The sequence below is a fragment of the Gobius niger genome, assembly GCF_951799975.1.
Source record: "Gobius niger genome assembly, chromosome: 22".
NCBI classification, from domain to species: Eukaryota; Metazoa; Chordata; class Actinopteri; order Gobiiformes; family Gobiidae; genus Gobius; species Gobius niger.
Window position 1 is genome coordinate 17,447,628 of NC_136873.1, and position 223,655 is coordinate 17,671,282.

At 41.8% G+C, this 223,655-nt stretch overlaps 2 protein-coding genes across 3 annotated transcripts; both read right to left on the reverse strand.

Annotated features, from left to right (window-relative positions):
* Positions 1–2,911: 2,911 nt before the first annotated feature.
* Positions 2,912–217,013, reverse strand: rabgap1l (RAB GTPase activating protein 1-like). 2 transcript variants are annotated; one of them, XM_079580926.1, is made up of 25 exons: positions 216,900–217,013; positions 205,914–206,127; positions 204,476–204,635; positions 203,137–203,332; positions 200,167–200,341; positions 198,365–198,522; positions 198,178–198,288; positions 191,649–191,715; positions 189,987–190,089; positions 183,939–184,105; positions 172,350–172,470; positions 163,007–163,100; positions 161,847–161,997; positions 82,129–82,242; positions 70,671–70,745; positions 59,621–59,746; positions 55,996–56,139; positions 43,299–43,340; positions 33,751–33,879; positions 13,424–13,516; positions 9,180–9,395; positions 9,020–9,103; positions 6,018–6,089; positions 5,717–5,932; positions 2,912–3,251 (listed from the first exon to the last, which is right to left on the reverse strand). In XM_079580926.1, exons 2-25 carry the CDS (start codon positions 206,046–206,048, stop codon positions 3,099–3,101), a joined length of 3,102 nt encoding a protein of 1,033 aa, XP_079437052.1. In that variant the 5' UTR covers positions 206,049–206,127; positions 216,900–217,013; the 3' UTR covers positions 2,912–3,098. The 2 variants fall into 2 exon arrangements, with proteins under 2 accessions (XP_079437052.1, XP_079437051.1); XM_079580925.1 differs by having other exon boundaries at positions 172,350–172,473.
* Positions 129,154–131,551, reverse strand: gpr52 (G protein-coupled receptor 52). Its single transcript, XM_079581316.1, has one exon. The coding sequence runs from the start codon at positions 130,423–130,425 to the stop codon at positions 129,208–129,210; it is 1,218 nt and encodes a 405-aa protein (XP_079437442.1). The 5' UTR covers positions 130,426–131,551; the 3' UTR covers positions 129,154–129,207.
* Positions 217,014–223,655: the final 6,642 nt, after the last annotated feature.

Here is a 223,655-nt window from a genome sequence, read left to right on the forward strand (position 1 = left end):
CTTTGGGTTCCAACGTATGGCCACGCAGTTCACAACACAGTTTAGATTCTCTCAAAAATGTCCCCAAAAACACGTCGAATGAAGCTCGGCCTTCGAGTTGGATTCACGCTGTAGGAATTCAAACGGAGAGCAAGCGCCCATGACTCCGTTTTTGAGAGATTTCTCCAAACGATCAGGTTTTATTTCCCTTCGAGAGACACAAACATCCAAACGATCAGCTAAGAATAAACAAATAATGTTTAGGTTTAGCCTTTAGGGATTTTCCAAGTTATTTTTATCTTTCAAAATCCTGCGCCTGTTCCGTAGAGCGATGATAAAAGCTAGTTCTCTCGACCTGAAATGACGACATCCGCTCCCAGTACGTGGATCCAACCGAAATCGAAACCATAAAAAAAAAAACACTGAAGCACTTTGAGTTTGGCGGCGTCACCCTTGACATCACGTGACCGGAGCAGAGGGTCAGCTATGGCACTGTGCAGGCTCCTCAAAACGTCCAGTAAAACAAAGGCGGCGGCAATTTGGATCTCAAAACGCAAAGATATGATTATTCAGAGTCCACGAGCTGCGCTTGGACGGCGGCTGACAGTCCAATTTCACACTGGAGTGGCTTTTGTTTTGAAAGTTTCATGCTAAGCTAACACTTCCAAGCCAAATTTCCACATGATTTGCTCCCAACTTCTCTTGTGAAGTGTTTTAAACGATTTAAAAGCAACAAATCAGTGTCTCCAGTTGATCTGCAGTACTAGCTATGACCAGCAGGGTGTGTGTTTTGACCAGTTAGAGACACAAGTGGACAAGACTAGGGCTGGGCACTGTTAAACGATTACAATAAACAAATTAAAGCATCAAAATCTTATATCTATAGATCCAAGTTTTTACGCTGTTCGTCCAGGGACTCAGATACATTTGATGTATATTTTCCTTTTTATAAGTTTTATTTTTAAATACTAATATTTTCCCTATTTCCCTCCATTTTCCCACAAACGATTCCCCATTTTTCACACATTACCTGTCATTGGAGATGAACCCTGCAGATCTCCCACACATTATTGCTCTGTTTTCTGGTTCTAGACGACAAATATTTTAGTATCTGAAAAAGTATCGTAAACCAAGCGTCGTTAAAGTACTGGCATCCCTAAAAAAACGTAACAGAACCCAGCCCTAGACAAGATGTGCTTTTCTTCGCCGACGGGACGGGCAGCTCCCGTGAAAAGGCGTGAGGAGCTTGGTGGAGAACCGCTGCTTCTCCTTGGGAAAGTGTTCCGGGCTCCCCCCAGGGACAACACTTTGGACCGGTAGTATTTGTGTCGAGAACTTCTCACTTTTACATTTCTTTGACGGCTCCAAAGAAAACAGAACTCAGCTGTGTTTCGCCGTGCTTAAACCCTCATGACGGACACTCCAGAGCAGCAGGTGGCGCCGTTTAGACGTGTTTGTGTTGCCGTATCAGCGGCGAATAGAGCTCAACAGTCCCGACTCTGGACGTAAAACACCCCAGTCATTTTTAGCATCATTTTTTACTCTCTTCATTCAAATATTAAAAGATTAAAAGCACGACGCCAACTACCCAGCTATGTGCTAACTCTTGGACTTAAAACACACAACGTTAAATTGAAGATTTGTCTAAAACTGAAAAGCATTGACTTTTTCTTTCTTGTAAAATGTCCACCCTATAGTTTGTAGAAATCTATGCTGAAAATGACAGGATTTTTTTTATGTCCAGACTCAGGCACGAGTGTTTTTGAAGCTGCAAAGTCCTCCCTCACAGCGCTTACACAGCGATTCACACTTTTGACTTTGAATACTTACAGGATGCAGATTTCCGCACGGCCTCTTTATTGTTTGGAAAGAGTAGAAACAACAAAAAAGAGGAAGTAAAGGACGCTGGAACCTCATTTCAAATCTGGCTTCCCCAAAATGAAATCTAAAAACGGAAAAAACATTCGGGAAAACATGCAAACTCGGATGCAAAGTAGACGGAAACAAACATATCTTAAAAGGTCCTGTATTATGCTTCATTCAGAATGTAGAATAAATAGATGAACGCGTGTGTCGTGGCCGATGCACACCAGCAGGGGGCGCATCATCTGACCAGCACCTTAAAGAGCGGGTATTTGGTAATAATCTCCAACAAGTCTTTAGCGCCATCTTACACGGCGAAAATCTAAAACAGCTGAGACGAAGCAGCCACCGGGGAAGATTCAGAGACCGCTCCAAGATGCGCCAGTGTTTTCGACGATAGAGAAGAACATTGTAACATGGTAAAAAAAGCTTTAAAGTGCGTTCAAAGATACTCGTTTTGACACTAGTGAAGTGGGAATGTTCAAGCTAAACGCCAGCCCGGAGGGAGGGGGAGGGGTTTGTGACCAGGATGTAACGTTCCCGCATGAAAAAAGGTCAATGCTGCATAATAGAGGACCCCGAACACGAACGATCGCAACGGCATAAATTAGCGGAACGCTGAAAATAAAAAAAAATCTTCTCGAATGTACGATTACGTATTTACACTTGGCGGGTTTCGGCGTCGGGACGCTGCTCGCGGACTGTGCTTGCGGCGGCGAGGAGGTGAAGGCATTCGAAAAAAGTCCCTGTCAGTATAAAAAAAGTCACCTGTTTACGCTCTGTTCTGTACAAAAAAAACGTTTTTTTCCCCCCACATTTGACAACATAAGAATGAAACGGAGAGCGTGGGTTTTGCCGGCGTTTCTATGAACGAACCGATGGGATGTATCTGTGAGTAGTCTGAACTCGATTTATTTAGTTGGCCATTGGTTTTTGTTTTTTGCAGTATTTTTGACTTGATTATTGTTATTTTTTCGTTATTATTTCAGTCAAATAATGAATACGTTTTACTTCATTTATAAAGTAAACACTAAATAATCTGTCACTTTTGGTCAACTGACTTAAAACATCAAGTCCAGACTACTCAGACTCAGAGTGATATCTTAAATGTACGTCCATGTCCTTTTTTGCGGTTTGCGCCAGGTAAACATAAGCCAGGGGCCGGTGCTTGGTGCCCGTGTGGCCCCCGCTTCAGGCTGTCCTGTTGGCCTTACAGAGGGACAGGGGGTAAGAGTCTGTGGAGGAGAGGCGGGCGTCTACGCCGACCCGTCCTTCGGAGAGGGCGGCGCCGGGGTCGTGGCGGAGGAGGAGGAGGAGGAGCTCTTCAGGGAACCCAGGGTCTTACTGAACCAGGAGTTTTTGGCGGCTTGGACCTCGTTCATGAGGACCCCTCTCTGGTGCTCCAGCTCCTGGACACAGGCGGAGCAGAGGTCAGCGAGGGTTAGATGTTAGACAGTGGTGGAAAGACACGTGATGGAGGAAAAAGTACACACTGTGAGAAACTGTAAGCATTATCGAGGGACACTAATAAAAACATATCTTTTATGCTTTAGATTTTTTATGTGGAGCATTCGCACGGGACCAAAGCCGAGATTTTTGTTGAAATTTACAGAACTCTCCTGGATATGATGTCAGGACGTTGCTTTCTGAGTTAAAAATGAGTTTACCCCTCGTTGGTTGGAAATGTGTAAGTTGTAGTGACATTAACTCTAGGTTAGGTTAATTTATTTGTACCCATGGGTAAATTCGTCTTGCAATTCTGAGAACTAGTTGACACATTAAAACACATTATACAAAGATAAAACATCACACATATTAAAATCTAAAGCTTGTATGTCTCCAGATACTAACAGGATGTGCCTTTGGTGCAGAAACAACTGAAGTTTAAGCCACTTGACAGTAACAATGTTCATAAAGGAAAGGGCAGCGGGAACAAATCTTTTCTTAAAACGGTTTGTGTGGCTCATTGGCATCAAAAACCGACGCCCAGACGGAAGCATCGAAACTCTGAATGCAAAGGATGCTCAGTGTCTTTTACGATGCTTCGTGCCGTCCTCTCTAACTGTCTGTCCTGCAGAAAGTCCAAACTGGTCTGAGGCCGAGGACTTTACTGGACCACTTGACCAGCTGATTCAGGGCGTTTTTGTTTCTAACAGAAGAGCTCCCGTACCAGGCGACCAGGCAAAGCTCGGGTGGCTTCGATGAACGCCCGATAGAAAAAAGTCATCACAGTTTGATCTACATGAAAGAAGGACAGTTTCCCAAGACAATACAGTCGGAAACTGAGCGCAACCTTTAGGCTCTCTCTAAAGCAGTCACGTGTGGGACGCCACGTGGTCAACATGGTGCACACTGACGTGGTCAACATGGTGCACACTGACGTGGTCAACATGGTGCACGCTGACGTGGCAGCAGAGAGCGTGGACTTGGATAAAATACACAAAACACAGAGCGAGCGGTGCACAAAGGTAAGCCACGGAGCGGGACTCCGGAGCACTAAAAACTCACCATTGAACTGCCGAATACTGCCCTGTCCACCCTCAATGTTTCTTAAACATTAAGTTAAAATTGGTGGCACAGTGGCACAGTGGTTAGTGCTTGTGGTTCACGGCTAGAAGGTCCGGGTTCGATTCCCACCAAAGCACGGGGCCTTTCTGTGTGGAGTTTGTATGTTCTCCCCATGTCTGCGTAGGTTTCCTCTGGGTACTCCGGTTTCCCCTACCACTAAAAACATGCACAATAGGCCAGGATGTATGAGAGTGTGTTTGAGAGTGTGCTTGGGGGACGACGGATGAAAATTAGCCTAAGGCTACAATCCGGTGTGGCTTGTTCATTAACTTGCACTGTCCCTACCAAATAAACCATAACTAAAATTAAGGAAATGCAAATAATAAGCTCTATTATTTCTAATATGTAAATCTGAGCTTTAATATTGATGAGCGATGATGCTCTGAAGAAGTCCTCCTCCTTTGAGACTTTTACGCACGAGTTTTAACTGTGTTCAGTGTGATTCTGTTCAGTAATAGTGTTTAGCTTAGCTCCATTTATCGTGAAATCTGAGTATTCCTAACTTACTTAATAGGTATACAGTGGGGAAAAAAAGTATTTGGTCAGTTTCACATAGACATTCTATTGGATTTTGGCCAAATACTTTTTTTCCCCACTGTATGTGCATGTTTCTAAAAAAAATATATATATATATATATAAAACGAGAGATTAATTAATGAAGACTCAGGACGGATTTTTTACGACGCTGTTCATCAAAATGACGGGAAAAAATGATTTATTTATTTGATTTTAAATCTTATGAAAGTGTTTTTAATAATAATGTTTACAGTGTCATTTCCTGCTGATGTTCAGTCTTTCTGTGTGGAGTTTGCATGTTCTCCCCGTGTCTGCGTAGGTTTCCTCCGGGTGCTCCCTACCACTAAAAACATGTACAATAGGTGAATCCTCCAGCCAGGTGTTTCTGAACACCAGTCTGGCTGCACATCATGAGTCCCCAAGCGCCGGCCCACGCTGGCAGCTCACTGCTCCTACAGGTCGCCCCAGCGGCACTGAGGATGGGTCAAATGCAGAGAGTGAACTTCCCTACAGGGATTAAAGTATACCAGACCTTCTCGTGATTATTGCTAATTGTATGTGGTCTCTAGGTTAAACTAATCCCGTCAGAATGGGGTTCATGAGTACTTTTATGTAATTCGAGTACATTTTAGAGCCTGTATCTGCAAGTTCCACCCCAACACGTTTTTGAACTGGAAGTCTTGTGGTTAAACGAGTGTCTTTGTACATGGAGCAGGTGAATGTTTGTTCTGTGTAAATGTAACTCCTCTGCCTTTGCTGCACGTCTCCCCTGTGTCTGAGCCTCCTGACCTGGATGCGGCACTTGGCCTCCACCAGCTGCAGTTTGGTCTGGGCCAGCTCCAGCTCCAGGTGGCGGAGCTGCTCCTCCAGGCCGTCCTGCTCCTGGTCCGAGGCCTCGGAGGACAGGGCCCGGTCCCGCACCGACCCGCCGCCGGGGGAGGACGACTGCAGGGGGTCCAGGGCGGAGAGGAGGCCCTTACAGCGCTCACAGCCCAGCACCTTACTCTGCGTGAGGGGACGCAGACGGAGCAGAGGAGGGTTAAAGCTCCGGTCATCTCCTGTTATGGCTTCCAACAATGTGGACACTCACCCTGACCATGTCCAGCTCCTCTTTGGTGGCCGCCTGCTGCTTCTCCAGCCTGGTGCTCAGCTGGGAGCAGATCTGAAACACAAGCCACAGTTACAAATGTCACAAACGGGGAAGAAACACAGGTATAAACTGCAGCACAAGGATCTGATTAGAGAGTTAAACACTGAAATATTTATCACAGAGAGATAAACAGTGCACTTTAAACAGTAGTGTTAGGAGAGCTTCGGAATGGCTCTAGTGTTCATAAAGTGAAATATCTTGGACTCTGGCTCGATCCTGAACTCACCTTTAAACCACATATAGATTATATTATAAAGCGAACGTACGCCACTTTAAATCCTATTTTTCGTTCAGCAAATTGCTTTACGCAGGAAGTTAGAAAAAGAGTGATCGCTCAGTTAGTTCTGCCCATCATTGATTATGCCGACACCATTTATCAAAACACATCTGATCTGTACCTTAAGCCACTTAATATTCTCTTCAACACCCTGTGCAGATTTATTTTGAAATGTCCATACAGAACCCATCATTGCATTTTGTTTGAAAAACTCGACTGGCTGCAGCCAAACAAAAGACGCCATTATCACTGGATTATATTTATTTTTAAATGTATTTACTTTAGCTGTCCGCAGTATCTGGAGCATTTTCTTATTCCATTTACATCCACATATTCACTTAGAAGTACTCACTCTCTTACTTTTACTGTCCCACGTGTTAATAAAGAAATAGGACGCAGAGCTTTTCAGTTCAAAGCCCTGTCTGATTGGAACAGTTTACCTTTATCCATTCGTTCTTTAACATTGTTTGATTTGTTTAGAGCCTCCTTATTCTCTCACCTAAAAACACTTTGTTTATGTCTTTAAGTGTATTTGTAATTTTGTACTTTTACCTCATCTCTTGGAATCGTTTCCTTTTGACTATTTTTGTTTTATTTTGTAAATGTTGTCTAAGTATCTTGGAGGGGTTTGGGAGGGCTTATGGAGCAAGTTTGTTTTGTCTGTGCGACTGTCCTAATGTGTGTTTTGTCCCGTCTGTATCTTGTCTTTTACTGTGTTTTGTTAACCGTAACTAGTGTTTTGTGTGTAGTTGGGCGTTTGACCTAGATTATTTCACTTGTTCTGAGAGGTTTCTGACTCGTTTCAATTCATTTCGCCGTTATTTCAAGTAAGTTTCTTTGCCAATGGGGTAAGAAAAATGGTGTTGTCCCTGGCAGTTTTACTTTCTTATTTCAAGCGAGATTTACCATAGAACCAGTCTGAAATGTCCTCAAACTAGTATAATAATCTTGGTCAGATCAGGAAAAAGGGTCTAAATGAGTGAAAACACCTCAATTCAAGTCTTTTAAGCTAATGCTTGATGTTTACTTTTTTGTAGTGCAGGATATTAAACTGTGCTGTTTGTCCCACCACTTATTACAAAAAAAACATCAAACAGACTCTTTGACACATGTCGCGGAAAATACACGCTAAAACTTGCACTGGCACTTTCTCTAGGGCTGTTTTACTCAATGTCAGACTGACTCACATTTTGCTTCTGAAACTCAATTCAGGCTTTTATTTTTCATTTGTCCGGCTTAAACGGGGCGGATCTAGAAAAGAAATCACGGGGTGGCAAGCAGGGTCAGGGAGAATGTCTGGGGTGGCAACACATTTTACAGCGTTGAATGTTTATAGCCTGGGTACGCAGGGTTTGCTTGATCACAAGGCAGTTTTTCCGTTAAAATAGTAGCATTGTCCATAAAATAAGTAGGGGGTTGCTTACAAAAAAATATATAATAAAAAATCATCATCTTGGGAGCCACAGGAGTTGGCATTTGGCTCCTCATATAGTTCTAAAGGTGTTACATATCTTTGTCCTAGCTGAGAGTGAGCCTCTGTAAGCACACCTTCTAGAGCAGATGTGAGACAGACCAAAAAAACTATCCAATTAATCAGGTTTTGAAGCTCTGGATTGCTATAGTTCTTGAAACAATGGATTTATAAAGTGTCAGGTTGATGACTTCATTAGAATTTAAACAGTTCCAGACAAGGACAAAACCTGGCTGAGATCAATGGTGGCAAGACCTTTACTAGGGGTGGCAGCTGACAACCCGTGCCACACTGCAAAAAGTGGATTCTAAGCAAGTAAAAAATGTCTTACTTTAAGAAATAAGTTCTTATTTTGTCCCTAAAAAGTAATAATGTTTTGCCGAGCAAAGTTTTTTGAGAAAAAAAATCTTGTTTTAGGAAATAAAATCTAGCCATTTCTTGTTCAGATATATTTGCTAAAAACATGATTATTTTTCTTGTAACAAGAAAGAAAAACTTTTTGAATCTTCAGTTTTAGACAAAGAATATTTTTTCTTATTTTAAGAAAAACTAAGATCAACAACTCTTAATGTAAGAACTGATTCTCACAGAAAGATAATACATTCCATTCTTTAAAGTGGGCGGCTCGGTGGCACAGCGGTTAGAGCCTCAGCTTCACAGCTCAGAGGTCCTGGGTTCGATTCCCAAAGGGGCCTTTCTGTGTGGAGCATGTTCTCCCCGTGTCTACCACTAAAAACATGTACAATAGGTGAATCCTCCAGCAGGTGATTCTGGCCATCAGCCTGGCTCCACATCATGGAGACGGGTCCCCGGGCGTGGGGAATATTTTCCTTAAATATTTTGCTCAAAAATGTGAGTAATTTAGAACATTTGACTTAAATCAAGCAACATTTAAGTAAAATATCCCACAATTTTTCACTAAATAAGAATGTTTTCCTTAAATTATTCCATTTTCTGAGAACATTTTGCTTAATTCTAGCTATTTATTTGCTTAAATTTAGTGTTTCTTTCTTGTTTTATGATAAGAAAAATATTCTAGAAATAAGAATTCTTAGCAAGAAAAAAATGCTGACCCCATTGGCAGAATTTTTTTCCTTGTTTTTAGTAGGGTACTTTTTGCAGTGCACCCCTCTAGATCCGCCCCTGGGCTTAAAGTACATCTTTGCTGAATCCTAATACATTACAGAGAGTTACCTGCTTGTATTCGGCGATGATGGCCGTGGTTTTCTTGATCTCGGACTCGGCTTTCTCCAGCTCTCGCCTGAACACCTCCTTGATCTGAAATCCACAAGTGTGAGCTCTCAAACCAGCCAGCACTTCAGGACAGAGCGAGACTGAGAGGAACGGCCCTCACCTGCGCCGTCTCCTCCTCGTGCCGCCGCTTCTCGTCCTCCGTCTCCACCAGCCTCTGCTTGGTGCTCAGCAGCTCTTTGTTCAGCACGTCGGCCTTGTCCTCCGCCTGGTCCAGGTCGCTGCGCAGGGCGATCTTACTGGTGACCAGCTCGTGGGCCAGGTCGTCGTTCTCCTGCTCCAGCCTCATGCTGGCCTCGTGCAGACGCCGGTTCTCCCTCTGGAACACACAAGGATCCACGTGGATGTGTGTTCATTAGCACAAGATCGACCAACCAGAGTCTAACACCGAACAATACTTTACTACTACTGCATTTGTTTTTGTGCTGGTACAATAACTCTTATTATTATCATGTTCCATTGTTTATACCAGGGAGTCATCTGTATTGTATTGTATTCACATATATACTTTGCTTCTCAATTCAATCTTTCAAAGGAATAGGCCACCGTTTTTACATATTGAGATATGTTCTTACCTTAGCTTTGACGAGTTCTTTAGGACCTGTCTGATCTTCCCCCGTGCCTTCAGTCACGTAAACACAGCGCAGACGGCGTTAGCATTTAGCCTCTCCCTCTCTCCTCTATAGCTCCAAAACAGGTCAAGATAGAAGCTACCAAGCTCTTCCACGTTTTCCCTATTTAAATATGGTTACGTGAAGTGTTCCACTACAAAGTATAATTACACAAAATTAAACAATGTGGATTTTCTAAGCGGATAAAAGGGGGAACTATATTGTAAGGCGTAATAATAGCAGGAGTAGTTTGAAATCCACGCAGTAATCTTCACTTTACTGTGCGGATGCCAAACTACTCCTGGTATTATTACGCCTTACAATATAGTTCCCCCTTTTATCCGCTTAGAAAATCCACATTGTTTAATTTTGTGTAATTATACTTTGTAGTGTAACACTTCACGTAACCATATTTAAATAGGGAAAACGTGGAAGAGCTTGGTAGCTTCTATCTTGACCTGTTTTGGAGCTATAGAGGAGAGAGGGAGAGGCTAAATGCTAACGCCGTCTGCGCTGTGTTTACGTGACTGAAGGCACGGGGGAAGATCAGACAGGTCCTAAAGAACTCGTCAAAGCTAAGGTAAGAACATATCTCAGTATGTAAAAACGGTGGCGTATTCCTTTAAAGACGTGGATTGAGCGGCGAGTGACGAGGTTAGATTCAAGATTGAAGATTTTTTTATTTGTCAAAGGAAGTGAATAGTTTGAAATGATGTTTCTCTCATCCTTGAGACGGTAGTTGTTCTGCTCTTGTGGAAGAAAGACTCACTCAGCTGTGAGAGCGTTCATTCTGCTCACGCATGTCATACATTTATTGAGTCTCAATATGTTATTGTTCTTCATTTTACTTAGGGAGTGATCATTTATACTTATAGTATACAGTAATTATCACAACACAATGTCAGCATTGTGACAAAGAACCACCAATATCTTTGGTACAGATGCTTTGAATACCACTTGGAACGAGGTAAAAAGCCAAACCATCCTACTGCGTGTCATCCTATGTTTCTATATTGAGCAGTGTGATTTAGGGCTGAAACGACTAATCAATTAATCGACGACTAATCGATTATTGAAATAGTCGACAACTATGGAGCAACTATGGAGCAAAAATGACATAAAAATGTTGTATTTTTGCCGAAATCCTACTTAGTTAGCGTCTGTGTACATTTTGTTCATTGTAAATTTCATGAATAGAGCCTCCAAAAATCATTTCCCTTTAGTTTACTCCATCAGCACATCTTCAAGCAGCGCCACTTAAGCTATATGTGATTAAAAAAATAGAAAAAATACAATTTTCCTACACCATTCACAGCCAAGCGATTACTCGATTAATCGTAAAAATAATCAATAGATTAATCGATTACAAAACAATCGTTAGTTGCAGCACTAGTGTGATTTGTTATGTAAAGACCTGGATATTCTTCTTCTGTTGTACCATGTCTGACAGCACATGTGTCCGAGTGAACTGCATCATAAACATGGTCAAAATGTCAAGATAAAGGATCACACATCCCCCATTGTGCTGTCTCTAATGTGGGACCAGTGGTGCGTCCCATGACCGCTGTCCCAGAGCACAGCCACTGAGAGTTTGACTTAATAATGTGGAGTGATAAATGTAGCAGGACAGTATCATCTTTGTAGAATTTCGGATTATAGAATGACCAGATGACTTTTTACCAAATGCATCCACTTCATTCACACGGTTGTAAAATCCAGTGTGATCTTAAGAGACATCAGCAGTACTCAGTAACACACAGTAAAGTAAACACACACATCTACATGAGCTCACAAAACTCACACATGACTTATTGTGTCTGAATAAAGAAAATCAAAACCTACTTCTACAGTATCAGATGCAGTAAAACACAGAGAAAATGAAGTGAAGGCAGTTGCTGTTTGCTTACCTCTGCCGCGTGGAGCCACACAGTGTGCTCATACAGAGAGTCCAGCTCTTAACATTCTCCTAACAGACTTCCTCCGTCTGTTCTGCACTTCCTGACCTGCAGCAGCGGCTCGTGCACGCTTCAAACTACACAAACTGGTCCTGACACTACTGTGAACAAATACTGCACTGTCGCAGTGTGACCGGTGGAGTCTTCAAAGTTTGTGAATAGCTGATTTATCTAGCGAGTTACTGTTTTCACGAAAATAGTTTGTTTTTATGAACCAAAATAAAATCAAATAAAGGTTGTTTCTGTTTTAACAACTACAGTAAAATAAATCCTGCTTTTCAGACTAAAATAAATCCTGTTTTGACGAGTAAAGTTTCTGTTCTTCATGACCCAGATGACTGAGCCCGGGAGGTGACGTCATGAGGAAAAATGAAAAGCGTCATTATGTCGGGTGTTAAACGGATATTCAGATATTCACCTGACTGAACCCGAGACAGAACTACTACTCACAGCTTTAGTCGAAACCCTTTGAACCAATATCACCCCCGGGTAATGCTCTAGTGAGGTGGGGAGAGAGCTGGGCACTTTCCGCTCTGGTTAGGGACCGTCAACAAATGACTATACTAAACAATTTGTGTTGATCCAGTGACCTCAAATCGCTTTACAATATTAGTACTAGCTTTTTGCCAAGTGGCCCATGAGGATGTATAAATATATCAATATTTATCAGTGGTTTGGGGTCACTGGGTCAAATGAGAATATAAAATTGCTTATGAAACACTGGTGTTTCGTTCTGTCATTTGTTGACGGTCCCTAACCAGAGCTGAAAGGCAAGCACGTTGTCGTAGATTTGGTGGTTATGTATTTGTAATTTTGGAAACTACATGAGAAAACACGGCTTGATATATTTCACAAGCTCCATGTACTCTGCAAATACACACCTTTGCAGCGTGACCACGTGCCCTGCTGCCATTTAGACCTTTGTCCCCCTTCTCACCTATTTAGATAATGTCCCACTTTGTCATTAAAGGTATAGATTCAGAACGACAGGTTATCCTACAGTGTTTGTGCCAAAATGAAAGACTGAAAAGCATTACTGTTGTTTCAAATAAGTAAGTAAGTAAATCTATACATTTCTTAATCTTTTATGCCATAAATTCATAAAACAAACAGCATGGTCCAAAGCACATATCCTAATTTGACTCCATTCCTCTGCCTGATAATAGATTTGTTGCATTTAAAGCAATAAAAAATGTCAATCTGTGTGTGATTTTGGGCTAAAGTAGCAAAGTAAATGTTTCAATGCTGATCTTCATGTAATTGTAGTAATTTGAATTCCTCATGTCTGCTCCTCCATGTCCCTCATTACTTTCACTATTTTTTTCAGTATATATTCATGATATCAATAAACGTAGAGTTGTTTTTCCTTTGCCTGTACTGACCTCTAGTGGCTACCTCTGAGAAGAGCACAGAGAAGAACAGAGTAACATCAAATCAAACAGCCTCACGTTCAAAATGAAATCAAAGGACACCGACAAAGAGGCTCTTTGACAGAAGACCTGCTCAAAATAACTCCCAACACAAAAATAGTCCTGTTAAATGGGACACGGTAAAAATAACTCAAAGCGCCTGGACTCTACCGCACGCAGAGCTAGTAGTAGAAGGAATATTTATCCACAAATACTGAACGGGCACTTGAATTTGATCGATAAGAAGTAGTGCACCATGTGTTAGGGGCTAAGGTGGACTTTATATTAAACTGTCACATGTTTTTGGTCGGTCTTCATCACAGAAACCCATCGTTACCAGAGTTGAGCAGACTCATAGCAGACGTAGTTTACCTGGTATCGGTCGATGGGGTCCTCCTGCTGCAGCTGGCTCTCCCTCAGCGTCTGGTACTCCTTCTCAAACTTCTTCAGCTTCTTCGTGGGCACCTGCACACAGCGAGGAACCGGAGGATTAAAGCTTTGTTTAAACTTCAGCAATGATCACCAGCCAGATACAGTAAACAGGTGTTTCCAGCTTCTCCTTTGAATGGAAGTGTTTTATTTTTATTTGTTCGAACATTGAATTAAACACCTGACTAGGGCTGCAAGTGGGACATTTTCCATGGGAATTTATGGGAAGTAACAGGAATTAAACAAGGAATTAAAAAGTCTGAAAGACAAATACAAACCGAAGCATAAACATTTGATTTGATAGTCATGCAGTGAAACATCCATCACAGCAGAGATGAAAAAGTCTTGAAGAAATCATCTTTGCCATGTCTGACTCTGGGTTTAAAAGTGTTTCAGGCAGTGGCCGATACAAAGACGAGCTTTAGGAAACTGAACAGACTCACTCCATGTTTGTGTCCGTCTTACATAGTCATCAATGTGCAGAATTACAATATTATATTGTTTTTAAAGTCCCCGCCCACTCCTCCTACTGGTCACAGTCTGTCATTATCTGAGTTAGTGACAGGTGAAATCAACCACATATCACATTATGATCAAACAAAATGATAAAAAAAACGTTGCTGTTGGTCCCAGCGCTCACTACAAAGAGCACGAAGCAGAATGTAGGTTTAGGAAAGTACTTCTGTTCTCACTCTTCTTGTACGGGTCTGGGGTGTGACATCATGTTTTATGGGGCAAAAACATCATGAGTGGGTCTCTAATACCGTAAATGCTCTAATATAGGCCGGGGCCTTTATTTACTCAAGGGCATCTAGGACCAGGCCTTTATTGGAACCAGGCCACAATTAGAGACAGGCCTTTATTTCTATTTGAGCAAAACGGACGACCAGGAAAACGAAGAAAAACGACATTTGTGTCCATTTGCACCTAAAATATTAGGTTCATTTATTAATTAACATTTCAAACCCTCTCCCAGCGGCTGGAACATTGACGCCTTTTATTTTGTCGGGACAACAGGAAGTGTTTCGTTGCTGTTAGCGGAGCTTTGACATCAATGTCACTGCAGGTTTCTGTTTCATTTTTACCGTGGACCGGATTATTTGTTGTTATCTTGTGTAAAAGTTGAGTTTAGACGGAGCGTTTGTGTTTGTGATCGATCATGAGACTGACCCGAGAGAAGACGAGACGCTCGCGCTGATGGGAGGAGTTATTTTGAGGCGTGGGACTGACCTGCACACGGAGCAGCTGGACGTGCTTTGAGGACGCGATGGTGACTTTATTAAAACCCTGGAGGGTCACACAACATTTGTTTGCCCTGTTTCCACAAATAGTCACAGGAGGTTTGAAAAGTGGCTAAATCTGTGTCAAAGTTACGCTCGGATCAGCTCCTCCGCAGCGTCCCCATCAGCCCCGGGTTCCCGATTGTTTACTTCCTGCACGTAAGTTTTCATTTACACGAGTATGAGACAAATTCCTAACATGGGGAATATTTCTACCACTATAGTGTCTAATAAAAGCCCCGGCCTGTTTTAGAGACCGGCTTTAATTTGCCTCCGCCAGCCGCGAACCCGGCCTCTGTTAGAGACCCGGCCGCTAATGGAATACAGGCCAGTATTAGAGCATTTACGGTAGTTCATCACTTGTCTATTCAACAAAAACAAAAAAAAGCTAAAATATGTTTTAAAAGCATTTTGACAGTTATTGTTTTAAATTCCCAAAATTTCTGAGCCGAAGTTCCCATGAAAGTTCCGCCCCTTTGTAGCCATACATCTGACTGAGCATCTACAGTTTCAGGTGTTTTTGTTCAAATTTAGTCCCGTGTCAAATTCAGTCGGGTCAGAAAGTTCTAAAAAGGAGTCCATGTAGAAAAGAGGATGACAACAGTTCATTTGTTCATCGTTCTTTTTCCTTGGCGGGTCAAAACGTAGACATAGAAATGCCAACAGCTCAAACACTGAAACAGACACGTTTGGGTGATGTATTGTTCTGGAAGGTTAATGAATGCAAAGGGACGACTTCTGAGTCTGTGGGGAGATTAGGAACTGTCCCGTCCCTGTGTGGAGACAGTGTTACCATAGCGACCTGCTGCAGCTGGGTCACATGACTCTCCCAGGGAACAGCCAGGCGTCACCGTTTAAAGCTGTAATCACCGTCTATTCTGTATCTACTGTGAAATGTTTATTCAAAGCCATACTACATTTAAATAATAAAGAATGAAATCTTTCTGTTTTTATTGATGATAAATTCAAAGTATTTCAGATTGTTGTACAGTCATGTCACCAAATGGCTTTTCCTTAAACACTTCACTGTGTCCCTCAAATATGAATACAGAAGTGTCTGACTTGAGCTGATAAGAACAATCTCAGCACGTCGTGTCCTGAACAAGAGCAGCGGGCGCTTTGTAACGAAACAACGCTCAGGGCGGACCTAAGCAACATGGAAACGGCAATTTAACCTTCAAAGTATTGTAATAATGATAAAGTAGGCTAAACCTTAAACAATGAACACACAGAATATTCAGATGTCTGCTACTCCTCCATTCTCACTTTTATTGTCGCCGTGACATTAGTCCAGTGCTCAGGTCTCTGCAATGGCTTCCTTTTAGAAAACAAGCTTCTTAAAGGAGCTTTACCTGATTTTACCTCTAGAAATGGAATGAAAAGAATTGTATCCTCCTTTAGTATATATGCTTGTAGTGACAAGAGCCTGCATCAAATTATAAAACATTTGTATCAATTTTGTGAACTTTCAGGCTATTTTTGCAGCATTTTTGTGAAAGTCACCCTGAAAAGTGACCCTGCAAGTTGGGAAATGTGCCTATAAACTTGTTCCTGTAAAGAATTTGGATGCTACAAAAACATTAGGAAAGCTACGAATGAGTTTGGACCACAACTAACATTTTAATTCAGTGGCTTCCCCTTTCATTGTTTGCAATAAAAAAATCAGGTATTGGGCCTTTAATGGTTGAGTACCAAAATACATGTAACCATGTTACGCTCTACCAACTGAGCCACCGTCATTAGAGCCATTCTCCTCGAATAAAACAATAAACTAAACTGAGAACCTCAGAGAGAGGTCTCCTGTTGGTCCCAGAGTCAGGACTAAACACAGTGAGAACTTCAGGGTCAGGCAAGATTTGAGAGAAAATGGAGATTTTTCATTACCAACAGCTCAATCCACTCGTAAAAAGTGTGTGTGTTTGTATGTGTAGCACAACTTTGGATGCTTCTCAAGCAAGGCCTCACTATCCACAGGTTTAAACTGGTATGGTATGGTATGGTATGGTATGGTATGGTATGCTATGCTATGCTATGCTATGCTATGCTATATAGAGAGAGTGGGTCTGAAATTTGACATTTATATTTACTAGTGTTGATGTGCTTGTTTCCTTACCATTGTTGGAATATAATGTTACAAAGTAATAATCCATTACATGGTAACGTCACTGTGATTCATCACTCTAGTTTCTACTGATTTATTAATGCTGTTGCAAATATGATTGCTAAACATTAAACACACTAAACACTGTAGTTTTCTGGGGAAAATGGAGGCTGTAACAGTGAAGGTGACTGTAACATTGATGAGAAATGGGGGTGGGATTAAATAGGTTTTCTTCTTCCACTTCTTTTTCTTCTCACTCCCTTTTAGGCTAAATTGGAGCTTGCTTTTTTGTATTGAATGTGTGTTTGATTATTATTTAGATAATTATTATTAGCTTGAAATGCATATATGAAATGGAAATGTTTATCTGTGACTGTAGCGCTGACAGTACTTTAAGTAATTCAATGATCATATTGATGGTTTATGGACTGATTTTGATTTGATCGGCCTTCTTTTAATGGATGTAACTGTGAAGCACTTTGAATGTGCCTTGTGCACACATTGAGCTCTTCAAATAAACTTTCCTTGTCCATCAATAACACTCTGCTGTGCTTGTATTGATTCACACATGAGTTAATACAGTTAGGCCGTCTCCAGCTGACGTGTGCAGAGCTGGTTACTCATTGTGCCAGAGCCGCCTCTAAAGCACACACAGACTGAAGGAGTGATAAACTTACACAGAGAGGGAGGAGAGAGGGAGGGGGGCACTTAGAAAGATTCTCTCTAAATCTAATCCAATTCACTTCAACATCACATGATATGTGCCGGCCCCGGGAAGCAAGAGTCCAACGCCTGCAGAACTGTGAGAGGTGCAGATAAAGCAGTGTCGAGCTGTCTGATCCTCAAGGTGACTGAGACGCCTCATAAACCACACACACACACACGCGCACATGCACACACACACACACACACACACACACACACCGTCACAGTCTGATACAAGGACAAAAACGCTTGTTACAAGGAAGAAGAACTTTATTGTACAACGAAATTGCCGTGATCCGATGTTGGGCTAGTCCTGAGCTGCTGCGGCCATTGTGGGTCAACTGGATAAGCATGTCATTAGTGGTAAGGGAAACAGTAGGATGAAACCTACACAGACACGGGAAGGACGGGAATGCAAACTCTGCACATCAGTGTTCATTTCGTCGACTAAAATAATTAGTTTTAATTTAAGTCAAAGTGATATTTTTGACGACTAAAATTGGACTAAAACTAAATTAAAAGTTTTTCATGAGACTAAAACTATGACTAAAATGTCCAGATATTTTAGTCGACTAAAATAAGACTAAATAAAAATGAAAGGGAGAGACTAAAATCATCCAAACTTCTATTGAGCGTCTGAAAGAGCCTCAGATCATGTAAATTCTCTGCCAAAGGATCAGCTCTGAGCTTTGTTCATGTGGAGCAGCTCCATGAAGCAGAGGAACAAGATTAAACATGATTATAATGAATATTATCAATGCAAAGTCGACTAAATTCTAAATTCTTACTTGCAATTTTAGTCGACTAAAACTAGACTAAAATTGAAGATATTTCTTTGACTAAAACTAGACTAAAATCGAATTACATTTTCGTCAAAAGACTAAGACTAAAACTAAATTAAAATGTGTTGTCAAAATTAACACTGCTGCAGAGAAACTAGGGAGATGTTGAAATAAAGAAACATCTTTTGGTTATAAAATGAATCATATTCATGTTGTAAAAATAAAGAAATAATAATGAAATCGAGGAACTTAAAATCGAATCGGGGCTTTAGTGCATCTTTACATCCCTTGAGGTTCCTACTGAAATATCTAACATTTACATATGATTCAGGCTTTCAGTTCATGTAGAGAAAACAAAACTGCAATAATAACAGCCTTAATCTCACAAAGACCCTGACTTCTCCTCTACAGGCACACACGAGGGTAAAGCCGTTTAAATAAGGCTAAATACAGCTTTCTAAAAAGACAAAACAAACGATTAGAAGGATTACAAGCAAAATAAGTTGAATAGCTACATTCATGAAATACCAACAGCAGATGGAGAGGTGAGAGAATAGAGCTCCTGAGCAGGATCAGATGGGGTTTGCAGGATCAATAAAGGCGTGATTAAAACAAAACACAACTCCAGGTCGGGCTGGGCAAGGCTGAATGGAATTGTGACCTGCCCATTTGGACAATCTCCCAATTTGGAGAAATCATCACATCGTGTTTCATTGCTTTTCTATTCCAGAACCATCACGCTGAACAAGGTGGTCCCCAAAGGTTGTGTGCTCAACCCCCTGCTGTTCAGGACACAACTGTCTGTGTGCCACAACACATGAAAAGCAGCAACAACTACTTTATATTTTGAGTGCAGAAAGCTTTCATTTGTGTTGTTAGCTCTGCTGTTGTAAAATTAAATCAAATCTTCTACTGATCTAGAGCGGCTCAGTTCTCCTTAGACCTGATTGTGACTTTACTGAGAGCGGGACGTCTCCAGCCCGTCTCCATGGAGATGTGGAGTAAAAGGCAGCCAAATAGAAGCTTTAAATAGGTCAGGTCCCTCTGCAAAAAATGAACTTTTCCGCGTCTGTGTCTTCCGAAGCATTCTGGGGGAAAAAAGTGACTTGGTTGTTTCATCACAAAGTATCGTTATCAGAAACAAAGTATCGTTAAAGTACTGGTTAAAAGAGAGGTGGAAGTAGCAGTATACGGTCCCTTTAACATCCTGCCCTGAATTAGAGTCCCTGTGCACAGCCAGAGCCAGTCCCAGAGCTCGGCTGGAGGCGGGACGGCCACTTGGGCTCCTTCTAAAAAGGAACGAAAGTGAAATGCCTGCAATGATAGAGGCTTCATAGACTGGGCTGATCACCACTGAGGAGTAAAAGTACATTTGATAAAGCCTTTTCCGGCTACTTTTCATAGCCATATTTCCTAACTCTCTAACAGGAGTATCTAGACCAGGGGTCCTCAGACTTTTTTCTCTGGGGGCCACATTATTGTTCTTGACTGTGATGGGGGGCCGGGCCGGGTTGGCTATAACATAGAATTGTATGACCCAAACCAAAATGCCTCATAGTGAAGTAGAGATGACTCGCCTGGCACAGTCGTCCCCACGACTATATCCACAAGATCAACACTTGATTCAGGCTCATATTTGTTTCACTGTAGTGGTTTGCAAAAATAGTAATCAAGTCTTCACACTTTCTTTTAATTTCCATTTATTTTCAAATAAAACATCATTATGTAATGTGACCAAAGTAATAACTTCTTACACTTGTATTGTGCTTTACAAGCCTGTGTCACAAGTTTCTCAAAGTACTGTAGTCATTATTCATTCTCTCCACACTCTGTGGTGGTAAGCTTCATTTACCACGTGGCTATAATGTGTTTATATTCTGATCTCTTATGTAAGTGCCCTCTGCTGGACACCTGTGGAATCATTTTTTATTTATTCAAATTACCCCCTAGTGGCTGGAATGAGTAAACTGGTTATTTAGTTAAAATATCCTAACTCCGCACAGGAATGGGCTAGAGACTTACTTTTTTTTACATACTCAGGGATTTGTGCTCTGCAAGTGGGGGGCCGGATTAAATCATCTCAGGCCGTAGTTTGAGGACCCCTGATCTAGACAAACTGCCTCTCAAACACCTGCGCAAACACCTACTGTTGGATGTTGCGGGACACAGTCACTGACCCAGTCTTTGAAGAAGTTACATATGTTAACTTTCACACTCGTGCCAAATATAAAACTGAATGGGCATTTTTAATTGACAATGCTATTCATAGAGAACCACAAAATCACATCGAGCTACAATTTTCTATACAGAGGAAAGAATATTCTGTGAAATAGGTCTAATAGTGACTTAACTGAAACAAAAGTGGCATGGTCTGACCTCCTGTGTGGTTAATACAGTGTAAGAATATGATAAAAGAGGTCTTCTGCAATTTCAAACAAGAATCATGCCTCTAGTGATCTGAACGACTTCAAACAGTCACCACCATATTTCCATGTAGGTCATCAAAACTTTTCCATGGTGCATTCAAATTCTCCCCCGCCCCAAATCACCACAATCATCGTTTTCCATGAACTACATGTCCCAGAGCAAGTACAGTATGAGAAACTGGGCAGTGATGTTTTCCTTCAATCAATAGGGTGAAAAAATAAGGCGCTTAATTTGTCAAAATGGGCCAAAATCTGAATATTGGAAAGAGCCTTGAACAAAGAAAAACATATATATATTTACAATGGAACAAATTGCTGAAAATTGTGGAGTGATCAAATCAGAGGGAGGACTTTAAGGTTGATAGAGACTGTGTTGCAAGTCCCAAGAATAACATTTGGTGAAAGGTAAAACAAGCAGCTTGAAGTCCTTTGAATATTTAAATACGGTCAAAGGTCGTCTCGGGAAAACCAGGTCACTCTCAATTCAATTACTCACAAGAAGAAAAATGCAGACACGGACTCCATTCAAGGCAACTTATTACTGTAATTGAAACAAAGTGACTTCAACCCACGCGCTATTTTTAGAGGAAAAAGATCATCACAACTTAGCCACAACCTCCACAGCCAGAGATCTCTGAGCTGCAAATACTTTCTTACGGTAGTTCAAAGATCAGCTGCATATCGAAACCACCAGCTCAATAGTTAATATTATGTGCTCTGAACTAAATGTACAGGATTATAGCATTAGTTCCGCTGTTTTTATATAATGTTTTATGTCTTTGAGTTCATCCCATGAAAAATGGGAGCAGTGTAGTGTCTATGTTGAGTCAGCTCCAGTTTGGGTCAAGGATTGTCCAGTGTCTGGACGGACAGCCAATCAGATCCTCCAGCTCAGTTTGTTTTTTTGGATTATCCACTTGACTTTTGAGAAATTCCAAATGACCGTCTGACTGTGACCCCCCTCAGCAGCAATGGTGAGCAGCGAGAGGTGAAAACCTGACACTGGGTCAGGAACATTTCACTGAGGTCCAATGTGAGAGAGAAATCATACAAAGGTCCGAAACAAAACTATTTACACTTAATGACAGGAAAATGTTTTATCTAATGAATAAATATGAATTAATATAACTTATACTAACCCTAATCCTAACCTTAAGGACAGTGGAGTTTACTAAATGCGTGTCATTGAGATTCATTTAAATAAATGTCCAGGAAAAGAGTGGAGGTGACGTCATGACCTGTGGAGGGGTGGAGCTCCACTGACTCTCCATCAGCTGCATTCAGACCATAGATGTAAGATTCAGCCTCATTCCTAGTAATGATCCCGAGTGGTCTGTGAAATAAACATGGCTGCCCAATCTCCTCCTACGAAGCCTGTTCCTTAAAAGGGCAAAAAGGCGTTAGTGGAGCCTCCACACAGCTCCACCTGTCAACCATAGATGTTTACCCAAAACAGTTTGGTTAGAGCTATGATGCCTACCCCAGCGTTGTCACATGGGTCATAGCCATTTTTAGAAAAAAAAAAAACTCTTTGGAGCCAGGCTTTTAAGCTGTTTAAATGAGGCCCGAAGCTACATAGAAATACTGTTAACAAAGTGCCTTTTGGAGTAGCCCCGGCCACCAGGGGGTGGTATTACAGCAATGTCAGCTCTCCACCATGAGGACCAAAGGGAAGCGCTTTCCTCGCCCATTGGTTCATACCCTGGTGACATCTCCAGGAGATGAGCTGGTGATGTCCTGCTCCCAGCAGGAGTTTGGTCTGAGGACTTACAGTAAAGACACATGTTTTAGAGGGATTTCAAACAACAGAAACAAGGGGTACCAAGAGTGCTTCCCCAACCGGCCCTGGCAGCGTTTTATTATGCAGATCTTATCACCGATTGGTAAAACGAGCATCTTCACCAAATCCATTCTGCTCATCCATTACAAAACAAATATATTCAAAGCAGGTCCGTGTTTTACAACATACGACTCCTGCTCATCCAGTCCGACTCCGTGTTATTCATGGTCCAGTCTGTGCTTTGCGCTCAGTGACCGTGTGGCAGGCCTAGACCATGCAGAACTACACCCGATAACTTTGGAGAAACAGAGGCAGAGAAAGGAGCAACAGTGCCAGGAAGTTTAACTAGAGCCATTAGATGACGGCAAAATGTACATTTCATCACTTTGTAAATACGGAAATCCAGCCCAAGCTAATGTAACAGTTGTGTTTTTAGACAAAGCTGTTAGTATTATCAGTGTCAGTCACTGACGTGAGCCCTGCTAGTATTTTGTAGAAAGTTCTGTGAACTCAGGTGTGTGCTCTGCATAAAACAAGAGGATGTGTTGCATTACATCATAAACTGTGGAACTCCTGACAAATGTTCAAATCCAAACACTCATGGGAAAATGTACTTATTAATTAATGGTAGCCTCCATAAATCTATGTAATAGTATATTACATACTCAAATTACTACATCCAATGTTTCACAGTTACTTCAATTGAATTCAATGTATTGTACCGAAATTCAAACAGTAAACCTGGGGGAAACACTGACTAATGTTCATTACCATATTCAACAACAAATCAGTTCAAAAGAATGTACAGGACACACCTCTGCTCTATCAAAGCAAAAGTATTAAGGTCAAACTATTATTATTTCTCTACTGGGTCAAAAGTCAACACTGTGGCAGCGCCTTTTTGATAAATTAATGACTTAACTAGCCATCCTCAGAGTAACTTCTTGACTTTAACCTTCCATGAGATAAAACAAACCAAATCAAGGTAAGAATAAACGGATGAGAAGGATCCTGCCTTAGTCCGAAGAACACACTCACCAAAGTGCAAAACCAGAGGCACGAGAGACTCGCAAAAAATGGGAAATGAGAAAGTCAGCACGCACACACCTACCACAGGTCTGCGCGCGCCCACGGGTCTGGAGCTCGCCACTATGCGGGCCAGCGTGTCCTCCTCGCCCCCCGGCCGCTCCACCACATGCGCGTCATAGGCCACCATGATGGAAACTTCCTGCATCATCTTCACACGAGGAAGCAAAGGTACAGCTACCCTTCTGCTGCTGCTGCTGCTGACAGCTCCCTCTCCTCTGTGAGAGTGAAGGGCGGGCGAGGCTTTAAGAGTCCTTCACAAGCCCCGCCCCCTTCACTCACCCCCCACAGAAAGGAGAGAGAGAGGGAGGGAGGGAGCACAACGCACCTGTTTGTTCCAGCGTAAGGTTAGAAGGATAAGGATGAGATGGCACTTTCTCAACACAGAGCCACAGGCAAATATGAACAAATATTATAAAGAATGGACAAATCTTATATTCAGCAGCAACTTAGTTTGTAACCACCTCTGTGTGCAAGCCTTCATTTTTAGCTGATGGCATGCCAACTAATCAATTATAAAGAGAGAGACGCCCTCAGGCTCTATAGAAGACACAACAAACTCCAGGAAACACAGACCAAGGCTCTTCAGCAGAAGGAAAGAGGAACGAGCACATCCAAAAGGATCACTAACTACCTGTTAGAACATTATTAACTACTCTGTATTTGACATCACTCTTTATTTTACTCTGGTCTTGCACCAAGAGTTTCTCTTCTCCGTTTGTTCTGCTTTCACAATAAAGAAAACTGAACAGAAAAGTGGATTTTGAAAGTCCCCTCTCAGTGTACGTTTACACACAGACCAAACATGTGATCATGTGATTTCTGGAGGTTTCAGATTATTGTAGTGTCTGTAAACACCACAATCTGAAATGTATTATTGTGCATGTGCTAACCAGGGGCATAAAGAAAGGTCATGAAACAAAGACAATGGTTCAAAGATGTTATAAAAAGAATGAAAGTGAAGTTATCCATGTAAATCCTAGTAAGTAAATCCTAAATGTGTTGAAAGAGAAAACACAGAGCACTGCACAGCCGATAGTCCAGTGGTTAAAGCTGACATTGTTCTCAGTGTTACAGCTCTGATTATTTGCTGAAAGTCTTCACCCTGACATCCTTAACCTCTTAACCTCTCTCTTCATATCAGCTTGACCCAAATCTAAAAGGTACAGAAAGCTAAGACCAACAAAACTGATCTAAATTGATTTTTTTCCTTGTTGTCACTTTTTTTTGTGCTATTTTTCTGTTGCTTTCATCACTTTTCTGTGACTCTTCTGATGCGTTTTTGTGTCACAGGAGAAGAATGTGCTCTGTTCAGGTGGGGGTTAAGAGGTTAGTTTGTGCTATTTGGGTTTTATTTTGCTGAGATCACAAAGAAAACAAGGAGAACTGGGCCTGAACTCTGGAGCTTTGAGTTTCTAAACCTGTGCTTTATCGACTGGACTACCCGTGTGCAATCAGCTCCACCAGCTTCCGCAGCTGGGCCTGATGGGAGGGAGGGGAGAGAGTTCAGTCTTGGATCATCAGATCAGATTGCTGGGTAATCTGATTACTCCAGTTATCTGATTTCTCTGACCATGTACACATAACCAGTGTCCAGTGCAAAGCCAAATCTGAGACACAAATGATCAAACCCTGTAGTTGAACACATCTCCAGTCACTCACATGGGCTTCTTTGCTTCCTTGTATAATCCAATACTTGTTTGAAAAGGAGAGTTCTCCAGCCTCACTGTTGGTCGTGAGTGTTTTTTTTTCTTTCCTCCGCCCTCCTCCTCTCGTATCTCTCCATCTGAGGGCTGCTGTCTACTTCCTGTTCTCGAGCGCAGATAAAAGTGCACGTTTGAAGAGACACATGGGAAGGAAGCCGTGACCGCAGTGATGTCAACATAGTAACTGCTAAACACCGAGGAGCGCACGAAATGTACCAAGCATGTATCAGTCTACTAAAGAGCTGTAAACACCTGCCCCACCTGCTGATGTCACGAGGTAGGGCTGTGCAATTAATCGAAATTCGATTACGATTTCGATTACAACAGTAAACAATTACAAAAATAGCATAATCGCAAAAAAACGATTATAATTTTTTTTTTCAATTTTTTTTTTTTTATTTTTTCTTCAAAAGTTCTTTTTTTTTCAAATTTTTTTTCACATTTTTTTTTCTAATTTTTAATTTTGGGATTTTTGTCACTTTTTTGATGGATTTTTGTCTTTTTCTGCTGGATTTTTGTCTTTTTTTATGGATTTTTGTCACTTTTTTGCTGGATTTTTGTCTTTTTTCTGATGGATTTTTGTAATTTTTTTGATGGATTTTTGTCTTTTTTCTGCTGGATTTTTGTAATTTTTTTGATCGATTTTTGTCTTTTTTCTGCTGGATTTTTGTAATTTTTTTTGATGGATTTTTGTCACTTTTTTGCTGGATTTTTGTCTTTTTTCTGCTGGATTTTTGTCTTTTTTTATGGATTTTTGTCACTTTTTTGATGGATTTTTGTCTTTTTTCTGCTGGATTTTTGTCACTTTTTTGATGGATTTTTTTAAAGGCAACAAATAATCGTTTGAATAATCGTGATTTCAATTATGACAAAAATAATCGTGATTATTATTTTTTCAATAATCGAGCAGCCCTATCACGAGGTGGTGCACACGAGCAAACTTTCCATCCGGCTAAAACACACTCAGAGCGACAGGATGGATTAGAGGCTCGTGCTTGGGCTGTTCCTGGACTGAGGCGGATTGTGACCGGGATCGTAACTCATTTTCCTCTGACATTGGATCTACCATTTACTGCAGTGTGATCATCAGCAGCAGAACAAACCACATGGAGGAGGATGTAACGCTGCAGTTTAGTGGTTAGTGATGATGACATAGCCACACTTATGACACGTGCCGTGGAGTTTATACACTAAAAAATAATGACCAAAACTTTAGTAACTTTAGCACCGTGTGTATTGGATTGACTGTCTGAAAGCTTAGCATGGTGGCTTTAGTCCGGACACCAAAGCCTTTTCATCCTCTCAATACACTTCATTTCTACGGCTAAATTAAAAAGGATCCGAATAATTTGAATAACATGGCAATTATTGATTCACTGATCAGCTCTGCTACAGATATACAAATACACAGGTGTCATATATCATGAAAAATGCATTTATTTCTGTTATTCAACTTAAAGGAATAGGCCACCGTTTTTACATACTTATGTTCTTACCTTAGCTTTGACGAGTTCTATAGGACCTGTCCAGTCACGTAAACACAGCGCAGACGGCGTTAGCATTTAGCCTCTCCCTCTCTCCTCTATAGCTCCAAAACAGGTCAAGATAGAAGCTACCAAGCTCTTCCACGTTTTCCCTATTTAAATATGGTTACGTGAAGTGTTCCACTACAAAGTATAATTACATCCGCACAGTAAAGTGAAGATTACTGCGCGGATTTCGAACTACTATTATTAGTATTATTACGCCTTACAATATAGTTCCCCCTTTTATCCGCTTAGAAAATCCACATTGTTTAATTTTGTGTAATTATACTTTGTAGTGGAACACTTCACGTAACCATATTTAAATAGGGAAAACGTGGAAGAGCTTGGTAGCTTCTATCTTGACCTGTTTTGGAGCTATAGAGGAGAGAGGGAGAGGCTAAATGCTAACGCCGTCTGCGCTGTGTTTACGTGACTGAAGGCACGGGGGAAGATCAGACAGGTCCTAAAGAACTCGTCAAAGCTAAGGTAAGAACATATCTCAGTGTGTGGCCTATTCCTCTAAAATGTGAAACTAATATATGATAGACTCATTACATGTAAAGTGACATATGTAGCCTTTATTTGTTATAACTTGTTGTTGTTTGTAAAATACCCAAATAAAAATGTCAGAAAAGTAGAACATTATAAAAAAGGACTGTAAGCCATGATCATCAGAATGATAACAAACAAAGGCCTGACATATGATACTTTGCATGTAATGAGTCGATATCATATGTTAGTTTCACAGTTTAAGTAAAAGTAAAAAGGGGAGTGGGAGGGGCTTATCTTAGCTTGCTCGGAGGATCAGGAAGTGAATCAATGATGCTTTTTCAAACAAAGTAAAAGAACTTTATGAAGAATATAAACAGCTCTCAGAACATGCCGTCCTCCTTCATAGAGGGCTGTAATGGTAAGTCTGAATGTCACGTAATATCTACCATAGAAAACTAAGAACAGGGAGAAAATGCAAACTCCGAAAGACCACACCCGGGCCAGCTCTGACCGAGAATGCCCTGTCCTCTAATGCTCTTATTTGTGAAATAATAGAAACTTCTCCACATCTGAGGAGACATTATAAGGAAAGTAGATGAGAAGGGAACACTTCTCATGATCTCTGAATGTTCTTTCTGGGCGCAGTATAACACTGACGATCAGCCGTCTTTGTAAAACTAGCCCCTGGACAGACCCAATTACCTCTCACGAGAGCCTCCAGCTTTTAACCACCTGACACCAGTGGAGTCGCCATGACAACAAGCCCCTCCCGCTGACTCCAAACCAATAACAACCTGTAGTTACTCCAGTTTAGGACCAGATGATGCCGTTTTACGGTTTGAGAGCCCAGACCTGTAGGCTTTATGGAACAAGACTGCACAGGGCGAAAGGAGGCGAAGAGCAGGGAGAGACATTCAGCAAAGCCTGGGATTGAACCAACAAATCTTTTTTTTTTTTTAATGACCCAATTACTGATGCAATGGAATGAGTAAATACAATAGGGCTGGGTACCATCCATTCATCCATCCATTTTCTTCCGCTTTATCCGGGGCCGGGTCGCGGGGGCAGCAGTCTCAGCAGAGATGCCCAGACTTCCCGATCCACACACACCTCCTCCAGCTGTTCTGGGGGGACCCCGAGGCGACACCAGGCCAGCTCGGAGACATAGTCCCACCACCGTGTCCTGGGCCTTCCACGAGGCCTTGTCCCACTAGGACATGCCTGGAACACCTCCCGCGGGAGGCGACCAGGAGGCATCCGTAACTGATGCCCGAGCCATCTCAGCTGGCTCCTTTCGACGTGAAGGAGCAGCGACTCTACTCCGAGCTCCTCCCGGGTAACTGAGCTCCTCACCCGATCTCGAAGGGTGCGCCCAGCCACCCTGCGAAGGAAACTCATTTCGGCCGCTTGTTTTCGCGATCTTGTCCTTTCGGTCATGACCCAAATCTCATGACCATAGGTGAGGGCGGGAACGTAGATCGACCGGTAAATCGAGAGCTTTGCCCCGACTCAGCTCCCTCTTCACCACGACAGACCGATACAGCGACCGCATCACCGATCCGTCTGTCGATCTCACGCTCCATCCGTCCCTGGGGGCTGGGTACCGATACATTTTTTTCCTGACCAATACTTTTTCTGATACCTACCTAAAATATGTGTCGCGTAGAACCAGAAAACAGAACAGTAATGTGTGGACGATCTGCAAATTCAGTATAATCGGGTTCATCTCTAATGTCAAAAAATGAGGGGAACCAAGCTCGTCTACATTTTCACCAATTTAAACACTTATAGTTACATGATCCAAGTATAGTCACACAAAACTAAACATGACGGTTTCCTAAGCGGATAAAAAAGGAAACTATATTGTAAGGCATAACAACACCTTAGGAGCACTTCGACGTCTGCGCAGTAATAGATACAGACGGCATCTCGTCATAGAAGGGGGCGTGGCCTCGCCAAGGGGGAAAATAGAATCTTTTGGGAAAAACAGATTTTCACTCTTTATAGCCATTTTCTGGTGAAATATAAACTTATTTACCACATACAAATAAAGTCAAGCCAAAATCAGGTCCATGTGGATGTTTATTCACAGCAGATTGTTCAGTAGAAGAGAAAAAATGATTTGTAATGATTTGAAAACTAGATTTGTGACAAATAGTCGAGAGAAATGGGTCTACTGTGTTTATAGAATAAGAAAAATGAGAGCAAAAACAAAAGTGTTGTGTTTAAATTTTTGTAGAGTAACATAATAAATTGCTGATTTTCTCATTTTCTTCAATCCCTCTCCGTCTTTCCATTTACAGTCACCGAAGGAAAAGGGGATTAGTCCGTTCTGGAGAATGGCAGTTGTAATAAGCTCACAGCTATTTCCATAAAGTCCGGGAGAAGTCATCACAGCGGCCGCTACGGTCCGGTGCAGGTTTAAGGAGCCTGGGAAATTCCAATTCTTCTCCTAATCCCACAGCGCTAAGCCACACTCCCGTCCTGCGTGTTCATCAGAATGAGGTGCCGCGCGCATTCTTTCACAGTTGTAAGCCTCTTATGCAGCTCACCTGATCCCGTTTGGAGTTGATCGGACCAATGTGAAAGGGCGGGGGGCACGGAGCAATCAGGATCGAAATGCCGTCTCCAACAGCGGGTTCTTCTGCGAGCACGTGAAGGATCTAACTGATTGATTGCTTTTTTTCAACAGTCACTGTGTTTCCATCAAAGGTTGAAATAAAAAAACAACAACATATGAATAGGCGTTTTTATGAGCTAAAAACCCTCATGGATAGTATTGTGTCTCAGGGCTCTTTGAATCACACTTATTAATCTCAGACGCCTGTGATGAGTAGTTTTCATGTAAACCCAATTAAGGGAAAAAACGACTAAAAAAGGACGTTCCACATTATTAAGCAGACCAACATTATCAAGCAATATGGAAAAGAAAAACAATCTCTCTACTGATGAAAAGCGTGAAATAGTTGAATGCCTTGGTCTAGGTATGAAAACCTTCAATATTTTACAAAAGATCAAGCGTTATCATCGTACTGATAAGAGATTTGTGGCTGATTCAGAGCACACACGGGTTTGTGCAGATAAAGGCACAATAAGGACGGTTTCAGCCAGACAAACACATCAGATTAATAGAACAGATGCTACAAAGCAGCAGACAGGTATTTGAAGCTGCTGGTGCCTCTGGAGTCTCCCGAACATCAAGGTGTAGGACCCTCCAGAGGCTGCAGTTGTGCATAAACCTTCTATCCAGCCTCCCCTAAACTGTTCATTGAAGCTGAAGCAGAAACGGCTGCAGAGGCTCAGAAATACATGAGACTCATTTTCAAACAGTCTTGTTCACTGATGAGGCCGTGTAACCCTGGATGGTCAGATGGATGGAGTAGTGGATGGTTGGTGAATGGCCACAATGTCCCAACAAGGCTGTGACGTCAGTAAGGAGGGGGCGGAGTCATGTTTTGGACCAAGATCATAAGGGAGAGAGCTGGTCGTCCCCTTTAGGCTCTGAAAAATATGTGTTTCTGACTGACAACTGTCTTCTATTCTAAAAAATGAAGAGCCGTGCTTTCCATAACAAAATCCTCTTCATGCATGACAACACACCGTGTCCTGCTGTAAAGAAAACCTCTGCATCACTGGCTGCTATGGGCATAAAAGGAGAGAAACTCATGATGTGGACCCCCTCCTCCCCTGACATCAACCCTATTGAAAACCTTTGGAGCCTCAACAAAAAAAACTTCTATGAGGGTGGGAGGCAGTTTTCATCCAAACAGCAGCTCTGGGAGGCTATTCTAACATCCTGCAAAGAAATCCAAGCAGAAACTGTCCAAAAACTCACAATTTTAATGGATTTAAGATTTTTTTTAAGCCGCACTATCACACAAGGGCTCCTTTGGTAAAATATAACTTGACCTGTTCATATTTTTTTTGATTGAAATAGCTTTTGATTTCAGTAAATATGACCTCCTAATGCTACAAATTCAACAAATGACCATTTTCATTTAATAACAAGCTTTAAAATGTATTGAAACGATGAGTTGCATAATAATTTGGAACAGTAGATTGAGGTTTTTACTATACATATTTTTGAAAAGAAATACTGTTATCACTGGGAGATTTTTTTAAACCAAATTTAGTTGATCCTCTACCAGTTAAAGACTTGAAAATTATGCTGACTCTGTGTATATTCATCAAGGTCCAAACTTCAGACACTGAGCTGCTACTGCCACAAGAGGTGCTAGATTTGTTCATTAAAAAGTGGTCTAATGAAGGAAACTTCAATTCAAACGTCTTATTAAATGTGTGTTTGCCTGATGATGCCTTAAACACATTACTTTTTAATCCATTTAAAACATATAACAGAGAAAACAGAGTGCACGTGCCATTGCTTGAGGCAATGTGGAAGCTCTTTTACGTCTTTCGGGCCGAGAATCCCCAGAGTCCCCAGTGTGCAGAGAAACAAACCTGGGCGGGCGCGACTAAATAGACAGTGTTTATCAGCTCCATCTTTGTCCGACCACTTCCCCACATGCCCTGCTCCTGCGCTGGATATCACAGGCCTCCGGAGGGCTTAGGTTTCTCAGCACATTCTCTGGATGCCAGCCTCTCTTTAAGGTCAACACAGCAATGATAAGATGGGAATTTAGCGATTAAAAAACAAATGTAATAAGGACACAAGGCTCCCGACTGCTACCAAACAGAAGAAGAAAAAAGCTAAATTAAACAGGATTAACTTAAGGATTACTCCAAACAGCACAAATGAAGTGAAATTACTGCTCCTGGTCTGTGTTTGATGAGGAAACTACGCTTGGTTTGAAGCTCAATAAAGATTTTGCAGGATATGTCTCCTTTAAACCGGGTGGATCAAAACAATGACACACATGCACGTCGGGAAACATCTGATCCACACACAGCCCATTATCCGGCTACATACAACAAAGGTTTAGGTTCACACTAAATGTTTATGTGCACATTCACTTTCATTGTCCTACCCTCATTACAAAGAAATACTTCAGGTCTAAACTTCTTCAGGTCCTGAACTTCCTGGTCCATATATCTGGGCGAAGAAACCTCAGTGAGGAAGCACCACTTAAGCCCATCCCATCTAGGACTTATATTTTTAACCAGTACTTTGATAATACTTGGTTTTCGACACCGATCCCTGAACAATGCTCTTTCTGATACCTATACTAAAATATTTGTCATATTGAACCAAAAAAATAATGTGTGGACGACCTGGGTTCATCTCCAATCTCAAGAAATGTTTGAAAAATGGGGAATAATCTGGGGGGGAAATGAGAGGAAATTGTGTCAAGAAAAAAAAAAAAACAGGGAAAAGTGGGGGAAAATAGAGAAAATATTACAAATAAAAAGTGAGGGGGAAAATTGGGAAAACGAGAGTAAATTGGCAAAAATAAGAAACAAAAATATGTAAAAAATAAATAAATAAATATTTGAGCTGAAACAACCAAGTCACTTCCTTAAACGCTCTCTGGAATCACATCATTATCCCTTTTAATCAACATTCACCCAATGAATTTAACAATAATCTGAATAATCTGTTACAATTTTAACATTCATTCTGTCACTGTAGGCCAAGTGAAATGTGGCTTCAACTCAGAAAGGGCCATTGTTAGTGTTAGGCCAAATCATTGTGTGTGGCTGTGCAGGGAATAACTAGCTCAAATACTACAAATAAACAAAGTAGCCTTGACCAATGATAGGGGTGTAAACTGTCAATACATAGAATTGTGCTCCAACTTAAATCCACCCAGTAATCTTCACGTTGCCGCGCAGTAATCTTCACTTTATGTGCGGATGCCAAACTACTCCTGGTATTATTACGCCTTACAATATAGTCCCCCCTTTTATCCGCTTAGAAAATCCACATTGTTTAATTTTGTGTAATTATACTTTGTAGTGGAACACTTCACGTAACCATATTTAAATAGGGAAAACGTGGAAGAGCTTGGTAGCTTCTATCTTGACCTGTTATGGAGCTATAGAGGAGAGAGGGAGAGGCTAAATGCTAACGCCGTCTGCGCTGTGTTTACGTGACTGAAGGCACGGGTGAAGATCAGACAGGTCCTAAAGAACTCGTCAAAGCTCAGGTAAGAACATATCTCAGTGCGTAAAAACAGTGGCCTATTCCTTTAAAAAATCATACCTTGCTGCGACACCTGCAGTTGCGCTCTCTAGGGGCAAGAGTTACTTAGTACTGCTTTAAGCTGCTCTGGGTGTTGGCTGCAGCAGTAGCCCACAGGGTAAACAGTGGTGGTATCAGACTGGGTGAATTGGTTTTAGGCACTGGCCAATCCCAGCACCAGAACATCCCTGTTTTCTGAATAGAGCAGCGATCCATTGGTGCCACATTTCTGGCTGGTTCTCACCTTGATGTTGCAGGCCTGCTCCATCAGCCTCCGTGCGTTCTCCGCCGCCCTGTAGCGCTTGGGCAGCTGCACTCGGAAGAACTTCAAAGCGCCCTCGAAGTCCGCTTGCAGGAGGTCTTCTTTGGACGTCTGCGAAACACACAGACGACTCGTTCAACAAAAGACAAAGACATCGCATCAGGCAGAGAAACACATCCTCAGACATGTCAAGTGGAAAGAGAACAGACAAGTGCAAGCTCTCAGTCGTGCAGGAGGTGAAGATTCTTGAGCCATCGTCTGTGCTCTGTAGTTAAAGTGTAGGACGTTTCGCCTCTCATCCATAAGGCTTCGTCAGCAACACTCAGGCTTTGAGCTCACAGGCTAAGATGAAAGTCATTCGTAAACCTTTTAATTAACAATGTTTGTAAAGTGTGTTTTTCAAGATTATGTAATATTTGAAGTGATAATCTATAATATAGCAAAGTAGGGAAAGACTGATAGTGAAATTACAACCCGGTTGGCCGGTTCACAGGAAAGCTCGTCTCATTGGTCAAAGTGAGGGACAAAATAGAGCCAAAATAGTATTACACAACAGTGTTAATTTTGACAACATATTTTAATTTAGTTTTAGTCTTAGTCTTTTGACTAAAATGTAATGTCATTTTAGTCGAGATTTAGTCCAAAAAATCTTTTCAATTTTAGTCTAGTTTTAGTCGACTAAAATTGCATGTCAATTTAGTCGACTAAATTTAAGATTAATTTAGTCGACTTTGCATTGATAATATTCATTATAATCATATTTAATCTTGTTTCTCTGCTTCATGGAGCTGCTCCACATGAACAAAGCTCAGAGCTGATCATTTGGCAGAGAATTTAAAAGATCTGAGGCTCTTTCAGACGGTCAATAGAAGTTTGGATGATTTTAGTCTCTCCCTTTCATTTCTATTTAGTCTTATTTTAGTCGACTAAAATATCTGGACATTTTAGTCATAGTTTTAGTCTCATGAGAAACTTTAAATTTAGTTTTAGTCCAATTTTAGTCGTCAAAAATATTACTTGAATTAAGACTAAATATTTTAGTCGACGAAATTAACACTGTTACAATCTTCAATATTATAATTATACACAATCTATTAAAATGATAAAACATTGAAACTTACAGACTTTCACTGTCAGTATCCACAAGGCACAGCTAGCTTCAGATATGAACCATAACCCTAATTAAGACTATTCATCAACTAACAAAAACATAATAATGAATAAAACAAAAATCAAATGCAAAGAGTTATTGATGCACACTTCAAAAAGTAAAGCATAGACCATTATGTCCAAGATTTGGGAATATTTCAGAGAGCATCTCTGAACCCTCCTGCCAGACTTTACCAGACTTAACCAGACTTAACCAGACTTTCTATTGTGCTCATTTTGATATAGACATATAAACAAGGCAACAGCGCCCTCCTGTGGCATCACTTCAAACAGCACACCACGCATTTATTTGGCTCTTTTGGTAGTTTGGTCAATTTTAGGAATTCTTTAGACTAGATCAACGTTTTAAACATCCAAACAACTAAGAAACACTAGTCCCAATGAAAGTATTTATCTTGAAAAGCTGTTTCTATTTCTGGATTTCTGGATATACTGCATGTCTTTATTCTTTCTTTTCGGTGCATTGTTGTTTTACTAATCTGTTTTTCCTTCTTTGTACTTATACTTGCATTAACACCCCATGAAGCCAAACCAGGGACCGGGGGCGGCAAATGAGTCTGTGTCCAGAAGCCCTGAACATGACATCTGTTACCTCTTTGGTGCCATGTGTTATTGAACTGTCCCCGCCAAACAAACTCATGAAAGACAGAAAGAGTCTTGGATATTTTGGAATATCATACCATTATTGGAGGCCCTCGGGCACATATCACCAGAGCTGGTGCTTTTTACAGCAAGTATAATAATTACACATGATTAAAACTTCAACAAGTTACTTTTTATGTTGAAACAAAGCTGGCATTGAGATTCCAAGCCTAAGCTGTGGGGAACGGTAAAAAACACTCCCAGGTGAAGGTTGGAGAGCAGATAGAGCACAGATCTGTGACCCTCCATGCACTTCAACACACGATCCTCCAGAGCCGTGGGAAGATGTTTTAGTTAGGGGGCGCTGAGGGGCAAAATTTACCCCCAAAATACTTTTTCTGTGCATAAATACTATTTATTAACCTCTTAACTCCCGCCTGAACCGAGAGCATTTTCTCCAGTTCAGCTTTACCCAAATCCTGTAGGTCAGTGTAACGCCTCATTTGAAAGACCTACAAAGCTAAATGGATCTTTTTCCTCATATCAGATTTTTTTTCAACACTTTTTTTGTTGGGCAGTCGTCTAATTTTTGTCAAATTTTCGTGACTTTTTTGTCACTTTTTCGTCAAATAATTCGTATTTTTTTTGTCAAATTCTGATCACTTTTTCGTCCAATTTTTCTCACTTTTTTGTCCAATTTTTCTCACTTTTTTGTCAATTTTTTCTCACTTTTTCGTCAAATTATTCACATTTTTTTTGTCAAATTCTTATCACTTTTTCGTCCTTTTCCCCCCCAATTTTTCGTCCAATTTTTGTCACTTTTTCGTCAATTTTTTGTCATTTTTTGTAAATTTTTTGTCACTTTTTCATCAATGTTTTCTCCCTTTTTTCACATTTTCATCATTGTTTTCGCCTCAGTTTTGCTGCTATTTTCACAACTTTTTTCCAGAAGCTTTTGGACTGGGGTAAAGCTGGAGAAAATGTGCTCGGTTCAGGTGGGAGTTAAGGGGTGAACATTGCCTGCAGTTCACAAACTATCCACCAGGGGGTGCTGCAGCGCCCTCAGCACGGCCTTGCGATCCTCCATGAAAGTCTGAAGTATAACCATCGCTTGTAAAACTATTTGAGGGGGTCTTTTCACGGCTGCTGCAAGTCATTTCAGTGCCCTTAACAGAAATGTTCATCGTTTTCATTGCACACAGGCCGTTTTGACGTCAGCAGCGTTAACAGTTATCTTATTGTTTCAGCGATCGACACAGGAATATTTATCCACCTTATTCCTGAGGCCGCGGATGTGGAAACGATTCTGGTACAACTTCCTGTGAGACACTGGGAGAAACACTGAGCCATTGATTTTAAGCGGTTTCCAGGGTGAGTTTTCGTTTCACATAACGGTTTATTTCAACATTTCTAGATGATTTTCTAATCAATCAGCCCCCGGAGAATCTAAAAAGACGTCCTTCCGGAGCTCAGGACATGTGGCACTGTTTGCGGTTGTACTAAAAACAAGAGGAAGTTTGTGACGCATTTGTGACGCATGCGGTGTTTGGAACATGCTCATGGGCTTACACTGGGACCCTTTTGGGGCAATTTTGAACATGCCAAATCTCATACAAGGAGAGGCCGAGTCCACCAAGGAGGTGCTCACACTGTGAAGAGCAATGACACACATGAGTGACCTGCTCACGCTGTACGAGTCATGACCAGAGCAGCATACACAGCAAAAAGTAATTAACTAGTATAAACATCTCAATTTGAGCACAATAATCCAATTTTTTGTTGTTTTGACTGGTTAAGAAGTTGTTGGGCGTTTGTCCTAGATTATTTCACTTGTTCTGAGATGTTTCTGACTCGTTTCGATACATTTCGTCCTTATTTCAGGTCATTTTCTTTGCCAATGGGGAAAGAAAATTGTTCTTATCTCATTGGCGATATTACTTTCTTATTTCAAGCGAGATTTACCCTAGAACTGGTCTGAAATGTCCTCAAACAAGCAAAGTAAACTTGGTCCGATCAGGAAAAGTGTCTAAATGAGTGAAAACCGCTCAAAACAAGATACATTTCCTCAATTCAAGTCATTTAAGCCAATGCTTGATATTTCCTTTTTGCAGTGTAAGGCTTTACTATGGGCACAAGCTACACTACAAAAAGTAAATATCAAGCATTGGCTTAAATGACTTGAATTGAGGAAATGTATCTTGTTTTGATTGGTTTTCACTCACTTTGCTTGTTTGAGGACATTTCAGACCAGTTCTAGGGTAAATCTCGCTTGAAATAAGAAAGTAAAATTGCCAAGGAGATAAGACCAATTTTCTTGCCCCATTGGCAAAGAAAATGACCTGAAATAAGGACGAAATGTATCGAAGCGAGTCAGAAACATCTCAGAACAAGTGAAATAATCTCCGACAAATGCCCAAGAACTTCTTAACAAGTCAAAACAACAAAAATTTGGATTATTATGCTCAAATTGAGACGTTTATATGGATCTAGTTAAATACTTTTTGCGGTGTATGGGTCTTTTCACTCTGCTTCAGGACTCCACGACTCAAGACAAATATCAAACAGGTCAGAAAACCCTGTGATTGCATGTAAAATATAGCGGAAACCCTACCGATAAATCACACAGTCCCTACACTACTGCAGCCCTCGTGACTTCCCTAACTCCATTCTTTTCTTATTTCAAATGAATCTCGCCCCCCGCTCCCTCTCCCCTCTCACCGCCAGCAGCTTGGGCACGAACAGCCGGTGTCCCATCCCGAGCAGGTCCATGACGCGGCAGAAGGAGTCCGCCGACGCCTGCCCGCCCTGGGACGCATTCTCCTCCTCCGGGTTCCCCTCGCCGTCCGCCGCTGCCGCCCTGCTGATGCTGAGGGTCGGTACCGGGGGAGGCGAGGGCGGGGGCGGGGGCGAGGGGGGCGGGGTGGGGCAGGAGGACGGGGGCAGGGGAGAGGGCGCGTCCCGATCAGGGCCCAGGTCGGCGGCCGGGCGGTCCAGCGTTGCCGAGGGGAGGTCCGCGAGGTGGGAACTTCAGACCGACGGACCGTTCGAGAAGTCGGGCGTCTTTCGCATAACGTCCGGCTGACAACGGTTTTCGGAAAGTATCCCGGGACGCTTGACAATTCCGAAGTCCGACTTGTAAAGAAGTTGGACAAATAGGTGAGAAACTACAAATCTTCCGATGGTTTGAAGTTGAACGTCTCACATCGCACCCACGTATCGAAGGCTTTCACAAACTCTTCGTCTTGGTAGGATTACTGTCGATCCCGGAGGTTTGTCGATCTAGGGAAGCTCGATAAACAAAAAAGAAACTAGCTCTCATTTAACTAGCCTAGCGCTTAGAAATGAGGCTTTGATTTTGAACGTCCGTTGACAGAGTCTGTCTCAGAACAGTTCAACACAGCATCTTTGTTCACTTAGTTACCGTTCGGACTGTTCGAGAAGTTGGGCGTCTTTCGCATAACGTCCGGCTGACAACGGTTTTTCGGAAAGTATCCTGGGACGCTTGACGATTCCGAAGTCCGACTTGTAAAGAAGGTGGACAAATAGGTAAGAAACTACAAAACCTCCGATGGTTTGAAGTTGAACGTCTCACATCGCACCCACGTATCGAAGGCTTTCACAAACTCTTCGTCTTGGTAGGATTACTGTCGATCCCGGAGGTTTGTCGATCTAGGGAAGCTCGATAAACAGAAAAGAAACTAGCTCTCATTGAACTAGCCTAGCGCTTAGAAATGAGGCTTTGATTTTGATAACGTCCGTTGACAGAGTCTGTCTCAGAACAGTTCAACATAGCATCTTTGTTCACTTGGTTACCGTTCGGATCAAAGGAAGGTTGAATCTTAAGGCTCCCATTTCTTCACTTGACTAAAATCCCGAGGAGACATTTAAGAAAGGGGTGCACTGACGAATTTCTGCGACTTTTTCAGCCCAAAAGAAGAACGTCTCCCTCCTTTTGCTCAAACCAGTTGTCTTGGAACGTCTACTGATTCCGACTTTGGATGACAAACCGATCTTTTAAGAAGACGTCTCTCTCTTTTCCAGTTTCGGAGTCATCCGTTTATCGATTCGGATTAGGGTTTCCCCAAAAAAAACCTGAAGAAATGTCAAACCAGATGACAACGCTGACGACTAGCCGCGCTAACGCAGAAAGAATCATCCGCTTGCTGTAAAACTGACGGGTCGAACGTTCAACAAAGCAACAGGTACGTGTTGCTTGTTCCGTCCTACTGTCAGAGGCCCAAAAACGGCCGACGGCTCTCCGTGCTCGCAGCCAACGGGGTCAAACTCCACCCCGCCTTCGCCATGATGCTAAAGGAACGGATTAGCAAACAGAGAAGGGAAGTTTGCGGGCGGGAGACCCTCAGCTCGGTCGGTCTCGGCGGTCGCCTAGCAACACAGCCTCGCTCACACGTGCTCGGAGACGAAGAAGAGTCAGCGTTTACGTTCCACGCAGAATGGAGAGATTCAAAACGCCCCGAATGTTGTTGCTGTCTGCGGTTGTCGCCACAAGGGGGAGGGGGGGGGTTCCCTTTTCCGGATTACTTGTGGAAATGGGTGAAATGAGCCTCCGAGTTGTAGTGGAAGAAAATAAGTCCGGAGCAGCCGTCGCTTGAAAACAATGGGTGGGATGTGGTGCTAGCTAGAAGAGTCTGCGCTCCGTGCTAGCAGACGATCCGGAGATTCCTGTGGGCATCCTCTGTTTGTGATGCTAAGCGCTAACAGCGGCTAGCAGCAGGAGTGGCTCCGACGCAGGGGTCTTCCATGGGTGGGTGCGTTTGTTGGACCAGACCAGCTGATCGCACGGAAAAGGAAAAGGGAGAGAGAGAAGAAGAAGAAGGAGGAGGATGGAGCGATCTCAAAGTCCACGAGAGGAGAGGAGGATTGCAGAGGAAGAGAGAGAAAAAGCGTTTGAGAATGCGGAAAAAAAAGGCAGAGGGGCATCCTTGACGTCCATGGCGCTAACGCTGTAGGGCTAAAGGCTGGTGTTTTGAAGAGTGATGTGGAGAGGAGGAGGAGGAGGAAGAGGAGGAGGAGAGGGCGAGGGAGGGGAGCGCGATGGAGCGGGCTGCCTCCGGGGAGCATGCCGTCATACCCAGCCAATAGGAAAAGAGCGCGAGGCTGGCCAATAGGGAAACAGGAGCAGGCTCGGAGTGGGGGCTTCGGTGAGAGATGGAGCAGTGATGGATTGTAGGGGCGTCACACAGAAACAGTCGGATTGGATTAAATGCCACAAAATATGTTTCATTTCTTAACCTCTTAACCCCCACCTGAACTGAGCACATTTTCTCCAGCTTGGCTTTACCTTAGCTTTAGCTTCTTGAAAAAAAGTGTCAAAATAGCGACAAAAATGAGATAAAAACGACGCTGACGTAGCAACAAAGGAGCAACAAAAACATGCCGAAAGTGCAATAAACAACAATGTGTGACGTAAACACAACAAAAAAGCCAAAAAAGCACAGAAAAGTGACGAAAAGGTGATGAAAATGTGGCAAAAATGTGACCTACAAATCTGATCGCTGCTTTTTTGTTGTGTTGTTGTGCCGTGTTCATAAGCACAGTTTGTGCTTATGAACTTTGTTTCTTTCGTTGTGTTCTTTTTGTCGTGTTTTGTTGTGTTTTTCATCAGATATGAAAAACACAACAATAGATATGTTTTTGTCGCTCGTTTATTGTATTGTTGTTGCTTTTCCGGCACGTTTTTGTTGCGCTTTCATCCTCGTTTTCCTCAATATTTTGATGTTTTATTCAAAAAGCTTTTAGATTTGGGTAAAGCCAAACTGGAGAAAATGTGCTCGGTTCAGGAGGGGGTTAAGATTTAGTGGCTGAAAATATAGGCAATTTTATGTATAAAATATATAATTATTATATAAAAACATAAAACTAGCAGCATCTGCTCCCCTCATATTAGTCTTTATTCCCTTATCACCTGCAGGTGGAAAAGACAAACACGAGGGGAAAAAGTGCAGTTAGTTTTATGTTTAATATAATATATACTGTAAATGCTCTAATATAGGCCGGGGCATTTATTTACTCAAGGGCATCTAGGACCAGGCCTTTATTGGAACCAGGCCACAATTAGAGACAGGCCTTTATTTCTATTTGAGCAAAACGGACGACCAGGAAAATGAAGAAAAACGAGATTTGTGTCCATTTGCACCTAAAATATTAGGTTCATTTATTAATTAACAGTGTTTCGTTGCTGTTAGCGGAGCTTTGACATCAATGTCACTGCAGGTTTCTGTTTCTGTTTTTACCGCGGACCGGATTATTTGTTGTTATCTTGTGTAAAAGGCGAGTTTAGACGGAGCGTTTGTGTTTGTGATCGATCATGAGACTGACCCGAGAGAAGACGAGACGCTCGCGCTGATCGGAGGAGTTATTTTGAGGCGTGGGACTGACCTGCACACGGAGCAGCTGGACGTGCTTTGAAGACGCAATGGAGGCTTTATTAAAACCCTGGAGGGTTGCTTTCCCTGTTTCTACAAATAGTCACAGGAGGTTTGAAAAGTGGCTAAATCTGTGTCAAAGTTACGCTCGGATCAGCTCCTCCGCAGCGTCCCCCTTGACCCGGGTTCCGTTTGTTTACTTCCTGCACGTGAGTTTTCATTTACACGAGTATGAGACAAATTCCTAACATGAGGAATATTTCTACCGCTATAGTTTCTAATAAAAGCCCCGGCCTGTTTTAGAGACCGGCATGGAATACAGGCTAGTATTAGAGAATTTACGGTAATAATAATAATGATAATAAGATATTTTATATATAAAATTGGCCAAAATTGTCTATATTTTCAGCAACTAAATCTAGTTAATGTATAGAGCCAGGAAAAAAAAAAAAAAATCTGCAAAAGTTAAAATTTCGCTTAGTTTTTTGGATTCAATCCTCAGCAAATGAGGCCGGAATTAGTTTATGAAATATCCTTTTGAAAAAACTTTCCAAATGTGGTTGAGTCCGAGCCTGTAAAGTGTGGAGTCTGTGGGAGCTACTACAAACGAAAACCTCATTTGGAGAGAAAGTTTCCCACAAAGGAAATGGCCATATTTGGATTACAGGAAAAAAGGATCAATATAAGTTTAAAATTCAAATTCAAATCGATTAATCAGACTCAGCCCTACTCCCTGGAAATCTCCAGCTTAAAATGTCATAAAATAAGTATCTTGAATAAGTATCGTAAGATGTTATGGGAGAAAACTGGCTACAAATCGAAGTATCCATATGTGTTAAAGGCTGACACGGAAACTGGGATTTCAACTTGTAAAAGAGTTTTAAAAAACCTTCTGAACTCATTAAATGAAGTCAAAGTTGCAGGTGCTGAGTGTTTCCACTAGAGGGCAGTCAATTCCAACTAGTTACTCAAATCCATCATTACAGAGACACATTACCTTACAGGGCAGAATGTGTCGAAAGTAAACCAGCTGCTCTTTACTGGCTCATTTACAATTCAACCTTATATGTACAAATAGTGGAACAGATCTTGTAAAAAACAGTAAAATAATGAGAGCAAAAACATATGTCTAATAATAATGCAATAATTCAAAATGTAAAAAGCCAATAATGATGTTAACGCTTTGCCCATAATGTGATAAGTTCTTAGTTAAAACAGACTAAAGTGAATGTATTGTGAGGAGGTTTGATGACAGTTGGCCTCGTTTAGCCTCCAGGCCCAAAAAGCTCTGATTGGACACGCTTCATTCAAAGGACAGCGCTGAGGTCATGCACACAGACCGTGCTCGAGTGCTGCTATAACGTACTTCAGTGTACTTAAAGCTGTACTAACCTTGAGCAGAGCCAGAGCCACGTTGAAGATAATGTTCAGTCCCTGCAGGAGAGGAGAGAAAGATCATCAGCAATCACTAACATCAAACCACATCAGTAATCACGGCTCTGCAATCAGGAAAAAGGAAACCACATTATTGAGGCAAGGCGAGGCAGGCAAGGCAAGTTCAAACTAAAAAAACAGAATAAAATGACATTAAAGCCACACCGCGTAGGATTTTGCCCAATAAATCAAATTGAAATACAAACATTTATTTGATGACAGATGTCATTGACAAATACTTCATGAATGTAAAAAAAACATGTGCTTTTGCTGAGCGGCCTAAGACATGACTGTGACATCTCCAGCTCGTTTCCATGGAGATGAGTAGATAGATACAGACGGCATCTCTGGACTCGCCCATATATATACATGTTTGAAAACAGTCAAGGGGGAAAACAATTTGGAAAAAATCTAAACTTTCTCTAATTATTCAATAACTACTGTAACAAATGCTGAATTACGAATATAGTTTTCTACTAAATAAAGATACAAAGACATGGGGAGGAGCAAAGTGGTTCAACAGCCCATAAATACATAAAAAATGCAATACATGTTAGCATTGGGCCAATGCTAACGGTTAGCTAGCGCTAGCTACAACTGCCGTTTTTTCACTTCTACTGAACAATCTGCTGTGAGAAAATATCCATATGGGCCCGATTTACACTGGACTTTATTTGTGTGTGATAAATAAGTTGATATTCCACCAGAAAATGGCTAAAAAGAGAGAAAAATTGTGTTTCTCTAAAGATTCTATTTTCCCCCTCGGCAAGGCCACGCCCCCTTCTATGACGAGATGCCGTCTGTATCTATAGAGTTTGAGACTTAAACAGGCTAGGTCCTCATCCAAATCCATTCTTTGATACCCACTGCAGTTATAGCATTGTATGTGCTGAGCTGGACATTAGGAGCATGTCTTGTACTGAGGTCAACAGTACAGTCCAGAATGTTACGCAGTGTACCTTTAAAAAATTACATTAAAAAAAATCTATGTATATTGTATATTTCAAAATGTGTTAAAATACAATCAATTGCCATGTGCAGCAGTGAAGAGGTGTCTTTTCAGCCTGGACTTAAACACAGTCAGAGTTGAGGCCTGTCTCACGTCCTCACCAGGGCTGTTCCAACCACCAGGAGACCCCTCCCTCAGGGCCCGGGATGGTTCATACCAGTGTTAATTTCGTCGACTAAAATATTTAGTCTTAACTTAAAGTGATATATTTGACGACTAAAACTAAATTAAAAGTTTTTCATGAGACTAAAACTATGACTAAAATGTCCAGATATTTTAGTCGACTAAAATAAGACTAAATAAAAATGAAAAGGAGAGACTAAAATCATCCAAACTTTTATTGAGCGTCTGAAAGAGCCTCAGATCATTTAAATTCTCTGCCAAAGGATCAGCTCTGAGCTTTGTTCATGTGGAGCAGCTCCATGAAGCAGAGGAACAAGATTAAATATGATTATTATGAATATTATCAATGCAAAGTCGACTAAATTTGTCTTAAATTTAGTCGACTAAATTTACTTGCAATTTTAGTCGACGAAAACTAGACTAAAATCGAATTACATTTTCGTCAAAAGACTAAAACTAAATTAAAATATGTTGTCAAAATTAACACTGGTTCACACGGCTCTAACATGTCCGAGATGTACTTTGATGCCCGACCATGAAGACACTTATACACAAGCAGAGCTGTTTTAAATTCTATTCTCTGAGTGCCAGTGCAGAGACCAGAGCACTGGACTAATATGGTTGTATTTCCTGGTTCTGGTCAGGACTCGAACCGCAGCATTTGGGATGTACTGCAGCTCTAACAACTCGTTTAGAGAGGCCAGTGAACAGGCTGTTACAATAGTCTAATCGACTGGAGACAAACGCATGAATTAGTCTCTCCAAATCTGGTTTGGACACTATGTTTTTTAACTCGGCAATGTTTTTGAGATGGTAATTGGCCGCTGATGTAACGGACTTAATATTACGGTTCAAATTCAGGTCCGAGTCAATGATTATCCCTAAATATCTAACAAATTTTTCGGTTCTAGTGAAAGAGCTTCAAGACGACCTCTGTGTTTTATCTGTATTTAACTTCCTCCAGTTAAAATACAACATAACCACTTCAAGTTAGAATAGAATAAGATACTATTGATGCTACAGTGGACACATTGATTGAGACTGGATGATTTCATTGTCCACAATAACCCTGGGATGACGAGCTGTGTTTAAATAGAATTTATACAAAGATCAGCTAGTCCAGTGTTGTGTAATGCCATTTTTTTTTCCATTCCCAAATACTCCATTTTAATGCCACAAATGCAAAGAAAATCTGAGCATATTAAATTTAAGATTTGCCTATTTCTGCATTCAAAAGCATATCGGATACAGCAAGAAACTTTGGAGTATTTTCCACAAACGTCAGCAGTGAAAATAGTCGAACAATGTCATTATATCATAAGAAATGTAGATTTAGTGGCCATTTTGATGCTTTTTAATGACATTTAAGGCCATATTTTTTTGGGAAAAATCATAGAAAGTCCCGCAGTAGCCCCATTATAAACCTATGAAGCTGGAATTATAATCAAAATAACTTTCTATGCTCTATGTTCCCTGAAAACGCTTGTGACGCAGAGAAAAAAATGACTCCTATATCCTCATAATTCCACTTCGGCTCAGTGTTCTGTAGATTTTTTTTTCCATTTTGCGACTTCGACAGAAAGTCTGGGAACACCCATCTCCCCGGTCTCCGTGACAACCGGCACACATGGCAACACCAGCTAAAAATATCTCAACCCACACTAAAAATAACTCACACAGGAGAAGACAGGGGAGGCGCTCTTTGATCTCACGGCCACTAGATGGGGCTACAGCGCTGGGGCCTGCACTGAAGAGCATGAGGCTCTCGTTTTAGTTCAGCAGTTCATATTTCACTATGAGTTTAAGCACCCCAGGTCAACGTTCCTATATGTTATGAATAAAGAAGCAGGTTACAACTACAAATGAGTCATTCCCACAGCATTTCCAAAAAGAATAACATTAATGTAAAAAAAAAAAGAAAAAGCCATAACAAAAGTTTGGGCCCTGTGGAGTTAATGCCTTAATGCCCACAAACATGGCACCGATCACAGCTTTAAAGGTTTTCCAAGAAGCCAAGAGTCTTTCAATTTTGCCCATTCTTCCTTACAAAAGTATTCCGGTGCTGAGAAATGTCTGGGGAGGTACTGCTCTTTAGAGGTTTATCCACAGATCTTCAATGATGAAGCTCTTTTTCGCAAATGGTGTTGTGTTTTCCTCCAGAATTTGTTGGAAATTAATGTAATACATTTTCCCACTGGCTTTCACGGTTGGACAGATTTTGCTCATTCAAAAAATCCCCCCAACTCGACTTGGAAGACCCCAGAAAAAAGCGAGGACTAGTCCCAAAAAGGACGGAAATATGAATCAAAGTTGTCTCTAGATTGAACAGACCAGAGGAGCCCGATTACCGCTGGACTGTGTTTCCCCGTGAACGCAGGTTTGGCTTTTTTTCTTCTGCGCTCACCCCTCAAAGCAAGGCTGAGAGTGAATGTCCACGCTCTAAACCCCTTGTTCTCTCTCTAGTACACTCTGTAGTGCTCTCAGTCGGTCAGTCGTTCAGACATGGAGCTAAGTTTCCCCTGGCCTCAGGACACCAGCACCACAGTCACATGAAAGAAGTGAGCTGCAGCTACATCTGCTAGAGACCTCGCTAAACTTTCCATCAGGTGCATTCAAAGGGGTTTAACACCTATTTTACTCATTTAACAAGCTCTTTGTGTACTTCTACCTTTCTATACAAATGGGTATAGTCTGTACAATGTGTTAATACACAATTTCAAGTCTTCTGTTAAGAGTTTTGCATATTACAAGTACTGCCTGAGACCATAAAGGACGCAGTGAACTCTACATGGCCTCTTTTTTGTTCTGTCGAGCCCTGGAATTGACACCACGGTGAGGACAGAATAGTGCGCCACAATTCAAATGGTCACTTACTATAAATGCGTGACTTTTACGTCGTCACGGATGTTGGAGTTTCCAAACTTTGCTATATGGAGTCACAAGGGATGTTTCCAAGTTGCATTTCATTCAAACATGTTAATATGTGGCCATTGTCGGTCTGCGATCTTGGCCCGTCTGTTGAGGGGCTCCCATCCGCCCTGGGTCTATAGCCTGTCCGTCCATGGGAGTGGATCTCTCCTTCTGTGCTTCTCCCCGAGGTTTCTCCGTTTTGAGGACGGGGGACACCTGCGCCGCTACCTGCTGCTGACGCTTATTGGACATTACGTTTGCCTGGAAACTTCATTCACCTGAACTTTATATTGTCATATTTATTGCTCTGTTTTGTTGCCTTAATCTTTGTAGAAGGTTCATACTGTCTTCTTAGGTTAAGAATATTACAGGTTTGTTTCTATAGTAGGACAGAAGGTTTAGTTTACCTGCTTGACTAGTTTGGATCACTTCCTGTGATCTTCCTCAGAAGCGACACCTGGTGGTGGAGGTGCCGTGTCGTAGGCAGCTTACATGGATTTTTCAGTCAGTAGGGAGGGCTTACGCCCCCTACTGACTGGCGCCTTCCCCAGGACGCCCCACCAGGTGTCGCTTCTGAGGAAGATCACAGGAAGTGATCAAAACTAGTCAAGCAGGTAAACTAAACCTTCTGTCCTACTATAAGAAACAAACCTGTAATATTGTTGCCTTAATGTTCGGTGCAGCTGTGAGGCGACTCCTGTTGTGATATCGGGCTATACAAAACTATTGGTTGATGGATGGATCGATTGTCGTGACTCACGAGGTTCGATGCCTTGATGAAAATACAGTATGTAAGATCGTTTAGTCCAAGTCGTGAAGGTCCAAGTCCCAAGCAAGTCCAAGCCAATAATTGACTTCAACTTGACTTTACTTGACAAGGCTAATTACCATATGTAAACGTAGATGCGCCGCTTTTACGCAATGAATCCTGATCATTCAACAGTTTCACTCAAATAAATAATAACTATAAAGTCATGACAGCGAGTCATTGAGAGTCATTGTCCTCAAGTCCAAGTTAAGTCTCAAGGCACAAAATAGTGACTCGAGTCCCACCTCTGGCTACAGTTACTGATGAACTGTTGAGTAGAGACACTCTATAGAGACAGGTATGTTGTTTTAATGTGGTCTAATTGACCCAAATCACAAAAACGAGCTCATCTCCTCCATACCTTTGCTGTATTCAGCTGAGGGACAGGGCTATGGCTGAGGAGAAGGGGTAGGAGGAAAAAAAGCACAATTGGGAATTGGCCAAAGTCATTATTTTAGCAAAGGTTTTTTCTTTTTTTCCAATACAATACAATAATGTGATGCAAATGACGATTGAGCGCAGAAGAGGCGCCGTAATGGGATTTGCATTTCAATATGAACATAGCATGAATTCTTGCATTTTCCGCACATTTCCCTCCTGCCAGAGCGGATTAGCAATATAAATGCACGACTTCCCATTTCCTGCAAAGTGACCGCGAACGAGGGGGGTGTAAACTAGACAAATCAGTGCGAGGGTTATTAATGACATACACCGATGTGATTCATTTAAACATTTGAAAGGAAAGTGCTCGCAGCATTTTTCAAGCTAGGAACAAAAGGTAGTTACAAAGCCCGGATTTGACTCAATGTCAAACTTCTGTTGTCTACTCTGAATATGTTCATTTTGAAGAGTGGTTTGAACAAAATCTTGGATATCTGTTCAAGTAACCACCACCTCCCCTCTCAACCCCGCAGCCACGTTTGAAGATAGGGCTGCTCGATTATTGAAAAAATAATAATCACGATTATTTTTGTCATAATTGATAATCACGATTATTCAAATGATTATTTGTTGCCTTTAAAAAAATCCATCAAAAAAGTGACAAAAATGCATCAAAAAAAAGACAAAAATCCATCAAAAAAATGACAAAAATCCATTAAAAAAATGACAAAAATCCAGCTAAAAAAGACAAAAATCCAACAAAAATAGTGACAAAAATCCATTAAAAAAAGACAAAAATCCAGCAGATAAAAGACAAAAATCCATCAAAAAAATGACAAAAATCCATTAAAAAAAAGACGAAAATCCAGCTAAAAAAGACAAAAATCCAGCAAAAATAGTGACAAAAATCCATTAAAAAAAGACAAAAATCCAGCAAAAATAGTGACAAAAATCCATTAAAAAAAAGACAAAAATCCATTAAAAAAAGACAAAAATCCATTTAAAAAAAAGTGACAAAAATCCAGCAAAAAATGACAAAAATCCATTAAAAAAAGACAAAAATCCATTAAAAAAAGACAAAAATCCAGCAAAAATAGTGACAAAAATCCATTAAAAAAAAGACAAAAATCCATTAAAAAAAGACAAAAAATCCATTTTAAAAAAGTGACAAAAATCCAGCAAAAAAATGACAAAAGTCCATTAAAAAAATGACAAAAAATCCAGCTAAAAAAGACAAAAATCCAGCAAAAATAGTGACAAAAATCCATTAAAAAAAGACAAAAATCCAGCAGAAAAAAGACAAAAATCCATTTAAAAAAAGTGACAAAAATCCAGCAAAAAAAAGACAAAAATCCATTTAAAAAAAGTGACAAAAATCCAGCAAAAAAAAGACAAAAATCCATTTAAAAAAGTGACAAAAATCCAGCTAAAAAATGACAAAAATCCATTTAAAAAAAAGACAAAAATCCAGCAAAAAAGTGACAAAAATCCCCAAATTAAAAATGTGGAAAAAAAAAGTGAAAAAAAAAATTTAAGAAAAAAAAAAAAATTATAATCAATTTTTTGCGATTATGCTAATTTTGTAATCGTTTACTGTTGTAATCGAAATCGTAATCGAATTTCGATTAATTGCACAGCCCTATTTGAAGATCTAAGTGGGGGGGGGGGAAAGTGCAGAGATAGGCAGGCAAAAGTACGGCGTGCGAGAATAGCCCGCCGCGGCGTGGAGATGGTCTGGGAGCGCGAGTAAACAAAGACGCACAACGGGGTCGAGGCGGCGCTGCTGATTGAGGAGCGGAGATGAGGACTAACAAGAGAAATCTCATCACGCGCTTCACTGACGGGGAAAGACGGGACAGGTCTGAACCCTGCTGCGTACAGCGGAGGTGCACGAGCGAGGAGGAGAGTCAGGGTAACGCTAAACTATACATTATTCCATAAAGATTGACCTCTCAGAGTCCACAGATCTAACCGTGTCCAAATAAGAACGGCTCTTTCAGCAGGCCCGGGAGAACGTCGTCTCGAAATGCCAGTTGGAGCGGGGTCTGATAAAACAACGGGAGAGACACTTTACAGGTTTGTCAAGAAATGTCCAAACAGAAAATGTCTGAGTGTCGTGATACGTATCGGATTGGCCCCGCCGTATCGTGATACATCATCTATAAAATCAGCTGTTAGGGCGGCTGGGGGCAGGTTTGTTGATGGGGGGCTACTGCCCTCTTCAACTGGCCCGCTCTACGCCCGGCTTTTTAACGCACCACTCGATGTAGGGTTTACATCATACGCTGTACATAATAAAATATATCTAAATAATAATAATACAATAAAAATGCACATAGATTAACATTGTGTTGAGCCTGGTAATGACAACTGGAGCAACAAGAACACGGACTACAATACGGGTATTAATGTGCCCTTATGTCATGAAAACAAGTGAGTGTGGCTGATATTTGGCATTGGAAACTGAAAGAAATATATGAACGGTCGCTTTGTTACTTGCTTTGTAGGAAACAAGACCGTTCTTGTAATAGTGTTTGGTTTTGTTAATATGTGAATAGTTCAAACAGTGGTTGTGAGTTTGGTTTGCGTCAAAAAGCTGTTCTGAAAGGAAACGAGTTCTTCATTTTTTTTGCTATTGTTCCTTGCTGTTGTTTTGTTTACATTGATTGTACAATGAGAAATGAAAAGTTTTATCATTTTGAGTTGGGGGCAAGCGCTCATAAGCTTTTGCTTCAGCCTACTCCTTTAGAGCAAAATGTATGCTCAAATAAATAAATAAAAGATATGTATCGGCCCCCGAGTATCGTGATGTGTATTGGATTGTCACAAAAGTGCATCGTCCCAGTCCTAGTAGTTACCACAGTGGGATTCTTAGCTGCTGTTTACACTGTTGTGATGTCATGTGAACACAAAAGGTTTTGCACCCTCCGTCTTAGAGGCATCACAGTGTACATGAATATTTACAGCTTTAGAAAGTGACACTGGAGCCGGTGCTGTTTCTCTGTGCTTCTCACACTTTTCATACTAACGTTTAATGCTTACGTCATGAAGCACTGAACCTTCCAAGTTATAACACCATCTAAAATAGACAAGAGGATGGGAATCTCCGGGTACCTCATGATCCGATACGATGCGCGATGCATGGCTCACGATAACACTAACCTCATGATATGCTGAACATGCATGACACTGTAGGAAACCATTTTTAAGATATACTGTACATGCAGGTTTTTTAACATTTATAAATAACTACATGCTACATATTTTTGATGATTTACTTTGTTTTTCAATCATGCATTTTCTTAAAGCTGCCCTCAGCATTTTGCCGGACCAGAATTGCTAGATGCGCCACCTTCGAAGCAGCGAGCTAACTTTGTCCTGTAGCATTAGTGGAAAACATGGTCAAATACTCTCATCTCTGCCTCATCTATAAAATAATACATGGTTTGTCATCACCTCCACTCAGACAGTTCATTCACACCGGATCAACAGAACTCAGGAGAACCAGAGCAGCAGCGAGGGGCGACTGCCTCATCCCTCTGAGGAAAAGCCTCTTTGGTCAAACTACCTTTTCTGTCCAAGCTGCCCATGAATGGAACCTCACCCCAACAACAATTAGAAACATTAGTACATATAACTCATTTAAAACACAGTTAAAAAAATAGCTCATTGAGAATCAGCGCTGTCAGCACTGACAGAATCATCTCTCACTGCCCCCTGCTGCCCTCTTGTCCTCGTCTGTTGTCTGTAATTGTTGAGTTTGTAGTAGTCTTGTTGTAATGTGTATCATGATTGGTTTGCAATATTGAGAGTGCTGTTTTCTGTTTTATTTTTAATTAAATATTTTATTGTATTGCATTTTAATGTGTATAATTGTACTTTTACTCCCTTCAGGAGGACACACAACAACTGTCCTGGGACTACAGATGAAAAATAGCCCTTAGGCTAATTCTGGCATATTTACATGTATAATGTATATTAATATGCACTGTCCCTATAATAAATAAATAAATAAGTGGCTAACACAGTCAGAGTTTAGCATTATTATTAGCATTATTTACAAAAGGTCGTGTTAAACATCTGAACAACCTGCTCTGATGCAGCTGAAGTTCTCATGGACTGGCGTTTGTTTAATAATCCTTTATCTACAGGAGCTGTCAGGTCTCTATTTATAAAGGACGCACAGGGAAGTGCATGAGGCGTGTGAGGGTTACGGGAATCGTAAGCTCTGCTAAGTAAATTCAGCTCTAAATGTAGTTCTAAATGTAAATATATTTATATATTACGTATCAAAATGGTTGCTACAGATCTTGTTCCTTTTGCAGATAAATAAGTGTTGCTGATAAATAAGTGTTGCATGCAAGAGTATAGATACTTCCCTTCTGGGGAGAAAGCCAGGTGAGGGGGGGGAGGCAGAGCAGGGTTCAACACTGACACCTACTGACAAAAATAAACTCCAGAAGAATATCTGAGGGCGGCTTTAAATAAGTAAATGATCCCTGACTCACTCCGTGAAAATGGGCCGATTGTGGCATCACTTCATTTACATTTAAATAAACAAGAGACTTCATATTTATACATGTTTTAAAACTATCATTAAAAGTATTGTGTTGGGTCCTAGTGCTGCCCCCTACTGTCCTGACTGTGTTACTGACCATTTATTAGCCTCCACTCATAAACATGTGAGATGTTGTCAAAAGTATCGATATCTGCATAGAAGGCATCAAATCCTGCCGCAATATATCACAAAATCGATATATTGTAACCTTAAACCTTTCCTGCAGCACCAATGAAGTGATCTCACAGTTTGAGAGACGACATGACAGCACGTGTGTGTTTGAGTCTGGCCTCTCACACTAATGCGCAGATGTCTATCAGCTCCAGTGTTTGGAAGCACATTACGGAGGCGAGTGTCAGACCTGAGGGCCTGATAAGCTCCGATCGATCACTTTGAGGAGATAGGACTAAGAGCAGACAGATCTATAGTGGCTGAGGAGTCTGTTTTGAGGTTCAGGTGCTTTTGTGCACCGGGCCACACTGACACCACAAAACTGATCCTTGTTACTGCCCAAGTGTTCAAACTATGGATACAGGTCTTCCTTTCTGACTTTTGGATTGGAAGACACAAAGAAGCACTCTCTATCACATTAGGGGATCAAAAAAAGTTTAAGTTCTTCTGGTATTGAAAACATAAAAGTACCAAAAGCAGGTAACCACAGACAACGACAGTTTAGATTCTGTTGCTCTGGGGACAGGAAGTGACTTGAAATTATTTTATTTCCCTATTTTTCTGTAATTTTTAGCCTGAGCGTACGCCCCATTTTTCATAATTTTATTTACACATTTTTCCTTATTTTTGTCCCAACTTTCCCTCATTTTGCCATTTTTTTTGTGTGACTTTTCTGCCCATCCCCCTCCCCATTTATTGTTGCCTGAATCCCCCCCCCCCCATTTTTCTTATTTTTTGCCAACATTTTTCCCAATTTACTCTCATTTCCCCCCAAAATTATTCCCCATTTTTCACACATTTATTGACATTGGAGATGAACCCGATGATCTGCAGATCTCCATCTTGTGCTGCTCAGGCTGATCTGTTTGAATCGGAATCACTATTGGGTCTAACCCAGGGGTGCCAAAAAGTGCGGCCCGGGGGCCAAATGCGGCCCTGAGACCAATCTTTGGTGGCCCTCAGACTACTTGCTGAATTTCTCCAGAGATGGTACTTTTTACTCCACTCTTTATTCCACACAATTAAAACCTCAGAAACTATAATATTTTATTGTGAGACAAAGCTGGCATCATGGTTCCAAGCCTAAATAAAGGTGGGGGGCACGATTTAAACCTCTCTTAAATGCACCCGAGTGAATTTTTCACTGACCACTGATCTTTGGCCCTCCACGCCGTACACACTTCAATATGCGGCCCTTGATGATAAAAGTTTGGACACCCCTAGTGTAACCAATCACGTGTCAGTATTGCCACGAGTGGGCGGGGGTAACATTTTCTGACAAAACGAGCCGTTATATCCTTGCTAATTAACAACGCGGCGACAACAGAGAAACACTAGATATGCCGTTACATTCTTACAAACACAACATTCTTCACGACCCAATATTTGATGGATTTGCATTTTGTAGCTTTAAACAGGGCAGCTCCATGTTGTTGTCACTTTTTTTTTTTTTACTTTGCTTTATTGTTTATCGTTTTTTCACTCTTGTTGCACTTTCATCCTTGTTTTCGTCACATTTTTGTTGCTATTTCGACACTTTTATTCAAGAAACGTTTAGATTCGGGGAAAGTCAAACTGGAGAAAATGTGCTAGTGTGACAAAGTGGGTTTGTCCCATTGTGTGTGTTTGTTATTTTGCTTCGTTTGTTTCGTTTGCAATATCCACCAGCCAGCAATAACCCTCAGATTCATGTTTAAGTTCATAATTATCCATGTACAACTTTGTTTATTTATTTACTCAGACTTTACCTGTACCACCTGGTGAGAAGGGAAGGGGCGTGGTCTTTGTCGGCCATTTTAAAATCTTAGGCTGGACCATGTGGCGGGGGGGAAACCGGTTTAACTTTGCTTTGCTTCCTTTTGTGTATGATTTTTGATTTGTATTTTGTCTTTGTTTTGATTTGAACACTTATCATTATGTAAAATGTTAATAACTTGCCTGCTGAACATTCATGTAGAACTTGCCCATTGAGCTAATGGTACTTTCTGGTGGGAGGTCCTTTCCCATTAGGAGGAGGTATAAAACCTGACTGCTTCTAGTCATGGGGGCCATTTTGTATCTGTGAGTCAGAAGTTCTGTTTGCGTGAGCAATAAATGTCTGGTGAGAACTGTAACTGTGTTAAGTCTGCCTGCCCATTTCAACCCCTCGTGGCCAGCTTCAGGTTAAGAGGTTAAAAAAAACCTCTTAACCTTTCATTCCTACTTTTAACACGAGGAATGAAAGAAAATGTGAGACCCACGCACTGAAAAATGAATGCTCTTCTGTTTAATTTAAGGCATGATCAAATTTAATAATGTTTCAATGATTTAAGACCCTGTTTAAAACTTGGCTGTTTTTGGCAATAACGAGGTAACCTTGATCCAAAGCTCATCCTCTCCTGAACAATTCCAATTAGATATTTGCCTGGCCTGCCAGACACTCCTCCTTTCTGTTCAAAAGAAGAACCGTCTGGACAGAGGCGGGACTTCACTCCCCCAAGAGGCGGAAGCCGTCACCAAATTCTACCAAAACAATAGAGATGGCGTGCGTGGCGAGTCAATAATTCTTTGAAAAAACTATGAAAAGGCAAATGAGATATCAGTGTAGTGTAAGATCAGTCTGATTCCTCGCCAAGATGGAGCTGTCCCACTGAGGCTATATTACAGGCCGCACGCTGAAATGATGCCCTACAGGAGTGTTGTGGGGGGCGGGTACCTCGCAGAGCAGCAGGTCGGTGATGTGGAAGACCATGCACAGGGGGAACTTGGCGGTGAAGAGCGTGAGGAACCACTGGGAGGCGTACATGTGAGCCTCCAGACTCAGCTGCTGGAAGTGCCCCCACAGGTCAGGCAGCTGCTCCTACAGGGACACAGAACACAATCTTATTTAAAAAAAGTTATTTTTAAAAGTAACGCTTGTAGGATTTCTCTATAGTTGTGAACCTCTTAACCCCCGCCTCGATCAAGCACATTTTCTCCAGCTCGACTTTAAAGCAGTACTAAGTAACGTGTTTACCTTAACAAACCCTTCCCGTAGTCCCTGTGGGGGTAATACAAGTGTTTATGGGATGATTGGAGGGTCTTTCATCTCCCCCTGGTGTCTCTGGTCAGAAAACCATGTTTGCAACTTGACTGCCACCGGTGCGGAGCAAGCAATACACACTAATGAAATCACGAAGAAGAAGCTAACAGGCTAACGGGCAAAGCTAACTGCGGGCTAACGTCACTTTAAACAGTATTTACAGCCAGGTTTGAGTGAAAAAAAATATTTCCGTTGTATAATTGGATGCACAGTAACCCTCTCTCCCTTCGCCTTTCCTGTCAGCGTAGTATTTACTCTCCAAGACAATTAATAAGTTAAAAAATCGTAACTTGCTACTACACCTGCAGTTGCGCTTATGGCCTCTAGGGGGAAGAGTTACTTAGTACTGCTTTAACCCCCGCCTCAATCGAGCACATTTTCTCCAGTTCGACTTTAACCAAAGCTTTGTGAAAAAATTGTCAAAATAGTGACAAAAACGAGACGAGAATGAGGACACAGGCACAAAAAAGCCACGAAAAAGTGATGAAACGGTGATGAAAAAGTGACAAAAATGTGACAAAAAGCATTGAAACAAAATGGCAACAGTGCAAGGAAAAAGATCCTTCAAGCTGAGGATTTGGGTAAAGCTGGACTGGAGAAAATGCACTTGGTTGAGAACCCTCAGAGTCCAGAGCCTGAGCTTTAACTAGAGGAGGCAGCACTAGCACATAAGGCCTTGATGTGGGACAGACGCTGAGACTGTGGAGGCAGGAGAGGTCCTTTAGGTTCAGTTCCAAACTGGTTTTATTCACCGGCAACTTTAAGTGTGGAACTCATTTTCTTTCCATCTACAGCGGCCGAACAAAACAATTAAACATTTCTGTTAAAGCGCACACACACATTGTATTATTTATTCTACACATTTTTTCTACACTTTATTCTATTCACATTTTCTCCAGTTCGGCTTTACCCAAATCTAAAAGCTTCTCGATTGGAGCTCACAGGCCTGGGTAGCGCCTCATTTGAAAGCTAAGACCCACAAAACCCATCTAAACTGATCTTTTCCCTTGCATTGTTGCTACGTTGTCATCAGTTTTCCGTCACGCTTCCGTCACACATTTTCGTCACTTTTTCATCTATTTTCTTTCTCACATTTTCGTCTCATTTTTGTTGACACTCTTTTCATGAACCTTTAGATTTGGGTAAAGCCGAACTGGAGAAAGTGTGCTTGGTTAAAGGAATAGGCCACCGTTTTTACATACTGAGATATGTTCTTACCGTTACCTTAGCTTCTATTGACGGAAGTGAGCGGGGGAAGTCTTTAGGAGTTACTGCGCGGACGTTTTACTCCTGTATCATTACGCCTCACAATATAGTCCCCCTTTTTATCTGCTTATAAAATCGACATGCTACATTTCTGTGTAAATATACTTCGCATGAAAACACTTCACGTAACTTTATTTAAATAGGGAACACGTGGAAGAGCTTGGTAGCTTCTATCGTGAGCTTTTTTGGAGCTATGTGACATGTGGGAGAGGCTGCGTATGTGTGAGCGCACGGACAAAGACCAGACGGGGATATATTAACACGGCTAAGGTTAGGTAAGAACATATCTCAGTATGTAAAAACGGTGGCCTATTCCTTTAAAGCGGGGGTTAAGAGGTTAATGACAACGGACTGGCCTGTTCATTTCCATCTGTCGTCCCAAACTCACACCCTCAAACATTCTCCCGTTCATCCTGGCCTATTGTACATGTTTTTAGTGGCAGCTCACTCAGCGCTTCTTCTTGTATTGAAGCAACGTAGGCCATACATTTATCCAGTCTAAAAATGTCATCCTTCATTGTACTTTTCGCCTGATAAGTCCGTATAGTAATGATCCAACGGAACCGGAAATCACTGTGCGGGTGGCGGTGCTATCGCTTGATTCTAACGTTACTGAGATGTTAATGGGAATTGTGTTCATGTGCCGTGTCTAGCTCAGGATTCTGGATTGCGGACACAACATCCCTCAGTGTTCTCTTTTAACAAGGCCGTGGGAATCCAGGGTGCTGAGGGCACTGCAGAACCCCCTGGTGGATAGTTTGTGAAGTGCAGGCAGTATTAACCCCTTAACTCCCGCCTGAACCGAGCATATTTTCTCCAGCTTTACCCCCAGTCCAAAAGCTTCTGGAAAAAAGGTGTGAAAATAGCAACAAAACTGAGACGAAAACAATGATGGAAATGTGAGAAAAGTGAGAAAACATTGACGAAAAAGTGACAAAAAATTTACAAAAAATGACAAAAATGGACAAAAATTTGACAAAAAAGTGATAAAAATTTGATGAAAAATTGCGGGGGAAAAAGGACGAGAAAGTGACAAAAATTTGACAAAAAAGTGAGAGAAATTTGATGAAAAATTGAGAAAAAATTGACGAAAAAGTAACAAAAAATTGACAAAAAATGACAAAAATGGACGAAAATTTGACAAAAAAGTGAGAAAAATTGGCCGAAAAAATTGCGGGAAAAAAAGGACGAAAAAGTGATATGAATTTGACAAAAAATGCAAATAATTTGACGAAAAAATTACAAAAAAATTACAAAAAAATTACAAAAAAATTACAAAAATGGACAAAAAATTTACAAAAATGGACAAAAATTTTACAAAAAAAGTGAGAAAAATTTGATGAAAAATTGCGGGGAAAAAAGGACGAAAAAGTGATAAGAATATGACAAAAAATGCAAATAATTTGACGAAAAAGTGACAAAAAAGTGAGAGAAATTTGACGAAAATGAGACGACTGCCCAACAAAAAAAGTGATGAAAAAAAATCTGACGTGAGGAAAAAGATCCATTTAGTTTTGTAGGTCTTTCAAATGAGGCGTTACACTGGCCTACAGGATTTGGGTAAAGCTGAACTGGAGAAAATGCTCTCGGTTCAGGCCGGAGTTAAGAGGTTAATAAACAGGATTTATGCACAGAAAAAGTATTTCGGGGTTAAATTTTGTCCCTCAGCGCCCCCTAACTAAAACATCTTCCCACGGCTCTGTCTTTTTACATCCGCTCCTCAGTCTGTCCGAACCACGGTGAAAGCCACAACAAGTGCAGGCACAAATGACGCAAGTGACAGCAACACATTGCTTACACATCTCGAAACCATCTGCAATGCTACGTGTTTCATGTCCCCCTCGAAAACCTGAACAGAAACGTAGAATAGGAAGTTGTCTTGTATGGAGTGTGGAGGGTTGGCATCTGTGTTTGACCTATTCTTTAATTAACCAACCTGCCTAATCGAAGTTATTCATTAAAACCAGTGGATCTGTAGGAGACTGTGACTGACCTGCATGAGCCTCTCCAGCTGGTAGAACTTGCAGTGCAGATCTTCAAAGTTGTTCTTGTAGAGCGCTCGGAGGCCATACTCGTACATGATCTTCACCAGCACACAGAACGCCTGCTCCTCCGGCATCTGCACAGACACAGACCACACGGGGTCAAATCCAAGTCTTTAAAGCAGGGGACTGATCAGTTCAAACACATCTGGACTCCAAAATGACGTTTCGTTGGTTAGAAAATGCAACATTTACACACACACTCCACAGTGCTTAGTGTGCTACACAGCTGGATCACAGCTGGAGTCTTTGTTAGAACCGCCCATCACGGCTCCAGTGCACAGTAAAGGTAGATATGCAAATTTACAATATCGCGTTTATCTCCAAGAAATCTGGGGAAAAAAGATGGGGGACCTGTTCGAGATCATACAGTGCCCTCTTCCCTTGGACTCAGCGCTGTAAATTGTCCCACGTAAAGCGCTTTGTGACCATGTCTGTAAAAGTCCTTCCTTCCTGTTCGATTCACTACAAAAAGTAAATATCAAGCATTGGCTTAAATGACTTGAATTGAGGAAATGTATCTTGTTTTGAGCGGTTTTCACTCATTTAGACACTTTTCCTGATCGGAACAAGTTTACTTTGCTTGTTTGAGGACATTTCAGACCAGTTCTAGGGTAAATCTCGCTTGAAATAAGAAAGTAAAATTGCCAATGAGATAAGAACAATTTTCTTACCCCATTGGCAAAGAAAATGACCTGAAATAAGGACGAAATGTATTGAAACAAGTGAAATAATCTAGGACAAATGCCCAGGAACTTCTTAACTAGTCAAAACAACTCAAATTTGGATTATTATGCTCAAATTCAGATGTTTATACTGATCTAGTTCAGTGTTCTTGTTGCTTGCCCCCTCTGACCCTGTGAGCTGGAAGTGCTCGGGTCAAATATTCCACCACATACTGTCCTTTAGTTAATCAGCAGACCGCTGCTTTAGTGGCACAGCCGGATGTGTTATTTGGGTGAATGTGGGGTCAAGTCAAACTTGATGTGCTTCATGGAGATAAGTAGATTGTAAGGTAGCATTTGTTTGTATACTTTATTGTCCCCGTAGGGAAATGTGTCCTCTGCATTTAACCCATCCTTCGATGCCGCTGGGGCAGCCCGCCAGGGGACCCATCTCCAGGATGTGGAGCCAGGCTGATGGTCAGAATCACCTGGCTGGAGGATTCACCTATTGCACATGTTTTTAGTAGTAAGGGAAACCGGAGTACCCGGAGGAAACCTACGCAAACTCCACACAGAAAGGTGGGAATTGAACCCGGGACCTTCTAGCTGTGAAGCGGAGGCGCTAACCACTGCGCTACCGTGCTACCCGTCAGCGGTCTGTGTCAGCGGTCTGTAGATGAACATCTCCCATGAATTCACTTGTTTACAGTGTATTAATGTGCGTTTTCTAATGTTTGAGTTTTCCATGACCATACAATCCCTTACTTTACTTACTTTATGTGTTTATTTGAAGAGGACGGTGCATATTAATGAACCCTCAGTACAGATTTAGCCACTTGAGCACAATGCTTGTAACCTCCAAGGTCATCTTTCCTTTAGCACATGAAGGCAGCATTACCTCAGGCTTGTAATAATGGGAGAAAAGCTGAAATACGCTCTTAGAATGAACCTCATAGAAAAAGAAAAACTGTGATGATTAATGATCTTTATTGGCTGCACAATGTTCTTAATGTCCAAGTTTACTTCCATTGATTCTACTTTGATTGACAAGGTGCATGATGGGATGCCAGAGTCAGACTCTTTGTAATTGGTTCGCGTTCTCAAAGTGATACAATCGCCTCAAGAACCAAAACATTATAATTGTGCATAAATCTTCCAAAGTTTGGGGTGACCCAGGCCACTTCAGTAGCTTCTCTAATCAGCACAACAGTTTTCAGTTTTAATTGCACGAGGGTTTTCAATGACCCTCTAACACGATTAGCTAACACAATGTACCATTAGAACCTCTGCAGGCCTATGGAGGTAATCTATCAAGTATCACCCATTTCCAGATTAAAGATTAGATTAAACAACGGAAAGAATTCGAGCAGAGGGCACTGACATAATAAGAGATCAGGATATAAACAGCATATTATAGCCACGTGGTAAATGGTCAGTCTGCCCCAGGGCGACTGTGGCTACAATAATAACTGACAGCCATTGACTGTGAAGTGAATGAATAATGACTTCATGTAGCACTTTGAGAAACATGTGACCCAGGCTGATGAAGCACAATAAGTGTAAGATGTTGTTATTTATGAGGCCACAGTCCTTTCCAGTATATTCAGCCCGTGACCCGCTGTGGGGGCTGAATTTCGGCCCTCGACCCAAACAACTTCAACAACAACCTTCAACCTTGGCCCGCCGAAACAGTTTTGTTGGCCCGCCAGAGAGTGTGGTAAATAAACGCTCTTCCATTCATTCTCAATGGTAAATATGGATGCAGTACACTTTTTGACCTCCAGCGTCAAATTGGGGGCGCTGTTTCACTCCTTTCACAAAGTTAAGGAAACACTGTTGTGCTGTCTTGGTATTTTATCAATCACAGAGCGTTGTAGCATCAACTTTCACAGTTTTCCAACTTTTATTGCAAAGGTTGTTGACGTCAACAACAGTATATGTTAAAACTGACTTATAAAAGGATTGATGCTGAACTGACAAAATAATCTAATGTGGCATTTTCTTTGAGTGAACAAATGAGGTAAAGTTCGTGTAGGTGCTGTAGATACAGGTGTTTTCTTTCTTTTTTTGCACTAAATTGCTACAATGGTTGATTTTGTTCTACTAAAACAAGGCTTTTGCCATAGTTACCATTTGTTTTAATATAGCATGTTATTTGCATAGATAAAAACAATTGCAAATGTGGGCTATCGAAAACATTAAAAGTAAATAAAATAAAGTAGCTTTATAATTTGCAGTTATATGTGTTTTTTTTGCTTGACATCGCCGTGTTTGGCCCGCGACCCACAGGCACTTTATCATTTTGGCACTCGGAGACAAAAAGTTTGGACTGTATTTCTGATTAACTTATTGCTACCCTCATTGAAAAAAGCAGTGCTCAAAAATGAGGACATTTTAAGTGACACGTTACAATTGATAATTGATAATTGATAAGATTTGAGCTTCAGGTTTGGGAACACAGAAAGGTCATGATTATTGTGACTTAATAAAACCGGATCCTCCTTCTCCTACTTTCAGCATATGCACAGTATCAATCCTTTGTAGCAGACTGGCAAAGTGGCCTCCGAAAGCTATGATCACAAAAAACACATACCGTAAATGCTCTAATATAGACCGGGGCCTTTATTTACTCAAGGGCATCTAGGACCAGGCCTTTATTGGAACCAGGCCACAATTAGACAGGCCTTTATTTCTATTTGAGCAAAACTGACGACCAGGAAAATGAAGAAAAACGACATTTGTGTCCATTTGCACCTAAAATATTAGGTTCATTTATTAATTAACATTTCAAACCTTCTCCCAGCGGCTGGAACATTGACGCCTTTTATTTTGTCGGGACAACAGGAAGTGTTTCGTTGCTGTTAGCGGAGCTTTGACATCAATGTCACTGCAGGTTTCGGTTTCTTTTTTACTGCGGACCGGATTATTTGTTGTTATCTTGTGTAAAAGGCGAGCTTAGACGGAGCGTTTGTGTTTGTGATCGATCATGAGACTGACCCGAGAGAAGACGAGACGCTCGCGCTGATCAAGGAGTTATTTTGAGGCGTGGGACTGACCTGCACACGGAGCAGCTGGACGTGCTTTGAAGACGCGATGGTGACTTTATTAAAACCCTGGAGGGTCACACAACATTTGTTGCCCTGTTTCCAATTATAGTCACAGGAGGTTTGAAAAGTGGCTAAATCTGTGTCAAAATTACGCTCGGATCAGCTCCTCCAGCGTCCCCCTCGGCCCGGGTTCCCGTTTGTTTACTTCTTGCACGTGAGTTTTCATTTACACCAGTATGAGACAAATTCCTAACATGGGGAATATTTCTACCGCTATAGCTTCTAATATTACTGTCAAATTAGGCAGTCTATTCTACATGTAATTAGTAAATGACGTAGCTGCTAAAACAATTTGCCTTTAAATATCTGTCTGTTGAAAAAATAGGCTTTAAATACAAAAAAAGTACAAGTTTTAACAATAATCAGAAAGCATGACCGTTTAAATGTAATAAAAGTCGCTGAGGAAAGAGTCGTCTGCTCTTTAGTTACGTAATATTATGCAAGACAAAGTTTACCAGCTGTTCATAACTTGTTTTTAATGAGAGACAAAGACATGTGCACATGCGCGTTGATACTGTCAGTGCAGCTTGACAAAGAAGTGCATCTCGACGTTACACCGGCTTTAATTTGCCTCCGCCAGCCGCAAACCCGGCCACTGTTAGAGACCCGGCCGCTAATGGAATACAGGCCAGTATTAGAGAATTTACGGTATTTATTGTTGCACTTTTCTGCGATGTATTTAATCATAGCCACTTTACACAATGCAGCATCAGGACATACACTTGTGCTAATGAGTACTCTCCTGTTGGATCAAAGCCAGAGCTGGTGCGCCATGAAAGACTGTAAAGCTCTGTTCCTCCGATCCAAGGTCATCTCAAACGCTTCCCTTCGTAAAAGAGAGTGATGGCAAGTGTTTCCATCACAGCAGCGAGGTGTTTTAGTGATTTCACCTACACTGCAGGTAAACAGCACTTCATCGGTCTGCAGACACCGGAGAGTTAGACTCCATTTATCACACACCTTAAAGACGGGCGGGAGTTCAAAACGGGCTGCACGATTTGAAGGAAAACAAAAATCCATACGCATATTCAATGTGAGGTTAAAGGAGACATTTCATTGAAAAGTTTAAAGTAAAAAGGTGCTTTCAGATTCCCAGGCCCAGCACGAGCGCGTCTGCATTGATCCTTCTTTACCAGAGGCGTCACTCAAGCCTTCAGCATCCACCCAGCAGAGGAGAGGGGTGTGGGCTACTCGGGATCACGCTGGTGTGAAACGGATGGAAAGAAAAACCCAAACCTCCATGGCTCTGTGATTAGTTGTGACCACATTTTTTGGAAAAGCTGAGTTCAGTTTCTTTGGCTCCATCCAGGCCTGGTTACCTCCAAGTTTGTTGAAGTAAGAAAATATCACATTTAGACCGGTCAGACAAATAAAGTAGGCTAGAAAATCTCATAAGAAAACCTATAATGCCACGAAATGAGGCCAAGAGTAAAACGACGACTCATCCAGGAGGTCTCCAAAGAACTCAGAAGGACATCTGAAGATCTGCAGCTTCACTGGGCTCAGTCAAAGTCTGGAACTATAAGATGCACACTGAGCAAAAATGTCCTCCACGGAGAGTTCTGAGGCGGAAACCACTGCTGACAAATAAGAATGTTGTGTTCTTATTTGTCTCTCATTTGCCAAAAAACATCTGGATGATTCTCAAGACTTTTAGATAAAGGATCTGTGGGCTGACAAGATCAAAGTTGAACTTTTTTGAAAAACAACGCAGAATTTGATAAAAGAACGGCATGCCACAAGTCAAACATGGAGGTGGCAGCGTGACGGTCTGGGGCTTCGCTGCTTCAGGACCTGGACAACCTGCTGTCATTGATGGAATAATGAATTCTACCAGGAACTCCTGGAGGAGAACGTCCTTGCCATCAGATCAAGCCCCCAAGCTTAAGCGCTCTTTGGCCAAGCAGCAGGACAAAGATCCCAAACATACCAACAAATCCGCTTCTGAACGGCTCAAAAAGAAATTAAAGTTTTGCAGTGGCCAGGTCAAAGTCCAGACTTCAATCCATTTGAGACGCCATGTTGTGACCTCAAAAGGGCAGTTCATGCAAAAACTCTCCAATATGGCGGAGTTCAACTACCGTAAATGCTCTAATATAGGCCGGGGCCTTTATTTACTCAAGGGCATCTAGGACCAGGCCTTTATTGGAACCAGGCCACAATTAGAGACAGGCCTTTATTTCTATTTGAGCAAAGCGGACGACCAGGAAAACGAAGAAAAACGAGATTTGTGTCCATTTGCACCTAAAACATTAGGTTAATTTATTAAGATTTCAAACCCTCTCCCAGCGGCTGGAACATTGAAGCCTTTTATTTTGTCGGGACAACAGGAAGTGTTTCGTTGCTGTTAGCGGAGCTTTGACATCAATGTCACTGCAGGTTTCTGTTTCGTTTTTACCGTGGACCGGATTATTTGTTGTTATCTTGTGTAAAAGGCTAGTTTAGACGGAGCGTTTGTGTTTGTGATCGATCATGAGACTGACCTGAGAGAAGACGAGACGCTCGCGCTGATGGGAGGAGTTATTTTGAGGCGTGGGACTGACCTACACACGGAGCAGCTGGACGTGCTTTGAAGACGCGATGGTGACTTTATTAAAACCCTGGAGGGTCACACAACATTTGTTGCTTGCCCTGTTTCCACAAAGAGTCACTGGAGGTTTGAAAAGTGGCTAAATCTGTGTCAAAGTTACGCTCGGATCAGCTCCTCCGCAGCGTCCCCATCGGCCTGGGTTCCCGTTTGTTTACTTCCTGCACATGAGTTTTCATTTACACGAGTATGAGACAAATTCCTAACATGGGGAATATTTCTACTACTATAGTTTCTAATAAAAGCCCCGGCCTGTTTTAGAGACTGGCTTTAATTTGCCTCCGCCAGCCACGAACCCGGCCACTGTTAGAGACCCGGCCGCTAATGGAATACAGGCCAGTATTAGAGAATTTACGGTAATTCTGCAAAGAACAGTGAATCCACCCTCAGTGATGTGACAAACTCACCAGTTATCACAAACACGGGCTAAATAAAGGGCTTAACATCCAAAGCAAACTGATGAATGTAAACAAATGGAAGAGAATAAGAATGAACGGACTGCTAAGCTAACGTTGGCCACACTGGCAAATTCTACAGTTTCTATCAAAACCCTGCTCCTTTCAACCTGGTCCAGCACCAATAATCATGTCCTACATTTAGACAATGAGTGCATTTAGTTTTACAACTTTATTCAGGGTTTTAGTCAAATTGGAGAGGTATTTGGCTTGAGTTTTTTTTTTTCTCTCCACAACCTTTGTATTGTATATTCCAAACATGCAGTGGCTTTGGCTCTTTCGCCCTGATTTGACCAGAGTTTATCCCTCACTTGCACCTTTACCTACACCTTTTCTGAGCCATTATACTGATACCGATACTGGGAGCTTGAGTATCTGCGATATCTGATATTAAATACCAAGACACTTTTTAAAAGTGCCTGCTGTGAGTGAAATAAGTGAATGTTCCTCTTGTCTCCAGTGTGAGATCAATAGTCTTATCCTTTCTCACAAACTACATATAGGAAATTATATCTATGAATAAACTAATGGGGGATCACTGGACTTTTCTACACTAAGTATCCTTGGGTACAAGACAACTCACAATGATCTGATCACTATAACTTGTGCATTACAAATGTGTTGGATCAATTATTCTTAACAGCATTTCATAAACTACAATATTTTTGCGCAGCCATTAAACTGACTCTTGGTTCTAGGCTTCAAAATGACATGCAGCATGTCCATGTCCACTCAGGTTTAGTTGGTGAAAGTTGTGTTTTTAAGACGGTGAGAGCCAAAACAGATATCAGTTGAGTATATATTTGTAGCCGGCACCCAATATCATACTTTTTTCCAGTATCGGCTAAAATATTCAATACCGGCATTGGATTGGTGCATCCTTACTGCGTTCTCACATTTCTTAAGTCCAGCCAGTGTTATCTAGATCAGCTGGGACTGTGTCAGAAACTTGACTAAACCAGGAGAAGAAAGCCAAAAGAACAGAGCTCTGTATGATATGACAATTACTGAAAAGACATAAAAGACATAAAATATCAGTGCCGGGGGTAAAAGAATGTTTTGAAGCCTCAGTTGTGTAGGACATGTCCACTTGAATGTATACACTGGCTCTTTAAACAAACACACTGATGCCATCTTGAGTAGGTTTGGACAATCTTGAAACAAGGTTGTCAATGGAACAAGCATTCTTCAGCTTGGAGTGAGCTGTGAAGTCACGGCGGACAGGGACATTAGATCAGAGAAGAGTGTCTGTCTAGAAGGAGGCAGAGCTGTTTGGAGGACACTGAGGGAGCCACTGTCAGGAATATTAATAGGACTTTGGGTTTACCTACAAGAGCCCGTGGAGCTCCACACCTACCGTCAGCCCGATTACAAACGTCCTCCCGAGAGGAGCGAGTGTGCCTCAGAGGACAAACGCAGCCATAGAACTGCAGTAACGGCCTTCTTATCGCCATTCATCCACACGCGGCAGCCCCAGCACATTTACTCTACATTATTACAGCATCCACTGTCAGACATGCAATCTGCCCACAAGACAGACACCGCTCCTGCTTTCATTTTCATCTCCATCTGAAATGCTCCAACCAATGAACTCCACGGCCCCAGAAGCAGACTCCTGAGGAGGCACCAAAGAAAATGTACTTATAGATATGTATTCTGCTCTCAGATGTACCGTGCAGATCAGAGCGCTTCAGCAGTGCAATAAGACACAGAATTACAGAGTGTGGTTAAAAATCAGATGTGTAAAAATCCTCTAAAAGTGAGACAGAAATAAAACAATAGTGGGGAACATTAATATGCCCAAAGACCTTATAGTGGAGCAGATTAATTATTATTATTTATTTTTTTATATAACTCACTTGTTTAATTAAATAAATAATTAATTAAAGTGTCATCTGTAGACTGGCAAGAAACATGCAAAACAATTAAAAACAAAAATTAAATAGGAGATATTTGCTTCTGCAAATGAACTCATATTATTATTATGCCTCTTTTATGCCATGCCTTTCACAACAAAGGCTCATGCTTTAATTTTGTAAGGCCAAGAGGAAGTGGTCTGTTCTTATTATGCTATTTGAAAAACAGGGAAACTTCAGAAACCGCTACTGTTTTGATCTAGGATTTAACAATTCCAAGACATGGATAAACAGGATATTTGTGAAGAAATTCAGCTCATTCACAGCTCAACAAAGTGCACGCCGGGACAGTGTCCCGTGAAGGACAATCAGAAAAGCAGTGCAGAGCCTCATTGTAATGTGACAGTGTAGACTGAGGAGCGGGAGCCACTTAAAGACATTACACCCCAGTCACGCTGATAAGCCGCTCCAGCTTTGTCCCACTTTGTGAAAGCACAAGTTGATATATTATGTTTTCTTGAATGTTAATGAGGATACAATGTTATGCAGAGGTGTACTTAAAACTATTTATGGACAAATTATACATTACTGTTGTACAACAGTGAAACTCCTGGCAGGGAAAGAGTTAACATTCAAAATTAAAGACATCCACTTCTCTCTGTAAAGCTCTCAGCTCCTGAAGTGTTCTTTAGTGTGCTCTGGCACATTCATTAGGATGCTGCCTTGAGTCATTTGAAAAACATATCTCACTTTCTCACAATAAAGCTCTCCTTTAGCTGCTGTTGACAAACTTAAACTGTGCAGGATTCAGAACTTCTGTTGTTAACAAATCTGTTCTCCACTTCAGTGTCATTTGTTTCCCTTCCTTCTAATGGTGGGTCACTTCAAAATAACCTTCCTATAAAAGCTCACGCTTTCCACCACACAGCAGTTTGAATTACTCAGTGCAACTGTCTTGCCTTTGTCAGTGCTATTTATTCATTTATTTTTCATATTTCTTTGCCATTGACAACTATTCCATGCACTTTGACCTGGAGTCTCTCTTTGTCCTGTACTTGAATTACCTTGAAAACATCAAACATTCTCAACACTTAGTATTACAAACATAAAGCAGTGACATTGACTGCACCCACGTCCACACTGGCTTTCAGAACTTCAGCATTCTCAAGTTTGAAAATGTGTCACAAAACAAATCTTTTTATGAGAAAGTAAGTTAGTAAAAACATGAAAACGTTACACACTTTTACCTTTTTAACCATGGCGAAATGTCCATGATAAAACCGGTATATTTTTGAAAACGATATCATTTCGTTTGCACCTTTTCTTGATGATGTAACGATGATGAGCTAAAGAGAGTTCTTTGGTGACTAAAACATGTCGAGATGTTCGTTGAAAGTGGGAGAAAGTTGGTCAGACTGTTTGCCGAGCGGTGGCATCAGGTCACATGACCTCAGCAGGCACCGCCCCTCTCTCCCTCTCACCCCTACGCTCCAGTCTGCGTCGATAGCTCTATGGTCTCAAACTCAGACTGTATCTTTTCTCAGGACAGTTTTTCTCCCCAATTCAAAACCGCAGTGCAGTGGTTCTCAACTGGTGGGTCGCGGAACCGTGATCTAGATTTGATCCATTATCCATGAATAGATCTTCAATATAAGTATAAAAACAAGGACCACTATAAGGTTGATTTCATCATGATTTCAGTTTAAAGGAGGCTTAAAGGAGCATTATGCAACTTTTTATGTGGGAAATAAAGTTGATATTTGTGTGGGTCACTACAAGGTCAAACACGCACAAATATCAACTGTCTTTTCCACATAAAAAGTTGCATAATGCACCTTTAGTTGAAATGCGCATTTGGGTCGTGGCATGTCGTCCTGGGGTGACGGTGGGTCTTGGCCCCACTCCCACTGATCCATGGTATGAACCAAAACCCACAGATTGCCGGGTCCCTTTCAGCCCTATTCACAGTAATGATCCTGAGTGGTCTGTGAAATCAACATGGCTGCTCAATCTCCTCCGACGAAGCCTGTTCCTTCAAAGGGAAAAAGGGCGGGATGGGCGGAGCCTCTGCAGAGCTCCAAAGCCTGTCAATCACAGGCGCAAGCTTCCACTTTTCATCTCTAATATACAAAAACCAGTGTGGTTAAAAACATGATGCCTACTCCAGCGCTATCACAGAGGTCACAGTCATTTTTAGGAAAAGAAAAACATCGGGAATGGGACTTCAGACTAAATAAAGATGCTACAGGAGAAATGAAGCCAAAAACCTAAACCACTGCATACACACAAACATGCCCTGTATGTAAGTGATTAAAGCAGGGGCTCACTTACATGCAGCAGGAGAACAGCGGCCAGAAAGGACTGTCCTTGGCAGTACCCGATTTCCTCATCATACACGGAGTAGGCCTGTTCAAGACACAAACAGAGAGGGTTACACGTTTTCACAAAAATGTAATACTTGTATTCAAATGTTTCAACTTTAAAACTTATTTGTCTAATATTATAAGAACAAAAATAAACATAAAATGTATAGAAGACAAAATAACACTATCTACCATTTATCAATTTCTCTATTGGGAAAAGGGATGTCACGATTTCACAATTTCGAGCCACGATTATTGTTCGAGAAATTATTGCGATTTTACCATTATTAACGATTATCCACCTCATGAGGGGAAACAGTTATTTTTTGTTTGTAAAATGCTTCTTAGTCCCTGACCTTATACACATTCACTTTTGCAAAGTAATACATGTCAACTTTACTACTTATTAATTAATTTCCTTTGTGTTCATTACACTGAAGCAGAGGAGCATTATCAATCAATCAATCAATCAAAGTTTATTTGTATAGCACCTTACAACAACACAAGGAAGACCAAAGTGCTTCACAGAAAGATAAAACAATATTAAAAAATCAATCAATCAAATGAGTGCGATCTAAGTCTTAAAAGCTAGTTTGAAAAGATGTGTCTTCAATCTAGACTTAAAGAGGGACAGCTCTGTGATAACAAGCAGACTGAGGGGCAGCTGTTCCACAGTTTTGGCGCTACAACCCTGAAAGAACAATCGCCCCACATAGCCCTTTTCCACCAAGCTGGTGCTGGTGCTGGTGCTGGGCCAGTTCCAGTTTCAGAACCGGTTCTTTCGTTTTCCACTGAAAAAACGCTGGGTCTTGGTTCCAAAATCTGGTGCCGGTTGGGAACCAATTAAAAGCTGGACCAAGAAACGAGCACCAGTGATGTCAGCGGCTGGGGGCGTGGCCCTCTCCTCCAACAAACAATCAATATTAGTTAGTTTGTGCTTAGAACTTCCTGGAGAAGCCAAAACAGTCTGTGGAGGAAACTGTTGTTTTGCTTTATGCTCTTTAGCTAAAACAAGAGTTAAAAAGAAGAAATCAAAATGTTAACGGCTGCTGTGACTGAAACAAACTTATTTTTCTGTATTTTATAACCAGAAGTTTCTATCCATTTTTGATGTTGACTTCCCAAAGCGTTGCTATGACAATAGGCACAGCTCTCATTTTGGTGGAAAACCAAGTCAGTATGGAACCAACCCGGCACCAGAACCAGCTCTGAACCAGCCCAGAACCAGCACCTTGGTGGAAAAGCCCTATGTTTGTACCGGGACCTGGACACGTCCAGAATCATTTGATCGGCAGACCGGAGAGCTCTGCTGGGGCGATATACGGTCACCAACTCGGTTAGATATAACGGAGCGAGACCATGGAGGGCTTTAAAAACAAACATTAAAATTTTGAAATCAATCCGAAAACGGACCGGGAGCCAGTGCAGGGAGGAGAGGACGGGAGTGATGTGGCTGTGTCTGGATGAACCGGTGAGAAGACGGGCTGCTGCTTTCTGCACTAACTGTAACCGGTGGAGTGACGAGTGTGGGAGGCCAGAGTAAAGAGCGTTGCATGAGTCCAACCGAGAACTGATGAACGCGTGCGTCGCCTTCTGGAGGTCTTGGCGCGAGAGAAAGGGTTTAACTTTGCTCAAAAGGCGCAGCTAGAAAAAACTGGCTTTGACAACAGCATTTATTTGTTGTTTAAAATTCAGCTCTCGGTCAAAGATGACTCCCAGGTTCCTAACTGCATCGCGAACTGGACCCATGACCCTGGAATGAAATTGAAGGACATCCCCGGAAACCAAAAAGAACAAATTCAGATTTTGCTTCGTTCAGGTGGAGAAAGTTCTGAGCAAGCCATTGTTTAATGTCCGAAAGGCGGCTATGGAGTGATTCGAGAGCAGAGGCAGTGTTGGGGAGCACCGGTAAGTAGATCTGGACATCATCAGCATAAAGGTGGAAGGACAAATTCTGTTTAGAAATGATGGACCCGAGCGGAAGCATGTACAGTGAGAATAGGACCGGGCCAAGGATGGAACCCTGTGGCACCCCAGATGACAGCGGGGCATTAGCATTAGTTTACACTGGTTTTGAGGCTATTTACGAACATTTAGCGCTAACAGCGGCTTATAAAGTGCTAAAGAGTAACCAACCACATTCTTTTATAATCCTAATTGTAAAACCGGTTAATCTTGACACCCCTAAATGTAAGGGTTATTAGGGTTATTATATGAACTAAGTTGTGCGTTTTTGTACTCACAAGCTCACAGCATGTGATATTACGACCTTTTTGTGCCGGACCTTTTTCCATTTTAGTACTTTATTACTCTATGAAGCACCAGTGGCCCTTTAATTCAAACAGAACTAAGTATGAAGAGCAGGTTGGACGATGAGGTCAGGGGAGAGAACACCGACTGTCAGTCTAAAACGCTGGACCAGACCACAGCTCACGGAGTCGGAGAACAACTCGTGCAAAGGAGAGGCGAGCTGGGCGTCCACAGAGCAAACAGGAGGGACACGCTGAACCTGCTCTGACATCCACAAGGAGAAGGTGACACAATGAGGAGCCAGACCAAACAAACCAGTGGTCACAGCAGCGTGAGGAGGTGACATACCGCCATCTATCTGCTTGTTTAGTTTCTGTTTGGCCCATGGAGCGCTCAGGGTGACAGCGGGTGACGAGCGGGGAGAGACGCTCTGCTAATGGGCCCGGAGCACGATGAGGCCACGCTTCTTCAGCTAGTATTCGGTGGTGAACAGGGAGCTCTTGGTAGATGATCAGTTACTGTAAATACTTCAGTGGAGCAGACATCTGTGTTGACAAAGGTCGGAGAGCTTGTCATGAAGCTAAAGGCTCACATGCTGCCCCAACCACCAGACTGTTAGATCAGTGGTTCTCAATAGGTGGGTCCGGACCCTAAAGTGGGCTGTGGGACCATGTTGAGTGGGCAATGAGACTTAAAATGAATATTGATACTTTTGATAGTTTGCTAGAGGAGAGAGCCTAGAGGAGAGAGCATACAGGAGAGAGCATACAGGAGGAGTTTGGTCTTTATGCTGCTGGTGATCATTATTATCCAGTAGAATAATGTTTTTTTAATTTATGTTGGAAATAGATATTTTGACAAGAACAGCTTCATTAATAAGACATTAGGGTTAAAGTGCAGATATAAAACATAATATGTAGGGGGTGGGGTGACCTGGGGGAGGCATGTCTTGGGTGCCCCAGAGCTGAAAAGGTTGAGAAACACTGACCTCGGTGCTCCGGTTCCCCCCCGTCACTAAAGACATGTACAACGGGCTCTGGAACACGAGAGGCACTTTCCTTTCACCGGCTTCAAACATGCCGTTTCAGTCACCCACATGTCGCTTCAACAGGGAAAAACTAATGATGGGACATTTTTATGTGAAATCTACCTTAAACTCACACCCGTCTATACCAGAAAAACATCACGACTTTTTTTTTGACACAATTACAAAAAAAAAAATCCATCCAAACGCTCCCCCTTTCTGTCTGCGCTCCCGAGCTCATGACACTATCCTCTGCTCCCACATCCAAAAGATGATCCCAGACTAACCCCCCACCCCGTGTGTGTGTGTGTGTGTGTGTGTGTGTGTGTGGGGGGGGGGGCGTTCTGGCTGCTAATGTACGAGCTGACAGGCCTGATGGAGTGTCGCGTTCGTTCGCACGTCCCCGTCGCGCCTGGGAAAAACGGCCGCTGACAGATGGATGGGGAGGGGGGGGGCAGCCGTCTTGGTGGGAGAAAGCTAAATATGTTAGGCCGGGCAGATAATAGGCTCCCAGCAGCGCCGCGTGATGAGGGGAAAAGGCGGCGCGTTAGCAAACAGCGAAGGAGGAAATATCTGCCGGTCTGATGAAGGTGCCTGAACTTTAAAGAACAGAAAAGCTTCATGGATGAGACGTTTGGGGAGAGAGAGAAGCAGAATATATGGAAGATGGCTGTGTGTGGAAACCAGTGAGTCACAAGATGGTTGTGTAGGGGTTAGGGCTGTTGCCTCACAGCAGCAGCGGTTCGATCCCCAGGCCGGACGGAGCCTTTGTGCGGCAACAAGGGTGGACTGAGACACAAAGCAAAGATCCAACATCACAAGATGCTGGACGGGCCGCAGTTTGCCCACCTCTGTGCCACGCTGACCACTCATTCAGCTGCTGGGTCACTACAAGGTCAAACACGCACCCATTTCAACTTCGTTTTTTCCACACAAAAAGTTGCATAAAACATCTTGAAGTATTTACAGCCGTCACCAAGATGTTCACACAGTCAGGGAACTCACTGTCCACCACCTGATGTTAGATGTATTGAAACTGTTTGAAGCTGATCCCCATAGAAGATGAGCTGGACAGGCAGGACTGGTGCTTAGGAAGGATTACAGCAGCACTGTAACTGTACTTTACAATACTGACACCTGAACGATACCTTTTTCTATACCTATACTAAAACATCAGTCACCTAGAACCATACACAGAACAATAATGTAAAAGACTATTTCTATTTAGGGATGCACGATAATATCGGCCGCCGATAATCAGCATTTAGGCGCCATCCCCGATAAAGCCGGAAAAATAAATAATTAGGCCCGATAATTATAAACTCAAATGACATTGAATCTGCGGCTCCAGCTCGCTGCCTTTCTCTCGGCGGCGCCGCCCGCACGTCCTGCAGCCCGGAGCTGCTGCAGACTCAGGACAGCAAATTTACAGCAGCAGATATACGCTCTCCACGGCCGACTTCTGCACGGTTTTAGCTGAAAAATACGACGAGTATTCCAGCAAAATAGCTGTGCAGGCGCTCTCTCCGTGAAGGAAGAGTTTTTCGACTTTTTACATCGAAGTCACTTCAACATTAGCACTGCAACAAAATGAGAAAAAGACGAGGAAATGCGAACCTCTGACCCGCTCACGTAAGTTACTGGAACAGAGCGGGGCCTAAACGGTGAAACCCATGTATTATCTTTGTATTTATGATCAAATAAACACGATAGCCCCGCGATTGAAGCGCTATGAATGAGAGAAGTTTTACATTGATGAAATGAGCCGCTCTGCTCGTCACAAATGCATAAATGAGCCCAGTGCAGGAGAGAGTCTTGTTTTTGTGCTGTAGTATCGTATTATTAGTCAAAGTTGAATCTGTCACAGATTTGGCATCGCTTCTCTCTCATGTCAGAGACGCCTCTAGACTCAGTGAAATACTATAATACTGTCTATATTCCAGTATTGTAAATAAGAATTCATTAGTATGATGTCAACAAAAAGAAAAAATACTAGGAAGGAAGTAGCAGTAGTAATATTCTTCTTTTTTTTTTCTAAAATAAGATGTGACACAGATGAGCAGAGACAGACCTGCTCAGATGATGGAACTGTAAAAAACCAGAGCTGTAGAAAAAGGTGGAGACCAAAACCCAAAGTAAAACTCATTATTTGATTTATATTTATACACTTGTATATTGCTTGGTAGAATAAATACATTTTGGGCAGAACTGTGAACTGTTATATTGAGTACTTGTCACAAAGTAAAGTGCAAATATATATACATAATTATCGGTGTCATTATCGGTATCGGGACATGCGGAATTATCAGTTATCGGTTCAAATTGGCATTATCGTGCATCACTATTTCTATAACTCGTGTATCTTTTATTTACACTGAAACAATCAAGTCACTTCCGTTAATGCTGTCCCTGGACCCAGCAGGCATCAAACCCTGGTCTGTAAAGAAAAGTGAACACTGAAAATCGACAGTGCTCTCTTAAATAAGACGACGGGTGGAGCGGCGGCCGGAGGTGGAGCTGCGCGTGGCGTCAGCGGCAGAAGCATCTGTTCCGGGCGCTCACCACGCCGTGGACCGGTGCCCTGTGCGTGTGTGAACGGAAAGAGCGGCTGATCCCACGGACACAGCACATTAGCCGAGGTGATGAGGCTTCGCTAACGCGCCAATGTTTACGCTTTCACCTCCACCGTTTCCATGGAGACCATCTGTTTGAGCGCGCACCGTGTCCAAAACGTGACGAGGTGTCCGCGGCGAGTGAGGGAGTACGGGACGGATTGAAACCAGTGAGGAGGGTCTGTGCAGACGGGAGCAAAAGGACAACAAGGTTTAAAAGAGAGAGGCAGCGACTGAAGATCTCCAGCAGATCTTTTAGAGCTGACACAAACAGGTCCCGGGTTCGATTCCCACCAGGACGGGGCCTTTCTGTGTGGAGTTTGCATGTTCACCCCGTGTCTGTGCAGGTTTCCTCCGGGTGCTCCGGTTTCCCCTACCACTAAAAACATGTACAAAAGATTCCCCTCTGGGGCCAAGATTTCCCTGAAAAAGAGAGAGAGTCAGAGAAATAAATAGTAAAACATATCTACAGTAAAGAGTGAAGGTGGACAATACATCATCCACAAGATCAAATCGAAATTCAGATCCGTGTCTCCAGCTAAGAGCACTTAACCTCGCTTCCTCCAAAAAAGTTGAGTGTCAGAGTCCGACATAATGCAGTCCAGACGGTGCGTTTAAGGAACCGTGATTGGGAGTGCTCTCAGATGGACGGAGGGAGAACTTTAGCCTTGTTAGTATGTCGGAGGTGCGGTGGGAGCGGAGTGGGTCTGGACAGTGCTTTGGGACGCCCTGTCAGGGAGGGTTAGCCTCCACGATGGGCCCAACTAGGTCAGCGGGCAGCCGGGCTTCATTTGTATGCAAATCCACGGAGATGCGCCGCGGATAAGGTTGGCCGGATCTCGGGGCTGGAGCGAGGTACAAGGCTTCTTTTTCTTTTTTATCCGTCTTCGCATTGTGCTCGGTAATAAGCCCCAAGTCTTCAGTGTGTGACCTTTATCCACCGAGGAAGGTCATGTGGGACGCAAGGAGCACAATGTAACTGATGACGGCCTTTAAACTGAGTTAAAACATTGGTAATTGTATGCACGAATATTTTACTCACATTTCTATACATTTATTTGTGAACGCACAAGGGATTTGATGCTTGGCTTCAGTTTATAAATCGAAGAATAAAAAGAAGACTGGGATATTCGCTCATTAGTTTGCGGAACCGAACATCGACGGCTGTGCGTGTCCGCATGTAAAACGTGTGGAGCACAGAAAGATCAGCTAAATCAGACAATGACTTACTTGCTCAGGAGTGAACGTGGATGGAATTGGGTTCGGATACTCAACACTTGGTCCAGCTTAAGTGTTAATGCAGTTCACGCATTCAGTCCTATTTATAAGCGGTGGTATTAATTGCAAATGTATAGTTTAAGGGGAAAACACAGGCAAAACTCAATTTTTTCAGTTTTCAGGGTTTGGGCCAAATTGGGCTCTGAACATACAAGCTTTCACCCGGAAACAGAAAATATCCCTAATCTTCACAATAACATGTTTAAATATTGCGCTGATTCAATGTTCCCCCATAGACTTATATGGGAGAATGCAATTTCAAGGGCCTTTTTCTCAAAACACATTTTTCTGTCATTGTGGCGACACTATGTCCACGTCAGTCGGACCTAAAGACTTCACATTTTCCAGCCTTGGACTGAACAATATTTGGAAGATTTTTTTCAGAGGGATGTTTTATTATCTAATCCCTTAAGCCCCATTTATTGAGTTTTGAATGTCAAAAAATAAATTACATTTCTACAATTTTTTCCACCGAAAAACAGCTTATTTTAAAACTAAACAAGAAATCCAAAATCCCCTCTGAAAAAGTCTTGGTAACTCATTCATCAATAAAATGAAACTATGCATTTGAATGTAGCTCTATCCATTATTCAGATTTCGTCGCCGAAAAGATTGGAAATTTAGGGCATTTTTTGGTATGAAACACCTTGTTCTTATATGAAAAGATAAAATAACAGAAAACTTGCAATGTATTTTTTTTCTCACATTTACAGTGGGGAAAAAAGTATTTGGCCAAAATCCAATAGAAAGTCTATGGGAAACTGACCAAATACTTTTTTCCCCACTGTATGCCAGTGATCTACAGCAAAAGTTTCCAATTGATATCAGTAAATATCAATTTTTTCCCTATTCACCTGCAGTGTCTCGCCTTAATCAAGTGATACAGACTTATTTCTGAATAAACAGGGTGTATGTGGATACTGGATACTGGATGATTTATTACCAGATTTATTAGAAAAACATATAAATGAATAATCTCATCAGGACCGGGATCGTGAACAGAAATGGAGATTTTTTTTGTGCTTAAGAGTCCTCACTTTTCTTAGGATTTGAACGTTCTCAGCTCAGTAAGGAATATTGTGAATGCCAAAAAACTTCCCAAGAAGGCGTGAAGAACATAATGTGTGCATAAGAACACGTTGTGAATGAGGCCCATTTACTTTACAATAGCTTTAAAAAGCATTCAATGTGTACCTTAGACCTTGAAAAACCTGATAAAGTCCGACTGTGTGCGGGGGCTCATTTCTTCAGCCCACGGGGACGCTCTCTCTCCCCTCATTGACCAGACCAGAAAAGGGCAGAGCGGCAGCTTTTGTGACCGCGGCGTGTGGCTAAGCTCCAGAAGGTCACTGTTTATGTGAGGAGATTAAAGACGGGCGGCTTTGAAGGTGCTCCGCGCAGATAGAAAACGGCCAACAGTAATCCGAGCGTTCCTACACACGCCTCTGCGGGCATTTGAGGGCGGGTTTTTGCCAATACCGATATTGGATTGGTATTGCTGATAGTCAGATAGTCCAGGATTTCATATGCCATTTTCCCACACGATGCGATGAATAATTGCAATTCCTCATTTCCGCAATATGTGCGAGGTCAATGTGGAGGAGAAAAGAGCAGAAGTTGGGACACACAGTCTAAATGTGCCTTAACTGCAGAAGTATTTGCGGAGAGGGAATCACAGTTAAAAAGCATCACAAAGTAGAATTGAAAAACCTAGTCGAAGCAGCAGAAACGGGAAATGCTGTTGGTCAGCAGTAAGTCACAGTGACTGTCAGTATCACTCAGTTATTAATATAAATCACTATTTATTATGCCAACGTCCACAGCAGCTTCCAGACTGACTGAGGAGTGAGCCGCTGAAAACATCATTATTGTAAGGAAAGAAGGACCTCTGCAGTGGTTCCATGTCGCTTTTAGAGCAGAGTCAGAGCTCTGGTAGAATCTGCCCAAAGAGCTGTAATCAGAGCTGAAGAACATCCTTTTGTTTATGCACATCAATGTGGGTCGCTGCAGGTTAATAGGGGAAAAGAATATCATTGAATAATTTAAAGATAGCAATTTGAAACTACTGCTGAACAGTTCTGACCTAAATATGAGAGAAAATTGTATTGTAAGTTTTCTGTCATTTTATGTTTTCTTGTAAAAAATAAGGCATTTTATGCAATATTTTCAGCGACAAAAAATTGACTAATGCAGGGGTGGCGCAGCTCTTGGCCAATCAGAGTGCGGCTCTTTGCATGATTGGAGATGTTTAATACAATGCAGCTCTTTGCAAAATAATTGGTAAATATTTCCCATAAACTGTAACAGTCTTTAAAAATCTTGACCAAAAATCCACCCATAGTCCTACAGACCGTGTTTCCATCTCTACACACATGTGAGTCTGTATCTCTCTCCTTTTCAAGGCGGTGTAAAAGGTGCCCGTGCAGCAGCTTCACTCACAGCGGGAGTTAGGTTAAACAACAGGCAGGCAGATCGTGGCACTAGGATGAGCTTCTGCTTTTCAGGTTACTGATTAGCCTACTTTTTATTTGATGAAATATTCTCATATACACAGAAAAAGATCAAAATTAGGAAATGGAAAAAAGCGGAGCTCTTAAGTATGATGTGAAGCGCGACATCGTAACACGGAAATACGCAAAGTCATTGAATTTTCTTTCACATGTGACTGAAACTGTAACAAATACAACTTAAAACAGACTCTCAGATCCTCCAGAGGCTCCTGGTTAAAGTTTATGAACTTTGTGCAGCCGAGAGTGCGTCCTCTGCACAGGCCAGTCAGGACGAAACTGCGGCACTGAGCGCACGGGCCAGGGGCGGATCAGAGAAGGAGGCTCAGTGGGCAGAGCCCCACATACAAACACCCCAGCATTAAAAAAAACTAAAAAATCTAATTCTGTCTCAGTCAGAGCAGAACTGTACAAAATGTATTTCAATCTTGGTGAGGAGTAAAACCATTAAATCTAACACAATTATTGAACAAAAAAAAGCGAAAGACGAGGCATAAAGTTATAGTTTATTGTGATTAAATATAACAGTCACATTCTATTTAATCACAATAAACTACCGCCCCGGTATCTCGCTAATGGTCGGTGTCTTTGTCGCTCTCAGGATCAAGGTTGAAAATTTCGGCTCTTGGTCTCTGACTAGTTAGCCACCCCTGGACTAATGGATAGAGCCATTTGTGACGTAATAACAACAAACACTTTTTTCAGAGGGATTTTGGGTCTTGTTTAGTTGCGGAGTTCAGGAATACTTACAAACAACACCTTCTACAGTTAAGGCACGTTTACACTGATGTGTCCCATGCTGACTTTGCAGAGTTTGCTTGATTTCTATGGGGTTTGCTGCACAAACTCCTAAAGCATAAAAACAGAGCAAGTGCCTAAAATGCCAACAGTCCATGAAAAGCCGTGTGTTTTACCCCAGACATGTTTACCCCGCGTTACCATGGTTATCAGCTTTGTTACGTAGGTTTTCATGAACTGAGATTAGGACGTACACAGAAAAAAGTGTACATCCTAAAACATAACCTTGTGGGAACCCTGCTGCTGACTCTTAACCAAACATAGCAGAAAAGAACGGTGATCGATCTTCGAGGGCTGCACTTTGATCACCCATTGCTCCATGGCATTGAAGGTCAAAGGGTCAAATGTAGGGCTGGGTACCGTTATGTTGTTTTCAATACTTGATGCTTTAATGATATTTGGTTTTCGCTACCAATACCTATACAACATATTTGTCATCAAGAACCAGAAAACAGAACAATAATGTTTGGAAGATCTGGAAAACATGTGGGGAAAAATAGGGAAAGAATGGGGAAAAAATTGGGGAAAAAGAAAATGACGACAAAATGGAGGGGAAATAGTGAAAATATTAGTAAAAAAATAAGCAAAATTAAGGGAAAAATTGGGTAAAATCAGACATTAAAAAAGAAAAAAAAATTGGGCAAACATAGAGAAAAAAAAAACACTTGTTGCTTCAGCTCATTTATTTGAGCTGAAACAACAAGTCACTTCCTTTAATGCCATCCCTGGACCAACAGCATCAAAATGTGGATTTTTTTTAAAATTTGTTGATAGTGGTAGTACCTAAACTTTGTCTCCGATACCTTACTCGCATCATCTAGTCAACTGCAGAGGTCAGATTTCCTGAAAAGGACAGTTACGTCCAACCTACCTCAAAAAGCGATCCATACCAGACGGCTCCGGTCTCAGCTACAGGGCGAGCAGGGAGTTACCCACACACGCACACCTTGATCTCACCTTACAGATCTTATAGAGCGAGTCCTGTCCATCCCCGTCCGTGTCCTTGAAGTAGTCGTGAGCGGGGAACGTGCGGTGGATGTCCCGCGTGATCACACTCTCCTGGGCCGAGTCCTGAAACACAAAACGGCGGCGGCAATGTCAGTTCTGTCTCCCGAAAATGCGCTTCGAGAGATGTTACACATGGTTCTAAAGCTCCAATCTGACGGAGGTAAATCTGCGAACATTTGGAACATTTGATGCACACAGGAAAAAGTGTACGTCCTAAAACATAACCTTGTGGGAACCCATGCACCTACAACCCAGTTACTTCTTTCACATGTGCCTCCTTTTCTAAGTGTCCAACATTCCGCACAGTGACTCACAGTAAATGTATCTATCGAGTCATTCCGAAGTGAGAATGGAGTTTTGACCTCCTCAATGACAAGCGCGTCGAGCGAAAGCCGTGGCCATGGCAACGCCGGCGTGGCGCGGCACAGGCGAGGGGAACGCGGAGGTTGTCAGGGTTTGATTGAAAAGCGCACGGGTGTCGCCGGTCATTAACGCTCTCATTATTCAGAGACAACGGCGTGTCCTCAGATGCTTCCAAAACACCTTCAGGAGTTCATGACGCCCACACAGGCTTTTCGAAACGCAGGTGGCATCAGGTTTACACGACTGACGCCAAACTCAGAGAAAACGCCTCAGGGAAAACTGCATAATGATTTGAAAATACTGATATTGTTGTTGTATTGTGTTGTATTGTCACGTTGCGAGGCGTGGGGATTGTAAAACCGTTAGCCTGTCCTGGACATGCCTGGCCTGTGTGCAAAAAGCCAATATCAAGCATTGGCTTAAATGACTGGAATTGAGGAAATGTATCTTGTTTTGAGCGGTTTTCACTCATTTAGACACTTTTCCTGATCGGACCAAGTTTACTTTGCTTGTTTGAGGACATTTCAGACCAGTTCTAGGGTAAATCTCGCTTGAAATAAGAAAGTAAAATTGCCAGTGAGATAAGAACAATTTTCTTACCCCATTGGCAAAGAAAATGACCTGAAATAAGGATGAAATGCATCGAAACGAGTCAGAAACATCTCAGAACAAGTGAAATAATCCAGGACAAATGCCCAACAACTTCTTAACCAGTCAAAACGACAAAAAATTGGATTATTATGCTCAAATTGAGATGTTTATACTAGTCTAGTTAATTACTTTTTGCAGTGTTGTTGCTCCAGAAGTATCACACACTGCCTGTTGTCTGTCGCCGCTTGTCTTTCGTTTGACTGGACCTGTGTTTTTGACCGACCTGCGAGATCACCCAGACTGAGTTAAAGGGATTTTCCAGGGACAAGTGTTGAGGGTTGTTTATTTATTGGTTTATTTGGTCGGGAGAGTGCATGTAAATGGATCTCATGCATGTAAACACCTCACGCCGGATTGTAGCCACAGGCTGTCCCCCAAGCGCAAACACACTCTCATTCATTCTGCCCTATTGTGCATGTTTTTTTGTGGTAGGGGGAACCAGAGTACCAGGAGGAAACCTATGCAGATCTCACACCTGTTTGCAACACAGCGACACTTTCATGTCGTTCGGGTCATTTCCTCTCAGCCATTTCCAATTCTACAGCCTCAGAGGCGTGGGCGAGTGCGTTTACGTAGTAAGATGAGCTAATAAACTTATTTTGAGTTGAACAGTCTAGTTTGATTTTTCTTTAGGAGCTACTCACAGTGTTATTGCAAAGACCAGTTGTTCATCTATACTGAAATATCGGCTGTTTGAGTGCTCTTTGAGGAGCTACAAATTTTATTACTGGTATTTTAATTACCGTAAATGCTCTAATATAGGCCCGGGCCTTTATTTACTCAAGGGCATCTAGGATCAGGCCTTTATTGGAACCAGGCCACAATTAGAGACAGGCCTTTATTTCTATTTGAGCAAAACGGACGACCAGGAAAACGAAGAAAAACGAGATTTGTGTCCATTTGCACCTAAAATATTAGGTTCATTTATTAATTAACATTTCAAACACTCTCCCAGCGGCTGGAACATTGACGCCTTTTATTTTGTCGGGATAACAGGAAGTGTTTCGTTGCTGTTAGCGGAGCTTTGACATCAATGTCACTGCAGGTTTCTGTTTCGTTTTTACCGCGGATTATTTGTTGTTATCTTGTGTAAAAGGCGAGTTTAGACGGAGCGTTTGTGTTTGTGATCGATCATGAGACTGACCCGAGAGAAGACGAGACGCTCGCGCTGATGGGAGGAGTTATTTTGAGGCGTGGGACTGACCTGCACACGGAGCAGCTGGACGTGCTTTGAAGACGCGATGGAGACTTTATTAAAACCCTGGAGGGTCACACAGCATTTGTTGCTTGCCCTGTTTCCAAATATAGTCAGAGGAGGTTTGAAAAGTGGCTAAATCTGTGTCAAAGTTACGCTCGGATCAGCTCCTCCGCAGCGTCCCCCTCGCCCCGGGTTCCCGTTTGTATACTTCCTGCACGTGAGTTTTCTTTTACACCAGTATGAGACAAATTCCTAACATGGGGAATATTTCTACCACTATAGTTTCTAATAAAAGCCCCGGCCTGTTTTAGAGACCGGCTTTAATTTGCCTCCGCCAGCCGCGAACCCGGCCTCTGTTAGAGACCCGGCCGCTAATGGAATACAGGCCAGTATTAGAGAATTTACGGTATACACTTATTGATATGTTGTTGTTTGTGTGGTTGAGCTTCTGTGGCTCAGCATTAACTCAAGTGGTAAATAAAGGTTGTATAGATGTTAAGCTAAGAAATGCTAAGTTTTACATATAGCTGATACAGCGACTAGGGGCGGAAAATTCACAATAAATTTCCAGAAATTTCTATTAGTGAACTATTAGTGATGTTTTTGAACCAAAAGACATTTGTGTAATGTCTTCTAGACCTGTACAAGCATGAGGCCCATAGAGTCAACATGATCCTCAAACTCGGCTCAATTCTCTTCTCACTCAGACCCTGAGAGACACTGACCAATAGAAGGAGTGACACAGATCTGCCGACCGAAGAACAATTTTATAATTTAGAACCTTAATCTGTACAGACACATGGGACGAACTCCTTAAACAACATCATATTGTTATACTCCATACACACAGGTGAATAAACGCAAGACGGACACAATCATTTCCCAAAAGCTGTTATTTGCATCAGCCACAAAGTAAAACACTGTCCTCTCCTTCCCTTATTAATATTTGTTTTATTTGTTTCCCATTAATTCCTATGGATGGAACAGTGACATGCTGTGTATTGATGTTTTCTGTATCACCTGTTGGTCATGTAAAAGGCTTTGTGCTGCATATGACACGTCCCGCAAACCATCACAACAATCAGGATGATTTCTAAAGCTACTACCAGCGCATGGCTAACTGGGACAGCTTTAAATGATCAACTGAAAAAAGCATTCACACAAACAGACGGAGGGATCCAGGCAAAAAGCAGCAGGATCCACGGGGAGCTGTCCATGGTGCTGAAACCACCCTGTAGTCACCGGGGAGCAGCAGCAGCAGGAGTGGAAAGATTGGAAGAATCAGACGGGATCCTTTAATGTCGACATTTTACCAAACATGAAAAAGTGAAGAAAATGTGGAAATCTTTTCAGTCGACCTTGAGTCATAAAGTCCCAGGATGACGTGTGACATTCGGCTCTATAAGGTTTGAACGGTGTCATCGCACAGTTTTCCCTTTGATTTGGACTTATTGTTAAACAAATACACCCTCTCTCAGCTCTATCATCATTCTGTTTCAAATACGATCCTCCTCTGTCCATTTCCGCCGCAGCAGCACAACATCAGCCTCTCCATCTATCATTGCTAAACGGGACCATTCCAATTCTGTCCTCGCCTCAAATACAACTGACCTTTTGCAAAAGCCCCGGCCCCCCAGTTACTTACTAGCTCCGTCGAGAAGTGGAAATGAACACGTGTCGCAGCGGGGGAGAAGTGAGTCTTGTTGCTGCAATACAAGCACGGTAGCACAGCGGTTAGTGCTCGTGCTTCACAGCTAGAAGGTCCGGGTTCGATTCCCACCAGGGACGGGGTGTGGAGTTTGCATGTTCTCCCCGTGTCTGCGTAGGCTTCCTCTGGGTACTCCGGTTTCCCCTACCACTAAAAACAAGTACAATAGGCCAGGATGAATGAATGAAGTGTGTTTGAGAGTGCGCATGGAGGACGAACGATGGAAATTATCCCAAGGCCACAATCCGGTGTGGCTTGTTCATTAACTTCCACTGTCCCTATTAGGGATGGGCCTCTGTCTGATCCGATTCGCATCTCGATACACCTGCCACGATCCGATTCATTTAAGATACACTTGGTCACCAGAGCTGCGACGCGATTCGAATCATCACCAAGACCACGATGCATCTGGATCCACACATCTGTACCCACCACCAGCCCGGTTGGTTTTGTATCCTATATATTCTATGGGCTTATCCACCTTTAGATTGTTTGTTCTTTAGTTTTTTCAACATTTTGGGGGGACAATTATTATTAATCTATGCTCAGTATTGTTAAATTAAAAAGGCGATTGTGTGCATTATTTCCACATTAATAGTGCACACAGAAAAGCTCACATGGTTATGCTAATTAATGGGCGGGGCTCCCTCTGCCTCTCAGCACAGTCCCATGTGTACTTCCACCTGGCTCTAATGCAGTAAAGTGGATTTCTGGACTCTTTCTGGACTCTTTACGCTTGTAAGTGACATAATGACTTGGGCAAATGAAGATGCTGATCATGGCGATGTTTGGAATATTTATCAGCGTTTGTCTTCCTGCAACTATTCGTCCTTCATTCAACACAGCACAGAGGCCAACCCGACTCCACACTGCGGATGTGTTTCTGAACTTCTGCCGCTCTCAACCTGGAGTTTACCGGTAAGACACACGCGCTCCTCGTAGGAGGAGCATCATGTTCACGTACGCAGATGACGCAGTGGCCCGAGGGGCTTTACATCCGTAACGTATCTAGATTGAACCGATATGAGCGCGTAAAATCCGATGCATCTTATGTTTCTGCTCTGAACTGCATCGATCTGTGGCTTCTCTGCCGATGCACTCGTATCTCTCGTGCGCAAATCGTTGTATCGTTTCAAATCGGTTTTTCGTCCCATCCCTAGTCCCTACCAAATAATCCAAAAAGCATGATATCCTCCTGAACGAGGCAACGTGCAGTCGAGGAATATATTCAAAATATGGAACAAAGGGGACGCTACAGCTAACGAAGCTAAAGCTAAACCAGCACAGTCGTGTGGACGAGTCATGCTCTGGCACCACGAGGTCAGTTCTTCTGATGACAGTCTTGATCAAATATTCAGATGAGCTGTGACCAATCAAACTTAAGCCCTCTGTGCCCTATACCCAAGCAGAGGTGGGTAGAATCCACAATGCAATGAGGTATGATTGGAGCGTTTTGGGGCAGGGCTGTTCAAAAGGTCAATTACGGTGCAGAAATGTATCATACACACACATACATGGCTTTGCTCGTTCAGTAAACTATTCCCAGACGCCTTACCATGCTGACCTACTAAAATCTGCCAGCTCATTCTGATTCGAGGGCACTCCATTATAACGTCCAGCTGCTCGTTCTGCCTCTGCGGCGGAGACTTTAGCTGAACACATACACAATCTGTGGTTTGAAAAGCTGCCTGTTGTGTCCAATTTGCTTTTGAAAATCACGCGTTCCACTCATTCCCCCGTTCGACGGAAGGTTTGCAAACGTTGAAAAGAAGCACGCACAGATTTGCTGCGTTAGCGGGAAGAGGCGCAGGCGTTTATAACATGTTTACAGAGGTCCAACATAGCCATGACCAGAGGAAGAGCCCGCTCAAATCAAACAAGCGCCACGGTCGGTCAGGCTTCTGCAAACAGAGGCTTTCTGGAACGTCATGCGTGGAATACATTACACATTACAAGCTTTGGACTTGGAGTGCACGGAGATAGTGATTGGATATTGGATTTAGGAGCAGTCTGAAGAAGTGGTTCCCCAATTAAAGTAAAACTGAACCAAACTAGCAGCAAAAGGTGATGAATAAGCCTCATGAAGGGACGTTAAAGCTAAGATTGTGCTTTAACCATGATGGGCCGCACAAATTACACTACTACGCCCAAAAATGGCAAAAAACACAGACTATCGAGGGCTCTTCGAGGACGACTGAAGCATAACAAGGACTACATGTGATGTGATCTTTTGAAAATGTGAGCCCTGATGAAGACGGACTTGTTTCGTGAAGGACTTTCATGGTTGGTTTCACATTGGGTGTGATTGTGGGCACGAGGGTTGCGAGCAGAGGTTACATTAACCGAAAATTCTCCGTCATTTATTTTTTTGCTTTGACGGAAAATTTCAAAGGCCGTAACGAAAATAAAGACGCAGCTCTGCGGTTTTTCATAGCGCGCGGGTCTCTCTCTCTCTCTTTCTCTCTAAAGTTTCACACCGCGTCTTGTCTTGGATGAGCTCTTACAAGTTGTATCACTGCCTAGCTAGCTAACTGAAGTCATAATTTTAACATTGCTATGTTCAAATTATATTATAAATGGATAAGCACGCCAGTGTGTTGAGTTAGGAGTGTGTAACGTGTATTATGCCTACGTTAGTGGAAATTACTGGTAAACCTATAGGACAAGGAATGTGTTTTTCTAATCTATACATAGCTGTACCTCCACCATGACAGTGACGGATGCGTGGATTCACAGACAGACGGTCTGTCTCAACGAACCCCACCGAGAATAGCTGCTTTTACTTGGAATTTGGGCCGGCCAATCATGTTTTAGGATCCGCCCTGCACTTCCCTCATTTGCATAACAGGATATAAACCCCATGTCTATGTTTGTTCTTTGTGAAACTTGTTCCATACGTTTCTCCCAGTAAATATTCTTAATCCACGCCATTGTCTCAGATTGTTCTTTCACATCTCATGATTTCACTAACTTTCCTAACAACAACACGGGGAAGAAAACCAAGATGCAAACGCGGTTAAAGGCTAATAACATCCTTCCCATATGGAGCTGCTCTTCTCATGTAAGTCTCAGGACGAGCTCATCCATTTCCCTCCCCGTGTGCGTAGCGGGGGCGCGTAGTGCAGTGATGTGAACTGGTAAACATTGTCCCGTTCACCCACCGTTTCTTACATTCCGTTAAAATTGAAAAAAATGCAAATAATAAGCTCCACTTTCCATTTGTATTAGTGTAATCTGAGCCTTGATATTGATGAGAAGGAGACTCTGAAAGTCGTCTCCTCTGAGACTTTTACGCACGAGTTCATACACATTTCTGTTGCAAAATGTACCATGACTGTTCAGATCAGGCTTAGTTTAGCTCCATTTATCCTGCAATCTCACATTTTCACTAACATAAATAACATGCTTTTTGTTTTATTTAAAAAACGAAAACAAAACAAAAAACGCTTATGAGAGATTAATTCATGAAGGAAGAAAATTGCTCATGACGGATTTTTTTCAACCAAAAGATAATATCCCGAGCGAAACCACTGGTTGCGAGCCTGCGGTAGGACCACACAAACCTATCCTGAACTCTTAAACTAAACTGACCTGACATAGAGAACCCTGGACTCTGAACCTTGATGTAAAGCATTGTTTGTCTTATTGTATTTTTTTTGTTTTGTTAATTATATCTGACTATTAAAAGTAAAGTATCTATATACATATACTTATACCTCCTATTATTATATTTATTATACCTATGTCGAACCTTGATTGCTTAAAGGTCCTATACCATGCAAAATCGACTTTTCTGAGCTTTTTTTTTTTAGCCATGTTGTTATGCTATTTCCGAATCAAAAACACCCCCAGAGTGGTTTTTGGCTTCATTCAGGCAGTTCTCAGCAATCCTCCTGAATCCTGCTCTCTGACACTCTGACGTCAAAAAGAGCCCGACGTCTGTAATACAATGCCTTACGCCCTGATTTTAATTTATAAAACAATTATTTCTGTTGTAAGAAATGCCCCTGCGGAGAAAACAAACGCACCCCTGAGCGTCTGAACAGATGTCATGTTTGCACTGAAAGTTGTGAAGAAGAAGCTCTTTCTAACCTACTCTGGACACGCCTGTTCTTTTTTTGTAACGGCCATCTGCAGATCCTCCAATCCCGAGCGTAGAAATCGGCCCCACAGACAACAACTCCTGCATAATGTTGTAGTAAGCGGAGAATAGTTGACTTTGCAAAAGGTGTAATGGATGGTGTTGGGGTAATAAAGCTCATACATGCACATCAGCAGATCTGCCTGTAAGTGGGTCACCTGTTGGAGAGCGCGCACATCCTTCCCTTCTGTTTACCATTGTGTTTCTCATGTATTCACGGCTTAATAATGCATGTTAGAAATACTCAGGTTTGTGCTGGTCGTCAGTTATCGGGGCAGAGCACATCAGAAATACAAAAGGCTCACTGCAATACTAAAGGAGAGCTAATATTTCTATATTTAATCATGATAAAGAATCAAAGGCTTTATGCTGGTGTGTTATTTATCAGCGTTACCTTTTGAGAAGTGGCAGTGATTAAACTCATTACTTGAACTATCCAAAGTCTTCAAACACTTGAAAATGGGAGCGTGTAGGTGAACGTTTGGACTTTGGTTTCATACTTTTTATTGTTAAAGCCTGAAAGATAAAGAAGTTTACTGAAGAAATCTAGTATTATGGATACATCTACAGAAATGATACGAGATCTAAACGGGTCTGTGTTTTTAACACATTGAGTGCCAACAATCCAGACCATTTTACAACATATCTGTAGCACCACAGCGTGTAGTATGTTAGAACTATGGACACATACTGTGGCTCGTTTGAAAGGGTACTCTAACCCCCGGCTCACATTAAATCCGGTTAAGGTCCGATATGGCATCCGCGAACTTAGAAAGTTATTAAAACCAATGTAGCAGACTCACACTGCTCCGCGAAGTCCGGGTCCGGCTACCGAGGCCATCCGGCGGCAACGGAAAGAATCCGCAAGGAGTCTATTTTTGCCGGACGCCGGAGCCCCAGCGGATCAAACTGACAGAAAAACACGAGCCAAGCAGGAAGTCGGGTCTCGTGAGGAAAGAATAAAATCGGGCTGCTCGCTACTTATTTGGTCTCGTTTATCACCTGTACACTAGCGTAACGTCGTAAATGTAAACATTTCTCCGTTACCAGTGACACGGGGGCAGTAGTGTGTTAAAGCCTCCACTTCACTGGGGAGAGTCGTTGTACTGGCAAAAGCGGCTTTTGTTACAAAAACTACGTATATACGGGGCTAATCATCACGTAAACTCGCTCCAAGCGGGAAACCCGCGCACTTCTGTTCTCGCGAGTGCCGTTTCTGTGCCTGGAGCATCGTCTGGCGCCGGAGCCGGCGGAGCCACAGTGCCGGCGGACTCACTGTGAGTGGTAGTTTGGGGCAAACCCGGACTGGATCAGGACCGGACCCGGACCGTAGTTAATGTGAGCCGGGGGTTAGCTCTCCGTAGGTGAAAATGTATTGTTCTTGCCTCGGTTACTGAGAAATCTAAGCTAAACAGAGGCTAGTTTTGATCAAAATCACAGATTTTTTTCTGGAAATGGGGATATTGCGTGTTTTATGAAACACTCTCCTTTCCGATTAACTCCTCTCTCCTCCTCTCTCCTCCTCTCTCCTCTCTGATTAACTCCTCTCTCCTCCTCTCTCCTCCTCTCTCCTCTCTGATTAACTCCTCTCTCCTCCTCTCTCCTCCTCTCTCCTCTCTGATTAACTCCTCTCTCCTCCTCTCTCCTCCTCTCTCCTCTCTGATTAACTCCTCTCTCCTCCTCTCTCCTCTCTGATTAACTCCTCTCTCCTCCTCTCTCCTCTCTGATTAACTCCTCTCTCCTCCTCTCTCCTCCTCTCTCCTCCTCTCTCCTCCTCTCTCCTCTCTGATTAACTCCTCTCTCCTCCTCTCTCCTCTCTGATTAACTCCTCTCTCCTCCTCTCTCCTCCTCTCTCCTCTCTGATTAACTCCTCTCTCCTCCTCTCTCCTCTCTGATTAACTCTTCTCTCCTCCTCTCTCCTCCTCTCTCCTCTCTGATTAACTCCTCTCTCCTCCTCTCTCCTCTCTGATTAACTCTTCTCTCCTCCTCTCTCCTCCTCTCTCCTCTCTGATTAACTCCTCCTCTCTCCTCCTCTCTCCTCTAGCACTAATGTTATGGGACGAGGCAAATGCCTAAATATCTCAGTTTCAAGTTAATTCTGAACAACAACATTGTTGACACATGTTGAAACACCGCGTGTTGCCACAGATCGATCGCTTTCGCTAATCGCGTGTGAATTTAAGCAGCCTGGTTCCCGGATTGAAGAGACTGAAATAATACCAAAGCGTGCTCTCCAAACAGTTGAGCCAAACAGAAATGTCCTTTTAGTGCAGCCTTACACGTCACCCTCTTACCACCCGCCTTATCCTAAGACCTACAAAACTGATGGGAACTCTTTAAGTTGCATTGTGGCCGCGCTTTGATCACATTTATGTCGCTTTTTGTTTTGTTGTAGGTTTATTTACTTTTTCAGCTTTTTTTTTGCTTTTTTTGTTGTTTTTGTCACGTGTTTGTCACCTTTATGTCGCTCTTTAGTCACTTTATTGTTGTATTTTTGTTGCTTCTTCATACTTGTGGCTTTTTCATTGCTTTTTCGTCACCTTTTTGTTGTGTTTTCTTCTTATTTTGTCTCTGCTTTGACACTTTTTTCCAGACGGTTTTAGATTTGGGTAAAGCCAAACTGGAGACAATGCTCTCGGTGCAGGTGAGGGTTAAGAGCGGGGCTCGCTTCATGCACGGACTCTTTCTTCTCCTGACACAGTGGCGCACCAGAGAGCGCTGACAGCCGCCCCTCTGTCCTCTTGTGTCTACAGGACGTCCCGTTAGAGCCCTTTGTCTCCTCAGCGCAGAGGGAACATGAGCGCGCCTGCCTGTGTGCGCTCGCTGATCTGAGGTCAGCGGACTGCACTGACCAGTCCTGACCCTGGGCTCGGCCTGGTCACGCTGCCCACAGTATCAGGTGGACTTTTCCACTGGGGCCACAGAGCTACTGTCAGAGCTGTACAGTGTCAGGGCTCTGGGTTAGACAGTCTGAACAACAGGAGACGCCACATCCAAACTCTGATAGTTACCCATCTCTAGTTCTTCATTCACAAAGGACTCATTTATCTTCTTATATTAAAGGCACACTGCGGGACATTTGGGATTCCGCTGGTGCCAGGACAAAACAAAAGCTCATTGTGCAACATGACACGAAATACAATGTGGATTTTATTGTCAGTGAAAGGGCTGAGGCCTCGTTAAACTTCCGTCTGTCACAGAGCGGCGGGTGAAGAAGGAAGTCATGGAGATTCTGCTTTAGACGGAACTTCACACTTCTGCTGGATGGAAGAGTTAAACTCAAGTATCGGTTTGTATTCAGTTGTATCTGATGTGGGCTCATGGTGCAGCAGGACTGATGTGGACTGACCCATGTTACAGTATATACAGTACTCAGAGGTTCCGGCTGGGTCGTAAAATGTTGGCCATTCACAGGAATTACCGGCCATTAAAAAATATAGACATAATGAAGGTGGCTTATTCTCAGTAACAATCTACATTTAGACAGAGCTGCACGAGTGCTTTAGTGGGTCCAAAAGACGGCTATTGCTAATGAAAAAATGATGTGAGAAAATGCAGATGAAATCCAAATATAAAGTGTGCATGGATCGATTGAGAGCGGCAGGTGTCACGCGGACCAAGCCAACTCATCTGCACTTTAACTCAGACAGAAAGTAGCCCATATCTATGACCCTCCTTATCCAGGTCTGACCACATCAGCTGCTCAGCGAGGGTTGGGCTTTAACGTGACATCAGGTGTAAAATAATGATTAAGTCGGTCACCGCTGAAATATTACGGAGGGGCAAATCAACTGAACATGGAGCCAGCTCCGGTAACTAAGCCGAGGCGTCTGCGCAGACTGGCCGAGGGAAGCGCCTCTAAACGCAGCCACTCTCTGAGCGGCTCCAACACCGGTAACTAAGCCGAGGCGTCTGCACAGACCGACCGAGGGAAGCGCCTCTAAACGCAGCCACTCTCTGAGCGGCTCCAACACCGGTAACTAAGCCGAGGCGTCTGCACAGACCGACCGAGGGAAGCGCCTCTAAACCCGGCCACCCTGACAGTACTATTCTAATCATTGCAACTATTTTGTCTCTCTCACACATAACCACGACATAAGCTAAAGGTTTTGGTTTGTTTGCTCTTTTACAGAAAACATGTCAGTTGGGGCTGGGCAATGGGGGTGGGAATTACCATCCTACTTGTAGAACCAGTTCTGCTGGAGCAATCCATTGGAACTGTGGGCGCCAAGTTTAGTGTAATTCAGTGTTAATTTCGTCGACTAAAATATTTAGTCTTAATTTTAGTCAAAGTGATATTTTTGACGACTAAAATTGGACTAAAACTAAATTAAAAGTTTTTCTTGAGACTAAAAGTATGACTAAAATGTCCAGATATTTTAGTCGACTAAAATAAGACTAAATAAAAATGAAAAGGAGAGACTAAAATCATCCAAACTTCTATTGAGCGTCTGAAAGAGCCTCAGATCATGTAAATTCTCTGCCAAAGGATCAGCTCTGAGCTTTGTTCATGTGGAGCAGCTCCATGAAGCAGAGGAACAACATTAAATATGATTATAATTAATATTATAAAGGAAAAGTCGACAAAAATTGTCTTAAATTTAGTCGACTAAATTTACTTGCAATTTTAGTCGACTAAAACTAGACTAAAATTGAATTACATTTTCGTCAAAAGACTAAGACTAAAACTAAATTAAAATATGTTGTCAAAATTAACACTGGTGTAATTAATACGGGATGTATTTTGTATTTAATAATATTTATTTTATTTTACAAAGGGATTTAATGGGTTAATTTGTTGTGGGAAAATAGAGTAAAATTGTAGCATTGCATTCGTGTTTATTTTGTTAGGTAAATTTGTGATTAGATGTATTTTAGAAGCTTGTTTAAATTTTAGAATCTCCGTATTGGAGCTTTAAGCCGAGAGCTGTGTGCCGCGCTAGAGCAGGATCAGAGGCAGTGGAGAGCCAGCGCGAGAAGCAGCAACACTAGGAAAAGAGCCCAACAGTTTCTTACCGTAAGAATAAATTTGCTGAGACTGGCTTGTAGAGTAGCTTGTGCTAAGTAGCGAACGCAGTCAAAAAAAAGCTAAATAAATGACATCGGACTTTATTTTGCTTTTTTTTGACTGCGTTCGCTACTTAGCACAAGCTACTCTACAAGCCAGTCTCAGCAAATTTATTCTTATAAAGCTCAGCCCAGTCTTCGAAGAGCACCGGTCTACCTTCTCACTCTTTCCCAGACCATTGATGCCATTGAAGTTGTGGAAATACATTTTTGTTTAACCTTTTACGTCGTAATGGCCGTGGATTTTTTCCTCAACATAAACACGAGTAACCAGGGAGCTGTGGACTCGCGCCGACACAGGAACCATGTCACCTTCATAAAGGAGACACATCAGGGGGCGGGCAGTCATAAGCTTCTTGCTTCAGCCCACTCCATTTGAGCAGAATGTACTGCATACTGCTCAAAAAAACTAATGAACGATGCCTCTTTATATTATAAACCTACAGGCCAAAAATGCTTTGTATGTGGAGGTTTATGTCAAAAATGTATTATACTCGTTTGAATAAAAACTACAAGGAACATATTTCATAGCCTATTTTTTCATGAATTTGTGTCGGTAAATGAAAGGATCAATTGCATAGACATGGATAAAAACTAACCCCAGTGGTAGAACTGACAGTGCAGCTGATTGGACTGATGTTTAGAATCGAAGTTACACACTTGCCATAAACAAGGTCACCAAAACTATTCCTGCTGATGAGGCCGTGTTTGACCCAGAGGCCTTTGAGCTCACCCGTGTTTGGAGACGTGTAGTACGAAGCATAAGGAACAAACGTGTGCTTTGGTATAAACAAGCCCGTAGACTCGTCAGACGGTTTTCGCTGCGCGCTGCACAATCAGGCGCACAAACGCCACATGCTGGTCAGCTGACGGACTGAAATAGAAACGTGCAGCAGCAGCAGCACTCGCGCGCTGAGATGATTTCTTTTTCTCTGCGGGAAGGAGGTCTAAATCTCAGGTTATAGACAGCCCCGCTCGGGAAATGTCAAGAGTGTATTTTGTACAGAAAAGGTTAAGCTGCGGATTAAGAGGGAAAGGTCAGGAAAATGATACAGAAATGAAGCGTTAGGGAGAGAGTACAGGCTCATAATGACCCGGCGGTGCTTTTAGAATCCAGACGCTTCTTCATTACGCTTCGGAAAAACACCTTTCCAAACGCTCCATTGAATTTCACATGTTCAAATGACGGGCAGAAAGTGCTTTGATAGAACACATACGTGCGCATGCATATGGGATGGGGGGGTGAGCATTGCAGAGGTGGAGAAGGCAATTTCAGTAGCGAAATGAATGATCACAGTCCGGTGAAGGCGTCCCGTCTCCCGGTTTGTTGGGGAAACAGCACAAAAAGTCAAGTGGATTTTCAGAGCGTGACCTGACCTTTCCAAACCGCAGAGTGTTTGAAAGTAAGACAAAGGGCAAATGCTTGTTTGGAATCTAAATATAACCTCTCACCACCCGCCTTAACCCGGTGGATTTTCTCTAGCTCGGCTTTACCCAAATTTGAAGGCCAGTGTAACGTCTCATTTGAAAGCTAAGACCCACAAAACTGATCTACACAGATCTTTTCCCTCGTTTTTGTTGCCGTCACCTGCTTTCATCGCTTTTTTTGTCACTTTTCATAAACCTTGTCTTTTAATGCACCACATAGTATAGGAACATCATCTACAAAATCAGTTAGGGCAGCTGGGGGGGGGGTTGTTGATGGGGAGCGACTGGCCTCTTCAGCTGGCCAGCTCCTGGTTTTTTAACGCACTACACTATGTAGGGCTTACATTATACTCTGTACACAAATGAATTATTAAATTATTATTATCTTCTACTGTTGTTTCTTTATTTTGCTGCTGTTGTTGTTGCTGTTGTTGTTTGCACTATGTTCTTTGTTTTGATTGTTCAATGAAAATGTTATTGTTTTTATTTTTCTTTAGGACCTGTCTGATCTTCCCCCGTGCCTTCAGTCACGTAAACACAGCGCAGACGGCGTTAGCATTTAGCCTCTCCCTCTCTCCTCTATAGCTCCAAAACAGGTCAAGATAGAAGCTACCAAGCTCTTCCACGTTTTTTCCACATTTAAATATGGTTACGTGAAGTGTTCCACTACAAAGTATAATTACACAAAATTAAACAATGTGGATTTTCTAAGCGGATAAAAGGGGGGACTATATTGTGAGGCGTAATAATACCAGGAGTAATTTGGCATCCGCACAGTAAAGTGAAGATTACTGCGCGGATTTCGAACTACTCCTGGTATTATTACGCCTTACAATATAGTTGGTTGTAGGTTACGTAAAAAAAAAAAAATAAGCAGACTTCACTGAGGGGGGCGGGAGTCAGAAATGCAGGTTAGAAACATTTTATCCTAAAGGAAATACTAAGTTCATACCAGAATTGAGGCAGGAGAGCAAAAACCTGGAATATTGCGAGGGCCAAAGTACTTTTCCTTTGAGCCCACATTGTAGAGAAGAGATCAAGGACTTTTATTCCAAAGTGAGTACTTCTATAACTTCATTTAGAGACGAGCTGTATTCTCGAAGCGGTAGCTGCAATGTGAATCATCAATGTCATTTTTTTCTTTTCTATAACACGAAAAGCTCCCAAGGTTAGCCTCGATAGAAAATCACACAAGGGCGAAAATCATTTCTCGGTTGTCAGCCTGTTTCCATCGCTACGTATCGACGAATGCCAGTCTTATGAATGTTTTCCTGTTGAAACGAGCCGGGGGATCAATGGGGTGAATACGTCCACAGCGAAAGCCGAGAGACGCGCAGCAAAACGGTGAGGGAAAGCAGGAAATCCACACAATGGGGCTGGAGGAAAGATTGAACCGTGGGAAGAGCGCCCCCTTAAAAATATCAACTCTCAAACGCAACACCAATCACATCTGCAGCGGAACCGGAGCCTCCTCAGCCTTTCCATCTGCTCCACTCCAGTAATTACATTCCACAAAGTCCCCCTTCTGCACATTAATAATTCACAGTCACATTCATAACTGCCAGGGTCTCTGATGTGAAGCCGTTTTGAATGCTGGAGAGGGGCAGTAACAGTATTGCTTTGGGCCTGAAATGCATATCACCATAAAAAAAGAGAAATACTCGGAGAAATACTCTGATAGATATATTTGGCCATATAATAGACCAAATATGGAGTTAATTAATCTGAAGCCATTTCATTCTTTTTAAGACGGCTTTAAAAAGAAAAACAAAAAAAGCACTTGTGACTCGGGCTGGGCACCGGTAAACGATACTAAAAAAGTCTAGATCCAAGTTTTGATGCTGTTGGTGTAAGGAAAGCATTAAAGAAAGATTAAATAAATGATTTTTTTTTTTCACTTACCATTTTTTTTTGCCCAATGTTTGCCCCATTTTTAACATATTTTTTATTATTTTCTTCCACCTAATTTTGGCTCATTTTGCATTACTAATATTTTCCGTACTTCCCCTCATTTTTTCAAATTTTTCCCAATTTATTCCCCATTTTTACCCTATTTTTTCCCCACATTTTTTCCTTATTCTTACCACAATTTCTCGCAATTTTTCCCCACGTTCTCCCGAATTATTGTCCACACATTTCCTGATATTGAACCCAATATGGTAAATGTGCAGGTCTTCCTCGCATTATTGTTCTGTTTTCTGGTTCTAGACGACAAATATTTTAGCATAGGTTTCAGAAAAAGTATTCAGGTATCGGTATCGAAAACAAGCATTGTTAAAGAACTGGTATAAAAAAATGTACCGGTGCCCAGTCCTACATGTGACACTTGACGGAAGAAGAGAGAGAGGATGAGCTGGTCTGAGACTTACACGAGGTCGGGATGAAGTCGTCACAGATGAAGAGGATATTACCAGCTTTTAACAAGGCCTGCACCGATCTCAGAGCCGATAACATAAAAACACAAGACTATGGACAATACAAACATGCCCAGTAGAAAAAATAAAACAGAAAAGCTCAGTCCATATCTGTGGTGACCGTGTTAAGGTTGCTGCTTTTTCAGTGTTCCAAAATGTAACTGTAGCGCATTGCTTGAGTGGAGCTCCCCCTGCAGGAAGGAGTTCAAAGTCGAAGGTTTCTTTATGAGGACCTGCAGGAAAAGTTGTTTGCAGGAGGGGGCAGTCTACTATGAGGAAACAAACATCTGCCAGGTGCACACTATCACCTATCTATCTACAGTCCAGAGAAAAGAGTGTGGGGTTAGGGTTCTCCCCTTGGGGCCAACACAGCGATGAAGACGGAACTCTCCATCCATGCAGAGGGTAAGAACAGAGGTGCCCTTCCTCTGGAGCTGCCCTGAGTACAGCGCAGACCGACCCACCATACTTACAGGGTTAGCGGGGTAAGTTTAGCCTTTTTGCCGCACTACAAAGCTGGAAAATACTCTATCCGGGTAGATCTCCATGGAAACATGCCCTTAGCGCAAAACCTGCTCTGGATCAGGTTTACTTTCAGCTTATATAAGAAGGCGGTTCTTTGACCAATCAGAGGAGAGAATGGTCTGTGGCGTACAGAGGGGAGTGAGGAGGAAGAGGACGAAGCACCTCGAGCGGTGACAGAAGTCCTTTATTTAAAAGCAGATTTTATAAAGCAGAGAGATCATGTTGTAACTTCTCCTGCACATGAGGCTGAGGCAGGTTGGACATGACAACATGAAAAAGGCTTATTTCTCCTTCTCTTATGACCATGAATGTTGCATTTCAGTTGTGATGAAGATAAACAAAGACAAACGTGAAGATATTTGTGAGCTGCTCGGTTCAGACTGGTGTCGCTATATTCATCATGAGATAGATTGGAGACCCCATGGGGTAGAGGAACAAGTCCAGGTTCAGTTGGTAGTGCAGCCCTCATTACCACCCGCTCTCTCAAACTGCCATACCAGACCATGAACGACAAGTTAGACATGAAAATACAAGCTTTTGTTTTTCGCCAATGGTTTGCTAACCAGTGTTAATTTCGTCGACTAAAATATTTAGTCTTAATTTTAGTCAAAGTGCTATTTTTGACGACTAAAATTGGACTAAAACTAAATTAAAACATTTTCATGAGACTAAAACTATGACTAAAATGTCCAGATATTTTAAGGCCAGCACACACTACACGACTTTTCTAGTCGTAAACGATTTTATATAGAATGGGGGGTCCACACTACACGACTGGATTCAGTGCGATTTTCGAACGTCTGGGGGTTTCACACGACACGATTCTGACAAACAGCTGATGTTTTATAACAGCGCGTCTGTCGTCTCTACAGCTTCCAAAACTGACCCCAAATCCGCAAAGACAGGCCTGTGTTTGTGAGCGTGGGATAACGTGTGTGTCCCGATTGGTCAACGGTGTCAACAATGTCACAACACCGCAGCACTAGCTTATTGCTACTACGAAGCTTCAACTTGGCTATCGTTCTGTCACATGGAGATAAAAGTTGGCGGGACGTATTTCAGTGGATTTAATAAGAAAAGGAGACGGGCGTCAACCTCAGGATGGAGGAGACAGCGGAGGAGACAGCGGGGAGGCTAGCTACCGTTAGCAACGAGGTGAAGCTAAACAGTTCGTCTCCAAACACAGTAAGAGCCGCTAAACTCTGTTCGTGGTTGAAATGTAGCTGGAAAAGGTGGTTGTGGTGAACTTTTGGTGATATAAAGTTGTGCTGTTTCGTGTGTGGGGCTGTGGCCATGAAATGAGTTGTTTGTGCCGCTGGTTTAACAGAGAAGTGAAAAAAGGAGGCGCGGCGGTGTTTTCCTGTCTTTATTTCACTCTGTCATTCACATTTGGGACGGTAAAATCACCCACGTTTCTCCCGTGCGGCCCAAATCGGGCTTAAAAATCAAACATGTTTGATTTCCTACGACTGGAGTCTAGTCACGTCTTTCTACCGCCCACACTACACGATTCCAACGTCAGTCCAGTCGTGACCCCCCCACACTACACGACCCGACTCTGTGTGACTGCCTTCGACTAGACGCGACTCGAGAAGACTCGGCACGACTGAGAATTAGAGCGAAATCGGGCATAAAAGTCGTGTAGTGTGAGCTGACCTTTAGGCACTAAAATAAGACTAAATAAAAATGAAATCCAAACTTCTATTGAGCGTCTGAAAGAGCCTCAGATCATGTAAATTCTCTGCCAAAGGATCAGCTCTGAGCTTTGTTCATGTGGAGCAGCTCCATGAAGCAGAGGAACACGACTAAATATGATTATAATGAATATCATCAATGCAACGTTGACTAAATTCGTCTTAAATTTAGTTGACTAAATTTACTTGCAATTTTAGTCGACTAAAACTAGACTAAAATCGAAGATATTTTTTTTGACTAAATCTAGACTAAAATCGAATTACATTTTCATCAAAAGACTCAAAGTAAATTAAAATATGTTGTCAAAATGAACACTGGTGCTAACAAATCAATGGAGCCCTAATAAACAAAGGTTGAGTGCAGATGTGCTCAGAGCAGGTGGAGGACGCGGGTTCTGCAGCACCATCCCCGGAAGTACAAACCTAGAGATGCAGTTTTTTTGAGATGCAGACCATAATAGAACAGGTGGACAAGAGAAGCAGAAGTCCATCCGTCTTCCTGTGAATCTCTCAGTCCATTCATGTATGGAGTGCGCGGTCCGGAGCTGTTTGCGGACACACCTGGCGTCTCCAACACTCATTCCTCTTCATTTCGTCCCGTGCGCGCAGATAATCTATTGCCGCGCGATCGGGCCCCAGTAATTAAAACGCCAGCTTCCCCCCCCCAGAGGGCCACGCGCCCTTGGCTGCGGTTGGGCAACTTCCGCCGGCGTCAAGCCCCCCCCCCCCACCCCCGCCGGAGTTAGCGACGAGGGCGCGGCGGGGGAGGAGAGTGGGGAGAGGGGGGGGGGGAGCAGCTGGGCCCGACGGCAGATTGCAAATTCATCTGTCTCGGTATCGCTGCCGTGGCATTTCAACGGTCCGACCGCGCCTGCATCTCAATCAGGCGAGTTGAGAGAGTGCACGGTGCACTCGAGAAACATCCGGCAAAAAGAACTCCCGCCGCTTTCTCCACAGCCGTTAGGGCGAGACGCTGCAGGTGAATGAGGAAAACGCTCATTCGGAGACACCGATTGGATATTCATTTTGCTTGGATTTAATAAACCTCCTAATCCCCCTTTACCTAAATCTAAAAGCTTCTTGACTGGAGAGCTTGCGGTAGGTTACTTAGATTTGGGTAATGCCAAGCTGGAGATGCAGACGGCATCTCTGGAATCGCCCATATAAGGTCATGTTTGAAAACAGTAAAGGGGGAAAACAATTTTGAAAAAATCAAAACTTTCTCTAATTATTCAAAAACTACTTTAACAAATGCTGAATTATGAATATATCCATCCATCCATCCATTTTCTTCCGCTTTATCCGGGGCCGGGTCGCGGGGGCAGCAGTCTCAGCAAAGATGCCCAAACTTCCCGATCCACACACACCTCCTCCAGCTGTTCTGGGGGGACCCCGAGGCGACACCAGGCCAGCTCGGAGACATAGTCCCACCACCGTGTCCTGGGCCTTCCACGAGGCCTTGTCCCACTAGGACATGCCTGGAACACCTCCCGCGGGAGGCGACCAGGAGGCATCCGGAACAGATGCCCGAGCCACCTCAGCTGCTCCTTTCGACAAGAAGGAGCAGCAACTCTACTCCGAGCTCCACCTGAGCTCCTCACCCGATCTCGAAGGGTGCACCCAGCCACCCTGCGAAGGAAACTCATTTGGGCGCTTGTATTCGCGATCTTGTCCTTTCGGTCATGACCCAAATCTCATGACCACAGGTGAGAGTGGGAACGTAGATCGATCGGTACATCGAGAGCTTTGGAGAGGAGCAAAGTGGTTCAACAGCCCATAAATACATAAAAAAATTGAGAATGCTAACATCATGCTACATGCTAGCATCGGGCTAATGCTAATGGCTAGCTAGCACTAGCTACAACTGCCGTTTTTTCACTTCTACTGAACAATCTGCTGTGAGAAAATATCCATATGGGCCTGATTTACACTTGACTTTATTTGTGTGTGATAAATAAGTTGATATTCCACCAGAAAATGGCTAAAAAGAGTGGAAAATTGTGTTTCTCTAAAGATTCTATTTTCCCCCTTGACGTGGCCACGCCCCCTTCTATGACGAGATGCTGTCTGTATCTATGTGCTCGGTTCAGGTGGGGGTAAGTTATAAAAGTCCAAGACTGGAAAGCTTGGAGTCTGTAGGAATGACTAAAGTGCTGAGTCTTGCAAAGGAAAATGGGGACAAAAGTTTTGGAACGTGTAGATTCCTGCTGAATTTTGCTGCTGCCGTCTTTCACAGAGGAAGTGCTTTATTTGTCATTGTACGACCGTACAGCGGGAACCAGATGTTTACACACACTTTACAAAAAGTGTATGAAAGCATTTTTTTTCTCACTGTCTGACATGAAACCAGAATTAACTTTTCCTTTCTTTAGGTCAAATTATAACTGCAAGAATTATTCCTATTTGCTAAATGTCAGAGGAATGAGACATAGATGTCAGATGTTTACATACACTAAGATTACGATACCTTTAAACAATTTGTCATGACCCTGGAAGCGCAAGTCTGGTTCATCCTTGGGTGTAATTTCAAGACACTTGAAGGTTCAGGTTCATTGGTTCAAACAATGATGTAAATGTCCAGTCATCACACAGATCAGAAAGAAGGCGGGTTCTGTGTCCCAGAGATGGACGTGCTGTGTCTGAAATGTGAAGATCAACCCAAGAACAAATGCAAAAGACCTGGTGAAGATGCTGCACCTGGTAAGAGCTTGTCATTATCCAGAGTGAAACAAGTCCTGCACCGACATGGACTGAGAGGGAACTCTGCCAGGAAGAAGCTCGGACTCCATAAGAAATACAAAAAAGACAGATTGGAGTTTTCAAATAAAAAAAGGATATAGACTTGAATTTTGGAGACATATCCAAAAATTGAACTGCTTGGCCATAATGACCATGGTCACATTTGGAGGAAAATGTGACCATGGTCAGGACATCAGGCTTAAATCTAAATAGAGATGCCGTCGTGTGACCTTAAAAGGGCAGTTCATGCACAAAAACTCTCTAATATGGCTGAGTTAAAGAAGAGTGGGCTAAAATCAAATGTTAAAATTAAGCATTTTCCTCCCCCTACATGTTTCAACAATGTCCTAAAGTGTATTCACCACAACTGCCTCTAAAATCCTGCACTGTCACTCAAAAAGGTGTTCATTCGGGTCCGAAGTGCCGTCATGCACGATCGTAATATAGAAGGTGTAGTTACACGCATGACCTGGGGTGGCAGTAGTGAGTATAAAATGGCCAACTTGCATCTAGCCCCTTTAACTTCAGTTATTGATGCACAAGGGCATTTACTTTTTCACACTGGGCCAGAGAGGCTTGGATTTTTCATTTCCTTTGTAAATGTAATAATCATTTGCAAACTGTATTGACTGTATTGACCTCTCCGTGTTCAGTGGACTCTCAGCAACAAATTCATCCCCTCCAATTTCAAATCAACAGATCCGACCTCAAACAGCCACAACATGTCAATTCGTCATAATTCGTTGTACATATTTTGGTCATTGACAAATAAATGCTATTGTGTCATGTTTTTGAAACAAATGGTGTTCATTTTTAGACAGGGAATACAATGTTGTGACGCGATATGTCCCTATGACTAAAATATTTATTTTCTGCAAAAAATCTTTTTTTTTTTAATTTGGCACAATTTGGCACAGTTAGATTCCGGACTTTTTTTTTAATAAAGCATGTATAACTTTAGTGTTTTGACCTGCTGGTATTTTGCTGACTGCAGGGACCACACATTGTATTGATTATTTCCATTTCTGTTCTTTTTTGCTACAGCACAGACAGAGAAAGAGCATTTTTAGGTTGCAAATATGTGTTTTTCATTCAGGCGGAATTTAGATTTTTCTGTTTCAAACTAATTTTTACTCACAAACTTTCATTTTTTCAAATTATTTGTCACTTCAACAAAAAGTCCCAAGGATAAAGATTATTTTGGTACCAAGATTAGCCATCTACCCCTTGTAGAGGCTGAGTTAAACCCAAATAAACACATGTATAGCATTTTGGGGAAACGGGCCCTAAACAAGAAAAAGCTCCTCCACATTGATATCACTGGAGCGGATGTTTCTTGCTCTTAGATATACACAGTACATCAGATATCGGTCAGGATCAGCATTAGGGCTGCACAATATATCACAAAAAATATCGTATCGCGATATTAGCTGATGCAATATCCGTATCGCGAGAAGCCACAATATATCGCAACAAGATCCACCCATTTTTTTTTTTTTTTGCAAACTCAAACTCATGCATTGAAGTCATGTGTAAAAGTTCAGTTTTAGTTTAACATTTACTAGCTTTGTTCACCCCTTAAATCCTACCTGAACTGAGCCACATTTTCTCCAGCTTGGCTTTACCCCAGTCCAAAACTGAGACGAAAACAATGATGGAAATGTGACAAAAAAGGGACAAAAAGTTACAAAAAAAATACAAAAAAATGACAAAAAAAGATAAAAAATGTGACAAAAATGTGACAAAAAAAATGTGACAAATTTGATAAAAATTGACGAAAAATTACAAAAATGTGACAAAAGCATGACAAAAAATGGCTAAAAAATGTACGAAAAATGACAAAAATGTGATTAAAATTTGACAAAAAAATTACAAAAATTTGACCAAAAAATTACCCAAAAAAAAAATATGACAAAAAAGTTACAAAAATGAGTTGAACACCCAACAAAAAAATGATGGAGAAAAAACTCTGATAACGTGAGGAAAAAGATCCTCTCGGTTCAGGCGGGAGTTAAGAGGTTAAATTCTACCCTTGTTTTGCTCCTGATTGGGTGTTTTTTAAGTCTTCTTTTGACACAATTTGCTGAAAAAAATGGAACATATCGTGAAATATCGTAATAATCGTTATCGCGATATGCACAGCCATATCGCATATCGCAAGTCACTTCAATATCGTTCAGCCCTAATCAGCATGATACATTTCCAGGTAGTAAAGCACCAGCTGAAATACTAGTATTCTGATGCTATAGTTGTCCTTCTGTCCTTTTCCAAACATAGAGGTACATGAAAGGATGCATACGTCCTGTTCCTCTTCAGTCGTGTGCAGCATCACTAAAGCGTTCATTTGCAGAAGAACACACAGGACACAAAAGCGTGTTTGCCTTTGCGTGATTGAACATTGAACGTGTGAGTTCCTTTGAATAATTTAATCAATTAAGCCCCGTTATCTGTTACGCAACCAGCCATAAAAGCTGGCGTTGGCCTCGACTATTCCTTATTAAACGCGGCACAAAGCCCCCAGAGACGTGGCTCCCCGCGCGCCTCCCTCTGTTAAATAAATGTACACATGAATCAATAATGACGAGCGAGCTATTTCGGAGCCATCGCGAACATCCATTTTAATTGTGTCCTATTTTTAAACTTCAAATAAACTCTTGTTGCGCCGCGGCTTAAGGTTTCCATAGAGACGCTCGGCGCAGCGAGGGACCAGCGCGAGGGAAAATGTCATGAACAAAGCAGATGACAGCGCTCCATCAAAGGGGCTCAAACTCTATTTAATTAGTGCCACTGGTAATAATGTAGTAGCGACGCAGCGACGCGGATATGGGATGAGCTCAAGGAAATACGTTTTCCTCTCCTGAAGCCCTGCAAACAAGCAGCAAGACTAATGACAATATGGATATCAGCGGCAGTAAATGTCAGATACAGCGGCTACAACATATTGCACACAAATATATAAATATACAGCTCATGTGATGACTCACTTTCTAAAGGAGTGCAGCTGACGAGTAAAGGGAATATGGTAAAATAAGCAAATCAAATGTAAAAAGATATGAATATAAAAAGTGAGAAGAAAAATATTGCGAGGGAAATGTTTGTAAATAATGGATAGAACCAGGTATGGTGTGGTTTTATTTTGATGCTAATGAATTACAAAGAGGGGATAGAAACGTTCACAGAAATCACAATTTTTCACTCTTTTTCGAGTCCAAATGGATGTTTTTTCACAGCAAATTGTTCTTTGGGGGTATTCATGGGCTCCTCTCCATGTTTCTGTGTCTTTATTTAGTATAAAAGTATTCTCATCATTCAGCATTTGGTAAGTAATGGTGGAGAAACGTGAGAATGTCTTTCTCCTCTTCTTTGCTTCGAAGCCACTTACGGGCATTTGCAAAGACGTTTAGATCCACAAATGAGATGCATAAAGCTGGAAAAAATAAAAAATGTCTCCCTGTCTTTTGGGTTTAAAGCTCAATAAATCAGGATATTGAAAAAAAAATGTTGTTATGGAAAAACTCTGTAAAACATTACATTTTAAACTTGTTTTCGAGATTCAAAACGAAATAAATCAGGAGGGAATTAGATGCTCAAAATCTCTGTGCAAAATACTCCACAATGTTGTTCAGTCCGAGCCTGTAAAGTGTGGAGATGCTGTGAGAGTGTAATGAAAATCTTATTTGGAGAAAACGGCCCTAAAGTTTAGTCCCTTTGTCTGCACATGTGTTCTCCCGTCTTTAATAATAATAATAATAATGCATTGGTTTTATATAGCGCTTTTCTAGACACTCAAAGACGCTTTACATTGCACTATTCATTCACTCCATACTCGGTGGTGGTAAGCTACTATTGTAGCCACAGCTGCCCTGGGGTAGACTGACGGAAGCGAGGCAACCAGTCTGCGCCATCGGCCCCTCCGACCACCACCACTCACTCACTCACTCACTACATTCGCTAGGCTTCCTGGTGTTACCAAACGGTCTCCCATCCAAGTACCGACCAGGCCCTTCCCTGCTTAGCTTCCAAGGTCTGACGGGATTGGGCAGAGCAAAGGCGGTATGGCCACATACACTTTAGCCGCTGCTGTCTCCCACAAAGGAAATGACCATGTTTGGATTACAGCGTCGTCTTGGTCAAAGCCTTTCATTCTACACATAGAACGCAAGGAGATTCGCCCTGAGTACCTTAAGTCTCTGGATGTTGTAGGACTGTCTTGGCTGACACGTCTCTGCAACATCGCGTGGCGGTCGGGGACAGTGCCCCTGGATTGGCAGACCAGGGTGGTGGTCCCTCTCTTTAAGAAGGGGGACTGGAGGGTGTGTTCCAATTACAGAGGAATCACCCTCCTCAGCCTCCCCGGTAAGGTCTATTCCGGGGTGCTGGAGAGGAGGATCCGGCCGATGGTTGAACCTCGGATCCAGGAGAAACAATGCGGTTTTCGTCCTGGTCGTGGCACACTGGACCAGCTCTACACCCTTCGTCGGGTGCTTGAGGGTCCGAGGGAGTTCGCCCAACCAGTCCACATGTGTTTTGTGGATCTGGAGAAAGCGTTCGACCGCGTCCCTCGTGGTGCCCTGTGGGGGGTGCTCCGGGAGTATGGGGTCCGGGGCCCTCTGTTAAGGGCTGTCCGTTCCCTGTATGACGCAGCAGGAGCTTGGTTCGCATTGCCGGCAGTAAGTCAGACCTGTTCCCGGTGCGTGTTGGTCTCCGCCAGGGCTGCCCTTTGTCACCGGTTCTGTTCATTACTTTTATGGACAGAATTTCTAGGCGCAGCCAGGGGCCGGAGGGTGTCCGGTTTGGGAGCCTCAGGATCTCATCTCTGCTGTTTGCGGATGATGTTGTTCTGATGGCTTCAACGAACCAGGACCTTCAGCTGCTCTGGGGCGGTTTGCAGCCGAGTGTGAAGCGGCCGGGATGAGAATCAGCACCTCCAAATCTGAGGCCATGGTTCTCCACCGGAAAAAGGTGGCTTCCCCTCTCCAGTCGGTGGGGAGTCCTTACCTCAAGTGGAGGAGTTCAAGCATCTCGGGGTCTTGTTCACGAGTGAGGGACGGATGGAGCGTGAGATGGACAGACGGATCGGTGCGGCGTCAGCAGTGATGCGGTCGCTGTATCGGTCTGTCGTGGTGAAGAGGGAGCTGAGTCGTGGCAAAGCTCTCGATTTACCGATCGATCTACGTTCCCGCCCTCACCTATGGTCATGAGATTTGTGTCATGACCGAAAGGACAAGATCGCGAATACAAGCGGCCGAAATGAGTTTCCTTCGCAGGGTGGCTGGGCGCACCCTCCGAGATCAGGTGAGGAGCTCAGTTACCCGGGAGGAGCTCGGAGTAGAGTCGCTGCTCCTTCACGTCGAAAGGAGCAGCTGAGGTGGCTCGGGCATCTGTTCCAGATGCCTCCTGGTCGCCTCCCGCGGGAGGTGTTCCAGGCATGTCCTAGTGGGACAAGGCCTCGTGGAAGACCCAGGACACGCTGGTGGGACTATGTCTCCGAGCTGGCCTGGTGTCGCCTCGAGGTCCCCCCAGAACAGCTGGAGGAGGTGTGGGTGGATCGGGAAGTCTGGGCATCTCTGCTGAGACTGCTGCCCCCGCGACCCGGCCCCGGATAAAGCGGAAGAAAATGGATGGATGGATGGACATAGACACCAAACCTGTCGGTATTTGTGAATGAAGAAGCGTGGGAAACAGGCCATTGCAGCGCAACATAACGTCATAAAATTAGCCTTGTCAAGGGAGAGTTCGGTCGCTTTAAAAACCAAGATGTTCAGGGAGAAAACTCCAAATCTCCCCATTGACCACAGTGTGAAAAATCGATATTTTCACCTGTCGCGTCTGTTCAATAAATCAGGCCAGGAATATAAAATCATTCTGGGGTTAAGGAGAGTCGCTCCCCTCACCAAGTCTTCCCAGGAGTCTAGAAGGTCCAGGGGAAAGGTACACAGATTGGACCTTTAGTGTGGAGGAGTGTTTAAAGAAGACGCGGTGAAGCGGGAGGGACGTCATCTGCATGAGTGGGTAAATGAGGAGCGGCGAGGCGGAGGCGGGACAGATGCAGAGAGGGAGAAGGCTGATAACGAAGGCTGCGTGATGAGCGCCTGACAGGAAGCTTTGTCCCGCACGTTCAATCACTGCGTACAGGATTTCTAACAGGAACAATTATCCTCAGAGTCTCTCCACTGTGTGAAGGTTCAGGAGAGAGGAGAGCCTTCTTTCACTTCAAATTGACTCAGAAAATATCGACTGCATTTTAATGGGGAATTACTATTTTGACAGAAAAGCAATCAATCATCAATTTAAACCTGGGTCTATCCATTATTCAAATTTAAAGACACATTTTTATGCCCAAAATGCCTTATTTTTATATGATGAACAAAAAGACAGAAAACGTGCAATACATTTTTTCCTCATATTTATATCAGTGATGTTCAGCACAAGTTTCAAATTGATAACTCTACATTTAAAGTGCTTCCCTATTCCCCTGCAGTGTCTCCCCCTAAGGTCAGCTCACACTACACGACTTTTATGCCCGATTTCGCTCTAATTCTCAGTCGTGCCGAGTCTAATCGAGTCGCGTCTAGTCAAAGGCAGTCACACAGAGTCGGGTCGTGTAGTGTGGGGGGGTCGTGTAGTGTGGGGGGGGTCACGACTGGACTGACGTTCGAATCGTGTAGTGTGGGCGGTAGAAAGACGCGACTAGACTCCAGTCGTAGGAAATCAAACATGTTTGATTTTTAAGCCCGATTTTGGACGCACGGGAGAAACGTGGGTGATTTTACCGACACAAATGTGAATGACAGAGTGATATAAAGACAGGAAAACAACGCCGCGCCTCCTTTTTTCACTTCTCTGTTAAACCAGCGGCACAAACAACTCATTTCACGGCCACAGCCCCACACACGAAACAGCACAACTTTATATCACCAAAAGTTCACGACAACCACCTTTTCCAGCTACATTTCAACCACGAGCAGAGTTTAGCGGCACTTACTAAGTTTGGAGACGAACTGTTTAGCTTCACCTCGCCGCTAATGGCTAGCCTTTCTCCGCTCACCTCTCTCCTCCGTCTCCTCCGCTGTCTCCTCCATCTCGAAGCTGACGCCCGTCTCCTTTTCTTATTAAATCCACTGAAATACGTCCCGCTTCTTCCTGTCGCCAACTTTTATCTCCATTTGACAGAACTATAGCCCAGTTGAAGTCTTCGTAGTAGCAGTAAGCTAGCGCTGCAGTGTTGTGACATTGTTGACACCGTTGACCAATCGGGACACACACGTTATCCCGCGCTCACAAACACAGGCCTGTCTTTGCGGATTTGGGGTCAGTTTTGGAAGCCGTAGAGAGGACAGACGCGCTGTGTTATAAAACATCAGCTGTTTGTCAGAATCGTGTCGTGTGTTCGCTGTTACGATTCTCAGTCGTTAAGTGTGAACCCCCAGACGTTCTATAATCGCACTGAATCCAGTCGTGTAGTGTGGACCCCCCATTCTATATAAAATCGTGTGTGCTGACCTTTAGGCCCTACAGTTAGTCATTACAACTAACTACTATGGTGATATTTTCCTGCCTCAGTGTAGATTTTGCTGTGGTCACGGAGGTTTATCCACAGCACCGGTCAGAGGAGATGCCGAGGCTCGAAAAATTTGATCGAAATCAAACGGAAATGGCACAATCCGTCGTCTAAATAAACGACGTAACGTTTAACAGGTCTTTCCGACTGTTTTCCTGATAGTTCACAGTGTGATCAAAGAAGCAGAGCTCACTTTTCAATAGACATTCCCACGCCGTCTGTCTGTATAACTAAACAGTATCGCTTCATGTTTGGGAGAAACTCATTCATAGGTTACTTTGCATTGTCCCTTAATGGTGGATGTGAGGGCTGCTCGATGATGGGGAAAATAATAATCAGGATTATTTGAGTCATAATTGGCAATTGACGATTATTTGTTGCCTTTAAAAAAAAGCATTTTATTTTTTCTATGCCAAATATGCATATTATACAATATTTGGACAATAAAAAAGTATAAATGATATTCAATATGCTCACGTTTATAAACTATTCTTCTATTGAGAGATCTCTGTCACACCTGCCCCCTGCTGGCCAGCCCTCACACCTGATGACATCATCACACAACGCTGTTTGTTTTCATGTCGGATCAAAGCATTAGCCATTAGCACGTTAAAGGAATAGGCCACCGTTTTTACATACTGAGATATGTTCTTACCTTAGCTTTGACGAGTTCTTTAGGACCTGTCTGATCTTCACCCGTGCCTTCAGTCACGTAAACACAGCGCAGACGGCGTTAGCATTTAGCCTCTCCCTCTCTCCTCTATAGCTCCAAAACTGGTCAAGATAGAAGCTACCAAGCTCTTCCACGTTTTCCCTTTTTAAATATGGTTAAGTGAAGTGTTCCACTACAAAGTATAATTACACAAAATTAAACAATGTGGATTTTCTATGCGGATAAAAGGGGGAACTATATTGTAAGGCGTAATAATACCAGGAGTAGTTCCAAATTCATTTTGTGTAATTATACTTTGTAGTGGAACACTTCACGTAACCATATTTAAATAGGGAAAACGTGGTCCTAAAGAACTCGTCAAAGCTAAGGTAAGAACATATCTCAGTATGTAAAAACGGTGGCCTATTCCTTTAAAATACGACGGGAACAGAAACAATCATGAAAGAATGCGAGTTTGCTTAGAGCTCCGTCTCTGAGATCTGCTCCTCAGAAGTAGTGATGGGATTTACGGCTCTTTACTGGGAGCCAAGTGTTTTGGAATCTGTTCATTTCAAAGACTGGCTCTTTTTAATATAACATTTGAATAACTCCAGAATGCACAGAACAATAAAGCGTATCCTGACATTAACAGATAACGCATATCCGAACAGAGGCCTACAGTGCAAGGTGAGTGTTGGACTTTGGATTACGTCATCCTGTATATCCAACCCTATAATGAACAGCACAGCACTAACAACCCGCACGGCAGACTCCTCCTACAGCAGAGGCCGAGAAGCTAAATGTCACGAGAGAGAGAGAGATCACGGACTACATCTGCTGCGCCCTGAGGCAGACTGCTGGACCATCCCGACCAAATGAAGTGCCCGGCCCGCCGCGGGACAGCAGAGGAGAGGATAGAACAAACGCGCGGAGGAGCTGGTGCTATTTCATTCCGCTAAAGAGCCCAGAGAGAGAATTACGCTGGGCATCGTAATGTGCCGACTATACCTCCAGTCTGCACTTCATCGAGTCTATCCTCCGGCGCGGGGCCAGGTGCTCAGGCCGGGCTCTTAATGTGGGACGCAGCAAATGAAAGACGTTGCTTTAAACCAGGGGGAAGGTACATCATTGAGTAGAGTGAATTAAACGGCTGCATGGTGGCAATTAGGGCTGCAAGGTTTATCGATATCGAATCGCAATCAAGGTTTTGACTAGTGCAATGACCGAACCTCAAGAGCCGGAGGGTTTTTCTTCTGTCTCTGGCGTCTGAATGATAGATGTCACCGATCAGAACTGTGTCTGATCTCAGGTTCAGCTGCAACAGAGAACATCTCAATAAAGCAGATTCTAAAGTGTTTAGCTTTGTGATTCCATCCCGGACATATTTGAGTCACGTGGCTGTCCCCCAGAGGTACTCTGAACGTCGGGGAAACTCCTCCATAAGAGGGCACTAATATTTCTGAACGATTATTGTGTATTGTTGTTTGAGAGTCTCTTGACCTGGGTTTAACACCCAGACTACATGGGGCCTTTTTGTCTTGCCAGGAATTGAGTGGGAGACACGTTTGTCCGTTAACTTGATGGCCAATCAAAGGTGGTGACTGGGGAACAAAACCTGGCTTTCAAAGCATACCGTAAATTCTCTAATACTGGCCTGTATTCCATTAGAGGCCGGGTCTCAAACAGTGGCCGGGTTCGCGGCTGGCGGAGGCAAATTAAAGCCGGTCTCTAAAACAGGCCGGGGCTTTTATTAGAAACTATAACAGTGGAAATATTCCCCATGTTAGGAATTTGTCTCATACTGGTGTAAATGAAAACTCACGTGCAGGAAGTAAACAAATGGGAACCCGGGCCAGGGTTTTAATAAAGTCACCATTGCGTCTTCAAAGCACGTCCAGCTGCTCCGTGTGCAGGTCAGTCCCACGCCTCAAAATAACTCCTCCCATCAGCGCGAGCGTCTCGTCTTCTCTCGGGTCAGTCTCATGATCGATCACAAACACAAACGCTCCGTCTAAACTCAACTTTTACACAAGATAACAACAAATAATCCGTTCCGCGGTAAAAACGAAACAGAAACCTGCAGTCACATTGATGTCAAAGCTTCGCTAACAGCAACGAAACACTTCCTGTTGTCCCGACAAAATAAAAGGCTTCAATGTTCCACGCGTTGGGAGAGGGTTTGAAATGTTTATAAATGAACATAATAATTTAGGTGCAAATGGACACAAATCTCGTTTTTCTTCGTTTTCCTGGTCGTCCGTTTTGCTCAAATAGAAATAAAGGCCTGTCTCTAATTGTGGCCTGGTTCCAATAAAGGCCTGGTCCTAGATGCCCTTGAGTAAGTAAAGGCCCCGGCCTATATTAGAGCATTTACGGTATTTAGTGTTTCATCCCAATGCATTTTTTCACCATCTGCGATAATGTGCCCATAGTCTCCTACAGTAGATGAAAGACAAAGACAAAAGGAGTACTGCAATTTTATACATTTCCCTCAGACGGAGACTTCATTGCAGGTACAATAATGAGAAGAGTCTCGTTCTCATGACTCTCTTCTTAAGAGACCACAAGATCTGCCTGGGAAAGGTTCCAGCGACTCGTGCCTTCACGGTGTGTCAATCCAATCCATGTGGATCTGAGACACGGGTCCCATGTCAGCCATTCCAGACAGAGACTCCCTAAATCAGGGGTGTCAAATTCAATTTGCGTCGCGGGCCGAAATTTAGCTCCCACATCGGGTCGCGGGCCGCATACTACATACCAAATATATTTCTATAAATGAATAATAATAATAATGAGCTGTGTTTTCAAAATAGAGACGTACCTTTTTCTTTACATACTCGGATCAAATCATCTCGTCGGATCCGGGCCTTGTGTTTGACATATGTGCCCGAAATGATCAGCATTTGGCAGGTTTAGCAAGAGATTCACCTGAATTCTGTCTTTCTCCAAGCGATTTTTGTTATATTGAAGTGTTGTTTATTGTAATAAAAAGTGAGTTGATTGTTTTCATTATAGGCGTATTAGACAACAGCATTATTTAAAGGTCCTATGACTGACTTTTTTGTTTCGCTTTACTCTAAAACTGAATGGTACAAGTCATCTGTGGAAAGTCTAATGCATGCAGTTTGCGTCGTACTGTGTTTTGATGTATGGCCCACTCGACAAAAAGGGCGAAACCTGGTCAGATTTAGACTAAAAAGGTGTTTGGTTAAACAAAGCAAAAAAGGTACAAATTAGGTAATTTTTGGTAATAATACCAGGAGTAATTTGGCATCCGCACAGTAAAGTGAAGATTACTGCACAGTAAAGTGAAGATTACTGCACAGTAAAGTGAAGATTACTGCACAGTAAAGTGAAGATTACTGCACAGTAAAGTGAAGATTACTGCGCGGATTTCGAACTACTCCTGGTATTATTACGCCTTACAATATAGTCCCCCCTTTTATCCGCTTAGAAAATCCACATTGTTTAATTTTGTGTAATTATACTTTGTAGTGGAACACTTCACGTAACCATATTTAAGTAGGGAAAACGTGGAAGAGCTTGGTAGCTTCTATCTTGACCTGTTTTGGAGCTATAGAGGAGAGAGGGAGAGGCTAAATGCTAACGCCGTCTGCGCTGTGTTTACGTGACTGAAGGCACGGGGGAAGATCAGACAGGTCCTAAAGAACTCGTCAAAGCTAAGCTAAGAACATATCTCAGTATGTAAAAACAGTGGCCTATTCCTTTAATACTATTAATGTTTTTGTTGTAGTTTCCAGAGTGTGTTTAATCAAACATTTCTGCTTAGGGCGGCAGCCATGGCTCACAATTACGCTTCTTTTGGATAATTTTGTGACTTTGTAAAAAACAAAAACTAAATCAGGATGAAACCCAAACTTGTGGACACTTTGAAGTAAGCAGTAACAGATGAGCATGTGTGCCGTGCCTATGTGCTGGTTGCTATTGCCGACATGATCAGTGTGAACAGACCTTTTCAGTAGACAACCGCCACATCAGAGCACACTGTATGTTCACCTTTCCCACGTGCAATGACAGGACACGCCCAGTTAATGCCTACTATTGACCTTTATTGGGTTGGCAGCAACAGCAAAACAACAGTGAAATAAAAAAATAGATACTGTAATTAAAAACACGTTGCCTCCTATAAGACATTAGCAGCCTAGAAATATACCACAGGTGTGCCGTTTCGCAACGTCAAATCCTCCCCCGCTTTGGCCCGACAGTGGTTAACAAAACAAACGCACTTTGCATCGTACAGTACTCAAATACAGGAAAACATAACTTAGAAAATAAATAGAAAATCTCTATTATCAATATGTACTCCAAAAGATGCCACGTTTTCCCAAAATGACTTCAGTTTGGTCAGTGCAATACAGACACACAAGCAATAAATATCTTTTTCTGAGAAACTCGGGGAGACCACACAGATTTCACACAAAAAAAAAAGAAAAACGGCTACGAAAGCGCAGCAAAAGATAGCGTTTGACCTGTGACTGCACATCCGCCGTCAGTTTGAGCGCAGTAGGGCTGCACAGTATGACAGAAAGACAGAAAAAAAAGACGTATATTTAGTCTCATGTCGGGTACTTCAACCATGCCTGGTTTTCGATACCAATACCTGAACAATACCTTTTTCTGATGCCTGTACTAAAATATGTGTCAAATAGAACCATAGAACAGAACAATAATGTTAATATATTCCTTTTCCTTCCATTTCATTCATTCGATCAACTTTTTAGATGTTTTTCCCCCCCAACTGTTTACCCAATTTGTCGACTTTGTTTTCTTGTCAACTGTTGGCAACCTGGTAATATTGTGCAGCCCTGTTTCATAGACGAAAAAATGAAAGAAAAGAAAGAACTTGAGCTATTTCGGTCGAAGATTCCTGCCCTGGTAAATACGTAAAGCTCGTCTAACGGAGTTTCGTGGCGCCGGTGAAGACACTGCACCGGTTTCTTTATAAATGCTATAATCTCCCTATGACAAGGTGTAAAAAGTACTAGCAGCTACTAAAAAATACATTTCACAAGTCTAGCCTTTGACTCCACCCCCTCCCCTATGACATTTTGAAGCTCACAGACTTCACGAAGGTCCTGTGTCCACACTGTGTCGTGGTCCCGCCTCTATGTGACTACTTCCTCCTTTGCGACCAATCACGTGACTCTGGTGAAAGTTTGCTCAGCTCTGTTCAAAATCGATTTTCTGCAGCAACGACTGAATTCAAGCGGCCGCTCAGTATTTACGGACAAATATTACGGATATGTGGGCAACTGTTTCTTGTAACGCTGTGTTTAAGAGTGCTTTATCCATCGCAGCAGTCAGTTAAAGTGAACACATCACGCAGCGTCTTTGGTGTTTTACATTTTATCATTTGAAACGATGGCTCTGTGAGAATCCACCACCTGTATGTTCTGTTTTACTCACAAAGGTCTCACACAGATTTTCAGAAACTACAAGGAGCACTGGCCTATAGGCTGTAGACAAAACCGGGACTAACAAGCTACAAAATAGCGGCAAAAAATGCGCAGAAAACACTAAAGTGACGGAAAAAATAATCCAGAAAGCGATGAAAAAGCAACAAAAAAGCCACAAAAACATGACATGTATGCTGCAACAAGGCGACAAAACCGTTTAGATCAGTTTTACAGGTTAGCTTACAGCGTACAGGTCGAGAGCCGGGGGAATAACTTAAAAAATAACTTAAAAATGCACCTTCCAACTTTCGGTTTTGTGCCGTGGTTTACTGGATTACCTGACAAACACACTTTGAGCAAAACGGCTCAGGGCCGATATTATGTTGGATTATGGGCTTTAAAAAATGTGGGGACAGTTTGGGGTTTCTACAATGATGCAGTAGTATCCAGGAAGAACAGAACGAAGAAAAAGAAGAATTATTTTTGTATGATATGTCCACTTTAAAACGACTCAAACCCACAGCTTGTCGAGATTTCACCCACTGTTTAGAGCCCACGCCTTCTTTTACTCCCTTGCAGGGGCTGGACTGGGACTGAAAAACAGTCCTGGACTCTGGTCAGCCTGGCCAAAATTAGCGTAAATGCGACACTTCCACAAAAGAGCATTTTCTCCAGTCCGGCTTTGCCCAAATCTAAAAGCTTCTTGACTGGAGAGCAACACTGTAACACCTCATTTGAAAGCTAAAATCTAGAAAAGTGATGGTAACTTTTTGTCACGTTGTCGCTGCATTTTTGTCACGTTTTTGTTGCTTTTTCATGACTTTTTTGTCACTTTTTCGTTGTGTTTTCGTCTCTTGTTTTTCGGGGTTTTTTTTCATGTTATTGTTGTTTTTTTATCGCTTTGTCGTCACGTTTTCGTCACATTTTGTTGTGTTTTTGTCACTTTTTTGTTGCTTTTCCAGCGCATTTTTTGTTTTTGGATGCTTTTCTTTTAACCCCTTAACTCCCACCTGAACCGAGCACATTTTCTCCAGTTTGGCTTTAACCCCAATCCAAAAGCTTCTGGAAAAAAAAGGTGTGAAAATAGCGACAAAACTGAGACGAAAACAATGATGGAAATGTGACACAAAAGGGAAAAAGTTTGACAAAAAAGTGACGAAAAATTGATGAAAAAGTGGCAAAAATGTCACAAAAACGACAAAAGAAATGACAAAAAAAATGACAAAAAAGTGACAAAAATTTGATAAAAATTTTACCAAAAAATGACAAAAATTAGACAATAAAATGACAAAAAAAATGAGTTACAAAAATTAGTTGAATGCCCAACAAAAAAATGATAGAAAAAAAATCTGATGACGTGAGGAAAAAGATCCTCTCGGTTCAGGCGGGAGTTAAGAGGTCAAGCTTTTAGATTTGGGTAAAGCTCGGTTTCGCCCGGGGGCAAGGTAAAGTGAGAGGCCAGACCGGTGGCCCCAGAGGCAGTGGCCCCTCTGTGCTCTTCCAGAATGGACATATGGCCAGTCCGCCCCTGCTCCCTTGTCATTTAAAGATGAAAACAGTGTGGCCACTAAAGAGGACACTATAGTGAATAATGTGGACAATCGGGCACAGATGTTTTTTTTTATGTTCTTCAAGGCATAAAACCAACAATGCAAAAGCTTAAGTGTAGAAAGTGAGTTTCAAACATTGAGCGGCCGCCGCAGTTTGTTTTTCTACAACCTGCCCCCGAGCCGCCAGCTGAAAACCAATGCCTTGTTGTGTTCGTGAAAGCGGGGTCAAAGATGCAATCCTCGATGGAATTGAAGGAACAGGGAGACTCCTTTTAGCGCTGAAACATTTATAGAAATACGACTGCCCGGAGAGAGAAGGACAGATAAATAATGAGGGGGGGGAGGGGGTTTCTTGGCTCCATAAAGGAAATGCGGTGAACCACGTGCGCGCCTTACAATGTCGGGGGGGGGAGATAGGTCAAAATGCAACGGGTCACTGGTAGTTTCACGATAGCACACTGTGGTTTTTGCTTAGAAAGGTACGACTGTAGGCACATTGACCGTTCAAACGCTCTGTGGAGCCGGTAAAGCTGCATCAAGTCATATCTGACACGGATAAGGTAGAAAACAAACTCCACACGACCAAAGCAGTTCAAATGTAGGCGTAAGAAATGTCCCCTTCCGAAATGTGGTGGATTAGTTCACTTCGTACAAACAACAACAAAAATCGTCACCTTTCGGGCTAGTGAGTCGCTATCCTTCAGAAAATGATTTCCCCCACCCAGAATGTCTTTTTTTTTTTACAATGGATTTGGCAGATTTTCTCATATTTGGGATAATTCATGCCTGTGTTGATGAACTGTAATCAGTAAAACAACCAATTCACAAAAGCGAATTTGAAACAGTTTACAATGAATTTAGTGTCTCAGTTTTGTGAGCTGATTTGGGACAGTTTTGATGTGCTGAATCCAAAAACCACATGGGTTTTGCTCAATCAGGTCAGTTTTTTTAGGGTCTTTATAATGTCTCCGTCCTGGTGCCGGTCTGTCCACAGTTTGGGGCAGACTGGGGTTGGTTGGAACATTATTTACATTTGTGCAGATATTTTCGGTACAAAGCAGCTGTGCTTACAAACGAGCGTGTGTTGGTGACAGTTTATGAAAGCTATATAGAGGTACTTTGATTATATGATAAGGAAGTTCACTTCTTAGAAACAGTGTTAATTTCGTCGACTAAAATATTTAGTCTTAATTTTAGTCAAAGTGATATTTTTGAAGACTAAAATTGGACTTAAACTAAATTAAAAGTTTCTCATGAGACTAAAACTGTGACTAAAATGTCCAGATATTTTAGTCGACTAAAATAAGACTAAATAAAAATGAAAAGGAGAGACTAAAATCATCCAAACTTCTATTGAGCGTCTGAAAGAGCCTCAGATCATTTAAATTCACTGCCAAATGATCAGCTCTGAGCTTTGTTCATGTGGGAGAAGCTCCATTAAAGCAGTACTAAGTAACTCTTCCCCCTAGAGGCCATAAGCGCAACTGCAGGTGTAGTAGAAAGCTACGATTTTTTAACTTATTAATTGTCTTGGAGAGTAAATACGACGCTGACAGGAGAGGCAAAGGGACAGAGGGTTACTGTGCATCCAATTATACAATGGAAATATTATTTTTTCACTCAAACTTTGCTGTAAATACTGTTTAAAGTGACGTTAGCCCGCAGTTAGCTTTGCCCGTTAGCCTGTTAGCTTCTTCTTCGTGATTTCATTTGTGTGTATTGGTGGCTCCGGACCGGTGGCAGTCAAGTTGCAAACATGGTTTTCTGGTCAGAGACACCAGGGGGGGATGAAAGACCCTCCAATCATCCCATAAACACTTGTATTACCCCCACAGGGACTACGAAACGGATTTATTAAGGTGAACACGTTATTTAGAACTGCTTTAAATATGATTATAATGAATATTATAAATGCAAAGTCGACCAAAATAGTCTTAAATTTAGTCGACTAAATTGACAAGCAATTTTCGTCGACTAAAACTAGACTAAAATTAAATTAGATTTTGGTCAAAAGACTAAGACTAAAACTAAAGAAAATATGTTGTCAAAATGAACACTGCTTAGAAATGACCAATAACATGACCTTGTTTGGGGCTGGTTGTAACGTCCTTAGGGTTGGGTTTAAAGCTGCACTATGCAACTTTTTATCTAAAAACAAAAAGTTGATTTCAATACATATTTGACCTTTCAGTGACCCGGCGGATGCTTGGATGGTTAGCATAGTGCTTTTACTTTCCTGTAGGACGCTCCAGGATCAATAGTTTTTTCAAGTTTCCACTGCTGACTGAACCGTATCCATGGCTACCAACACACTCCATTCTGAAAACCAACCAGAAACTCGGAAAAACCTGAAATTAAATTGATTCTGAAGTAAAGGCGTTGGCCAAGCTAACCACCCATACAGCCACTGGGTCACTGAAAGGTCAAAAGTTGCACGGTGCACCTTTAAACGGAGCTACAGAAACTCATGTGCCTTGTGGAAAACAGAGATTGCAAAAGTCCACCCAGCACAAAAACCTGACCTGAGACAAACAAAAATGATTCAGATTCTGCATTGCAAAAAATGTTCCAAGTCAGTTAAAACCCTTTAGACACCTCACAAAAAGCTCTAGGCCTACACTGACTTTTTTCTGTTTGTAGCTTTGTAGGATAACAGTCTTTTTGCCCCATAAAAGTATGTTAGTAAGTATTTAAAAGCAGTTAGTAAGTAAAAGCAAAAGTAGTCATTTGGGGAAAAAATAAGCCTGATTCATGAATAGTGAATATGCAACAAAAAAGGCCTTTATCTGACAAAAGGATGTAAAAAATTGAGGTTTAGCGCCTAAGCTAAGTAGCCTTTCCCCTTAGCCATCCTCCTAACACAGCTTTAGGATAAATATATTGAATTATTTTAACTAAGTCACAATAATCAGAGGTCTACATTTACATTCATTACGGATCGAAGGTCCAAATCACTAAATGCAGCTTTAAACCTGGGAATGTTGCTGCGTTTCTAAAGGGATTCTAATTTGCTGTGCCACTGTGGTCCGGAACAAGGACAGAAGCGGGCGAACCACTCCACCACCACCACCAGCAGCAGCACACGGCCCCAGACCACACCTGCCCCGCACTGTTTGGGGATAAACACGAAAGCGCTCCACGTCAGCTCGCGCCGCCTCATTTGGCCCGACGTTCACAGGAAAAGTCACCTGCGCAACAGTTTTGGCAATAACGAGTCAGCGACAACAGTGTGAACCCCCCCAACCGTCCAGCTGTAGGACGACTGCTCCAGCCACAGAACCGCTGACCAAGCACGGCGGAAAATGCGTTTGTGGAGGGGAAAAAGTGGTAGCGAATCACCTTCAAGTCACCTTTGATGAAGGATTTACATCGTACACAGAGTTTCCCCGCGTTTCAAGTGACACTGGTTTACAACAGATGTGGCGTCTAAGTTTTGTGAGCGGATTTACTGCCGTTTTGATTTGCTGAATCCAAAAATCGCATGGGTTTTGCTCAATCAGGTCTTTTTTTTTAGCCCTCAGCCAAAAGGGTATTGTCTTTATAATGTCTTTTCCTGCTAATATCTGTGACAATTTATGAAAGCTAAATACAGGCACTTTGATTGAAGAAATCTGACAGAAAACTGTGGTGTAAAATAGCCCCTTGGCTGGGGTTGGTTTTAACAGAACGACATTAAGTCAAACTCATGAGCCTCATGGAAAACAGAGATGGGACAATCCACAATAACCTGAGACAGAACAATAAGTATTAATATCAACTAATAATAATTAAAGTTAAGTTTAAATCATGTAGAAAGTCGAAACCCTGGGCCTCATAGAATACAGAGATTGGAATGCATATCAGTGACCTACTTTGGTCCAATACAAAATGTATTTGTATGTTAAAGGTGCAATATCGAACTTTTTATCCCAAAATATAGCTGGATATTTGTTTGATTGATCTTTCAGTGACCCCGCCGCTGTATGGGTGGTTAGCATGGCGCCTTTACTTTCCATCACAAACAAAAATTAACTTTCTCCCATCAAATGCAGAATTATGATTATATTTTTCTACTAAACAAAGAGACAGAGACATGGAGAGGAGTAAAGTGGTTCAACAGCCCATAAATACTTTAAAAAAAAACGTCAAAAACAGACAATGCTAACCAGGAAGCAAGCGAAGCTAGCATTAGCTTCATGCTATATTAGCTAACGAGTACCGTTTTTCGCCTCCACTGAACAATTTGCTGTGAAAAAACATCCAAATGGACCTGATATTGGCTCGATTTTATCGGTGTGTGATAAATATTGTTAGCCACATAGCATAACTGCCTAAGTCATTTTGTATTGTTAAAATGGCAATAAATTATGGTTTGATTTTATTGATGAATGAGTTGCCAAGATTTTTTCAGAGGGGATTTTGGATTTCTTGTTTAGTTTTAAAATAAGCTGTTTTTTAGTGTAAAAAATTGTAAAAATGTAATTTTCGCCTTATTTTTTGACATTCAAAACTCAATAAATGGGGCTTAGGGATTAAACAATAAAAAATCCTTCTGAATTTTTTTTCCAAATATTGTTCAGTCCAAGGCTGGAAAATTTGAAGTCTTTAGGTCCGACTGACGTGGACATAGTGTCGCTACAATGACAGAAAAATGTGTTTTGAGAAAAAGGCCCTTGAAATTGTGTTCTCCCATACAAGTCTATGGGGGAAATTTGAATCAGCACAATATTTAAGCATGTTATTGTGAAGATTAGGCATATTTTCTGTTTCCGGGTGAAAGCTTATGTTGTTCAGAGACCAATTTGGCCCAAAACCTGAAAACTGAAAAAATTGAGTTTTGCCTGTAGTGTCTCCCCTTAAGGCGAAGAGCTGCCGGTGAAAAGGGGAAAAAAAGAATTATTTAGAAATATTAATTTGAAACTTGTTAAAATGGCAATAAGAGAAAAACAATGTGTTTCCTATAAACGTCTTTTTACATGTTTTCCAAATCAAAACAAAAATGAGTTAGGCAATTATGCTATGTGGCTAACGTTATGTTTATAGTCCGCTAGAAAACTGCTATAAACTGAAGATTTGTGACCCCCTCGGCTAGGTCACGCCCCCTATCTGTATCCATCAGAAACTCTCAAAACAATTGATGCCTGGAGCTTCAGAGAGGCTGCCGTGATCTAAAGCAAAGGCGCCAAGCTAACCATCCATACAGCCACAGGGTCACTCAACGGTCAAACACACGCTGTAATAAAACAATCCCCATAAAAATGTCATTTTCAGATTCTGCCTTGCAAAAATGTTCTAAATCAGTGAGGAAATAAAATGTCATTTCTTTGTAACCCAGTGTCATCATTATCTGCGTGTTTTCCTCCACACACTGTTTAAATATACATGTAGAGCATCGATGCTGAATTGTTAACAATGGATCCCGGTAAAGGTAAAGCAGAAGCGCAGATCACTCTCCCCGTGTCCAACAGTGCAGGTGCAGGCAGGTCTAAGGAACGCTCTATAGCCAATGAAATGGGAATGTTTGTGTTGCTATGGCGATGGCAGTCTTAAAAACGCATCAGCTGCAAAAGCCTTCCTAAAAACGAAAAAAATATATAAAAAAATCCAATCAAGAAACAGTTGAGTTGTACCAAAAGCAAAAAAATCCCGATGTCTTTCCTGTTTGCAATAAGGTGCTTTTCCACTACAGGCTGAATGGGCCGCCCTCGCGTGACGTCAGGACTGTCCCAAAAAAGACCCAAAAGCGGAGGGTCAGGAACAGACGCAGATGTCCTGACCTGGTTTGAGATGATGGAGCTGTGTAATTGGATAGAAAAGTAATACTGTGCGAGGACTGCGGACTTTCTGTTTGGACATTTCATTTGAGAAAAAAAAAAAAATAGTGCCAGAGATTTCACCGTCATCTACTGTGAATTGTAGACATTTAAAGGTGACATATCATGCAAATGTGACCTGTTTTTTGGGGGGGGGGTTTTGCCTTTATGTTGCAAATGCGGCCCCACTGATGGGAAATCACTCCCACCGCCGTCCACCTTCCCACTCTGTGCTTTGAAATAACCACCGCGCTGAACTCACTCATTTACATCTGAAAGTGAAGCTTTTGTTTAGTCTAGGTTTTCATTCATGTGTTTAGTCTTCGGCGAGACACTGCAGGTGAATAGGGAAAAAATGTATATTTACAGATATCAATTTGAAACTGTTGCTGTCGATCACTGGCATAAATGTGAGGAAAAAATACATGGCAAGTTTTCTGTCATTTTATCTTTTCATATAAGAAGGTGTTTTATGCCTAAAAATGCCCCAAATTTCCCGTCTTTTCGGTGACGAAATCTGAATAATGGATAGAGCTGCATTCAAATTTATGGTTTCATTTTATTGATGAATGAGTTGCCAAGACTTTTTCAGAGGGGATTCTGGATATCTTGTTTAGTTTTAAAATAAGCTGTTTTTTAGTGTAAAAATTTGTAAAAATGTAATTTTCGCCTTATTTTTTGACATTCAAAACTCAATAAATGGGGCTTAGGGATTAAACAATAAAAAATCCTTCTGAAAAAATCTTCCAAATATTGTTCAGTCCAAGGCTGGAAAATTTGAAGTCTTTAGGTCCGACTGACGCGGACATAGTGTCGCCACAATGACAGAAAAATGTGTTTGGAGAAAAAGGCCCTTGAAATTGCATTCTCCCATATAAGTCTATGGGGGAACATTGAATCAGCGCAATATTTAAACATGTTATTGTGAAGATTAGTCATATTTTCTGCTTCCGGGTGAAAGCTTATATGTTCAGAGACCAATTTGGCCCAAAACCTGAAAACTGAAAAAATTTTGTTTTGCCTGCAGTGTCTCCCCTTAAGGCGAAGAGCTGCCGGTGAAAAGGGAAAAAAAATATTATTTAGAAATATTAATTTGAAACTTTGGCTGTAGATTACTGACATAAATATGAGGGGAATATGTATTGCAAGTTTTCAATATGATCAGCGTCAAAATCTAAACAAGCCAGATTTAAATTTACGGTTTTATTCTGTTGATATATTAGTTACAACATGGATTTTGATTTTGAATCTCGTTAATCTGTAAAAAATACAATTTGGCCTTTAGTTTTTGGGGGTTCAACACTCACTACATCAAGGCAGGAGTGAGATCTAAAAAAAAAATGCAGATGTGGAATGAAAACCTAATTTGGAAAAACGGCCCTAAAGTTCAGTCCCTGTGTCTGCACATGCACCCTGTGTATTTTTCTCCCATCTTTAGCCGATGCCGTCTCCCACAAAGGAAATGACCATATTTGGATAACAGCGCCATCTCGGTCACAGCCTTTCGTGCTACACGTGGATACCAAACCCGTCAGTAACAACAACAAACATGTTGTAGTTACTTCCTGGATATCCCCTGCTCGACGCGACAAAATCTCATAAAATAAGCATTGTAAAAGAGAAAGTTTGGTCTTTTTAACACTAAAACTGTACTCCGTGAAAAATCAATGTTTTGACCTGCAGCGTCTCGTCTTAAAGTGATAGTCTGTAAGATTGCAAAGTTAGGAGAGAGTAAGAGGGAAGTTTGACAGGAAACAATCACGTCCCGCCCCTCCGCCCCTCTTCTCCTCGCCTGATTGGACCTGACGGGCCGGTGCACAGGAAAGCTCGTCTCATTGGTCAAAGTACTAGCCCATGGGATTCTGAGGGATGGACTTTAGAAATACTATAACCAGTGTTAATTAACACATATTTTATTTTAGTTTTAGTCTTTTGACTAAAATGTAGTTTAATTTTAGTCGAGATTTAGTGAAAAAAAAACTTTTCATTTTTAGACTAAAATTGCATGTGAATTTAGTCGACTAAATTTAAGACTAATTTAGTCGACTTTGCATTGATAATATTCATTATAATCATATTTAATCAAGGTCCTCGACTTCATGGAGCTGCTTCACATGAACAAAGCTCAGAGCTGATCCTTTGGCAGAGAATTTAAATGATCTGAGGCTCTTTCAGACGCTCAATAGACATTTGGATGATTTTAGTCTCTCCTTTTCATTTTCATTTTTATTTAATCTTATTTTAGTCGACTAAAATATCTGGACATTTTAGTCATAGTTTTAGTCTCATGAGAAACTTTTAACTTAGTTTTAGTCCAATTTTAGTCATCAAAAATATCACTTTGACTAAATTTAAGACTAAATATTTTAGTCGACGAAATTAACACTGACTATAACTACATATTACTTACAAAACATCAAATTTCAGATGCAAGCGATCATTTACACTCAGTCTATTGCATTTGTCAAAGATTTAAACTTGCAGACCATCACTTTAAGGGCTGTGGTTTAGGTTATAGAGTTTTTGTGCAACTTTTTTCTTGGTAGAGATTTTTTGATGTTACACTGTTTCTGCTAATGCTCCATCGTCAAAAAGCAGATGAATCCCGTTCACTTCCTTTCTCTCACTGCTCACCAACACAGCCCTTCCCACACTGACGCTAATTCAAGTCCAAAATGTCAGACGCCAACGCCGAAAAGCGGGTTCATGAGCCACGATTATGCATGATATGTCCTTGGCGTGTCTTGAAATCAAATTTGCATATGATACGACTCTGTATATACACATTTAAAGGTTTGAAAGTAGAAACTGCACTAGACTGGCCATTAGCTTTGATACTAATGCACTCGCTAAAGTCTTGGCGAACGGTAATCATTTATTCTATAGAACAGTCAAGGCCATGTACCAACGGAGAATGATCTGCAACAAGTTGGTGAAAACACTCTTGAAATACATTATGCACAAACTAGTGATCTGATTATGGAACTCTACTTTGTCCAGTGAGATTGGGAAGTATCCATACCACTCTATTCATAAAGTCCAAAACTCTTTTATTATTGTTATCAAAAAAACATTGACACAGGTTTATATATGTAGCCTATATTTCTGCATCATGGCCAATGGGAATAACTCGCCGCATGAAAGTACAAAAAACATCGGAATGATTTCAGTCTGAGAAACTTCATCATGGAGATTCTTGGAGGTATGAATACTTCCTGAACCCACGGTCTTTTTTCCAATATGGCATCTTACTCCATTATCCAACCCACAATGTGTTACAAAAAACGATCGACGTTTCAAATACTAACCTTTGAAAAACCTTTTAGGGCCCTAACCACTGTGACACAAAGTTCAGGAACAAGTAGCTTTTTTTTTTTCTTTTTCTTTTTTTTTTTTGGAGCCGTGAGAGTAGCTCCAGGACCCGTGAGGCCTGTCACGGAACTCACGCATCACACGTAACCAGGAGGAGGAGGAGGAGGAGGAGCACACGTGAGTCGGACTTTACTGTAACCAAAGAGAATCTCACGGCGACAGCGTCAATGTCACGTGTGGCTGGTGCCGGCTCCGGCTCCCGGGTTTTTTCCCCGACTAGACGGCGCTGCAAAAAGGGGAAACGACGAGATCTAACGTATTTGGACGAGTACTAGCTTGGACAAGTACAAATGTATTGCCTTATCGAATCTAGATTATCACCAGGGTTTGTTTGATGCTCTTTAATGCCCATATGCTAGATTTTTAATGCCATAGATGCAAAAAGTCTGTGTTTTTTAAGATGGAATGTGGTGAAATCTCTCGGAATCTCTTGGAATTCAATGTAATGCTTTTAGAGTGGCCTTAATTTTGGCACAATTAGTGTAATGACTTTTAATGCCTCTTGGAAACCCTGGTTTATGTTTCAAGACAATTCCATATGATTTTTCTTTTGGTTTTAGCCACAGCCTGGCAACAGAGAAATGTTTGAATGACTTTTACAGATTTTCTAAGGATAGGACTTGGAATTAGAAAGAAATAGGAACTTCTTCCTGCTAACATGAATCGTTTTGAGGAATCTACAATCCAAAACGCACAAAAACTGCACATTGTAAAGCCCGTATTCCCCTTGTTGCAGTGCGATCAGACGCCCGGTCCTCAGATGGAGCAGGAATTGGCCCGTCGCCTCGGTTTGGGCTCCCCGAAGTCCCTGTCGTCCGCCGCGCAGTGACTGAAGGAGCACATGGTCTGCGAGAGCCTGCGCATGCCCAGTCGGAACACGCTGTTGGACAGGCTGTAGATGACGCAGTTGCAAAAGCTGTTGCTGATCGCCAGCCAAGTCGTTATGAAGGAGAGCGCGGGGCTGTCCAGGACGTGCGAGCTCTCCAGCAGGAAGTAAATGATGTAGGGCAGCCACAGCATGTAGAAAACGCTGGTGATCCGAAACAGCACCATGGCGTAGCGTCTGTCCGGCCCGTGCCCTCCTCCTCCTCCTCCTCCGCCGCCGCCGGCCCCTCCGTGGTGCCCGTTCCCGCCGCCGCCGCCCCCTTCCGTCTCCATCTCCTGGCTGGGGAAGCGCGCCCGCCTCTCGCTGATCTCCCGGTTGTGCTGCTGGCAGATGCGGAAGATGTGGTAGTAGGTGAAGCAGACGACCAGCGCGGCGGGCGCGTACAGCAGGCACACCACGAACCCGGTGAAGAGCGCCGACGTGGGCCAGGAGTGGGCGCACCACTCGAAAATATCCCCGTGGTAGCCCGGCTTGCCCCACCCGAAGAACGACGGCAGGAACACCAGGCTGGAGTACACCCAGATCAGCGTGATGCACCCGCGCAGCCGGCACGGCGTCACCAGCTGGTTGTACGACAGCGGCTTGGTGATGGCCAGGTAGCGGTCCACGCTGATGCAGGCCAGGCACGCCATGGAGACGCTCTTGAGGACCGAGATGACGTAGCTGAAGACCTGACACATGATGGGCTCCTGGACGCTGGCCGGGTAGTGGAGCAGGGACAGCGTGGGCACCAGGCAGCTCAGCCCCACCAGCAGGTCGGCGTAGGCCATGGTCTGGATGAAGTAGCTGGTGGTGTAGTGGTGCAGCAGCGGCGCGCAGTGGAACACGAAGATCACCGTCAGGTTCCCGGCGATGATGAGCACCGTCAGCAGCACGATCACCGCCGTCTCCAGGATGCACGCCTCCAAGCCCTCGTTCAGCCCCCAGCCTAAGGGGCAGGAGTGGTTGGCGCTGGAGCGTCCCGAAAGCAGATCTCCCTGGCTGGAGGAGGAGGAGGAGTTGGCGCTGGGCCCTGGGCTCACTAACGCAGCAGACTGGTTCATTGTTACGGGTGCTATATCCAGGCGGGCTGTCAGAGTGCCACCCATAAGCCAGCCGGTGTGAAATTGGATAACAGTCTGCCGCCACGAACCTCTTTATTTATTTTTTTTCTCACTTCTCTGTTTCACAAACGCACTCTTTAGACCTTTCACATAGCTACGTCTAAATCAAACAGGCTAGCGGGAGAATCGATACAGCCTCTGGGAGGGCAGGACGGCCCGCTTGCCTCGCCAATCACTCATGGTTAGTGCGAGTGGAGGGTTTGGAACAGAGAAAAGAAAGGGGGGGAACAAGCTCCTTCAGCAACTGTAAAGCAGAGAGGGAGCAGGAACGCTAGGCACAGTTTAACCCAGAGGCCGGTATCTCTCGCTGTTTCGCCTCCGAGCGTCTGCCACATCCCTACCAGCCTAATGAGGGCGGCCGGAAGCAGGCTGGGGGCATTCAGTGTCCTTTACAAGACTGCTCAAACTTGGACCGGCTTTCCTTATGGCGTATGGGTCCTATTTCAAGACATTGGAATAGGCATCGCATTATATCCACTGGCTGCAATGTTAGCTTTTGAATTGGAAAGGGTTGAGTCACGGGTGAAACGTTAGACGCTGAAAATACCTCGGTCTCAACATTTCATCATTGTCTGAGAGCCTCACACATAGTAAGTCGTCGGGCTGCACAAAAGGTTCAACAGCTATTCACGCATCAGCGTTTAAAGGCAAAGTCAGGCCGAACCCGGTGAAATCCACATGGTCGAGCCCAGGAAACGGTCCACGCTAAAAGAGTACAGTTACAGACCGGGGCCTGCGGAGGGCTCGCCTGATTTTGTGTGGCCCGCTCAAGCTGCTCAAATGTCCGGAGCCCGTGTTATGCCACGCTATTGTCGAAATCCAAACACAGACGCGGGACTACGACAACACGGGGGGAGATAGTGTGGCGAGCCCGCTCCGCACGCACGGGCCTGTTTACGCCGCATACCTCCGACGTTACGGAAGCGTTATCGATGCAAATCCGCAAAAAAGAAAGGCTAAAAAGTGGATCCCACGGTTGGACGCCGGAGATGGGGTCGCGGGGGGGGCAAAGGCGGGTGGAAAGGATTCTCCGGGAGTGACGAGAGGGCCTACTGAAAAAACTCCAGCGCTCCGCTCACTTAGAACTCCTCGGCAATCCTGTGAAGCACACGCAAAAATAAAGGCACACGGACTCACTCGTCCCCTCCAACTTTCGCCGGGCTGCTCACGTCTTTTCTTTTCCGAAACTTCCCCTCTTCGTTCAGATCTTTTCGCCAGTCACTTGAGAGCTAGGACCCCGCACACACCGGCACAAAAAAAAACAAAATCAAGTCCCGGTTTCGAGCAACATCCTCGCATTCCATGAAAAAAAAAAGTATTGGAGTGATAGTGATGTAATCCGCGGCTCCGGGCGTACAGTTGCGAGGAGGAGTGAGAGTGGGTTGTAAAAATCGGTATGTGGAGACGGGTGGGGGGGGGGGGTGAAAGCGAAGAGAAACTGCAGAAGGAGGGGGGAAAGAAAGAAAGAAGGGAATGCTGATGGGGATGGAGCTGCAGCAGAGGGGTTTGAGCGGGTCCCTCAGCCTGGTGCAGTGAAGGCAGAGATGCTGCTGCTGCTGCCTCCCCTCGCTCTCTCTCTCTCTCTCTCTCTCACACTGTAAGCCCGCCCCGCCGTGGCTCGGAGGCACGCCCCCCCCCCCAGCCTCGTTCTCTCCCTCTCTCTCTCTCCTTTCTCGTTCTCTCCTATTCTATCAGCCTCTCCATCTCCCACACGATGCCTCCCTCTCTCTCTCGCTCTCCCTCTCTCTCGTTTCTCATTCGCTTGCTCTTCTTCCTTTGCTCTGTCCCACACCCTCGCGCTCCCTCTCCCTCGCTCTCTCTGTCAAATTGCAGGAGGGAGAAAAAAAAAGGCACCAGGGCAATGAAAGCACATGTGCGTCCACCTGAACCCGCGCCCTGAGGGGAGCAGGGAGTTTAGTGTGAGTGGTCCGGGTGCCTTTTCTCTGGACTCCGGAGTCGTAGAGAGCGGGGCAGGCCTAAAATGTATATCAAAGGTATTAAAAAAATGTATAAAAGCGAGGTCTCACTGTGGCAGAGACGAGCCGTGCACCTCCCCCGCCTCACCCCCCTCACCTGCCCCCGCACCGTGTCAACACAAACACGTGCAGGGATCGTTTGAAGCAGCAGTCGGAGTTTAGCATCGTGACAGAAGTTTACAGAAGAAACATCCGAGCGGCCTGCTCCGATGCAGCCGAAATCCTCGTGAAATGTCCGTTTGTCAAATAATCCAAAATCTCTTCATCCTCCTTATGGTTACCGAGCACCGGGGAGGCTGTGAGGCGTTCAAGGGTTGCGGGAAATAAAACCTCTGCATTGTAAACTTGGTTGTAAATGAAAGTATTATCTTCTAAGTGCCAAAAAAACACAGACTTACTGGAAATTGCAGTTTAGCAAATAAATATAGTATGTCTCTGCTACATACAGTATCTATGTCTTATTCTACTGATAAGATTTCTGTATCTCATTGAATCCGTCATCAGGTCACTATTGACAATCAAAAACCAAAAAGACCAACAGAGGGCAGCTTCAAAGCTATTTTATTCTTTTTAAAATGCAGGGTTTAAACAGGCAGAAAAGTCAAATTTTATGATTTTTTTTTTTTTTTCATTTCCAAAGCATCCTCCTATATCTCTCCCCCTAAATGTCGCCGCCACGGCAACCACAAGCACACAGGTACGCACACTCGCAGAGAGAGAGAGAGACACATGAACTACTCTGAGACTTACTTAAAGGAACAGGCCAGCGTTTTTACATACTGAGATATGTTCTTACCTGAGCTTTGACGAGTTCTTTAGGACCTGTCTGATCTTCCCCCGTGCCTTCAGTCACGTAAACACAGCGCAGACGGCGTTAGCATTTAGCCTCTCCCCCTCTCCACTATAGCTCCAAAACAAAATTAAACAATGAAGCCGATAAAAGGGGGGACTATATTGTAGGCGTAATAATACCAGGAGTAATTTGGCATCTGCACAGTAAAGTGAAGATTACTGCGCAGTAAAGTGAAGATTACGGCGCGGATTTCGAACTACTCCTGCTATTATTACGCCTTACAATATAGTTCCCCCTTTTATCCGCTTAGAAAATCCACATTGTTTAATTTTGTGTAATTATACTTTGTAGTGGAACACTTCACGTAACCATATTTAAATAGGGAAAACGTGGAAGAGCTTGGTAGCTTCTATCTTGACCTGTTTTGGAGCTATAGAGGAGAGGGGGAGAGGCTAAATGCTAACACCGTCTGCGCTGTGTTTACGTGACTGAAGGCACGGGTGAAGATCAGACAGGTCCTAAAGAACTCGTCAAAGCTAAGGCAAGAACATATCTCAGTATGTAAAAACCGTGGCCTATTCCTTTAAGTGAGGTGAGCTTTAAAACATGTGTGCGCATATGGAGCTTTCCTTTGCCATGTTGTTGTTAGCGCCATGCTAAGAAACGCTATCATCAATCAGAGTTCATCAAAGACGCAAAGTCCGAGCCTTTCCTTGCAAAGATGATCTACTCAACATTTTCATGTTTTAAAGTCTCCACATGTCACTGTGGCTGTAGCATTAGCAGAGCATTAGCGATCTCCGTCCTGCCTGCGGTCAAAATCAGCCGTAGCGGCATGCTAATTATATCGCGTCTGCAGCGGCGTCACCATTCACACCGGTCTCTCTCCTCTCTCATTCCTTCTGTCTCTCCTTCCTATCCCGTCTCCACCTCTCTTTCCCTTCCTCCCTCCCTCTCCCTCCCTCTCCCGGGCTCTCCTGACACATTAGTCAAACTGGCTTGCACCCAGAGGTCAATTTGGATACATTTCCTCCTCGCATATTACTTATCCGCCTCACAGGCTGCGCGCCGGTTTCCAAGACGCTGGTGTGTTCGACGTGGGCAAACTAAATGACTAAATAGTGTTATAAAAAACATGAAAAATAAAAGTTTCAAAAAAGTTCCAACCAGCACTTTATCCCTTCCATCTTTACACCCATGTGTTTTCTTCTCATAGCTTTTGTACAGTCAGCCGCAGATCCGCTTTCATTACATAAGGAAACAAAGTGTAAAGCCTCCAGCCTTCAAAAATACAGTACAAGGTCGCTGTCCCGGTGAAAAAAACACTTATCTGGATTATAAAGCCACTGAAACGCTCATCTGTACTTCCACTGGTGATATTGCATCAGTGATTAAATGTGATGTAAATGAAAAGAGCAGAGAGGTGACAGTATGGTTTGGAATGATCCAGTATTTAAAGACTTGAAAAGAAAATGTGAGCGTGCAGACATATAGGTCATCAAGATCCACTCATTAGCGACTTGTTTGAGGAAAACTTTAACCCTTTGCAGAGCCGCTCTAGCACATTTCAGGCCATGGTAGAGCTTAAGATTGATCGTTATTAATCTCTTTTTTTTGCTAATAAATTAAAGAAACGCCTCCATTTATTGCCCAGCCTTCCACAAAAAGCAATGTGACCACTGCATGACACAGCAATATTTTTATTTAACCAGGACAGACCCACTGAGAGTCTGAATCTCTTTTTCAGTAGAGCCCTGGGGGGGCGGATCAGAGACATACACAGCTAGAGGCCAGGTGCTGCTCCTTTTGCCTTATAAGTATTATTTATTTGATTTTCCTTAAATATTTGCCCTACTAAGCCTATATGTGCTGAAAATACACTGTCCTTCCTCTTCTACCTCGCGCCCTGATGTCCGGCCTGATCTAAGAAGGATCTAATGGCTGATCATCTGAATTTGGAGCAGCATAACCACCTCTACCACATCATGAAGACACAAGTAAAATGGAAACAGCGGCTGAAAAGAGGACAATCTACATGACAAGCAGCAGCTGTGGTTTGACATACCTTTCCTGAGCCGGGGCATTCAAATCAGAGGAATTACGCTTCAATAAACTTATGAAAACACGGACACGGACGCAGTAAAGAACACACTGGATTTTGGACATGTTTTTAAGGGGATTTTATCATGACATGAGGCTGGACAGACAGGTACTTGCAGATAAAGGCACAAAATGGACGGTTTCTGCCAGACAAATACATTAGATTAAGAGAACAGCTGCTACAAAACAGCTATTTGATGCTACTGGGGCATCTGGAGTCTCCCGAACATCAAACTCCACATATTTTTTTCCAAGGTCATTTTCACACCTTCAGGGAGCCTAAAGGGGCCGACCAGCTCTCTCCCCGTGATTCTGGCCCAAAACATGACTCCGCCCCCTCCTTATTGACGTCACAGCCTTGTTGGGACATGGTGGCCATTCACCAACCATCCACTGCTCCATCCATCTGACCATCCAGGGTCACACGGCCTCATCAGTGAACAAGACTGTTTGAAAATGAGACTTGATGCATTTCTGAGCCTCTGCAGCCACATTAGAACAACATGATAATCTACTTTCAAAAATAATTGGTTTTATGTGGACAGTGCCCTCTTCTGGAGGAGTTTGACCAACATTCAGAGTACCTGGGGGACAGGCATGTGACTAAAAACACTAAAATCCAGCAAAAAAAATGACTAAAATCCAGGAAAAAACACTAAAATCTAGCAAAAAAATGACTAAAATCCAGCAAAAAACACTAAAATCCAGCAAAAAACACTAAAATCCAGCAAAAAAAAAAGACAAAAATCCAGCAAAAAACACTAAAATCCAGCAAAAAAATTACAAAAATTCAGCAAAAAACACAAAAATCCAGCAAAAAAAATGACTAAAATTCAGCAAAAAACACAAAAATCCAGCAAAAAAACACTAAAATCCAGCAAAAACAATGACTAAAATTCAGCAAAAAACACAAAAATCCAGCAAAAAAAATTACTAAAATCCAGCAAAAAACACTAAAATCTAGCAAAAAAATTACTAAAATCCAGCAAAAAACACTAAAATCCAGCAAAAAACACTAAAATCCAGCAAAAAAAAGACTAAAATCCAGCAAAAAACACTAAAATCCAGCAAAAAAAATGACAAAAATCCAGCAAAAAACACTAAAATCCATCAAAAAAATGACAAAAATCCAGCAAAAAACACTAAAATCCAGCAAAAAAATGACTAAAGTCCAGCAAAAAAATGACTAAAATCCAGCAAAAAACACTAAAATCCAGCAAAAAAAGACAAAAATCCAGCAAAAAACACTAAAATCCAGCAAAAAAAATGACTAAAATCCAGCAAAAAACACTAAAATCCAGCAAAAAAAAGGCTAAAATCCAGCAAAAAAAATGACTAAAGTCCAGCAAAAAAATGACTAAAATCCAGCAAAAAACACTAAAATCCAGCAAAAAAAAAAGGCTAAAATCCAGCAAAAAAAATGACAAAAATTGAGCAGAAAAATGAGTCTAAACACTTCAGAATCTGCTTTATGGAAACTCAGACAAAAATATCTGTTGCAGCTGAACCTGAAACTCAAACGCCAGAGACAGAAGAAAGAAAAAAACCTCAGCCTCGTGAGGTCAGGTTATTGCAGCAGTGAAAACCTCGGTAGCAATTGGATTCAAAAGTCAAACATGACAAAGGGAGCCAATATCAGATTTTGTGAGGACATTCTACACGCACTCAACGTCACCAAAGCCATTCCCCTTGACCGCTCGGCTGAGAATGCTGCTGCCGGTCCCGTATTATTGTCTTTATTTAACAAACAGCTCTGCAGAGATGTGCCGGCCCCTTAGCTACAGTTGCCAGGCATTTGGGGGGTTCGGGCCGGGCGCATCCTGTGGCCGGCGGATGATAAGGAGTATCGGGTGACAGCAGAGAAGACGGACCGGGGAGAAAGACGTCAAGCCCCGCTGCACAAGAATCTGGCAGCGGCGGAGAAATCTTTGTTTTCATTATTTCGTTGCTATTTAAAGCCTATTAAGCGGCGATAAGGAGCAGCTGGCGGCGAGCGGCGGGGGATTAGTGGACATTTTGGGAAACAGCCACTCATCAGAAGGCAGCGATGATGTGGAGAGAGACGTGGACAAACTGGGTTCAAAATGATTTCAGAAGTGAGTAATGAATGGGGTGATATTCTGACAGAGAGGATCTGATCAAACATCTGCATTTTGTCATTTTAATGAGGACGATATGAAGTACAGCTGCACCGTGTGGGAATGACTTGTGATATTCCATGCACGGTATGTTTAGACAAAAACTGTATCATTTCTTTTCTAAAAAAATTAAATACTGACTCATCAGTGCCACAAATGCACAAAAAAACAGATTTCACCATATTTGTAGCTCTTCAATCAAACAGAGGAATAAGGGGAAATGTTGATATTCTTAACTAAACGGGAAACCTTTGAGCAAAAGATTGTGTCAAATTTCAGTCAGAACTGCAACTGATTTTGTTTAAGACTTTGTTTTCATGTTTTGGACAAATGTATGCGGTAAAAATAGTTAAGGTATGCCACTGTTGTGGTTTCTGAAATTTAAATTGAATGCCAGTTTAAATCAAAAAACATTTCGGCATAATTCATAAAATGTTTTAAATGAACATGTTTAAAGGAATAGGTCACCGTTTTTACATACTGAGATATGTTCTTACCTGAGCTTAGACGAGTTCATTTGTGCCTGTCACATGTGCCTTCAGTCACGTAAACACAGCACAGACGGCGTTAGCATTTAGCCTCTCCTCCTCTCCACTATAGCTCCAAACCAGGTCAGGATAGAATTATTTTCCCTATTTAAATATTGTTATAGTATAGCTACACAAAATTAAATGTGGATTTTCTAAGCGGATAAAGAGGGGAACTATATTGTAAGGCGTAATAATACCAGGAGTAGTTCGACATCCACGCAGTAAAGCAAAGCTGTTACTATTTACATATCTCAGTATGTAAAAACGGTGGCCTATTCCTTTAACACCCTGTGGAAGCCCTACAAGAATAGAAAAAATAATACTCAAGACAAGACAAGTCTAAAATAATAGCACATGAGGATGAGTTATTACACGATGCAGAGTTCTACCATCATGGCGGAGAGGGGGGATCGGGGGGGAGGGGCTTTGTGCCATGATGACAACTCCGCATTCTCAGTAGGCCAGAGTCACGCCTCATTTGTAAGCTAAGACCTGTTCTAAGGACGGATTGAAACTTTTTTGTAATGCGTTGCCGCTGCATTAAGTCACATTCTTGCAGTGTTTTTGAAGTGAAGTTTTTGTCCCTTTGTTGTCGCTCTTTTGTCACGTTTTTGTGGCTTTTTTGTTGTGTTATTGTTGCTTTTTCGGCATGTTTTGTGTCGCTCTTTTGTGGCCTTTTCATCACTTTTTAGTCGTGTTTTTGTGGCTTTCTTTATTGTGTTATTGTTGCTTTTTCGGCATGTTTTGTGTCGCTCTTTTGTGGCCTTTTCATCACTTTTTAGCCGTGTTTTTGTCGCTTTTTTAATTGCGTTATTGCTGCTTTTTTGGCAGGTTTTGTGTCGCTCTTTTGTGGCTTTTTCATCCCTTTTTAGTCGTGTTTATGTCGCTTTTTAAATTGTGTTATTGTTGCTTTTTCGGCATGTTTTGTGTCGCTCTTTTGTGGCCTTTTCATCACTTTTTAGTCGTGTTTTTGAGGCTTTTTTTTATTGTGTTACTGTTGCTTTTACGGCAGGTTTTTGCCACTCTTTTGTCACGTTTTTTTGCCGTTTTCATCCTCGTTTTGGTTTGGTATTTTGGCGCTTGTTTCAAAAAGCTTTTATATTTGGGTCAAGCCAAACTGGAGTAACTGTGCTCAGTTCAGGTGGGGGTTAAGAGGTTAAAGCTTCTATACTGGGCCTATAATGACTTGGTAAGCTTCTGTATGTCTTGCAGTAGAATTCAGACTAATACATGTGCTCAGGTATTATGAGTGTGTAAAAGCCGTATCAGGTCCTCAGTGGAAATAGAAACCGTTCAAACCAAAGCTACAGCTGTGCAGGGAAAACACTCTGATGACAGACGTGGATGGACGATTCTTTAATGCTAAATGTGGATACTTTAGACTACACCGGTGGTAAATGTACACCGCATTAACAGTGGGACATGCAAAGTGTGTGAATCTGCCGTCGCCACAAAGGCCGCGGTGTGTCCGTCTCCCAGCGCGCTGCGTTTAAGTGTCGGAGGTGAGCGCTGATGGAAAAACAGCGGCAGAAGGCCACGGTAAATTATTCATTCTGCTCCCAAACAGAGGCCACAGCAGCATGGGGGCCCCGGGAGACACGCAGGTAGAGGGGCCCGCGGTGACTTCACCTCGCCGCTCCGGCTCGCCCCACCTCTGGGCTCCCGCTGACACACGCGCCCGTAGAAAAATCAGGTCACGACTGGAGGACCTGCATTACAGCTGTTTAAAGATGCACAACTCACACTGTCACACAGCGGCGTATGTGCAGCCGTCGACTCACTTTCACACATGGATAAAGACCCAGAGGTGGGCACGGAGACTCACTTATATCACTGATGTTAGAAACTAAAGACTATAGACTAGAAACACTGCTATGGCACTGCTTTCTGCATGTGCCACTCCCCAAACTCCACCTCTTTACTGTCTTTACAGAACATCCAGAACGCTGCTGCTCGAGTCCTGACGAGAACCAGGAAATACGACCATATTAGTCCAGTGCTCCGGTCTCTGCGCTGGCTTCCTGTCACTCAGAGAATAGGAATTTAAAACATCTCTGCTTGTTACAAGTCTTTTCATGGTTTAACAACAAAGCACATCTCTGACATGTCAGAGAACTTCAGGGAGGGGGCTTCTGGTGGTTCCCAGAGTCAATAATAAACACAGTGAGGTAGGGCTGTGCAATTAATCGAAATTCGATTACGATTTCGATTAGAACAGTAAACGATTACAAAATTAGCATAATCGCAAAAAATCGATTATAATTTTTTTTTTTTTTTCAATTTTTTTTTTTTTCTTTTCAAATTATTATTTTTTTTTTCTAATTTTTTTTTTTTAAAATTTTTAATTTTGGGATTTTTGTCACTTTTTTGCTGGATTTTTGTCTTTTTTTGCTGGATTTTTGTCTTTTTCTGCTGGATCTTTGACTTTTTTTGATGGATTTTTGTCTTTTTTCTGCTGGATTTTTGTAATTTTTTAATGGATTTTTGTCACTATTTTTGCTGGATTTTTGTCACTTTTTTGCTGGATTTTTGTCATTTTTTTGCTGGATTTTTGTCTTTTTTTTGCTGGATTTTTGTCACTTTTTTGCTGGATTTTTGTCATTTTTTGTTGGATTTTTGTCATTTTTTAATGGATTTTTGTCATTTTTTTGTTGGATTTTTGTCATTTTTTAATGGATTTTTGTCACTTTTTTGCTGGATTTTTGTCACTTTTTTGATGGATTTTTGTCACTTTTTTGATGGATTTTTTTAAAGGCAACAAATAATCGTTTGAATAATCGTGATTTCAATTATGACAAAAATAATCTTGATTATTATTTTTTCAATAATCGAGCAGCCCTACAGTGAGGATAAAGCTAAAATCTGGAACAGTCTTCACGAGGATGTGAGCCAGGCCTCAACTCTGACAATGTTCAAATCCAGGCTGAAAACAGTTTTTTTTACCCATGCATATGACAACTGAAAGTATTTTATCTGCACTCTTGCCTTTTATTGTACACTGCAAAAAGTAATTAAGTAGATCAGTATAAACATCTCGATTTGAGCACAATAATCCAAATTTTAGTTGTTTTGACAAGTTAAGAAGTTCTTGGGCATTTGTCCCAGATTATTTCACTTGTTCTGAGATGTTTCTGACTCGTTTCAATACATTTCGTCCTTATTTCAGGTCATTTTCTTTGCCAATGGGGTAAGAAAATTGGTCTTATCTCATTGGCAATTTTACTTTCTTATTTCAAGCGAGATTTACCCTAGAACTGGTCTGAAATGTCCTCAAACAAGCAAAGTATACTTGGTCCGATCAGGAAAAGTGTCTAAATGAGTGAAAACCGCTCAAAACAAGATACATTTCCTCAATTCAAGTCATTTAAGCCAATGCTTGATATTTACTTTTTGTAGTGTAATTGATTCATTTTTATGTTGAGGTTTTATTGACCACAGTACTGTGCTGCACATGGGCTGGAGCCCGGCTCATCAGCTCCTCTGCCACATATTTGTTAAGTTAAGTCATACTTTATTAATCCCCGTAGAGAAATTGGTCTCTGCATTTGGCTCGTCCTCGATGCCGCTGGGGCGACCTTTAGGGACAGTGAGCAGCGGTCAGAAACATCTGGCTGAGGGATTAACCTCTGGTGGGATTAAACCGGAGTACCCGGAGCAAACCTATGCTGACGCGGGGAGAACATGGGAATGGAACCCAGGACGCTAACCGCTGTGTGTGGTGTTAACAACACTATGATCACTGATGTGGGAGCTGTGGACTCTTAGTTGTATGACATGCTTGTGTTTTTATTGTACTGTCGTTCGTATAAACATACATGACACGGTGGAGGGTTATGCTTTTGTAGTTCCTGGGTAACAATCACAAATCACATCTTGATCTCTGCCTCACACTGTGTCCCACCTCAGCTGTGATGTCGCGCTGTGAGAGGCCCTGCTTTTGCAGCTTAACAACCCAACCACAATCAAAACCAGAACTTTTTCTGCCTTTGCACCAGGACATCATGACAGTGTGAGCACCAGGCAGAAAATGACACTGAATCCACATTTTAAAGTAATGTGGTCCTAAACTTCTGATCAGCGGCAAAAACTAGTTCTTCAGTTTATTTGTTTTCAATAAAAGCTTTTTGTCACACTCCCATTTCTTCTTGTTGGATATTGAAGTTCTACTTGATAATATCCAACCATGCAAAATGTGAATATTTGTCATTTTTCAACTGGTGGTGTGGACATAGCGTCTGCTAAATACAGTGCCTCTCGTAAGTATTCATACACCTTGAACATTTGCACATCTTGTCATGTTTACAACCCTAAACATAAAGATTTTATTTTGATTTTTTTACTGAACGTTCACACAGGAGTAACAGACAACTGTGAAGTGAAAGCAAAATGACACATGATTCTGTTATTTTTCAAAAAATAGAAAACTGAAAAGTGGGGCGTGCATAAGTATTCATACAGCATGAATGAATACTTTGTGGAACCCCCAAGTCTTGGAGTTTGACTCTACAAGGTTTGCACATGTAGAGACTGACATTTTAGCCCATTCATCTTTAAAAAACAACTCCAGCTCTGTCACATTAGAAGGAGAGCGTTTGTGAACAGCAGTTTTCAGATCTTTCCACAGATTTTCAATAGGATTTAGGTCAGGACTTTGACTGGGCCATTCTAACACATTAATATGTTTTTATTGAACCATTCCATTGTAGATTTATCTTTGTGTTTAGGGTCATTGTCCTGCTGAAGGTAAATCTCCGCCTCAGCCTCAGTTCTCTTGTGACTCCAGCAGGTCTTCCTCCAAAATGTCCCTGTATTTGGCTCCATCCATCATCACAACTATTCTTACAATCTCCGCTGAGGAAAAGCAGCCCCACATCATGATGCCCCCCCCCCATATTTGACACTGGGGATGGTGCACTCAGGACGATGAGCTGTGTTAGGTTTTCTCCATACATAACGTTTTGCATTTGGGCAAAAAAGTTACATTTCTCTCTCATCTGACCATTTTTAGGGTTGTAAAGATGACAAAATGTGCAAAAGTTCAAGGTGTATGAATACTTTCGATAGGCACTGTACTTCAATAACTACGATTTGATACAAGGACAGTACTGTGCATCACATACAGGCCTTTTCACACCAACCACTGACCTCCTGTCGGGAGGTCGGCCAGGTGTTCCCTGACAGAAGGAGAACTAGGACAACACCAGCGGACGCAGCAGGAGATCGCCGGAGCTCGGTCCAGGTACTTTCCTGCGACTCATAACAATATGTTTGATCAAGCAAACGTTCCTGTCTGTATCCCGTATCTGTAACTTAACAAGAGTGCTCTGCTGCTCACTAAGGTTAAGCCATGTACAGAAGAAAGCAGAAATCGCCTCTCTATTTAACAGCTGCATTAATCCAGCCCGTCTTCTCCACTGATGACATTAGATTGGTTAAGTGTTGTTAGTTGGCTAGAAAATGCAATATTGAGTAACAAATTCAGATTGAACGCCCTCCTTAACTGTTCCTGATTCAAAAACAACACTGCTCAAACTCTATGTTTTTGATGAAGGAACATTGTAGAAAGTTGCTTATGGCGTTGGCGTCACTATAATGTGTTGTCAGCATGTTGCGAACAGACTAAAGGTCACTCACGTGGTCAGAACGAGCCGCAGAGCCGGTGCCATCACCGAATCCCACTAAAGCTTTAAACAACAGGACACAAAACTCTTTTCTTCTGCCTTCCCATTGTGCCTGGGTGTTAGGTGTGTTCAAGGTGCCCTTTCCTGGAACACGGTCAGATATGCACTTTCTCAGTGTTTTCTTATTTAAAACCGGGGCCCCACAGACTGCACAGGCGGTACATAAATCCATAAAGCTGTGCAAATGACAAACTCTGACAGCATCAGATCCACACCAGGCGGGTCCTGGAGACAGGGTTTTGCATAAGCCCACCACACACCGGAAATACTCTCTGACAAGAGGCCAGGGAGGTCACCAAAAAGAAAGAAAGTTTTGGTCTTTGTGTTGTTGTTTTTTTATAATTGTTAAACTGGCGAACTTGTAAGTCATGTAAGCTTCGATTGCAGGAGTCAGTTTGATGCTGCGCCCCGTGATCCTCGGAACAAAGGTGATCTAAATGAGTCAACTCTTTCAGCTTCAGTTTGTCAGCTGGTCTGATAAGCCACTGCATTGCCTGTAGATGTCTTTAAAATGATGCTACATTAACCTGGTTTTGAGTGGGTTGTGTTGCTTGAGTGGGATCACAGACCGTAAACAAAGATTTTCACTGTGAGTATAAAACATTAGAAACATCATGAGAGTCGCACAAACCTGTACTGAGTCCTCTCATCACACAGTCGCCCATGTCACCATAGGGCTGGGTACTCTTAAACAATATACCAGTCTGGTATCAAAAAAACAGTTGAAGTATCTTGGTTGTCAAATGAATGATTATTTTTTCCTTCATTTTCACTCTGTTCATTCCTCATTTCTGTTCACATTTTTTTTATTCTTGCCTATTTTTCATTATTAATACATTCCTTTTCCTCTAGACCAGTGGTTCTCAACCTTTTGGAGCCGCGACCCCCATTACAACAGTTAAAGGGGTTCGGGACCCCTGTCCGGGTCACACCCTGAGAAATAGGAACATTAGCCTAGTACATCAGGGGTAGGCAAGTTTTCTAAGACCAAGGGCCGGACCCCAAAGTAAAGCACCATTTTCTACAAATGCCAGCCTTCTCTGTACATGATTATGGCCATACTGTTAAACAACACCAGTCTGGTATCGGAAAAAAAAAGTTTAGGTTCTACTGATGTCTAAAGCAGGTACCGAGAAAAATAAAGACAAAAAAAAACAGGCTTCGATGCTGTTGCCAAGGGACAACATTAAAGAAGAAGTAGAAGTAGAAGTAGAAGAAAAAGTAGAAGTAGAAGTAGAAGTAGAAGTAGAAGAAGTAGAAGTAGAAGTAGAAGAAGAAGAAGTAGAAGTAGAAGAAGAAGTAGAAGAAGAAGAAGTAGAAGTAGAAGAAGTAGAAAAAGTAGAAGTAGAAGTAGAAGAAGAAGAAGTAGAAGAAGAAGTAGAAGAAGTAGAAGTAGAAGAAGTAGAAGAAGAAGTAGAAGAAGTAGAAGTAGAAGAAGAAGTAGAAAAAGTAGAAGTAGAAGTAGAAGAAGAAGAAGTAGAAGAAGAATTAGAAGAAGTAGAAGTAGAAGAAGTAGAAGAAGTAGAAGAAGAAGTAGAAGAAGTAGAAGTAGAAGAAGAAGTAGAAGTAGAAGAAGTAGAAGTAGAAGAAGTAGAAGTAGAAGAAGTAGAAGAAGTAGAAGTAGAAGTAGAAGTAGAAGAAGTAGAAGTAGAAGTAGAAGAAGTAGAAGTAGAAGTAGAAGTAGTATTCTTTCTTATTTTTTTAAATAGTTTTTTCCGTCTTACTAATTTTCCCAAATTGATTCCCTATTTTTTCCCCTTTTTTCCCCCAAAACAATTGTAACACGATTTTTCCTTATTTTTAGCCACATTTTCCTTCCACACATTATGGTTCTGTTTTCTGGTTCTAGACGCCACAATATTTTAATATAGATATTTAATAAAGCATCGTACCCAGCCCGATGCATGACCTAAATGGGTGTTTTGCTAAGAAATTTTGACTGTTGCACATTTTTAGAGTATTCAAACAGGAATTTGCCCTCTGATTTGTGTAATATCATCTTCAAAATCATTTTTAAAAATCCTGAGGGCCAGAGCTTCTATGCTGGAGGGCCGGATTTAGCCCTCGGGCCTGATGTTGCCTATACCCCTGGCCTACTTAATTCTTAAAAAAACAAAGAAAAAAAAACAAATGGAGAAAATGAAACTAATCAAATTGCGAACAATTAATGGCACTGCTACAATAAAATAGCCATTAACCATTATTAACCATCCCCAGCCCTAATAACCACGCACGTCCTAAGTCAACAATACTCTATTTTTGTGCACCCCTCTTCATTTCAGTAACGATTACAAAGTCAGTGCTCCCACAGTTTTCGTAGTGTCCATAAATAGCATTCACGTGGGGCTCTGTTGGTGTTAAAAATCGTTGCATTGGGTCAGAGTCCGGCCGCCGGCTGACGTGCCCATCCATCATGTCGCCTAATCTCTCCTCGGCTGTCAGCGCTGCCGTGCCCAGTGCGGAGGTTCACCCACTTCTTTGCATTATTCTGCCGATCCTATTGTCCTTGGCCCGTGTAAGTCGCTGTTCACCGTCCTGGACATCATTAACAAGCACTTAATGCCAATGGAATGGTGCTTTAAATTAGCAGCTTATAAAACAGACTCTGAGGGAAGCACGGTGTCGCTCAGAGGCTTCACAGTGGTTCAATGACATTTCTTTATCAGGTAAAAGAACCAGCAGAAGGTTCCGTACAGAATCGGTCTCCTCAAAGCTGCTCAACACATTGGTAACACTTTATTTTACACGACCCTTGATACACCGAACCGTTGTACCAAATTTAGAACAATGCGATGTGCTATGGAACAATGTGCAATAACTTGGGTTGTATACAGGATAGAATAATATGTATTTGTACTGAAAAATAGTAAATGGACTCAGCTTATATAGCGCTTTTCTACCTTCATCAGGCCCAAAGTGCTTTAGAGTAAGGAACCAGTCACAACCAGTCATTCGCACACTGGAGGCAAGGAGGGTGAAAGTGTCGTGCCCAAGGACACAACGACAGTGCGCACCTTCACAACAGAAATACAAACAAAAAAATGACAAAAATTCAATAAAAATGTGACAAAAATTCAACAAAAATGTGACAAAAATTCAACAAAAATGTGACAAAAATTCAACAAAAATGTGACAAAAATTCAACAAAAATGTGACAAAAATTCAACAAAAATGTGACAAAAATTAAACAAAAAGTGACAAAAATTCAACAAAAATGTGACAAAAATTAAACAAAAATGTGACAAAAATTCAACAAAAATGTGACAAAAATTAAACAAAAAAGTGACAAAAATTAAACAAAAAAGTGACAAAAATTCAACAAAAAAGTGACAAAAATTCAACAAAAATGTGACAAAAATTCTACAAAAATTCAACAAAAAGTGACAAAAATTCAACAAAAATTCAACAAAAAGTGACAAAAATTCAACAAAAATTCAACAAAAATTCAACAAAAATTCAACAAAAATTCAACAAAAATTCAACAAAAAGTGACAAAAATTCAACAAAAATTCAACAAAAAGTGACAAAAATTCAACAAAAATGTGACAAAAATTCAACAAAAATGTGACAAAAATTCAACAAAAAGCCACAAAAAGTATTGAAGAAACAACAAAACTATGACAAAAAATGTGGCGACTTGACAAAAAGTTTCCATCACTTTGTAGGTCTCAGCTTTCCAATGAGGCGTTACATTGTTGCTCTCCAGCCGAGAAGCTTTTAGATTTGGGTAAAGCCGAACTGGAGAAAATGCGCTCCGTTAAGGCGGGTGGTAATTTGGGCCAGGCTGGTCAAAATCCAGGGCCGCTTTTCAGTCCCAGTCCGCCCCTGCTCTCATTAAAAATATGGCACAAAAAAAACTTTTCACTTTCGTAATAATTATGCACGAGTGTATTTTGACCTTTACACCAACACCTCCTGGCCTCAATTGTATAAAGTCATCCAGACAAACGGCGGCATGAGAAACGGCCTTGCCATTATGGAGAATATGCTGAGCGTCAACTCCACTTCCTAATGTATTCCAGCTTGGACAAGACAAGTGCTGCATTAGACACATACTTCAGACCGAGGCTGTCTCTCGGCGAGCGCTGCAGAAAAACAGAGGCGAGGTCGCATTTGCCTAATCCGTCCTGCCACTTCGGTGTCAGCCAGGCTATGCTAATGCCCACACAGCCGCGCTATTAATACACTCCATTCACTTCAACCCAAACTAACAATGTACAGATAAGGTGGCAGCTGCTCGGCGAGGCAAGTGAGGCTGACGGGACTTTTAGCATCTGTAACGGCCAGAGTGGAGAGAGAGATGGGACGACTACATTAAATGAACTGACAATTTGAAGCCTCTGCTGTAGATTACTGACAGAAACATGACGAGGAAAAACACAGCAAGTTTTCTGTCAAAAATTGGCAAAGCTGAAATTGAAATCTAAATAAAGGAAAGAGCTAACCCCTGCCTTAACCAGGTGCATTTTCTCCAGTTCGGCTTTACCCAAATCAACAAGCTTCTCGACTGGCAACATTGCAATGCCTCATTTGAAAGCTGAGGCCTACAAAACTGATCTGAGCTTTTCAGTCTCCTTGTCGAAGCATTTTTGTCTTGTTTTCGTCGCTTTTTTGCTGCGTTTTCATCCTTTTTTTTTTTCTCGAGAAGTTATAGATTTGAGTAAAGCCAAACTGGAGGAAAGGTGCTTCTTTAATGTGTGGTTTAATTTTGTTGAAATATTAGTTTGATACAAATTTGTAAAAAATAAATACATAAATTAGATTTGACCTTGTTTTTGGGGTTCAAAGCTCAATAAATCGGGCAAGACTTAGACATTAGGCCCGACTGACATTTTTGCCCAAATTTTTCAAATTCTCTGGTCTATTATCCTGTGTATGAAGCCTCTAAATGTGTTAGAACTGTGTCAGCAGGGGGCGCTGCCGATGCAGGAGTTTCATGTGGAGTGGGTACTTCAGAGGAAAGGCAAAAATCAGTAGATTCCAGAACACATGAAGGGACGTCTCGGGCTCTTATGGTTCCAAAATGATACACAAAAGTCTGCAACATAAAACAAATAAAACAGGTGTACAAACTTGTGACTGATTTTGGGCGCAATGTTTCTCGGCTCCCCTGAGGCCGAGGAAGTTATGGGAGGCTCAGTTTGAAGCTCTGACTGAGCTCTTTCCTATGCACGGTAAGTCTCTATTAGAGCTGGGCAAAGAATCCATTTCAATTAAAAATCAAGTTGACAAGTCAAGTCGATTCATATTTTCAGAAAATCATCATCTGCTGCTGTCTCCCACAGAGGAAATGACCATATTTGGATTACAGCGTCATCTCGGCCTTCACAGCTTTTTGCAATACAATGTGTCAATATTTGTGAATGGGTGGATGTGGGAAATCAGCCGGTGCGCTGCAATGTTTTTGATATTTCCGAGAAATCATCACAAGTGACAAAACGGTATAAAATAAGCACCGCAAAGGCAGTTTTGTCTTTTTAAAACTTGCTAAAAAAATCTCATGATTGACCACTGCTTCTTGCCTCAATGGTAAAAACCAAAGCCTAAAGGTGCATGTGGGCAGGCGTTCATGCTTTTCTTATTTAGTTTGATGGGATTACAGTTACTCCTCCTGGAACCGCCACCTTAACGTGGTGGAGGGGTTTGAGCACCTGACTGATCCTGGAGCTCTGGTGTCGGGGGCTTCGTGCCCCTGGTCGGGTCTCCCAGGGCAAACAGGTCCTATAGGTGACGGGTCAGACAAAGAGCGGTTCAGAAGCCCCTCATGAGAGACCAACAGGCCCGGTTAGAACCATGAGGCCGTCCTTCTGTGGACCCACTACCTGCAGGAGGAGCCATAAGGGGCTGGTGCAATGTCATTTGGGCACCTCCAATTATAGTGAAGTGTTTTGTTTGTTGTTCGTTTATTCCTCCATAGTTCACTCCCTTGCTCATGGTCCAATGGATCCTAGTTAGGCTACCGGCCTTGGTATCATCAGGACACAGATCAACACATTTAAGGCGAGACACGGCAGGTGAAAGTATTGATGTTTCACGCAGTGGTCGAAGTGGAGATTTGTATCTATTTTCCTCCCTTTACATCTTAGTTTTCATGTCAGATATAAAAATGATGATGTTTATTTTATGATGTTTTGTCTGCGAGGTGGGGGCAACCCGGAAGTAGCTGCTGCGCAGTGTAGAAAGGCCGTCTTTCCCGCGGGTTTTCATTCATAAATATTGACAGATTTGACATCCACGTGTCCTGCTAAGGGGCCCCGTGATGACGCTTTCACCCAAATATGGTGTTTTTCCTCCTACGAGACACTGGAGCGGAAAAGTGGAAGAACGGGCCGAGCATGAGCACTCGCTACAAAACTTCAGGGCTGGTTTTCTCTGAATGAGAGAAGCCGCACTCGGGCAGAGCCTGAGCCCTTATAGAAGCTCCCACAGACTCCAAACTTTACAGTCTTGGACTTGATAATGTTTTGAAGGTTTTTTCAGAGGGATTTTTTAATATCTAATTCCTAGCCTGATTTATTCAGCTTTGAAACCAAAAAAACAGGCGAAATTTGAGTTTTTACAGATTTTTTCACTGATGATTAGTTTATTGAAAAACTAAACAAAATATCCAAAATCCCCTCTGAAAAAATCTTAGTTGCTAATATGTCAATAAAATAAAACCATTTAATCTGGCTCTATTCATTATTTTGATTTCGTTGCCCAAAATATAGGCAATTTTGTCCATTTTAATGCTCAAAATGCCTTATTTTTTTGTGAAAACATAAAATGACAGAAAAAATGCAATACATTTTTTTCTCATATTTATATCTGTGATGTTCAGCAAAAGTTTCAAATTGACATCTCTACATTTTTCCCCCCCCCTATTCACCTGCAGTGTCTCGCCTTAAATGAAACAGGCCACCGTTTTTCCATACAGATATGTTCTTACCTGAGCTTAGACGAGTTGAAGTGTACCAGTCTGGTCTTTGAGCGTGCCCTCAGTCACGCAAAACGTCCAAAGATGTTGCTAGCATTTGGCCTCGTACGCATCAACTCGTCTAAGCTCAGGTAAGAACATATCTCAGGATGGGAAAACGACGGTCTGTTCCTTTAGGACCTTTCTCTTCCTTCTTTGTCCAATACATGTTGCATTATCGCAGACTGCGTTGAATCGTGCAGGACTAAACGCGCACCAGTGAACATTTAGTCGACGCCGAGTTAAGCTTTCAATGGCCTAATAGTGTGGCACAGTGTGGTTAGCCAAGTGTATGAAGGATAAGTGCGTGCGGCTGACGGACGGCCTTTGTTACGCGCTGAACGGAGAGGTTAAAGAGGTGGGCGAGGACCGGACTGAGCCACGGGAAATCAGGCCTTTGCAGAAATCTTAGAAATCCCAGTCAAGAGGCAGAGCAGGTCGCCACATTTTCCCATCAATCAACTCTCGAAAAATGATTCATCCGATTTTTAAAATGACTAACAGGCCTAATATTTTTCTAAACGTGTTAATGACATGAACTCGTTAGATGTCCAAGAAAAACACTATATAAAAATGTGAGAAGATTTCAGAAAAAGGATGATGGATGTGTGTTGAAGGATTTCCTTTTTCACCCACAGTAGCTCGGTCTGCGCGGTGTTTCGAACTTAACCGGTTTGTTGCATGTTTGTTCTCTTTGGAGGATCAACCCCATGAGATGCATCATACCGTTTTCAAGGGGGTCCCGCGGGATCACATCCAAAGAAAAGGACAAAAAAACAGCAGAGTAGATAATAATAAAAGAACACAACAGCACAAAACCAGCAACCAGCTCTCGATATTCACAAAATGGTTCCCGAACTGTGGTATGTAAACCACTATTATTAGTATTTGAACTTCTCGCTTGCATTTTGAGACTTTATAGGAGGTTAGCCATTTCTATTTCCAAAACAATGAACAAATCGAAGAACGCCAAAAGAATAAAATTGCAGTCATCGTCACTCAATTTTCTTTTGCTATGTTATGACATCACATGTACAAGCTCTATTCAGACTACAGGAAGCATTATAATTTATACTGAAATAAGGAATTGAAGTTTACACCTAATTATTTAGCCAGATTTAGATACCGTAAATTGTCTAATACTGGCCTGTATAACTTTGACACAGATTTAGCCACTTTTCAAACCTCCTGTGACTATATTTGCAAATGTTGTGTGACCCTCCAGGGTTTTAATAAAGTCACCATCGCGTCTTCAAAGCACGTCCAGCTGCTCCATGTGCAGGTCAGTCCCACGCCTCAAAATAACTCCTCCCATCAGCGCGAGTGTCTCGTCTTCTCTCGGGTCAGTCTCATGATCGATCACAAACACAAACGCTCCGTCTAAACTCACTTTTACACAAGAAAACAACAAATAATCCGGTCCGTGGTAAAAACGAAACAGAAACCTGCAGTGACATTGATGTCAAAGCTCCGCTAACAGCAACGAAACACTACCTGTTGTCCCGACAAAATAAAAGGCGTCAATGTTCCAGCCGCTGGGAGAGGGTTTGCAATGTTAATTAATAAATGAACGTAATATTTTAGGTGCAAATGGACACAAATGTTGTTTTTCTTTATTTCTATTTGAGCAAAACGGAAGAAAATGAAGGCCTGTCTCTAATTGTGGCCTGGTTCCAAAAAAGGCCTGGTCCTAGATGTCCTTAAATAAAGGCCCCGGCCTATATTAGAGCATTTACGGTATATCATAGACACATTTCATAGGTCCTTTGATCGTATTTTCCAGACTATATATGTTTACTAGTTTTCATAGTTTAAACTCCGGAGCGACTAATATATGTATATATTTTTTTTGGTCAAATATATAATTTCACATGTCGCTAGAGGGCACTGCAGGCTAATCGGGCAGCAGAAACAAAGTTTGGAGTGAGCGAGAAAGCGGAGGTTACTCTCTTATCTCCCTTAACACAAAGAAATAAATAAAACAAAGCTAAGCCCGTGCTAAAATCTCGATGGCCACAGCTCGAGGAATGAGTTCACAAATGAGAGCTTGAAAAACGTGCTGCCGGGAGAGGCTTGTCAATGGTGCAGTGGTATGTTCTTATACATATTCTATAGTTATCTGAACTGTTTATGTGGCGCTAACATACCATACTACTATTTAGTTTGTTGTTTATGCCGTTCTGTCATATTATGCTGAATATGATGGAACCACCGTGAGCTCTTCACCCCGTGCTGTGCTTCGACATAATCAATAATATACATAATTTGTTATAACAAGGGCAGAGGGCACTCTTGGAACCTCACAAAGACAGCCTATAAAGTGAAATATCAATTTAGAGGCTCCCAAGAGCAAGTTTACAAGCCAGAATGATGTCACAATGCATCTTCTGTTCACAGCGAGCCGCTTTACGCCTCATTTACGCTGCTTCGCTGCTCAGCATCAGGGACCCCACCCCCCCCCCCAGACCCTTGTGCCGAGATAAGTCCCTCTCATTCTCGTCCTGAAGCCCCAGACAGGACTGGACATCTTCAGCAATAACAGTACTTTAACTATACTTGTTTTTTGATAGCGACACCTGAACAATACTTTTTCTGATACCTATGCTAAAATGTGTGTTGTCTAGAGCCAGGAAACAGAACAATAATGCTACAATATCAGCTTTATCACCAGTGTAAGAATATGGGGGGGAAATGGGGAATTATATGGGGGAAAACTGAGGCAATAATCAGGGAAAATTGTGAGAGGAAATTTTGGAAAAGAAGGGGGGAGATAGTAAAGATAGTAAAAATGAGCAAAAACGAGGGAATTGAGAAAACGAGAAAATTGGGACAAAAAATGAAATGGACCAACAGCACCAAAACTTGGATCTAAATACTGTAAATTCTCTAATACTGGCCTGTATTCCATTAGCGGCCGGGTCTTTAACAGAGGCCGGGTTCGCGGTTGGCGAACAGGCCGGGGCTTTTATTAGACACTATAGCAGTAGAAATATTCCCCATGTTAGGAATTTGTCTCATACTGGTGTAAATGATAACTCACGTACAGGAAGTAAACAAACGGGAACCCGGGCCGATGGGGGACGCTGCGGAGGAGCTGATCCGAGCGTAACTTTGACACAGATTTAGCCACTTTTCAAACCTCCTGTGACTATTTGTCCAGCTGCTCCGTGTGCAGGTCAGTCCCACGCCTCAAAATAACTCCTCCCATCAGCGCGAGCGTCTCGTCTTCTCTCGGGTCAGTCTCATGATCGATCACAAACACAAACGCTCCGTCTAAACTCGCCTTTTACACAAGATAACAACAAATAGTCCAGTACGCGGTAAAAACGAAACAGAAACCTGCAGTGACATTGATGTCAAAGCTCCGCTAACAGCAACGAAACACTTCCTGTTGTCCCGACAAAATAAAAGGCGTCAATGTTCCAGCCGCTGGGAGAGGGTTTGAAATGTTAATTAATAAATGAACCTAATATTTTAGGTGCAAATGGACACAAATGTCGTTTTTCTTCATTTTCCTGGTCGTCCGTTTTGCTCAAATAGAAATAAAGGCCTGTCTCTAATTGTGGCCTGGTTCCAATAAAGGCCTGGTCCTAGATGCCCTTGAGTAAATAAAGGCCCCGGCCTATATTAGAGCATTTACGGTATATATATATATATTTTTTTTTTTCTGTACCTGCTTTTTGATTTCGAGTAGTACTTCCAGTAATGCCTAAACTTTTTTCCCAATACAATGGTATCATTTAATGGTACTCAGCCCTAGTGACACAGGTCTCATTGTCGACTGTTTGGGGAAGCCCCATGAGGCCACTGCTGTAGTGCTAATGGGCTCTACAAAAACAAAGTCACATGCTCTCCGAAATGAGTGCTGAAAATACTAACTACAAAAAAGGCAGGGCAGGAATAAAGTTTGCAAAAGCCTAATGAGTACATGGTTAACTCATCTACAAGTTGAGTGACTAGCATCCCTTACTCAATATTGAGGAAAACCGCCCACCAACAAACTAGTAATTTTTCAAAACACTAAAACGCCACATCCTCCAGCTCTGTGGTCGGATGAGACTGAATCGCCATGGCGACAGGTCCCCTCTCTCTCTCTCTCTGAGCGTGGGTGAGTTCCAACAGCACTGATGCTACCTTTGATTGCACCGACGTACTGCAATCATAAAATGTCAGCGCGGCGCTCCTCGTGCAGCTGCCTCTGCCACGGAGCTGATATCATTACCGCCTTTTCATTGTTTGTTGATTGGATAAAGATTATGCATTGTGACAAACAACTGGTACGAATTAGGGCCGTCTGCCAGGCTGGAACGGCAGACGCACCAAATGACAAATGACTGGCAATTAGCTGCATTTCAATTCATTTTTTTGTTTTTTGGGGGGGTTTTTTGGTTAATTTTTGTCACCTTTAGAGTGAGGGTGTCAAAATGTTTAATACCGTAAATTCTCTAATACTGGCCTGTATTCCATTAGAGGCCGGGTCTCTAACAGAGGCCGGGTTCGCGGCTGGCGAAGGCAAATTAAAGCCGGTCTCTAGAAACTATAGCGGTAGAAATATTCCCCATGTTAGGAATTTGTCTCATACTGGTGTAAATGAAAACTCACGTGCAGGAAGTAAACAAACGGGAACCTGGGCCGAGGGGGGCGCTGCGGAGGAGCTGATCCGAGCGTAACATTGACACAGATTTAGCCACTTTTCAAACCTCCTGTGACTATTTGTAGAAACAGGGAAAGCAACAAATGTTGTGTGACCCTCCAGGGTTTTAATAAAGTCACCATCGCGTCTTCAAAGCACGTCCAGCTGCTCCGTGTGCAGGTCAGTCCCACGCCTCAAAATAACTCCTCCGATCAGCGCGAGCGTCTCGTCTTCTCTCCGGTCAGTCTCATGATCGATCACAAACACAAACGCTCCGTCTAAACTCGCCTTTTACACAATATAACAACAAATAATCCGGTCCGCGGTAAAAACGAAACAGAAACCTGCAGTGACATTGATGTCAAAGCTCCGCTAACAGCAACGAAACACTTCCTGTTGTCCCGACAAAATAAAAGGCGTCAATGTTCCAGCCGCTGGGAGAGGGTTTGAAATGTTTATAAATGAACTTAATATTTTAGGTGCAAATGGACACAAATCTCGTTTTTCTTCGTTTTCCTGGTCGTCCGTTTTGCTCAAATAGAAAAAAAGGCCTGTCTCTAATTGTGGCCTGGTTCCAATAAAGGCCTGGTCCTAGATGTCCTTGAGTAAATAAAGGCCCCGGCCTGTATTAGAGCATTTACGGTATTAGTATGAAATTCAGTCCAACCCACCTCCAAACCTGCTACATTTCCAAAGTGAAAGATTCCCACTCATGTTTAAAGTGGGTTTAAAGGCATAATGTGCCTAATTAGCAGCAACGTCGTCACTTTACTGCGTGAAGTGCTCAAGGTGTTACACCTTACGCCTTACAATATAGTTCCCCTTTAAATCTGCTTAGAAAATCAACAATTCATTTTGTATAACTAGACTTGGATCGTGTAACTACTCACGTAACCGTATTTAAAAAGGGAAAACGTGGAAGAGCTTGGTCACTTCTACCTTCACCATAGAGGAGAGGAGGAGAGGCTACATTTTAACAACATCTTTGGTCTTTGTGCGTGACTGAGGGCACGCACAAAGACCAGACAGTTACGCATCAACTCGTCTAATCTCAGGTAAGAACAGATCTCAGTTTGGAAAAACGGTGGCCTGTTCCTTTAAAAATCCTCAAATAACTGTGAATTAACCACTGTTACTTTTGTTTGTTTTTTCAATTTGGACCTGAGTGAAAGTTAATTCAGGACCCCTGATGTAGGATGCAAATACTGTACTTCAGTGTCATCATTTATTATAACTAACATTACAAACTCAAATAAAAACACAGAACATACTCGAGCAACAAGAATGACAAAACATGCAATCCAAAGAAAACAACTTAAAGCAGGTTACCTTTATCCCTAAAGTACTAAAGTGAAAGTACTGTCTACTAAACTCCAACAGCTGCCGGTGCCAGGACAGACAAAGGATGGTCAGAGCCCAAACCGCCTCCATCATAACGTAACACCTGCTACGCAGCAGAGAGAACAAGTCCACACATTTACTGCAGAAAATAGGGTTTTGTGGGGATTTACTGCAGCTCAAAACTTTGTTATGTCACTCCCCTATGGAAATTGGCACAGCGTGTCACATAAGAAGAGGTTCCATAACTGTTGGCGTGTAATCAAACTGTACATAATTAGCATGTACGAGTCCCAGTTCAATCCTCGTGTAGTATCTCTTAACATGTTAACTATATGTCTTCCTCCACGTCACAAACTTGTAACTTCACTGGTGTGCATGAGGGGTGTGTGTGTAGAAGACGTAGAGGCTGGAGGGTGTATCGTGATATCTGTAATATAGAATAAAACGTCTTAATCAGTAAAGCACTGTGTGTTTCAAAAGCTCTTTATAAATAAAGTTTGATTGATTGATCATGGATGCATTCTGCACTCCCATGTTTCCCTATTCATTCCCAAACACTGACATGTTTGATATCCACGTGACGGAATCCCCCCAACAACATTTTGGAATCCAATTATGGTAGGTTCCTTTGTACAAGACACCAAGCGCCAAAGTCAGTCGGGAAAACTTTAGGGCCGTTTTGTCCAATTTAGTTTTCATTCCGCTCTTTACTTTAACATCTCCACTTTAGCAGCTCCCACAGACTCCACACTTTACAGGCTTTGACTTGACCAGATGTAAACATTTGTTTTTTTCAGATGGATTTCATAATGCCTCATTTCTGCCCAATATATTGAGTTTTGAACCTCAAAATTTGACATTTTGATTTATTTTTACTAATAACTAATTTATTCAAAAACCAAAAAAGTAAATGAATCTACAGCAAGGGTTTAGAATGAACAACTCTTAATTCTATGTTTTGTCCTGTTCACCCTCAGCGTCTGGCCTTAAGTGTACTTTCCTCGTGCCTGCTTGGATTCCTCTTGGTCCTCCACATATCCTACCTTCCAGCTCTCCATCCCGCAGCCTTGTGACAGCTCAGGAGCCTTCGGCCGCCGGTACATTTACTTAGAATTCAATCAGCGTTTATTTCCGGCGTGGGCGCAGACGGCGGGCATTAATATAGTCTACTACACCCTCGCGCCTGGGCTGCCTCGTCCGTCGATCCCCCCCCTCCGCCCGCCCACTCCACCTCTTCTCTCATCTCCATTCATTCTACTCTGCCTATTAATAGCCCAGCCGCCTGCCTATCGATCCCCATAACAACAAGAGGATGGCGGAGTGTCGGATTCGCCGAATGGGGCTCACTACACAGGTCTGGTGCTACGCGGCAGACAGGCTGAGTAAAATAATAGGGGAGAAGGCAATTAGCAGATAAGGCGCAGGGCTGGGTGGAAAGATACACAGAGCGAGGTACAGTAAGATACCTGAGGAGAAAGTGTCTGCATCCTTCAACTTTAAAACAGTCGTTCACTGCGTTTCCATCACTTGATTGAAATGCGCATTTTGGATTTTCCCATAATGTTTCCCAGCCAGGTGTACGGGGACCCCTGGGGGTACTCGAGGACTGAGCAGGGGGTACTTGGAAGTTTTTCAGATTGGGGAAAAGAAGGGGAAACTGAACATTATTTTGGATAAGAAAAGTGAAATGATCAGAGCTTGAGCCTAAGTTTAATACAAAATGCTTAGAGCCAAAATCCACTTGTACAAAGAAGTGGCTATACATTAAGACATTAAATGGCTACCGTAAATGCTCTAATATAGGCCCGGGCCTTTATTTACTCAAGGGCATCTAGGACCAGGCCTTTAGTTGTGGCTTGGTTCCAATAGAGACAGGCCTTTATTTCTATTTGAGCAAAACGGACGACCAGGAAAACGAAGAAAAACGAGATTTGTGTCCATTTGCACCTAAAATATTAGGTTCATTTATTAATGAACATTTCAAACCCTCTCCCAGCGGCTGGAACATTGACGCCTTTTACTTTGTCGGGACAACAGGAAGTGTTTCGTTGCTGTTAGCGGAGCTTTGACATCAATGTCACTGCAGGTTTCTGTTTCGTTTTTACCGCGGACCGGATTATTTGTTGTTTTCTTGTATAAAAGGCGAGTTTAGACGGAGCGTTTGTGTTTGTGATCAATCATAAAAGACCCGAGAGAAGACGGGACGCTCGCGCTGATCGGAGGAGTTATTTTGAGGCGTGGGACTGACCTGCACACGGAGCAGCTGGACGTGCTTTGAAGACGCGATGGTGACTTTATTAAAACCCTGGAGGGTCACACAACTCTCCCCCTGTTTCCAAACATAGTCACTGGAGGTTTGAAAAGTGGCTAAATCTGTGTCAAAGTTATGCTACCGGCTTTAATTTGCCTCCGCCAGCCGCAAACCCGGCCTCTGTTAGAGACCCGGCCGCTAATGGAATACAGGCCAGTATTAGAGCATTTACGGTATTTTAATCATATCGGCTTTTCCAACCCTTTTCTTATGGCTATGTGAGGGTCTGACCATTTTTAGGACTGGGCTTATGGAGACTGGAAAAGCCTTGACTGAGCCTGGACTTGTGTGTTTACGAAACCCCTCAACAATAATCACACAAATCAGTTCACACCCGTGCGTGGGGTCCGGCAGGAATAACTTCATGGATGTCTGAGTAAAGCTGAATAAAGTTGAATAAAGCTGAATAAAGCTGAATAAGGAATAAGGATAAACGATGCGGCTGTATTGCACTTTACTGATACCTTGTTTACTCCTTTCTTTCTTGCACAAAACATGCCTGGGCAACAGCAGTCCAAACACTGGGCAAAGATTCATGCAAACCGGGCAAATAGAATTCAAAATCCACAATAATGTGCTCCGTTCTGGCCCGTTCCGTCATATAATTCCACAACAACAGCGCGCACGTTCCTGACGGGGTAATTTAGCTGCAGCATAGTGAAAATGTGCAAGCTGCCACTATCCATACGGCTCGGGTACAGCCCTCCCCAGCGACGCCGGCTCATATTTATAGGCCACAGTGCACTCTCAGTGTGTGCTCCTTTCCATCCATCCAGGCGGCTTCAGCCTGGATCGATTGTGGCAGGTGCTTTCAGCAGTCTCTATGCGCAGCGGAGAAAGACTATCGTATTCTCCATAAAGTGCTGGAATCCATGCCATCAACGTTTTTGTACGGCTTTTCAGACTGCTGCAGCTGCCTGACGCCTCACTGCGAGACCCTCAGACTATTTACAACACGCATTTTCAAACATACTACTCCGCTTTTGTCGAGAGTGAAGGCACAGGATGTTACTGCGACTCTGGTTAAGCCGATGTTTTGCGCCGTGTTTTTGCAAAACATCGGCGAGAGGAGCGGGAAAGGCAGAGGAAGTATAACTTGAGCTTCTGTCTGTTGCTACCTCACTGAAAAACACTTGATCCTCGCCCGGCCTCACGCTGTGCCTCCTCACATGACAACGTTCAGGGGATTTAAAGTGTCACGACACGCAGGATTCAGGCAAAAGCTTCCTTTCCATGACAATTGTTCAACGTTGCTCCAATATGTCAGATTATTCTTTAACTGCATTTTATGAACCACAATACAAACACTGAGACCTTCTGACCTTTAGGAGAACCAGTCATAGTTTCTGTCCCTGCTTTGATTAGTTACCGCTAGCATTAGCATGTTGCTGTTAGCCATGGCGTTTTGCGCGGCGACTAAAAATGTTTGCCGAGCTTCAAAATGAGGTACAGCATGTTCATGTTCAGTGAGATTAATCAACAGGTCGGATATTAGGAACCGATACAAAATTTTGTCTAGGATCCAGTGTTGTTTTCGTCAACGAAGACGATGACGATGACTAGAACATGACGAGACGTTTACGAGTTTACGTCAATGAGACGAGAAGAGACAAAAATGGGAGAAAGTTTTTCATCAGATCGTTCACAGAGTTTGTCTGTGGAGTGAGAGAACACACGGTAAACGTGACCCGGAGCGGCGCCGTGCTGCTCATGATGAGCCGGGCAGTGGCACCTCTTTCTTTCTCTCTCCCCGTGGCGTGCGGTCACTGCTCGCGTACGTCCTCCTCAGAGCATCTGACATCAATGTCACAGGGACTTTATTTTTTCTCAGGACAGTTTTCAACACCGCGGCGTATGAACGCAGAAAGCACGTTGAGGTCGGCTACGTATGTGCAGACAGCGCGGATGGTAAAAAAATAAAACATCTCGAAGCAACGATCAAAGGACGAGGAGAGCGGGCGCTTTGGGAAAAGTACTGTTCACAGTTGGCCGACCACTTCTGCCAGTGCCTATGGTGGTGTCATCTGTTTGTCAAAAGCTTTAGAAAGCCAATAGAAGCTATTATTTATCCCAATTTCCAAGACTTATCGAAATTAATCATAACTTCTTATAATGAAACAGACAAAAACTTGACAAAAACCTTTTTCATTTTCGTCTGACTAAAACGTGACTAAAACGATCACAAGAAATTACTATAATGTGACTAAACCTAAATGCATTTTCGTCCATAAGACTAATGCTGCGTCCGAAATGGTCAGATTGCTAAGAGCTCTTGCGCCAAACCGGATGTGTGTCAGGCAAGTTGCTTCCGAACTGGTAAGTCTGTTAGGAAGTAGTTGGGAAAAGGAGCCTTGATGCGAACTATCATTTTTCTCCTTATATGTCTTTGTTTGGACACTATGTTGTTGTTGGACACTGTACACTAGGGGGCGACATGCACTTTTGTTTGGCCTCACTCCACCAATAACTTAAAAGAAGAAAAACAGCTGTTGGTGATGTCACTTCCCTTTCCCCTGTTTAAGGACGGACGGATTGTACAAATTCTGCTGAAGCTCTAGTTCACTAACTGCACAGATCTAACAGTCGACCCATGAAAGGTTAAGTAGTTAGTTTCTAGTGTTAGTGCTTAGAGGATACAATTTGATGGTTTCGGATGCAGCCTAAGACTAAGACTAAAACTAAAACAGCTGCCAAAAACAACACTGCTAAGATCAGATTGCGGCATCCCTATTTTATACCCCAAATTCTAGACTTACTGCCCCATCTTAGAAAATGAAAAACTGAATTTACCATTTGAGCATCAAGCATAGCTGCACACACATGGCCTTGCGGGAGATCTGCATTGCGTTCAAAAAACTGCATTAAAAAAGCACTGAAAGCCGAAGAGGCGGGTAGCGGAGCTCAGAGTAGCGCCGCTGCTGACTTATAACCATAGCCTTGCAGCCTACCTTGGTGATGAGGATGCGGTAGTCCTCCAGCAGGTCCCGGTTGTCGTGGCACCCAGCCAGCAGCTGCCACACCTCGGCTCGGAGCGGTTCGGGGATACCGGAGCGGACCAGCGCCGACAGGCCCTTGGGACGACAGCTCAGATTCCCCTGCCTCACAAACACAAGGCCAGGGCCTGTCACAAAAGCGCTCTCACAGTAGGGTATACACATTCTATACAAAAACCGATTGGAAACATTACAATATTTCACAATAGCGGTGGTTCTCATACATTGTGTTCCGAAAAAACACCATTATTTCTCTGCTTTGTTATGGTCCAGCGGGAAAGATTGTGCTCCAGAAAGTACATTGTCAGCTCTTTTTAATGACGCTTGAAAAGCCATCATCATGTGTTTATTGGGGCCATGTAAAAGCCATTTGACAATAAACTATTCCACTTTATTGTGCTGATGCAGGGGGGAGAAACTGCCTGTGAAATCAAACGGAGAGAGGCAAAAGGAGAATGTGGTGCTCCATTAGGACGGGGCGTGCGTGAAGATAAGAATCCACATGAGAACGTGACATTACAGTGAGACATGTGATCGACAGCACGTGTGTCTGAGGCCCAGAGGGAAGACCTTGACTCAGAAGAGAGATGCCATTACAACAACCTGTGGACTTAAGAGCTGAAAATCTGTAAAGCCTGTAGTTTACAGCTCTATAACACATGGGATTCTTGCATTAGTTTAGCAGTTCATATTTCATTAACTCTCCTGGACTGTGGACCGAAACTGAATGATGTAAATCAGTTTGAAACATAATTTATACACACTGGACACAAGGGAGTAATTTGTCCAACATAACTGTTAAAGAAATGAATTAACAGGCTGCTTTTAGATAGCAAAACATGAATATAGCCTTAGCAAACTTCTTATGATCGTTTTCATTTCATTCTGTTATTATTTGACTTTTACAGCATCTGATTTCAATATATTTAGATCAAATTCGTCTGTGCCGAATAGTAAAAAGCAGGAGACTCAACGATGTGTCAACAATACTTGAACTCTTGATTCATATTTGTAATTCCAGCTATAACATATAGATATATAATATAAATATATATTGTAGTGTACAAATATTGTACTGCATGCTACATCATTATTATCTGACTGTGTCCCCTTACCATCTGTTTAAGATCGTTCCCCAGGACTCCAGGATCTTCTCGGGACAGTCCTTGGAGACATCTCCGGTTCCACTCGGGAACTCATTGTCACTGTCTGGAAAGTAAAAAAATAAATAAATATAAACCTCTAAAGCACAATTCATCCATTTGTCATAAACCATACACATAGGCGTAAAAAAGAACTAAAAATCACACATAGGACTGAGAAACAGTAACAGTTCCTTTTCCAATCAATTTCAAAATTCTGCTGATTGTTTTAAATGCCGAAATTTGCTGGCACCTAAGTATTAGTCAGAGCTCTACTGTCCTTCCAGAGCTCTGAGGTCCAGAGGTGACCGAGCCTTCTCAGTGGTGGCCCCAGACCTTTGAACAGTCTTCCTCTACATGTGCGCTCGGCTCAGTCTGTAGAGGAGTTCAAAACCAAAATCAAAAACTCACCTTTTTGCTTTGGCCTTCAGTTCTATGTAGACCAGACAGTTTGCGCCTTTATATTACGGGTGTTTAAGTTTTATTGTGTATATTGCACATATTGTTACTGTACTTGCACAGCACTTTGGTCGACTGAGGTTTTTAAATGTGCTTTATAAATGAAATTGACATTTACGTGGCGTGTTACAAATTTGCATCTGTGATTGGAATGGAAAAAGACTTTTGCCCTTTGCAGAGCACCGACGGGCCAACAAAACAACACACTGCAGCCCGCTCCGACACTAGTGCCAATGTCCGACAGCGCGCTACATCCACAGAGACAGGAGCGAGGAGAGGAGGGTCTAAAGCAGGGGTTCTCAAACTGGGGGTCGGGACCCACTAGGGGGTCGCGAGACAAATTTGGGGGGTCGCCAGAGCATATAACTAAAATATACATTTTAATATTATTATTATGGTGTCGTAGCATACATGCTATTTTACCAGGGTGTCATTATTTGTTCTAAATTTAATTCATTTTTGTTTTAGCCATTGAGTTATATAGGTTAACCTCTTAACTCCCGCCTGAACCAAGAGGATCTTTTTCCTCACGTCATCAGATTTTTTTCCCATCATTTCTTTGTTGGGTGTTCAACTCATTTTTGTAACTTTTTCATCATTTTTTTTCTCATTTTTTTCTCATTTTTTGTCAATTTTTTGTAATTTTTTTTGTCAAATTGTTGTCACATTTTTTGTCACATTTTTTCGTAAATTTTTTATCAAATTTTTTTTCATTTTTTTGTCACATTTTTATCACATTTTGGTCATTTTTTTGTAACATTTTTTTCATTTTTTCGTCACATTTTTGTCATTTTTTGGTCATTTTTTGTCACATTTTTTAATTTTTTTTGTCACATTTTTTGGTCATTTTTTGGTCATTTTTTGTCACATTTTGGTCATTTTTTGTCACTTTTTTGCCACTGTTAATCGATTTTTCGTCACTTTTTCGTCACATTTCCATCATTGTTTCATCAGTTTTGTTGCTTTTTCACAGCTTTTTTCCAGAAGCTTTTGGACTGGGGTAAAGCCAAACTGGTGAAAATGTGCTCGGTTCAGGCGGGAGTTAAGGGGTTAATGTCCCCGTTTTTCCCATGGTCTGACCCGGGTGGGGGTCACGATCCTAATTAACTGTTATAATGGGGGTCGCGGCTCTAAAAGGTTGAGAACCACTGCTCTAAAGCATGGCGTAGACTGCATGTTTGTTTTCTCTAGTGATGCACCAATCCGATACTGGCATTGGATATTGGAGCCGATATTAAAGAATAGTATATAGTATTTTACTATATACTATTCTATAGTATTTTACTATAACATCAGCCTGCCCAGGGACTACGGGTGGAAATTAGCACTTCAGCTATAACCTGGTACAATGCATCTCTCCGTTTGAGGTTAATGTTTATTGTGCACTGTCCCTGTTTTTTCTAAATAAATAAATCAAACTAAACTAATAACTGAGCTGACATATTAGTTATGCAGAAGTTGTGATGATCAGGCCACTTTATGTGAGTTGTTTGTATTAATGCAACCTAAAAGTCTGTCATGTGGCCAAGAACATAAAAAATCCAGTGATCCCTTTTAAATATTTTCTATTAGATTATTAATAGATATAACCGATGATGAAAATATCAGACTTTATTGATATTAACATGGAGAAAAGAGGAACATTTACTTTTTTCACTCAGAGACACTCTTAAGAAAGTCTCTTGGTAGCGGTAATTATTGGATATCGGCAGATACTCAAACCCCCAGTATCGGTATTGGTATCGGAAGCAAAAAATCTGGATCTGTGCATCTCTAATTTGATCTCATAACAGCTTTAGATGCCACATTGCAAGACGAGGGGAATGAAAAAACGTGAGCCAGTCATCTCCACTGTGTGATGGTTGGATGATGGAATTGTGCGACCACAGACTGTATATAGACTGCCATTGCTCACTCCTCCCCATTCACATTAAAATAAACAACTCAAGAGATAATCTATGATGGCTGCTCAATCTCCTCCTACAGAGCATGTACCAAAAAAGGACAAAAAAGATGGAAACTCCGCCCCCGTGAGGCGGGCTGAGCAGCAACAAGTCTCCACAGGGCCTGTCAATCAAATACCAATCATTTAAAGCTAACACTTAACAAAAGCTAACAAATAAATATAACAAAAAACAGCGTGGTTAAACATATTATTCTCTTCTCAGCGTTGTCACGGGAATAAATTGTATTTTTAGAAACAATAAAAGTCTTTGGAGCCAGGTTTTAGTTGTTTTTGACACATGTAAAGTCACCATTGGTTTCCATGTATTATTGAATCTTCTGGAGCCACCCCAAGCCACTAGGGGGTGGTATCACAGCAGTGTCAGCCCCCTGCCAAGAGGACCAAAGTGCTTTTCTCGCCCTTTGGCTCTGACCAAAGTCTGCTGAGGCAAGTTTCAGGCTCTTAACAGCGTAGGGCTAGCAATGCAGAGTAGCAATGCAGTGATTCTAGCTGCAGAGAGACAATATCACAACGAACAATACCAAACAAAGAAAAAAATAAATGAAAAGGAGTAGGTAGAAGTAAAGCACACATGTCCTACCCCTTCTGCTGTTTGCACAGGGTAAGATGTGTTTGAAATTCTTACCAAATACCTGCAAAAAGCACAATCCCGCCGCCTTTAGCAGCGGGAGCCGCACCGGTGCCTAACACGCTCCTGTCCAGTACTCTAAAGGCAGTGGACCGGGGCGCGACATGAGAGAACTAATTGTGCGTCTGCAGTTGAAGAGATGAGTGGATCCCTCCGGCAGACCGCCCACTGAGAGCGCACAAATCCTGCTTTACAGGCACGCTCAATCTCTACACAAATAACCTGTTTAGAAAGCTCTCATGGGCCCGTTGTGAAGTGTTTGGAGAGCGATGCAACAGCACAACAAGCATTTGGCCATCTATTTACTCGTACACAGCATGGGAAATGAGAGGATCGCTGTGCTAAAGTGATGATTGTAGAGAGGCAATGCAAGAAAAAACAAGCCAAACAAATGATTTTTTTGTTGTGTTTATGTTATAAACACATATTATATATAAAGACTCTGCCATTACAAAACAAGAAGGCAAAAATACGTTCTGTTTTGTTCTGCGACACACCCCTGACTCACTGTTTCATTTTGCAGAGCGGTGATTTCTAAAGCAGACTGCACTTTAAGCACAAAATAGAAGTCGCAACCTGAATGTAACTAACTGTTCTGATCTGATCGAGGTTCAGCGACACTTTGTGCCCAAAGAGTGAGATCAGCTGACGACCTAAACATCCTGAATGACCAGGGTCTCATTTAGAAAACTGTATGCGAGATTCTTGCTATAAGAGCACAAACAAACAAAACCTTTATGTATATGGACAACACACGTCCACCCTTCACTGATCGGTTTGGTCCTCTCCCTGTTTGTTGTAGTTGATGCCGACTAAAACCTGACAATCACCGGTATAGCAGAGAGTCTTGATTTTTCCAGATAAGTGCAGCAGTTCATAGTTCACTTTGCCCGAATTTACACCAGAGGAATTACAGCGCGTAAGCGTTGTAGCGCAGCACACGCGCGTCACTTTTTTTCACTCTAATTTACACATACGGCGTCAGAGCGCTGCTAAAGCTACGCGTGTGTGTTTCTGCTCTTCCCTAAATCACTTGGGATAATTTTGCCTATAAAATGGGTGAGTAATAACATTTCTCATGATATATGGTGGGTGGTTGGGTGGGCGGGAACTGCTTTTAATCTGTAACGCACTTTGTGTTACAACCTTGTATGAAAAGCGCTTTATAAATAAAGTTTTGATTGATTGATTGATATCATACGTTTTGCTAGTCGTACATCGTTTGCATTTTTTTTTTAGCTTACTTTGCTTAGCTTGAGCATTTATTTATAGAAACAGCACCGAGTAGGAGGCGCACCTTGGCCTTTCTTCTTTTGGTAGAAGAAGTGAGGAGACTGCAAATTCTTCACGTTGTCTTTGTAAAATTTGCGTTGAGCATCGTAAAGTGTGCTGTACTTCTCCACTTCGACTATCAACTTTTCGTCGTCCATCACAAACACAAGGATGCTGCGTGTTGTGAACTTCGAAAAATCAACAGAAAACTTATTTTGACAGGGTGTCGAAAGTTTACTTTGAAAGACTGTACCATTGTCCCGTCTAAAATTCCGGAATTGGCCGCGTATACGCGTCCGAATTAGAACTCCATTCTAATTTAGGCGCAGCCTCGCGTCAATACGCCCGTCCGACGCGCATATAACAATGCTAGTGTAAATATCATGGTAGGTTAGAGTGGAAAAAAGTGACGCGCGTGTGCTGCGCGACAACGCTTACGCGCTGTAATTCCTCTGGTGTAAACTCGCCGTTACAGGCCCACAACGTCCCACGTCAACTTCATGGGAAACATTACTTTTGGGCCCATTTTGTAAGTATGTGAGCTTTATACTCCTGTTTTTTTTATCAATGGGTTTCTTCTTCCCTGATGCCACTAGCATTTTCCAACATGAAAATGTCAGGATTGGCCGGGCTCACATTGTGCAAGAGTGGTTCAGTGAGCACGAGACGTCATCTTGACACGAGTTCAGATCAACCCCATTGAGAATCTTTAGGATGTGCTGGAGAAGGCAGAGGTCACACTCTCCCATCATCAATAAAAGATCTTGGTGAACAATGAGTGCAGCACTGGATCTTTGGGCATTGCAGAAGCTTATTGAAACAATGCTACAGCAAATGTAGTGGAATCTAAGCTGATTAGTATAGCTGATCAATCTAAGTATAATCTATCACCAGAGTAAACACAAGTTCTAAGTAGGACTACAGGGGTTAAAGCTTTAACCACAGTTGACACTGACTTCACCTTTGTGCACCAACCTGACTAATCCACTCAAACCATTCAAAGATACGCCTTTCCAAGAACAGCACAAGCTATTGGAGATGGTCTAACTCGTGACATGCCAGTCTAGATATACTGATGTGTTTAGTTGAGGGAATCAAGAACTGTTCACCCGTTGCACTGCAGGATTACGAAGCGGTAAATGCTCTTTTTTTTCTTTGCTGCATTATGGCACCCATAAACTGAATGCATTTGCAAGTCAGTATGTCCTGAGCCTAAGAGCTTTTCGAGTTTATAAATGCTTGATAAGGCTCTCGAATGGCTGCACTTGGCACAAAGCTCCAGTCTCATTAGCTGCTGAATAAAGAGGAGGCTTAGAGCTAGTGTCCACTTGGCAAATGGAAGAATAAAGGAGCTGGCCAAGATGGGTTAACCACTGTTGTCTTCCGCACAATGTTCATGCTCCTAATTTTACCTGATGAAATACAGGACGGGAACAGCACGGTGTCAAAAGAATTTCAGTTATTTGAAAACGTAGATATTTGTTAAAGTGAAGGCCTTTGGCAAAGATTCTTTACATGGGTCTTTTTACATTCACCACACAAACGCTAGTGGTTAGCTACCAATGTAGCCACAGCTGCCTTTTGCGGCAGACTGACAGAAGCGCAGTTACACATTATTCATCCTGGCCTATTGTACATGTTCCATCTATACATACCGTAAATGCTCTAATATAGGCCCGGGCCTTTATTTACTCAAGGGCATCTAGGACCAGGCCTTTATTGGAACCAGGCCACAATTAGAGACAGGCCTTTATTTCTATTTGAGTAAAACGGACGACCAGGAAAATGAAGAAAAACGAGATTTGTGTCCATTTGCACCAAAAATATTAGGTTAATTTATTAATTAACATTTCAAACCCTCTCCCAGCGGCTGGAACACTGACGCCTTTTATTTTGTCGTGACAACAGGAAGTGTTTTGTTGCTGTTAGCGGAGCTTTAACATCAATGTCACTGCAGGTTCTGTTTCGTTTTGACCGCGGACTGGATTATTTGTTGACGGAGCGTTTATGTTCTTGATCAATCATGAGACTGACCCGAGAGAAGACGAGACGCTCCCGCTGATCGGAGGAGTTATTTTGAGGCGTGAGACTGACCTGCACACGGAGCAGCTGGACGTGCTTTGAAGACGCGATGGAGACTTTATTAAAACCCTGGACGGTCACACAACATTTGTTGTTTGTCCTGTTTCCAAATATAGTCACAGGAGGTTTGAAAAGTGGCTAAATCTGTGTCAAAGTTACGCTCGGATCAGCTCCTCCGCAGCGTCCCCCTCGGCCCGGGTTCCCGTTTGTTTACTTCCTGCACGTGAGTTTTCATTTACACCAGTATGAGACAAATTCCAAACATGGGGAATATTTCTACCGCTATAGTTTCTAATAAAAGCCCCGGCCTGTTTTAGAGACCGGCTTTAATTTGCCTCCGCCAGCCGCAAACCCGGCCTCTGTTAGAGACCCGGCCTCTAATGGAATACAGGCCAGTATTAGAGAATTTACGGTAAATATGTTTCAAACCTTATAATATTTCCATTTGGTTATTTTATTGTTTTGCATGTGCTCAGCGCTATCTAGTGGACAAAGCAGGTCGGTACAAATATGTACATTTAATTTGAAGAAAACTTTTGTATCGGAAGTGAGTGTTTAGCAGGACGATCGGCGATGGCAGTGAACAGGTCCGCCGTCTATGTTTATGCATTACTTGTGATGTACATTAGTGGCTAGGATTAAGATAAGCGACCGTAGCATTGAATTTGTAACAAGCTATTGCCCGCGAACTAGAGGGTTGCCAATATGGCGTCTCTTCTTTATGTAAATATTTCATGTGGTTAAAGGCACAATGCAGTACAGGTATTTTACGCAAAAATGCATTATGTAATTAATAATACCAGGAGTAATTTGGCATCCGCACAGTAAAGTGAAGATTACTGCCCGGATTTCGAACTACTCCTGGTATTATTACGCCTTACAATATAGTTCTCCCTTTTATCCGCTTAGAAAATATATCTCAATATGTAAAAACGGGGGCCTATTCCATTAATAAAGTATTTTGTTCTTTCTCATTGGAAGATGCCACTCTCTTGGCCTCTGTTGCCATGCTGTGACATTACCTGCATTCCCATAATATGAAACAAAGAAAAGAAGGCTGTTGCTTCATTAATGTTAGGCACCCCTCCACATATGTGCATTTTCTATTGTCACATACACAGCCCCTCTGTCTATATCTCTATAGAGCACATGCATTACTGTACAGCCCCCCCTTCTAATTCAGTCGCCTTTAGAAAAGAATGAGCAAAAGCACAATAAACCTCCTGCACAAAGTGGTGGAAAAGCATTGCCACTGAAAGTGTATTGTCAGCTTCAAGCCTATTTGTCAGGACTGAGAAAATCAAACGGCAGCACGTGTGCGTGCTCTCAGCAGCATTCATTTCAGCGCACAATGAGGCTGACCCTGGCCTCCGCAGCATCCTCAATCTTACGCTCCAGGAAGGGGGAACAGGAACGTGATAGAAAAGCTCACACAAAAGACAGGCACCCACACAGTGACGGTTAAAAAAGCAGCACTGAGGGCCTTGTGACTTTGTGAGGCACAGAAATGAAAGAGGTTTGCATGGATGTATGAACTGTATGTTCCAAATAAACCGCCACGTGTGGAGCTAGCATGTTCCCCCCATGTATACAGTGGGGGAAAAAAGTATTTGGTCAGTTTCACATAGACATTCTATTCGATTTTGGCCAAATACTTTTTTTCCCCACTGTAGGTTTCCCCCATTAACTCAAAACTTGAACAATTGGCTCATTGTACAATACAGTTTGTACTATTTCCACAACCCAGAGCTCAAGAGCATCAGTACTTCTCCATCGCATTCTTTTCCCACAGAGAAGAGCTCAGACTCGTTCCATCATTTTTTGGGAATTTTTTGGAACCACAGTACTGTATGTGGTGGACAGTTCCTGGCAGGTTATGTTAGATTATCACTGACTGTGTGTTAAGAAGTTGATGTAGTGGCTGGAGGAGACACCTGTGTTTATAATGTTGGGCCAGTTTGCTTTGAAGCTAATAACTCATATTAATTTGATGCATTGTACAATGTACATGTGCAAATTGGCTCATATTTAATAATACTAATACATAATACCTATTTTTTATAACGTTTAGAAAGGCCAGTTGTCCAGGAATTCCCGTTGCAGTAGAAATGTAAATATTTATGTATTGTCGGCTGGCCTGGGCATCTTTAGAAGTTTCATCTCTCTCTTACAGTCAAGTGTAAGACTGGTTAAAACATGTATGCAGGAGGCCTATTGGAAGAGGTTACCTTTGTCCTCAGACACAATTTGTCACCACTGCACAATGGGTTATTAGATCGAGGAGGTTCGACCCCAGAGCAGCAGGGCATTGTTAATGCAAATGGAACCCAATGACGGCCAGAATATTCTAAACAAGCGGTAGGTGTATTATGGAAGTCCGGAGCCTTCCCTCAGGAGTGACCAGAGTTACCTTCACTGGTTAACCTGTCTGACATTTAACAAGAGCGAGTAGAAGCTTCTAAAGAAAGAAACTAAACGTCTTCAACTCGACCAACCCAGTCCAGTTTGGCAAAATGGATGGGACGATACTAAATACATTTTGGGTCATGATGATCTTGGCCAAAATAGTTGGGATTAACGATATTTGCCTATGGATTTCATTAGTTCCAGCAGCAGTTAGTTGTAACCTTGGCCAGTAATTCTGCAGCATTTTTGTGTTTTATTTGAGCTGCAAGATAAATCACAATCAAATCTATATTGTAATTTGAACACTCAACAAATGACAAGCATAAAACACGCTGAGCTCACAAATGCTCTCTGACTGGGTGCTAATTCCTGGGAAGTTTCAGGGAGGCAAACTTAAAAACAGACAGGCATCTAGCAGGAGCAGTCAGTTAGCATTCAGATCCCAAAACCTCAAATCACATAATAAAGAACATTTAAGGATGTGAAGAGAGGCATGTCCAAACCTTCGTCCTGCTCCTCCTCCTCGGTGGGCGAGGCCGACTTCTCTTCACTCTTCCTCTCGGCTTCTCTCTGAAGGCTCACCACCTCGTACACCGCCTCACTCTGGCCCTGCTTCTCTGGAGACTGCTGAGAACAGACGGAGCAGAGCAAACGGGCATTAAGCTGAAGCAATGCAGGACGGGAGCTCAAAGGTCTACACACCCGAGCAGAAATGTTTTTACTATTCTTCCACTTCGTTGTTTCACCATAAATGGCTTCACACAACGACTGAGTTCGCTATTTTTAAATCATAATGAGAAAATAAAGCACCAAAATGACCCTGTTGAAGAGTTTACACACCCCACACTGCAAAAAAGAAGATTCTAAGCAAGTAAAAATGTCTTACTTTTATTTTTTCCCTAGTAATTATTAAAGATCACAACAACTCTTGCTTTAAGAGAACAGATAGATGATACATTCCATTCTTTAAAGTGGGCGGCACGGTTTGATTCCCACCAGGACGGGGTATCTGTGTGGAGTTTGCTTGTTCTCCCCGTGTCTGCGTACATTTCCCCTACCACTAAAAACATGTGCAATAGGTGAATGCTCCAGCCAGGTGATTCTGACCATCAGCCTGGCTCCACATCATGGAGACGGGTCCCCGGGCAATATTTTCCTTAAATATTACTATCTATTAAGAACATTTTGCTCAAAAATGTGTGTAATTTAGAACATTTTACTTAAATCAAGCAACATTTAAGTAAAATACCCCACAATTTTTCACTAAATAAGAATGTTTTCCTTAAATTATTCCATTTTCTGAGGACATTTTGCTTAATTCTAGCTATTTATTTGCTTAAATTTAGTGTTTTTTTTCTTGTTTTATGATAAGAAAAATATTCTACAAATAAGAATTCTTAGCAAGAAAAAAATGCTGACCCCATTGGCAGAATTTTTTCCTTAAAACAAGACAAAATGTCTTATTTTTTGCAGTGCAGCTCTTAATACTGTGGATTACCCCTTTAAAGGGGGGGTGTTATGCAAAATGGACTTTTTCAAGCTTTACATCATGTTATTATGTCATTCCATCATTAAAAACATGCCTGAAGTGTTGCCTTGGCACGTTCACGTATTTTTGAGTAATCTGTAAAAACTCTGATGGCGGCCATTTTAGGGATAGGTTTGCCTGAGTCCTCCTAGGAACGCCCCCACCTCCTGGAGACGCCTCCGAGCTTTCGTCACCAGCTGAGTAACCAGCCACTGCTCCTCAGCAGAACCCCCTCCCCACTGATGCCACAGACAGCGTGTGGAGGGGGCGTGTCGGAAAGGCTCAGAGGTTCTTAATTTTTGTCACATTTTTGTTAGTTTTTGTTACATTTTTGTTGCATTTTTGTCACATTTTTTATTTATTTTAGCCACATTTTTGTCACATTTTTGTTGAGTTTTTGTTGCATTTTTATCACTTTTTTTTAAATTTTTGCCACATTTTTGTCATATTTTTGTCTCATTTTTGTCACATTGTTTTTGAATTTTTGTCACATTTTTGTCATATTTTTGTCACATTTTTGTCACATTTTTGTTGCATTTTTGTCACATTTTTGTCACATTTTTGTTAGTTTTTGTCACATTTTTGTTTAATTTTTGTCACATTTTCTCTTATTTTTGCCACATTTTTGTCACATTTTTGCCACATTTTTGTCACATTTTTGTCACATTTTTGTTGACTTTTTGTCACATTTTTGTTGACTTTTTGTTGAATTTTAAATTATTTTTTCTATCATTTTTTGTTCTGTTTTTTTGTCCGTGTTTTTCTCTTTTTCTCGCTATTTTGATGCTTTTCATTTTCGCTTTTAGATTTGGGTAAAGCTCGGTTGAGGCGGGACCGGTGGCCCTCGAGCCAGTGGCCCTTCTGTGCTCTTCCAGAATGGACATATGGCCAGTCCGCCCCTGGCCTACTTCTAAAACTGCTTTAAACATTGCAGTACTCATTTATTACTTTCCAGCCTTATGTTGTAAGATGCATAATCTTTCTTCTACTAAAAGTGGCAGAAAGAGGCATTTAAAGGAGTTGACAGAAAAACCTCCCTAGTTTAACGGCCTCTCCTGTGCTCTGACTCGTGGTGCTCTGCTACTGCAAGGTTACAGCTCAGCACAGATACACATGTCAATAACAATTAAGCAAGTAAGGAAATGACATAAATTACAGCAATTACTTCAAAGGAGTCAGGCTCTACTTAGGTTATACAGTAGTAACACACTTTCACACTACAGATGTTTTAATTTGGAAATCTCTCCAAAGTTACAGCCTCAGAAATTGTGTTTTTCCATAGCTGAACAGCAGGGGCATCAGCACCTACCCATTTAAACGTTATGAACTTTCTAGCCACGAGAAGGAATTCTATAATCTCTTTTTGAGTGTCGAGGTCCCCTGGTATAAACCCAAGAAGGCACAACATTAGGACGGGGCCGAGTGTCCGATAACAGAGCTCATTTCTCTGCATACTGCCTGCCAAAATGACACTCCCACAAACAATGAAACCTAGTCCCTGTGGCTGAGTTACATTTGAGGCAGTTTGGAGAGATTCCTGGTGTGTACATTTCCTTGTATCGGTTACACACTGAAATCTATGGAAGGCAGCAGCAGGATTTATTCCCATGATTTCCATAATCGCAAGCTTTCCGACTTATCTTTCTTTAAAATTCAAGAAAAAATCTTGACACAAAGTGTTCACATTTATGGCAATCTAAAATAGTTTTTTCAAGTAAATAGCAGTCTCCTGCGAACTCTAGCGATTCCATTTTAATCTTGATATATGTCTTAGCTGAAGATATTTATAAAATAATTTTCCATTGTCCCATGCCATGATTTCAGGTCTGGGTTATTTATCAGTGTTGTGAGAGAAGATAAATTCTTATTCTGCCCAAACAGAATACCCCAATGCTTTAATAAAGTCGGATTTCTTCTATGTTGGAAAGAGACATGGTTGCCATGTCCTGGTTGAAGAGCTTCATCACAGCAGGGTACACAAATGCATACTTAGTGCCAGCTTCTCGTAGTTGCTGCCAGGCATTTGCAGACGTCTGCCTCTTTCTAATAACTTCTGCAGAAAAGTCCTGATAGAAGGAAACTCGTCGGCCTTCTACTTGGATTTCCCTCTCTCTCTTGCAGCATTAAAGGAGCTATATCATGCTATTTTAGCCATTCCAAAGTTAAGTATAGGCATGTATATGATATATTGTACCTCTACCATTATGGAGCACTCATTTTTGTGATAAATATAAGTGTTTTCTGGAGGTATTTTTCAAACCCGGAAGACACAACGCTTCGATTCAGTTAACTCCGCCCCCCCTCTCCGCACATACAACTTTACCGTAATATAAATAAACAGCAATAAGTGAAGTTACTTCACGATGCAGTTATACGGAGTTGACATCAGCAACACAGCTTCATAAATGGCTAACACACATGCTAATATGCTAACACACAAGCTAATTGACTCACCGCTCTGGTCCATCGCTGTTTACATTATGGGACTTGCGTTGGTTATAAAAGTTAATCCACTTTGAATCAGGTGAAGGTTCACCAAACATCCATCAGTGACAGTCACAGAAAAACTATATTTTGGTGAAAGTCGCCGAATCCCGGAGAAAAAAAACAGCTTCTGATGAAGAGTGGCCTCTTCTTGAAAAAGGTTGAATAAACTCCCGTCCTCGTAGCCAAACGCGCTTCTTTTTCTCCGTCCGTGACATTATCGTTAGTTAAGAATAAAGAACAGGTGTGTCCAGTTATAACGAGCTCCATCTTCAGCTGCAGCGCAAACATGACTGATCTGTTCAGACGCTCAGGGATGTGTTTGCTTTGGCCTCAGCTGACCTGGAAGCACCTCGGGCACATCCTTTTTTTTTTTTTTTCCCTTCACTTTTTTTTTCCTCTTTGTTTCTCTCTTACAACAGAAATAATTAAAACGCTGTTTTACAAATTAAAATCCGTCCGTAAGCATAGAATGAAGACATTACATTACAGACGTCGAGCACTTCCGTTCCGCTGTGACGACACAACTGAACACTCAGTCGTTCACCAGGAGAGGGCGGGGCCTCAGAGAGCAGGATTCAGGAGGATTACTGAGAGCTGCGTGAATGAAGCCACAAACCACTCTGGGGGTGTTTTTGATAAGGAAATAGCATAACAACATGGCTAAAACTCTAAAAAAAGTCGATTTTGCATGATATAGGACCTTTAAGAATCTTCTGTTTGTCGGTGTAGTTCTGCAATCTCACCAGAACTGCGCGTGGGCCGTCCTTCCCTGCAGGAGGTCCCGTATGATGGGCTCTCCATTTTCACCCGTGCTTGTGGCATTCCCAGAACTTTTGGAATCCACTCCTCCAAAAATGATACTGGGTCCCTGACCTCGATGCCTTCTTTCAAGCCATTAATCTTGACATTTTGTTGTCTGCTTTGATTCTCAAAACTGTGAGATACGAGCATTCCCAATCCTTGGCAATAAAGTGTCGCCTCCACATTAAAAAGCACAGTAAAAACCTCTTGCACTTTGTTTTCCCTCCAAAAAACAGGCCGTTCTGACATCCTCTCACGTGGGCTCTCGTCAACAGTAGATTAGCCGTTAGATTAGACGGGGAGTGAGTGGACAGATCAATGCGCCTCATTGATCAGTTCAGGTGGAGGAGCAAAGACAACAGCCTCAGTAATTGAATAGACTGAGATAAACACCTCTCATGCCCAAGGTCATGCTCTCTATTAACTGTCCTAATTCCATACGCTGACGCCTGCAGCTACTGTTACCTTTTGTGCATGTTTGCAATTGCACTTAGGAAGAGATAGGAAGCCACCGAGTATTTGGAGGCAAAAAGGGAACAAGGCTTAACGAAGGGTTCAAAACGTAGACTGACTTCTTGGTGGCGAGGAGGAGAAAACACAAAACCTTTCACTAAATCCACATGGTGAGCCGGCAAAAGTAACATGCAGACATTCAGCCTGTCCTGTCCTCCGCTACTCTTCTGAAAAATGAACTTCTTATGAACAGAGTATTCTGTGTTGTGCGTTAACAATGATAAACATCTTTTTACAGTCTTGATTTACCGATTATATTTTCTGAGCCAGCGTAGAAGGTCAACCACACAAACAGCTGGATATCAGTCATAGACAACTAAAAGCTTGATGAATAAGCTTCTCTGAGCTTTATTTATGTACTCTCTAGCACTGTATAGTTTTGTGCTATATAGTTCTGATTATAAAAGCCTTCCAAATTATTACGCAAATGACATTTTTCTCAGATTTTCTAAACTGTCAACTCTAATGACAGTCAGCATAGTTTTCGAGTCTTTAACTGTTAGAGGATCATTTGAATGTGGTTGAAAAAAACCTCCCAGGGATAACAGTTTTTTGTTCAAAAATAAATATAGTAAAAAAAACTCAAAATCGACTGTTAGTAGTAGTAGTAGTAGTAGTTTATTCGGTCAGTTCATTCCTTTAAACGTAAATACATTTCCAATTCTTTGTGTACAACACGACCGAAAGGGTACAAGTCACGCAGCTTCTATTGACGGAAGTGAGCGGGGGAAGTCTTTAGGAGTTACTGCGCGGACGTTGTGCTCCTGTATCATTACGCCTCACAATATAGTGCCCCTTTTTATCTGCTTATCAAATCGACATGTTACATTTCTGTGTAAATATACTTCGCATGCAAACACTTGACGTAACTTTATTTAAATAGGGAACTCGTGGAAGAGCTTGGTAGCTTCTATCGTGAGCTTTTTTGGAGCTATATGACATGTGGGAGAGGCTGCGTATGTGCTCCGTTTGCGTGACAGAGCGCACGGACAAAGACCAGATGGGGATATATTAACTCGACTAAGGTTAGGTAAGAACATATCTCAGTATGTAACAACGGTGGCCTATTCCTTTAAATGTAGGGACTGTGTCTGCTTCTTTAACGTGGGCTGGGAGTTCAAGTTTTAGTCTAGGAGTTTTAGTCTAAGACTCATATTTCACTAACACAAATGCATATTGGCACTAATTATTTGCATTTTCTAAATTTTAACATCATTTTTAAGAAACAGTGAGCGAAAGGGACAGTACTTAGCTGTTGGCATTGTCCGTCTTTCAAGCTGCACTCCTCACGCCCGCCTGGTCCGTAAGCTCTTACTCGCACCACGCCTCTTCTCTCTCTCTACTCTCTTTGTCTTTCACGCATAGTTTTTATCTATGACCGTGCACTCTGCTCCGATGTGAAAACCATCGCGGCACTAAAAAGCTGTTTAGTATCAGTGCGAAATGCAAAGCAAAACCACGCGGTGTTCTATAGTGATCAATCAATCAATCGATGGTTTTGTATAGCCCGATATCACAACAGGAGTTTCCTGACAGGGCCACAGTGATGTACGCTGTAGAGAGTGAGCCCAGTGGCCGCACGCTCAGACATAGAGCTGCGCTGCGTTTGGACTTTCATTACGGATTGATTTTCGTCAAAATGACAGACGTCCTTCAAAATTTTCCGTCAAAGCTAAAAATATTCCATAAATGACCGAGAATTTTCTGTTAATGTCACCTGTTGACTGATTGGTGTTGTGGGTCACTGTGAGGGTCCAGGGCTGTATTAAAGCCCTCATTTATCAACATTGTGTACGTGTATTATAGACCGGAGTGTGCGTGTCATTTATGAACCTGTGTTTGCAATTCATGCAAAACAACCCAGGATCTTACAGGAACTGGAGGTTTTTCACCATAAAGAATGGGCCAAATTAAATAACATTATATAAGGAACCTTCTCCACAACTACCATTGATGTTAAAGAGGGGGTATTATGCTTTTTTCAATCACATAGCACCAGTCTATATCACACTACAATGATGACCAAACCTTCTGTTGGTCTGTAAATGCAGGAAATTAGAATAACTGCCTTGTAACATGTGCAATAATCTCTGTATCAACTGCACTTTATTAACTCTGAGTGACATTCTTGAACGTCGACTGTAACAAGTGAATTTCTCCTTTGTGAGATCAATAAAGGTTTATCTTATCTTGTATAAAATTGCTCTCTCAAAATGGCTGTAGTGAATGTCTTGAAATAGGCCTCTGTCTCTTTAAACAAAAATGTGACAAAAACTAACAAAAAAGTGACAAAAAAGTGACAAAAATGTGACAAAAATGTGACAAAAATTTTAAAAAAAAGGGACAAAAAAAAATGAGAAGAAAAAAAAACCATACAAAAGGTGACACAACACAGCAACAGCGCAAGGAAAAATGTCAATTTTTTTGTGGGTCTTAGCTTTCAAATGAGGTGTTACACAGCCAAAAGAGGACAGAATGCATTCAGTTTAGGCGGGTGGTAAGAGGTTAAAATATGTATTTGTGGAAGTGTCACAATTACGCTAATTTGGGCCAGGCTGGTCAGAGTCCAGGGCTGTTTTTCAGTCCCAGTCCGCCCCTTAAGTAGGCTATAGCCAATCTGTAAGCAGGCGTGGCTTTTGTCACAAAGCATTATCATATGGTTGTTGTTTTTATCACACTACCACTGTACAAAACTGTGTGACTAAAACAAGTCAATGGTGTAGAAGTACTCAGATACAGGAGCAAGGAATTTACTACTAGACCCATCGGTAGGGATGCACCGATACCGATACCAGTATCGGGTATCGGGCCGATACCACATGCTTGTACTCATACTCGTACTCATTCATGAGGTCCCGATACCAGAAACCGATACCATTTGACGTGCAGCCAGCGCACCTACGAGGCGCACCTCTCAGCTGAGGAGAGAAAATAGCAACAAACTGGAGAATAGTTTAGTGTAAATACAATAATCCACATAGAGCTGACTTTATTACAGACTGCGCTCTCTAAATCAGAGTCTGTGCTGGATTTAACCAGAGCTAAATGTTGCTGCAGCGTCTGCAGTGTTTACAACAAACAGGCTAACGTTGCTAACTCGCGGCTAGCGCACTTTTGGCCATTCTGACGCCGTTTTAAGCCCAGGGGTTTATTCTTCTGAAAAACTAACCCAGCGACTAAAAAGTCCTCAGAAAATCCAAATAAAAGAGATACAGCATGTCCATATTGAGCGAAAATGAGCTGCAGCAGAACAATGAAAACGCTGTAGCTACTCGCTAAGTTGCTACAAAACACACGAGAAAATCTACACGGAGTTGAAGTAAAGACGAAAAGAGACCATTTAAGTAACATCTCAATACTATTGTTACGATAGATAGATAGATGATACTTTATATATATAAATAAAAATATATGAATAAAGCACGGGAATTGGGGAGCTTTTGGACATGGGCTTTTCTGTCTATGATGGACAGTGCAATAAAAAATAAAAATTATATTGAATGAAAAATAAAAATAAATAATAAATGGCATCAGCACAATTCTAATATAACTGCTCTTAAATGCGTCGCCTATTTTACTTAAGGAAAAGTACATGAGTAAATTAACTAATTACAAACCAATCTGCTGTGGAAAAAAGTAAGAATGTTGAAGAAAATGCCTTGTACTCGTATCGGTATTCGGTATCGGCGAGTACTTAAATCCAAGTACTCGTACTCGTATCGGTTTTAGAAAAAGTGGTATCGGTGCATCCCTACCCATCGGCCACCACTAACCCCTCACTCATTCATGTCATGCACCACATTCATACACAGGCAAAGGGAGTGAAGTGCCTTGCTCAAGGACAGCGTATCTGCATGCACCAGCGGGAGCAGGGAGTGGAACCTTTCAGTCATACGCTGACCCACTTTTCTTACCGCCGTGCTTCAAATGGGGGAAAAAAAACAATAATAACCAGCCAATGCCACACCAATTATGACATTATCGGCCGGTAAATCATGATTACGTAATCGTCCTTTATTACGTTATTGGTTTCATGGAGTCATTTGTCTAATGATTATACACACAGCGTATTTCAGGAATCATGCATTCTGAGTCAGATTATCAGAGGACATTAAATTACCAAAATAATGGCCGGGTCTGCAATTTGCTGTATTTTTTTCCACTGTGATCTTTATCTTTCAAAGCCAATACATAAAATACAATCTTTTAATGAGCTCTAATTAAGCTCCGCGCTGGTTCGACACTTCCCCACTTCCAGGAGATAAGTGAGCAGGCATCCAGGCGCACCATACAGAGCGCGGCTAATTATCCACACGCCAATAACCCGCGTGGGCCTCTGATTAGCTGCCGACAATCACAGCCTCCCCGGCACACTCCGCTGGCTCTGCAGCTCCCCGCGGTCCTGGACACTGACTAAGAGGCTCCCACTCTGGGCTCGAGCATCTGCAGCAGCTGGAGAAACCGCTGCGAAGAGGCCGGATCACTGGTCACAGTAGAGACTCTTTTGTTTTGATGAAAGCGGCTCCAGTTTGGGTAAACCCATAGGAATTATTTCTATAGCCAAATCAAAAGGTATGTTGCAACTTTAGATATTGATGGGGTTTTGGGGTCTGTGAAAGACAGTGAAAGTTGGAGAAGAGCAACACATTCAGCAGACACAGTAAAACACTGAGATATGGTCAATCAATTCCTTTACATATTTTCTGGGTGTGGACCCGCTGACCTTCCTGAGCTTGAGTTTTCCACGGATAATCAACCCCTACCCCACTAGAGAGGAAAGGACTTTACGGTGTTTATGAAGCACCTCTCACAGACATGGTCACAAAGCGCTTCACATGGAACAATTTTTACATTCACTCCACAAACGGTGGAGCTAAGCTTGGTATGGAGCTTCAGTTTCCCCTGGGGCAGAGACACGACTGCACACACCTGCGCCAACTGACCACTAAGTAACTCTGACCACCACCATTCATTCACACACTCACACAAATTCAACCTGGCCTATTGTGCATGTTTTTAGTGGTCGGGATACGGGGAGAATATGCAAACTCCACACAGAAAGGCCTCGTCCAGGTGGGAATCGAACCCGGGACCTTCTGGCTGTGAAGCACGAGCGCCACCTGCTGCACCACCGTATTTTCTTTAAATTAAGGGGAGACACTACAGGTTTTGGGCCACATTGGTCTCTGAACATATAAGCTTTCACCCGGAGACCAATAATACACCGAATCTTCACAAAAACATGTTTAAATGTTGCACTGATTCAATGTTCCCCCATAGACTTATATGGGAGAACACAATTTCAAGGGCCTTTTTCTCAAAACACATTTTTCTGTCATTGTGGCGACACTATGTCCACGTCAGTCGGACCTAAAGACTTCACATTTTCCAGCCTTGGACTGAACAATATTTGGAAGATTTTTTCAGAGGGATTTTTTATTATTTAATCCCTAAGCCCCATTTATTGAGTTTTGAATGTCAAAAAATAAGGCGAAAATTAAATTTTTACAAATTTTTACACTAAAAAACAGCTTATTTTAAAACTAAACAAGAAATCCATAATCCACTCTGAAAAAGTCTTTGCAACTCATTTATCAATAAAATAAAACCATACATTTGAATGGAATTCTATCCATTATTCTGATTTCGTCGCCGAAAAGATGGGAAATTTGGGGCATTTTAAGGCATAAAACACCTTGTTCTTATATGAAAAGATAAAATGACAGAAAATAAATTCAAATCAAATAAATAACCAGTTATGATGACATCATTAATATGACGTTAGCATTATCAATGCTAATGTGAAATTAAAGCAATACTAAGTAACTTATTTACTTAAGACTGTCTCACGCACATGCATATCAGTGTGCCAAGTGTTAAATTCAGCCCAAAACACATGAAGTCAGAGGTAGGTTCAATAATCGAATGTGCAGAGCAGATCTTATCTAGTTTAATGATAAAAGTCTTATGTTGCCAAAGGAAGAGTCCCAAAAGAACCACGTGCAGCATGCGTTATATGACGGTACAAACGAAAGAGAACCTGCACCAGCTCATGGAAATCAGCTGATAGAGTTCATAAATCAGCTGATAGAGTTCATAAATCAGCTGATAGAGTTCATAAATCAGCTGATAAAGTTCATAAACAAACTTTTTTAATTGTAGTTCATTTAAGAGACACAGATCAGAGGAAACATCTCATTGAAGATTTGTTGAAATCCTTCACACCAATTTTCTTCCTTTAGGTTTGGCTCATCTATTCACTATTTATCATTCTGAAATCATTATCTTATTTCATTTTATTTTATTTAACACACAAAGGTAAAGGCATAAAGATAACAGGGTGAATGTTCAATAGGTTTTCATATGTGCATGATGTTTCTTTTATAGCACTGTCAAGGATTGGAGCAATACTCGGTATTTTCTTCCTTCATTTCCATCATCCTGAATAATCCACACGGTAATCATGACTCAAATGTTTTTTTATCGTGACATTTCTAGTATTGATATTCAAAAAGTAGCCATTTTGTGTTGATATATTGATAAATTGGCAGTTTTACGTTATTGCATTGCTGCATCTGTGGAGCTCCTTCATCCTTTTTTCCCCCCAAGTCAGTTCTTTGATGAATGTAGAATGTGTGGAGTAAGTCATGTGGTGAAACTCTCTTTTAGGGGCATCCTTACCCCACAAGGGACTCCACATGTTTTAGTGGTAGTCCCAGCCCAAAGGCTTGTGTCCACATGCCTGGGAGTGTGTTGAAGCTACCTGTCGCAGCTTGAGGTAGAAGGTGTCGCTGAAGGTCTTGCGGCTGAAGTACCAGAAGCGTTCGTTGGTGGGATACACTCGGACCAGGGTCTCCAACAGAAAGCGGACCGGCTCCACCACCTCCGTCACCACCAGGTCTACGGCCACGGTCAGGTGCACCTGCTTATCTGCAACACAACACAGTCACATAGTCAGGCTACATGGTTCATTCACGTGGCACCAGAACATCACATAACCTGTAGCCTACTTGTCCATACGCAGACAAACAGGGACAACAACGGAACACAGCTTTAACTAAATGTAGGGCCGGACACAATGGGCTGATCTCCGACAAAGATCGACAGTTAGTTCCTGCCCTGATAGAGTCTGGTTCGCTCTGAACTGTGGAGCTTAATCCGGCCAAACAGGAAATAGAGCAGCAACAATATCTGGATTCTCAAAGTAAACACGCGCTGCAAAGATCAGAATATGTCGTTTCCACTCTTCCTCAGGAACCTCCAGGCCAGCAGGACAGGACCTCAGTTGGTCTTTAGTGGTACTACTTAAACTATAAAATGGCAAATAACAATGGCTGTTGGTTACTGATTAAAAGCAGTAACTTGGGAGCCACTGATCTGTGTTGCTCACAGTTTGTTGTTTGTAATGTAAGTCAAGGGACCATTTAAACAAATGCCTCAGGAAAATATAACCAGCACTTTGTTTGAAACATGCCCCGTTGTAGTGTAGACCAGGGGTGTCCTTTCTTCATGGAGGGAAGCATGTTGAAGTGTATCGAGCACGGGCCACAGATCGGGGCTCCGTGCAGTCAAACATTCCACAGGGTGTCTTTAAGAGAGGTGTAACCCATTCCCCACACCTTTATTAAGGCTTGGAAACTTAATGTCAGCTCTGTCTCTGGTTTTAATTGTGTGGAATCATTAAACCTGCAGTAAAACGTACCATCTTTGGCGATGTGTGCCTATGGTGTGCCTAAAGGGTGGTGCACTTTGGGGTAGGTTGTGTGGTCAGCACATGAAAGCCTTGAAGCAGCCTTGAAGGGCACGAGCAAAGAGCCCAGTTCTCAACCGGCTGGGGCTCATGCTCATTAACAGCTGGCCATCGGTGCTTATCCATGAGACTTTATTCACTGATTATCAGTTAAAGCGTTTACTTTTACACCCCTGGTTTATAATGTATTTTTGAACAACTCAAATATTTCTTTCCATTTCACTGGTTTCAAATGAGCAGATTTCTTGACAGTGCTTGAACTCTCAGAGTGGACTGACCCAGCCCGCCAACCTCCAGTGAAGACATGCTGACTCAGCACGCTGCCGAGCTGGGAGCTCTGTGCTCAGAATATACTGTATGCTGTTACACAGTAAGTAAGAAAAGGGTCCATTGCCGTTGGGCTGCTACATCGACATTGTACTAGCTTAAACTCCTCTGATGTTTGCTGGGTGACTGTGGACAAAGGGGAACTTTGATTCAGATGTTATGGCAATGTCCTGAAGGTATGAGGACAGAGGAGAGACTGGCTGTGCGTGTCAAAAGCAGTCAAAAAAGGTATGGAGGCACTCCGGAGTAGCAAAAATTAAAAATCCTTTATTAATGCATGGACAAGGAGGTTAAAAAACTGCAACACGTTTCGACAGCTATGTCTTCATTAGGGCGATTTTTGTCCTGAAGGTATTTGGACTCAAATAGTCACTGTACTTTCTAGATTATTAAATGTTAACTCTTTGTCCATCAGTGTTTAGTGGGTCACAGAGCTGCTCAATTACAGAAAAAAGGGATTATAAAATAAAATGGCCAATCTCGCCTTTATAGCAGCAAAAAGAACTGTTACGATGAATTGGAAAATACATGAATTAAATTGCTTCACGATAGATAAATGGTTGTATGAACTCTCTGATCTGATGGACATGGAGCAAGTTATCCATGGCAATGATGGAACACGCTTGTACTTTGAGCTAGGGCTGTGCAATTAATCGAAATTCGATTACAATTTCGATTACAACAGTAAACGATTACAAAATTAGCATAATCGCAACATTTTATTTTTTTTTCAAATTTTTTATTTTTATTTTTAATTTTTGGATTTTTGTCTTTTTCTGCTGGATTTTTGTCTTTTTTTGATGGATTTTTGTAAATTTTTTAATGGATTTTTGTCACTATATTTGCTGGATTTTTGTCTTTTTCTGCTGGATTTTTGTCTTTTTTTGATGGATTTTTGTAATTTTTTTAATGGATTTTTGTCACTATTTTTGCTGGATTTTTGTCTTTTTTTTGATGGATTTTTGTCATTTTTTTGATGGATATTTGTCACTTTTTTGATGGATTTTTGTCATTTTTTTGATGGATTTTTGTCACTTTTTTGCTGGATTTTTGTCATTTTTTTAATGGATTTTTGTCTTCTTTTTTTTGCTGGATTTTTGTCACTTTTTTGCTGGATTTTTGTCACTTTTTTGATGGATTTTTTTAAAGGCAACAAATAATCGTTTGAATAATCGTGATTTCAATTATGACAAAAATAATCGTGATTATTATTTTTTCAATAATCGAGCAGCCCTACTTTGAGCAACTCTGTAACATTGTTGGTGAAGAGCAGTACTACCTCCTCAACATCTGGGAGCCTAGACCCAGCCCAGTGCCTGGTCAGCCCTGTTAGCCGAGCATATCCACTGCCAAGGCCAGGGCCAAACCAGGCTGACCAGGCAAACGTTCTGGGGCCGACCTCTGGCTGTGGCCAAAGTGCTGAACCGAGACTAATGTGACGTGAACAGACTGCTGGCCGCTGTTTGGCAAACAGCAGAGAGGGGACCGCAATGAAACCTGTTCTTTACAGTTACACTCGAATCAATCATAACTGCAAGTCATTGAGAGTCATTGGCCTCAAGTCCAAGTTACTGCGGTATGCAAAAGTTTGGGCACCCCTTTAACTTTTCCACATTTTGCCATACTATGGATCATAAACATAAATATATTTTAATTGAAACTTTATGTGAAAGAAACACATTAAGTGACACACAATCATGAAGTGAAATTAAATGTATACATGATTTAGATCTTTTTTTATAAATAAAAAACTGAAAAGTGTGATGCGCAAACGTATAGGCCCCACTTTCCTTTTAGTGCAACCAATTGCCTTCAGAAGTTTCCTGATGATTTCTGAATGATCACATGTTAAAGTCGACCTGTGTGTTTCTAATGTCAGTTCAAATACAGCTGCTCTGTGATGGTCTCAGAGGTCTGTTAAGAGACTATTGTGGAGCAGAAGCATCATGAAGTCAAAGAACACACCAGACAGGTCCGGGATAAAGTTATTGAGAAGTATAAAGCTGGGTTTGGTTATAAAAAGATTTCCACAGCTTTGATCATCTCTCAATGTACAGTTAAATCCACCATCCAGGACTGGAAAGAGTCTGGCATCACTGCAAACCTACCAAGACCCGGCCGTCCTCCTAAACTTACTGACCGAACAAGGACAGCGCTGACCACAGCTGTTACCAAGAAGCCTATGATGACCCTGGATGAACTGCAGAGAGCTACAGCTCAGGTGGGGGAAACTGTCTACAGAACAACTATTAGTCGTACACTGCACAAATCTGGCCTTTATGGAAGAGTGGCTTCTTCTGGCAAACAGAAAACAGGACTTCTTATGGTTTTCTTTTAAAAATGTCTTGTTCTAGCCACTCTGTAAAATCTGCATTATCTTAAAAATACAACAAAGTAATGTATTCTGGCTAAGCTAGCGCTAACATCAAGAACAGCTGAAACAACGGACAATATGTGAAGCATAGAGGGGCTGAAAAACACTACACATTTGTGTCGCCTTTTGGATGCTTTCATTTAGTCTAAACAGTGGAAGAAAATCAGGCAACTTAACTCACTCAGACTTAAAACAGAAAATGACATGCTGTCCCCACCCACTCCCCCTTCTCTGTCCAGAAGGGGAGTGACAGTCAACCAATCACTGTGACGTGCAAACTCTCAGCAGAAAGGCGAGCTTCAGTTGTTCCTAGTGAGCTACTAAGCAGGGGCGGATCTCGAGGGGTGGCACGGGGTGGCAGCTGCCAAGGTCTTGCCGCCCCCGCTGCCACCTCACTGATGTCGGCCAGGTTTTGTCCTTGTCTGAAACTGTCTACATTCTCGAGTAGTCATCAACCTGGCACTTTAGAAATGCATTGTTTCAAGGACTAGTTGCAATCCAGATCTTGAAAGCCTGATTCATTCAATAGTTTTTTTTGGTCTGTATTAATGTGATGTGATTTTAACAATTGCCTTGCAACTTTGTAACATGTGTTTCCACCCCAGACGTTATCCCTAACCCTGCTTGCCACCCCGTGATTTTTTTTCTAGATCCGCCCCTACTACTAATTTGAACACATTAGAAGGTTCTAGGGTAGCTTTTCTTACTTTCCCCCAAATTGAGAAGCTTTTCAAGTGTAATACAGTGTCTTTGCGTCCTTTAAAAGCGCTATGTAAGTCCCATGCATTATTGTTGTTATTTAGTATCCTTATTACATTGGTACATTTTAAAACTCTAGCAGCAACCTTTCCTCCGGCTAAGCTTCGCTACCAAAATATCACAATGTTTTTTAAGAAAAGTGAACAAAAACAGCCCACCCACATCCCACTTCATCAACCGCAAACAAGGTACAACAAATTCCAGTCCGTTGTCCAAAGTCGCCCGGTTTTATCCCAACTGAATTGCCAAATGTGTCTGGCCTGCAAAAAGGCAGACGTTTATCACATGAGGTTAAGGTTCTTACAGTTTATTCAGATGCACTTCCTGCCTACAGCTGCTCAGACTAATACAATGTTTCTTGTTTGATGTCGGCTTCAGGGGTAGAACAGGGTCTACAGCAAAACTTAAACATTTTGCCCTGGCTATAACTATGATAAGCTTTGAACTGGATTTTCTTGTCAGCATTAGAGAACAAGCTTTATGTCTTCAAAGACCGTAAATGCTGCTGTTGCCTGGTCAGGCCACACAAGACCGCACCAAGAAGTGTACTTAATAACAACTTACCACCCGACTGTTCAAAAGCCCATTATTTGTCTCCGGGGGCTGAGGTTATTATAGTGTTTTGAGCAGAAACTCGATAATGTCAGGGGGACACGTTGTGCGCACAGCTTGGAAACCCCGCGGCCCCTGTTGCATTACTCCGTGTGTGAAAATATGCCAAGCCCTGACAGGTTTGGGTCAAGGGGCCGCGCTGGAGGATAGACGTGGGGCCTGAAAATGGATGAATGCAATTATCACATCCAGACTGCGGTGCAAGCGTTGCATAAATCCTCGACGCGACCTTGAGCGGGGAGCGGTCCCCAGACGCGTTTGTCACAACAGTGGAAGGAGAAAAAATCCTCCTGCAAGAGGATTTTTACACTTTCAAATTGCCTCGCTTCAATAAGTGAATTAAACACGCGGATGTTTTTCAGTTTGGCACGGTGACAAGTTCCAAACCAAACTATTGGCAGTTCGTGTGTCCTCCAGGGAGCTCCGTTTGTCAAGGTGTCTCCTGTTTGAGCTCATCTTTGAAAGGTCTGTTTGCATTTTGGTGAATGTGGTGGTCTTTCTACTAAACGTGACTTTGGAAGCTTTTGCTCTCAAACCTCAAAAGTGTGAGATTAGATCACCTGCACCAGCATTAGTTAATGCAAGGGGCAGCAGTGGCTTCGGCTTCTGCCCACTCGTCTCAAAGCTGGAGGTTCAATCTCAGCTCTGGCCAGTGCATGCTATAGACAGTATAATAGTTCATGTCTAGAGAGAGAGCAAAGGTCCTTTTTGGAGAACGAAGATCTGTTCTGTTAAGCCTGGGGTGGATCCATTGAGGTCGTATTGCAGCCAGGGGCACAGGGAAGAACATAGTATTGATCTGATAAATTCTAATGTGCCATCAACACACTGGAAATAAAGGGCTTTGCTCTCTCTGTACATTGTCACATTTTTCAACGGGTAACTTTACTTTTATAAACTTAGATTAGATTATTCTTTAAGCCCCAGTGTGTTCAGTCGGACTGAAGGGCAGCCTCAGTCGGAATAACTGTCCGAAACACGAGCGATACCTTTGGGCGTGTCTTCATTCAGCGATTGGAAGGCAGCCATATTGGGGTTCCACTTGCCAGAGATCACGTAGGCTTTCCCATCTGAGCTCTTCCCCATCGACTCCTGTTGGAACAATATTATAATCAGGGGTGGCCAATATTGACTTTATTGATGGTTTCTTGCCATTGACAATTACAATTATTATCGTACAAAATAATCACAAAAATTGCAACAAAAAGAAAAAAAGAGGTTATATGGGCATTTTCAAATGCATAAGTGACCTTAATTGTGTTGTCATTTTATTAAGTTAATTATAATAATGCACATGCCTCAGTGTTGTTTTTGGCAGCTCTTTTAGTCTTAGTCTTCTGTTCAGTAGCATGTTGTTCATCAACATTCTATATTACTGCTACAGGTTTGGCACTTGAAACAAGCCCAGCACGCCTAAAGAGACACACTAGTGCCTAACACTGCCCATGTTAAAATGAGTTTTACTGTAGGACGTCTGGTTAGGTCTTTGCTTCGTTAGGTGACGGTACTGTAGCTAATAAACTAATGACATTAGCGATCAAACACAACCGCTGTGGAGGTGCTTTAGCCTCACGCTAGCTTTCACGCTGACATCAGAGCAGTCGCTCACTTTAGTTTCGAAGGTAAAAAAAAACTAAAAACCTTTAAAGGTAGCTAATGTTTTTAGAGCCCGATGCCCCCGTCACACAACAACTCACTTCTGATTGGCTGATAGCCATAGTCAAATTTATTCACCGCAGAAGTGTCGTTGAATGCACTATCCTGACATTACTTTTATTGGAGAACTTCAAGCCTTGAGCTATAGGCACAGACTGGAGGGGGAGAGGGGGAGTCGATGTGAGCTTAAAGCCCCGCTTACAAGCTCTGGTTACCAACGGTCTGACAAACCACTTTCTCCCATTTTAGTCTTGTCTCATTAATGTAAACTCATCAACGTCACATCACGTTTAGCTCAAAGAGCTCTTTTTAGCTTGTCATCGTTGCGTTATCGTCATTACAAAAGGCGGGTCAACAAAATTAAATCGTGATAGTCTTCATTGGCTGCTTTTCAGTGAATGAATAATTAGATAGAATAGTCAAATGCAAATTCAGGTTTAAAATAGGGATGCACCGATCAGATACTGAATATCGGAGCCGATACTGAATTTTTAAAAACAACTTTCACCGACTTAATCTAATTGAATATCAAGCTCTGAACCTGGAGAATCGCTGAGTCGGTTCTACACCCCGCAAATGTACTTTTGATCGCCGCACAAAACACCGCAGCTAGCAGCAGCATGCTAATGCTAACACAACTAATCAAAGCTGGGACAGAGACGGCAGTAATAAAGACATAATGTTCACTGAAGGTCTCAGTGTTATTCATTTAGGTTAAGAATAACTGAAATAACATATTTGGAATGATCAGAATAATGTTGTGAGTTGTTTATTAATGTACCAAAAGTCATGTACCAAAGGATATTTAGTGTAGTGTATTTTGCCACTTCTAGTTATCAATAGATTATAGATGGTACAAATTTAAGCACCATACCTTTTTAGTAGTGTAATAGTATTTCTTGCGGATGTTGAATTGTCTTAATTATTATGATCTGGATATACTTGTTTCAAAGAATAATATTCATTTACAGTATGCAGAAGTAGGATTTTCTCACCATTTCCAGCAGGCGCATGTCACTGTTGCTGACCTTTTGTCCTGGGCTCAGCAGCATCCCAAAACACCTAAAGGTCAGAATACAAAACATGTTTGTCAACTATTGCTGCTCAAACATTACACTTTAGTGCAAGGTTGGCTTCTTAAAATACTTCAGACACCTTAGCCTTGGAGACTCGCACACGGCAACTTGGTCTTAGAAGAATGTGTGTCGAGAAAATACCTCAAGGAGAAAGTCGGATGATATTTAGAAATATAAACTGCCAGTAGAGCAGAGTCTTGTGCTCCACAGAAAACAACAAAAAAGGTAGACGGACTAGATATGCAGGTTTACTGAGACAAAACACCACCCAAATGAATCTGATGATATCATTTCAACAATCCCGCAGAACAATTTAGCAGAAACTCACAAACCCTCTAGGATGTAACATAGAAGAATCATGTTGATGATAATTCCCTCATAATATAATGTTTGCAGCAATATATTTGTGCAGTTACAAACAATTGTATAGAAAAGGACTCGAATGTGTGATGTGGCCTATGTTGCGTAACCGATTCCTGCAAAGTCATGGAGCTGTGGGGATTATATATCAGTGAGTTGGCTGTGCTGCAGATGGCAGCGATCCAGCCACCTCAGGACTTAAACAAGGTGTGCTCTGACATAACGCACTCGAGGCTAACAACCCACAACCTAAGCTTAAAGTGCCATCGCGATCCAATCACTGAGTCACTATCGCAATGGAACTGCCCCCTTATTGGGGGGGAGGGGCTTGAGTGGCCGGATGATCCCTGGGGAGTCCGGCCGCTGTAGAGTCTCCCGTGACAAACAGGTCTCAGCTGACCCTCTTCGGGGTCATTTACCAAGCGTTTGCTAATGCACAAAACCAATAGCACGTGCAAAATTGGAGCAGCAGGGGAGTCAACTACACATTTTTCATTCACACAGCATTCTGTCATTTACATATCAGATTTGGGGCCCAAAACTAAAACAGGCAAGTTCATACTTACCTGTATTTAGCACATTTTAGTCATTTCTATATGTGATAGTTATACTCCAGTTTTAGGTGATGAAAACTCAGAAGGTTTTACAGTTTTAAGTTGAGATGAGCCTTGAAACAATGGAGAAATTCTCTTGTTACATCAACTCTCAACAAACAAATGGTCAGGAAATGTGCTATTAAAGAGCTATACAACGACTTAAAGATAGATATGTTCTTACCTTAGCTTTGACGACTTCTTTAGGACCTGTCTGATCTTCCCCCGTGCCTTCAGTCACGTAAACACAGCACAGACGGCGTTAGCATTTAGCCTCTCCCTCTCTCCTCTATAGCTCCAAAACAGGTCAAGATAGAAGCTACCAAGCTCTTCCACGTTTTCCCTATTTAAATATGGTTACGTGAAGTGTTCCACTACAAAGTATAATTACACAAAATTAAACAATGTGGATTTTCTAAGCGGATAAAAGGGGGGACTATATTGTAAGGCGCAATAATACCAGGAGTAATTTGGCATCCGCGCAGTAATTCCTCCTGGTGGAAGAGCTTGGTAGCTTCTATCTTGACCTGTTTTGGAGCTATAGAGGAGAGAGGGAGAGGCTAAATGCTAACGCCGTCTGCGCTGTGTTTACGTGACTGAAGGCACGGGTGAAGATCAGACAGGTCCTAAAGAACTCGTCAAAGCTAAGGTAAGAACATATCTCAGTATGTAAAAACGGTGGCCTACTCCTTTAAGAGCTCTAAAAGTATGGCAAATTGGAATCAAGGCTTTTGACGGATTCCACAGAGGTTCTTTAACAACACTCTGCACAAGCGTCAACGAGAAAAGATAAAGTCCCTGTGATGCTGTACCTACTATCAGCTGCTGTTCAGACACAGAGGGAGAGAGAGCTGCAACGACATTGTTTCAGCTTTCCAACTGGCGCGGTTGCCGTTCACGCTTCTTTATTGTCAATCCAACCAACATTTTAAACGCAGAAATCCTCTGCATGCCTGTGGGGGCGCTGTACCAAAACCTTCTACAGGAAAAACAGCGAACAAGAAACACGCTTCTCTGATTGGTCGATTAAACTCCACTTCCTTTTCCCGTCTTGTTTACGGAACGGAGCGGTATCGGACTGTGGATGTTTTGGTTTTCTTTTTTTCAATTTTGAATCTGGCAGTGACAGTACCTACCGTCGGTACTCATCATGAGCAGCAGACAAGGCAAAACCGGGACTTAGTTTAGTCCCGGCAGTGATGTATTGGAAGAACATAGCATCAAGGGAATAGTTTAATGGAACGTTTCAGTGATATGAGGATACGTTCTGGATCTACTTCTGGATAATTACTCTCTGAAGCATTTATTCCTATGTGCGTGCTACTTTTAATTAGTCATTGTGATAAAGCCACACTGTGTAATTTCACCCAATTTATTTTGTGGCTTGCACTAGGGCTGCTCGATTATTGAAAAAATAATAATCACGATTATTTTTGTCATAATTGAAATCACGATTATTCAAACGATTATTTGTTGCCTTTATAAAAATCCATCAAAAAAGTGACAAAAATCCAGCAAAAAGGTGACAAAAATCCATTAAAAAAATGACAAAAATCCAGCAAAAAAAGACAAAAATCCAGCAGAAAAAAAGACAAAAATCCATCAAAAAAGTGACAAAAATCCAGCAGAAAAAAGACAAAAATCCAGCAAAAAAAATACAAATATCCAGCAGAAAAAAGACAAAAATCCAGCAAAAATAGTGACAAAAATCCCTAAGAAAAAAGACAAAAATCCAGCAGAAAAAAAGACAAAAATCCAGCAAAAAAAAAGACAAAAATCCAGCAGAAAATGACAAAAATCCAGCAGAAAAAATACAAAAATCCATAAAAAAAAGTGACAAAAATCCATAAAAAAAGACAAAAATCCAGCAGAAAAAAGACAAAAATCCAGCAAAAAAAATTACAAAAATCCAGCAGAAAAAAGACAAAAATCCAGCAAAAAAATTACAAAAATCCCTAAGAAAAAAGACAAAAATCCAGCAGAAAAAAAGACAAAAATCCAGCAAAAAAAAAGACAAAAATCCAGCAGAAAATGACAAAAATCCAGCAGAAAAAATACAAAAATCCATCAAAAAAGTGACAAAAATCCCAAAATTAAAAATTAGGGAAAAAAATGTGGAAATTTTTTTTTTAAAAAAAAAGCATTTGAAAAAAAAAAAAAAAAATTATAATCGATTTTTTTTTAGATTATGCTATTTTTGTAATCGTTTACTGTTGTAATCGAAATCGTAATCGAATTTCGATTAATTGCACAGCCCTAGCTTGCACTACCGTAAAACAAACAATAACCAGATAGGGTAGTAAGGATGCTGCATAAATTTTGTCGAAATAATAGTCAAATCTATAATATACGTTGAGCAGCTGCTTTGATGTCTAAGACGGACACAGTGTGGACATTTCCTCCTATCCATTATCCCTATTCATCCTATCCACAGAGTTCACATGCTTATTATTATTAAAGAGCATAAGCAAAATTCTGCAATAACTTCTCCTAAAAGTATACTTTATTGTAATGTTAGTAAATGTAACAAGTAAAGCAACTACTCACTAATATGTGCTATGAACAAGTCTATGACCTACGTATCTTGTACTCATATTTGCTAATCGGTCATCTGTAACATAAAGTACAGTACTTATACTCATATCGGTTTAAGAAGCAGCGCTCCCGGTGCCTCCTTACATTTGTCACTAGAGGTGCATACATACGGTTACCATTCATACTTAATAAGACCCCATGAAGACTAATGATAGCAGCCTTTTGCCTTAGTTCCAGCTCAATCAAATGGAGATTTAGCTTCAACAGCAGACCAATTCTGAGCCCTTTTCCTCTGTGAAGCATCAGAGCGGAGCTGCCCTCAAGAGGCTACTGTGGGAATGACAAGGCTGCCAGTGCATTATGTCAGATTGCATTTTTACATTTCTGCCAATGTGATCAGGTACGGTTAAAGAGAGATTGTGTGGTCCAGGCAGAAAGCTTTCTGTTAAAAAAAGTATCACCATGCAACATTAGCTTGAAGTAAAACACTCTTGAAGCCTCCGGCAATACTGGTCCCAAACAGAGGAGCGTTAGTGCTGACAGTATAAATAAGGAAAAGGGCAGAGTGCGGCGGTGGAGGTGAGGCAGAACAGAGCGCGAGTGTGACCCAGTTCAGAGCCTGCTGCTCAGGTAAACACACACAGGCACAGACGGGCAGCACAAAGGCCTCTGCAGGGGCCATACTGTCGCAGAACTTCACTTCCTCCAGGGAAAGTTTCAAGGTTTTAACAACAACAAACAAGGTTCAAATCTATTCAGCGAGCGTTAACCGATAACCACTGTTCCTCTGTCTGTATACCACCGTCTGGGCTTTTCAAAGACATGTTTGGTACAGCAAAGTTATGGAGAAAAAGCAGCTTGAACATCAAGTGGAATCTTTAAAAAGCAACACAAAAACTATCTTTGTCAAGACACATTGGCCGTTATCTTCAACTGGCAGACGCCAATCAAAAGACTAGAAATACGTTTTATGTACTGCCTTTTCTTTATTTTCAACACTATTTCTATTGTAAAATTCTCAATAGACTAGGGGTGCCCAAACTTTTTGTCTCTGAGGGCCAAAATGAAAAAGTGTCTGCGAGTCGCGGGGCCAAACACGGCGATGTCAGCAACACATATAACTGCAAATAATAATAGTTACTTTATTTTCTTTTTTGGTATACATTTGCATTTAATTCTATCTATGCAAATAACATGCTACAAAAGCCTAGCTTTAGTAGAAAAAAATTAATGATTGTAGCAATATAGTGACACCACCTGTACCTGCAGAACCTACAGTGACTTTACCTCATTCATTTCTTCTTCAAGTCAAAGAAAATGCCATATTAGACCAATTTGAAAGTGTCAGTTCAGCATAAATTCTTTTATAAGTCATACATGTCAACGATCTTTGCAATAAAATTTGGAAAAATGGGAAAATTGATGACGCTTTATGACTGACAAATACCAAGACACCAGAACAGTGTTTCCTTAACTTTGCAAAAGGAGTGAAACAGCGCCCCCAATTTGACGCTGGTGGCCAAAACGTGAACTGCATCCATGTTTGCCATTGAGAATGAATGAGAGTTAACCAGGGGCTGACTGGCCACATGTCCATTCTGGAAGAGCACAGAAGGGCCACTGGCTCTAAGGCCACCAGTCTCGCCTCAACCGAGCTTTACCCAAATCTAAAAGCTAAAAAGAAAAGCATCAAAATAGCGAGCAAAAGAGGATGAAAAGTCAACAAAAACATAAGAAAAACACGGACAAAAAAAAACTACTAAAACGTGAGAAAAACACAACAAAAAATGATGGAAAAAATGCTTAAAAAAACAACAAAAATATGACAAAAATGTGGCGACGTGACGAAAAGTTTCCGTCACTTTTGTAGGTCTTAGCTTTCAAATGAGGCGTTACATTGTTGCTCTCCAGTCGAGAAGCTTGTAGATTTGGGTAAAGCAGTATAAAAATAACATGAATCTAAAAGGAATTCCGTGGAGTATGGTGTGCCACAAGGTTCAATTTTGGGACCATTATTATTTATATTATTGATTTTGTTTCTGTTTCTACGACCACCTTTCCAGCTCTTTTTGCTGATGATACCAATAAAAAAAATAATAATAAAAAGCCGAACTGGGGAAAATGCACTTGGTTAAGGCGGGTGGTAAAAGGTTAAAGTATGTATTTGTGGAAGGCAACAATTACGCTAATTTGGGCCAGGCTAGTCAGAGCCCAGGGCTGTTTTTCAGTCCCAGTCCGCCCCTGGTTTCAACCAGATGTGGCGCAAATGTAGGTTACTCTCTGGCAATTTTGGCCCGCAGGCCCCACTTTGGGCACCCCTGCATTAGACATTAAACTATGATTGAGGAAACAAAAAAAGGTGAAATGAGTCCAAATGTGTATTATATTCAAAATTCCCTCAATGAGCTTCATAAGGACGCCCCTGAAAAGGTTTAAAGTCGTGAGGTCAAAGCAAAAGGCGGTTATTTTCACCTTTTTTTGTTTAAAACGTAATTCCATTCGTTTTTCAGTCGATTTTACCCAGAACTCTCCCAAAAAAAAACTAAAATCAGCCCAACAATGGAGAAGGCCACACAAGTGAAAGCTTTTCTGCACTTAAGTCAAGGCTAAATACGCAAAAAACGATTTGTCAGACAGTTGCAGCCTCTTTTCATTAGTCAAGGTGCAAAGATTTGATTGAAGCGTAAATATCAGTCCCATTGTCATTTCAGATGATTTGAAAAAAAAAAAAAAGTACCTTTCATTGCTCACATCTTAGATATTGAGGCTTATCTGGCTGGCGTTATTTTAATGTTCTATTAAAAATGGTCTTTTGAACGGACCCCAAAGATTCAACTCATAAACCAACGCCTTCAGTGAGAATATGCAATGGAAATAGTCGTGAAGTAAAAGAAAAAAGTGTTTCCAGACTTTAAGGCAACACTGTTTTCTTTGGAATAAAGCGTCTCATCAGTTCTGACCTCTCGATGCCCAGCTCCTTGTTGCTCATCTGTTGGACGGACACCAGCACTTTCTTCTGCACGTTCTGTCGCAGTTTGAAGAAGTACTTGTCTCTGTCTTTCGGGACAGAACTGTGAAGAAGAGGAGAGACGGACACAGCTCACACACAGCAGAGTGGAAGGCTGACGTTTTGGACCATGACAGTACCTGTAGTTGCCTTTGCCGTCGTCCTCCTTGATCTCTAAGCTCACGGTGAAGGTGTAGAGGTCGCTGTCGCAGGGGCCGCTCAGTGCCGAGTCCACCGTGTCTGCGGGTTTGGACGAGCGGCGGAAGGCGGTGGAGAAACTGTACAGGATGCGGCTGACCTGGGGACAAAGGATGAGAAATGAGGAGTGAAAAGCAAATACAAAACTCTACTGCAGTGGTTCTCAACCTTTTGGAGCCGCGACCCCCATTTTAACAGTAAAAGGGATTCGTGACCCCTGCTCCGGTCACACAGTGAGAAATAGAAATTGTAGCCTACATAATTCTTAACCCCTTAACTCCCGCCTGAACCGAGAGGATCTTTTTCCTCACGTCATCAAAAATTTTTTCCATCATTTTTTTGTTGGGTATTCGACTCATTTTTGTAACTTTTTGTAATTTTTTTTGTCAATTTTTGTCAAATTTTTGTAATTTTTTTTATCACATTTTTATCACATTTTTGTAATTTTTTTGTCACATCTTTGTCATTTTTGTCATTTTTTTGTCACATTTTTATCAGATTTTTGTCATTTTTTTGTCACATTTTTGTCATTTTTTTGTCACATTTTTATCATTTTTTTGTCATTTTTTTATCACATTTTTGTCATTTTTTTGTCACATTTTTATCATTTTTTTGTCATTTTTTTTATCATTTTTTTGTCATTTTTTTGTCACATTTTTGTCATTTTTTTGTCACATTTTTATCACATTTTTGTCATTTTTTTGGTCACATTTTTAATCACATTTTTGTCATTTTTTTGTCACATTTTTAATCACATTTTTGTCATTTTTATGTCACATTTTTGTCATTTTTTGCATTTTTTTTGTCCATTTTTTATCACATTTTTTGTCGAATTTTTATCATTTCTTTGTACATTTTTTTTCACTTTTTTGTCAATGTTTTCTCACTTTTTTGTCCCATTTCCATCATTGTTTTCATCTCAGCTTTTTTCCAGAAGCTTTTGGATTGGGGTAAAGCCAAACTGGAGAAAATGTGCTTGGTTCAGGTGGGAGTTAAGGGGTTAAAAAACAAAACAAAAAAAATTTAATTCATCAAACTACAAACAAATAATGGCACTCTGGTAAAATAGCACACACATGCTACAATAAAATATCAGATTATATGCTAATGAAAATATCAAATAAGACCTTTTGTGGTCAAGCAGGGTTGTACAGATGGAAGCAATTCAAATGCAATGCTCCTCAAAGGATAAAAGAGTTATGGACCAAAACAACAAATGAAGCCATCTCATATCTCAATATCGATACACAGATGACTCCACAAACCTGCATCCTTGGAAATTTACATCAAATTAGTGATGCTTCAGCAAAGAAAAGGAACATATTTTTATCATTATGCATTGTAACAAAAAGAAGAATATTGAAAAAATGGATAGATTACGACAGTCCGACTCGTTATGATTGGTATGCACAAGCTATGGAGATGATATCAGTAGAAAAAACAGCTTTTAGGTTAGATAATAATGAGTCCGATTATTTGGAAACATGGGACCCATTACATCAATTTATATTAAGTGTTAAATGAATATACGTAAAGTATAATAGATATAATCTATACTCCAGGGAAACTAGTATTTCCTCTGGTCCTAACAGTACCTTTCTAATCCCAGCACCACAAGTACAATAGTCCTGTGAGTGTGGAACAAGAGTGCCATCTGCTGGCTCTGTTCCGCCATTGCCCAGATCAACCCCTGCTTTTGCATCTGGAGAAACGCGCCTGTCTAACTGTGGCCTGTGTGACTCACGGCCTCTTTGATGTGGCAGGAGAAGACGTGGATCTGAAAGTCCTCCGAGCTCCTGTAGCTCTCGGTGAAGGAGAAGCAGTCGCTCTCCACAGACCCGTCTTTCCCACGGGCGCAGAACAGCACTTTGTAGATGGGGAAGGAGGCGATCTCCGTGCCCGACGCCTGCTCCACAATCCTGCGGGAGAGAAACGGGACAAACTTTACATCCCTGGGACGTTTCATATACTTAAAAAACATGTGTGTCCCTCCCAGTAAACAGAGGAAAAGCTTTAGAAAGAAAACAATGTTTGTGTCCAGCAAAACCTGCAACTCAATATGACTTGGGCCGATTCTTGGTGTTTTCAATAATCCTTTTGTGAAAGCGATGTCACCATTTCCAAAGAACTATTTACTGGCTGTTGCGCGGTGCTGCTTTAAACAGTGAGGAACGCCAGATGTGGTTACACTTGAATAAATGATCAGAGGTGGGAGTAAGTCACTAAATGCAAGTCTCGAGTCAAGTCCAAGTCGTGAAGGTCCAAGTCTCAAGCAAGTCCAAGCCAATCGGTCATGGGGTCAAGTCAAGTCAAGTCAAGTCAAGTCTTGCTTTAGCCGGCAAGTCACCTCAAGTCACAAACGCCAGTGTGTCTACTTTTCAAAATGTGTTTCATCTTGAAAATAACAAGTGCTTTCTCAAGATATAGCGATTTTGAACATTTAGGCTAAAATCAAACTTTTTAAAATCTCATGGATTTGGATTTAAAGTTTAATTAATACTTAATCACCAAAAAATTCAAACTATATATATTTTAAATGCTCCAGTCTATGTACAAAATTACTGGGACAGCATTTTAAGGAAGGGGGCCCGGGGAGGAGCGACTTAAAAAAAATGATGCTTTTCCTTGTAGTGTGAAATATAAATATCAAACAATATTTTTGTTTTTGTTAGTTTCTGGCAGTTTTTCTGTCATTGGTTCCCCTGTAACGCCCCGGCCCCTGTATACTCGGATTCGCCCCTGCTCAAAATAGATTCTGCGTAGCCTTCAGTCCCGCTGTCTCTGGGCTGTGTGCGGATGCGTAAAATAGCCTCTAAATGCTGTAAACTTTGTGTGAACGCCTTAAAACATCGAAAAGCCCCAAGATTCCTGTTGATTAATCAGCTCTTACATGGTGGTTCTGGAGGCTCCGTCTGCGCTGTAGGTCCAGTCCATTGTTTTAAACGTTTTCCTGTCCGTAAATCTCCTCCTCTTCACTGTCTTTAGAAACTTTTAATGCATCCAAAGAAACACGTGGTATTTCCTCCGGCTAATCACCATATGTAAACATAGATGCTCCGCTTTTACGAAATGAATCCTGATCTTTCGACAGTTTCACTCAAATAAATAATAACTATGAAGTCATGACAGCGAGTCATTGAGAGTCAAGTCCAAGTTAAGTCTCGAGTCACAAGCAGCAAGTCCCAAGTCAAGTCTTTTTGGAGCTTTGGTCAAGTAAGTCTCAAGTCCCAAAAATTGCGGCTCGAGTCTGACTTGAGTCAAGTCATGTGACTCGAGTCTCGATGATTGGAAATGGAACAATCAATACTCCAGCACAAGGCCAAATCTCCAACACTTCAGTGACAGAGATGACCACAGATGACCGGTCATGACCCTCCGTCTGCAGTAGTAAGGTAAGCTAGTACACGGTCTCAGAGATACTTGTACTTCCTTCATGTACTTCTACACTCACTTTCAGTTCTACTAAGTGGCTTCCCTCTGAGTGTAAGTATCGCTGTGGACATTGTTTGATATCTGAAGCATGTCCAGGAGCAGGATTCGGCCACGCATAGCGGTGTGACAGGGCCCCGTTCTTGCATGGATTCTAAATGTGTCCGAATCAGCACACCCACCAGCCCGCCGGAGCAACAACTGTCATCCACACAGAGTTTAGAAGAATTTAAACTCACTTTGACTAAAATATGTGTCCTCTAGAATCAGAAAACAGATCTGCACATTTACGGGTTCATCTCCCATGTCAAAATGGAGAAATGGGGAAAATATGAGTAATAAAAAAATGTGAAAAATGGGCAAAACAAGAAACAATTGGGGTAAAAATAAGGGGAAAAAAACATTGGGCAAAACAAATTGAAAAAGATAGGGGGGGAGATAAAAAAAATAAAAAAAGATTTAAAAAAATAGGGCAAAAAAAGGACACTTCCTTTAATGCTGTCCCTGCACCAACAGCATCCAAACCTGGATGTAAAGATACAAGATTCTTTTCAGTAGTACCTAAACTTCTTTCCCGATACCAGATGGGTATCATTGAACGGCTCTAATTATAGGCGGCTGCATATATGAAAAAAAAACACCTATCCCCCAAAAAAATTGCTACAAAAGGTTTTTCAATGGTTTTCTGTAGTATCAGGTGTGCTTATTAACATACTAAAAGTCTACCAAAATCTGACCACTGGAAACGTCTCATTTTCAAGATGGCGTCCAAGAGGGTGGCGTGATCCTTAAAATGCCCATTACTCATTTATTACTCATCCTAGACAAGTCATTTTGGTGTCTAAAGATCTGGAAGGGTTAAAACCGTTCCAGGTCCACAATGTCAGTTCGCTCGCCTCGCAGTCTTTGTCCACGATTTCTATGTCATAATTATGTGATCAGACAACAAAATGACTTGTCTAGGATGAATAATAAAGGAGTAATGAGCATTTTAAGGATCACGCCACCCTCTTGGACGCCATCTTGAAAATGAGACCTTTCCAGTGGTCAGATTTTGGTAGACTTTTAATATGTTAATAAGCTCACCTGATACTACAGAAAACCATTGAAAAACCTTTTGTAGAAAATTTTTTGGGGTCAACCTATATATGCAGCCGGCTATTAGGAATTATCCAGGATCACACTATGCACAACCCGATCTAGGAGCATTAACATTGAGATAAAGACTGAAAGACTGAAACCCTAACCCTAATGTAGGTGTAATTTTGACTGGGGGGACACTGACCTGACTGATCCGTCCGGTCCACAGGGCACGTGCAGGGTGATGGGGATGGGGATGGCGCTCTCGGCCCGCAGCGTGGCCATGGCCCGTTGGGCCTCCGCCTCGTTCCGTGGAGCTTTGACCCACGTGCAGCCCAGGTACGACAGCTTGTTGAACTGAACGCTGTCCTCCTCCGGGGCGGCTGGGCGGGTCGGTGTGTCTGGAAGAACTGGACAGAGGGTATTTCAACGAGACTGTTTTACACGCAGAGCCAAACTATGATCATCGGGCCACGCCTCCACTTAAACTCCATTCAAATATGGTTGCGTGAAGTGTTCCACTACAAAGTATAATTACACAAAATTAAACAATGTGGATTTTCTAAGCAGATAAAAGGGGGAACTATATTTTAAGGCATAATGATACCAGGAGTAGTTTGGCATCCGCACAGTAAAGTGAAGATTACTGTGTGGATTTCGAAGTACTCCTGGTATTATTACGCCTTACAATATAGTTCCCCCATTTATCTGCTTAGAAAATCCACATTGTTAAATTTTGTGTCATTATACTTTGTAGTGGAACACTTCACGTAACCATATTTAAATAGGGAAAACGTGGAAGAGCTTGGTAGCTTCTATCCTGACCTGTTTTGGAGCTATAGAGGAGAGAGGGAGAGGCTAAATGCTGACGCCGTCTGCGCTGTGTTTACGTGACTGAAGGCACGGGTGAAGATCAGACAGGTCCTAAAGAACTCGTCAAAGCTCAGGTAAGAATATATCTCAGTATGTAAAAACGGTGGCCTGTTCCTTTAAGCTGTGAGCTCTTGTATATGAAGTCAAATCAGCTGTGGAGGTCCTCCAGTCTCCCTCTGCGTTTCACACTTGACAAACAGGAAGTAGAACAATGACTTCCACTGCTGACTTGCTCTTATTCCACAACACTCTCCCCACTTCCCTTTGGCCTGTCAGCACAAATACCGCTCCCCAAACCCCAGCATGAGAATACAATGCTCCACATTAAACGGACTTGTCTTGCATAATTGTGACTTGTGCACATGCTTGTGGCACGTCTGCATTCATATTTTACTTTTAATGATTTAAAACAATATCAAGGCAAGGAAATGTTTACAATGATGAGAGAATGTGATGTCATAGGTGAAAGCTTTCCCTTTTAAGGACTCCAGACAGATTCCACAGAGGCTCAGACTAAACTTTTTACGGAAACCAGTGAAAGTTGGATTGCTTCCTGTTCAAGTACAACTTCCCTAAAGGTAAGTGCTGAAAAGATGCTCGCACAGAGTTTCACAGACATAATAATGACTGACAACATTCTCGACAATATAAGCGAGTATCAAAGAAAGTACCTGGGGTGGACGGTTCCAGGATGTGTCTCTCTGGTTCCTTGTGCTTCTCCATTTGTTCCGTGCAGCTCTTTTCTTCTTCCACTTCATCTTCGTCACCCTCTCCATCACCCAGCACCTCCTCCATGGCCTTCTCCAGCTGCTCGTTCCCGTTACACGACATCTGAGACGCACAACATCGGCATCAGCTTTGTAAATATACTTCGCTATGTGTCATCTAGAACTAGAAAACAGAGCAATAATGTTTGGAAGATCTGCACATTTGCAAGATCGGGTTCATCTCCAATGTCAGGAATAAAGGGATACATTTTAGCAAAAATAAGGAAAACATTTTGTGTAAAAAAGATAGGGAATTTGGGGAAAGAGTAACAATATTAGTTTTAAAAAAAAGAGCAAAAATGAGGGAAAGAAATTGGGAAAAATGGTGCAAAAATAAAAACTGAAAAGAAGCGGGAAAAAATAGGGGGAAAAATGGGGAAAAGTCACTTCCTTTCATACTGTCCCTGGACCAACAGCATCAAAACTTGGATCTAAATATCGAAGATCTTTTTCGGTACCTGCTTTTTTGATACTTGTAGTACCTCAACTTTTTTACCGTTAAACTTTAATAGTACCCAGCCTTTAACATCAGTAATGGGCAGTTAGTAGTTCACCAAGTGTTAATTCAACAAAAGTTGCTAAAATACCATTGTGTTAAGCATCATTTTTTTTTAATTCCCCAAATTAAGTTGAAAGTTTCAACTTGGTTATCTGCAGAGTACATGACATCCTGTAATCCACACAGCAGTACTTTCTCAAAGACCTTTGGCCTTTTGGAAGGCCTACAGTGAACATTTAAAGCACTTTGACAAAATGCTACTTGGGTTCAACAAGTACTGAGTAGCAAACCTGGCTAACGCCAGACTGGGGACCATGGCCCAAATTTTCACATGGATTTGGGAACCAATCACAGAACGAGGAGGGACGGCAAGATGGTGACGAGCTATTCGATATACAGAAGCTTGTAGTTTATTTACGGATTAAAACAAAAGTTTATTTACGGATCAAACATGACAGCAGCAGACGCGACGCTATTTTTCGATCAAGCTTTAGGCCGCGTTCTAAATAGTTTAGCTCGAAAGTTTACAGCAGGTACGTCACACGTCATCGGATACGATGATACGATTGGCTGTGCTACGTGCAGACGCATGAGAGACATTCAGCCCAATAAACGGCTATAGACGATCGTAAACCACACCTCACCTACGAGACAATGAATTTTAGCCAGGCTACTGAGTAGCTGTTTGAGTGCAAAAAATGATGAGAAACAAAAGATCCTAATCGTAAGATTCTCTAATATGAGGAGCATTTGCCCATATGTTGTCCGGTGTGTAATATATCGTTATCATGATATTTCTCTCTTATATTGTGCTATAATATGATCATTTTCTCCCCTCTTTACCTTGAGTCTAGGCCTGCCCTCAGAGCTCTGTGGTGACCCCGCGTTGGACTGCACCAGGACGAACTCCTCACTGGTCACCGTGGCGACGGACTCGGTGGAGCTGCTGACTTTACCCAGAGACGCTCGCTCATCCATGTCTGGGGCCGGCCACTAGGGGTCAGCAGGGAGCCCCCCTTCACCTGGCCCGTCCCGGACTTCTCTGAAGGAGCACAGCCTGCACAAAACGGGACACAAATAGCTTTAATCAGCAAAGCAAACAGCTAGCATGTTAGCCTGCATATGCACTGCAGCATCCACTAAGCCATCCCAAACAACGTTCTGATCATCACAATAAACAATGATATTGCAATGTTTGTGTAAGCTCAGTCTCACAGGAGCTTTTCATTGCAGAAATAGGTTTTCAGTAGGAACATAGTTCTCCTCTGTCTGAAAGCACAGTAAAGAGGGGCAGGTAGTGAAACAGCAGCGGTGTGAAAGTGCCTATAGGACCAGCTGCAGCAGTGTAGCCAACATGGGAAAGCTTATCTTTAACCTTCTCAAAAAGTAAATATGCACGGCACAGACCTTAGTCTAGTGAGCCAGCCACTCCTCACTTCTCCCTGAGTGGCTGAAACCCCCTCACAGAAAATGTGTTGGAGGGCCAGCTCCGCCCTGGGCTGCCCCTGGACTCTGTGAAGGAGGTGAGGGACAGGAGGGCAGTGGCGGGCACAGACATTTTGAAGGGCAGGTGCTCAACCAAGACAAAAGGGCAACCCCTGCAGGAGGGTATCCATCATGGACAACACCCCCCACCCACTGTATGGGGCTGTAGAGGAGCTGCGCAGCTCTTTCAGTGGAAGACTGAGACACCCTCAGTGCAAGGAGCGCTGCCACAAGTCCTTCATCCCCACAGCTGTCAGTCTGTACAACACAGTACAGTAACTAATGTGCAATAACCACTATACAAATCAATTGTATGCATCAGTGTCACTTCATCAACCACCTGCACTGGGACTGTAAACTTTGCACTGCCGATGCTGACATTTTATAGTCTGTTTTAATTTTGTTTTTTATTTTTAATACTTTTTAATAAGCTTTTGTATCCATTGTATAAAGATACCTCTATTTACTATTTAAATATTTGTACATTTCCTGTCTATTGTGCACCATTGATGGAACGTTGTGAGAACAATAAATGCTTCTAATCTTCTTATCACATTTGTTTATTCTGTGCATGCCACTCAAATCCACAAGAATTTTCCAAATAAATTACCATTGTTTCAACTTTTTATCATTGTTTCAACTTTTCTCACCACTAATTGATTTTAACTTCCAAAAGCCATGGATGTGACCACCACTATTTACTTGGTTTTCCTCTAGAAGTGCTTTTCCATAAAATCGCTGTCAGTTTTTCCCCCCTGCTAACAAACACACATTGTCGATCCCGGCAGCGCACAAGACAACATTTTATGAATGCATTCATTCCATTACTGACAACAAAGTGACCAGAACTGGATTGGAGTCATGGGACTTGATTAAGAGCACAGAAGAACAAAGACAAGACACTTTTCTCTAGTTCTCCTCCAAATAAAGGAAAGCACCCTGGTCATGTGCTGCACTCACATTCATCCAATTACACACAACAAACAGAGGGTCAATTTGCACATGAGAGCAGAGCGAGGCATCATGGGAAAGGCTTTACTTCTGCTGTGGTTGTCATCAATCAGTGTGTACTGTAAATGCACGAGAACAGGTCATTTAATGGTTTACTGACGACTTTCCATGGAATCTGCTAAATATTAACAACACAAACTCTCGGAAATGTTGTGTGTGAACCTTTAAACCCTTGGTGTGTCTGCACGGTGGTTACATTTCCAGACCAGCTTCATCATTTGTAGACTGATCCTCCACTAAGGTACTCCCGAGTCCTGACTAAGATCCTTACTGACAATAGCTCACGCTCAGAAACATCACAACATTACAGCTTTTAGTTTCAAATGGAGAATTCTATAGATGAGAGCAACATCTACATTACAGAATAGACAAACTAGCCTCCTCTTGTCTGATGACATGCTGAGTTTCGACTAGCTGCTGGAAACTGCCAGCTCCCTGCTCTCTCCCATGTATTTGCATTTGGCGCCTGCATTCACGACATGTTGTGCCGTGCTGTTCTGCCTTTGATATGTTCACTTCACTTATGACTTCAGGAGAAAGCTGACTTCTCCAGAACTACCATAGCAGCGACTGCTACGTTCTCCGTGTGCATACGCAATAAACTTCACACTTGATCGGACAACATTTCTTCAGTTTTCCTTTAGATTGGCAAGAAAATCCACAACACAGCCCATTGAAGTGATTTGTTGCTTCAGATAATTCATGGAGAACACTTTTAAACTGACCCACTGTGACCATCATGCTTCATCATGTCATTACAGCTCTTTTCTCTTTTATATTATTATTAAATTAAAATCATGCAGGCTATGATGTAGTTTTGTGTCTTGTGAGAGCAAATGGTATGAAAGCGTCCTGATCTCACTTGCGTATATGTTATTTTTTTGCTTGTATAACATTATTTTATCATGTTATTTCATGATATGACATTATCACATGATACCATCACCAACCCAGGTAGCAGTCGTGTCTGAGCCAGTTCTTTCTTGTGCACAGCTGGCTGACTGGCGACTCCACCGCTCTTATCTGGCCCAGTAACAAGCCTCAGTAGATTGAATGTTGGTCATCAGGCAGAATAACTCTTACTGCACCTGCTGTGGACACGCAGTGTTTGCCCCACAACAATCACAGTGGTCAGAAGATGCAGTGGTGCATCTTCTGGCCCAACAAACAGCGAGCCACAAGTTTTGGAATAGCTAGTTGGTTTGATACGTGGTCATTCTGCAGTTTGTCATTGTTGATTGAACGTAAAAAGTGCAAAAGAAATCTACAAAGAAAAAAGAATTTGTCTGTATTTAATGACCCGTCCGCTCAGCAGGGACACACGGGTGTCCAGAACCAACAAACCACAGTCACCTCATATTATTAACAAAATAAATCATCAATACAACATTGTGTAATAAATAAAATACCATCTGGAACAAGAACAATACAAATAAAACTAAATACTAAACAAAGGGCTAAACACCAATTTTGTGCACTTTTAATTTGTGCAAAATAATCAACACAAGACAAGTAACTTGTCACCACTCACTGCTTATGGCAGAGCTGACAGGTAGCATCGCTACAGGCTGTGCTCCTTGGCTTTGTGAAGAACGGCTACCCAAATTCATCTATCTGCACAATAACTGTCTCCATCTGCCAAACTGTGCGATGTATGCAGCGCGGTGCAGGAACTATCGCACTGCATTCTGCACAGAGAGGCTCCAAGTCCCAGGAGGAGCCGCTTCAGGATGCACTCCAGACTCACTGGACTCACATGGTTTAAACAATAAACTCATTTCATTTTATAGCCCTAAAGTCCTCAGCGCACTTATATGAAAGCAAACTCACCTGTAGGACACAGCTCTTAGAAACTTTGATGAGCTGCGAAGAGGGAACACTTTTCCAATTCGATCGGCCGGGATCAGCTGTGCTTTGTAATTAGCTGCGTAGTAGTCCTAATATATAGTCTAATATTTATTATTTAGGCCCCATCAAGACTGTGTTATGTCAGTCACTGACCTTTGTAACCTGCTTTACGTTTACAGTTCATATTGTTAACAGAAAAACTCAGAATATTATATATATACATTTTTTGAAGAAGAAGTTAGTTAAGGCGGCAGCACGGTGTTGTTTGGGCAGCTGCCTAAACAGGAAAGGGCTGCAGGAAACACTCAACTTGATATTATTTAAATATAAATATTGCGTCATTTCATAATAAATTGATATCACATGATCATTTTATATGAATGAAATCTGTAAGTGAGACCAGGAAGCTTCCATAAAATGGCACATGGTACAAAATGGTATTTAGTCATAATTTTAGCAGTAAGTAGTTTTGATTGATGACAAAAATGTCCAGATATTTTTCCTTGACTAAAATACGACTATATACGACTATAATATGACAGAATTAAAATATTGAATCATCGAAAATCAAAAATTCTACATTGGCAGTACAAAGTTTATAGTCATACCTCTAAAAAGCAAGATTCAAAAACAGGTCATTCATTCAGATTCCCGTCGCATTTTGATCAGGTGTGCCTCTGGTTGTAAGTCAAAAGTGACCATATCAGTCCTGTTTCATCGGAAATTGGGTTTAGCTCATTTCCTTTCAGAACGTGTGCCTTTTACTATGTGGTAATATTTGACTGCATTGGTCTTTATTTGAAATTCCATCGTAACTCTCCATTCCCAACACACCCAGTGATTAACCGGCCGCTCCTCTGGTCGGCCCAGTTGGCAACAGTCAACACGAAAGCAGTGAGTCTGCTGCAGACACAGACTGAGACTCAGACCACATGACAGGAAACGGCAAGCATCTGCCTGTGGAGCGGGGCGAGGCAAAACTCACATTATTCAGCTTTTTCTTCCACTATAATGTGACTCTATGGCTCTAAAAGGCCTCCCCTGGGAAGCTTTAAAGGAGTATTTGATCTGTGTTGTATTGTATCAGAGACTTATGAACAATTTGAAGAATATCTTAACCACCAGAAGACTTACGGAAAAAATAATAATCACCATTATTTTAGTAAAAATTGAAATCACGATTATTCAAACAATTATTGGTTGCCTTTAAAGAAAATAAAGGCAAAGGAAAAAAAGCTAAATATTTTCTTTGGACAGTTAAAAAAAGTCCCAATTATACTAAATAGACTACCCTTTCTGTTTAACTAATCCTCTATTAGCGACATCCCTGTCTCACCAGCCCTCACACCAGCCCAAGCAAACCGAGCTGCGTGGCCTGATGACATCAGTAGTTTGTTTAGCACGTGAAATGCAAAGAGAACAGACACAATCATCACAGCGGTATGAGGAAATAATACGAGTGCTTTGCGTTAGTGATATCTGCTCCTGAAGAAGAGTTATAGACTTTTCTGCAACAACCAGCTCTGGGCAAAGGATATAGAGGCTTCGAAACTTTGGTTCTCCTTTCAGAAAAAGTAGCGTTATCTCAAGAGCTACATACAAAAGTTATTATTATTTCCGCGCGCAGGACGGACTTTCTGCACTTTGGCTTAATAATATTGTCTTTCTCGATTGTGCCATTTTTTGGAATCGTCTAGTGCAATAATTGAAATTGTAAATTGAATTTCGATTAATTGCATAGACCCAGAATCGACCCCTGTGGAACCTCACAGGTCAATGCTATTTGGTCTGAGACAGTTTCCCATTGCAACATAGTAAGCTTGGTCCTCGAGGCAGGCTCTGAACCACTCGAGGGCCTTTCCACAGACTCCCTCACAGGTTTTTAACCTCTCTAGTAAGATCCCATGGTCCACTTTGTCAAACGCAGCGCTAAGGTCCAGCAGAATCAAAACTATGACCTTGCCTGTGTCTGTATTTAGCCTGACGCCATTAGTCACCTTGATCAAGGCCGTCTCAGTACTGTGACAGGGTCCAAAGCCCGATTGGAACACATCAAAAAGCTGGCTGTAGACCACTTTCTCACAGATTTTTCCTATAAAGGGCTAATTCAGTGGCATCAAGACCATTCTTCTTCAGAAGTGGCTTAATGACAGCTGTTTGGGAAAGCTCCTGTCTGGAGGGAGGATTACTATTGCAACAACACATCATCAGTAGGGTAAAACTAACCTGTCTAACGACGGTCTAATTCCAGCTCACGTTCCCTATTAGTGGGTGAACAATCCAACGCTTGGTGAATTCCGCTTCACAATGATAGGAAGAGCCGACATCGAAGGATCAAAAAGGGACGTCGCTATGAACGCTTGGCCCCCACGACCCGGAAACAGACAAGTGGAAGAAGATGGATGGATGGATGGATAAACCAGTGTATTCAGATCTGCGGTTTGACAGCACTACTGATGGAGACGCAGAGGGGGTAAAGCCAGGGCGCAAAGTCCAAACCAGTGTCTAATGTTCAGAAAGAGCTGGTCACTGGGACAAAGCAAAACACTCAGCTTTACCCATTCACACTAACAGCCTCGTTTTCAAAATAACTCCACAGTGACATATTAATTGTTTTTCTTCGCCAAAGCAAGCAAAAATTGTTCAAATGTGGATAACCTGCTTGAGTTCACTGCAATAATGGAAGGAAATAGACATTTTATTATATGTGATATTCACAGTGTTTTCAATCACATCAAAATAGAGGGTGTGCGACTCGTCCAGCAAAGCTTCAGAGGGGCACGGCTCCAAAAAGTGTACTGGAGACAAATGAATAAGTCTCTCCAAGTCTGGTTTAGATACTATGTTTCTTATTATAGCCATGTGTTTCAGATGGTAATAGGCCGCTGATATAATTGACTTAATATGATAATTGAAATTCAAGTCTGAGTCCATGATTACCCCTAGATTTCTAACCTGATTATTTAGTTCTAGTGAAAGAGCTCAAAGATGACCAATGACAGCCTCTCTGAGTTTTTGTGGGCCAAAGACAATGATCTTTGTTTTATCTGTATTTAGAAGGAGGAAGTTGTTTTGCATCCACACACTGATCTGTCTCATGCAATGACACAGTGTATACAGGCTCATGTTCACCCACTGTCAGTGAAACAGAGTATCATCCGAATAAGTGTGATAGGACACGTTGTTTCTGACCTAAAGGAAGCATGTACAGATTGAACAAGAGGGGCCCCAGAATCGACCCCTGTGGAACCTCACAGGTCAATGCTATTTGGTCTGAGACAGTTTCCCATTGCAACATAGTAAGCTTGGTCCTCGAGGCAGGCTCTGAACCGCTCGAGGGCCTTTCCAGAGATTCCCTCCTCCTCTAGTAAGATCCTATGGTCCACTTTGTCAAACGCAGCGCTAAGGTCCAGCAGAATTAAAACTATGACCTTGCCTGTGTCTGTATTTAGCCTGACGCCATTAGTCACCTTGATCAAGGTCGTCTCAGTACTGTGACAGGGTCCAAAGCCCGACTGGAACATATCAAAAACATTATTTACTAGAAGAAAGTCTGTAAGCTGGCTGTAGACCACTTTCTCACAGATTTCTCCTATAAAGGGCTAATTCAGTGGCATCAAGACCATTCTTCTTCAGAAGTGGCTTAATGACAGCTGTTTGGGAAAGCTCCTGTCTGGAGGGAGGTGTTAAAACTAAAGGCTGTTGTGACAAACTGCTCATCACAGACTTTAAAAATCTACTTGGTAGTTCATCCAGGGAGCATTTACTTGAAGAAAGTACCAGAAATAACGTCTTCTATTATAGTGACCGGTGTAAAATGTGTCAGCTCTAGGTCTACTACAGGTTGCAGTGTAACCATTTGCATTGAAGAACTGAGCGTTTTTAATGGCTTGGACCTTGTCACTAAAAATGTCACAAACTCATTGCACTCAGATGTAGACATGAATTCTTTGGGCAGTAAAACTGGAGGTAGGGCTGCACGATATTGAAGTGACTTGCGATATGCGATATGGCTGTGTAATATCGCGATAACGATATTATTGCGATATTTCACCAAACACGATATGTTCCATTTTCTTTTCAGCAAATTGTGTCAAAAAAAATAATAATTAAAAAACACCCAATCAGGACCAAAACAAGGGTAGAATTTAACAAAGCTTGTAAATGTTAAACTAAAACTGAACTTTTACACATGACTTCAATGCATGAGTTTGAGTTTGCAAAAAAATGGGGCGATCTCAGTCAGATGAAGGCTATGGTGATGTTGCGATATGTTGTGGCTTCTCGCGATATGGATATTGCATCAGCTAATATCGCGATACGATATTTTTCGCGATATATTGTGCAGCCCTAACTGGAGGGTTTGTGAGTCTCCTAACGATGGCAAACAGCACACCAGAGTAGGGCTGAAACAACTAATCGATTAATCGACAACTAATCGATTATTGAAATAGTTGTCAAGTATTTTAGTAGTCGATTAATCGTTTTCTAGTAAACACAGACTTAAAAAGAGCAAAAATGACATGCACATTTTTTATTTTTGATGGAAACCTACTTTGTTTTTCAAGTTAGGGTCTTTTCATAAATATCTGTCTGTGTCTCATCCAGTCATAAAGCAGAATTGGCACTAACAGCCTCCAAAAACACTCACTTTAAGTTTAAAAAAAATGAAAGAATAACGTTTTCATACACTTTTCACAGCTAAGCGATTACCAAAATAATCGTTAGTTGCAGCCCTACAACAGAGTGACCAGGGCAATATGCAATTATTTCAGGGAAATCCTCCTCCCTTGCTCTACGCAAAGTCTGGTGTAACATTTGTTTGTAAATTTCATAATGAACCTGGAGCTTTGACTTGTTCGTTCGGCTCTCCGGAACTCCCTTTTATGTTCCCTGACCGAATCTTCCTTTCACCATGGCGCCTTTTGCTTATTTTAACCATTTTAATCTTAACAGCAACTGTACAGTCCAAGACATTTAAAACACCTGACGAATAAGAGCTCAACAAATGATCGATATTTGAACGGGGGGAACAGGGAAAAGGTGACAAAGGCAGGACAGATGAAAAGTTAGGAGCTTTGTAATGTCAATTCATTTTCAGACCAGTCAAACAAAACCCGAGTGGTTACGACTCAAGTGTCAAATGCTGGGGACAGCTCTAGAACAAGCAAAGGTTTACACTTGTTTTAGTCCAGGTTTAGATCTGACTTCGTCCTGTTTCCAGTTCAGACTTGAAAGGTTTGATGATCATTGCAGCTTACTGTTTGTGGAAGCTGTCAGTCATCCTGGAGTTTCAAACATAACAGATGTTCCCAATAGCAAGCTAAACTGTTGCTCAGAGAACTACGGGAAGGGCCTTGAGTGACAGAACTTCTCCCCTCAGGTATAAAACTATAAAACTACCTTGCAAACAATCAAGCACAAAAGTATTTATGTAGCTCCTTTCAAAGACAGAGGAAGTTACAAAGTCCTTCACAAAAGAACAATGGAAATACAACTTAAAGCAGGGCTGATGTGAAATCTCTTAGGACAAGAGACGAAAAAGCTCCGGACAACCAGATCCAGATTATCACATTTGAAAACAATGCTGCTTTGACAATCCAAAGAAACCCAGTGCAAAGCTGAAAAGCGCCTCTTCCTGCATGGCCCACTATCACTCGGTCAGTGTGCTTTTGGCCCCGCTCCGGGTACGTACGTTCTACAGAAGCACTGAACTCAGAGGTCCCTTCAAGCCCCTGTGTCTACAATCAAACCTGTAACTGGACAAACTGGACTAGCACTCACAGACCTGGCTTGTTTTTTTGTGACTCAATACCTTCTCATATTCTCACTACTTCCTCGTCACCTGCTTTTTTCAGTCACTCAAGGCAGATCTAAAACGTTTTCCCCTGTGAGCTGCCGATGTCAAAGAAAAACAGCAGATACGTGGTTTGATATTTCAGCACAAGGACGCAGGTACCGGACGACAACATAATGGCGTCACGTTGCTGATGGAGGCAAAAAGCCGTGCAGAAATGCAAACGAGATCTGAGGGAAGCGTGTTGAAACACAACTGTAATGTTGATTAAGAGTTACAAAAACATTTTACATTAAGGCATTTGCATGTGTGTTCTGTTTCTCAGGGTGATTATCCCATCAGATCAAGCAGATCCTATGGCTAAAACCAGTTTGGAAATGAAACAAAGGTAAACTGTCCACTACAGAGTAGTGGACAGTTTATCACCTTTCCGTAACACTTTATATTACGGGCCTGTAAGTCCTTGGTACTTACAGAGGTAGTTATTTTTTTATGGATTTTTGTCACTATTTTTGCTGGATTTTTGTCTTTTTGTAATGAATTTTTGTCATTTTTTTAATGGATTTTTGTCACTTTTTTGCTGGATTTTTGTCACTTTTTTGCTGGATTTTTGTAATTTTTTTGATGGATTTTTGTCTTTTTTTAATGGATTTTTGTCTTTTTTTAATGGATTTTTGTCATTTTTTTTGCTGGATTTTTGTCACTTTTTTGCTGGATTTTTGTCTTTTTTTAATGGATTTTTGTCATTTTTAATGGATTTTTGTCACTTTTTTTGATGGATTTTTGTCACTTTTTTGCTGGATTTTTGTCACTTTTTTGCTGGATTTTTTCAAAGGCAACAAATAATCGTTTGAATAATCGTGATTTCAATTATGACAAAAATAATCGTGATTATTATTTTTGCAATAATCGAGCAGCCCTACTGTAAGTACAACAATATTTACCACCATCATTACTAGTATTTACCACTGTAAGTACCACAGACTTACCGGCTCGTAATGTAAAGTGCTACCCACCTTTCCTTTCAGGGTAAAGAGAAAAAACAGGGAAAAACAGAACACATTAACTCTCATCATCCCGAGCAGTGATTGTCATAACTGTAAACACAGACTGTGGGTTTCTACTCCCTGTTAATGACTGCACTCTTATGCTCCTAGTCCTTTCTCTTTATCCTACAGGCCTAAAACACAAAAGTATGTCTCAAAAGGTGCAGTATCGAGACCTTAGTCGGGGTATTTCATTTACTGACCAGCCAGAATTGCGTCTGCATTCAAACTCTGCCCAAACAAAGTGCTAATGCTGGAGACACGTATACTCATGTGGATGGACTAGCAAAACAACTTATTTACAAAGCCGCATGGGAGTGATCTGGCCCCTTTTTTTTGCAATAACAGCACCAGAGAGTACTTTGGGGATGGAGGTGTGAGGCTACGTGACAGGACAGGTGAGTTCAGGCTATACAGGAAGTGCTGAGGTGTTCCAAGCTAAACAAACCTAATGCTAAAGCTAACTCCAGTCCAAAACACACGGGATGAGAGGCGCTGCTTTGGAGCGGAGGGCTGGTCTCCGCTCCCGCGTGCGGAGGAAAACGGCGAATACGAGAAAGGAAAACTAAACATTTAGATTTGCTACGTGCAGGAATGACCTCAGACATGGCGTCGTTAGGAGGAAAAGAGCTGTCAACTTACTGTTATGGAGCGCGCGGGGCTTGTGTCGGATGGTGCTAACCCCGTGCTAGCCTAGCTCAGCCGCTCAGCTGTCACTGGAGTTGGAGCGAAGATCGTGTGTGCGGAAAGATGGATCACCGCACGAGGCTTCCGGGGGTGAATCAGGAGCGCACACCCGCAGCGCGCATGCGTCACACCAAAAATGGTTAGTGCTAGATCGTATGCTCCGGAGGGACGGTCTGCTGTGAGTTTGTATAGATCTATGAGTTGGTTTGTCTAAAAATACAAATAATCCTAATCCTAACCCTAATCCTTAAGGTTAACCCCTTAACTCCCAGCTGAACCGAGCACATTATCTCCAGTTTGGCTTTTACCCCAGTCCAAAAGCTTCTGGAAAAAAGCTGTGCAACAAAACTGAGACGAAAAGAATGATGGAAATATGACAAAAAAAGTGAGAAAACATTGACAAAAAAGGGATGACAAATTGATGAAAAAGTGGCAAAAATTTCACAAAAATGTGACAAAAAAATGACAAAAATGTGACAAAAGAATTACAAAACATTTACAAAAAATGTCAAAAATGTGACAAAAATGTATAAAAAATTGACAAAAAAATTACAAAAATGTGACAAAATGTGACAAAAAAATTACAAAAATGTGATAAAAAATTACAAAAAAGTGACAAAAATGTGACAAATAAATTGATTAAAAATGGACGAAAAAATGACAAAAATGTGACAAAAAAATTACAAAAAATTGATAAAAAATTGACAAAAAAAATGACAAAAAAATGACAAAAATGTGATAAAAAAATTGATTAAAAATGGCCGAAAAAATGGACGAAAAAATGACAAAAATTTGACAAAAAAATTACAAAAAATTGATAAAAAATTGACCAAAAAAATGTCAAAAATGTGACAAAAATGTTATAAAAAATTGACGAAAAAATGACAAAAATGTGATAAAAAATTACAAAAAAGTGACAAAAATGTGACAAAAAAATTGATTAAAAATGGACGAAAAAATGGACGAAAAAACGACAAAAATGTGACAAAAAAATTACAAAAAATTGATAAAAAATGGACAAAAAAAATGTCAAAAATGTGACAAAAATTTTATAAAAAATGTACGAAAAAATGACAAAAATGTGATAAAAAAAATAACAAAAATGTGACAAAATGTGACAAAAAAATTACAAAAAAATGTCAAAAATGTGACAAAAAATTTATTAAAAATTGACGAAAAAATGTCAAAAACATGTGATAAAAAATTACTAAAAAGTTACACAAATGAGTTGAATACCCAACAAAAAAAATTTGGGAAAAAAATGTGATGACGTGAGGAAAAAGATCCTCTCGGTTCAGGCGGGAGTTAAGAGGTTAACCATTTCCCTGGCCCTAACCTTAATTTGTGTCATGATATCTCACGTTTTCACAGCAGACTGTCCCTCCGGAGCAGACGATCTAGCACTAACCAAGGTTTATTACCCCTGGGCTTTGGGCTCCACACATTGTACTGTCATCGTCTATGGGTGGGGAAGTTCTACATGTAAATCGGCTAAACGCTTCATTTGTAAGGCGGGCCACAAGTCAGGGAACAATTGGGGTTTCGGCGGCTTCCTTCAGCAAATGTTTTTATTGGTTATTTACTTTTTCCTGTGATCCCTTTCGTGCTCACCTTAAAGGAGCTATACCTGATTTTACTTCTAGAAATGGAATGAAAATTATTTTATTTTTTGCGAAGTCAAATGCTTGTAGGGAAAACAGCGTGCATCGAATTATAAAGCATTTGTATTCGTTTTATGAACTTTCAGGCTATTTTTCTTGCATTTTTGTGATGGTGATCCTGAAAAGTGACCCTGCAAGTTGTGAAATTTGCCTTTAAGCTTGTCCCTGTAAAGAATTTGGATGCTACAAAGATGTTAGGAAAGTTATGAATGAGTTTGGACTATAGGGCTGAAATAACTAATCAATTAATCGACAACTAATCGATTACTATAATAGTTGTCAACTATTTCAGTAATCAATTAATCGTTTTCTAGTAAACACAGACTAAAATAGAGCAAAAATGACATGAAAATTATGTATTTTGGATGAAAACCTACTTTATAAAAAAAAAAAGTGAAAAAAATTAATGAAAAAAAAGTGAAAAAAATTGCCAGAAAACAAGTAATTAGACAGTGGCTCAGTTGGTAGGGTGGGTTGGTAGGTTGTCGGTTCACTTTTTTATGATGAAATATAAAATGAAATTTTAAAATGAATACAACGGTTGAGTGTTGATGAATTAAGAATATACAGCTTTGAAATGCATTAGTATAAACACTTCACTGAGCTGTAATTAAATCAACATAAAAGTCTAATACAGTGTAGTTGCAGTTGATGTTAAATTAGAACATTTTTTCTTGTTGTGTGGCACATTCAGAGGGATGATCATGACTTGTGAGTGGCATGCCTCTGCAAAAACATTTGACAAAACAAACATCACACTGTTATAAATGATTTAATTGACAAAAATGAACACTGTCAAATATTGTTAATCACTGCTCCGCTAATGTACAATGTTCTATTTTAGCACAAAACAAAACTCATCGGCCTCATCAACTGAAGGAAACCAATTTGATGGAACAACAAATGCAGGTTATCTCTCACAATACACAGGAGGCCTCTATAAAAATGTGTGTCTTCTTTAAAGCCACACTGCGGAACACTCCGGGGTCATTTCTTTGTTATTATGTGTCACAGAAGCTGAAATATCGGCTGAAATGTTGCGCAACGTGGCTTCATTTAAGAACACGACAAACATCTGTGTGATATTTGAATGTGAGCTGTGCACACACATTTGGAACATTTTGAACATTATACTGACAGAGGTGATAGTTGCTATTTTCACACCTTTTTTCCAGAAGCTTTTGGACTGGGGCAAAGCTGGAGAAAATGTGCTCGGTTCAGGTGGGAGTTAAGGGGTTGGTATTGCCTGCAGTTCACAAACTATCCACCAGGGGATGCTGCAGCGCCCTCAGCACCCTGGGTTCCCACGGCCTTGTTAGAAACAGTCTGCCCCGCTCCACAGTGCATCTGAGGCAAATCACCTATAACGCCAGACTAACCATATATTTGTAGGTGTTGAAAGAATAATTTTTGGAATATAACTGACCTTGCATCACATGAATGATCGCATTTTGAGGGACTATTTTCTAGCAGATCACTCCGCCGCCGCGTAGCTTATACAACCACGACGCTGAAGCTGCTCAAATATAAGGTATTTTAAATGCAAAATGGTTACTGTTATTCTATCGACACAGACATTTACTGTATATCATTAATCTGGCGTTATACGTTTTTAATGCAGGCTAGCTGATATCGTGGAAATGCACTAGCCTTGCACTAGCCTAGCACCACGTAACTCTTCAAACATAAGAACTGCATGAATTACAATAAAAAATATATATAGTATGTTTTACACTGAAGAGCCTACAGTTGAAGTTCTAGCTTGTGAATTGAATGTTTTTTTTTTGATTCTGTCAAAGCAAACGTGAGTCAGTGACCAGCGCCCCAGTGACCTGCCCTCCAACGGTGTCACCTGAAAACTATGAATATGAGATACAAAATAAGCATATACTGCAGTACATAAGATCATCAACAAAATAGACTGAAGTAATGAATAGCCATAAGTTCATATTTACACTTTTTGCATCGTCTTCAGTACTGTCCACTTCAAGCTCGGGTGGTGTGTTCAAAGGCTCAGTTCACAGTTGGACAAATCCAGATGTAATGCCTCCAAAAACAACAGGGTTTAAACCGTCATCCATCGCAAAGGGGAGGGCTATATCCAAATGGTCCGTGAGTTTGCATAGAAAAGCTCCCATCGCCGGAATTCTGTCTCGAAATGTTTCTTTCCTCTTTCTTTTTTTTTTAAGCAAACAACATCTATGAATAACAACGACCTTTAAGAAAACCAGGAAACGGAGATGGATTGATGGACCGTTTTCACTCACAACCAGAGCCGTGGGAAGATATTTTAGTTAGGGGGTGCTGAGGGACAAAATTTACCCCCAAAATACTTTTTCTGTGCATAAATCCTATTTGTTAACCTCTTAACTCCCGCCTGAACCGAGAGCATTTTCTCCAGTTCAGCTTTACCCAAATCCTGTAGGCCAGTGTAACACCTCATTTGAAAGACCTACAAAACTAAATGGATCTTTTTCCTCACATCAGATTTTTTTTCATCACTTTTTATTTTTGGGCAGTCGTCTCATTTTTGTCAAATTTTCGTGACTTTTTTGTCACTTTTTCGTCAAATTATTCACATTTTTTTGTCAAATTCTTATCACTTTTTTTGTCCATTTTTTCTCCATTTTTCTCATTTTTTTCTCACTTTTTTGTCCATTTTTTGTCATTTTTTTGTCATTTTTTGTAAATTTTTTGTCACTTTTTTGTAAAATTATTCACATTTTTTTGTCAAATTCTTATCACTTTTTCGTCCATTTTTTCCTCAATTTTTCGTCAAATTTTTCTCACTTTTTTGTAAATTTTTGGTCATTTTTTGTAAATTTTTTGATTTTTTTTTGTCACCTTTTAATCAAATTATTCGCATTTTTTTGTCTAATTCTTATCACCTCTTCGTACATTTTTTGTCCATTTTTCGTCAAATTTGTCCAACTTTTTTGTCAAATTTTTGTCGATTTTTGTCATTTTTTGGACATTTTTCGTCACTTTTTCGTCAATGTTTTCTCACTTTTGTCACATTTTCATCCTTGTTTTCGTCTCAGTTTTGTTGCTATTTTCACACCTTTTTTCCAGAAGCTTTTGGACTGGGGTAAAGCTGGAGAAAATGTGCTCGGTTCAGGTGGGAGTTAAGGGGTTAATATTGCCTGCAGTTCACAAACTATCCACCAGGGGGTGCTGCAGCGCCCTCAGCACCCTGGGTTCCCACGGCATTGCTCACAACTATTTATTTGAATGGCTTTATGCTCACTTCTGTCGGTCTCGTGAATGCTAAATGAATCGAAGTAAATGTACTGCACCTACATTTGCTACAGAGAAAGCGACGAACAGTCTGTCAGCCTGGCACCGAAAATATGGCTTCACATCATTTTCTTTTCTTCAATGGGGCTCAAGCAAACTATTCAAACAAACGACCCTATTCACCTCATTCAGGAGCGCGGAGTGGGCGGCGCCATTTTGTGTTCATAGCCAGACTTGCAGGTCCAACTTAAGCTGACGTTGGCCTCGTGATATTGATGCTTTTTCAAGACTTTCCCGTTTGCTCCCATTTTATTTCCACCGCTTTTGCCGCAAAAGTGGCCGTGGCTGAATAAGGTGAATAGCCAGTAACCCCAAAAGGCTAATAACTTGTTTGACACCAGTTCATTAAATGTTTCTGTTTTGGAACCGTTGATAAAAGTTGATATTTGACCTTTCAGTGACTAAGGCTGGGTACCAGTACTCGAACAATACCTGTTATTAAAGATACTGATACCTGTTTAATATTTGTCGTCTAGAATCAGAAAACAGAACAATGATGTTGATGTATTCCATAAAATATATAGACTATTTTAAAATTGTATCATTGATTTGAGTCACTTCCTGTACCGCTGTCCCTGCACCAACAGCATCAAAGCACCATTAAAGGATCCAATCTCTTTAAGGGGAGACACTACAGGCAAAACTCAATATTTTCAGTTTTCAGGTTTTGGGCCAAATTGGTCTCTGAACATATAAGCTTTCACCCGGAAACAGAAAATATGCCTAATCTTCACAATAACATGTTTAAATATTGCGCTGATTCAATGTTCCCCCATAGACTTATATGGGAGAATGCAATTTCAAGGGCCTTTTTCTCAAAACACATTTTTCTGTCATTGTGGCGACACTATGTCCACGTCAGTCGGACCTAAAGACTTTTTTCCAGCCTTGGACTGAACAATGTTTGGAAGATTTTTTCAGAGGGATTTTTTATTATCTAATCCCTAAGCCCCATTTATTGAGTTTTGAATGTCAAAAAATAAGGCGAAAATTAAATTTTTAAACATTTTTCCACTAAAAAAACAGATTATTTTAAAACTAAACAAGAAATCCTAAATCCCCTCTGAAAAAGTCTTGGCAACTCATTTATCAATAAAATGAAACCATACATTTGAATGTAGCTCTATCCATTATTCAGATTTTGTCACCGAAAGATGGGAAATTTAGGGCATTTTTAGGCATAAAACATCTTGTTCTTATATGAAAAGATAAAATGACAGAAAACTTGCCATGTATTTTTTTCTCACATTTATGCCAGTGATCGACAGCAAAAGTTTCAAATTGATATCTGTAAATATAATTTTTTCCCTATTCACCTGCAGTGTCCCGCCTTAAATCCAAAACTTGGATCTAAAGACTTTTTCCGGTACCTTTTGATACTATTAGCATGGCGCCTTCGCTTTCCATCACAGCTGGACGCCCCAGGATCAACAGTTGTTAGGGTTACCGGTAGGTGTCCTCTGCTGAGGGAATCACCTCCATGGTGATGCTTACATTCCATCCAGAAACCTACCAGAAATACCAGAAATACCAAAAAACAGTTGGTCACGGAGCACCCTAGAGGTCACTGGGATGCTATGTTAACCAGCCGTAATCCCGCTGGGTCACTGAAAGGTCAAACATGCACAGATCGACTTGCATAAAAAGTTACATAAAGAACCTTTAGTGACTGCCATCGTTTAGGTAATACTGTATAATGTCCAGTGCAAAGAGCAGAAGACCCGACCTCCAAGGGGTCTTGTTATGTGTAATA

Excerpts from the sequence above, each read along its gene's own strand:
- gpr52 (XM_079581316.1), bottom strand. The coding sequence starts at position 130,425 with ATGGGTGGCACTCTGACAGCCCGCCTGGATATAGCACCCGTAACAATG.
- rabgap1l (XM_079580925.1), bottom strand. The coding sequence starts at position 206,048 with ATGGATGAGCGAGCGTCTCTGGGTAAAGTCAGCAGCTCCACCGAGTCC. Across the intron at positions 33,880-43,298 it reads TGGCTCTGGCTCTGCTCAAG|ACGTCCAAAGAAGACCTCCT; the intron begins GTTAGTACAGCT and ends TGTGTTTCGCAG. Across the intron at positions 5,933-6,017 it reads AGGAGCTGGACATGGTCAGG|AGTAAGGTGCTGGGCTGTGA; the intron begins GTGAGTGTCCAC and ends CCCCTCACGCAG.